The 288,358-nt window shown below is 40.4% G+C and overlaps 1 long non-coding RNA gene across 1 annotated transcript; it reads right to left on the bottom strand.

Moving 5' to 3' along the window:
• Nucleotides 1-126,639: 126,639 nt before the first annotated feature.
• On the bottom strand, nt 126,640-127,158 carry LOC122053567. The gene is made up of 3 exons (XR_006132242.1): nt 127,104-127,158; nt 126,803-126,891; nt 126,640-126,706 (listed from the first exon to the last, which is right to left on the bottom strand). It is a non-coding gene; the product is annotated as an uncharacterized LOC122053567 (long non-coding RNA).
• Between the last annotated feature and the right edge of the window lie 161,200 nt (nt 127,159-288,358).

Genomic DNA, 288,358 nt, shown 5'->3' with positions numbered 1-288,358 from the left:
AAGGGTTTAGATGTGATTGGCAGAAGGCATTTTGTGACAATCTTAAAAAGGATGTAATCTTGGGCAGATAATCTCAAGGCTGCAAAAGTAGGAAAATCAACATCTAATTCATCTAGCCCACCTGGTCTAGGATGTCTGAAGAAATACTCATAAATAGAGTCAGATGTGACATCAAAAGGTGAAGGTAAGGGGTCTGGTAAGTCAGGATATATCGAAAAGACATTTCCGGAACATCTCCGGCAATCTAGATAGTCAAAGAAGGCTGAGAAACTGAAATCAAGAGTCTGCTTAATAACTTTTGTTTTATAACTTACATCATTAGTTTGCTGAAGATTGTTATAAAACTTAGATACTAAGTCATAATTGATATCTCGTTCTAAGTAGACAAGTGAATCAAGTTTGTAGTAGGCAATGATTTCTGACACAGTTGGACAAAATTCATCCATGAATTTTTGATATACAGACCCACAAGGGAGTAACTTAAAGGTTCTTTGTTTAAAGGCTTCCTCAAAATGGTGGTTTGGAAATCTCCCGGAGACAGATGGTTGAGGTCGGGAAGGAGCCTTAGACTTCGATTTCTCAGGTGACTTAGACTTAGAGGTTACTTCACCCACTAGTTTCTTCCTAAGGGTTAATAATGTGATACAATGGGGCAAGTAAGTGAGCACCGGAGCCACCAACACCCGAAACAAAAGCATAGATATGGTGAGAAATGAAACCGAAATGCCAAGTTCTAGAGAAGTATGGAGTTACCTTGGTGCCATTGAAGTATCTTTTAGCTAGGGCTTTGGCTAGGGTTCCGGCGTGCAAAGAGAAGAGAAGAGGTGAGGTGTAGGAAAGTGTCGGCTAGGGCTTCAGCGTGAAGGGAGAAAAGAAAGGATCGGGAAGCTTTAAGGGAGATGGGTGTCCAGGTGTCGAAATGATCGGACGGCTGTCCGATCAGGAGACATCAGGAGCCTCCTGATCGGTCCCTGGATCGATCCGGGAACCTCCTGATCGGTCTGTAGACCGATCAGGAGACGATCAGTAGCCGCTGATCGGTCCCTGGACTGATCAGGGAACCTTCTGATCGGTCTGTAAACCGATCAGAAGGCGATCAGTAGCCTTTTCTGCGTACCAGACTGACCTGATCGGTCCCCGGACCGATCAGATTACAAACAGAAAGACTGGAGAGATTACTTCCAATTTCAGTACCTGATACTGAAATTTCAGTAACTTCAGTAACTAAAATTCGTAGAGGTGTTCGATAATTCATAGAAGTTTCTCCAGTAAAACTTCCAATTCAGTACCTAGTCCCCGACGAATCTACAAGCATAACTATTTCCTAAGGATTATGGTCTGAGATTATTTATAGCCCGAAAGTTTCAGACATTTTGAAACACAGACAACTCAAGGCTTGAGAATTGAATTTTTTTTTTCCGACCTTGTTATGTTCAGTTTCAAATTTGTCAAAATATATTCAAATTGCTATGATTACTTCAATAGCTTGTCTTATTTTCAATCAAAATCATGAACGGTATCGATCAAAAAATATCAATCAACACATTAACTAAGGTTAGATAAAATCTAGGTGAAGGCCCAGCCAAATTTCCTTGGTTGGAATATATGAGTAAGATCTAGGAACCAAATACACATGAATTGTGTAATGGTCTTCCCCATACTCAATTTATGTCTCTTCAACCTAATTATTCAAGGGATGCATGATACATTTTGAATAATTCGGCTAATCCTAGCATCTCACCCCATTTCTAGCAAACAAAAATAATTTGTTAAACCTTATAGTTTGTGTGAGATGTTCCCAAGTTGCCCAAATTAATTTCCTCCTTTTCTCTTGTTGTTTTAATTGTCCTTATTAATCATAATGGGGTCATAATGGCCTATTGATCCAAACACATTCCCAATTCTTTCCTCAAATGACTAAATTTATTTTCTGGAAGAGGTTTGGTGAAGATATCGATTAGGTTTGACTTTGACTCAACATATGTGAGTGCAATGTCTCCCCTAGCTACATGATCTCTAATGAAGTGATGACGCACTTCAATATGTTTGGTCCTTGAATGATGGACTGGATTTTTTGTTAGTTTTATTGTGCTGATGTTATCACACAACACTTGCACTCCCTTATACAAAAGCCCATAATCTTCTAGTGTATGGATCATCCACAACAATTGTGATACACTCTCTCCCATGGTAATGTATTCAGCCTCGGTTGTGGAGAGAGCAACGCAATGTTGCTTCCGACTAGACCAACTAACTAATGATGAACCTAAAAATTGGCAACCCCCACTAGTGCTTTTCCGATCTAATTTGCACCCAGCATAATCAGAGTCAGTATAACCTATCAAATCAAAAGACTCAGTACGAGGGTACCAGAGACCTACACTAATTGTGCCCTTAAGATATCTCAGGATTCTCTTAACTGCAATTAAATGAGATTCCTTGGCACAGACTTGATATCTAGCGCACATGCCCACAACAAAAAGTATGTCCGGTCGACTAGCTGTGAGATATAGAAGACTACCGATCATGCTTCTATATTGCGTTAGATCAACTAGTTTTCCATTCTCATCATTGTCAAGGCGAGTGTTTGTCGCCATTGGAGTGGACACTTCCTTAGAGTCGCTCATTTTGAATTTCTTGAGTATCTCTTGAGTGTACTTCGTCTGATGGACATAAATGCCATCTCGAGTTTGTTTGATTTCAAGTCTAAGGAAGAATGTCAATTCTCCCACCAGACTCATCTCAAACTCACTTTCCATGTGAGTGATGAATTCATTCAAATAGCCCTTGTTATTTGAGCCACAAATTATGTCATCGACATACACCTGGGCTACAAATATGTCTTCACCAACTCTACGCAGAAATAGTGTTGGATCTATTTGACCTCTCACAAAGCCCTTTTCTAGTAAGTAAGTTGACAACCTTTCGTACCAAGCTCGAGGTGCTTGTTTAATCCCATAAAGAGCTTTCTTGAGCTTGTACACGTGGTTTGAAGCTTCAGAATTCACAAACCCCGGTGGTTGTTCAACATATACCTCTTCTTTAATGAAACCATTTAAGAAGGCCTATTTAACGTCCATTTGATAGAGCTTGAAGCCTCTATGTGCAGCAAAAGCTAGCATTAAATGAATGGACTCTAATCGAGCCACGGGAGCATAAGTCTCATCATAATCGAGGCCTTCGACTTGACTATAGCCCTTGGCTACAAGTCTTGCCTTGTTTCTTACGACTTCTCCCTTTTGGTTTAACTTATTTTTGAAGACCCATTTGGTTCCAATAATGGTGGTTTTCTTAGGTCTAGGAACTAAGCCCCACACTTGGCTCCTTTCAAATTGACCTAACTCATCTTGCATAGCTATGATCCAATCAGGATCGTGCAATGCCTCATCAACTAGTTTTGGTTCGATTTCTGAGATTAAGGCGACCTCATTAGACTCATTTCTAAAGAATGATCTAGTCCTAACCCCTTGTTGAATGTCTCCCACAATCTGGTCTTGGGGATGACTAAAGGCTATCCTAGATTGCCTTGGTGTTGGCGGTGCCTCATGAGTGGTCTCACTAGACACAGGCAAGGGCTCAGTATCAGGCAAAGGATCAGGCTGAGCCCTCTCTTGCCTTTGCTTATCATCATCGGAGTCAATTTCGTCTCTTTCTATGTTTTGATCATTTAAAATTAGATTTCTAAGTTCAAATTGAATTTCTCCTACATCCCTTGATTGATCATTCGATTTAGGAATTTCTTCGAATGCTACATCCGAGGACTCTTCAATCAATTTAGTCCTATTGTTGTAGACTCGATAGGCTTTGCTGATGAGAGAGTACCCGACTAGTATCCCTTCGTCAGCCTTAGCTGTGAACTTTCCAAGATGATCCTTGGTGTTCAAGATAAACACCTTACAACCAAACACCCTAAGATGTTTAATTGTAGGGGGTTTCCCAAACCAAAGTTCATGGGGAGTCTTTCCTAAAAACCTATGTATTAAGACTTGGTTTTGCACATAGCAAGCGGTATTTACAGCTTCAGCCCATAAGTAGCTCGGTAGTAAGTGCTCATTGAGCATGCTTCGTGCAGCCTCTTGCAAGACTCGGTTCTTTCTCTCCACAACCCCATTTTGTTGTGGGGTCCTTGGAGTAGAGAACTCATGCCTATACCCTTTTTCTTGACAAAACTCTAAAAATCTATGATTTTGAAATTCTCCACCATGATCACTTCTAATTGTTTTAATTGTTGTTGATTTTTCATTTTCAGTTCTTCTACAAAAGGAAACAAAAATATCTATGGTTTGATCCTTATTTTTCAAAAAGAAAGTCCATGTATATCTAGTAAAATCATCAATGATCACTAAGCAGTATCTACTTCCATTCAATGAAATAACATTACTGCAATCAAACAAATTCATATGCAATAAATCTAAAGCAGTAGATGTACTTACAGTGCTTTTACCTTTATGAGATGCTTTTGTTTGCTTACCCTTTTGACATGCATCACATAATTTTGTCTTTTGGTACTTGATGCTTGGTAAGTCTCGCACTAATCCTTTGTTGGCCAGCTTTCGAATATTCTTCATGTTTACATGGGCCAACCTCCTATGTCATAGCCACGATTCTTCTTCTTTTGACATGAAATACTTAGCAGAGGCATCAGTAGCACTTTTAAAAGATACTTGATAAATGTTGTCTACCCTTGTGCCTACTAGTACCGTGTCAAGTGTGTCAATGTGTTTGACCAGACATTGACTTGAATGAAACTCAATTGTGTAACCCGTATCACACAATTGGCTGACACTTAGGAGATTAAAGGTCATCCCCTTTACTAGAAGGACATTTTTGATTTGGAGACATTCAGATATATGAATATCTCCTACTCCTATAACCTTAAGGCTACCATTATTACCAAAAGACACATTACCTCTATTTTTGTTTTGAAGGGTAGTAAAGAGTGACTTGTCCCCGGTCATGTGCTTGGAGCATCCACTATCAACAAACCAAGTTGATAGATTCTCCCCCTTGACAAGTGCCTACAAGACACGAAAAATAGATGTTTTAGGTACTCAAATCTTGGGACCTAATGCATCTACAATGAAAGACCTAGGAACCCATGCCTTGGTCACACCCTTCCTAATCTCATGAACCCTAGAAGCATGTGATCTATGAAATTGGGTTCTAGACACTAGGGAAATGAAACTAGAGTCCTTAGGTTGATATCCTAACCCAGACTTGTTGTAGACCGCCCTTTGGGCATTTAAAATCATATCTAAGGTCTTAGAGCTAGTTGAGAACTTCTCAAGCATTTTCTTGAGTTTCTCAACTTCACTCTTTAAGGTTTTGTTTTCATCCTCAAGAAGCTCTTGATGTAGGTCATCAACCTCATCTTCCCTAAGAGTCTTCAAGTGTTCTACTTCATCTTTTAATGATTTGATTTCAGTTTTTGATTTCTTAAGCAAAGTGGATAAATGTGCAATAGTTTTATAGCATTTTTCTAAGTGAGGAGAAGTTACCTCTTCATCATCCGAAGATGATGAATTCGCGGCTAATGTATCACTTCCGGAATCCGATTCCTCCCTTGCCATGAGCGCTAATTGACAAGTGCTTTTCTCCTTCTTCTCTTCCTCCGATGAGCTTGAGGAGGATTCATCCCAAGTGGCTTTGAGAGCTTTCTTCTTCTTGGCCCTTTCCTCCTTCTTCTTGAGTTTTGGACACTCGCTCCGATAGTGTCCTTTCTTGCTACACTCATAACACGTAACATTAGTCTTATCAACATTTTGATCAATAGTCTTACCTTTCCCTTTGTATCTCCGGCTCCTTCTCATGATTCTCCTTACGAAGTTGGCCATCTCGCTTGATGATGATCCACCTTCATCATCGGACTCGGAGGAGGATGAGGATGTAGGAATCTCTTTCTCCTTCTTCTTTTCTTTCTTCCTTCTTCCATCCTTGTTCTTTTCTTCTGCAACTAAGGTAATACCTTTCTCTTTTTGACCCTTGTTAGCAAGTTCATGAAGTTCCATTTCATAAAAGAATTCATCTAATTTAACAATTGAAAGGTCCTTGGAGACCTTGTAGGCATCTAGCATAGATGACCATAAGGTATTCCTTGGAAAGGCTTTGAGGGTGTACCTTATAAGATCGCAATTCTCTACGCGTTCATCTACGGAATGAAGACCATTGATGATATCTTTGAACCTTCCGTGTAGTTCACTTACCGTTTCGTTCTCCTTCATGGTGAGATTTTGTAGTTGGTTTAGGAACAAGTCTCTCTTGGCGATCCGAGAGTCTCGAGTTCCATCTTGGAGCTCGATGAGCTTGTTCCATAAATCTTTGGCGCTCACAAACGGACCTACCTTGATAAGTTGATCTTTGGCTATCCCACATTGTAGAGTAACCACCGCTTTGGCATCGGCTTGTCCTTTGCGAGTTTGCTCGGCGGACCACCTTGACGACTCTAGTTCCTTACCTTCTTCATCCTTCGGAGGTGTGAAACCTTCCTTGACCAAGAACCACATGGAGATGTCGGTCTTGAGATAATACTCCATACGGCTCTTCCAATATTGGAAGTCCGCTCTGTCGAAGTAGGGTGGACGATTGGTGCTAAAACCTTCCTTCATAGCCATCTTCTTGCTCTTTAGGGTCTTAATCCGAAAGAAGAGCGCCTTGCTCTGATACCACTTGTTAGGACCTTCGGATGGCTAGAGAGGGGGGTGTGAATAGCCTCCTTTAAAAACTCAATCAATTTCCTCACAAGAGTTTGTTAGCACAGCGGAAATAAGCAAAATAAAACCTGATGCAAGGAAAAGAAACAAACCACCACTAACAAAACGATGTACGAGGTTCGGGGATAACTTGCCCTTACTCCTCGGTGTGTCCGTAAGGTGGACGATCCCTTGATCTTTCGGTAGATCACACCCCAGACAAAATCCAGCTAAGTATTTCTCCTTCTCGGTGGAGCAACCTCTCCACAAAGTCACAGAAAAGATTTGAAATGAAGCACAAGACTTACAGAGTTCAGTGGCCAAAAGAAATGAACAATAAAACTTACAGCCACGAAGCAAAAACGCAAAGACAGAAGGGATTCCTCAGCCAAGAGCTCAACAACATAGCACCCTTGCTTCGGTCGACAGAGAGTTTCAAAATATTACCAAACCTCTCTTCTTCCTTCTTCTTATTCTGCTTTCTCACTGTCTTCAACCAGAGCCAAATCACTATCACCTGTATCGAATCACTGCGACCAACTCAGGCGTCGCCAATCACTCTTCCTCCTCATCCGGTTCTCTGAACTCACACCAATACCATCCATGGTCTTCACTGGTGTCTCTGAGCTCGAACCAATAAGCAAGAGTAAAGCTGTAGCCACTTATCGCAGCCAGTGAACGTTGATGCTCCAAATGCACCATTTACAGCGAAACACAGCAGAAAGATCACTTGGTCTTATTCTTCTGATGGAGCTTAATTTGAAATTAACCATTGGCACGACACCTGCAACCTGTACCTTAAAATTCTCACAGCAGATGATTTGATCAGTGAATCAGAAATCGTAGAGAAACAGCAGAAGACAAACGACATCGTTGTGGATCGGTCATCAGACCGATCCATAGCCTTCCGGACCGATCAGGACACACCCTGATCGGTCTGGGATGATGTTGATCGGTCTGTGGACCGATCAGCCTATGGGTGGATCGGTCCATAGACCGATCCCCCTTATTGCTCTGAATCCCATCGCATCCCATTGCTTCTTACTGATCGGTCACCAGACCGATCAGATAACCCACAGATTGCTTCTGTGTGGTTACTGATCTGTCACCAGACCGATCAGATAATCCACAGATTGCTTCTGTGTGGTTACTGATCGGTTACCAGACTGATCAGATAATCCACAGATTGCTTCTGTGTGGTTACTGATTGGTCACGAGACCGATCAGATAACTAAGGTATCATTGGATCGGTCAACAGACCGATCCAGACAACCAAAGTATCACTGGATCGGTCAACAGACCGATCCAATGCCTCTGTGTTAGTTTTAGAGCTTCCCAGCCCTAAACCCTAACGTCTTCCTGGTCTAGAGAATGAGCTACCAAGCCCTCTCTAACATAGTCTGGAGAACAAGCTACCAAGCCCTCTTCGACTTCCACGTCTGGGTCAGAGAACGAGCTACCGAGCCCTCTCTGACCTAGTCTGGAGAACGAGCTGCCGAGCCCTCTCCGACTTCCACATCCGGTCCAGAGAATGAGCTACCGAGCCATCTCTGACCTAGTCAGGAGAACGAGCTACCGAGCCCTCTCCGACTTCCACATCCGGTCCAGAGAACGAGCTACCGATCCCTCTCAGACCTAGTCTGGAGAACGAGCTACTGAGCCCTCTCCGACTTCCACATCCGGTCCAGAGAACGAGCTACCGAGCCCTCTCTGACCCAGTCCGAAGAACGAGCTACCGAGCCCTCTCCGACTTTGCGTGCTAAGTATCCGTACTTGGACTTTTCCTCTCCACATGATCAACCTTGATCACTAATAAATTTAAGTTTAATTAACATCTGATACAAACTTAAATCAGTGTCAACATCAAAACAAAAGCCAGGTTAGACTGTATTAACATGCCATGTATTTGCATTTTTTAGCATAAATATCAGCATGTGTTTTAAATAGCATCTTTAAAAGCATGATTTTATCGTATGCATGTTTTGTGAGGTAGATGGTTCTTTCTAAGCTCCCAAGCTTATAGTTTCCTTTTTCCTTATGCTGTAGATAAAGGTAAAGGAAAGATGGATTAGCGGAGGCTGGAGGGCAATGTGTTAAGATATGTGTGAGAAAGAACTTGGAATGAAGACTCTTTGGGACTAGCAAGTTTAAAGAAATAGAACTCCTTATATTTTATCATTCCACACCTTTTGAATGTTTAAATGTTATGAATTGTGAAAGTATGCACCATGCCATGCCTAGACTTCTAGTTACCTTGATGTTAGTCGATAAACTATAAACAACGACAGTAATGGCATGCTTAGGAATCTTATGATGCTTTTAAGTTGATACATTTGCATTGTATATGGATTTGTGGTGGAATGCAGCAGAAATTGTAGAAATCAGAGCTCCAATCGATCAGCCGATCGATTGAGGAGCCGATCGATTGGGGAGTGATTTCCAATGAACAGAGAGCTGCTGAATCGATCAGCTGATCGATTGCCCATGCTGGATCGATCAGCTGATCGATTCAGAAGGGATCTCCGTGCACAGAAACACATTGAATCGATCCGTGGATCGATTGAGACGGTTCCAATAGATTGAGTCCCAATTTCAATCGATTGGGAAGTCTGATTTCGGCTGGAAACACCTGATTTCAGCTCCTTAATCATATGGGTTATTGGGGTAGTGTCAGTGGCATGTTTAGCTTGCATAAATGCCTAGTTTTAGCATGAAGATGATGCAAAATTATGGTTCCACTCATATGCTTAGAAATTACCAAAGCATGTTCAATTTCCTAGAGACATATATTAGATAGCTTAGTATAAGTTCTATTGTATGATATTGCTTGAAAAGTTCATATTTCACCCTTTAGCATATGTACAACCCCAAAAATGTATTTTGGACATTGAATTCCAGTTTTTATAGCAATTAGCAGAATTTTTAATTAGTTCAGCTTTCCGCACATTATAGTAGAGTGGTAACCGCGTAAAATAGTTTAGCAAATGTAACCCCCGTCCTCACAGCTTAGTTAGTAAAAGGCGGGGCGTTACACTTGATCCCTAGTAAAAATGAACCTAATTCCCGAACATATGACGAAGCACTCCAAGATTAAGATGCAACATCTTTACAAAGAGTGATGAATACAAAATTAGAATATATGTATTCTAATAAAGTCTGGGAGCTTGTAGAACCACCAGTTGGTGTAAAAACCATTGGGTGTAAATAGATCTACTATAGGAAAAGAGGGATAGACGGGAAGGTAGAAACTTTCAAAACAATGCTTGTTTAAAAAGGAAACTTTTTTACCGGTAGTCATGCTTAAGTCTATCCGGATTTTTTATCTATTGCCACTCATATAGACTATGAGATTTGGCAAGTGGATGTCAAGACAGCTTTCCTTAATGGAAGTCTTGAAGAAAATATCCATATAAAGCAACCAGAAAGGTCATTGCAAAGGGCAAAGAGCATCTTGTGTGCAAGCTCAATCAGTCTATGGACTAAAGCAAAGCTTCAAGGTCTTGGAACACCCGGTTTAATAAAGTAATCCAGACTATGTATTTATTTAATAACTAGATGAGTCTTGTGTATACAAGAAGTGTGATAGAAATGTGGTGGTATTTCTTGTACTATACGTAGATAACATTTTTGGTAGTTGGAAACAATATCAAAATGTTGTCGAAAGTAAGGGCATGGTTGTCCAAAAAAATTCGATATGAACGACTTGAGAGAATGTACACATATTCTTGGGATCAAGGGATCACAAGAAAAGGATGTTGTGCCTATCTTAAGCTTCATATATAGATACAATCCTTGCTCGTTTTAGCATGCAAAACTCCAAGAAAGGTTTCTTACCTTTTAGGCATGGAGTAGCTTTATCTAAAGAGATGTCTCCGAAAACATCAAAGGAGATAGAGGACATGAAGGCAGTTCCTTATGTTTCAGCTGTAGGAAGCTTAATGTATGCAATGCTTTATACGAGACCAAATATCTGTTTTGCCCTTGGCATAGTTAGCAGATATCAAAGTAACCCAGGACCGGGACACTACACTGTCGTAATGCATATATTAAAGTACCTTAGTGGGACTAGAGATTATATGCTAGTTTACAAGGCAGATAATTTGATCCCTATGGGTTACACGGATTTTTGACTTCCAATAAGATAGGGACAATAGTAAGTCGACCTCAGAGTTTTTGTGTTTACTTTAGGAAATGAAGCCATAATTATGGAGGAATGTTAAGCATAGGTGCTTTTCCGGACTCCACCATAGAAGCTGAGTATGTGGCAGCCTATAAGGTAGCCATAGAAGCTGAATGGCTCAGAAACTTCATGATGGACTTAGACATGATTTCTGGTTTGCCCAAAATTATTACAATTTATTGTAATAATAGTGGTGCAGTAGCAAACTCGAAGAAACCATAAGTCCATAAGGCAAGTAAATACAATAGAGCGCAAGTACCACCCAATACGAGAAATCATATAACGAGGAGAAGTTATTGCCGCCTAGATTACATCAAGTGATAATATGGAAGATCCTTTCACTAAGGCCCTTAAGGCAAGAGCTTTTTGATGGGCATGTTGAAGGTTTGGGAATCATATGTATGGCAGGATATATGGCAACATAGTCTTTTAGTATAAGTGGAAGATTGTTAGAGTGTATACTAAAAGCCTAGCTTTTGTATAAATATTTATTTAGAAATAAAGAATCGCAATAATCAAATACCTACATTTATGTTAAGTATAGTTGTTCAATTAATTTATATCGTAGATAACATGGTGTATGGTGTCACACACAGAAGATCATGTTATCAGTTCTTTATAAATTATAAACAGTTACTCATGACTAAGATGGAAAGGAACAAACCATTGGAATAGTCGTAGTGTAATTAGGTATTAGTTTATCTTAATTAATAAATTACAGTAGTACACAATAAGTGTATTGAGTAGGACCATTTTAGGTAAGTTCTTTTTATACTGACTTAATAAAAGAACTAGACCTTAGTTATTATGGAAGTGTGTGCTCTTAATCCTAATATAATAACAAGCACATATATTTAGTATTTATTTCTTTGACTTATCAAAGGGTGAGATTTAGCTCGATAAATCAATAGGCCCGATAAGTTGGGAAATGATATTACTTATAGTGTGTGTTGTTGATTATAGAAAGAAACTATGTCCTAGTTATCTAGGTTGAGAATGTTCCCAAGAGGAGCTCATAAGGATTGTCATGTTAAACCCTGTAGGTGGACTTAGTCCAACATGATGATAAAGTTGAGTGGTACTACTCTCGGAGATAGATGTTAATTAAATGAGTTGTCAGTAACTCATTAAATTAATGGGCATTCGATATCTTAAACACAGGGAGACTATCACACTCATGATATGAAGGAGCCCATAATGTGATTTAGGATTGGTGCGGTAGTGCAATAATAACTCTCTAGTGTAATGAGTTATTATTGATGAACTTGAGTCGTGTGTTCAGAACGAACACGGGATACTCAAGCTCATCGGAAGGCCAAAACCAATTTCTCCTCTAGGTCCCTATCATAGCCTCATTAAAGCCTCAAGTTCATTCAAATAAAAGTCCATCTTGGTCTCCAAGAAGGGGGCTGACCCAAGGCTTGGTGACCAAGCCAAGGGCCGGCCACCATCTCCTCAAGAGGGTCAGCGTTATGCTTGGTGCCCAAGAAAAGGAGGGGCCGACCACTATATGTCAAATAAGGAGGGGTGTTTTGAATTTTTAAAATCTTCTCTTTGTAGAAAACTACAAGTTTTAAAAGAGAGATTTTAAAATATAAAACTTTCCTTATTTGAATTAGGTCACATGGTTTAAAAGAAAGTTTAAAAGTTTTAAAACTTTCTTTTTCTTAACTGTAATGCCCGAAAATTCTCAAAATTATTTTAGAAATATCCTAGTATTTTTCTGGAATTTTATGATATTTTCTGGAATTTTTAGAGCAGCGGAAGTAGCAAAAACAAATAGAGAACGAAAACGGCCTAAGCGGGAATCGAACCCGAGACCTATGGTTTACGGATAATTCTAGTAACCAGTTGAGCCCAGTAGGGCCGTGCTGAAAGAGAAGGGAAGCAATTATATTTATGTTTAAGTTGGGCGAATTAATTCCTTAATATAAATAGGAATTTATAAGTGAGGAGATGAAATTTTAATTGTGATTTTTCCTCTCCCTCACCCTAGTCATGCCGCCTCCTCTTCTCCTTCTTCTCTCGGCGCCAACCCCCAAGCACACCTAGGGTTCCACCCCTAGGGCCATAGGAGTGCCTTCCAGCGACGACTTCGACACGAGGACGCTCCTCTCTGCGAGAAGAACGCATAGACGCGAGAAGATCGTCGAAAGGATCGTCTCCACTAGAAAACTAGCGATTAGAATCGAAAGAAAATCCAAACAGGAGGTAAGAAACCCCTCACCTACAGTATAAGTAGCTCTCGTGCGAATTGTATGCTTGTAATTTAGATACATGCAGTTTTTCGGCACCTAGGGTGTATTTAACTCTTTTCGTAGTTTTAGGGATTTAGTTGAGCACCTCTAGATGGGCCGGACACGTCCTTCCCCTACAGTTGGAGGATGTAGACGCGGTCGGGTGCCTAGAGGTGGTTTCCCTAATAGAGGAGAGGGTTGGAGCACACCAAGTGTTCGATAAAATACCTAGCTCAGTAAAATACGACCTAGGCATCTTAATAGCTCAGCTAAATGCAATAGAAGCATTTATTTATCTCATTCAGTTTTTATTACAGCTTATATGGGACTAGATGTCCAATGGGTGGGCTCCCACAGTCGCCTCTAGGTTCAGACAACCTAGCTCTAGGTTCAGATAACCTAGAAATAGTAAGATAAGCGGTAATTAGTCATATTCAGTATTTTACTTTCTCAGTGGCACTGTACTAGATTAGATATCCATTGGGCTGGGCTCCCATAGTCTATCCCTAGGTTCAGATAACCTAGTAACCCTACTAAATTCGGGACTTGCAAACCCGGGTCTAGTTAGGGATGCGCACACAGCAAGTACAGTTGTCGGGCCCAACAGCAGCATGATTATTATTTTAATCTACTATGTATATAGTTTTCAAGCCTCACAATCAGTTATGTGAATACGGTTTAAACTCAGAATTAGCTTAGTTTAGCTTAGTTCCTGTTTCAGCTCATCTTCTTCCCATGATGTTATATGGCAGCTTTATGTTTCAGTTTTTGGTTATACATGCTTTAGATGTTAGTATGCCATGACTAGCTTTGCTCCTACGTATGTATACCATGCCATGGTTTACATGTTCAGCATATGTTTTAAACAGCATGTTTTAAAAGCATTACTAGCATCGTATGCATGTTTTGTGAGGTAGATGGTTTCTTACTAAGCGAAAGCTTACAGATACTATTTTCCCTTATACTGCAGATAAGGGTAAAGGAAAAATGGACTAGCGGAGGCTGGAGGACAATGCTACAAAGATGTGTGTGGGCAGGAGTTCGGAATAAAGATCTTAGGGATCCAGCAAATTCCATTTAAGTAATTGAACCTTAGTATTTCCATTACTTTTCATGTTAGAATGATTAAATGCCATGAACTAGTAGATTAAACACTCTACCATGCTTAGAACATTAATTATGTGATGTTAGAATGTTTCCTAGTCAGTTTAGAGCTCACATGTGTGATCTAGGCACGAAATAGTGCTGAAATCAGAGTTCCAGTACGAAATCAGAAACCCCAATCGATCAGCCGATCGATTGGGGGCACTCAATCGATCAGCTGATCGATTGAGAGGTTCGTATGCGAACAGTAAGCTTCTGGATCGATCAGCCGATCGATCCAGATGCATTCTGTCACAAATAGAGGAGCCTGGAATCGATCGCTGGATCGATCCGGATGTCTTCTGTCGCGAACAGAAGGGACGGGGATCGATCACTGGATCGATTGAACATCCTGGATCGATCAGCCTATCGATCCAGAATATTACCCGAGCACAGTAGCGTGCTGGATCGATCACTGGATCGATCCAATCCAAGTTCACCATGCAGTAGCAGGCTGGATCAATCCGATCCTTTCAATCGATCCGTGGATCGATTGGGAGGCCTGTCGTCAGCCAGAAACCCCCAGATGAGTTCCTTGACCACAAGGGGAGGTAATAATGACATGATAGCTTAGATTACACCCCTTAGCACCTGTAGAATACATAAAAGATAAGAGTTAGCAAAATTTTAAATCAGTACAGCTTCCGCAACTAGTTCTAATGATGGCCAGGGATCAGTCTAGCACAGCATTACCTAACGATCGGCCTTACAGCTTAGTCAGTAGAAGGCGGGTCGTTACAGAGTGGTATCAGAGCAGTGTTCCATACTTCCTACACACACATCAGTATTGAACCTGCAGCTTCCAAGTAAGAACATCCCTCACTTTTCTTATGTTCTTGTTTTCATATTAGATATAACTAAAGCCTGCTTGTTTATGATAGTAGTCAACATGATGACAATAGACATGCAATTATGATAGTATTAGTTTGATAATAATAGATATGCAATTATGGTTGTATTAGTCATGTATGTCCTCTATGTCTTTAGAAATGGCACGAGGACACCCAGCTAAGAGGGCACCAGCTACTGCGCCCTAGCATAAGGCAGGCAGTTCAGTGCCTCCTCCAGACCTTACAGCATTGGTGGCTCAGTTACAGCAGCAGCTAGCTGAACAGCAATAGGAAATAGCCACCTTAAAGGCTAATCAGCAGAATACTCCCACAGTCACCCCAGAACCAAACTTAACAACACCAGTAGTCTTAGAGGTTCCCTCAGTCCAGCCTACAGCACCAGTAGCCCCAGCAACAGAGGCAAGGAGAGAAGCCTATCTGATCCAGTGGCAGAGAGTCAAGCCAGAGAATTTCTCAGGCACCAGCGAACCATGGGATGCTCAGTCCTGGTTCAAGACACTGGAGAGTACAATGGAGCTTCTGGACTGGCCAGAACACGAGAAGGTGAAGTGCGCCTCCTTCTGCCTAGTAAGAGGCACGCATGTGGTGGGAGAGAATCAAGGCGAAGCCCCCAGTACACCAGATGATATGGGCTGACTTCGAGAAGGAATTCTTTGAAGAGTTCTTTCACATGCGGGTCACAAACTGCCACTATGACGAGTTCACTGAATTTCGCCAGGGCAACCTTCCAGTTAAGGAAGCCGTGAAGAAATTCAACAGGCTGGCTCGTCTATGCCCTGAATTAGTCAGCACTGAAAAGGAATGAGTCCGGTTGAAGCTCAAGATGTTAAGGCCGGAAATAGCAATGAACGTGGCTGGCGGCATTCACAGGTCGCAGACCACTGAAGAACTGGTTAGCAGTGCTCTGACCACCGAGCACTACCAGAACAACATCAAGCAGCAGAAACAAGTCCTCTCAGAGTCTAAGGGCCAAGGAGTCTCAGGTACTCAGAAACACCAAGGCCACAGCTCCCACGGCTCTAACTGGAGAGGGAACTCTAGCAACAAGCGTAAACCAGGGAGTTACCCTAAAGGAGGACCAACCAGTAAACAACCCAGCCATCCCAAGTGTGATACTTGTGGGAAATTTCACCTAGGGGTTTGTCGCAAGGGCACCCGAGGATGCTTCGAGTGTGGACAAGAAGGACATATGGCTAAGCAATGTCCGAACAAGACCAGTTTTCCTCCACCACAGCTGATTCAGTACGGAGGCCAGCCAGGTCAGTTACACCAGATGCAGGCTACTTTAGATGGTCCACACATCAGTCAGGGCAGACTAGAAGCCCCCTCAGCTATGACGAACGCGAGGATCTACTCACTGACCAGAGAAGATGTAGTGAATGCCTCGACAGTTGTTACAGGTCAGATCAATATTTTACAGCAAAGTACAACCATCTTATTCGATACTGGGGCAACCCATTCTTATATATCCAGGGCATTCGTCGAAAAATTAGCAATCCTTCCAGAGGTACTCAGTGGTCAATTCTTGACGACCTTACCTTCAAGAGAAATTATGGCATCCACGCACTGGCTCAGGGCAGTGCCAGTCACTATAGCAACCAGAGAATTCTTTTGTGATCTGATAGTGCTAAATATGACTGATTACGATGTCATCTTTGGAATGGACTTCTTAATCAAATACGGTGCCTCCATCGAGTGCCGTAAACAGAAAGTCGTATTCCAACCCGAAGCAGAAGCACAGTTCAAATTCATCGGGGAACCCAAGAGAAAGGCCAAGAAGTTTCTCTCAGCTATGAAGGCACAGAAATTGATGGATTCAGGATGTACGGGATTCCTAGCACACGTAGTCAATACCAGTCAGGACAAGGACCAACAGCTAGCAGAGGTCCGAGTCGTATGTGACTACCCAGCAGTCTTCCCTGAAGAATTACCAGGCTTAGCACCAGACAGGGAGATTGAATTTGAGATAGAACTCATTCCCGGTATGAATCCTATCTCCAAAGCGTCGTACCTAATGGCTCCAACAGAGCTAAAAGAACTTCATGAACAACTACAGAAGCTGCTCAACAAAGGCTTCATACGCCCTAGTCATTCACCATGGGGAGCGCCTGTATTGTTCGTGAAGAAGAAGGACGGGAGCATGCGCCTGTGTATAGACTACCGGGCACTGAATCAAGTTACGATCAAAAACAGGCATCCTCTTCCCAGAATAGATGACCTGTTCGATCAGCTAAAGGGAGCAGCAATGTTCTCTAAAATAGACCTTAGATCAGGTTATCATCAGGTGAAGGTCAAAGAAGGGGATATACCTAAGACAGCTTTCAGGACCAGATACGGACACTACGAGTTCGTAGTCATGCCCTTCGGTGTGACAAATGCTCCAGCTACGTTTATGGACCTTATGAACAGGGTATTCAGAGAATACTTAGATAAGTTTGTCATTGTGTTTATCGATGATATCCTTATCTATTCAGGAACTCAGGAAGAACACGCAGAGCACCTGAAAATAGTATTACAGACCCTTCAGCAGAATCAGCTATATGCCAAGTTCACGAAATGTGAATTTTGGTTAGATCAGGTGTCCTTCCTAGGTCACATCATCTCAAAGGATGATATTATGGTAGACCCTAGCAAAGTAGAAGCTGTGAGCGAATGGAAAAGACCTAAGAACGCCAGTGAGATCAGAAGCTTTCTGGGATTAGCAGGTTATTACAGAAAATTCGTAGAGGACTTCTCCAGGATAGCCTCCCCACTGACAACTCTTACCAGAAAGAATAGAAAATTTCAGTGGACAGAGGACTGTGAGAACAGTTTCAGCGAGCTAAAAAGAAGATTGACCAGTGCACCTATTCTAGCACTGCCAGAAAATACAGATAGCTTTGATATATATAGTGACGCCTCTAAGTTGGGATTAGGAGCAGTACTGATGCAAGATGGCAAGGTAATCGCCTATGTCTCCAGACTACTCAAGGATTATGAGAAGAATTACCCTACTCATGATCTTGAGCTTGCAGCAGTGGTGTTTGCTCTCAAAATTTGGAGACATTACTTATATGGAGCTCAGTGCAGAGTGTATACAGATCACCAGAGTTTGAAGTACTTCTTCACTCAGAAGGATCTGAATATGCGACAGCGCAGGTGGTTAGAGCTAGTCAAAGACTACGATATAGACATCCTCTACCACCCAGGGAAAGTCAATAAGGTAGCAGACGCACTTAGCAGAAAGTCCAGTGCTACCTTATTATCGTTAGCAGCCATGTCACCGCCCCTACAGAAGGAGATCATAGATTTCGGTCTCGAACTCATAGTCGGACAACTCTCTGTTATGACGTTAGAGTCTACCTTGCTTGGCGACATTCAGACAGCTCAGGAGCAGGATCCTGAAATTCAGAAAATCAAGTAAGGGATAGCAGAATCAGAAAGTGGAGAGTTTAGAGTGTCCGCCAGCGGGGTTTTATATTTTGGTGACAGACTCTGTGTTCCAAGTCAGGAGGAGCTACAGAGGAAGATTCTAGATGAGGCTCACAGAACTCCCTATGCGATGCATCCTGGTTCCACCAAGATGTACCAGGACTTGAAGAAACATTTTTGGTGGCCTGGGATGAAGAGAGACATCGCACGATATGTCAGTACCTGCCTAACCTGCCAGAGGGTCAAGGTAGAACATCAGAGACCAGGAGGAGTTCTGCAGCCTATCCAGATCCCAGAATGGAAGTGGGAGGATATTTCTATGGATTTTATAGTGGGATTACCCAAAACCACGAATGGTTTTGACACCATCTGGGTAATAGTCGACAGATTGACTAAATCAACCCACTTCTTAGCTATCAGAATATCCTACTCCATGGAGCAGCTAGCACAGTTATATCTCAAGGAGATCGTTAGACTACATGGAGTTTCACGAACCATTATTTCAGACAGGGACAGTAGATTCACATCACACTTCTGGGAGTGTGTACAGTCATCTTTGGGCACGAAGTTAAAGTTCAGCACAGCCTTCCATCCTCAGACAGATGGACAGACGGAGCGAGTAAATCAGGTACTTGAAGATATGCTCCGAGCATGTGCCCTAGACTTCAAGGGAAGTTGGTGCAAATATCTGAGTTAAGCGGAATTTGCATACAACAACAGCTATCAGGCCACCATCGGCATGGCACCTTACGAGGCTCTCTATGGGCGGAGGTGTAGATCTCCAATTTGCTGGTATGAGAGTGGTGAACAGAAAGAACTAGAACTTTAGACAGATCTAGTAGCAGATACCACAGCAGCTATACAGCAGATCCGCCAAAGGATAGAGACAGCTCAGAGCCACCAGAAAAGCTATGCTGAAACACGGCGCAGACCCTTAGAGTTTTCAGTTGGGGATTCAGTGTTCCTCAGAGTAGCTCCCATGAAGGGAGTAATGCGTTTTGGGAAAAAGGGCAAGTTAAGTCCCAGATATGTGGGACCATACCTTATCAGCAGAAGAGTGGGCAAGGTAGCATATGAGCTAGACCTACCCCAGGAGATGTCAGCTGTCCACAATGTATTTCATGTCTTTATGCTGAAGAAACATATCCCAGATGCCACCCAGGTGATTGAGCCCCAGCTGGTACAAGTCCGCGAAGACCTCAGCTATGACAGTCGGCCTACTCAGATAGTAGATCGAGCAGTTAAGAAATTGCGGAATAAGGAAGTACCGTTAGTAAAAGTCATTTGGCAAAATCACACAGCGGAAGAGGCAACTTGGGAGGCAGAAGCCAGCATGAGACAGAAGTACCCATAATTATTCTAAGTTCGAGGACGAACTTTTTATAAGGTATGGGGGATTGTAACGCCCGAAAATTCTCAAAATTATTTTAGAAATATCCTAGTATTTTTCTGGAATTTTAGGATATTTTCTGGAATTTTTAGAGCAACGCAAGTAACAAAAACAAATAGAGAACGAAAACGGCCTAAGTGGGAATCGAACTCGAAACCTATGGTTTACGGATAATTCTAGTAACTAGTTGAACCCAGCAGGGCCGTGCTGAAAAAGAAGGGAAGTAATTATATTTATGTTTAAGTTGGGCGAATTAATTCCTTAATATAAATAGGAATTTATAAGTGAGGAGATAAAATTTTAATTGTGAATTTTCTTCTCCCTCACCCTAGTCATGCCGCCACCTCTTCTCCTTCTTCTCTCGGCGCCAACCCCCAAGCACACCTAGGGTTCCACCCCTAGGGCCATAGGAGTGCCTTCCGGTGACGACTTCAACACGAGGATGCTCCTCTCCGCGAGAAGAACGCATAGACGCGAGAAGATCGTCGAAAGGATCGTCTCCACCGGTAAACTAGCGATTAGAATCGTAAGAAAATCCGAACAGGAGGTAAGAAACCCCTCACCTGCAGTATAAGTAGCTCTCGTGTGAATTGTATGCTTGTAATATAGTTACATGCAGTTTTTCGGCACCTAGGGTGTATTTAACCCTTTTCGTAGTTTTAGGGATTTAGTTGAGCACTTCTAGATGGGTCAGACACGTCCTTCCCCTACAGTTGGAGGATGTAGACGCGGTCGGGTGCCTAGAGGTGGTTTCCCTAATAGAGGAGAGGGTTGGAGCACACCAAGTGTTCGATAAAATACCTAGCTCAGTAAAATGCGACCTAGGCATCTTAATAGCTCAGCTAAATGCAATAGAAGCATTTATTTAGCTCATTCAGTTTTTATTATAGCTTATATGGGACTAGATGTCCAATGGGTGGGCTCCCACAGTCGCCTCTAGGTTCAAACAACCTAACTCTAGGTTCAGATAACCTAGAAATAGCAAGATAAGCGGTAATTAGTCATATTCAGTATTTTACTTTCTCAGTGGCACTGTACTAGATTAGATATCCATTGGGCTGGGCTCCCATAGTCGGTCCCTAGGTTCAGATAACCTAGTAACCCCGCTAAATTCGGGACTTGCAAACCCGGGTATAGTTAGGGATGCGCGCACAGCAAGTACAGTTGTCGTGCCCAACAGCAGCATGATTATTATTTTAATCTACTATGTTTATAGTTTTCAAGCCTCGCAATCAGTTATGTGAATACGGTTTAAACTCAGAATTAGCTTAGTTTAGCTTAGTTCATGTTTCAGCTCAGCTTCTTCCCATGATGTTATATAGTAGCATTATGTTTCAGTTTTTGGTTATACATGCTTTAGATGTTAGTATGTCATGACTAGCTTTGCTCCTATGTATGTATGTCATGCCATTGTTTACATGTTCAGCATATGTTTTAAACAGCATGTTTTAAAAGCATTACTAGCATCGTATGCATGTTTTGTGAGGTAGATGGTTTCTTACTAAGCGAAAGCTTACAGATACTATTTTCCCTTATACTGCAAATAAGGGTAAAGGAAAAATTGACTAGCGGAGGCTGGAGGACAATGCTACAAAGATGTGTGTGGGCAGGAGTTCGGAATAAAGATCTTAGGGATCCAGTAAATTCCATTTAAGCAATTGAACCTTAGTATTTCCATTACTTTTCATGTTAGAATGATTAAATGCCATGAACTAGTAGATTAAACACTCTACCATGCTTAGAACATTAATTATGTGATGTTAGAATGTTTCCTAGTCAGTTTAGAGCTCACATGTGTGATCTAGGCATGAAATAGTGCTGAAATCAGAGTCCCAGTACGAAATCAGAAACCCCAATCGATCAGCCGATCGATTGGGGGCACTCAATCGATCAGCTGATCGATTGAGAGGTTCGTACGTGAACAGTAAGCTTCTGGATCGATCAGCCGATCGATCCAGACGCATTCTGTCACGAACAGAGAAGCCTAGAATCGATCGCTGGATCGATCCGGATGTCTTCTGTCGCGAACAGAAGGGACGGGGATCGATCACTGGATCGATTGAACATCCTGGATCGATCAGCCGATCGATACAGAATATTACTCGAGCATAGTAGTGTGCTGAATCGATCATTGGATCGATCCAATCCAAGCTCACCATGCAGTAGCAGGCTGGATCGATCACTGAATCGATCCGATCCTTTCAATCGATCCGTGGATCGATTGGGAGGCCTGTCGTCAGCCAGAAACCCCTAGATGAGTTCCTTGACCACAAGGGGCGGTAATAATGACATGATAGCTTAGATTACACCCCTTAGCACCTGTAGAATACAGAAAAGATAAGAGTTAACAAAATTTTAAATCAGTACAGCTTCCGCAACTAGTTCTAATGATGGCCAAGGATCAGTCTAGCACAACATTACGTAACGATCGGCCTTACAGCTTAGTCAGTAGAAGGCGAGTCGTTACATTAACCATCCTCATGGTTTTAAGAAAAAAGGAAGAGAATTTTAAATTTGAAAATTTTCTATTTTTGTAACCATGTTAAAAAAGAAAATTTTAGAAGAGAAGTTTTAAATTTTAAAATTTGGTTTTAATTTTTAAAACTTTCCTTTTTTAACATCCCTATTAGATATGGTACGATCTATGATGAGTCACACAGATCTTCCGACATACCATTGGGGCTATGCTCTAGACACGTCAGCTTTTATACTCAACCGAGTTCCATCAAAGGCCGTGATAAAGACACCATATAGGATAAGGACTGGGAGAGATGCCCAGGTGTCTTTTATGAGGATTTGGGCTTGTGAGGCTTACGTACAACGTCAAGTCTCAGACAAATTAGGACCCAAATTCGACAAGTGCCACTTTATTGGATAACCCAAGGAAACTAAGGGATATTACTTCTACATTCCAGTCAGCACAAGGTAGTTGTGGCAAAGACAAGGGTCTTTTCTAGAAAGATATTTTATTTCTAGAAAGACTAGTGGGAGCACGTTCGATCTTGAAAAAGTTCAAGATGCGAATAATGGCACTGATGCCTCGATGGAAGTTGAACTGGAACCACAAATTGTTGTGGATGAAGTTGTTCCACAAAGAGTTGGGGAACAACAACCAGTTCAAGTAGACATACCTCTTCGCAGGTCTGATAGGGTACGTCGTCAGCCTGAGAGATACTCATTTCTCTTGTCTGACCATAATGACGTTGTGCTCATAGAGGATGAGCCTACCACCTATCAGGAAGCTGTGAAGAGACCAGATTCTGAGAAATGGCTAGAAGCCATGAGATCCGTGATGGAATCCATGTACACCAACCAAGTATGGACTTTGGTTGATCCACCTGAAGGGGTAAAACCCATTAGGTGTAAGTGGGTCTTTAAGAGAAAGACTGACATGGATGGACTTATCTATAAGGGTCGCTTGGTAGTTAAAGGTTTCAAGCAGATTCATGTTATTGACGATGATGAAACCTTTTCTCCAGTAGCGATGTTTAAGTCCATTCGGATCATGCTTGCTATTGCAGCTTACGACGATTATGAGATCTGGCAGATGGATGTCAAAACCACGTTTCTGAATGGAAACCTACTCGAGGATGTGTACATGACACAACCTGAGGGTTTTGTAGATCCACAGCATACTAGCAGAGTATGCAAGCTGCATAGGTCCATTTATGGACTAAAGCAAGCTTCTCGGAGCTGGACTCTTCGATTCGATGATACGATCAGACAGTTTGGTTTTATCAAGAACGAAGATGAGCCTTGTGTCTACAAGAAGGTTGTAGGGGATATAGTTGTCTTCCTCATATTGTATGTGGATGACATACTACTCATTTGGAAGGACATCCCTATGCTTCAGTCTGTCAAGACCTGGCTAGGGAGTTGCTTCTCAATGAAGGACTTAGGTGAGGCATCCAGCATTCTAGGGATACAGATCTATAGAGATAGATCTAAGAGATTCTTGGCCTAAGTCAGAGTATATACATTGACAAGGTACTCCTTCGGTTTACCATGCAGAACTCCAAGAAGGGATTTCTGCCGATGTCACATGGCATGAGTCTTTCGAAGACTCAAGGTCCCTCTTCTAGAGAGGAGAGAGACCGCATGGATCAGATCCCTTATGCCTCAGCCATAGGATCTATCATGTACGCCATGTTATGTACTCGACCTGATGTCTCGTATGCTTTGAGCATGACGAGCGGATACCAGTCAGATCTAGGTCAAAGTCACTGGATAGCGGTCAAGAATATTCTTAAGTACTTAAGAAGGACCAAAGAATATTTCTTGATATATGGAGGAGATGATGAGCTAGCTGTAAAGGGTTATAGTGATGCTAGCTTCCAAACCGACCAGGATGATTATCAATCGCAGTCTGAGTTCGTGTTTTTCTTGAATGGTGGTGTTGTGAGCTAGAAGAGTTCACAGCAATTCTACGATGCTTCCATCTCATTCGAGAGATTATCTATAGAGGAGATTTGAAGATTTGCAGAGTACATACAGAGGCTAACATCGCAGATCCCTTGACCAAGGCTTTGGCACAGAGGAAGCATGATGGTCACACAAGGTCATTGGGGCTTAGAGCCTACACTGATTGGCACTAGTGCTAGTGGGAGATTGTTAGCTAGATCCCTAGAGCCAATCATTTGATGATTGTATTTTGGACTTGTTGTATCATATTCTATATAAATAAAGGCATTTGGTTTTTGGTTATTATACTTACTTGTATTGGTGTCAAATAAACTAAGTATAATAACGTCCTTGAGTAGAAGGTTCTTACCTATATCAATCGGTTAGCTGAACCGATAGTGAGATGATATAGGGAACACTACTCTTAATCATTCCTAGTCGAGTATTAACATTCAGGGACAATGTTAATGCAATAAGACTAGCATGTAGGTCAGCTCGATGACTTGATCTCACAAGTCATGGATATAGTGATATCAAGTTGACACATGGGTATGCATTGGAGAATGTATACTGAATGACCCACCATGAGAAAGTATCATGGATCGTTATATGATTGTCATATACTTTCTCATGTGGCTATTAGTATGACTACTAGTCCTTAGACCTGAAGTCACCATGGATCCCTACATAAGGAGTTATGTACTTTGGTTTCGTCAAACGTCACCCGTAACTGGGTGGACTATAAAGGCGATTATTGGGTATATAACGAATTATGCAGAGGGATGTGAGTGATGTAGATGGGATCTATCCCTCCTATATGACGGGAGCGACATCGATATTCTTGATAGAGTGAGACCACGAAGTGTATGGCCATGCCCAAATGAGTCAATATGAGATATTAAGCTCATTTGATTTAGTGAGTCTACTTGGAGTTCAAGATTTAGATTGATTAGAGGATGACACGGTCTATGCCTCACATTGATCAATCTAGATGTCTAGGATAGAAGGTCACTTGTCATATATTGTGAGGAGTCACAATTAGTAGTCACAAGGTGATGTTGGATCTCAACATTCTTGTAACTTGGGTAGTAATGATGTATTGCTAGATATCGCTCATTACTTATGGTCCTAAATGGATTTAGGGGCATTGCCAATGTTACAAGAACCTATTGGGTCACACACAAAGAACAAGTGGATGGAGATTAGGTTCATATGATGAACCAAGAGGATTAGATTCATGTGATGAATCAAATTGGATTAAGAGTAATCCTAATTGGGCTAATTGAGTTGGACTCAAGTTTATTCATGTGTTCAATGAGTCTAATTTAGATTATGACTCATTGAATCAATTTAATTAAATGAATTAGATTCATTATATTAAATTGGCTTGAATTAAATGGTTGGATTAGATCAACCATGAGAGAGATTAAGTCAAGTTTGACTTGACTTGAGAGGAAGAGGAAGAGTCAAGTTTGACTTGACTATTTTGCCACATTATTAGTGATTTGGCATTAGGAGGACTAATGATGATGTGCCACATCATCAAAGTGTACCACCTCATGGGGGTTACAAATCTATTCTCTTTAATAGTCACATTTAATGAGAATGGGGGTTACCTTTTGGTTTTGAATGAGAATGAATTTTTTCATTCACTCACATTCACTTCATCCTCTTCCTCAAGCTCTCTTTTTACTCCTTCTCTTCTCTTGGTCGTGGGTTTCAAGCAAGGGAGAAGAAAGGAGAGTGAATCTAATCCAAGAAGAAAGGTTAGTGAAAGTCACATAGAGATTTTAGAGGAGTGCATTCTCTTCTTTTCCTTTCTTCTTCTTCCAATCCCATCCGAGAGCATCAAGAAGTGCTAGCACACTTGTGGTGCTCTCTTCTCCATCCTTGTGTGTTAGAGAACACATCTTGTTCGTGTGGATACTTCTAGAGGATTGTCTACGTTGACAATCTCGAGATCCGGCGTACCTTGGACGAGCGGGATACGCGAAGGGCACGCATCAAAGGTATAAGTTTTCTCCATGTAGATCTAGGAGTAGATCTCAGTTGTAAACTCATACTCGTAATTTTTGTTCTATACTCTTCGCACGGATCCGTTGGCTAGGGTGATTCGGGGTTTCCGCGAAGCGAAAAAGCGATTTTCGCGGCCCGAAAAATCCAACAGTGGTATCAGAGCCACGTGCGAAGCTAGTACGAGTTTAGATTCTTATTTTTATGAAAAATATAGATCTGTAAACTTTCTGTAAATTCATGTTTTTATAGTTTTAATGGATAATTTTCTCGTAGAAGCGAAGCACAAGTGTTTCGGCACTTGTAGGCTTCGACTACCGAGAAGAATTTTCCAAAACGGCAAAGTTTCGTCCCAAAAATTTTTTGGGACAGTGGGCTAAGGCGCTCTTGGATTGCTTAGGAGCAACTCGCGATGGTTAGATCGCGGGTAGGGGTACTGCCCCTAACCCCGCAAGGGGATTTGCTCCGCGATTGCGCCCGAAATCGCTAATCGGGACCGCCGGGAAAAATTTACTCATAAAATCTGTAAAATTATGAAAAATTACAGAAAATTATGAAAAATATATAATTTTGAATTATATATTAATTTTGTGATAGTCATGGCCCAAAGACCCAATTCGATTGGACAATTTGTGTTGTAATTCATAATACGGCCTGTGCGCCGTGATGTGATGTGCATGTTGTACTTTTATTTTTTTTTTCGCGACCTGCGCGTCGTGTCTTTCTCTTATATTCTGGTTGTAAATTAGATTTAGACTCGAATGTAACTCAAGTTTCAAAATTGTAATGTACAAAATTGGAGCGGTGGAAGGTCCACTCGAGACGGAGTTACGAGGAAGGCGCGAGCAACACAAGGTGGTCAAAAGGAAGGCGCTTGAGAAGTTGACCTTAGGTTGATCATCCGATCTTCTCATTGGCTTGAGAAGATCGTAGTAGGGCCATGACATAATCACAAAAATTATTTAATTAATTACTTTTTGTGTGTATGTGATGCATGCTAGTTAATTAAGTAATTAATTAATGCCTAACGATTAGATTAGATCTAAGTCATGCACATGATTCACCCTTCGATTAGATTAGATCTATCGAGTATATGATATGCATCATCGTTTAGATTATATCTAAATCGCGTCAACTCGTAATGCCTACCATGCTGTGATACCTACCACTACCTTGATCGCATGTTGTTGTTGAATCTGCCAAAGCAGAGCAACACATACTATCTTGGTAGGGTACGGAGGGACAATATTGGTCCCGCCTATCAACGCATGGGTGAATACAAACTCAATTAGATTGAGTATTCCTAGTTTACTCGGTTGGATCGAGTACAACTATAGGCATTCTTCCAACGGTTGGAAAGATAGGTCAAACTCACATATATATTAACTCTCGGGCGTATTAGCCAAAGCTAACTCGAGTTTTAATATAAATGCGGATTTTGATTCTATAAACAAGAGTTGCATAGAGATGTAATTGGTAATCGTTACCTACCGATCATACTAAATCTTGGGCGTATTAGCCAAAGCTAGCTCAAGGGTTAGTATGATGTGGATCTTGTCCCACAAGAATTATAGAATTCAGTGGGAGCATCATTTAGTTAAAGTCCTAATTAAATGATTTAAAGAATATGATATTTATTTCTTTATTTATTTTTGTTGTAGAATTTCCATGACGTCAAACACGAACAACTTCTCTCTGCGTTCTGTCCTTAAGAAGGACAAGCTCAACGGAGCAAATTTCCTGGACTGGTACAGGAACCTGAAAATAGTTCTCACCCAAGAACATAAATTGTACGTTCTGGAGCAGCCCATTCTGGAGGCTCCTCCTGCCACTGCCACGCGAGCAGACTGAGATGCTTACAAGAAGCATCAAGATGACACATTAGATGTGTCCTGTCTTATGCTCGCGACCATGAACTCTGAGCTTCAGAAGCAACATGAGTTGATGGGCGCTTACGATATGGTTGAACATCTTTGTCACCTATATCAAGGACAAGCAAGGCACTGGAAGAGGAACCCCAAAGAATAACTGGAAGATCTTAAGAGGAAGAGAAATAAGATTTCTACTTCAGGTATACATGTTATAGAAGTCAACCTCTTTATTTCTTCATCGTGGGTATTAGATACCGGATGTGCTTCGCACATTTGTACTAATGTACAAGCGCTGAGAAATAGCAGGGCATTGACGAAGGGTGAGATAGACCTATGAGTAGGCAATGGAGCACGGGTTGCTGCTATTGCTGTAGGAACTTACCATCTATCTCTGCCCTCTAAACTTGTACTAGAATTAGATGATTGTTGTTATGTGTCTGCCTTAACTAAGAACATTATATTCGTTTCTTGTTTAGACAAGAAAGGATTTTCGTTTATAATAAAGAACAAATGTTGTTCCGTCTATTTAAACGAAATGTTCTATTGTAGTGCACCTCTGATAAACGGACTCTATATTCTAGACCTTGAGAGTCCTATCTATAACATTAGTACCAAGAGGTTCAAGTCAAATGACATGAACCAAACCTATCTCTGGCACTGTCGCTTAGGTCATATAAATGACAAGCGCTTATCCCAGCTCCATAAGGATGGTTTGCTGGATTCATTTGATTTTGAATCATATGAGATATGCAAGTCATGCCTACAAGGCAAGATGACCAAGACTCCCTTTAGTGGGCACAGTGAAAGAGCGACTGATTTGTTAGACTCATACATAGTAATGTATGTGGCCCTTTCAATATCGCTACCAGAGGCGGTTATAGGTACTTCATCACATTTACTAATGACTTCAGTAGATATGGTTATGTGTACTTGATGACAAATAAGTCTGAATCCTTTGAAAAGTTCAAAGAATTCAAGAATGAAGTACAGAACCAGCTTGGCAAGAGTATTAAGATACTTCGATCAAATCGAGGTGGAGAATACCTTAGCCATGAGTTTCGTGACTACCAAGCTGAGTGTGGGATTCTATCCCAACTCACTCCTCCTGGAACACCACAGTGGAATGGTGTATCCGAAAGGAGGAATCGTACCCTATTAGATATGGTACGATCTATGATGAGTCACACAGATCTTCCGACATACCATTGGGGCTATGCTCTAGACACGGCAGCTTTTATACTCAACCGAGTTCCATCAAAGGCCGTGATAAAGACACCATATAGGATATGGACTGGGAGAGATGCCCAGGTGTCTTTTATGAGGATTTGGGCTTGTGAGGTTTACGTACGACATCAAGTCTCAGACAAATTAGGACCCAAATCCGAGAAGTGCCATTTTATTGGATATCCCAAGGAAACTAAGGGATATTACTTCTACATTCCAGTCAGCACAAGGTAGTTGTGGCAAAGACAAGGGTCTTTTCTAGAAAGATATTTTATTTCTAGAAAGATTAGTGGGAGCACGTTCGATCTTGAAGAAGTTCAAGATGCGAACAATGGCACTGATGCCTCGATGGAAGTTGAACTGGAACCACAAATTGTTGTGGATGATGTTGTTCCACAAAGAGTTGGGGAACAACAACCAGTTCAAGTAGACATACCTCTTCGCAAGTCTGATAGGGTACGTCGTCAGGCTGAGAGATACTCATTTCTCTTGTCTGACCATGATGACATTGTGCTCATAGAGGATGAGCCTACCACCTATCAGGAAGCTGTGAAGAGACCAGATTCCGAGAAATGGCTAGAAGCCATGAGATCCGAGATAGAATCCATGTACACCAACCAAGTATGGACTTTGGTTGATCCACCTGAAGGGGTAAAACCCATTAGGTGTAAGTGGGTCTTTAAGAGAAAGACAGACATGGATGGACTTATCTATAAGGGTCGCTTGGTAGTTAAAGGTTTCAAGCAGATTCATGGTATTGACTATGATGAAACCTTTTCTCCAGTAGCGATGTTTAAGTCCATTCGGATCATGCTTGCTATTGCAGCTTACGATGATTACGAGATCTGGCAGATGGACATCAAAACCACGTTTCTGAATGGAAACCTACTCGAGGATGTGTACATGACACAACCTGAGGGTTTTGTAGATCCACAGCATACTAGCAGAGTATGCAAGCTGCATAGGTCCATTTATGGACTAAAGCAAGCTTCTCGGAGCTGGAATCTTCGATTCGATGATGCGATCAAACAGTTTGGTTTTATCAAGAACGAAGATGAGCCTTGTGTCTACAAGAAGGTTGTAGGGGATATAGTTGTCTTCCTCATATTGTATGTGGATGACATACTACTCATTTGGAAGGACATCCCTATACTTCAGTCTGTCAAGACCTGGCTAGGGAGTTGCTTCTCAATGAAGGACTTAGGTGAGACATCCAGCATTCTAGGGATACAGATCTATAGAGATAGATCTAAGAGATTGCTTGGCCTAAGTCAGAGTACATACATTGACAAGGTACTCCTTCGGGTTGCCATGCAGAACTCCAAGAAGGGATTTCTGCCGATGTCACATGGCATGAGTCTTTCGAAGACTCAAGGTCCCTCTTCTAGAGAGGAGAGAGACCGCATGGATCAGATCCCTTATGCCTCAGCCATAGGATCTATCATGTACGCCATGCTATGTACTCGACCTGATGTCTCGTATGCTTTGAGCATGACGAGCGGATACCAGTCAGATCCAGGTCAAAGTCACTGGATAGCGGTCAAGAATATTCTTAAGTACTTAAGAAGGACTAAAAAATATTTCTTGATATATTGAGGCGATGATGAGCTAGCTGTAAAGGGTTGTAGTGATGCTAGCTTCCAAACCGACCAGGATGATTATCGATCGCAGTCTGGTTCGTGTTTTTCTTGAATGGTGGTGCTGTGAGCTAGAAGAGTTCACAGCAGTTCTACGACGCTTCCATCTCATTCGAGAGATTATCTATAGAGGAGATGTGAAGATTTGCATAGTACCTACAGATACCTTGACCAAGGCTTTGGCACAGAGGAAGCATGATGGTCACACTAGGTCATTGGGGCTTAGAGCCTACACTGATTGGCACTAGTGCTAGTGGGAGATTGTTAGCTAGAGCCCTAGAGCCAATCATTTGATGATTGTATTTTGGATTTGTTGTATCATATTCTATATAAATAAAGGCATTTGGTTTTTGGTTATTATACGTACTTGTATTGGTGTCAAATAAACTAAGTATAATAACGTCCTTGAGTAGAAGGTTCTTACCTATATCAATCGGTTAGCTGAACCGATAGTGAGATGATATAGGGAACACTACTCTTAATCATTCCTAGTCGAGTATTAACATTCAGGGGCAATGTTAATGCAATAAAACTAGCATGTTGGTCAGCTCGATGACTTGATCTCACAAGTCATGGATATAGTGATATCAAGTTGACACATGGGTATGCATTGGAGAATGTATACTGAATGACCCACCATAAGAAAGTATTATGGATCGTTATATGAGTGTCATATACTTTCTCATGTGGCTATTAGTATGACTACTAGTCCTTAGACCTGAAGTCACCATGGATCCCTACATAAGGAGTTATGTACTTTGGTTTCGTCAAACGTCACCCGTAACTGGGTGGACTATAAAGGCGATTATTGGGTATATAACGAATTATGCAGAGGGATGTGAGTGATGTAGATGGGATCTATCCCTCCTATATGACGGGAGCGACATCGATATTCTTGATAGAGTGAGACCACGAAGTGCATGGCCATGCCCAAATGAGTCAATATGAGATATTGAGCTCATTTGATTTAGTGAGTCTACTTGGAGTTCAAGATTTAGATTGATTAGAGGATGACACGGTCTATGCCTCACATTGATCAATCTAGATGTCTAGGATAGAAGGTCACTTGTCATATATTGTGAGGAGTCACAATTAGTAGTCACAAGGTGATGTTGGATCTCAACATTCTTGTAACTTGGGTAGTAATGATGTATTGCTAGATACCGCTCATTACTTATGGTCCTAAATGGATTTAGGGGCATTGCCAACGTTACAAGAACTTATTGGGTCACACACAAAGAACAAGTGGATGGAGATTAGGTTCATATGATGAACCAAGAGGATTAGATTCATGTGATGAATCAAATTGGATTAAGAGTAATCCTAATTGGGCTAATTGAGTTGGACTCAAGTTTATTCATGTGTTCAATGAGTCTAATTTAGATTATGACTCATTGAATCAATTTAATTAAATGAATTAGATTCATTATATTAAATTGGCTTGAATTAAATGGTTGGATTAGATCAACCATGAGAGAGATTAAGTCAAGTTTGACTTGACTTGAGAGGAAGAGGAAGAGTGAAGTTTGACTTGACTATTTTGCCACATCATTAGTGATTTGGCATTATGAGGACTAATGATGATGTGCCACATCATCAAAGTGTGCCACCTCATGGGGGTAACAAATATATTCTCTTTAATGGTCACATTTAATGAGAATGGGGGTTACCTTTTGGTTTTGAATGAGAATGAATTTTTTCATTCACTCACATTCACTTCATCCTCTTCCTCAAGCTCTCTTTTTGCTCATTCTCTTATCTTGGTCGTGGGTTTCAAGCAAGGGAGAAGAAAGGAGAGTGAATCTAATCCAAGAAGAAAGGTTAGTGAAAGTCACATAGAGATTTTAGAGGAGTGCGTTCTCTTCTTTTCCTTTCTTCTTCTTCCAATCCCATCCGAGAGCATCAAGAAGTGCTAGCACACTTGTGGTGCTCTCTTCTCCATCCTTGTGTGTTAGAGAACACATCTTGTTTGTGTGGATACTTCTAGAGGATTGTCTACGTTGACAATCTCGAGATCCGGCGTACCTTGGACGAGTGGGATACGCGAAGGGCACGCATCAAAGGTATAAGTTTTCTCCATGTAGATCTAGGAGTAGATCTCAGTTGTAAACTCGTACTTGTAATTTTTGTTCTATACTCTTCGCACGGATCTGTTGGCTAGGGTTATTCGGGGTTTCCGCGACGCGAAAAAGCGGTTTTCGCGGTCCAAAAAACCCAACACGATTTATACTGGCTACATAAAAGAACAGAACCTCTGTTATTATGGATGTTCGTCCTCTTAATCCCTATATAATACAAGCACGTATACTTAGTATTTATTTCTTTAACTTATCAATGGGTGAGATTTATTTGTTAAATCAATATGCCCGATGAGTTGGGAGATTGTATTATTTATATGGTGTGTTGTTGATTATAGAAGAAATCTGTGTCCTAATTATATAGGCTGATGATGTCCCCTTGAGGAGCTCATAAGGATTATCATGTAAACCCTGCAGGTGGACTTAGTCCAGCATGATAATAAAGTTGAGTGATACTACTCTTGGAATCAGATGTTAATTAATTGAGTTGTTGGTAACCCATTTAATTAATGGACATACAATATCTTAAACACAGGGAGATTAATGCACTCATGATAAGAAGGAGCTCATATTATAATATGGGATTGGTACGGTAGTTCAATAATAGCCCTTTAGTAGTATGGGTTATTATTGATGGACTTGAGTTATGTGTTCGGGCCGAACACAGGAAGCCCAAGCCCATTAGGAGGCCAAAACCAATTCCTCCTCTAGGTCCCTATTGTAGCCTCTATATAAAGCCTCGCATCCACCCTAACAAAATTTGGTTATAAAAGGGAGATTTTTTCTAAACAAAATTCTGTTATTTTTTATTTCTTTGTAATCGATGGCAAGGGTTATAAAATAGGGGAGGTGGCGCCCCCCTAAACATAAGTTTTCCATAACTTTCTTGCTTAGGGCCGACGACACAAGGTTCTCCGTCTCTCTTGCTTAGGGCTAGCGGCACAAGGTTCTCCTTCTCTCTTGCTTAGGGCTAGTGGCACAAGGTTCTCCTCTCTTGCTTAGGGCCGGCGGAAGAAGGTTCTCCTTCTCCACCTTAGGGTCGGCGGCACAATTCTCTTCCAACTCCACCTTAACGTCGGCGGCTTGGAGGAGAGGAAGAAGAGGAGAAGGCGCCCATCCTAGAGCCTCCTTTTGGTGGCCGACGGTTTAGAAACAAATGAGAGAAGAAGGGTGGTTTTATCTTGGTAGATCGTCACCCACATGACGTCCAAGAAGAGGAGAGGAATACAGCAGAAGATCAAGAGATATTTAGCTACAAAGGAAAGGTACAACTAGTTCTTTAATTTCACTGCGTAATTAGTTTAGTTTTCTTTGTATGGATCCTGAATACCAACACAAGATGCCAACAACCTTGTGCTTCGATCAAGGTGTGCTTTGTGTTGGGTTCTTCGGGCCGCGAAAACCGCTTTTTCGCGTCGCGAAAACCCCGAGTAACCCAAAGCCATGGATCTCGTGCAAAGATTCGGAAACAAAACTTTTTCGAAAAACTTTTTCTTGTACGAGTTTGTAAACTTTAGATCTACACTAGATGAAAGTTATACCTTCGAAGCGAAGCCCTTCACGTTCCCGCTCGTCCAAATGATGCCGGATCTCAAGACCGTCAAGTGTCGGTCCTCTAGAAGTATCCACACGGACACACTAGATGGAGGTGACCAAAAACCAAGGTGTGCTAGCACCTATGTGGTTCGGCCAAGGAAGGAGGAGAAGGAAAGGGAGAGCTAGAGAGGAAGAACACTAGGAAGAAGAAGGAGTTACACCACTTGAATGGGAAAATCAAATCACACACCAAAACCAAGTGGCCGGCCACTTTCAAAAATTCACAAATTAATTGCATTAATTGCAATTAATATGAAACCATTAAGAGAGTGGCTTTGTAACTTCCATGAAGTGGCACCCATGATGATGTGGAACATCATTATTGGTCCACCTAATGCCAACTCACCAATGAGGTGGCAAAAGGTCAAGTCAAAATTGACCTTTGGTCTTCCTTCTCAAGTCAAGTCAAACTTGACTCAATCTCTACCATGGTGGATCTAATCCAACCATTTGATTCGAGCCAACTTAATATAATGAATCTAATTCATTAAATTAAATTGATTCAATGAGTCAAAATTTAAATTAGACTCATTTAACACATGAATCAACTTGAGTCGAACTCAAGTTAGCCCAATTAGGATTACTCTTAATCCAATTTGATTCATCAAATGAATCTAATCCTCTTGGTTCATCATATGAACCTAATCCCCATCTAATTGTCCTTAGTGTGTGAGCCTATAGGTTCTTGTAACGTTGGCAATGCCCTAAACCCATTTAGGAGCATAAGTAATGAGCGGTATCTAGCAACACATCATTACTACCCAAGTTACAAGAATGTCGAGATCCGACATCACCTTATGACTACCAATTGTGACTGCTCACAAAATAATGACAAGTGTCCTTCTATCCTAGACATCTAGATTGATCAATGTGAGGCATAGACCGTGTCATCCTCTAATCAATCTAAATCTTGAACTCCAAGTAGACTCACTCGATCAAATGAGCTCAACATCTAATGTTGACTCATTTGGGCATGGCCATGCACTTAGTGGTCTCACTCTATCAAGAATACCGATGTCGCTCCCGTCATATGGGAGGGATAGATCCCATCTACATCACTCACATCCCTCTACATAATTCGTTATATACCCAGTAATCGCCTTTATAGTCCACCCAGTTACGGGTGACGTTTGACGAAACCAAAGTACATAACTCCTTATGTAGGGATCCATGGTGACTTCAGGTCTAAGAACTAATAGTCATACTAATAGCCACATGAGAAAGTATATGACACTCATATAACGATCCATGGTACTTTCTCATGGCGGGTCATTCAGTATACATTCTCTAATGCATACCCATGTGTCAGCTTGATATCTCTATATCCATGACTTATGAGATCAAGTCATCGAGCTGACCTACATGCTAGTCTTATTGTATTAACATTGTCCCAGAATGCTAATACTCGACTAAGAATGATTTAGAGTAGTGTTCCCTATATCATCTCACTATCGATTCAACTAATCGATTGATATAGGTATGAACCTTCTACTCAGGGACGCTATTATACTTAGTCTATTTGGCACTAATATAAATAAGTATAATAACCAAACAAATGCCTTTATTAATATACAAGAATATGATATACATGAGTCCATACAATCATCAAATGATTGGCTCTAGGACTCTAACTAACAATCTCCCACTAGCACTAGTGCCAATCAGTATAGGCTCTAAGGTGTAATGACCTAGTGTGACCATCATGCTTCCTCTGTGCCAAAGCCTTGGTCAAGGGATCTGCGATGTTAGCCTCTGTAGGTACTCTGCAAATCTTCACATCTCCTCTATCGATAATCTCTCGAATGAGATGGAAGCGCCGTAGTATGTGCTTGGTCCGCTGGTGTGAGCGAGGTTCCTTTGCCTGTGCTATAGCTCCATTGTTGTCACAATAGAGCTCAACTGGGTCAGCGATGCTAGGAACCACCCCAAGTTCAGTGATGAACTTGCGGATCCAAATTGCCTCCTTTGCTGCCTCTAATGCAGCAATATACTCAGCCTCTGTTGTAGAATCAGCTACTGTGTCCTACTTCGAACTCTTCCAGCTCACAGCACCACCATTTAAGCAAAACACGAACCCTGACTGCGATCGGTAATCATCCTGATCGGTTTGGAAGCTGGCATCACTGTAACCCTTTACAGTTAGCTCATCATTGCCTCCATATATCAAGAAATATTCTTTAGTCCTTCGTAAGTACAACAGAATATTCTTGACCGCTATCCAGTGACTTTCACCTGGATCTGACTGGTATCTGCTCGTCATGCTCAAAGCATACGAGACATCAGGTCGAGTACATAACATGGCGTACATGATCGATCCTATGACTGAGGCATAAGGGATCTGATCCATGCGGTCTCTCTCCTTTCTAGAAGAGGGACCTTGAGTCTTCGAAAGACTCACGCCATGTGACATCGGCAGAAATCCTTCTTGTATGGCAAACCGAAGGAGTACCTTGTCAATGTATGTACTCTGACTTAGGCCAAGCAATCTCTTAGATCTATCTCTATAGATCTGTATCCCTAGAATGCGGGATGCCTCACCTAAGTCCTTCATTGAGAAGCAACTCCCTAGCCAGGTCTTGACAGACTGAAGCATAGGGATGTCCTTCCCAATGAGTAGTATGTCATCCACATACAATATGAGGAAGACAACTATGTCCCCTACAACCTTCTTGTAGACACAAGGCTCATCTTCGTTCTTGATGAAACCAAACTGTTTGATCGCATCATCGAATCGAAGATTCCAGCTCCGAGAAGCTTGCTTTAGTCCATAAATGGACCTATGCAGCTTGCATACTCTGCTAGTATGCTGTGGATCTACAAAACCCTCAGGTTGTGTCATGTACACATCCTCGAGTAGGTTTCCATTCAGAAACGTGGTTTTGACATCCATCTGCCATATCTCATAGTCATGGTAGGCTGCAATAGCAAGCATGATCCAAATGGACTTAAACATCGCTACTGGAGAAAAGGTTTCATCATAGTCAATACCATGAATCTGCTTGAAACCTTTAGCTACCAAGCGACCCTTATAGATAGGTCCATCCATGTCAGTCTTTCTCTTAAAGACCCACTTACACCCAATGGGTTTTACCCCTTCAGGTGGATCAACCAAAGTCCATACTTGGTTGGTGTACATGGATTCCATTTCGGATCTCATGGCTTCTAGCCATTTCTCGGAATCTGGTCTCATCACAGCTTCCTGATAGGTGGTAGGCTCATCCTCTATGAGCACAATGTCGTCATGGTCAGACAAGAGAAATGAGTATCTCTCAGGCTGACGACGTACCCTATCAGCGAAGAGGTATGTCTACTTGAACCGGTTGTTGTTCCTCAACTCCTTGTGGAACAACATCATCCACAACACTTTGTGGTTCGGTTCAATTTCCATCGAGGCATTAGTGCTATTGTTTGCATCTTGAACTTCTTCAAGATCGAGCGCTCCCACTAGTCTTTCTAGAAACAAAGTCCCTTTCTAGAAAGACCCGATCTTGCCACAACTACCTTGTGTTGACTAGGAATGTAGAAATAATATCCCTTAGTTTCCTTGGGATATCCGATGAAATAGCACTTGTCGGTTTGGGTCCTAATTTGTCGAGACTTGGCGTCGTACGTAAGCCTCACAACCCCAAATCCTCATGAAAGACACCGGGCATCTCCCAGTCCATATCCTATATGGTGTCTTTATCACGGCCTTTGATGGAACTCGGTTGAGTATGAAAGCTGCCGTGTCTAGAGCATATCCCCATAGATATGTCGGAATATCTATGTGACTCATCATAGATCGTACCATATCTAATAAGGTACGATTCCTCCTTTCGGATACACCATTCCACTGTGGTGTTCCAGGAGGAGTGAGTGGAGATAAAATCCCACACTCAGCTAAGTAGTCACGAAACTCATGGCTTAAGTATTCACCACCTCGATCTGATCGAAGTACCTTAATACTCTTGCCAAGCTGGTTCCTTTTCATTGAATTCTTTGAACTTTTCAAAGGATTCAGACTTATGTGTCATCAAGTACACATAACCGTATCTACTGAAATCATCAGTAAATGTGATGAAGTACCTATAACTGCCTCTAGCATCAACATTGAAAGGGCCACATACATCACTATGTATGAGTCCTAACAAATCAGTTGCTCTCTCGCTATGCCCACTAAAGGGCGTCTTGGTCATCTTACCTCGTAGGCATGACTCACATATCTCATATGATTCAAAATCAAATGAGTCCAGCAAACCATCCTTATGGAGCTGGGATAAGCGCTTGTCATTTATATGACCTAAGCGATAGTGCCAGAGGTAGGTTTGGTTCATGTCATTTGACTTGAACCTCTTGGTACTAATGTTATAGATAGGGCTCTCAAGGTCTAGAATATAGAGTCCGTTTATTAGTGGTGCACTACAATAGAACATATCTTTTAAATAAACAGAACAACATTTATCTTTTATTATAAAAGAGTATCCTTTCTTGTCTAAACAAGAAACTGAAACTATGTTCTTAGTAAGAGCAGGCACATAACAACAATCATCTAAATCTAGTACAAGCCCAGAGGGCAGAGTAAGTTCCTACAGCAACAGCAGCAACCCGTGCTCCATTGCCTACTCGTAGGTCCACCTCGCCCTTTGCCAATGCTCTGCTATTTCTCAGCGCCTGCACATCAGTACAAATGTGAGAAGCACATCCAGTATCTAATACCCATGATGTAGAAATAGATAGATTGACTTCTATAACATATATACCTGAAGTGGAAGTCTCACTTCGCTTCTTCTTAAGATCCTCCAAGTATACCTTGCAGTTCCTCTTCCAGTGCCCGGTCTGACCGCAGTGGAAGCAGGTAGCATCCTTGGCGACCCCTCCTTTAGGCTTCAGTGCCTTGCCTTTGCCCTTGGTTTGGGACTTTCCCTTACCTTTGGGCTTGCCCTTGCCCTTGTGCTTCTGGACCATCAGAATGGGCTTAACCTTCTTAAGGTTAATCTCAGCAGTTCGTAACATACTAAGTAGCTCGGGCAGTGGCTTGTCAATCTCGTTCATGTTATAGTTGAGAACGAATTGACTATAGCTATCCGGCAAGGACTACAAGATCAAGTCAGTGGCCAGCTCTTGGCCAAGTGGGAACCCCAGTCTTTGTAGGTTCTCTATGTACCCAATCATCTTGAGTACATAAGGACCTACAGGAGCCCCGTCTGACATCTTGCACTGAAACAGTGCCTTAGAGATCTCAAATCTCTCATGCCTCGCTTGTCCCTGATATAGTTGGCGAAGATGCTCAACCATATCGTAAGCGCCCATCAACTCATGTTGCTTCTGAAGCTCTGAGTTCATGGTCGCGAGCATTAGACAGGACACATCTAATGCGTCGTCTTGATGCTTCTTGTAAGCATCTTTGTCGGCTCGCGGGGCATTGGCAGGAGGAGCCTCCGGAATGGGCTGCTCCAGAACGTACAGTTTACGTTCTTGGGTGAGAACTATTCTCAAGTTCCTGTACCAGTCCAGGAAATTCGCTCCGTTGAGCTTGTCCTTCTCAAGGACAGATCGCAGGGAGAAGGAATTCGTGTTCGACGTCATGGTTATCTACAACAGAAAATTTGCAGAAATAAATATCATATTCTTTAAAAATCATTTAATTAGGCCTTTAATTAAATGATGCTCCCACTGAATTCTTGTGGGACAAGATCCACATCATACTAACCCTTGAGTTAGCTTTGGCTAATACGCCCAAGGCTTAGTATGATCGGTAGGTAACGATTACCAATTACATCTCTATGCAACTCTTGTTTATAGAATAAAATCCTTATTTATATTAAAACTCGAGTTAGCTTTGGCTAATACGCCCAAGAGTTAATATAGATGTGATTTTGACCTATCTTTCCAACTATTGGAAGAATGCCTATAGTTGACTCGATCCAACCGAGTAACTATGAATACTCAATCTAATTGAGTTTTTATTCACCCATGCATTGATAGGCGGGACCAAGATTGTCCCTCCGTACCCTACCAAGATAATATGTATTGCTCTGCTTTGGCAGATTCAACAATACATGTGATCGAGGTAGTGATAGGTATCACGGCACGGTTAGACATTTTAGAGTTGGTTCGATCTAGATCTAATCTAATCGAGAAGGATGCATCTTGTGCACGACTTAGACCTAATCTAATCGCAAGGGTGCATCATGTGCACGACTTAGATCTAATCTAATCATTAAGGCACTAATTAATTAATTAATTATTAAACATGCATCAAATACATAATAATTAATTAATTAATCTATTTGTGATTTAGTCATGGCCCTACTACGATCTTCTCAAGCCAATGAGAAGATCGAATGGTCAACCTAGGGTCAACAGCTTCTCCAAGCTCCTCCCTTTGACCACCTTGTGTTGCTCGTGCCTGCCTCGGAACTCCGTCTCGTGTGGACCCTCCACCGCTCCAATTTGTACATTACAATTTAAAACTTGAGTTACATTCGATTCTAAATCTAATTTACAACCAGAATATAAGAGAGAGGCATGACTCGCAGGTCGCGAAAATAAAATAAAATTACAAGCACGCACATCACATAACGGCACGCAGGCCGTATTATGAATTACAACACATTGTCCAATCAAATTGGGTCTTTGGGCCATGACTATCACTAATTTAATATATAATCCAAAATTATATATTTTTCATAATTTTCTATAATTTTAAAATTAATTTTTAAAATTTTTACGAGTAAAATCTCCCGGCGGTCCCGTTTAGCGGTTTCGGGCGCAATCGCGGAACGGATCCCCTTGCGGGGCCCAGGGGCAGCGCCCCTACCCGCGATCTAACCATTGCGAGGGTTCCTTTGCGATCCAACAGCGCCTAAACCCGCTGTCCCAAAACGATTTGGGCCGAGACATTGCCGTTTCGGAAAAATCTTCCCGGCGGGTTCGTTTTTAGCGATTTCGGGTGCAATCGCGGAGCAAATCCCCTTGCGGGGTTAGGGGCAGTACCCCTACCCGCGATCTAACCATCGCGAGTTACTCCTAAGCGATCTAATGGCACCCGACCCCGCTGTCCCAAACGGATTTGGGGCAAAACGAAGCCGTTTAAAGGAAAACTTTTCGGTAGCCGAAGCCTACAAGTGCCGAGACACTTGTGCTTCGCTTCTACGGAAAAATTACTCATAAAAACTCTAAAAACTCAATTTTTACAGAAAATTACAGAATGTATATTTTTCATAAAAATACAAACGAACTCGTACAAGTCTTTGCACGTGGCTCTGATACCACTGTTGGGTTCTTCGGGCCGCGAAAACCCCGAGTAACCCAAAGCCATGGATCTCGTGCAAAGATTCGGAAACAAAACTTTTTCGAAAAACTTTTTCTTGTACGAGTTTGTAAAACTTTAGATCTACACTAGATGAAAGTTATACCTTCGAAGCGAAGCCCTTCACGTTCCCGCTCGTCCAAATGATGCCGGATCTCAAGACCGTCAAGTGTCGGTCCTCTAGAAGTATCCACACGGACACACTAGATGGAGGTGACCAAAAACCAAGGTGTGCTAGCACCTATGTGGTTCGGCCAAGGAAGGAGGAGAAGGAAAGGGAGAGCTAGAGAGGAAGAACACTAGGAAGAAGAAGGAGTTACACCACTTGAATGGGAAAATCAAATCACACACCAAAACCAAGTGGCCGGCCACTTTCAAAAATTCACAAATTAATTGCATTAATTGCAATTAATATGAAACCATTAAGAGAGTGGCTTTGTAACTTCCATGAGGTGGCACCCATGATGATGTGGAACATCATTATTGGTGCACCTAATGCCAACTCACCAATGAGGTGGCAAAAGGTCAAGTCAAAATTGACCTTTGGTCTTCCTTCTCAAGTCAAGTCAAACTTGACTCAATCTCTACCATGGTGGATCTAATCCAACCATTTGATTCGAGCCAACTTAATATAATGAATCTAATTCATTAAATTAAATTGATTCAATGAGTCAAAATTTAAATTAGACTCATTTAACACATGAATCAACTTGAGTCGAACTCAAGTTAGCCCAATTAGGATTACTCTTAATCCAATTTGATTCATCAAATGAATCTAATCCTCTTGGTTCATCATATAAACCTAATCCCCATCTAATTGTCCTTAGTGTGTGACCCTATAGGTTCTTGTAACGTTGGAAATGCCCAAAACCCATTTAGGAGCATAAGTAATGAGCGGTATCTAACAACACATCATTACTACCCAAGTTACAAGAATGTCGAGATCCGACATCACCTTGTGACTACCAATTGTGACTACTCACAAAATAATGACAAGTGTCCTTCTATCCTAGACATCTAGATTGATCAATGTGAGGCATAGACCGTGTCATCCTCTAATCAATCTAAATCTTGAACTCCAAGTAGACTCACTCGATCAAATGAGCTCAACATCTAATGTTGACTCATTTGGGCATGGCCATGCACTTAGTGGTCTCACTCTATCAAGAATACCGATGTCGCTCCCGTCATATGGGAGGGATAGATCCCATCTACATCACTCACATCCCTCTACATAATTCGTTATATACCCAGTAATCGCCTTTATAGTCCACCCAGTTACGGGTGACGTTTGACGAAACCAAAGTACATAACTCTTTATGTAGGGATCCATGGTGACTTCAGGTCTAAGGACTAATAGTCATACTAATAGCCACATGAGAAAGTATATGACACTCATATAACGATCCATGGTACTTTCTCATGGAGGGTCATTCAGTATACATTCTCTAATGCATACCCATGTGTCAGCTTGATATCTCTATATCCATGACTTATGAGATCAAGTCATCGAGCTGACCTACATGCTAGTCTTATTGTATTAACATTGTCCTAGAATGCTAATACTCGACTAGGAATGATTTAGAGTAGTGTTCCCTATATCATCTCACTATCGATTCAACTAATCGATTGATATAGGTATGAACCTTCTACTCAAGGACGCTATTATACTTAGTCTATTTGGCACTAATATAAATAAGTATAATAACCAAACAAATGCCTTTATTAATATTCAAGAATATGATATACATGAGTCCATACAATCATCAAATGATTGGCTCTAGGGCTCTAACTAACACTTTGATCCGTCAAGAACTTTCTTGATTGATCAAACACATGTCTGATGGAACATGTGGGTTGCTAGGAAAAGTTCTGTACTTATACAATTTTTGTGCAGGGGAATTGAAACAGAATGGAACTCCAACGCCTTCAGCTCCCCCTTATTTCGCCAACCTAGCTCCCCACCAAGAATTTTATTTTTTTGGTGGAAGGTAGAGATGGCTGCCCAGAACTCATGCAAGGCAGACCTCCATAAGATAATGTTGTAAGAGGATGGAGAATCCACCCCCATGAAGATACTCCTCCGAGTGTGCATTAGGGGGTTTAGTGCCCAAGGAGATGTCTAGTTTGATCTTGCCCATTAGTTGCACCTTGCTTCCTATGAACCCATAAAAAGCGATGGCCACTAGTTGGAGCTCACTTTCATTGAGCTACGTATTATCTTATGCATTTTAATCAGCTCATTGACAGACCTTCTAGTATCAATGAAGACTCTGGCCACTTGGCTATTAGTGATGACCACCTTGATGATGAGCACGTCGTCATGAGGGAGCTCCACTCCTTCTTGGTCTTGAGGTCCAAAGCTAATTTCGGGCCTCACTGCCCGCTCCTGGTTGTATCCAACTACATTGATCTCCAGTCAGCGTTCGTGAGCCTTTATGGCACTAGTAGAATCTCCATCAGCGAGGCCTCTTGAATCATGTCGATGTCCCGTACTGGCATTTCCTTGATTCTCTTCCTTGGTCTCCATTGGCTCCTTTCCTCTGTCAGTTAATCAGCCACCCTGACCTTCTCATCCTTGAGGCGGGTTGGCCGATCGACCAGAGGTGTCGGGTTTATTGGCCTACTATCTCAGGAGTTAAGGCGTGATCTGGGATAGGCTCAGGCCTAGTTTAGACGCTCAGTGGGTGTCCCGAGAAAACTGAAGACAATTTTTCCTTATCATGGGTAAGAGACCGGTGGTAAGTGTAGTACTGGGATTCTCATGGGGAGGGCTTGTTGGTCGGGGTCCGAATAGCCTCGACCCACTGCGCCACTCTCGCTTCTCGGACCAGTGGAAGATTTGGCGAGGAGTTTCTGGGACGGACTAGAGGTAGTGGTGGTCTCTGATCGACTCAACTAGTTAGAGTTGGGGTCATCACTTCCTTTTTTTGGGCAATTTGAGCCTCCTTCATATTAATGTATTTGGTTGCTTTTCCCGTTAGGTTGTCGAAGTCCTTTATAAGCTTCCTGATAAGGGCTCAGAAGAAATCTCCTTCCAACATGCCTTAAGAGAAGACGTTTATTAATATCTCGGAGGTGACGAATGGGACGCCCAATGCCACTTGGTTAAAATGCTTGATGTATACTCTCAAGGGCTCCGTGGTGCCTTGTTTGAGTGCGAATAGACTATGATTGATTTTTTGGTATCTTTTTCTATTGGCGAAATGGTGTAGGTAAGTGTTTCTGAACTCTTTAAAACAAGTGATAGATCAGACTATAATCTATTGAACCATCTTTGAGCCGAGCTGAAAAGAGTAGTCAGGAACACTTGACATTTTATTGTGTTGCTAACTGGTGCAATAGAAGAGTGGTCAGGAACACTCAGCACTTTATTATGTCACTATACTAGTGCAATAGAGCAGTGTACTAGAATTTTCAGAGGTGATCCTCATGATCATTTACCTCCGTATTCTTCAATAGACAAGGGTTTAAAATCCATGGGAGTTTTTTATTCAACACTTCCTGAGAAAAATACACACTGGGTTATTCAAGCATTTCCTGAATGACTAGGGTCCTTTCTTTCTTTGGGTCCCTCGAGGGTGAATTCTTTGCCAAGGAAGCTTGTGATTGCTCAATTTCGGTGCAACCTTCTCCCGACACTTAGAAAAATGCTTAGGGGAAGTCACACGACTACTTCCTCTTGGATCTTCCCTCCGAGGTAGGGAGCTCGTCCATCGAGGTTGTAGGTGCTTGGTGAGGGTAAAAATTTGTTGTTTATCTTTCCGATGCTACTCGTTCCTGTAGGACCGTTAGATTCGATAGAGGGGGGGGGGTGAATATCGATTCGAAAATATAGAGTATAAGCGCAGCGGAAAAGTAAATGAGCACAGTTGTTTTTACTTCGTTCGGAGCCTGTGACGACTCCTACTCGAAGTCCCGTGGTCCTTGACCACTTTCGTTGGGCAATCACTAACAATTCGAATATAATTACAAAATGAATACAGGAAATGCTAGTGAAACAAAGTAATACCGACAAGGAAATTAACTAAAAACCGAAGGAGCACTTTGTCGGAGCTTTGTTGGCGTCGCAGGAACGTAGAGCAGCAGGACCAGCAGTAGAAGAGTTCTCAGATTGATGATTCTGAAGCTCCTGCCTGGGGCTTCTTTTATATGTTGCTCCGGGCGCCTAGAATGTGACGTAGTTGCTCAAACCGAGATGCTCCACGTGGCGACGACTTGGCTGGATATAATTTGCCTTGCGGGCGCCCGGATCCCCTCCGGGCGCCCGGACCACCTTGTTCCAGAAAACTCCCTTTTCCTGCAAAACAAAGTTAGTCCGAGGCAATATATATCCTGCAACATAGATTGTTAGCACATAGTATGAATTAGCACAAATAGTATGACTTAGATTCCGTCTTTCAATCTAGTCATGATCTCGACTTAGACATCCGAAATGGATCTAAACCGGATCGACGCCTAATGTTCCCTTCCCGGGAATGCATCCTCGCAGTCACTCCCCTCCAGTAACTTACCTCACTTACCTGCCAGACGTCCGGTCAGCCCTTCGACCCGTCTGGACTTCTTGCCAGCTATTCGGTTAGCCCGTCGACCCGTCTGGACTTCTTGCCAGCTATTCGGTTAGCCCGTCGACCTAGCTGGACTTCTTGCCAAGCGTCCGGTCAGCCCGTCGACCCGCTTGGACTTCTCGCCAGCTATCCGGTCAGCCCGTCGACCTAGTTGGACTTCGTGCCAGACATCCGGTCAGCCCGTTGACCTGTCTGGACTTATCCTGCATACTCGATCAGAGTGTTAGATAACGACGAACCTAACTTAACCTGATTTGTCATTCATCAAAACCTGAGTTAGACCGTTAGTGCTAACCGCACCAACAATCTCCCCCTTTTTGATGGAATGACAACCTGGTTATGTTAGTGATAAATATATGCAAAAATCAAGCATGATTTTCGAGGTTTTTAAGGTTTTAAGTTAGTTTTTCAAGTTTGCATTTAGTTGCTCTAACTTAACCACCCCCTTTGGCATTCATCAAAAAAAACAAGGGTAAACAACCATAGTGTAGAGTTACTGTAACAAGTAATCTAATTAAAAAACAGTTAATTTTGAGAAATATCTACAATTTTTTTAACACAAGTTAAAAATAGTCAAGTTGACTTGGGGAAGACATGTTGAATTTTAAAAAGTATAAATTTAAAGTTAATCAAGTTTAACTTTTCAAGTTTAAGTAACATTTACATTTTTCAACAATGCAAATTTTCAAATTCAATTTTTCAAAACAAAGCAAAAATTAAACAAGTAAGATTAAATTTGCCAAAATAAATTTTTAAGGCTAATTTGATAAAAGCTCAATTTGGAAAATTTAATTTTCAAGCATATGTTACAAAACTGAATAAATTTAAATTTGCAATAGTCAACTTTTTAAATCAGGTTTTAAAAATTAGGTGGGATTAAACTTCCAAGTTTTTCAAACACTTAGTTAACTTTAACTTTTTGAAAACTGGTGTTTTGAAAAAAAAAATAGTTTTATAATAGATGTACAAAAGCATTTTTCAAACACACAAAATTTTAATTAATTTCTCCCCCTAAACTTGATACTTAAATTTAAACAGTTGTCTAACCAATTAGGTACTAACTAACTATCAGAAGATAGTAGCTTTCACTTGGTTAGTCAGATTAAGGTGATTATAAACAGTCAGTGTTTGACTGATGATCTTAATCTGATTACTGTCTGATTTGTATTTAACATCCAGACTTATGCTGATGCACTGAAATAAGCATCTTAAGTTCAGACAGTTGGCCTATACATCTCACCCCTTTCTATGTTTGTCAAACACAAGCAAGGTAAACCTAAGGTGTTGGTGAGATGCTCAAAAACTAGTCCTATGAGTACATGCTTTCTAAGGATTCAAAACTAGTCTAAGGCCAAAACTGTTTTTGAAAATCTAAAAATGGAAAGTTTTGAAAACACACAAATTTAACTTATAATTTGAAAGAATTGTTTTTGAAAATTTTTGAAAAATCCTATTCTATTAAGCACATCCCTAATTTTCGACGTAAGTTGCTAAATTCACTTTCAGGGAGTGGTTTTGTGAAGATGTCTGCTAAATTTGATTTGGACTCAATGTATTTGAGTTCAATATCACCTTTAGTAACATGATCCCTGATAAAGTGGTGCCTAATTTCAATATGTTTGGTTCTTGAATGATGCACAAGGTTCTTGGTTAAGTTAATTGAACTTATATTGTCAATTAATATTTTTACATTTGTGATACTTAAGTTGAAATCTTTTAGAGTATGCATCATCCATAATAATTGTGCAACACATTCGCCTATAGCTATATATTCTGACTCAGTTGCAGATAGAGCAACACAATGTTGCTTTCTACTAAACCAGCTAACAAGTGATGAACCTAGTAATTGGCATCCACCACTTGTGCTTTTGCGATCTAATTTACATCCAGCATAATCTGAGTCAGAATACCCTATTAGTTCAAAATTATTTGTCCTAGGATACCAGATTCCTACATTTGTTGTTTCTTTAAGATATCTAAAAATTCTTTTAACTTGTGTCAAATGGGATTCCTTAGCACAAGTTTGGTATCTAGCACACATACTAACTGCAAATAAAATATCAGGTCGGCTTGTAGTTAGCTACAGTAGGCTACCTATTGCACTCCTATAATGTTTTAAATCAATTGGTTTTCCATTTGGGTCACTGTCTAAGATTGTGTTTACTGCCATAGGTGTTTTTATTTCTTTTGTATTTTCCATTCCGAATTTTTTAAGTAAGTCTTTAGTGTATTTATGTTGATAAATATAATTTCCTTCATTTGTTTGTTTGATTTGTAATCCTAAGAAATAAGTTAATTTTTAAGTTTTTAAGTTTTAAAATTAAAATTTTGAAATCAATTTTTAAGTTTAAAAATTGAAATTTTGAAATTAAATTTTTTTTTAAGTTTTAAAATTGAAATTTTGAAATTAATTTTAAGTTTAAAATTAAAATTTTGAAATTAATTTTTAAGTTTAAAATTTGAAATTTTGAAATTAATTTTTTTTTTAAGTTAAAAATTTTAGCCTTATTCATCTCACCCGATCTATATTATCAATCAGGGAATCCTATGATTTTGTGAGATGAAATTGGATTGTTAATTGTGGAGTTTTGGTTTAACTTGTGTTAGATTCAGATTTAGCTTTGGTTTCCACAAATAGGCAATCTTCGGATAAACTTCTAAGCTTGTTGAGTCACATGGACGTCATTAGAAGTAACCAACCTTTCGAGATTTTTCGAATAGTCCTATCCACGGAGCTTAGTATTAAATCTTGGTCTAACTGATTAGGATCCATTTAAGGGTAGCTTCGGTCAGTTTCACTTGGCCAAATGCACCAGATCGAAGTCATATCTTTCTAGACATGCGATGCCCAAGCTTCCCTAACGTACTATCATCAAAAAATTTCACCAGTATCATGATTCAAGTTAAACTTGGTCTCTAATCCTAATTACCCTGTCGGGTTAGTCTGTTTTGGGTTACCCTGTCGGGTAAGTTAATTTTGGAGGTGCCAGCTATTCTGGAGCCTCCCCCTGAATTATTGGCCATTAATTTAAATTTTGGTTTTAGGTTTGTGTCGATTCTTTTTATAGTTATGGTTAACTTGGTGATAATTTTGTTGATTTTTAAAGTGTTTAGATTTTGAATTTGATTTAGGTTTATATTTTGGATTTTGGTTTGATTTATTCGATTTTATATAATGTATTTTTTCTTTAGGTATATAATATTGATTAAGTCCTATTTGCGTGGTTAAGCACGCTTTCGGAATCCAAGCTAGATTGATTGATTTGTGTTGGGTTATTAATGATTTGAAGGTTTTATTTGAATTCGACTTATATCCTAGTTCGGTTTTATTATAGCATGCTTTTTGACTATTTAGGATTAAGTCTAGATTTTTTGATCTTGTTGTGAATTTTTCTAACATTTTTTTTAAATTGTTAATCTCATTTTTTAGTGATAATTTCTCCTCCTCAAGTGTTAGATCTTGAGTTGGATTTGAATTTTTGATTTGTTCCTTGAGGTTTTGATTTTCCTCAAGAAGTGATTTGTTTTCATTTTCTATTTTAGTTAATTTACTATTTAAACAGGAAATAATTCTAAAAAAATTTTGTTTAAATTAAAATATACCTCATTCGGGCCTTGGAAGCAATGCGGACTCGTGGCTTGTTTCGGGTTCAGACCCGTCTTCATCTTCCGACTCGTCTTCTGTTTCAACTTCGCGGGCCATCAGTGCGAGGTGGCTCTGATGTTTCTGCTCTTCTTCCTTCGATTCGTCCGAGGAGTCGTCCCACGTTGCTTTGAGTGCCTTCTTTTTGATTGGCTTTGGTTTGTCGAACTTCAGTTTTGGGCATTCGTTCTTGTAGTGTCCCTTTTTATTACAACCGTAGCAAGTCACGTTCTTTTGTTTTGAGGGAGAACTGATCTTTTGAAGGTCCTTTTTGCTGAAGCTCCTTTTTCTCCTGGTGAACATTTTTCTTACCAAGTTCACGGGTGTTCTTCATCTTGGTCGGAATCTTCTTCAAATTCAGGCTTGCTTTTCTTTTCTTTGGTAGAACCTGAAAATAAAGCTATACCTTTCTCGGCTCCAGCATTAGTTTGTTCATGTAATTCTAATTCACAGAAAAGCTCATCTAACTTTAACTTAGAAAGATTTTTAGAAATTTTGTAGGCATCCACTATTGATGCCCACAAACTATTACGTGGAAAAGCATTTAATGCATACCTTATTAAGTCTCTATTTTCCATCGGTGGCCTATCGCATGAAGCCCGTTGAGGATGTCCTTGATCCTCGCGTGGAGCTGATTCGCCGTTTCACCTTCCAGCATTTTTATATTAAAAATTTTATTTAAGAGCAAGTCTCGTTTGGTTACCTTGGCGTCGCTCGTTCCCTCGTGCAGCTCGATCAATTTGTCCCACAGCTCTTTAGCGTTTTTGTGTGGACCGACTCTGTTTAGTTCTTCTCTTGTTAATCCGCACTGTAGAGTGTTGATTGCTTTATTTTATGTTGACGCCTTCTTCTTCAAATCAGCTGTCCAGTCTTCAGGATCCAGTATATTCCCGGAAGTGTCTGCTGGAATTTTATAGGGTCTCGTAACGCTCATCCACTGGTCGAAGTTTGTTTTGAGGTAAACCTCCATGCGCTTCTTCCAGTACGGAAAATCGTCCCCGTTGAAGAATGAAGGTCGTACTGTGCTGAAGCCTTCTTGTTGGGACATCCTGTACACAAGTAAATAACCGAAAAAATATCCCAAGACTTGGTCTTGGATTAGTAGTGTAGGAAGAGAAAATAGTAGAAAAATCTAGATTGGTGTTGCACCAATTTAGATTTAATTGCAACAAAAAATATTAAAAAATGATAAAGGGTTTGAGGAAATCTAGATGAAAAAAAAATCCACCGCTCGATTGGTGGTTCCACCAAATCAGAGTGACTCGATACCACTTGTAGGACCGTTAGATTCGATAGGGGTGAATATCGATTGAAAATATAGAGTATAAGCGGAAAAGTAAATAAACACAGTTGTTTTACTTCGTTCGAAGCCTGTGACCTACTCGAAGTCCGTGGTCCTTGACCACTTTCGTTGAGCAATCACTAACAATTCGAATATAATTACAAAATGAATACGAAATGCTAGTGAAACAAAGTAATACCGACAAGGAAATTAACTAAAAACCGAAGGAGCACTTTGCCGGAGCTTTGTTGGCGTCGCAGAGCACAGAGCAGAAGCAGTGAAGAGTTCTCAGTTGATGATTGAAGCTCCCTGAGGCTTCTTTTATATGTTGCTCCGGGCGCTGGATTCTCTGGAATGTGACGTAGCTGCTCAAACCGAGATGCTCCACGTGGCGACGACTTGGCTGGATATAATTTGCCTTCCGGGCGCCCGGACCACCTTGTTCCAGAAAACTCCCTTTTCCTGCAAAACAAAGTTAGTCCGAGGCAATATATATCCTGCAACATAGATTGTTAGCACATAGTATGAATTAACACAAGTATGACTTAGATTTCGTCTTTCCGAGACCGAAATCTAGTCACGATCTCGACTTAGACATCCGAAATGGATCTAAGCCGGATCAACGCCTAATGTTCCCTTCCCGGGAATGCATCCTCGCAGTCACTCCCCTCCAGTGACTTACCTCACTTACCTGCCAGACGTCCGGTCAGCCCTTCGACCCGTCTCGACTTCTTGCCAGCTATCCGGTCAGCCCGTCGACCTAGCTGGACTTCTTGCCAAGCGTCCGGTCAGCCCGTCGACCCGCTTGGACTTCTCGCCAGCTATCCGGTCAGCACGTCGACCTAGCTGGACTTCGTGCCAAACATCCGGTCAGCCCGTCGACCTGTCTGGACTTACCCTGCACACTCGATCAGAGTGTTAAATAACGACGAACCTAACTTAACCTGATTTGTCATTCATCAAAACCTGAGTTAGACCGTTAGTGCTAACTGCACCAATAGTTCCTTGGCGCTCTTGAATAGCTCATATTCCTCAAGCATCATGGTGACATTGATTCTACTAGTATCATCCACTTCACGTTTCGGAATAGGCCGAGAGATTCCGACAAATGACACCAAATTTGATCTCGTCCAAAAGCTTGTTGGATCGAGACGCGCTAGAGGGGGGGTGAATAGCGCTCGCGGCTATTTCGTTCGATTATCGGAATCGTAAAACGTTCGTCAAGTGATTAAAGTAGCGGAAATGAAATAAAGACAACACGGACACGAAGGATTTACTTCGTTCAGAGCCTAAGGCGACAACTACTCGAAGGCCCGCGATCCTTGATCGCTTTCTGTGTGCAACAACTATAAGCACGTTTAAAACTGGTTACAAATTGCAAGTACAACAATTACTAAAAATATACCAACGATAATGCAGAATTGAAAAGTCTGAGCTCCGGGTCGTCGGGGTGTTCTTGCAGCACTTAGGGATTGACTTTTGAGCAGCACATAGCAGAAGGAAGGCTTGGAATCAGTTGTTTCTCACTGCTACTCGAAGTCCCCTTATAAAGGGCATCCAAGGCGCCTTGAATGCCTCCGAAGGCGCCTCCATAGCTCCGAGTCCTCCGTGCAGATGAGCGCTGACCATTCTGCGCTTATCCCATCTGGAGGCGCCTCCAACAAACCTCTGAGGCACCTCTAAGCTAGTGTCTAAGGTGCCTCAGACTCCTTTGAGGTGCCTTCTGCCCCACTTCGCGGCCAGCTGATCTCTTTGCACCCGAGGCGCCTCCAAGCCCCATGGAGGCGCCTTGGATACTGTTCATCCGAGGCTAAACTCTGAATTTTGGCCCTGCAAAACATGTTAATCCACAACTACAAAACACGTCCTGCAAAACCAAGTTAGCACAGTGATAATAACGAATATTATGACAGTCTCTGGACTGTCTAGGTCTAACTTTGAATTTCCTACCGGAAACCCTAGGTCGACCTGACGCCTACAGTTCCCTCTACGGGGAACACATCCTCACGTACTCCTCTCAAGAGATTTACCAGTGCGATCCTCCAGATCGACTGGACTTTTGCTCAGCACTCGACACTTCCAGACTTTCTGCTGGACATCCGCTTCCCGACTAGTCCAGTCTTTCACCTGGTTCGCGACACCAGGAATTTCCACCTAGGGTTACCACCCCCTAGGACTTTTACCTGAAGTCATCGACCTGCCAAGACTTTCTGTATAGGGTTACCACCCCCTATGACCTAGGGTTACCACCCCTAGAGTTTTTCCCTTTGCCTAACCGCAGCTAGAACTTTCCTGAAATACTCAAGCAGTCTTGTTAGATCACAAAACACCTTAACTTTGAATCCTTTGCCATTATCAAAACACGAGTTCGATCATCGGATGCTTCCTGCACCAACAATCTCCCCCTTTTTGATTATGACAACTCAAATTCAAAGTTAAGTGAACAGATATCAAATAACGAATGGATGAAAACATTTATAGCAAGCTTAGAAATGAATTTAAAGTATAGCATCAAGTTTAAGCTCCTCCTTAACTGTTACTTCCCTTTAATATTTAAGTTTTCTACTCTCATTATTGTATTTGAAGTATTTGAAATTATTTGGGTATTTGAATTTACAATTTTCTACTCTCCCCCTTTGCCATATATCAAAAATAATCAAAAATATTCATTTGATTTTTAAAGAGAGATAAGAAGATTTTAACAACACTTAAATTTTATAATTTTCATTTCTTACCTTTAGCTAAGTGAAATTGAGATCTACAAGCTAATAAGGGTTGATGATGTTAGCCCCTTAGTTAAAATTATAAAACCACTAGAAGGTGGAATCTTTTGACAGTTTTTTAACTAAGTTTGAAAAAAAATAAGACTATATGTAGATAAGTATTTGTTTTGAAAATTTGTTAGTGAAATCTTTAGAGCCAAGTGATTTTTTTTAGGAAAACATTTTTGTAGGCTAAGTTTTGAAATTTTGAAAATAGAGATTGGACCTTAGCTAGGTATTTTAATTTGAACACTATAGCTTAAAAAAAACTTAGCTTAATTTTAAACAATACTTATTAATTTTTAGGACAAGGAGGGAGAGAGGTAGCTAAAAATTCGGTTTAGTTTGGTCCTTAAGTCCAAGCATGAGTCAAGTTCAATAGATTTCAAATTATCCAGTTTTACTTTTAGAGGTATCAGAGCCCTAAAGATCACACATGCTTAATCGAAAATCGAGTGTCTTTTACCAACTATCCAACCCTTAGCTACTTGCTGATTGCCTAGAGGGCAACAGTTTTCACTTGGTTAGTCAAGTCAATTTGGTCCAGTTAGATTTGACTATAGCTGGAAAACTTGACTTGATTGATGTAAATTACGTGTTTAACGCCCAGACTCATATTGATGCACAGATATAAGCATTCTTGAGTCCAGGCTGTACCCTATGCATCTCATTCCATTCTATGTCTTTCAAAACACAAGTAAGGTATACCTAGGTGTTTGTGAGATGCTCTGGCTTAAGTCTAGGGGAACATGATTTCTAGGGGGAAAGCCTAAGTTAAGCCCAATTTTTTTTTTTTAAGAATTGAGTTTTAAAAGTTTTAAAATAATTTTGAAATTAAGTTTTAGAATCATTTTGAAATTAAGTTTTAAAGACAATTTTAAGTTAATTAATTTTGAAAATAATTTAAAGTTAATTAATTTTGAAAATAATTCTCAGTTAATTAATTTTGAAAATAATTTTGAGTTAATTAATTTTGAAAATAATTTTGAGTTAATTAATTTTGAAAATAATTCTAAGTTAATTAATTTTGAAAATAATTTTAAGTTAATTAAATTTGAAAATAATTTTAAGTTAATTAATTTTGAAAATAATTTTGAATTAATTAATTTTGAAAATAATTTTGAGTTAATTAATTTTGAAAATAATTTTAAGTTAATTAATTTTGAAAATAATTTTAAGTTAATTAATTTTGAAAATAATTCTAAGTTAATTAATTTTAAAAATAATTCTAAGTTAATTAATTTTGAAAATAATTTTGAAGTTAATTAACTTGATTTAAGATTAAGTCAATTTTAATTTTAATTTCTTAGTCTTCTTACCCGATCTAAATTTTCAATCAGGGAACCCTATAATTGTTGTGAGATGAATTATCGTTGAATTTTAGGATTTGGTTTAACTTTGTGTTAGATTCAAGTTTAGCTTTGGGTTCAACAAGTAAGCATTCTTTGGATAAACTTCTGGGCTATGGTGAGTCACAAGGAACTCATTAAAGTAACCATGCCTTCGAGGTTTTCCAAATAGTTCTACCCATTGAACTTAATACTAAACCTTGGTCTAACTAGTTAGGATCCATTTAAGGGTAGCTTCGGTCAGTTCCACTTGGCCAAATGCACCAGGTCGAAATCATATCTTCCTAGACATGCGATGCCCAAGCTTCCCTAACGTACTATCATCCAAAAACTTCACCAGTACTGTGGGTCAAGTTAAACCTAGCCCGTTCTAACCTTAATTACCATGCGGGGTAGTCTACTCTTGTTTTACCCATTTCGGGTAGATTAAGTTCGATTACCCAATCGGGTAGTTTAGTAGGGGGTGACAGCTATTCTGGATCCTCCTTCTATATTTGAATTATTTTGAATTTTTAATTTTAAATTTTGAATTTTTAATTTAATTTTGAATTTTGAATTTTGAATTTATTAATTTCGGATTTTTTAATTTGAATTTTGAAATTATTAATTTCAGATTTTTAAATTTGAATTTTTAATTTATTAATTTTGGATTTTTTAAATTTGAATTTTGAATTTATTAATTTTGGATTTTTTTAATTTGAATTTTGAATTTATTAATTTCGGATTTTTTTAATTTGAATTTTTAATTTAAACTTTGAATTTTTAATTTTAAAATTAAAAATGTTTTATCAATATCGTTTTTCTTTTTACTCCTCCTAGATCATAGTCTCGATATGGCCTATCGAGGTAGTGTATTTGATCCTTCGGGACCCAGTATTGGCCAAGTCCAACTTGATTGACCAATTTGGACTTGGGGACCCATGCTTGGATTACCTTTCTATTTGGTTTGTTTATTAAGGATAAATAAGATTTATATGTCTTTTTAGTTTTATATCCTAGCCTAGTTCTATTGTAAACGGCTCTTTGTGTCCCAAGAATTAGGTCAAGATTCTTGGAGCCTAAGGAAAGCATTTCTAAGGTATTTTTTAAATCCTTGACCTGATTTTTCAAACTTGAATTTTCTTCCTCAAGTTTTTGAACATGAGTAGAATTTTCATTCTGAACTTGATCAGGTAAGGATTTAGAGTTAGTCACTTCTTTAAGGGCAGCTACTTCCTTTAGAAGTGATTTTATCTTAAGGTTTGACTTAGCTAACTTGCATAATAAATAGTTGACTAAATTATTAAGTCTAGGAATACTTACAGCGGAGTCTGGCCCTTCGAAAACGGATGTGGATCCGTGGCTTCTCTCGGACTTGACCTCTGACTCGCTCTCGCTCTCAGATTCGACGATCTGGTCCCGGGCCATTAATGTAAGTAAACTCGTCTGATCGAGTTCATCGTCGTCGTCCTCCGAAGAAGATTCGTCCCACATCGCCTTAAGGGCCCTTCTTTCTTCTTTGATTTTTGGCTTCTTTTTGGTTGGGGCAGTTGACTTTGATGTGCCCCTTCTGGTTGCATCCGTAGCAGGTTACTTCAAATTTTACCTTCGAATTCGGTTGGGCCTCCTTGGATTGTACTGTCTTCTTCAGGTCTTTCTTATTGAAGCCCTTCTTCTTCTTGTAGAGCTTCTTCACGAGGTTCACGAGTTCACTGGTAAGTTCATCTTCTTCATCTTTTGAGTCGGGTTCGTCTTCTGATTCTGGTTCAGTTTTTCACCGTAATCTTGGTTCTCGTGTTCGATTGGTACCTGCAATCAAAGCAACCCCCTTCTCGGTTGGCTGTGCATTAGTCTGCTCGTGAAGTTCAAACTCAGAAAATAACTCATCTAATTTCAAACAAGACAAGTCCTTGGAGACTTTGTAGGCATCTACCATTGATGCCCACAATGTACTCCTCGGAAATGAGTTTAGAGCATACCTTATGACGTCCCGATTGTCGACTTTCTGCCTATCGCATGAAGAGAATTGAGAATGTCTTGAATCCGTGCAATGAGCGAACTTGCTATCTCTCCTTCCTGCATTTTTAGATTGTACAGTTTATTAAATAATAAGTCACGCTTACTTACCTTGGTTTCCGAGGTGCCCTCGTGGAGTTCGATTAGCTTTTCCCAAAGCTCCTTTGCTGATGAGAATAGACCGACTCTGTTGGCTCTTCTTTGGTCAGCCCACACTGGAGGGTGCATGTAGCTCTGGCGTTGGCTTCCACTTTCTTGATGAAGGATGGTTCCCAGTCTTCGCAGGGGGTAGGTTTGCCATCAGTGCCAGTTGGTAGTTGAAATCCAGTTCGAATGATCATCCATATTTCGAACTTGATTTTTAAAAACATCTCCATCCGTCCCTTCCAGTATCCGAAATCTTCTCCAGAGAAGAGCGGGGGACGGACAATGCTAAAACCCTCTTGATGGGCCATTGAGATAATATGCAAAGAAAAAGAAAAGACAAATATGTCCCAAGACTATGTCTTGGATTAGTAGTGCGGGAGTAAAGTATATAAAAAGAACCAACTCGAATGGTGTTGCACCAACTTCGAGCGAGATCGATACGACCAAAAAAAACTGGAATATAGTAAAAATACTAATTTCAGTTGACTCCGAAAAATTAAAAATACCTCGAAAAGAAAAGTTGTGTGATTGGTGGTTGCACCAGATCAATGCTACCCCGCTCTGATACCAATTGTTGGATCGAGACACGCTAGAGGGGGGTGAATAGCGCTCGCGGCTATTTCGTTCGATTATCGGAATCGTAAAACGTTCGTCGAGTAATTAAAGTAGCGGAAATGAAATAAAGACAACACAGACACGAAGGATTTACTTCGTTCGGAGCCTAAGGCGACTCCTACTCGAAGGCCCGCGATTCTTGATCGCTTTCTGTGGACAACAACTATAAGCATGTTTAAAACTGGTTACAAATTGTAAGTACAACAATTACTAAAATTATACCAACGACAATGCAGAATTGAAAAGTCTGAACTCCGGGTCGTCCGGGTGTTCTTGCAGCACTTAGGGATTGACTTTTGAGCAGCACACCGCAGAAGGAAGGCTTGGAATCAGTTGTTTCTCACTGCTGCTCGAAGTCCCCTTATAAAGGGCATCCAAGGCGCCTTGAATGCCTCCGAAGGCGCCTCCATAGCTCCGAGTCCACCATGCAGATGAGCGCTGACCATTCTGCGCTTATCCCATCTGGAGGCGCCTCCAACAAACCTCTGAGGCACCTCTAAGCTAGTGTCTAAGGCGCCTCAGACTCCTTTGAGGCGCCTTCTGCCCCACTTCGAGGCCAGTTAATCTCTTTGCACCCGAGGCGCCTCCAAGCCACATGGAGGCGCCTCGGATACTGTTCATCCGAGGCTAAACTCTGAATTTTGGCCTTGCAAAACATGTTAGTCCACAACTACAAAACACATCTTGCAAAACCAAGTTAGCACAGTGATAATAACGAATATTATGATAGTCTCTGAACTGTCCGGGTCTGACTTCGAATTTCCTACCGGAAACCCTAGGTCGACCCGACGCCTACTGTTCCCTCTACGGGGAATGCGTCCTCACCTACTCCTCTCAGGAGATTTACCTGTTGCCAGTGCGATCCTCTAGACCGACTGGACTTTTGCTCAGCACTCGACGTTTCCGGACATTCTGCTGGACATCTGCTTCCCGGCTAGTCCAGTTTTTCACCTGGTTCGCGACACCATGAATTTCCACCTAGGGTTACCATCCCCTAGGACTTTTGCCTGAAGCCATCAACCTGCCAAGACTTTCCGCATAGGGTTATCGCCTCCTATGACCTAGGGTTACCACCCCCTAGGGGTTTTCCCTTTGCCTAACCGCAGCTAGGACTTTCCTGAAACACTCAAGCAGTCTTGTTAGATCAAAAAACACCTTAACTTTGAATCCTTTGCCATTATCAAAACACAAGTTCGATCGTCGGATGCTTCCCGCACCAACAAAGCTGAGTCAGATGGAGGGGTCGATGACGAAGGTAGGAATGTTGACAGAGAGAGGATTGGGAGTTAGAACAGGAAGATGCACTGTAGACTTTGGATCTTCGTACGAGGCAAGGAAAGACAATCGAAAGTGGTACTCACGGGCTTGGCCAATTTGATCCCGTCTGGAAGTTGAGTCAGATGGAGGAGTCGGGGATGAGGGCAAGAATGTTGATGGAGAGAGGCCTGGGAGCTAGAACTTGAAGATGCCCTACAAGCTTCAGATCTTCACACGAGGCAGGGAAAGGCAGTGGAAAATGGCACTCACAAGCCTGCGCACACGATAGAGAGATCACACGGGATCGTTAGAACGAAAATCAAAGAAGAGGTCCTTAGCATAAGCACTCCGACGCTCAAGTCAGAACGAGGACAGAGCCAAAGGTCCAAGAAAAAGATGAACAATAGGACGCTAGTAGATGAATGTGTACACGCGTACGTTGCCAACGGAGAAGACCTCCTTTTTATACTGGCCTTTATAACTTCCGCAATAATGACGCGTTAGAGAATGTATAGTGTCAGAGTATGTCGGGTAATGAAAGATGTACGATATACTTCCATTGGGTAGATGAAGGTTCCATGGTTTGCATGTGTCAGAGTATCGGAATATTTCCTGACGAATAGCCATCATTCTTTGATAGACAATTGTGATTCCCTGACAGTATTATCTCCTGGCAATAATCCGACCGGTGCGGGGGCAATCGGGAGTATACTAGGTATTGTGCCCATGAGAAGTGAGGGACTAAGCTCGGGGGGTCCGATCAGCGTTGGAGCCAACCAGTAGTAGACTGGGAGCTGTGCTCATGAGAACTGAGGGACTAGCCCTAAGGGTTTGACTGGCACGTGGGCCGACCAGTAGTAAACTAGGAGCTGTGCTCATGAGAAGTGAGAGATTGAGCCCTTGGGGTCCGATCGGTAGGTGGGCCGATCGAGAGTAGACTGGAGTTGTGCTCATGAGAAGTGAGAGATTGAGCTCTAGGAGTTTGCCCCGTCAGGGAGTCGACCGGGAGTAAACTGGGAGCTGTGTCCATGAGAAGTGACGAACTGAGCCCTGAGGATTCGACCAACGTGGGAGCCGACTAGAAGTAGACTGGGAGTTACACCCATGAGAAGTGAGGGACTGAGCTCTGGGCGTCTAACCAGAGTGGGAGTCGACCGAGAGTAAATTGGGAGCTATGTCTATGAGAAACACTGAGGGACTGAGCCATGAGATCCGACCGGTGTAGGAGCCGACCGAGAGTAAATTGAAAGTTATGCCCATGAGAAGTGAGAGACTGATCCTTGAGGGTTCGACCGACATGGAAGCCAACTGACTATGAACTGAAAGTGATAACCACGAGGCACGAGAAGCTGAGTCCTAGAAGATCAGACCAGCCCTAGGGGCCGATCGACTGTGAATTAAGAGTAGTGACTCTAACTATTGCCCCCGTATTATTCCTGGGCCATTCTCTGGCAGAGATGGATACTCAATGCTCGCACCGGTATATTAGGTGGGATTTCCTCGCCATCTAATGATTCAGAATCCAAGAACTTGGAATCAAGATCTGATGCTTGTTGCATGAAGAGTCGATCGATGCTCGCTCTGGCGCTGTTCGATGATGAGTTGCTCGAATTGCTCTATATCTCATCCTCTGGTGGCGCATTCCTCTGTTTGATTCTTGCTCTGCGGACGGTTTCCACGTTTCAGAATCAGCACGGCGGTGGTCTTCGATATCGAAAAGAGAATTTGCTTATCTTGGTGCAGATCTGATGGCTTTTCTCGTGTAAGAAATCCTCCCTCTGGAGATCACGTACACATTCCAGAAATCAGGCACGTGTTTGTGAATCATGGTACTTGTGTCAACGCTTCTAAACGATCTGAGACAAGAAGCGAGGACTGAAATAAGAGCAAGCTAGCAGAGAATAAATCAGCCCTGAAGATCAAATTCAATCATCACTCTTGTCCCCTCCCCTCAAGAGTGCATGCAGGAGGATGTTCAAATATAATCTATCATCACCTGATAAATCCACCTTTCGATGCTCCTAAAATTAGAATCTCAACTGCTGCACTTACGACAAAGTCCGGAATTGCCCTTGCAACGTCAGTATCCTCTAATATGATATCCTTGCAACTAATCTGTTGAATTTTACCATGCATTTTCCATCAATGAACCAGGTGATGGTATGTTTCAGGAAGAACAGGAGCTCACTCACATTCTTTCGTCTGCAGAAACATCGGTAAGGGACAAGAACGTCTCTGGCCGAAGGCACGGCATCTTCTTGATTAAAGCTAGTCGCTGCATGGCATGAATAACAAAGAGATCGATGCCTTAATTGAGATCTATTTGGCTGAGTTGCTAATTCTGTTTGACTTACATGAATGTTTGGTTTTAACGTGGACAAGGAAGATGACCTGCCCCTCAGAGACGACATTATCCAAGGCCCACTTGAGAGCGACTTGGCTATTCTTATTCTTGTCGACGGCTACTGCGACCGTCTGAGCTCTGACGCCCTATCATTGTTCTTGATGTGGATATGGTTCAGGTGCATGGTGCAGAGGAGGAATTAAGGGGGAAGGAGGGGTATTTTGGGTAAGGACTTGTAGCATTCTTTAAGGGTACTTCTCACCCATGGAGAAGGGGTTTTTTTCCTTATTTTTCGCTACCGCCGCCAAAGAAAGGGGCCAGCTTCTCTTCCTCACGCTCCGCTCCTCGCCCGCGCCGACCGCTGCTCCTCTCCTTCTCCTCCTCGTGATGCCACCACCGGAAGGACTCGGTGCCGCCCTCACTCATCGCACACTCCGACGTCACCTATGCTTTCCCTTTTCCCTCACTGACAATAACCTCCTCTAGCCGCCACCTCCTCTCTTCTCCACGCTGCCGCAACCAAGGAGGTGCCCAGCAGCCTTCCCCCTTCTTCTCGGCCAACGCCGTTGGACTCACGCCGCCAACTGCGCCAGGAACGCATGACCATCTCCCCTTCTCCGCGCCAACACAGCCAACGACGCCTTAGCAGCCTCAGTGCTTCCTGTCCTGTCGAAGCCGCCTCCGATCCCTTCTTCCTCTCCACACCTCTGTCGTCGTCGGCATCACCGATGCCAACACCAGGAGAGGGGGTCTTCTCCGCCGTCACCGCCTACTTCCTTGTCTCCAGCAAGCTGCCGCCATCTCCCTCTCCCGTTAGCGCACCAGCGCCCACAGCCGCTTCCAGAGCCATCGCCTTCTGGGCCGCCGACAACCAAGCGCTGCCTCCATCTCCCTCTTTTCCGACGTCCACAGCCACCCATTTGCGATCTCCTCCAAGATGTCATAGCCTCGCCTCTCTTACTGCCTCATTGCAGGCCACCTCCAGGTCACCCGCCATGCTGTGCAGCTTCGAGGTTGATCGGGCCTCCGAGCCCTCACTGCCAGTGGGCTCCGATTTGATCGTGCTTCGTCTTTGCTATGTTCCGATCTGGTTGGGTGTCATATCTCGGCCTGTGTGCCAATATCATATTCCGGCCATCGTGTTGCCATTGTATTCCAGCATGTGTGCCAATAATGTGTCCCGGTCTATGTGCCACTAGTACCTCTTGGCCTATGTACTGTTATTACCTCACAGCCTGCGTGACGCTATTATCTCCCGACCTGCCGCTCGTCTTCCGACTCTGTGCCGCATCCTGCTCCGCTCCGCCAGATCTAGCTCTTCATCCAGCTTATTTATCTACGCTCCCAGGTCACAACAACTCGAGCAGCGTTCCATCCGAGGATGCCCCCTGGGCCAGGGTATGTTTTCAGTATTCACTCTCCCTTTATTTTATTATTCTAGTACTAGTATGTTACTTATATATTCGTTGGATCCGCCTCAAGCCTCAGGGTACCAGGGACCGAGGCGACCCGGTCCCTAGCTGCAAGTAGCGTTGACCAGAGGACTTCTGATGACTTGGTCAACACAGAAGTCATCTCAGCATACCCCCTCTAGGACCTCGTGATTCGGTCAACATTCCATCCACCTCACCCCGCGGTCCGTCTGACTCAGTTTCCGAACAGGATCAATTTGGCGCCGTCTGTGGGAATCTTCTCCACCTATTCTGGAACGTGAAGATGGATGACATCAAGATGTTCTTTTCCATTATCACAGTCTCAAAGGATCCCAACGAACATATTATCTTCTACCCTCACTCCATGGGTATTTGGGAATCGAGAGATTGAGTTGGAGCTTCAACTGGCTGATAGGTTAGTTTCTCCATTATATTTTTTCCCCAACTCCATGGGTATTCGGGAGTCAAGGGATCGAAACAGATCCTTAGTCGGTTGGCCCGGCTCCTCCATCAGATATGTTATGAGCTCTGCTCCCTTTTTACGATTACAGGATCTGATATATTTCCCTAATAAGAGAGTAAGATCCTAGTCCCTTGATAAAAAACTAGGGTCTTAGATCTTTGATCGAACACTAGGGGCACAACTCCCTGATCAGACATGAGGGGCAAAGCTCTCCGATCAAACACTAGGGACACAACCTCTCGATCAGTGACTTGTAGTACAACTTCCCGATCAGGATTTAAGGGTCTTTCTCTTTGATTACAAGCTAGGGGTCTTACTCTTCGATCAGGGACTAGAGGTCTACCTCCCTAGTTAAGTGTGCTACAGGCTCTACACCCTTCATCATAGGGCTCTGCATTCTCTTACTACTACAGGCTCTACATCCTTCACCACAGGGCTCTGCACCCTTCACTATGGGGCTCTGCATCCTCTTATTGCTACAGGCTTTGCACCTTTCACCATGGGACTTTGCATCCTCTTACTGCTAGAGGCGCTACACTCTATTACTGCTATATGCTCTACATCCTTCACCTGTTTTGCATTCTCTTACATTTACAGGATCTGCTTCCTTCAGCTACGGTGCTTTGCTTCCTTCTAATGTTATGGACTATGCTTCCTTATTTGGCTATGGGCTTCACTTCCTTTGACGGTCAAGGCTCAGATTATTCTCTTCCTAACTCCGTGGACATTTGGGAGTCACGATATCGACACTATTTCTCTCCCTGACTTCACGGACAATTTGGAGTTGAGGGACCGAGACAAATCTTCAGTCGGTCGACACCACTCCGCGGTCAGGTATGATAAAGGCTCTCCTCCCTCATATTGTTGCAGGCTCCACTTTAATGGACTTCAGGGCTTCACCTCCCCCATTCAGGGTCGAGCTATCGCCACTGGTCTCGGACCAGAGTATCACGATCGATCTCAGATTAGAGTACATCAATGACCTCCCAGTCGGACTTCCAGACTACTTCCTGGTCAGGCTTCCAGACCAATCTCGGTCGGGCTTCCAGACCAATTCCTAGTCAGGTCTCCAAATCAATTCCTGGTCAGACCTACAAATCAATTCCTGGTCAGACCTCTAGATCAATTCCTGATCAGGCCTCTAGATTGTTTCTTGGTCAAGCCTTCAGATTGCTTCCTAGTCAGTGTTAAGATGTATACTAAAAGCCTAACTTTTGGTATAAACATTTATCTAGAAATAAGAATCACGTTGGTCAAATGTCTACATTTATGATAAATGTAGTTGCTCAATTAATTTATATTGTAGATAACATGGTGTGTTGTGTCACACACAGAAGATCATGTTATCAGTTCCTTATAAATTATAAACAGTAGCTCACGACCAAGATGGAAAGGAACAAACCATTGGAAGGTCGTAGTGTAATTAGGTATTAGTTTATCTAAACTATATAATTACACTAGTACACTTAGAGTGTATTGAGTAGGACCATTTGAGGTCGTTCTTTTTATACTGACTTTATGAAGGAACAAAGACCTCAGTTATTATGGAAGTGTGTGCTCTTAATCCTAATATAATAACAAGCACATATAATTGATATTTATTTCTTTAATTTATCAATAGGTGAGATTTAGTTCGATAAATCAATAAGCCCGATAAGTTGGGAAATGATATCACTTATAGTGTGTGTTGTTGATTATAGAAGGAAACTGTGTCCTAGAGATACTAGGTTGATAATGTCTCCAAGAGGAGCTCATAAGGATTGTCATGTTAAACCCTGCAGGTGGACTTAGTCCGACATGACGATAAGGTTGAGTGGTACTACTTTTGGACTAAGATATTAATTAAATGAGTTGTCAGTAACTCACTTAATTAGTGGACATTTGTTATCTTAAACACAGGGAGACTAACACACTCATAATAAGAAGGAGCCCAAAATGTAATTTGGGATTGGTACGATAGTTTAATAATAATTCTTTAGTGGTATGAATTATTATTGATGAAGTTAAGTTGTGTGTTCGGGGCGAACACGGGAAGCTTAATTCATCGGGAGACCAAAACCAATTTCTTCTCTCGGTCCTTATCGTAGCCTCTCTATATATAAAGTAATATATCCATCTAAGCTCATCTTATAATCCATGTTGTTGGCATTACTATCCAAAAAATGCTTCATGTTGTTGTGATCAACGTGAACAGCAAGTTCATATTTACTTGCTGTGAGATGCCGTTTGCTTAAAACGTGAGAAGCTTTGTTTAAGCAACTCATGTTTTTGCTTGGAAATTAATTCAACGTAAGAAGCAGCAACTCACAATTCTTGCTTGGCAATTAAATCACGTTTTTTCTTAGCAATGAAGTCAACGTGAGAAGCTTGCCAATTGCCAACGTGATCACATGGAATTAAGAGGAAAAGAATTTTAATTAAAATATTTCTTTTCATGGAGAGATGTTTTAAAAGGAAGTTTTAATAAAAACTTTTTTTATGGGTAAATCATCCATATGTTTATAGGAGATATTTTAATTTATAAAATTTTCTTTTTTATTAACCACCATGAAGGGAAAAATTAATGGAGAAATTTTTATAAATTTCCAGAAACAAATTATGAAGTTTTAATTCTTGTATGAATTAAATTTTCTTTGTTTAGAAGTTTTATTGTGGCTGGCCATTGAAATTGAGAAAAGAAAATTATTTTTAATTAAATAAATTTTCTTTCAAGTGGCAAAAGAATTAAGGAAAGTTTTATTAAATTTTCCTTATTTGCCAAGACCAAGGATTATAAAAGAGGGGGTAGAGGAGACTTCATGGCTAACAACTCTATTCTATTTTCTCCCTCTTTTTCTTCCTTGATGTGGCCGGCCATCCTCTCCTCCTCTCTTCTCTTTGATGGCCGAACCTCATCCTTCTTGTGGAGATTCATATGGTGGCCGGATCAAGTTTAGAGAAGAAGAAGAAGAAGGAGAGAAAGAAAGCTTTGCTTCTAGCATCCCTTGGAGCATGGTGGTGGTGGCCGAACCTCTTCATCCTAGGTGAAGTTTTGATGGCCGAAACTTGCAAGGAAGAAGAAGGAGCTTGGTGGTTCTCATCTCGGAAGATCGTTGCCCACACAATGTCCGAGGTTAGAAGAGGAATACGATAGAAGACCTAGAGGTTTTTGTTTGCAAAAGAAAAAGGTATACTAGTATTTAATTTCCGCATCATACTAGTTTTATTTTCATGTAAAAATACCAAATACAAGAGACATACGATTCTATTATTTCGAATTTGTTTTCGATGTAGTGTTCTTTTGTTTTTCTTTTCCTTGTGATTTGATTGTTCTTTTCGGTTGACCTAAAGTTATTTAAGGAAATTAAATATTAACTTTCCTTAAAAGGCTTTGTCTAGTCGGTGGTGGTTGCTCCCATATCCAAGAAGGCCATGTGCCTCGCCACGTCAGTACTGGAAGCCAATTTTGGAAATTAATATTTAATGAAATTAATAACCTAGGTGATTTGGATCAAACGTGTTAAGTTCTGCAGGAGATCTAAGTCTAAACCTAAAAGAACAAATAAGTTAAACTTAGGATCAAACGTGTAAAGTTCCGCAGGCGATCCAAGTTTAATTTAAAAGAACACATGGTAGCTAGGAAAAGGTTCAGACCTTTGTACAAAATTTTTTGTACAGTGGAACCGTTAGGCTTTCCGAGTAGCAACCAACAGTCAGGTCTCCATATAAAGTCCTAGTCAGACCTCCAGATCAAGCCCTAGTCAGGTCTCCAGATCAAGTACTGATCAGGCCTCCAAATCACCTCTCGGTCGGGATTATAGACTCTCGCCCTAGCGTGAGTTATAAGTGAGCATGCTCTCACGCCTCCAGACTCTCGCCCCAGTATGGGTTATAAGTGAGCATGCTCTCACGCCTCTAGACTCTCGCCCCAACACGAGTTATAAGTGACCATGCTCTCATGCCTCCAGACTCTCGCCCCAGCACGAGTTATAAGTGAGCATGCTCTCATGCCTCCAGACTCTCACCCCAGCGCGAGTTATAAGTGAGCATTCTCTCACGACCAACGACCTCCCGGTTGGACACCAGACTCTCGCTCCAACATGAATTATAAGTGAGCATGCTCTCACGCCTCCAGACTTTCGCCCCAGCGCAAGTTATAACCGAGCATGCTCTCATGATCAACAACCTTCCGGTCGGGCTCCAGACTCTTGCCCCAACGTAAGTTATAAGTGAACATGCTCTCATGCCTCCAGACTCTTGCCCTAGCGCAAAGTATAAGTGAGCATGCTCTCACGACCAATAACCTCCCGGTCGGGCTTCAGACTCTCGTCCCAGCGCGAGTTATAAGTGAGCATGCTCTCACGCCCAATGACCTCTCGGTCGTCACTCACCGCTCACTTGCCACTCTGCCCAACACTCATCATTCGCGACTCACTTGCCACTCTGCCCCACACTCGCCATTCTTGCCTCACTCGCCACTCTGTCAAGCACTTGTCATACTTGCTCCACTCACCACTTTGTTCGGCACTCATCATTCGCGACTCACTTGCCGCTCTGCTCGGCACTAGCCATTCTTGCCTTACTCGCCGCTCTTCCCGACACTCACCATTCGCGTCTCAATCGCCGCACTACTTGGCACTCACCGCTCTTGCCTCACTGGATGCTTTGCCCAGAACTCGTCTCTTGCATCTCACTCATCGCTTTGCTCCACATTTGCTGCTCGGTCGATACCCGCTTTCCTCGCTTAGCATTCACATAACCGCCTGATTGTTCGGCTCCCATTCGCTCTTTATCCACAGGCTCCGCTCACATTCACGCCCAATCCACAGGCTCTGCTCTCGATCTCTTTAAGTCTTTCGGGATCGGCGCCTGACTCAACTCACAGAGCCTTTGCTCCCATTCTTATTTGATCTCATAGGCTCCATGTCTATCCAGCGTACAAGCTCTGCGCCCACTCGGCATTCTTTCGATCACCCGGTCGACCTTCTCCTAGTCGATCGATCAGTATCGCTTGGTCATCTGTTTGGTTGTTTGCTTTGCACTGCTTGACATTCTCGATCACTCGGTCGCAATTTACTATCAACCGATCACAGTTTGTTGGTACTCAATCGCGTACTCGGCACCACTCGCCTAGCATCTCTCTACCCGATCGACATTATCTCTGGTGCCGGGTCGACATTTTCTCGATCGCGCGCTCGGCTCTACTCACCCGTCCTTCGTCTACTCTCTCGACATTATCTCGGTCACCTGTTCTGTAGCTTTTTGATTGCCCGGTCATGATTTACTATCACTCGATCGATATTTTTCTGGTCGCGCCCTCACACTGCTAGTCCATCGTCGTGCCACTTGTTCGACATTCTCCTATTGCCCAGTTGGCATTTTTTTATTGTGCCCTTGACACCACTTGTTTATCGTCCTACCGCCCGCTCGGGATTCTCCCTATTGCACAGTTGGTATTGTGCAATTGTCCGGTCGTGATTTATTGTCGCTCAGTCGGCACTTTCTCAATCGCGCGCTCGGCTCGGCTCTGCTCACTCCTCCTTCATCTACTCGCTTGGCATTATCTCGATCGCCTGTTCTGCAGCTTTTTGATTGCCCAGTCATGATTTATTGTTGCTCGGTCAGCATTTTTCTCAGTCGTGCTCATGACTTTGGTCGTCCATCATTCTCTCTATCGCTCGATCGATATTTTCTCGGTCGCGCAGTCCATACCATGCGCCCATCGTCTTTCCAGTTGCTCGACATTCTCCCGAGTGCTCGGTCGGCATTTCTTCGATCTCTCACTTGGGACTACTTGATCTTTCACTTTGTTCTGTTTATACGCATGCTCGGCATCCTTTCTTTCGATAGGCATTCGCTAGGTACCATTTAGAAGTTCGATCAAATTCTCTCGGTCGGCTTCCCAGACTCGCCCGAAAGTGAGTTATATGTAAGGTTCTCGTGGCCAATGACCTCTCGATCGGGCACAACCACTAGCTAACTGGATTCTCTCCTTGATCAGGTGTTGGTCCCAGTTGTCGTTCTATTCGACACTCATAGCCTATTTGACATTTATAGTTTGTGACTCGCTCACCGTTCCGCCTTGCACTCGTCACTCGCGTCTCATTGTCGCTCTGCTAGGCACCCACTGTTCATGTCTCACTCATCACTTTGCCCCGTATTCGTCGCCCAGTCGACACTTATTTTTTTACTTCTCGCTCAACATTTGCATAATCTCCTAATCGCTCTTCTTAGCTTTGCCCGATCGTCTTCTTGATATCACTCGACCTCCCTCGGCATTCGATCGATCGCTTACTTGGCATGTGTTTTATACTATTTCTTATGTCACTCAGCTCGACATTCCAAATGTCATTCATGTTAGTGCAGAAAGCATTCGATGATCGAACCTAAGTTTTGATAATGGCAAAGGGTTTAAAGTTAAGGTTATTTGTTATCTAACGTGTTTAAATGAGATTGTAGGAAAGTCCTAAGTGTACTTAGGAAAAAGTCCTAGCTACGATTAGACAGGTGGAAAACCCTAGGGGATGGTAACCCTAGGTCCTAAGGGGTGGAAACCTTAGGTGAGGAAAAGTTCTAGCTTCGATTAGGCAAAGGGAAAACCCTAGGGGGCAGTAACCCTAGGTCCTAGGGGGTGATAACCCTAGGCGGAAAGTCTTGGCGGGTCGAGGGCTTCGGGCAAAAAGCCCTAGAGTCAAGGACTCTAGGTGGAAAGTCCTGATGTCGCAAACCAGGTAGAAGTCTGGGCAGGTCGTGGAGCGGACATCCAGCATGAAGACCAGAAGCCTCGAGCACTGAGGAAAAGTCCAGTCGGTCTGGAGGACCGGACTGACAACAGGTATATTCTCCTGAGAGGAGTAGGTGAGAACGCGTTCCCCAATAAGGGAACAGTAGGCGTCGATTTGGCCTAGGGTTTCTGGTCGGGAATCCGAAGTCAGAACCGGACAGTTTGAAGATTGTCAAATACTTTTGTTTGAGTTAATTATCATATCTTTGTTGTCTTAACTTTGTTTTATAGGGTATGGTTAGTTTGTTAGACTAACATATTTTGCAGGAAGTGAACCTGGAGAAGCAACCTCGCTGCAAGGTGTGAGGACGCCCTCATGGAGCTTGAGGGCGCCCTTAGGTGAATAAGCTGCGAAGGAGTCGGCTCTTATCTTCGCTGCAGAATCGGCGAGGTTGAGGGCGCCCTCCAGGGTATTGGAGATGCCCTCAATGGCTTTATAAAGTTGTCTCGAGTAGGAGCTTAGAATAACACATTCTGAACATCCTTTTATTGTGCACTGCTAACGAGACGATTCAACAAAACTGTAACAACATTCCGATGACCTGAAACTTCGAATTTACGATTCCTTTATAGTCGGTATAATTTCTTTACAACATTCTAAATTGTAATACTCTTTTGTAAGATTTTCGAACAGATAGTGAATTTCCCAAAGTAAACACTCAATGAGTGTGGACCTTGGAGTAGGAGTCATCATAGGCTCCAAACCAAGTAAAACCAAGCTACGTACTTAGTGTGTTTTTCTTGTGTTGTTTTCTTTTATTCCACTGCGTTTACTCGATCGCTTTAGAAATGAAAGTGAAACCCACGAGCGCTATTCACCCCCCCCCCCCCACTTAGCACGTCTCAATCCAACAATTGGTATCCGAGAGGGGTCACTTCGATTTGGTGCAACCACCAGTCAAGTAATTTTTTGGTGGTGATTTTTAATTTTTTGGAGTCGATCGGAATCGGTATTATTGCCGCCTTCCAATCTATTTCTTTTTCGTAATCAAATTTTTTTTCTCGAAGTTGGTGCAATACCACTTGAGCTCGCGTATTTATTTTTTCTTTATCCCGCACTACTAATCCAAGACTAAGTCTTGGAACAAGTTTTTATTTTTTCTTGTGTGCGAGATCTCCCTTTGCTATAATGACGCATCAAGAAGGCTACAGCACAGCTTGCCCTTCGCTCTTCACCGATGAGGACTTTCTCTACTGGAAGGGCTGAATGGAGTCATACCTCCAAACTCAGTTCGAGATGTGGATGATCATCAAGACTGGGATTGCACTTCCACTCGACAGCTTAAGAAAACCAGTAGCATGCGAGAACTGGGACGCAAGCATAATCAATAAAGTCAAGGCTAACGCCAAAGCAACCTGCACCCTCCAATGTGGCCTTATAAAAGAGGAGCTGAACCGAGTTGGCCCATTCTCAAGCGAAAAAGAATTGTGGGAGAAACTGATCGAGCTGCACGAGAGTACATCAGACACAAAGGTAAGTAAGTGTGACTTACTTTTTAATAAATTGTATAACATCAAAATATAGGAAGGAGAGGCAGCTAGCCAACTCCACGCACGAATTCTAGATCTACTGAACGGACTTCACGCGATCGGATAGAAAGTGGAGAACCGCGACGTTATAAGGTACGCGCTTAATGTGTTTCCAAGGAACACTTTGTGGGCGTCCATGGTCGATACCTACAAAATTTCTAAGGATTTATATTTAATTAAATTTGATGAGTTATTTTCTGAATTCGAATTACATGAACAGACTAATACTCGGTCGGTCGAGAAAGGTGTTGCATTGTTTGCAGGTACAAGCAAGACAATGGATGCAAGGAAGAAGCATCAGATCGAACCGAGTCCGAAGAAGAATCAGACTCAGATAATGACGTTGATGAGATAGAAGCCAAGCTCGTCAACCTAGTACGCAAGCTCTATAGAAAGAAGAATGAGCTCACAAAGAAGGATATCAAGAAGGTGATTCAGTCCAAAAAGGTACAAACAAGTCCAAAGGTAAAATTCTAAGTAACCTACTACGAGTGGAATCAAAAGGGACACGTCAAGGCCAATTGTCCCAACCTAAAAGAAGCAGAGGAAGAAGAAGGCACTACAAGTCACATGGGATGAGTCCTATTTAGAAGACTCCGACAAAGAGCTCGAGCAGACGAGCTTCCTTGCACTGACGGCCTAGGAACACATCAATGAATCGGAGATCGAGAGCAAATTGGAAGCTAAGTCTGAGCGAAGCCACGGACCCGTATCCATTTCTGAAGGGACAAAACCCACTCTAAGTGATTGTCAATTAGATAAATTATATAGTTTAGTTAATTATTTGTTACATAAGCAAGCTAAATCAAATGTCCGGGTGAAGTCACTTCAAAAGGAAGTAACCTTCCTTAAAAAAGTGACTAACCCTAGCTCCTTGACTGATCTTGATCAGACTAGAACCTCAACTCAAGTCCAAAAGCTTGAGGAAGAGAATTCTAGCCTAAAAAATCAAGTCAAGGAACTAAAAGACACGTTGGAACAGTTTACTCTAGGTTCCAAGAATCTTGATCTGATTCTTAGAAAACAGCGAGCCGTTTACAACAGATCTAGACTTGGATACAAGGCTAAACAAAAATACAAGTCATACTTATCCCTGGTTAATAGAAATAATAACAAATTAGTCTAAGCATGGGTCCCCAAGTCGAACTTGGTTAATCAAGTTGAACTTGGACAATATTGGGTCTCCAAGGATCAAATCCATTACCTTCATAGACCATATCGAGGCTATGATCCAGGGGGAGCCAATAGGAAGATCATTTTTAGAATTGTTTGATGATTGTTCTTACTGTTTTTCTTATACATGCTTAGATTAGGCTAGTTAAGGACCTAGGCGTAATTTACACTTAGCTAGTTAGACCTAGGGATTTCTAAAGGATAATTAAATATCCAATTTTTTTAGAGGCTTTGTCTTAAAGTGGTAGATGATCTCATACCCAAGAAGGTCTAGTGCCTCGCAACAGTCTAGAAGCTAATCTTTGAAATGTATATTTAATTGACCAATTGAAAAATCTGAGTCTAACCCAGATGTAAATTAATCCTTAGACATAACTTAAATCGAAGATTAAATTAACCATCTCACAAAACTACTAATGCTCCCTGTTTGATAATTTAGAAATGGGTGAGATGGACGTAGGTAAAAAAATAAATTAGATCTAATTAATTTAACTTACTCAAGTTAACTTGACTTAAATAAATCAATTTTAACTCAATTTTTAAATAAATCAATTTTAACTCAATTTTTAAATAAATCAATTTTAACTCAATTTTTAAATAAAATCAATCTAACCAAGTTTTAACCAATAAGACAAAAAATTAAAAAAAAAATTATTTAACTTGCTTAGGGCGCCTCGCAAAGGCGTCTCCAAAACAAAAGGAGGCACCCTCGTGAGTGGCAGGAAAAACTCCCGTCGAACCCTTGGAGGGTGCCTCCCACCAGTCGGAGGCGCCCCCCATAACCCGTTGAGGGCACCCTCAATGCATTTGAGGGCGCCATCAACGTTGTTTTTCCCAGCGAATAGAGAGAACTCTGTTCGTATTCTTCACGGCCCAAGCATGAATTATCTCACACTAAGGTGCCCTCCAACACCAGATTTTCTCCCTTTCAACCTCAAAATGCCTCCTAGGTATACCCTACTTCGTTTATTACATCAATATGTATTTCCTTTGTGTTAGGATGTATACTAAAAGTCTAGCTTTTGGTATAAACATTTATCTAGAAATAAGAATCACATTGGTCAAAATGTCTACATTTATGATAAATGTAGTTGCTCAATTAATTTATATTGTAGATAACATGGTGTGTGGTGTCACACACAGAAGATCATGTTATCGGTTCCTTTTAAATTATAAACAGTAGCTCACGACCAAGATGGAAAGGAACAAACCATTAAAAGGTCGTAGTGTAATTAGGTATTAGTTTATCTTAACTATATAATTACACTAGTACACTTAGAGTGTATTGAGTAGGACCATTAGAGGTCGTTCTTTTTATACTGACTTTATAAAGGAACAAAGACCTCAGTTATTATGGAAGTGTGTGCTCTTAATCCTAATATAATAACAAGCACATATATTTGATATTTATTTCTTTAATTTATCAATGGGTGAGATTTAGTTCGATAAATCAATAAGCCCGATAAGTTGGGAAATGATATCACTTATAGTGTGTGTTGTTGATTATAGAAAGAAACTGTGTCCTAGTTATCTAGGTTGAGAATGTCCCCAAGAGGAGCTCATAAGGATTATCTTGTTAAACCCTGCAGGTGGACTTAGTCCGACATGACAATAAAGTTGAGTGGTACTACTCTTGGAGCTAGATATTAATTAAGTGAGTTGTCAGTAACTTACTTAATTAGTGGACATTTGTTATCTTAAACACAGGGAGACTAACACACTCATAATAAGAAGGAGCCCAAAAAATGTAATTTGGGATTGGTGCGGTAGTTCAATAATAATTCTTTAGTGGAATGAATTATTATTGATAAAATTAAGTTATGTGTTCGGGGCGAACACGGGATGCTTAATTTTATCAGGAGACCAAAACCAATTCCTCCTCTCGATCCCTATCGTAGCCTCTTAATTATAGAGTACTATACCCACCTATACCCACCTTCTTACCCATCCTATAGGGGGTCGGCCAAGCTAGCTTGGAGACCAAGCTAGGGCCGGCCATGTTTTGGTTCATGGGTGAATTCATGTGGTCGGCCCTAGCTTGAACTCAAGCTTAGGTGGCCGGCCCTATTAAAATAAAAAGGAATTTTATTTTTAAAATTTTTCTTATGTGGATAACATGATTTAAAAGAGAGTTTAAAAATTTAAATCTTTCCTTTTATAAGATTCTACAAAAGATTAAGAGAAGAGTTAAATCTCTTTCCTTATTTGTAGATTAAAAGGTTGATTTTAATTTTGGTAAAAACTTTCTTTTTAATCATGTTCATGATTTAAAAGAGAGTTTAAAAATTAAATATCTCTTTTTTAAAACTTCTATAAAGATTAAGAAAAGATTAGATATCTTTCCTTATTTGTAGATTGGAAGAGATTTTAATTTTTAGAGATAACTTTCTTTTTATCCACATGTTTAAAAGAAAGATTTTAATTTATAAAATTTCCTTTTTATTACCACCATGAAGGGAAAAATTATTAGAGAATTTTTTTATAAAATTTTCGGAAACAAATTAGGAAAGTTTTAATTCTTGATTGAATTAAATTTCCTTTGCTTGGTTTAAAGTGGCCGGCCACATTGTTGATGAGAAAAAAATTATTTTTAATTAAAATAAATTTTCCTTATCAATGGAAAAAGAATTAAGGAAATTTTTATTTAAATTTCCTTATTTGCCAAGGCCAAGGATTATAAAAGAGATGGTAGAGGTGCCTTCATGGCTAACAACTCTATTATTTTTCCTCTCTCTTTTTCTTCCTTGGTGTGGCCGGCCATCCTCTCCTCCTCTCTTCTCTTTGATGGCCGAACCTCATCCTTCTTGTGGAGACTCATATGGTGGCCGGATCAAGTTTAGAGAAGAAGAAGAAGGAGGAGAGAAAGAAAGCTTTGTTTCTAGCATCCCTTGGAGCATGATGGTGGTGGCCGAACCTCTTCATCCTAGAAGAAGTTTTGATGGCCGAAACTTGCAAGGAAGAAGAAGGTGCATGGTGGTTCTCATCTCGGAAGATCGTTGCCCACACAACGTCCGAGGTTAGAAGAGGAATACGATAGAAGATCAAGAGGTCTTTCTAAAAGGTATAACTAGTATTTTTCCTTTCCGCATCATACTAGTTATTTTTGGAAATAATACCAAATACAAGAGGAATACGATTTTAGTGTTTCGAATTTGTTTTCGATATAGTGTTCTTTTGTTTTTCTTTTCCTTGTGATTTGATTGTTCTTTTCGGTTGACCTAAAGTTATTTAAGGAAATTAAATATTAACTTTCCTTAAAAGGCTTTGTCTAGTCGGTGGTGGTTGCTCCCATATCCAAGAAGGCCATGTGCCTCGCCACGTCAGTACTGGAAGCCAATTTTGGAAACTAGTATTTAATAAAATTAATAACCTAGGTGATTTGGATCAAACGTATTAAGTTTTGCAGGAGATCCAAGTCTAAACCTAAAAGAACAAATAAATTAAGCTTAGGATCAAACGTGTTAAGTTCCGCAGGCGATCCAAGTTTAATTTAAAAGAACACATGGTAGCTAGGAAAAGGTTCAGACCTTTGTACAAAATTTTTGTACAGTGGAACCATTAGGTTTTCCGAGTAGCAACCAACACTTTGTACTTTTTGTTATATGTTTGCTTGTGTAAAAATAGGAAGAGAAGAAATGTAGACGCTGCTTCTAGTAGCACACCATCCAGGGATCCTAGGTTTCCCACTGAGCGGCATAAGATAGAGTTCCTTAGGCATAAATTTACCGCTTTAAAATGTCATTATTTAAGCAGATTCTTTTTTTACTAGATTTTGTCCATCTATCATCCAGATGTTTGAGCACTACTAGCTAGATAAGCAGGTTTACTGCAGTCATGCAGTTAATCATGACCTATGTGCATAGTTTTATAATAATCTAGATAGAGTAGATGATTTGACTTAATCCACCAGAGTTGATGGAAGGCATATTCAGTTTTCTCCCAACCTTTTATGCACTAGTCTAGGACTTAGGCCATCCACATGTCCCTTTTTTGCTACCCTAGTAGAGACTTACCATTTGGTGAGCCCTACTCCCATATCACCCTAGATACTATCTATATGTATCTTTTTGGGGAGGAGAGACCACCTGTATTGACTAACTTCAGGTCACTCTCTCTTAGGGTCTAGGATTATATTATGTACCGAGTCATGACTTCGTGCATTTTGCCGATCACATCTTGGAACGTTTTCAAAGATGCGCCCTTCTCATTCTTTCTTTTTATATGCCCTTTGTCAGTGGTTGGACATAGATATAGCTTTACATATGTTCCATAACATTATATGTGTTGTTGGTCTCGTCACTAGGCTCGAGATCCATATGCTCTATTGTCATGTCTTGACATATATGTTTTTGACCTTAGAGATAGACACGACCCAGGGGAGGGTTACTTCCCTTGGTCCTTACGATGAGTTTGGACAGCGTTAGTTAGCCCTACTCCATGTAGATATTACCGCTCAGGGGGTTAGAGTTTACAGAGGTAGATCTATTTGAGGATCCTCCTTCAGCACAGTCCTCGACTTCAACCCAGCCTCGACTTCGACCTGACCCTTGATTTCACTGTCCATTGAGGATCACCTTACTCATCTCGAGGATCCTCCACATATTTACAGAAGTCATTCTCGGATGGCTTCAGCACACTCCGGGGAGAGATGACTGCTCTCCGGGATGACGTGACTTCCAGACTTGACCAGATTCTTCAAACTCTTTGAGCCCCTGAGCGACCATTACCACCACCTACTGATGATGCTCCGACTTGATCAGTCCTTATGTTTCTCTATGCTTTGTATATGTTTGACATCCTATCTATATATAGTTTGTTCTAGTCTAAACATCCTTTATAGACTTGGATTTGTTTTACTTTATAAAATTGTTATTTCAGTCTATTACTCAATTTTAAAATTCTAGGAAAAATATTTTCAAAATTCTAATTTTATTAGTTTTTCAAAACATTAGATTTAACATTGGAATTTACCCCCTAGAAAGCATGTACCCCTGGTTTCAGTCAGAGCATCTACAAGCACATTAGGATTACCTTGCTTGTGTATGAAAAATACTTAGAATGGTGTGAGATGCTTAGGGTACTGCCTGGACTTAAGAATGCTTATGTCTGTGCATCAACATAAGTCTGGGCAATAAATACCAATATCATATTAATCAAGTTAAGTGATCCATGCTTAGTAAAAACTAACTGGAACATTTACTTAACTTGACTAACCAAATGAAAGCTACTACCTTTTGGTAAATAGCTAGTAACTAAAGGTTAGACAGTTGGTTATTAGTAAATAATTTGATTACTCATGCTTGGATTATGAGACTTTAAATTTTTTATTGGCTGGCATGAATCAAGGGGGAGTGAAAAAAAAAATTTAACCAAGTTATTTCATATATTTAAAATAAAATTATCTTTTACTTGGTCTTAAAACAAAATTATTTTATAATTTGAAATTATCCCTTGACTTGTATTCAAAACAAAATGTATATTGACTTGAATTTAAAATTATTTTTGACTTAGTATTTTTTATCCAAAATTATTTTTCACTTAGTATTTTTAACCTGGATTTAAAATTATTTTTAACTTGGATTTAAAATTATTTTACCTAGAGATAATATCACCTTTTAACTTGGCCTTGAAATATAGAAGATTCTTTAGGCTTAATATTGTATTAAATTATTTTTGAACCCAAAAAAAAATCTACTATGTTCAATTTTCAAAGTTTTATGAAAATTATCTTAATTTTAATACTTTAAATTAGTTTTGCAACTCTATTTGGCAAGAAATTATTTGCTAAATTTAAACAAGTGAATATTTCTCCAAGCTATCTTTCAAGGGGAGCTGTTTATTTTCTTTTCATCCCTTTCTATACTTTATATATATTTTTGATATATAGCAAAGGGGGAGAGGAAAGTGAAAGTAAAAATAAAAGGAAAGTGAGGAAAGTGAAAGTAAAAGTAATTTTTTTTATTTTTTACATTTGTTCAATTTGCTACAAGTATTTAACATGTTCTAGTAATTCTTAATATTGCATTTACTTTTACTTAATTTTGAATTTTATTGTCATAATCAAAAAGGGGGAGATTATTGGTGCAGAAAGCATCCGATGATCGAACCAAAGTTTTGATAATGGCAAAGGGTTCAAAATTAAGTTATTGGTTATCTAACATGTTTAAATGAGATTGCAGGAATGTAAGATATTGTAAAATATAACAATAAATGTTATTGGATGAAAAATCTTATTGGATTTTTTAGGAAATTTTAGAAATTTTTCGGGATTTAAACGAAGTTCGTATGACCCGTTTTGAAGGAATGGATTCGGGGTACAGTGAAAGCCTGTTTTGGAACACCCAATTAAGTGGGAGTTGATTTGGGAATGTACTTAGGCTTTAATTAATTTGACCTAGGTTTAAATTTCCATTTTCCTTAATCTTGCCCCGATTCTCATTCTTCCTCCTCGATTCCCTCTGCCCGAACCCTTCTCTCCCTCTCCGGCGATTTCTCGCCTCACCGACGTCGAGCTCACGATCGCCAGCCATCTTCCTTCGGGTGATGTTAGGACAAAAGTTTCATTAGCTCCTCATGCGATCCTTTCTCTTTCTCTCTTGCGTGCGGGCTCCTAACACCGACAGAGACCTCCCTCTGCCGTGGTTTCGTCCTCGCCGAGTCACCTAAGGAAGAGTCGCCGAATCTTGATGACTCCGACAATCTCCGACGAAGCGATCCTCCCTTAGGCTATGCTTGTGCGCGTGCGGCAGCAACTCGGCGGAGCTAGGGCATGGCGAGGGGAAGTTGATTCGCCTTGTTCCCTTTTGATCATGGACCTTTTGGTTCTCCTCCTTGATCAGGTTACTGGAGGGCATTGTAGATCGTCACCAGCTGAGGTGGATTGTGCGATACCAACTGTAGGGGACTGATTGAGGTAAGGCAGTGTCAGGAAATGTTGAGGATTCAAGAATTATTGAGGATTTGGTTTTTGTTTATGATGTTATTCCTGTTCTGGATTAGAGGAAGGCATTGGATCAGCATGCTGTGGTCTCCTCTTGTGTCGATCACTGCCCTCTTCACCTCTTGTAGCTGGTGAAGTCTTGGTGAAGATGTGGGGGTCGGTTTGAGGTGAGTAGGATTCTGGTTGCTAGGGTTCTATCAGATTCTTTGGTTGTATGATTGAAATTTTGGATTTATTCTTGGAAGAAATTGGTTGTGGTATTTTTGTAGCTTTCGGACAGTGGATTGTGGGGAGGTGAGCTGTTGAATTGCTGCCAAACCTCGAGGTAAGTGGTGTTCTAATGAGTTATTTTTGTTGGATTCATGATGGTTATCGAATTAGGAAGTATTGTAGCGATGTTGGATAAGAGGATTAATTTAGGTTAATCATTAATTAGGATTAATTAATGAATGGATCGATTAGGGTTTTCCTGATTAGGTTGTGGGATGATTAAGATTAATTGGGGGATTAATCTATGATCATATTTGATTAGAGTTATTCTAATTAGGTGGGGGATTTTATTTAGTTATTGACTTCATATGTAATTAGCTAAATACATTGTGATCGCAGGACTTGGATTTGGGACAAGCGTCTCGACGTTGGATTATTTAGTACGATCTACGTATCAAAGCGGGTATTTCTTCCTTTATCTTTATGTAGATTTTCTTTGAGCTTGGTGCATGGTTGTTATTTGACGGATTAGGTTACTTTACCTTATATCGTGTTTGGTTGTTGTTTTTCCTGCTTGTTACTTTTGCTTGAGCTTAGAGATGATCTATTTAATTCATATATAGTCTCAACTCTTGATATCTACTCTGTTGTAATTACATGTGTAGAGTATGTCTTATAGGGATTGTCGGGTTGTTGGTATTACCATGCTGACTGGGTATATGATGTGGACTGTACATAGGTTGGTATGCGTGATAGGAGTCATCATGTTGACTGTCACGCCCCGAGGAGGTCCCTCCCGAAAAATTTCGGCAGCACCTCCCCTGTACTGGTGACGATCTGAATCTCACATACAAACCAAAATACGTCAGCCACATGCGGCTGGGATATATATGCATAAAAATAACCACAACCACGCAGTTATATATGTAGCCCACACGGCTATATCAAAAACACAGCGGAAAGATGAATAAGGAACCCACAAATGCAAAAGTCCGTAAAACACACCACAGGTATAAGTCCACAATACAAGTATCAAGACACAGTATAATATCACAACACCACATCCACGAAACGTAAAATACTAATAGCAAAAGACTAAAAACCGATAAGGAGCCTCGGATGTAACGTGGGAAGTGGGACGGGCTGGCAGCATACTCCAAGTAACTCCAAGTCAACTACCTACTACCTGAAAAACATAACAGTATAGACGGGGTGGTGAGTACAAAGAACTCAGCGGGTAAGAACAGAATAAAGCATGGTAAGTACACAACATAAGGATCAAGGGATACAGTCTCCATAACAAGAATAGAATCATACTATCGAAACATAACACATCTAGACATATCTAATACAATGACTGTACATAAATATACCTGACACGGTAGATACACATGCTCAACTAGAATCAATACCACGATACCAAATCGGGGAACTCACCAGACTAGCAACAGATCAACTAAAGACTCCTATGCAAATATAGATACGGCTGCATATACATGTAAAATAGATGACATGTATGCAGTATGACACCCAAATGCAACACACATAGCGCAAACAAATGCAACAACACACAATCGCATGCACTAATATCTACTAGGCATGTATGCAAAAGTATCTCTCCAGATGCACCGCGCATCATATGCAATAGTGCATGCATGCCCCATGGTCACTCCCGCCACCTCTCCAGACACCACGACCCCTGTATGGTCGAGAGGCTTGGGTCCGTGACAAACCGTACTAGCCTCCAGTACAAGCACCGCTATAGGCGGTCGAAGCGGACGGTCAGCTAAGTAGTTATATAACTACACAGCTAAGGGTCCCTGACCACTTGCAACTCAAGCCCTCTGACTACTGTACCCTCAAGACCCACTACTCCAGAGGGTATATGATGTGGACTGTACGTAGGTTGGTATGCGTGATAGGAGTCATCATGTTGACTATACATTTGCATGTCGTATGTACACATGTATTTGTTATGTACTTTTGGAGGAGTTGTGTTGATTGTAGGTTTGTTGTATATACACGTGTCTGATGTGTTTGCTGGAGGATACATATTGATTGCACTTATGTTCTGTGTACATGTGTCTGGTGGGATTATTGGAGATTGTTGGTTGATTATACATGTGTAGTGGTGTACATATGTTTGGTGGGATATATGGAGGTATCGTTATGATTATACTCATGTTGTGGAGTACGTATGTGGATTTGGGGATTGCATGGATGATGACGGGGTCTGTATCATGATTATATATATATCATGTTTATCATTCATTGCATCTGATGACCATTGTCTCCCTTGTGGTGAGAGAGTTGTCAGTTGGTTTGGTTTAGCGCCGCACACTCGACCACTCATGGGTAGTGGTAGCTGGAGCAGTTGCCGCTCGTCCTGTCGTGCCACCCTGTCATGAGGTTTTGTGAGATTCGGCGTTGTGAGTAGTCAGGGACCCTGATACTATGTAGCTAGATAGCTACTAGTGGATTGTCCTCCTCGACCACTATATAGTAGGCTGGAGGGTAGTACAGTCGTCACAGACCCAAGCCTCTCGGCCATATAGGGGTCGTGGTGTTCGGAGAGATGGAGGGGGTGACCATGGAGCATGCATGCACTTTTGCATATGATGCATGGTGCATCTGGGGGTTATATTTGCATACATGCCTAGTAGATACCAGTTGCATGTGATTGTCGTTGTTGCACTTGATTGAGATATGGTTGTTGCATTTGGTTGCCATGCTGCATGCATGTCATTTATTTTACATGTATATGCAGTTGTATTTATATTGCACAGGTGTCATGGGTACGTATGTTGCAGATCTGGTGAGTTTACTGATCATTGTACCATGTGTCGATTCCAGATTGGGTATGTATCTATCATTATGATAGTTGTGGTTTGTACAGTTGGTATGTCAGGTTATTATGTCAGATATGTTTAGGTGCATTGATTATGATAGTATGATCATATTCTTTATTCCCTACTGAGACTGTATACTTTTGATCTCCATGTTTATTTACCATGCATATATTTAAGTTTTCAGGTAGCTTGTAGATGGTTGGTGTGTCGCTTGGAGTATCCTCTCTGTCGGGTCCTACGTCACATCTGAAGACGGTTTCACCTAGTGTTTGTTTTCTTTTTGTATATTCTTTTCTTATTTTGGCATTGTATTTGTGTTTAGTCATGTGGCTATCTTATTCTTTTGGTGTTGTATTTGGGTTTAAGCTGTGCCGACATACATTGTATTTATTTGGGTTGTGTGGGCTTTCCTTCATTTTTCCACTGTATTTTTAGTACAATCGTGTGGGCTGTTTTATATATAACTGCGTGGTTGTGATTGTTTCATTCCAACCGAGTGGGCTGTGATTATAACTGCGTGGTTGTATATATAAATATTCCAGCCGCATGTGGCTTATGTATTTAATTTGTATTGATGCTTCAGATTGTCACCGGTACAGGGGAGATGCTACCGGATTTTTGTCTGGCAGAGACTCCTTTGTGGGTGTGACAATTTAGTGTTATCAGAGCAGGTATATGATACTTGCTATGCGTTCTGGATTTTTAAGATTTATCTGATACCAATTTTTGGTATCAGAGCAGGTACGATGCCTGTTATTCGTGTTTTGGATTTCATGATTCGATTTTTTTGATGTGACTTTTCGAGTTTTGGGACCAGGCAGCAGCAGGACTTCTCTAGGCTATAGGAGGTATGTTTGCATATTGTTATCATACATTTCTGTTGGTGTTTGTATTGTTGCCCATGATAGTTAGTTATGACATGTGTTAATACTCTCTGGTTAGTACATGCCTATTTGTTTGTAGCATCCATTGCATGTGTTGGGTCAATCGCTGATCACAGTTGACCTAATGGAGATCAAGGATTACAGTCTCAAGGGATTTGTCATATCATACTACCAGTAGTTTTAGTGTCTATTACTACGAGTTGGTTGAGAATTAGAGTCACATACCAGTCTATATTACTATTAGCTGGGTAGTTGATGGTGTTTGTATACTCATGTTGACTCGGTTAGTAGAGTCCCGGTTTACTCCTGTTAGTTCAGTCAGTTTAGGATTGATTTACCTGATTGATTGGTGTAGTTGTGGTTTGACTTACCTTAGTTGGTTTTTTCAGTGATGAATGGATGTACTCTTATTGGATCAGTTAGGAGATGATCGACTTATTTTGTTGGTTCGATCATTAGGGACTGACTTACTCTATTTTTAGAGATTCCTATCTTTGGGGTTATTTCATGCTTGATTAGATATTTTGGGAGACACATTTGAGTACATGACTTGTAAAGTCATGGAAAGGACTGAATTAGCCGTATACCATTATCGACATAGTCAATCTATAGAGGATTGATGTATCCTATTCCATGGGGACATTGACCATGGACTGTTTTTACCTGATAGGATGACTTAGAAGGTACATTCGGATAGGATACCTCCACTGATATGGGAAAAGTGTAAGGCTACATGCTTAACACTTATGAGATACAATCGTTACTATGATGTATGAGTCAGAGAGTACATTTGGATATACGATTTGTACTAGTGTGAGAAAAGTGGAGGTTAGCTGCTTAACCTTTACGTGACCCGGTCCCATGTGAAGGAAGAAGCAGAGAATGATGTTTGGAGATCAGGTCATCATTTAGTGGTTTCTTTGAGGTGTTAGGAGAGAGAGTAGTTATTTACCTCTTTCGTTAACATGATGGTTTATAAGGTGATGACTAGTAGACTCGCATATCGTTGCTCTATGGGAGATCCTGACTCATATACCTATTGGATGTAGTTAGATATCTTTGATGTACCTAGAGATCTATGACCCGTAATGATACGAAGAAGGTGATATTATTTGATTAGATTAGGAGGTTCGAGGAGCAGAGCGTCGACTGACAGTTATTTCGACTACCTGTTTGGTGATAGTTGTTGGTGCGGGAAGCATCCGACGATCGAACTTATGTTTTGATTAAGTCAAAGGGTTCAAAGTTAAGATGCTTTGGTTTCTAAAATGTTGAACAAGTGTGCAGGAAAGTCCTAAGGTTTTTTAGGCAAAAGTCCTAGTTGCGGTTAGGCAAGAGGAAAACCCTAGGGGGTGGTAACCCTAGGTCATAGGGGGTGGTAACCCTATGCAGGAAGTCTTGGCAGGTCGAAGCTTCGGGCAAAAATCCTAGGGGGTGGTAACCCTAGGTTAAAATCCTGGTGTCGCGAACCGGGTAGAAGTCTGGATGGGTCGAGGACCGGACATCCAGCATGAAGACCGGAAGCAATGGACGTTGAGCAAAAGTCCAGTCGATCTGGAGGATCGTACTGGCAACAGGTAAATCTCCTGAGAGGAGTAGGTGAGGATGCGTTCCCCGGAAGAGGGAACAGTAGGCGTCGGGTCGACCTAGGGTTTCCGGATGGAAACCCGAAGTCAGACTCGGACATTCCAAAGACTGTCAGTTCTGTTCAACTATGATTTACCAGATTCTAACACTATCTTGCAGGGTATTTGCTCTGACTAACCTTGTATTGCAGGAGAGGAAGCTGCTGGAAAAAGGTGGTCCGGGCGCCCGGGATGGATCCGGGCGCCCGGAGGTCCAGGCGCCCGGAACAGGTCCGGGCGCCCAGAGGTCCGGGCGCCCGGGACTAACTTTTATCCCAGCCACGATTTCGCCACGTGGAGCATCCTGGTTGGCTGGCCACGTCACACTCCAGGCGCCCGGAAGGGATCCCAGCGCCCGGAATGTCATATAAAAGGAGGGTCAAGGGTGCAGCCAAATAACAACCAATTTCTAAGCTTTCTTCTGTGAAGTGCTGCCAACGAGACGACCATGAAGTGCTATTACTCGACGTCGACAACCCTAAGCTCAGATTCTTCAATCTTCTGTTGTCGGTATTAGTTTTCACTTTACATAATTGTAATCTCTACTATATTTCAGTTGTAATATTATACGAGCCTATAGTTGTTGCCCACGGAAAGCGATCAAGGATCGCGGGCCTTCGAGTAGGAGTCGTCACATGCTCCGAACGAAGTAAAACTTCCTGTGTCATTCTGTGCTTACTTTTACTTTCCGCTGCGTTACTTAATTTTATGATTCCGATATTTCGAAAAATGAAATAGCCACGAGCGCTATTCACCCCCCCTCTAGCGCTTTCGATCCATCAATTGGTATCAGAGCAGGGTCGCTTTGAATTGGTGCAACCACCATTCACGTCTTTCATTTTTTTCCCTCCAAAACTATTTTTTAAAAAAATAATTAATTTTCATCTTTTCTCCATTGGTTGGAATTAGCGAAATATTATGTTTTCAAAAATTTATAGTAATATTTTTTATATTATTTTAATATTATTTTAATACTATTTTATTATTTTTTCTTAAAATTCCTGAATTACTATTTTTATTTCTCTCCCGCACTACTAATCAGAGACTAAGTCTTGGAACAAGTTTTATTGTGTTTATTTTGAAAAATTGTCTTTTCTAAAATGGCCCTTCAAGAAGGCTCTAGCACTACTCGCCCCCCGCTCTTCTCCGGCGAAGACTTTGCTTATTGGAAGACCCGGATGATCTACCATCTCAAGACGCAAGTCGAGATGTGGATCATCATCCAGACCGATCTTGAACTTCCACGCGACGGCAACGGAGAGCTGGTTTCATGCGTCAATTGGGACACCAGCATAATGAAGAAGGTCGAAGCTGATGCCAAAGCAACCTGTATGCTGCAATGCGGGTTGACAAAAGAAGAACTGAATAGAGTCGGACCGTTTTCAAGTGCGAAGGAGCTGTGGAACAAACTAATCGAACTGCACGAGGGCACCTCCGACGCTAAAGTAAGTAAGCGGGATTTAATCCTAAATAAATTGTATAATATTAAGATGCAGGAAGGTGAGACGGTGAACCAGCTTCACGCATGCATCCAGGACCTACTCAACGGGCTTCATGCGATCGGGCAAAGGGTGGAGAACCGCGATGTAATAAGGTATGCGCTAAGCGCTTTTCCGAGGAACACTTTGTGGGCATCCATGGTGGATGCTTACAAAGTTTCCAAGGACCTTTCTTCAATCAAATTAGATGAACTTTTTTCTGAGTTAGAATTGCATGAGCAGACTAATGCACACCCAGTCGAGAAAAGTGTCGCTTTGATTGCAGGTACCAGCAGAACACGTGAACCAAGACCCAGTCGTAAAACCAAGTCATGAGACGAATCGGACACGGAGGACGAAGACAAGATTATCTTCGAACTGTTGAGGCTTGTACGGAAGATTTGCGAAAATAAAAAGGTGACTCAAATGAATACGAAGAACAAGATTGGAGTCACCTGCTACGGATGCAACCAGAAGGGGCACTACAAACTAGATTGTCCAAACAAGCAGAAAAGAAAGAAGGCGTTGAAAGCAACATGGTCTGAGTCATCAGATGAATCCGAGTCCGACAATGAAGAACCAAAGAGCTTCCTCGCATTACCAGTATGAGTAGACATTAACAAATCCGAGTCCGAGACCGAGAGCGAGTCGGAAACCGAGTCCGAGCGAAGCCACGAATCCGTATTCGTTTCCGAAGGACTGAACCCCACTGTAAGTTCTTTAATGTCTAGTATCAACTTAGATGACTTGGAAAATTTAATTCCGTATTTACTTAAAAAGTTGGCTAAATCCAACATCCGGGTTAAGTCGCTCCAAAAGGAGGTAATAGCCCTTAAGGAGGCGACTGACTCGAGTTCTTTGACTGAGCCAGTCCAAATTGGAAGTTCTACTCAAGTTCAACAACTTGAGGAAGAAAATTCCAATTTGAAAACTCAAATCAAAGAACTCAAAGATACGTTGGAACGGTTCACTATGGGTTCCAAGAATTTGGATCTGATTCTTGGAAAACAGCGAGCCGTTTACAACAAATCCGGACTTGGATTTAAGACCAAATCAAAATATAAATCATATCTGTCATTAGTAAATAGAAATAATAAAAACGTAAAACAAGCATGGGTCCCCAAGTCAAACTTGGTTAATCAAGTTAGACTTGGACTATATTGGGTCCCCAAGGATCAGATCCATTACCTTGATAGACCCTATCGAGGCTATGATCCAGGAGGAGCAAATAGAAAGATCATCTTTACCAATAGATAGATTTATGCTTATTTATTTATTTTCCTTTACATTATGCATGTTTAGATTTAGGATAGTTTAAGGACCTAGGCATAATTTACACTTGCTAGTTAAACCTAGAGGTCTCAAAAAGAAAATTAAATATGTAATTTCTTTGAGCGGTTCTGCCTAGAAAGTGGTGGATGCTCTCATACCCAAGAAGGCCTAGTGCCTCGCCATTGACCTGGGAACCAATCTTAGAAATATGTATTTAATTGACTAATTGGAAAATCTAAGTTTAACTCAAATGTAAATTAATCCTTAGATATAACCTAAATCAAGATAACCATCTCACAAAATTACTTTAGATTACCTGATTGACAACGTAGAATCGGGTGAGATGGATCTAAATTTAATCCAAATTGTTCTAATTATTCAAATTAATCTAAATTAACCAAATTAATTCAAATTAATTAACTTAAATATTTTAAAAATTATTTAAAAATCTTTCAAAAATCCTTCAAAATTATTTGAAAATCATTTTAAAAAACATCTTTCAAAAATTTCAAAATTATTTCAAAAATCATTTTCAAAATCCTTCAAAAATCATTTCAAAACCCTTTAAAAATTAATTTCAAAATCCTTCAAAAATCATTTTAAAACCCTTTAAAAATTAATTTCAAAATTATTTCAAAAATCATTTTCAAAATCCTTCAAAAATCATTTCAAAACCCTTTAAAAATTTAAAATCATTTTCAAAATCCTTCAAAAATCATTTCAAAACTCTTTAAAATTAATTTCAAAATCCTTCAAAAATCATTTCAAAACCCTTTAAAAATTAATTTCAAAATTATTTCAAAAATCATTTTCAAAATCCTTCAAAAATCATTTCAAAATCCTTTAAAAATTTATTTAAAAATTAATTCAAAAATCATTTCAAAATACTTTGAAAAATTATTGAAAAACTATTTGAAAATAATTTCAAACTCTTCGTCAGTTTAAAGGGGTTTTAAACATCTTTTTCTCAATTCAGATTATGATTGCAAATGATAACTCCTGTTAAAAGCTTTTCAAATTTGATATCTTTCTAACAACTTTAACTATGTTTTCTTCAAAAGTACTTAAAATTTGACTAAGTTTTTTTTTAAAATACTTTTGAAAATATTTTGACTATGTTGTCTATCCTTAAGTAAAGTATTTTTTCAAGCTTAGTCAAGTTTTCTTTTAACTAAAATTATATTCTAAACTTAGCTATCTAGCAAAGTGCTCTTTCAACACAATCATTTTAAAAGCTAAATATATAGCTAAGATGATTTTTTTTTGCTACCCTTCAGGGGGAGCTTAAAATGGAATATTGTTTTTCTACTTTCCTGGTATTCTTTTTGATTTATGTCAAAGGGGGAGAGAGAAAAGAAAAGTTAAGTAAATTAAGAATAAACTTAAACATAATCAAAGGGGAAGCATAAAGTTTTTTGTTTTTTGTTTTTTTTTGTTATTCATGCTAATGTTTAAGTTTTTTGTACTTACTGTCATATTTTTTTTACTTAACTTTGAACCGTGTTGCCATAATCAAAAAGGGGGAGATTGTTGGTGCGGAAAGCATCCGACAATCGAACCTATATTTTGATTATGTCAAAGGGTTCAAAGTTAAGATGCTTTGGTTTCTAAAATGTTGAACAAATGTGCAGGAAAGTCCTAAGGTTTCTTAGGCAAAAGTCATAACTGCGGTTAGGCAAGAGGAAAACCCTAGGGGGTGGTAACCCTAGGTCATAAGGAGTGGTAACCCTATGCGGGAAGTCTTGGCGGGTCGAAGCTTCGGGCAAAAATCCTAGGGGGTGGTAACCCTAGGTTAAAATCCTGGTGTCGCGAACCGGGTAGAAGTCTAGATGGGTCGAGGACTAGACATCCAGCATGAAGACCGGAAGCAACGAACGCTGAGCAAAAGTTCAGTCGATTTGGAGGATCGTACTGGCAACAGGTAAATCTCCTGAGAGGAGTAGGTGAGGATGCGTTTCCCGGAAGAGGAAACAGTAGGCGTCGGGTCGACCTAGGATTTTTGGATGGAAACCCAAAGTCAGACTCGGACAGTCCAAAGATTGTCAGTTTTGTTCAACTATGATTTACCAGATTCTAACACTATCTTGCAGGGTATTTGCTCGGACTAACCTTGTATTGCAGGAGAGGATGCTGCTGGAAAAAGGTGGTCCGGGTGCCCAGGATGGATCCGGGCGCCCGGAGGTCCAGGCGCCCGGAACAGGTCAAGGCGCCCGGAGGTCCAGGCGCCCAGAACAGGTCCGGGCGCCCGAGACCAACTTTTATCCCAGCCATGACTTCGCCACGTGGAGCATCCTGGTTGGCTGGCCACGTTACACTCCAGGCGCCCAGAAGGGATCCAGGCACCCGGAATGTCATATAAAAAGAGGGTCAAGGGTGCAGCCAAATAACAACCAATTTCTAAGCTTTCTTCTGTGAAGTGCTGCCAACGAGACGACCTTGAAGTGCTATTACTCGACGTCGACAACCCTAAGCTCAGACTCTTTAATCATCTGTTGTCGGTATTAATTTTCGCTTTACATAATTGTAATCTCTACTGTATTTCAGTTGTAATATTTTACGAGCCTATAGTTGTTGCCCACGGAAAGCGATCAAGGATCGCGGGCCTTCGAGTAGGAGTCGTCACAGGCTCCGAACGAAGTAAAACTCCCAGTGTCGTTCTGTGCTTACTTTTACTTTCCGCTGCATTACTTAATTTTATGATTCCGATATTTTGAAAAATGAAATAGCCACGAGCGCTATTCACCCCCCCTCTAGCGCTTTCGATCCATCAATAGTGCTCCTTTACTTTCGTGTGCGTTGCTCGATACTAGAGGTTACTGAACCTCAGGGTGGAGCAATCACAGTATGATGGGGTACAAGACAATTGTTAGACGACTCATTAACATTGTCTTTATCAGGTGGCTCAAGACCTTGACCACGTGATCATTTTACTAGATCTTGTAGTCTATATCTCATATTAGAGGGTTTGACCTTTTATCGATATTTGTCGAGAGACATATATAGGATGATTATGAGGGTGGTGGAGATATCTTCTTGATGGGTGGACTCTTAGTCAGCAGGTTGTGTGACCCTGTGACTTTGGATTGATATTCTTTTACTGTGGATAGTTGATTATCGGAAAGGATGAGATGATGAAATTTGGCAGACCTTTTTGGATACATTTAGTTTGTTGGTAGTGGGGGTTGAAGGTTGGATGCTTTCCTTTGACTCTACCTTTGTTTAGGAGACTATCTGGTATGATTGATTGATGTTGCAGATGATTGGAGATGGATGGATATTAGGAGATCAGGAATGGTGATATGTTATCTTTTGATGATCTATTAGTGGATATTTGATTTGATGATCTATTGTTTAATATTGGATGCTGATATAGACATGGAGTGTAGTATGTTTTGTGATGTTTATGGATTTGGTGATTTATAGTTGGTGATCAGATCACAGATTTGTAGAAGATCTTATTGGTTGAGAGTGTTTGTTGTATGGATATTATGAGTCCTTGGTGTTACCATTTAGGAATACCGTGCCCTAGATGTTTATATGGACTCGATGTATTTGGTATTCCTAGGGTGTTTGGATTAGTTTTCATTGTCTTCATTGACGATGTTGTGATCTATTCCTGATCCGAGGTGGATCACGTACACTATTTTCTCATAGTTCCAGAGATGTTTCGACGGGAACATCTATATGCGAAGTTCAGTGGTGCGTATTGTGATTGTCTATTACGAGACTTCTGGGACACGTTGTGTTTAGAAGAGGATATCAGTGGATTCACAGGAGTTAGAGGCAGTTACCAGTTGGGAGTGGTCGTAATCTATACAGGAAACTTGCAGCTTCCTTGGTTTGACTAGATATTACTGGAGATTGGTTGAGGGTTTCTCCAGCACTATGTCGTTAACTGACTGTCTAGGAAGGGTAGGGAACTTCCTGGTTAGATGCTTACGAGCTCAGTTTCAGGAGTTGAAACGAAAAGCTGATAACCGCATCTGTCCTAGTGTTACTTTCTATTGTAGACGAACTTGTATTCTACACAGATGTATTGTACCTGGGGTTAGGTGCAGCTCCGATATAGGCAGAGCGGAGGAGTCTCGTGCCGCAGTTAGAATTCTCATGTAATGAGAATGGGATTCTTATTTCCGTGGAAGATTGTGTGTGTTTCCGAGTTACTGCTTATCCAGGAGGAGTTACGGCAGGAAACACATAGATTTGGATTTGTGATACATCCGGGTGACACCTGATGTTTGGAGATTTGGAGCATTCTTATTGGTGAAATGGTGTGATGAAAGACATCAAGGATTTTATAGCTGGATGTCTAGTGTGTCAATGAGGCTGAACATCAGAGACCATCAGGATTGTTATGTTATGGGATTGTCTCCATTGATTTGGATACTAGAGTGGAGTTGGGAGCATGTTATGACGGATTTTGTTGTGGGATTATACAGGATATGGAGAGGATATTTTGGTTTGAGTAATCATGGTTGGATGACGACTTTGCTCCCTAGCTATTGATTTGTAGGACGAATTCTTTTGGATCGAGTAGTAGGATTATACTGTGGAGAGATTATCAGACCTCATGGTATATTTCTGAGTGTAGTATTTGGATGGAGTTCAGTGATTTTAGATCATGGTTTTGACTGTGGTTACAGTAGATTTTGGGTTTGGAGCTTCACTTTAGTATAGATTTTTACTCTCAGACTAATGGATAGTTTGAGCGTCTTATCCAGATGTTGGAGGATTTATTGATAGTGGATTATACATTGCAGAGGTAGTTGATTTATCCACAGTGGGTTAGATATTAGTGTAGAAGCAGCAGAAGCAGGGTGAGTTCATAACCCACAAAGTCATCATTTAGGGTTGGAGATTTGTTCTTGATACTTGGATGGAGTTGAAGATGTGTATGCTGCTTGGATGTTACCCTTGGTTGAGGATCCCTGAATTGACTAGTAAATTTGGGAACCAAATTTTTATTGGTGGGGGAGAATGTAAGATACTATAAAATATAATAATAAATGTTATTGGATGAAAAATCTTATTGGATTTTTCAGGAAATTTTAGAAATTTTTCGGGATTTAAACGGAGTTCGTATGACCCGTTTTGAAGGGATGGATTCGGGGTACAGTGAAAACCTGTTTTGGAATACCCAATTAAGTGGAAGTTGATTTGGGAATGTACTTAGGCTTTAATTAATTTGACCTAGGTTTAAATTTCCATTTTCCTTAATCTTGCCCCGATTCTCATTCTTCCTCCCCGATTCCCTCTGCCCGAACCCCTCTCTCCCTCTCCGGCGATTTCTCGCCTCACCGACGTCGAGCTCACAATCGTCGGCCATCTTCCTTCGGGTGAGGTTAGGGCAAAAGTTTCATTAGCTCCTCATGTGATCCTTTTGTAGGATCGAAAATAATTTAGATATCTCCACAATAGCATGATATTGTCCACTTTGGGCCTAAGCCCTCATGGTTTTGCTCTTGGGCTCTCCCCAAAAGGCCTCATACCAATGGAGATATCTTTTCTCTTTATAAACCCATGATCTTTTCCATGTGTTTCCAATATGGGACTATGTTTGCAACCTTGCAACCCCAACAATCCCCCCCCTCAAACAAAGGACCATAGGCTTCCCACGTCCGATCATCGACCCACCAGGTCTTCCTGCCCCTCGGTCCACCCGACCTACTAGGACTTCCTGCCTAGCCGCAACTAGGACTTCCTGCCTGGTGTTTGGTCCTCTTGATCCGAACATAGGAGCCCCCACTTTCTTTGTTCGAGGTTAATATTGTACCCACATGGCTCAATCAGATCATAGCTCTTATGCACAGTCAGCGGTTAAACCTTCTGGCAGTCCGGGCTCTGATACCAATTGTAGGATCGAAAAGAATTTAGATATCTCCACAATAGCATGATATTATCCACTTTGGACCTAAGCCCTCATGGTTTTGCTCTTGGGCTCTCCCCAAAAGGCCTCATACCAATGGAGATATCTTTTCTCTTTATAAACCCATGATCTTTTCCATGTGTTTCCAATATGGGACTATGTTTGCAACCTTGCAACCCCAACAATCCCCCCCTCAAACAAAGGACCATAGGTTTCCCACGTCCGATCATCGACCCACAAGGTCTTCCTGCCCCTCGGTCCACCCGACCTACTAGGACTTCCTGCCTAGCCGCAACTAGGACTTCCTGCCTAGTGTTTGGCCCTCTTGATCCGAACATAGGAGCCCCCACTTTTTTTGTTCGAGGTTAATATTGTACCCACATGGCTCAATCAGATCATAGCTCTTGTGCACAATTAGCGGTTAAACCTTCTGGCAGTCCGGGCTCTGATACTAATTGTAGGATCGAAAAGAATTTAGATATCTCCACAATAGCATGATATTGTCCACTTTGGGCCTAAGCCCTCATGGTTTTTCTCTTGGGCTCTCCCCAAAAGGCCTCATACCAATGGAGATATCTTTTCTCTTTATAAACCCATGATCTTTTCCATGTGTTTCCAATATGGGACTATGTTTGCAACCTTGCAACCCCAACTCCTTTCTCTTCCTCTCTTGCGCGCGGGCTCCTAACACCGACAGAGACCTCCCTCAGCCGTGGTTTCGTCCTCGCTGATGTTGGGTTTTTCGGGCCGCGAAAATCGCTTTTCGCGTCGCGGAAACCCTGAATCACCCAAAGCCGTAGATCCGTGCAAGGAAAAAACCGAACGGAAATTACGAGTACGAGTTTGAAAAATCCTTTTAGATCTACTCCTAGATCTACATGTTAAGAATTTTACCCTTGTTGCATGCCCTTCGCTTATCCCGCTCGTCCAAGGAATTGTCGGATCTCTAGACCGTCAAGCGTCGGTCCTCTAGAAGTATCCACACGGACACGTAGGTGGAGAAAACCTCACACAAAGGTGTGCTAGCACCTTAGTGAGATTCAGCCAAGCAAAGAGGAGAGGGAGAGGGAGAGCTTGAGGAAGAAGGAAGAATAATGCACACTTGAATGAATGAATGAAAATCAATTCATCCCCATTCAAAATGTGGCCGACCACAATCTTCTTGTGTAACTCCCCATTAAATGCAATTAATGTGAAGTTATTAAGAAAATGGCTTTGTAACCTCCATGAGGTGGCACCCATGATGATGTGGAACATCATCATTGGTCCACCTAATGCCAACTCACCAATGAGGTGGCAAAAGGTCAAGTCAAAATTGACCTTTGGTCTTCCTTCTCAAGTCAAGTCAAACTTGACCCAATCTCTACCATGGTTGATCTAATCTAACCATTTGATTCGAGCCAACTTAATATAATGAATCTAATTCATTAAATTAAATTGATTCAATGAGTCAAAATCTAAATTAGACTCATTGAACACATGAATCAACTTGAGTCGAACTCAAGTTAGCCCAATTAGGATTACTCTTAATCCAATTTGATTCATCAAATGAATCTAATCCTCTTGGTTCATCATATGAACCTAATCTCCATCTAATGTCCTAAGTGTGTGACCCTATAGGTTCTTGTAACGTTGGCAATGCCCTAAACCCATTTAGGAGCATAAGTAAAGAGCGGTATCTAGCAACACATCATTACTACCCAAGTTACAAGAAATGTCGAGATCCAACATCACCTTGTGACTACTAATTGTGACTCCTCACAATATGTGACAAGTGTCCTTCTATCCTAGACATCTAGATTGATCAATATGAAGCATAGACCGTGTCATCCTCTAATCAATCTAAATCTTGAACTCCAAGTAGACTCACTCGATCAAATGAGCTCAACATCTAATGTTGACTCATTTGGGCATGGCCATGAACTTAGTGGTCTCACTCTATCAAGAATACCGATGTCGCTCCCGTCATATGGGAGGGATAGATCCCATCTACATCACTCACATCCCTCTACATAATTCGTTATATACCCAGTAATCGCCTTTATAGTCCACCCAGTTACGGGTGACGTTTGACGAAACCAAAGTACATAACTCCCTATGTAGGGATCCATGGTGACTTCAGGTCTAAGGACTAATAATCATACTAATAGCCACATGAGAAAGTATATGACACTCATATAACGATCCATGATACTTTCTCATGGCGGGTCATTCAGTATACATTCTCCAATGTATACCCATGTGTCAGCTTGATATCTCTATATCCATGACTTGTGACATCAAGTCATCGAGCTGACCTACATGCTAGTCTTATTGCATTAACATTGTCCCTGATGTTAATACTCGACTAGGAATGATTTAGAGTAGTGTTCCCTACATCATCTCACTATCGATTCAACTAATCGATTGATATAGGTATGAATCTTCTACTCAAGGACGCTATTATACTTAGTCTATTTGGCACTAATACAAATAAGTATAATAACCAAACAAATGCCTTTATTAATATAAAAGAATATGATACAATGAGTCCATACAATCATCAAATGATTGGCTCTAGGGCTCTAACTAACAGCCGAGTCACCTAAGGAAGAGTCGCCAAATCTTGACGACTCTGACCATCTCCGACGAAGCGATCCTCCCTTAGGCTATGCTTGTGCGCGTGCGGCAGCAACTCGACGGAGCTAGGGCATGGCGAGGGGAAGTTGATTCGCCTTGTTCCCTTCTGATGGTGGCCCTTTTGGTTCTCCTCCTTGATCGGGTTACTGGAGGGCATTGCAGATCGTCACCAGCTGAGGTGGATTGTGCGATACCAACTGTAGGTGACCGATTGAGGTAAGGCAGTGTCGGGAAATGTTGTGGATTCAAGAATTATTGAGGATTTGGTTTTTGTTTATGATGTTATTCCTGTTCTGGATTAGAGGAAGGCATTGGATCAACATGTTGTGGTCTCCTCTTGTGTCTATCACTGCCCTCTTCACCTCTTGTAGCTGGTGAAGTCTTGGTGAAGATGTGGGGGTCGGTTAGAGGTGAGTAGGATTCTGGTTGCTAGGGTTCTATCAGATTCTTTGGCTGTATGATTGAAATTTTGGATTTATTCTTGGAAGAAATTGGTTGTGGTATTTTTATAGCTTTCGGACAGTGGATTGTGGGGAGGTGAGCTGTTGAATTGCTGCCAAACCTCGAGGTAAGTGGTGTTCTAATGAGTTATTTTCGTTGGATTCATGATGGTTATCGAATTAGGAAGTATTGTAGCGATGTTGGATAAGAGGATTAATTTAGGTTAATCATTAATTAGGATTAATTAATGAATGGATCGATTAGGGTTTTCCTGATTAGGTTGTGGGATGATTAAGATTAATTGGGGGATTAATCTATGATCATATTTGATTAGAGTTATTCTAATTAGGTGGGGGATTTTATTTAGTTATTGACTTCATATGTAATTAGCTAAATACATTGTGATCGCAGGACTTGGATTTGGGACATGCGTCTTGACGTGGGATTATTTAGTACGATCTACGTATCAAAGCGGGTATTTCTTCCTTTATCTTTATGTAGATTTTCTTTGAGCTTGGTGCATGGTTGTTATTTGACGGATTAGGTTACTTTACCTTATATCGTGTTTGGTTGCTGTTTTTCCTGCTTGTTACTTTTGCTTGAGCTTAGAGATGATCTATTTAATTCATATATAGTCTCAACTCTTGATATCTACTCTGTTGTAATTACATGTGTAGAGTATGTCTTGTAGGGATTATCGGGTTGTTGGTATTACCATGCTGACTGGGTATATGATGTGGACTGTACGTAGGTTGGTATGCATGATAGGAGTCATCATGTTGACAATACATTTGCATGTCGTATGTACACATGTATTTGTTATGTACTTTTGGAGGAGTTGTGTTGATTGTAGGTTTATTGTATATACACGTGTCTGATGTGTTTGCTGGAGGATACATGTTGATTGCACTTATATTCTGTGTTCATGTGTCTGGTGGGATTATTGGAGATTGTTGGTTGATTATACATGTGTAGTGGTGTACATATGTTTGGTGGGATATATGGAGGTATCATTATGATTATACTCATGTTGTGGAGTACGTATGTGGATTTGGGGGTTGCATGGATGATGACGGGGTCTGTATCATGATTATATATATATCATGTTCATCATTTATTACATCTGATGACCATTGTCTCCCTTGTGGTGAGAGAGTTGTCAGTTGGTTTGGTTTAGCGCCGCACACTCGGCCACTCATGGGTAGTGGTAGCTGGAGTAGTTGTCGCTCGTCCTGTCGTGCCACCCGGTCACGAGGTTTTGTGAGATTCGGCATTGTGAGCAGTCAGGGACCCTGATACTATGTAGCTAGATAGCTACTAGTGGATTGTCCACCTCGACTACTATATAGTGGGCTGGAGGGTAGTACAGTCGTCACAGACCCAAGCCTCTCAACCATACAGGGGTCGTGGTGTTCGGAGAGATGGTGGGGGTGACCATGGAGCATGCATGCACTTTTGCATATGATGCATGGTGCATCTGGGGGGTTATATTTGTATACATGCCTAGTAGATACCAGTTGCATGTGATTGTCGTTGTTGCACTTGATTGAGATATGGTTGTTGCATTTGGTTGCCATGCTGCATGCATGTCATTTATTTTACATGTATATGCAGTTGTATTTATATTGTACAGGTGTCATGGGTACGTCTGTTGCAGATCTGGTGAGTTTACTGATCATTGTACCATGTGTAGATTCCATATTGGGTATGTATCTATCATTATGATAGTTGTGGTTTGTACAGTTGGTATGTCAGGTTATTATGTCAGATATGTTTAGGTGCATTGATTATGATAGTATGATCATGTTCTTTATTCCCTACTGAGACTGTATACTTTTGATCTCCATGTTTATTTACCATGCATATATTTATGTTTTCAGGTAGCTTGTAGATGGTTGGTGTGTCGCTTGGAGTATCCTGTCTGTCGGGTCCTACGTCACATCCGAAGACAGTTTCACCTAGTATTTGTTTTCTTTTTGTATATTCTTTTCTTATTTTGGCATTGTATTTGTGTTTAGCCATGTGGCTATCTTATTCTTTTGGTGTTGTATTTGGGTTTAACCCGTGCCGGCATGCATTGTATTTATTTGGGTTGTGTGGGCTTTCCTTCATTTTTCCGCTGTATTTTTAGTACAGTCGTGTGGGCTGTTTTATATATAACTGCGTGGTTGTGATTGTTTCATTCCAGCCGAGTGGGCTGTGATTATAACTGCGTGGTTGTGTATATAAATATTCCAGCCGCATGTGGCTCATGTATTTTGTTTATATTGATGCTTCAGATTATCACCGGTACAGGGGAGATGCTGCAGGATTTTTGTCTAGCAGAGACTCCTTTGGGGGCGTGACAATTTAGTGGTATCAGAGCAGGTATACGTTACTTGCTATGCGTTCTAGATTTTTAAGATTTATCTGATACCAATTTTTGGTATCAGAGTAGGTACGATGCCTGTTATTCGTGTTTTGGATTTCGTGATTCGATTTTCTTGATGTGACTTTTCAAGTTTTGGCACCAGGCAGCAGCAGGACTTCTCCAGGCTATAGGAGGTATGTTTGCATATTGTTATCATACATTTCTGTTGGTGTATGTATTGTTGCCCATGATAGTTAGTTATGACATGTGTTAGTACTCTCTGGTTAGTACATGCCTATTTGTTGGTAGCATGCATTGCATGTGTTGGGTCAATCGCTGATCACGGTTGACCTAATGGAGATCAAGGATTACAGTCTCAAGAGATTTGTCATATCATACAACCAGTAGTTTTAGTGTCTGTTACTACAAGTTGGTTGAGAATTAGAGTCACATACCAGTCTATATTACTATTAGCTGGGTAGTTGATGGTGTTTGTATACTCATGTTGACTCGGTTAGTAGAGTACCGGTTTATTCCTGTTAGTTCAGTCAGTTTAGGATTGATTTACCTGATTGACTGGTGTAGTTGTGGTTTGACTTACCTTAGTTGGTTTTGTCAGTGATGAATGGATGTACTCTTATTGGATCAGTTAGGAGATGATCGACTTATTTTGTTGGTTCGACCATTAGGCACTGACTTACTCTATTTTTAGAGATTCCTATCTTTGGGGTTATTTCGTGCTTGATTAGATATTTTGGGAGACACATTTGAGTACATGACTTGTAAAGTCGTGGAAATGACTGAATTAGCCATATACCATTATCGACATAATCAGTCTATAGAGGATTGATGTATCCTATTCCATGGGGACTTTGACCATGGACTGTTTTTACCTGATAGGATGACTTAGAAGGTACATTCGGATAGGATACCTCCACTGATGTGGGAAAAATGTAAGGCTACATGCTTAACACTTATGAGATACAATCCTACGTGAAGGAAGAAGCAGAGAATGATGTTTGGAGATCAGGTCATCATTTAGTGGTTTCTTTGAGGTGTTAGGAGAGAGAGTAGTTATTTACCTCTTTCGTTAGCATGATGGTTTATAAGGCGATGACTAGTAGACTCGCCTATCGTTGCTCTATGGGAGATCCTGACTCATAGACCTATTGGATGTAGTTAGATATCTTTGATGTACCTATAGATCTATGACCCGTAATGATACGAAGAAGGTGATATTATTTGATTAGTTTAGGAGGTTCGAGGAGCAGAGCGTCGACTGACAGTTATTTTGACTACCTGTTTGGTGATAGTGCTCCTTTACCTTCGTGTGCGTTGCTAGATACTAGAGGTTACTGAACCTCAGGGTGGAGCAATCACAGTATGATGGGGTACAAGATAATTGTTAGACGACTCATTAACATTGTCTTTATCAGGTGGCTCAAGACCTTGACCACGTGATCATTTTACTAGATCTTGTGTCTATATCTCATATTAGAGGGTTTGACCTTTTATCGATATTTGTCGAGAGACATATATAGGATGATTATGAGGGTGGTGGAGATATCTTCTTGATGGGTGGACTCTTAGTCAGCAGGTTGTGTGACCCTGTGACTTTGGATTGATATTCTTTTACTGTGGATAGTTGATTATCGGAAAGGATGAGATGATGAAATTTGGCAGACCTTTTTGGATACATTTAGTTTGTTGGTAGTGGGGGTTGAAGGTTGGATGCTTTCCTTTGACTCTACCTTTGTTTAGGAGACTATCTGGTATGATTGATTGATGTTGCGGATGATTGGAGATGGATGGATATTAGGAGATCAAGAATGGTGATATGTTATCATTTGATGATCTATTAGTGGATATTTGATTTGATGATCTATTGTTTAGTATTGGATGCTTATATAGACATGGAGTGTAGTATGTTTTGTGATATTTATGGATTTGGTGATTTATAGTTGGTGATCAGATCACAGATTTGTTGAAGATCTTATGATTGAGAGTGTTTGTTGTATGGATATTATGAGTCCTTGGTGTTACCATTTAGGCATACCGTGCCCTAGATGTTTATATGGACTCGATGTATTTGGTATTCCTAGGGTGTTTGGATTAGTTTTCATTGTCTTCATTGACGATGTTGTGATCTATTCCCGATCCGAGGTGGATCACGTATGTTGGTTGCTACTCGGAAAACCTAGAGGTTCCACTGTACAAAAATTTTGTACAAAGGTCTGAACCTTTTCCTAGCCACCATGTGTTCTTTTAAATTAAATTTTGAATCGCCTGCGGAACTTAACACGTTTGATTCAAAACTTAATTTATTTGTTCCTTTAGGTTTTGACTTGGATCTCCTGCAGAACTTAACACGTTCAACCCAAATCACCTTAAGTTATTAATTCCATTAAATATTAATTTCCATAATTGGTTCCCAGTACTGACGTGGCGAGGCACATGACCTTCTTGGATATGAGAGCAACCACCACCGTCTAGACAAAACCTTTTATGGAAAGCTAATATTTAATTTCCTAAAATAACTTTAGGTTAACCGAAAGGAACAATCAAATCACAAGGAAATAATAAAATAAAAGAACACAACATCGAAAAACATATTCGAAATACTAAATCGTATGCCTCTTGTATTTGATATTATTTCCATAAATAACTAGTGTGATGCGAAAAAGGAAAAACTACTAGTTATACCTTCTAGAAAGACCTCTTGATCTTCTATTGTATTCCTCTTCTAACCTCAGACGTTGTGTGGGCAACGATCTTCCGAGATGAGAAACCACCAACCACCTTCTTCTCCTCCTAGCTAGGTTCGGCCACAACAAGGAAGCTTCACCAAGGAAGAAGAAAACCACCAACCAAGCTCCAAGAGATGAAGACTATCTCTCCTTCTTCTTCTTCTTCTACAAGTGGTATTCGGCCACCACTAGAACTCCAAGAGGGATGAAGTATTCGGCCACCACAAGAGGAAGAGAGGGAGAGGATGATGGCCGGCCACAACACAAAGGAAAAGAGGGAGAGAAATAATAGAGGTTGTTTTCCATGAAGCCTTCTCTACCCCCTCTTTTATAATCCTTGGTCTTGGCAAATAAGGAAAATTTAATAAAACTTTCCTTAATACTTTTGCCAATTGAAAAAGAAAAATTATTTTAATTAAAACAATTTTTCTTTTCAATTTGTAATGGTCGACCACCACATAAATTCTCCAAGCAAATAAAATTTTAAACACAAATTAAAACTTCCTTATTTGCTTCCGGAAATTTTATAAAAAATTTCTCCAATAATTTCTCCCTTCATGATTGGTTAATAAAAAAGGAAATTTTATAAATTAAAATCTTTCTTTTAAACATGTGGATAATAAGAAAGTATTCTCTAAAAATTAAAATCTCTTTTAATCTACAAATAAGGAAAGATATCAAATCTTTTCTTAATCTCTTGTAGAAAATTATAAAAGAGATTATTTAATTTTTAAACTTTCTTTTAAATCATGAATATGGTTAAAAAAGGAAAGTTTTCTTAAAATTTAAAATCCACCTTTTAATCAACAAATAAGGAAAGATTTCAAATTTTAAACTCTCTTTTAAACATGTAGATGATTTACAAATAAGGAAAGTTTTTACCAAAAATTAAAACCATCCTTTTAATCTACAAATAAGGAAAGAGATTAATCTCTTCTCTTAATCTTTTGTAAAAAGTTATAAAAGGAAATTTTAAATTTTTAAACTCTCTTTTTTAAAACTTTGATATCCACATAAGAAATAATTTTAATAATAAAAAATCCTTTTATTTTAATTTGGGCCGGCCACACCAAGCTTAAACCCAAGCTAGGGCCGGCCACCTTGAAGCACCCATGAACCAAACTTTGGCCGACCCTAGCTTGGTCTCCAAGCTAGCTTGGCCGGCCCCTATGGGATGGGTAAGAAGGTGGGTATAGGTGGGTATAGTACTCTATAATTAAGAGGCTACGATAGGGACCGAGAGGAGGAATTGATTTTGGTCTCCCGATAAAATTAAGCATCCCGTGTTCGCCCCGAACACACAACTTAATTTTATCAATAATAATTCATTCCATTAGAGAACTATTATTGAACTACCGCACAAATCCCAAATTACATTTTTGGGCTCCTTCTTATTATGAGTGTGTTAATCTCCCTGTGTTTAAGATAACAAATACCCACTAATTAAGTAAGTTACTGACAACTCACTTAATTAATATCTAGCTCCAAGAGTAGTACCACTCAACTTCATCGTCATGTTGGACTAAGTCCAACTGCAGGGTTTAACATGACAATCCTTATGAGCTCCTCTTGAGGACATTCTCAACGTAGATCACTAGGACACAATTTCCTTCTATAATCAACAACACACACTATAAGTGATATCATTTCCCAACTTATCGGGCTTATTGATTCATCGAACTAAATCTCACCCATCGATAAATTAAAGAAATAAATATCAAATATATGTGCTTGTTATTATATTAGGATTAAGAGCACACACTTCCATAATAACTGAGGTCTTTGTTTCTTTATAAAGTCAGTATAAAAGAAACGACCTCTAATGGTCCTACTCAATACACTCTAAGTGTACTAGTGTAATTATATAGTTAAGATAAACTAATACCTAATTACACTACGACCTTCCAATGGTTTGTTCCTTTCCATTATGGTCGTGAGCTACTGTTTATAATTTATAAGGTACTGATAACATGATCCTATGTGTGTGACACCACACACCATGTTATCTACAATATAAATTAATTGAACAACTACATTTATCATAAATGTAGTCATTTGACCAATGTGATTCTTATTTCTAGATAAATGTTTATACCGAAAGCTAGGCTTTTAGTATACACTCTAACAATCTCCCACTTATACTAAAAGACTAAGCTGCCATATCTGCTGCCATATCTGCTGCCATACATCTGATTCCCATGCCTTTCAAAAAGCTCTTGCCTTAAGGACCTTAGGTTATCATCTGATGCAATCTAGGCGGCAATAACTTCTCCTCGTTATATAATTACTCGTATTGGGTAGTACTGTTAGTTAGAGCCCTAGAGCCAATCATTTGATGATTGTATGGACTCATGTATATCATATTCTTGTATATATATTAAGGCATTTGGTTTTGGTTATTATGATTATTTGTATTAGTGCCAGATAAAATAAGTATAGTAACGTCCTTGAGTAGAAGGTTCTTACCTATATCAATCGATTGGTTGAATCGATAGTGAGATGATATAGGGAACACTACTCTAAATTATTCCTAGTCGAGTATTAACATTCAGGGACAATGTTAATACAATAAGACTAGCATGTAGGTCAGCTCGATGACTTGATCTCACAAGTCATGGATATAGAGATATCAAGCTGACACATGAGTATGCATTAGAGAATGTATACTGAATGACCCACCATGAGAAAGTATCATGGATCGTTATATGAGTGTCATATACTTTCTCATGTGGCTATTAGTATGACTATTAGTCCTTTGACCTGAAGTCACCATGGATCGTCAAACGTCACCCGTAACAGGGTGGACTATAAAGGCGATTACTGGGTATGTAACAAATTATGCAGAGGGATGTGAGTAATATAGATGAGATCTATCCCTCCCATATGACGGGAGCGACATCAATATTCTTGATAGAGTTAGACCACGAAGTGCATGACCATGCCCAAATGAGTCAACATTAGATGTTGAGCTCATTTGATTGAGTGAGTCTACTTGGAGTTCAAGATTTAGATTGATTAGAGGATGACACGGTCTATGCCTCACATTGATCAATCTAGATGTCTAGGATAGAAGGACAATGTCACATATTTTGTGAGGAGTCACAATTGGTAGTCACAAGGTGATGTCGGATCTCGACATTCTTGTAACTTCGGTAGTAATGATGTGTTGCTAGATACCGCTCATTACTTATGCTCCTAAATGGGTTTAGGGCATTGCCAACGTTACAAGAACCTATAGGGTCACACACTAAGGACAATTAGATGGAATTTTGGTTCATATGATGAACCAAGAGGATTAGATTCATTTGATGAATCATATTGGATTAAGAGTAATCCAAATTGGGCTAATTGAGTTGGACTCTAGTTGATTCATGTATTCAATGAGTCTAATTTAGATTATGACTCATTAAATCAACTTAATTTAATGAATTTGATTCAATGTATTAAGTTGGATTGAATCATATTGTTGGATTAGATCAACCATGAGAGAGATTTGATCAAGTTTGACTTGATTTGAGAGGAAGAGAAAAAGTCATGTTTGACTTGACTTTTTGCCACATCACTAGTGAGTTGACAAGATGTGGACCAATAGGATTGCTCCACATCATCAATGTGTGCCACCTCATGGAGGTTACAAACCTCCATAGCATTTAATGTGGCCGGGCCACATTAAATGAGGAGGTTACACTTGTTGCCATGTCATTTAGTGAGGTGGCAAGATGTGGACCAATAGTGTTGATCCACATCATCCTAGAGTGCCACCTCATCGGAGTTACAACTCTTAATGGTCTCCACATTAATTGGAATTAATGTGGGGGGGGGGGGGGGGGGTTACACCTCCTAGAGTGGCCGGCCACTTGATGGCTAAGGTGTTTTTGAATTTCCTCTCAATTGATTGATTCACTCTTCTTCTCCCTTGGGTGCTCTCTCTTCTCCTTCTCCCATTCCTTGGCCGAACACTCCATTGGTGCTAGCACACCTTGTGTTTTGGTCATCTCCTTCTACTTGTGTCCGTGTGGATACATATAGAGGTTGTCTACTTTGACAACTAGAGATCCGATGACATCTTGGACGAGCGGGATTTGCGAAGGGCACGCTTCAAGGGTAATGATCTTAACTTTAGTGTAGATCTAAGAATAGTACAAGAAAAGGTTTTTCGAAATTTTTGTTTACGAATCTTTGCACGAGATCCATGGCTTTGGGAGACTCGGGGTTTCCGCGACGCGAAAAAGCGGTTTTCGCGGCCCGATGAACTCAACAGTGGTATCAGAGCCACGTGTAAAGACTTGTACGAGTTCGTTTGTATTTTTATGAAAAATATACCTTCTGTGATTTTCTGTAAAAATTGAGTTTTTAGAGTTTTTATGAGTAATTTTACCGTAGAAGCGAAGCACAAGTGTCTCGGTAGTTGTAGGCTTCGGCTACCGGAAAGTTTTCTTTTAAACGGCTTCGTTTTGCCCCAAATCCGTTTGGGACAGCGGGGTCGGGTGCCATTAGATCGCAAAGGAGCAACTCACAATGGTTATATCGTGGGTAGGGGCATTGCCCCTAACCCCGCAAGGGAATTTGCTTCGCGGTTGCACCCGAAATCGCTAAAAATGAACCCGCCGGGAAGATTTTTCCGAAACGGCAATGTCTCGACCCAAATCATTTTGGGATAGTGGGTTTAGGCGCTGTTGGATCGCAAAGGAACCCTCGCGATGGTTAGATCGCAGGTAGGGGCGCTGCCCCTGGCCCCGCAAGGGGATTCGTTCCGCGATTGCGCCCGAAACCGCTAAACGGGTCCGCTGGAAAATTTTTACTCATAAAAATTGTAAAAATTAATTTTAAAATTACAGAAAATTATGAAAAATATATAGTTTTGATTATATATTAAATTTATGATAGTAATGGCCCAAAAACCCAATATGATTGGTTGTGTTGTAGTTCATAATACGGTCTGCGTGCCGTTATGTGTTTGCGCGTGTTGTATGTTTTTATTTATTCGCGACCTGCGCGTCGTGCCTTCTCTTATATTCTTGTTGTAAATTAGATTTAGACTCGAATGTAACTCGAGTTTCAAATTGTAATGTACAAATTGGAGTGGTGGAGGGTCCACACGAGACGGAGTTCCGAGGCGGGCACGAGCAACACAAGTTGGTCAAAGGGAGGAGCTTGGAGAAGCTGTTGACCCTAGGTTGACCATTCGATCTTCTCATTGGCTTGAGAAGATCGTAGTAGGGCCATGACTAAATCACAAATAGATTAATTAGTTAATTGCTTATGTATATTGTAATACCCACTAAGCTTGTAAGATAAATATATGAATGTGGGATTTTGCCTTAGAAAAATAATAGGAAGTGAGTTGAACCAAAAAGAAAATAAAAAGAAATAAAAATAGGGAGAGGTCAAGGATTGAACCTTGAACCTCTTATATTATATTTCATAGAATTAATGGGTAATAACCAGTTGGGATAGGAATAATATGTTGATAGCAAAGGAGGGAAACTTATGATAAAGATGAGAGTAAAAGCTAGCCAAAAGGAAACAAGTAAAGAGCAAGAGAAAGGCAACTTGCCTTCCTCCCTTCCTCTCCCTCTTCCTCTTTGATTTTGCCGAAAATAAAAGAGGTTAATTAAGGGGATTCATTCCCCCTTATTTCACCATGAATGATGAGGATAAATAAACAAATAAAAATAAAAATAAAATAGAAAAAAAGGGCTAAGGGAGAAGGAAAGCAAAAACAAAGTTTGCTACCTCTTCCCCCTTAACATAAAAGGGAGCAAGAAAAGAGAAAACTATTTTTCTCTCATTTTCTCTCATTCATCCTCTCCCTCACCGAGAACACCACAGTCCCCTCTCCTCCATCTTCAGCCCCAAAGCCAAATTTTTCCCTAAGAAAGCCTAAGATACAAGGAGGACTTAGCAAAGGAATCAAGGGAAAGGAACTAGAAGAAGAGGCTACTTCTTCTTCACCATACCTTAGATCCACAAGCGAAAAAGGATGTAAGCTTCCCCTCACCTATGGTACAAGGCTTTTATGCACTTTTTGAATTTTATGAGGATTTTAAAACCTAGAAACAAGTTTGAGAAAATTTGGCCAAGAAGAGCTTCCAAAATCTAATGGTGTTTAAACTAGTCTTCACTACATGATAGATTTTTCTATGCTATGTAAAGGGGTTCTTCTTCATGCTTTTATACCTATATGATGCTTGATCAGAGGAGTACTGAACCCTAGAATTTCATCCAAAAAAAATATTCTTAAGAGACTAGGGAAATTTATTGTTTTACCCAACTAGTACAAGGTTCTCCCTAAGAAATATTAAGGATTATGTATTAGTTTTTCTTCCTTAGAAGATATTTGAAACTAAAAGAAAACCACTCATATGTTTCGGCCAAGAAAGGATTTAGGGTTAGGAAGACCTTTAAATTTAAATAACCATGCTCATGTGATAGAATACAAAGATCTTAAAGGATTTGTATGCTTGAATATTGCTAGAATTTCATGAACTCCTTCTTAGGGTTTTTCGGCCATGATGAGATGGATAGCTTAGAAAAGCTTAAACAAAATTTTAATATGCTCAAGACCTCTGTGCTGTTTATATATGAAAGTTGTCCAATGCCCTCATGCTTAATTAGGGTGTAGAAAAATTAGTGGCATGACATATAACATGTATGACCACAAGGGGTCCTAGCTTATTCATGAACCAATTTGTATATATGTTTCTTAGTAACTTTTGCCATGAAACTTACTTAGGTTTTTCATGCTTTAGGCCACTTAAAAACCTAGCTAAAGAATGGTAGGTTTCGGCCATGAGAAAAAAAAAATAAAAGAGAAAGAGAAAAAGAAACCTAGAAAGCCTAAGACACAATTCATATGTATACTCATTATGCTTGTCTTTATACATGCTATGAAACTTGTATAAATTCTCATGCTTTTAGGCTATTTGAAGCAAGTTTATATTCTGTGAGTTTCGGCCAAGTAGGGTTTAAAAGACCTAGAGGTCTTAGAAATGAAACCAAATGTGTTAAAAGTACTTCTTATGGAAATAGGATAATGTATAGATTTTGTCACATACTTGTATAATTTTTCCATGATCTAAATGGACCATTGTGAGTCTCGGCCATGAAGGTTTAGATGCCCTAGAAACCCTAGGACTTAAATTAAATATGCTCATGTCACTCTACATGAAATATGATAAGTAGAAAGCCAAGGTTCAATTGCTATATGTTGTTTTATGACCTAAAATGATGCTAGGGTATGTTTCGGCCATAACTATTGGATGATGCCTTGTATGAATTTATACATAATGTTAGTCCAAGTTCACATACTTGTATGCTTGTTTGTAGCCCTAATGAGAACTTGTTAAATTTCGGCCATATGAAATTAGGGACTTGAGGAACTTAGAGACTAAGTTAATCATGTTTATAATGCTTCCTATGAAAATGTTATGATGATAATTTAGGTGCCACATGCTTGGATGTTGTGTTTAACCTAAATTGAGCTCTAAAGGGTTTCGGCCACAAGGGTTTAGGAAGCTTAAAACCAAGATAAATATGATACCATGTTTCCTATGATAGGATAATCACAAGATACACCCTTATGCTTAATATGTATGCTTGTGATTTATGACTTATGATATGATATGCATGTTTTTATGATATGATATGCTTTGTGCTTAAAATATGCATGCTTATGTTATGATATGTGGTTAAATTATGCATGCTTTGATGCTATGTTTAGTGCTTAAAATATGCATGCTTTCATGATATGCTATGTGGTTAAATCATGCATGCTTGATGATATGCTTTATGTTTAAGATATACATGTTTTTATGATCTATGCCTAAGTGATGCATATTGTTATGACATGATGTATGCCTAAGTGATGCATACCTTTATGACATGATGTATGCCTAAGTGATGCATACCTTTATGATATGATGTATGCCTAAGTGATGCATACTTTTATGACATGATGTATGCCTAAGTGATGCATACTTTTATGATATGATGTGTGCCTAAGTGATGCATGCTTTTATGATACATGATATGTATGACATGTACTTTACTTTATATGTGAGTGGCTTGTACCAAGGGTGGGCTCCATAAGCGCCCCGGGGACTAAGGACCTCGTTAGGGATGGGCTCCTAAGTGCCCCTAGGACTAAGGGCCTAGTATGTTTGCCTCGTAGGGTTCAAGACTTGCTACCTTGGACCTACAAGGTTGCGCGCAATATGTAAGTGGTACATAGCCGGGATCCCCCTTATGTTGAGATTATTTTCAAGTATATATGTAAAAGAAAATGGTTTTAAAGATCATGAGACATACACATGTTTTTCGGATACATGTTTTCCAAAATCATATTGCATACACCTTATGATTATGCTATGTTTCATGTTATGCTCTTGATTATGATATGCCATGATAAGGTATGATTATGTTATGTTCATGCTATACCTTATAGACATGTTTCGGCCATTGATTTGTTGATGCTTGATATATAGATTTCGGCCATGGATATGATGATGCCTTGATGTACATGTTTCGGCCATAGTATGATGCTTTGATATACATGTTTCGGCCATGCTTTGATATACCATGATACTTGTTTGTTATGCCATGTCTAGCTATGTTTTATGCAATGCACTATGTATATGTTTCGGCCATGGTGATGCTTGATATGCTATGACTAGTTGTGATTATATTATGATGCATGATATGCTTGAATAGAATGCTATGTTATGCCATGATTAGTTGAGATTATGACTTGTTGATGCATTCTTGATTATGTGCTGATTGTTGGTTTTAGTGAGTAGGAAAGGAACTTACTGAGCCATGAGTGCTCATAGCTTACTTTCCTTGTACCACAGATAAAGGAAAAAGCTGGATGAGTTAGAGGAGTAGCAGGAGGGGCAACGAAGATGTGTGTGGCAGTGACTAGGCAACCAAATAAATAAGAACCTGCTTAAAGTTTCTTTAAAGAACTATGCATTGGTATTTTATGACTTGTGATACCTAAACATGTGTGGCTTGACATTATGGTTCCACTGGATTTGATGTTATGATTTTGATGCCATGTGATAGTATAGTTCAAAAGAAATTTAAAAGAAAAGTTTTATTAAAACTATGAAAATTATTTTAAGTCTTCCGCTGTTTTAAAAAGAAAAAATTATACGTAGAGTATCGTAGCCCCGTCCCTTAGGGTAGCAGGGAGGGCGGGCGTTACATATATGATGCATGTTTAATAAGTAATTAATTAATTAGTGTCTTACGATTAGATTAGATCTAAGTCGTGCACATGATGCACCCTTGCGATTAGATTAGATCTAAGTCGTGCACAAGATGCATCCTTTTCGATTAGATTAGATCTTGATCGAACCAACTCTAAATGCCTAACCGTGCCGTGATACCTATCACTACCTCGATCACATGTATTGTTGAATCTGCCAAAGCAGAGCAATACATATGATCTTGGTAGGGTACGGAGGGACAATCTTGGTCCCGCCTATCAAAGCATGGGTGAATACAAACTCAATTAGATTGAGTATTCCTAGTTGCTCGGTTGGATCGAGTCAACTATAGGCATTCTTCCAATGGTTGGAAAAGATAGGTCAAAATCACATCTATATTAACTCTCGGGTGTATTAGCCAAAGCTAACTCGAGTTTTAATATAAATGCGGATTTTATCCTATAAACAAGAGTTGCATAGAGATGTAATTGGTAATCATTACCTACCGATCATACTAAGCCTTGGGCGTATTAGCCAAAGCTAACTCAAGGGTTAGTATGATGTGGATCTTGTCCCACAAGAATTATAGAATTCAGTGGGAGCATCATTTAATTAAAGGCCTAATTAAATGATTTTAAAAGAATATGATATTTATTTCTGCAAATTTTCTGTTGTAGATAACCATGACGTCGAATACGAACTCTTTCTTCTGTCCCTAAGAAGGACAAGCTCAACGGAGCAAATTTCCGGACTAGTACAGAACCCGAGAATAGTTCTCACCGTGAACGAAACGTACGCTCAAGCAACACATTCGAGGCTCCCCGCCACCGCCACGAGCTGATTTGGATGCTTACAAGAAGCATTAAGATGACGATTAGATGTGTCCTGCCTAATGCTCGCAACCATGAACTCGAGCTTGTAAGCAACATGAGTTGATGTGTGCTACGATATGGTTGAACATCTTCGCCAACTATATCAAGGACAAGTAGCATCGAAGAAGAACTTCACAGATACCGAAGATCTTAACAAGAAGAGAAATAAGATTTCTACTTCAGGTATAAATGTTATAGAAGTCAACCTCTCTATTTCTTCGTCATGGGTATTAGATACCGGATGTGCTTCGTACATTTGTACTAATGTACAAGCACTGAGAAATAGCAGAGCATTGTCAAAGGGCGAGATAGACCTATGAGTAGGCAATGGAGCACGGGTTGCTGCTGTTGCTGTAGGGACTTATTTTCTATCTCTGCCCTCTAGAGTTAGATGATTGTCTGCATTGACTAAGAACATTATATCAGTTTCTTGTTTGGACAAGAAAGGATTTTCGTTTATAATAAAGAACAAATGTTGTTCCGTCTATTTAAACGAAATGTTCTATTGTAGTGCACCTCTGATGAACGGACTCTACATTCTAGACCTTGAGAGCCCTATCTATAACGTTAGTACCAAGAGATTCAAATCGAACGATATGAACCACACCTATCTCTGGCACTGTCGCTTAGGTCATATAAATGACAAGCACTTATCCCAGCTCCATAAGGATGGTTTGCTGGACTCATTTGATTTTGAATCATATGAGATATGCGAGTCATGCCTACGAGGCAAGATGACCAAGACTCCTTTAGTGCGAGAGAGCGATCGATTTGTTAGGACTCATACATAGTGATGTATGTCTTTCAATGTCGCCGCTAGAGGCGGTTATAGGTACTTCATCACATTTATTGATCAGTAGATACGGTTATGTGTACTTGATGACATATAAGTCTGAATCTTTGAAAAGTTCAAAGAATTCAAGAATGAAGCATGAAACCAACTTATTAAGATACTCGATCAGATCGAGGTGGTGAATACTTAAGCCATGAGTTTCGTGACTACTTAGCTGAGTGTGAGATTCTATCCCAACTCACGCCTCCTGGAACACCACAGTGGAATGGTGTATCCGAAAGGAGGAATCGTACTCTTTTAGATATGGTACGATCTATGATGAGTCACACAGATCTTCCGACAAATCTATGGGGATATGCTCTAGACACGGCAGCTTTCATTCTCAACCGAGTACCATCCAAGGCCGTGATAAAGACACCATATAGGATATGGACCGAGAGCCCAGTGTCTTTCATGAGGATTTGGGGTTGTGAGGATTACGCTCGACGCCAAGTCTCGCATAAATTAGGACCCAACCGACAAGCTACTTCATTGATATCCCAAGGAAACTAAGGGATATTACTTCTACATTCCCAATCAGCACAAGGTAGTTGTGGCAAAGACTGGGGTCTTTCTAGAAAGGGATTTTGTTTCTAGAAAGACTAGTGGGAGCGTGTTCGATCTTAAAGAAGTTCAAGATGTGAACAATAGCACTGATGCCTCGATGGAAATTGAACTGGAACCACAAAGTGTTGTGGATGATGTTGTTCCACAAGGAGTTGAGGAACAACAACCAGCCAAGTAGACATACCTCTTCGCAGTCCGATAGGGTGCGGCCCGAGAGATACTCATTTCTCTTGTCTGACCATGATGACATTGTGCTCATAGAGGATGAGCCTACCACCCATCGAAGTCGTGATGAGACCAGATTCGAGAAATGGCTAGAACCATGAGATCCGAAATGGAATCCATGTACATCAACCAAGTATGGACTTTGGTTGATCCACCAAGGGTAAAACCCATTGGGTGTAAGTGGGTTTAAGAGAAAGACCGACATGGATGGACTTATCTATAAGGGTCGCTAAAGGTTTCAAGCATTCATGGTATTGACTATGATGAAACCTTTTCTCCAGAGCGATGTTTAAGTCCATTCGGATCATGCTTGCGTACCTACCATGACTATCGATATGGCGATGGATGTCAAAATCACGCTTCGAATGGAAACCTACTCGAGGATGTGTACATGACACAACCTAAGGGTTTTGTAGATTCACAGATACTAGTAGAGCATTATAGGTCCATTTATGGACTAAAGCAAGCTTCTGAGAGCTGAATCTTTGATTCGATGATGCGATCAAAGTTTGGTTTCATCAAGAATGAAGATGAGCCTTGTATCTACAAGAAGGTTATAGGAACATAGTTGTCTTCCTCATATTGTATGTGGATGACATATCATTGGGAAGGGCATCCCTATGCTTCAGACCTGCTAGGGAGTTGCTTCTCAACGAAGGACTTAGGTGAGGCATCCCGCTTCTAGGGATCAGATCTATAGAGATAGATCTAAGAGATTGCTTGGCCTAAGTCATAGTACATACATTGACAAGGTACTTTGTTTTGCCATGCAGAAAGGATTTCCGCCGATGTCACATGGCGTGAGTCTTCAAGACTCAAGGTCCTTATTCTAGAGAGGAGAGAGACCGCATGGATCAAATCCTTATGCCTCAGCCATAGGATCGATCATGTACGCCATGCTATGTACTCGACCGATGTCTCGTATGCTTTGAGCATGACGAGTCGATACCATTCAGATCCGTGAAAGTCATGGATAGCGGTCAAGAATATTCTTAAGTACTAAGAAGGACTAAAGAATATTTCTTGATATATGGAGGCAATGATGAGCTAATCAGAAGGGTTACGGTGATGCCACCCCGCACCGATCGTGATGATTATCGATCGCAATGTGGTTCGTGGTTTTGCTTAAATGGTGGTGCCGTGAGCTGAAAGAGTTCAAGGACATAGATGTCGATTCTACAACAGAGGCCGAGTATATTGCTGCATCAGAGGCAGCAAAGGAGGCAGTTTGGATCCGCAAGTTCATCACTGAACTTGAACTTGGGGTGGTTCATAGCATCGCTGACCCAGTTGAGCTCTATTGTGACAACAATGGAGCTATAGCACAGGCGAAGGAACCTCGCTCACACCAGCGGACCAAGCACATACTACGGCGCTTCCATCTCATTCGAGAGATTATCGATAGAGGAGATGTGAAGATTTGTAGAGTACCTACAGAGGCTAACATCGCAGATCCCTTGACCAAGGCTTTGGCACAGAGAAAGCATGATGGTCACACTAGGTCATTAGGCCTTAGAGCCTATACTGATTGGCACTGGTGCTACTGGGAGATTGTTAGTTAGAGCCCTAGAGCCAATCATTTGATAATTGTATGGACTCATGTATATCATATTCTTGTATATATATTAAGGCATTTGGTTTTGGTTATTATGCTTATTTGTATTAGTGCCAGATAAAATAAGTATAGTAACATCCTTGAGTAGAAGGTTCTTACCTATATCAATCGATTGGTTGAATCGATAGTGAGATGATATAGGGAACACTACTCTAAATCATTCCTAGTCGAGTATTAACATTCAGGGACAATGTTAATACAATAAGACTAGCATATAGGTCAGCTCGATGACTTGATCTCACAAGTCATGGATATAGAGATATCAAGCTAACACATGGGTATGCATTAGAGAATGTATACTGAATGACCCGCCATGAGAAAGTATCATGGATCGTTATATGAGTGTAATATACTTTCTCATGTGGCTATTAGTATGACTATTAGTTCTTTGACCTGAAGTCACCATGGATCCCTACATAAGGAGTTATGTACTTTGGTTTCGTCAAACGTCACCCGTAACAGGGTGGACTATAAAGGCGATTACTGGGTATGTAACAAATTATGCAGAGGGATGTGAGTGATGTAGATGGGATCTATCTCTCCCATATGACGGGAGCAACATCAATATTCTTGATAGAGTTAGACCACGAAGTGCATGGCCATGCCCAAATGAGTCAACATTAGATGTTGAGCTCATTTGATTGAGTGAGTCTACTTGGAGTTCAAGATTTAGATTGATTAGAGGATGACACGGTCTATGCCTCACATTGATCAATCTAGATGTCTAGGATAGAAGGACAACGTCACATATTTTGTGAGGAGTCACAATTGGTAGTCACAAGGTGATGTCGGATCTCGACATTCTTGTAACTTGGATAGTAATGATGTGTTGCTAGAGACCGCTCATTACTTATGCTCCTAAATGGGTTTAGGGCATTGCCAACATTACAAGAACCTATAGGGTCACACACTAAGGACAATTAGATGGAGTTTTGGTTCATATGATGAACCAAGAGGATTAGATTCATTTGATGAATCATATTGGATTAAGAGTAATCCAAATTGGGCTAATTGAGTTGGACTCAAGTTGATTCATGTATTCAATGAGTCTAATTTAGATTATGACTCATTAAATCAACTTAATTTAATGAATTAGATTCAATGTATTAAGTTGGCTTGAATCATATGGTTGGATTAGATCAACCATGAGAGAGATTTGATCAAGTTTGACTTGATTTGAGAGGAAGAGAAAAAGTCATGTTTGACTTGAATTTTTGCCACATCACTAGTGAGTTGACAAGATGTGGACCAATAGGATTGCTCCACATCATCAATGTGTGCCACCTCATGGAGGTTACAAACCTCCATAGCATTTAATGTGGCCGGCCCACATTAAATGAGGAGGTTACACTTGTTGCCATGTCATTTAGTGAGGTGGCAAGATGTGGACCAATAGTGTTGATCCACATCATCCTAGAGTGCCACCTCATGGGAGTTACAACTCTTAATGGTCTCCACATTAATTGGAATTAATGTGGGGGGGGGGGGTTACACCTCCTAGAGTGGCCGGCCACTTGATGGCTAAGGTGTTTTTGAATTTCCTCTCAATTGATTGATTCACTCTTCTTCTCCCTTGGGTGCTCTCTCTTCTCCTTCTCCCATTCCTTGGCCGAACACTCCATTGGTGCTAGCACACCTTGTGTTTTGGTCATCTCCTTCTACTTGTGTCCGTGTGGATACATATAGAGGTTGTCTACTTTGACAACTAGAGATCCGGCGACATCTTGGACGAGCGGGATTTGCGAAGGGCACGCTTCACGGGTAATGATCTTAACTTTAGTGTAGATCTAAAGTTTTTACAAACTCGTACAAGAAAAGGTTTTTCGAAATTTTTGTTTACGAATCTTTGCACGAGATCCATGGCTTTGGGTAACTCGGGGTTTTCGCGACGTGAAAAAGTGGTTTTCGCGGCCCGATGAACCCAACAAGTACTTGCACTCTATTGTGTTTACTTGCCTTATAGACTCATGGTTTCTTCGAGTTTATTACTGCACCATTATTATTACAATAAATTGTAATAATATTTGGACAAACTAGAAATCATATCTAAGTCTATCTTGAGGTAATTAAGTCATTCAGCTTTTATGGCTACCTCAAAGGCTTGCCATATACTCAGCTTCTATGGTGGAGTCCAGAAAAACACCTATGCTTATCACTCTTCCATAGTTATGACTTTTCCTCCTAAAGTAAACACAAAACCCCGAGGTCGACTTATTATTGTCCCTATCCGATTGGAAGTCAAAATCCGTGTAACCTACAGGGACCAAATTAACTGCCTTGTAAGCTAGCATATAATCTCTAGCGCCTCTAAGGTACTTTAATATATGCTTTACTGTAGTCTAATGTCCTTGTCTAGGGTTACTTTGATATCTGCTAACTATGCCCTTGGCAAAACAAATTTCTGATCTCGTGCATAGCATACATTAGGTTGTCTAACTGCCGAAGCATAAAGAACTGCCTACATGTCCTCAATCTCCTTTGATGTCATCGGAGACATCTCTTTAGATAAAGACACTCCATGTTTAAAGGTGAGAAACCTTTCTAGGAGTTTTGCAAGCTTAAAACGAGCAAGGATTTTTCCGATGTATCAAGCTTGGGATAAGTAAAATATATTTTTTTTCTTGCGATCCTTTGATCTCAAAAATATATACATTCTCCCAAGTCCTTTATATCGAATTATTTGGACTACCATACCCTTACTTCTGACAACATTTTGATATTGTTTCCAACTACCAAAAATGTTATCTACGTACAGTACAAGAAATACCACCACGTTTCCATCACACCTTTTGTATACACAAGACTTATCCGTTTACTCAATAAATCCATAGATCTGGATTACTTTGATTAACTGGATGTTCCAAGACCTTAAAGCTTTGCATCAGTCCATAGACTGATTGAGCTTGCACACAAGATGCTCTTAGCCCTTTGCAATGAACCCTTCTGGTTGCTTTATATGGATACTCTCTTCAAGACTTCCATTAAGGAATGTTGTCTTGACATCCACTTACCAAATAGATAAAAGAATCCAAATAGACTTAAGCATGTCTACCAGTGAAAAAGTTTCCTTTTTCATCTAGCCTTGCTTTGAAAGTTTCTACCTTCCTGTCTATCCCTCTTTTCCTATTATAGACCCTTTTATACCCAAAGGCTTTTACACTATTTGGTGGTTCTACAAGCTTCCAGATTTTATTAGAATACATATATTCTAATTCTGTTATTCATTACTCTTTGCCAAGATATTGCATCTTTATCTTGGAGTGCTTCGTCATATGTCCGGAGATCAGGTTCATGTCCTCCAGGGATCGAGTCCAAAAACTCTCCCAAAACATGAATCTTTTAAGGTTGCCAAACAACCCTCCCACTACGACAAGGCACTTTCTGCAATTGTGTATCATTTGTGATACGTGTTATAGTTTCCTTATGGTATCTCATCTTGTACAATTGGTACTAGATTAGACATGTCTTTTATTATTTCTTTAAGAACAAATTTTCTTATGGGCACATGGTTTATAGTCCTTTTCTAAAAATCGATCATTGATGCTAACAATGACCTTCTAATTTTTAAGACTATTAACCTACTTTCATTTCTCTAGGATAACCCACAAACAAGTGAATTCCTGTCCAACTTATCATTATCTCTCTTCGGCATATGTGCTGGACTACCTGAATCCGAATATGCTTCAAAATAGGCTTATGGCTATTTAGAAATTCTATATGAGTAGAGAGTTCTGACTTTAGAAGATACTATATTCACTTCCGTTTCCAGAGTATATCCTTAAAATGAATTTGGTAATTTTTAAATAACTCATCATCAATCTATTTATTTCCATAAGAGTCCTATACCTTCCATTTTCTACACCATTCTGTTGGGGTGTACCAGGTGCAGTTAGTTGGGATTGAATCCCTACTTCTGATAAGTGACTCCTATATTCTCCCAAGAAGTACTTGCCACTACGATCTCACCGTAGTGTCTTGATACTTTTACTTTGACGTTTCTCCACATCAGCCTTGTACTCTTTGAACTAATCAAAGAACTTAGACTTGCGGCGCATCAAGTAAATGTATCCGTATCTCAAATATTTATCTATAAAATAGATGAAATATTTGAAACAACCTCTTGCCTGGATAGTCATAGGATCACACAAATCAGAATGAACCAATTCCAACATATCTTTTGGCTATATACCCTTTAGACTTAAAGGCTTCTTGGTTATATTTCCTTCTAAGTAAGACTTGCAGGTTGGAAAGATTTCCTCTACTAATGAACCCAAAAGTTCATCAGCTACCAATGAAACCTACTCAAGTTAATATAACCTAGCCTCAGATGCCAAAGATATAATTGATTCATTTCTGAAGGTTACTTTCTCTTAAAGTTAGAAGATGTGTTACTAATTTCTATTTGTTGCATCGTGAGAGTTATTGGATTTATAAATTGCCAACCAACGTACCAAAACAGATAACTTCCCTCTTTTTCTTAATAACAACTTTGTTATTAAAAGAGGTAGAATATCAAGTTCTTTGAATAGTTTAGAAACTGAAAACTAGTTTTTTTCTAAACTTAGTACATAAAGACAATTACTCAAAAATCCATGTTTTATTCTTATCAAAGGATAAACATCTCCCACTGCAACAGCTGGCACTTTTACAGCAGTGCTCATGTGGATGGTGTTTTTATTTTCATTTAGTTGTCGGTTTCCTGGAACCCCTGCAATAAATTGCATACATGATTAATGACATCTGTATCTACACTCCAGGTTCTGGTAGATAACACCACTAAACATGTTTCAACTAATGAATTAAATACACCTATATTGTTCTTAGTTCTAAGAAGACAGTCTACCTTAATGTCCAAGTCCTATTTCCAATCATTACAATTGGGACTACTAAGTCTTTTCTATAGTATGACTACTAGGGGATTGACAAACATTTTAAATCCTAAGAATCCCAAAAATATTTTGTCAAGATCAACTCCATAAAAATCCCCATGAATTTTGTATGCCACGATAGTGTGGACGTATACAAAATCGAAGAGGAGATTTTATTCATTAATTTTATTATCTCGTCAACTTTACTTTATGACGAATAAAATTAATAGTTGATCTGTCTTTGATCAAATATTTGGTCAAAACTTTTTGAATTTAAAATAACATTGATTCCTCAAACAATATTATTTAAATTCACCAACACCTCAAACACCGTGAATTTTGCATGCCACGTTAGTGTGGACGTATACAAATTCAACATTTGTAAAAGGAGGGTTCTAACCCATTAATTTTATTATCTTGTCAACCTAACTTTTTGACAAATAAAATTAATAGTTGGTATCATTTGGTCACACAAATAATAGCAGTGACTCCGATGGGGAGGATACTATTAGATGTGTCTAAGTGTATACCATTACTTGACACTAAGTCCATTAATAAGATTATGCCCCTTCCGTAAGGGAAGATCACACGCTCTTAATTAACTTCCTATAGTCATCAAAAAATGGAAGTTTGTTCTAGTGATCCACAAACAAGCTCATCCGTTATGGAGGAAGGCACTCAGAGCCAACGCGCAAGCTTGATTGCATCACTCACAAACCAGTAATGGAGACCATGGGATTTACTTAAAAATCCCTCTCCCACTTAGTTATTTAAAGTGAGGAATTTTGACTATGTTAGCCTACCTAACATGCATACTAACAAGAACACACAACACAGCATAAAAAGCAATAAATAGAAAAACTAATTTTCAACTATTATGGCTTTTATCTATTGCTGTCCTCCGTGTGTCACCAACCCTAGCTGCTGCCATCTTTGGCTACCGCCACCGGGTCTAGTTGTCGAATCCATCTTGTTCCTCGTTCCGCTGCGCCTCTGGTCCTCAAAAGGTTCCACGCCTTGCAAGATTCGATCCGCGACATAAATAGAATTTTACATTTTTCGATCCTATATTCCTCGAAGGAATGTACATGTAAACTAGATCGAACATAAAATAAAATTTACATCCATCGATCCTATATTCCATAAAAGGAATGTACATGTAACTAGATCAAAAAAAAATAAAATCCTAATAAAACTAAATACAGCTCCTGTTGTATTTTATAATACAATAATGCACACACATATAAATGCCCTTGACATGTCCAAGGGTCCAATCACACACATAATAACTAAAAGTCATAATAGTTGGAGCCTGCAACCAAAGAGTTAGCACATCCTACTATTATCCTGCCTAAATTATGTATGACATGTGCATAATTATCCTAAATACCAAATACACAGAGGCAAAACCCTAGCTCTGATACCAATTGTTGGTTGCTACTCGAAAAATCTAGAGGTTCTACTGTACAAAAATTTTGTACAAAGGTCTGAACCTTTTCCTAACTACCATGTGTTCTTTTAAATTAAATTTTGAATCGCCTGCAGAACTTAACACGTTTGATTCAAAACTTAATTTATTTGTTCCTTTAGGTTTTGACTTGGATCTCCTGCAGAACTTAACACGTTCGACCCAAATCACCTTAAGTTATTAATTCCATTAAATATTAATTTCCATAATTGGTTCCCAGTATTGACGTGGCGAGGCACATGGCCTTCTTGGATATGGGAGCAACCACCACCGACTAGACAAAACCTTTTATGGAAAGCTAATATTTAATTTCCTAAAATAACTTTAGGTTAACCGAAAGGAACAATCAAATCACAAGGAAATAATAAAATAAAAGAACACAACATCGAAAAACATATTCGAAATACTAAATCGTATGCCTCTTGTATTTGGTATTATTTCCATAAATAACTAGTATGATGCGGAAAAGGAAAAACTACTAATTATACCTTCTAGAAAGACCTCTTGATCTTCTACCGTATTCCTCTTCTAACCTCGGACGTTGTGTGGGCAACGATCTTCCGAGATGAGAAACCACCAACCACCTTCTTCCCCTCCTAGCTAGGTTCGGCCACAACAAGGAAGGTTCACCAAGGAAGCAGAAAACCACCAACCAAGCTCCAAGGGATGAAGACTATCTCTCCTTCTTCTTCTTCTTCTACAAGTGGTATTAGACCACCACAAGAACTCCAAGAGGGATGAAGTATTCGGCCACCACAAGAGGAAGAGAGGGAGAGGATGATGGCCGGCCACAACACCAAGGAAAAGAGGGAGAGAAATAATAGAGGTTGTTTTCCACGAAGCCTTCTCTACCCCCTCTTTTATAATCCTTGGTCTTGACAAATAAGGAAAATTTAATAAAACTTTCCTTAATACTTTTGCCACTTGAAAAAGAAAATTTATTTTAATTAAAACAATTTTTCTTTTCAATTTGTAATGGCCGACCACCACATAAATTCTCCAAGCAAATAAAATTTCAAACACAAATTAAAACTTCCTTATTTGCTTCCGGAAATTTTATAAAAAATTTCTCCAATAATTTCTCCCTTCATGATTGGTTAATAAAAAAGAAAATTTTATAAATTAAAATCTTTCTTTTAAACATGTGGATAATAAGAAAGTTATCTCTAAAAATTAAAATATCTTTTAATCTACAAATAAGGAAAGATATCAAATCTTTTCTTAATCTCTTGTAGAAAATTATAAAAGAGATTATTTAATTTTTAAACTTTCTTTTAAATCATGAACATGGTTAAAAAAGGAAAGTTTTCTTAAAATTTAAAATCCACCTTTTAATCAACAAATAAGGAAAGATTTTAAATTTTAAACTCTCTTTTAAACATGTAGATGATTTACAAATAAGAAAAGTTTTTACAAAAAATTAAAACCATCCTTTTAATCTACAAATAAGGAAAGAGATTAATCTCTTCTCTTAATCTTTTGTAGAAAGCTATAAAAGGAAATTTTAAATTTTTAAACTCCCTTTTTTAAAACTTTGATATCCACATAAGAAATAATTTTAATAATAAAAAATCCTTTTATTTTAATTTGGGCCGGCCACACCAAGCTTGAACCCAAGCTAGGGCTGGCCACCTTGTAGCTCCCATGAACCAAACTTTGGCCAGCCCTAGCTTGGTCTCCAAGCTAGCTTGGCCTGCCCCTATGGGATGGGTAAGAAGGTGGGTATAGGTGGGTATAGTACTCTATAATTAAGAGGCTACGATAGGGACCGAGAGGAGGAATTGGTTTTGGTCTCCCGATAAAATTAAGCATCCCGTGTTCGCCCCGAACACACAACTTAATTTTATCACACTACAACAAAAACTGCAAATGACAACGGATATTATCCGTTGTCGTATGGTCAAAAAACCGTTGTAACTGAGGGTGTTGTAGAATGTATTACCCTACGACAACGGTTTTGAATCCGTTGTCTTTGTAGACATTTGACAATGGTTTTTATCCGTTGTTGTTTATATGCTCAAAATTTGTTTACGAAGGATACGACAATGTTTTAAAACCGTTGTGGTAGATAATTTAACAATAGAAATAAACTGTTGTGGTAGACTCTTTTTACAACAGATTAATTTTAAAACCGTTGTGGTAGATAATTTTAATATGTTTTACCACAGATAAAACCGTTGTCTTTTATCACTTTTTATAAAAAAAAAATCCGTTGTGGTTACGTACTTTTTCTAATATTTCTAACTGTTGTCTTTAATATTCATGTTGTAACATGATAATAACAAACAACCAATCTTTATTTAATATAAACAAACCACCAATACAAAACTAAATATTTACTACATTCAATCCATGAAAATGTTATCTTCAAATTTCAAAAATTAACTACATAAGAAAATTAACAAACAACCAAGCTTTAAGCTTCTGCTTCTATTTCAAGGGGGTCTCTTTATGATCCAAAATTCTCTTCTTCTTCTCTTTAATGAATTGCAGGAACTTCTTGTAGTCCATTTGATACTATACAAGAACAACTTGAAACCTGCATATCCATGAAATGATGTAAGGAAGTGCATCTCACAAAGAGAAAAAATTAATGTTAACTCTTCTAGGATATCATGAGTCAAAACACCAGGGATTCAGTGCATCATAAAGCATAATCTTAGTATTTCTCAAATGTAACTACCCTAGAGTGCTCAATTTTGCTACCATCTATGTTATACGTCATGTATAAGTGAGAAACATTTCTAGACAATCATATTGCTAATATTGAAATTTCAGGCAGATACTACTATATCAATTTTTAGCTATAACCACGATAATGACTTTTTGACAACTACCCTAAGATTATAGTTGGCAAAATAATAGATCCCTGAAGTAAATACCCAGCATTGGAAACAGTAAATTATGTAAATTTTTCATCTATAAACTAACTTTTGGAAATATAGTGAAGAATCAAACAGATATATATGTGTTTGAGAGGTATTGAATACTAAAAGATTCATTAGAAAGAAAATTACACACGAAGGAAGAAATATAGGGTCAAATTTTTACCTTATGCAGATATGAGAAGGCACACTTGAACAAACAGCCAATTCACTTCTTGGAACAGATCAATAAGAATCTCTGTCACACAGATACAAAACATGCTTAGAACCTGTAGACTTTTAACATTATCAAGTGCAAACTAAATGGCTGAAGAAAAGGCATGTAAATGTAACAGAATCCAACAAATTTGCAAGTATATTTAAAGGAAAGAACTGTTATGTATCTGCAAATAAAAATTTGAAAGAACTTCCAGAGTCAAATATAGAGCAGAATAAGACTAAGGCACCTAGCTATTATAATAGTGGATCTCCCCAACATGAGAATATCCAGAGCCTCTTGAACAACCTTTTCGGCCTCAAAATCAAGTCCACTTGTGACCTCATCCAGTAGAAGAATAGAAGGATTTGAAAGCACAACACGAGCTATTGAGATTTTTATTTTCTATTCTTCAGTCAATGATAAACCAGTCCTACCAACCTATATTGCATCATGTTCAATAAGTGTAATGCAAAATAGAATATCAAATGAGACTCAACCCAAAATTAAACATGATTAAAAGACAAGCTCAAAATTAAACATGTGCAAGATCAACCTGAGTTTCGTATCCCATTTCAAGAGAAGTTATGAAATCATGTGCATGAATTGTTTTAGCAGCTTCTTCAATCTGATCAGATGTAGCAGATCTTCCATAAGCTATATTATCCTTGATGCTCAAACTTAACAAAGTTGGTTCCTGGGTAACTAGTCCAATTTGGCTTCTCAACCATTCCAACTTCAGATGTTTTATATCTCCCCATCCAATAGAACTTCACCTACATCAAGAAATCAAGACGAAACTGTCAAGCATCAATGAAACATACATTAGTGTATGATAGGAAAACATAGTCAAAGAAGACAAACCTAAGGTAAGATCATAGAAACGCTCCATAAGAGAAATTATACTACTTTTTCTAGAATCATTCCTACCAACAAGGGCCATAGTTTTTCTAGCAGGTACATTTTGGTAAAAGCCACTCAGTATGAGAATTTCTGGACGTGAAAGATAGCTGAAGTAAACATTCCTGAACTCAATATTTCCTTGAATTGTAGCTAAGGTACTTCCATCCTGATTAAGAGAAGAATTTGAACAGCTTATCATCTCAAAAAGTTTGTAAGCAGCAATTCTCCCTTGCTCAAATGAATAGAAATTGATAGCCGCTTGATTAAGTCCACTGAAAATGACAGACTTAATGAGAACAAAAGATATCCTAGAGAGAAAATGAAAAGATATACTAGAGATGAATGTAGGTTTCATAACAAAGTTTACTTACAGGCTACTCAAAATTACAACAAACAAAGTTGTAATAATTTCTCCACCATTAGCCTTTCCATTCGAAATCAGGAACCTCCCAACCCAAAGTTGTAAAGCACAAGAACATATAGTAAGACCATATGTGAAGTCAAGACCAAGGCCTTGCACTAGACTAATCAGTATTCCATACCTTAGTGTAGCTTGAAGTGAGGTTGCATAAGAATACTTAGCAAGAGTATCATTTGTAAAGGCATACAATGTTCTAATGTATGAAATCGTCTGCAAAATCAAAAAGTGTGTAAAAAGAACCAAATTGTACGACCGAACTACAAAATAGAGATCATTGTTCACCATTGAAATTATATTGCTATAAATAGGACAAAGCACTGTCAGATTGATAATTTTGAAGATAAATCAACAAACTTTTTCAAATCAGTTTAGGTTTTATCATCATAGTTAAAAGGTCTAAGGTTGGGTATAAATATTTTTACATGTTCAATTGCACTAGTAGCAGTATCTCCATTTTCAAGGCCTAGTGCTAGAGAATACCTATCAATATGACATCAGTTAAAGGACTTCATCAAATGGGATCCTAGAAAATAGTTGATAATTTAATTAAAATATCTTCTTCCAATGAAATGAAATTGTAGAATGATTTTTCACCATAAACAGACCTCACTACCTTCTCCAGAATTTGACTTCCCTCCTAATAGGTCCATTGCAATTGCAATTGCAATTGCTTCATGTGTTTCCCTTGAAATATCTCTGAGAGGCATTCCACCAGTGGAGAAATGCTAAGCAATGGATGATGCAGATTCAACTTGTCCAAGTGGTATATGCTCTCTATCACCCTTTGTCACCCTTAAGCTCAAGAAGATCACGGAGAACCTAAGAAAGTGAAGTCATTGTCACTGACACACACACAAAGAGTTGATCGGCAAACTTTATAAAGCTTCAAATATGCCATGCTTTTATAAACGCAGTTTTAATTCTGAACAATAGATATATATAGGTTTTCTATGTAGTATGAACCATTGTGTTTGGAAGGCATAGATTAGTATACTACTCAATGCACACATCAAGTCTAGTCTAGAAACAATACTAGAACTAGAAGATAAACCATGGATACAACTATTTAATTAACACCAATCACAATTAATCCACCTATAATACCAATATATGATATTAAGATAACAAGTCTTATTTTGGCATGTACACCTGAATATTTGATCTTATTTCATGAAACAACGAATGTAGTATGGCATGCAGTGCATAGGTGTATGCTCTAATTTTCAATGCAGATTTATGCATTTTCGCTCTTTTCCAACCAAAATCAAGTCTAATAGCATTAAGTACAACCACTAAAAAGCCTATTTTATTACCATCAAACATGTTCATGCTGCTCGCTAATGTCAACTAAAGCAAAGAATTCACAACCATATGCAAAGCGAGAAAAAAGAAATATAGATTAACTTAATACCTGTAATACGAACAAGTGTTTCCCTCCCAGACAAATCTGTAACATGCTGCAAGCCCAAAACAGGTGAAAAAAAAATCAAAGCTTTAATTCCCCTTCTAAACCAACAATCAGAAAGTGGACTTGTTTGACTCATAATGAAGAAGAAAAAATGTGGGCAACACCGAACACTTGCTCCTCCTCCTGTACAGTTGGCCCAAGCATCACATTCTCCTCCTTGGGCTCCCTAGTCTTCTTTCTTCCCGACTACAAAACCAACAGGCAATAAGCAAAAAGAGAGAGACGAGAGAGCAGTAACAACGAAGAGGAAGACGGCGACGACAAGAGGCGGATCGAGCTTCGGCGATGGCGACAATGAGAGGAAGACGGTGACGGCGACGGCGAGAGGCGGATCGAACTTCGGCTGCGACAGGTCGAAGGGAGGATCCCATGGCTTGGGGTCGTGCTTCAGACGGTTGTCGCAATGGCAGAGGAGGAAGTTGACTAGGGTTTTGAGGCACTTGCAGATCTCGCGCAAGTGCTCCATTTGGTGTCATGGCGTGAAGAGATAGTCGAGGAGAGGAAAGAAAAATGGCTTAGGGTTCGGGAATGCTAAGGGGAAAACACGGCGCGAAAAGATTTTTGCAGAGAGGGAAAGCAAAACTGCGAGGGGAAATGACGAAACAAATAAAGTCAAAGACAACGGTTTTATTAAAACTGTTGTTGTAGCCTATAAAAAAGCGCTTAAAGACAACGGTTTTAGAAAACCGTTGTAAAAAGTGTTGTTAATTCAAAAAGAAATTGTTCAATGACAACAGTTTTCCCAAAACCGTTGTCTTTTATATTTAATGGGGAGTTCAAAGACAACGGTTTTGGCAAAAACCGTTGTCTTTGAGCAAATACGCAACGCTTTCTCTTAAAACCGTTGTCGTAGGGGTGTTGTCTTTTAACATTTTTGTTGTAGTGTCAATAATAATTCACTCTACTAGAGAACTATTATTGAACTACTGCACCAATCCCAAATTACATTTTTGGGCTCCTTCTTATTATGAGTGTGTTAATCTCCCTGTGTTTAAGATAACAAATGTCCACTAATTAAGTAAGTTACTGACAACTCACTTAATTAATATTTAGCTCCAAGAGTAGTACCACTCAACTTCATCGTCATGTCAGACTAAGTCCACCTACAGGGTTTAACATGACAATCCTTATGAGCTCCTCTTGAGGACATTCTCAACCTAGATCACTAGGACACAGTTTCCTTCTATAATTAACAACACACACTATAAGTGATATCATTTCCCTACTTATCAGGCTTATTGATTCATCGAACTAAATCTCACCCATTGATAAATTAAAGAAATAAATATCAAATATATGTGCTTGTTATTATATTAGGATTAAGAGCACACACTTCCATAATAACTGAGGTCTTTGTTTCTTTATAAAGTCAGTATAAAAGAAACGACCTCTAATGGTCCTACTCAATACACTCTAAGTGTACTAGTGTAATTATATAGTTAAGATAAACTAATACCTAATTACACTACGACCTTCCAATGGTTTGTTCCTTTCCATTATGGTCGTGAGCTACTGTTTATAATTTATAAGGTACTGATAACATGATCCTCTATGTGTGACACCACACACCATGTTATTTATAATATAAATTAATTGAACAACTACATTTATCATAAATGTAGTCATTTGACCAATGTGATTCTTATTTCTAGATAAATGTTTATACCAAAAGCTAGGCTTTTAGTATACACTCTACAATATAAATTAATTGAACAACTACATTTTGTTGGGTTTTTCGGGCCATGAAAACCGCTTTTCGCGTCGCGGAAACCCCGAATCACCCAAAGCCGTAGATCCGTGCAAGGAAAAACTTACGAAACATACGAGTATGAGTTACAAAATTATAGATCTACATGATGAAGATCTTTACCCTCGATGCGTGCCCTTCGCTTATCCCGCTCGTCCAAGGTACGCCGGATCTCGAGAGTGTCAACGTAGACACTCCTTTAATGATATCCACACGAACAAGGAGTGTCTCTCACACTCAAAGGATGGAGAAGAGAGCCCCAAGTGTGCTATCACTTTCTAGAGCTCTCGGATGGGATTGGAAAGTAAGAAAAGGAGAGAGTACAAAAGAATCTCTTACACTCAAGTAGTAGTAACCTCCTTTGTGACCTTCACCCTTCCCTTTTTGTTGGAACCCACTCAATCACCTTCTCCTCGCCATGGAAGTCACGACAACAGCTAGAGAAGAGAGGGAGGAAGCAAGGAAGAAGATACTAGAATGAATGCAAATCAATTGCATTCACCCATCATCAATTGTGTGGCCGGCCACACAAATGTAACCCCCTCATTTAATGTGGCCGACCACATTAAAAGGAATGGGTGTGTAACCTCCATGAGGTGGCACACCATTATGAGGTGGTGATGATGTGGCAAGAATGTGTCATGCCATGTAGGATGAGTCAACCTACATGATGTGGCAATGCATCAAGTCAAACTTGATGTTTCAACTTCCATTTGGTCAAGTCAAAATTGACCAATTGCTTCCTTGTTGAGTTAAATCCAACCTTTGATTCAAGTCAATTTCAATTTAATGAATCTCAATTCATTAATATAAATTGACTCAATGAATCAAATTTAAATTAGACTCATTCAACAATTGAATCTAATTGAGTCTAACTCAATAAGTCTAATTTGAATCCAATCTTTGGTGCATCATATGAACCTAATCCAATTAGTTCATCATATGAACCTAATCTCCATCCACTTGTTCTTTGTGTGTGACCCAATAGGTTCTTGTAACGTTGGCAATGTTTCTAAACTCCTTTAGAAACATAAGCAATGAGCGGCATCTAGCAATGCATCATTGCTACCCAAGTTACAAGAATGTTGAGATCCAACATCACCTTGTGACTACTAATTGTGACTCCTCACAATATATGACATTGTCCTTCTATCCTAGACATCTAGATTGATCAATATGAGGCATAGACCGTGTCATCCTCTAATCAATCTAAATCTTGAACTCCAAGTAGACTCACTCGATCAAATGAGTTCAACATCTAATGTTGACTCATTTGGGCATGGCCATGCACTTCGTGGTCTAACTCTATCAAGAATATTGATGTCGCTCCCGTCATATGGGAGGGATAGATCCCATCTACATCACTCACATCCCTCTGCATAATTTGTTACATACCCAGTAATCGCCTTTATAGTCCACCCTGTTAAGGGTGACGTTTGACGAAACCAAAGTACATAACTCCTTCTGTAGGGATCCATGGTGACTTCAGGTCAAAGGACTAATAGTCATACTAATAACCACATGAGAAAGTATATGACACTCATATAATGATCCATGATACTTTCTCATAGCGGGTCATTCAGTATACATTCTCCAATGTATACCCATGTGTCCGCTTGATATCTCTATATCCATGACTTGTGAGATCAAGTCATCAAGCTGACCTACATGCTAGTATTATTGCATTAACATTGTCCCTGAATGTTAATACTCGACTAGGAATGATTTAGAGTAGTGTTCCCTATATCATCTCACTATCGATTCAACCAATCGATTGATATAGGTAAGAACCTTCTACTCAAGGACGTTACTATACTTATTTTATCTGGCACTAATACAAATAAGCATAATAACCAAAACCAAATGCCTTAATATATATACAAGAATATGATATACATGAGTCCATACAATCATCAAATGATTGGCTTTAGGGCTCTAACTAACAATCTCCCACTAGCACTAGTGCCAATCCGTATAGGCTCTAAGGCCTAATGACCTAGTGTGACCATCATGCTTTCTCTGTGCCAAAGCCTTGGTCAAGGAATCTGCGATGTTAGCCTCTGTAGGTACTCTGCAATTCTTCACATCTCCTCTATCGATAATCTCTCGAATGAGATGGAAGCGCCGTAGTATGTGCTTGGTCCGCTGGTGTGAGCGAGGTTCCTTCGCCTGTGCTATAGCTCCATTGTTGTCACAATAGAGCTCAACTGGGTCAGCGATGCTAGGGACCACCCCAAGTTCAGTGATGAACTTGCGGATCCAAACTGCCTCCTTTGCTGCCTCTGATGCAGTAATATACTCGGCCTCTGTTGTAGAATCAGCTACTGTGTCCTGCTTCGAACTCTTCCAGCTCACAGCACCACCATTTAAGCAAAACACGAACCCTGACTGTAATCGGTAATCATCCTGATCGGTCTAGAAGCTGGCATCACTGTAACCCTTTACCTCATCATTGCCTCCATATATCAAGAAATATTCTTTAGTCCTTCTTAAGTACTTAAGAATATTCTTGACCGCTATCCAGTGACTTTCACCTGGATCTGACTGGTATCTGCTCGTCATGCTCAAAGCATACGAGACATCAGGTCGAGTACATAGCATGGCGTACATGATCGATCCTATGGCTAAGGCATAAGGGATCTGATCCATGCGGTCTCTCTCCTCTCTAGAAGAGGTACCTTGAGTCTTCGAAAGACTCACGCCATGTGACATCGGCAGAAATCCCTTCTTGGAGTTCTGCATGGAAAACCGAAGGAGTACCTTGTCAATGTATGTACTCTGACTTAGGCCAAGCAATCTCTTAGATCTATCTCTATAGATCTGTATCCCTAGAATGCGGGATGCTTCACCTAAGTCCTTCATTGAGAAGCAACTCCCTAGCCAGGTCTTGACCGACTGAAGCAAAGGGATGTCCTTCCCAATGAGTAGTATGTCATCCACATACAATATGAGAAAGACAACTATATCCCCTACAACCTTCTTGTAGACACAAGGCTCATCTTCGTTCTTGATGAAATCAAACTGTTTGATTGCATCATCAAATCGAAGATTCCAGCTCTGAGAAGCTTGCTTTAGTCCATAAATGGACCTATGCAGCTTGCATACTCTGCTAGTATGGTGTGGATCTACAAAACCCTCAGGTTGTGTCATGTACACATCCTCGAGTAGGTTTCCATTCAGAAACGCGGTTTTGACATCCATCTGCCATATCTCATAGTCATGGTAGGCTGCAATAGCAAGCATGATCCGAATAGATTTAAACATCGCTACTGGAGAAAAGGTTTCATCATAGTCAATACCATGAATCTGCTTGAAACCTTTAGTTACTAAGCGACCCTTATAAATAAGTCCATCCATGTCATTCTTTCTCTTAAAGACCCACTTACACCCAATGGGTTTTACCCCTTCAGGTGGATCAACCAAAGTCCATACTTGGTTGGTGTACATGGATTCCATTTCGGATCTCATGGCCTCTAGCCATTTCTCGGAATCTGGTCTCATCACAGCTTCCTGATAGGTGGTAGGCTTATCCTCTATGAGCACAATGTCATCATGGTCAGACAAGAGAAATGAGTATCTCTCAGGCTGACGACGTACCCTATCAAACCTGCGAAGAGGTATGTCTACTTGAACCGGTTGTTGTTCCTCAACTCCTTGTGGAACAACATCATCCACAACACTTTGTGGTTCCAGTTCAATTTCCATCGAGGCATCAGTGCTATTGTTCGCATCTTGAACTTCTTCAAGATCGAACATGCTCCCACTAGTCTTTCTAGAAACAAAGTCCCTTTCTAGAAATACCCCAGTCTTTGCCACAACTACCTTGTGCTAACTGGGAATGTAGAAGTAATATCCCTTAGTTTCCTTGGGATATCCGATAAAATAGTACTTGTCGGATTTGGGTCCTAACTTGTCTAAGACTTGACGTCGAACGTAAGCCTCACAACCCCAAATCCTCATGAAAGACACCTGGGCATCTCTCCCAGTCCATATCCTATATGGTGTCTTTATCACGACCTTGGATGGAACTCGGTTGAGAATGAAAGTTGCCGTGTCTAGAGCATATCCCCATAAATATGTCGGAAGATCTGTATGACTTATCATAGATCGTACCATATCTAATAAGGTACGATTCCTCCTTTCGGATACACCATTCCACTATGGTGTTCCAGGAGGAGTAAGTTGGGATAGAATCCCACACTCAGCTAGGTAGTCATGAAACTCATGGCTAAGGTATTCTCCACCTCGATCTGATCGAAGTATCTTAATACTCTTGCCAAGCTGGTTCTGTACTTCATTCTTGAATTCTTTGAACTTTTCAAAGGATTCAGACTTATGTGTCACCAAGTACACATAACCATAAGTACTGAAGTCATCAGTAAATGTGATGAAGTACATATAACCGCCTCTAGCAGCGATATTGAAAGAGCTGCATACATCACTATGTATGAGTCCTAACAAATCAGTCGCTCTTTCGCTGTGCCCACTGAAGGGAGTCTTGGTCATCTTGTCTCGTAGGCATGACTCGCATATCTCATATGATTCAAAATCAAATGAGTCCAGCAAACCATCCTTATGAAGCTGGGATAAGCGCTTGTCATTTATATGACCTAAGCGACAGTGCTAGAGGTAGGTTTGGTTCATGTCATTTGACTTGAACCTCTTGGTACTAATGTTATAGATAGGGCTCTCAAGGTCTAGAATATAGAGTCCGTTTATCAGAGGTGCACTACAATAGAACAGTTCATTTAAATAGACGGAACAACATTTGTTCTTTATTATAAACGAAAATCCTTTCTTGTCCAAACAAGAAACAGATATAATGTTCTTAGTTAAGGCAGGCACATAACAATAATCATCTAATTCTAGTACAAGCCCAGAGGGCAGAGATAGATGGTAAGTTCCTACAGCAATAGCAGCAACCCGTGCTCCATTACCTACTCGTAGGTCTATCTCACCCTTCGTCAATGCTCTGCTATTTCTCAGTGCTTGTACATTAGTACAAATGTGCGAAGCACATCCGGTATCTAATACCCACAATGAAGAAATAGAGAGGTTGACTTCTATAACATTTATACCTGAAGTAGAAATCTTATTTCTCTTCTTGTTAAGATCTTCCAGATATCCTGTAAAGTTCCTCTTCCAGTGCCCTGCTTGTCCTTGATATAGTTGACGAAGATGTTCAACCATATCGTAAGCACACATCAACTCATGTTGCTTCTGAAGCTCAGAGTTCATGGTTGCGAGCATTAGACAGGACACATCTAATGCGTTATCTTGATGCTTCTTGTAAGCATCCCGGTCAGCTCGCGTGGCATTGGCAGGAGGAGCCTCCGGAATGGGCTGCTCCAGAACGTACGTTCCCCGAGTGAGAACTATTCTTAGGTTCCTGTACCAGTCCAGGAAATTTGCTCCGTTGAGCTTGTCCTTCTTAAGGACAGAACGTAGGGAGAAAGAGTTTGTATTCGACGTCATGGTTATCTACAACAGAAAATTTGCAGAAATAAATATCATATTCTTTTAAAATCATTTAATTAGGCCTTTAATTAAATAATGCTCCCACTGAATTCTATAATTCTTGTGGGACAAGATCCACATCATACTAACCCTTGAGTTAGCTTTGGCTAATACGCCCAAGGCTTAGTATGATCGGTAGGTAACGATTACCAATTACATCTCTATGAAACTCTTGTTTATAGGATAAAATCCGCATTTATATTAAAACTCGAGTTAGCTTTGGCTAATACGCCCGAGAATTAATATAAACGTGATTTTGTCCTACCTTTCCAACTATTGGAAGAATGCCTATAGTTATACTCGATCCAACCCAGTAAACTAGGAATACTCAATCTAATTGAGTTTGTATTCACCCATGCGTTGATAGACGGGACCAAGATTGTCCCTCCGTACCCTACCAAGATAGTATGTGTTGCTCTGCTTTGGCAGATTCAACAACAACATGCGATCGAGGTAGTGGTAGGTATCACGGCACAGTTAGGCATTAGAGTTGAGTCGATTGAGATCTAATCTAATCGAAAAAGGATGCATCTTGTGCATGACTTAGATCTAATCTAATCGCAAGGGTGCATCATGTGCACGACTTAGATCTAATCTAATCGTAAGGCACTAATTAATTAACTACTTATTAAATATGCATCACATACACAAGCAATTAATTAATCTATTTGTGATTTAGTCATGGCCCTACTACGATCTTCTCAAGCTAATGAGAAGATCGAATGGTCAACCTAGGGTCAACAGCTTCTCCAAGCTCCTCCCTTTGACCACCTTGTGTTGCTCGTGCCCGCCTCGGAACTCCATCTCGTGTGGACCCTCCACCGCTCCAATTTGTACATTACAATTTGAAACTCGAGTTACATTCGAGTCTAAATCTAATTTACAAGAAGAATATAAGAGAAGGCACGACGCGCAGGTCGCGAAAAAAAAAAAACATACAACACGTGCAAACACTTAACGGCACGCAGGCCGTATTATGAATTACAACACAATCCAATCATATTGGGTTTTTGTGCAATGACTATCACAAAATTAATATATAATTCAAAATTATATATTTTTCATAATTTTATGTAATTTTAAAATTAATTTTTACAATTTTTACGAGTAAAATTTCCCGGCGGACCCGTTTAGCGGTTTCGGGCGCAATCGCGGAATGGATCCCCTTGCGGGGCCAGGGGCAGTGCCCCTACCCATGATCTAACCATCGCGAGGGTGTCTTTGTGATCCAACAGCGCCAAAACCCGCTGTCCCAAAATGATTTGGGCCGAGACATTGCCGTTTCGGAAAAATCTTCCCAGCGGGTTCGTTTTTAACGATTTCGGGTGCAATCGCGGAGCAAATCCCCTTGTGGGGTTAGGGGCAGTACCCCTACCCGTGATCTAACCATCGCGAGTTGCTCCTAAGCGATCTAATGGCACCCAAGCCCGCTGTCCCCAAAAGTTTTGGGGCGAAACGAAGCCGTTTTGGAAAAATCTTTCCGGTAGCGGAAGCCTACAAGTGCCGAGACACTTGTGCTTCGCTTCTACGGAAAAATTACCCATAAAAACTATAAAAACTTAAATCTACAGAAAATTCAAAGAATCTTTTATTTTTCAAAAAAAAATAAAACTAAACTCGTACAAGCCTTGCACGTAGCTCTGATACCACTGTTGGGTTTTTCGGGCCACGAAAACCGCTTTTCGTGTCGCGAAAACCCCGAATCACCCAAAGCAGTAGATCCGTGCAAGGAAAAACTTACGAAACATACGAGTAATTGCTTTCTTGTTGAGTTAAATCCAACCTTTGATTCAAGTCAATTTCAATTTAATGAATCTCAATTCATTAATATAAATTGACTCAATGAATCAAATTTAAATTAGACTCATTCAACAATTGAATCTAATTGAGTCTAACTCAATAAGTCTAATTTGAATCCAATCTTTGGTGCATCATATGAACCTAATCCAATTGGTTCATCATATGAACCTAATCTCCATCCACTTGTTCTTTGTGTGTGACCCAATAGGTTCTTGTAACGTTGGCAATGTTTCTAAACTCTTTTAGAAACATAAGTAATGAGCGGCATCTAGCAATGCATCATTTCTACCCAAGTTACAAGAATGTTGAGATCCAACATCACCTTGTGACTACTAATTGTGACTCCTCACAATATATGACATTGTCCTTCTATCCTAGACATCTAGATTGATCAATATGAGGCATAGACCGTGTCATCCTCTAATCAATCTAAATCTTGAACTCCAAGTAGACTCACTCTATCAAATGAGTTCAACATCTAATGTTGACTCATTTGGGCATGGCCATGCACTTCGTGGTCTAACTCTATCAAGAATATTGATGTCGCTCCCGTCATATGGGAGGGATAGATCCCATCTACATCACTCACATCCCTCTGCATAATTTGTTACATACCCAGTAATCGCCTTTATAGTCCACCCTGTTACGGGTGACGTTTGACGAAACCAAAGTACATAACTCCTTATGTAGGGATCCATGGTGACTTCAGGTCAAAGGACTAATAGTCATACTAATAGCCACATGAGAAAGTATATGACACTCATATAACGATCCATGATACTTTTTCATGGCGGGTCATTCAGTATACATTCTCCAATGTATACCCATGTGTCAGCTTGATATCTCTATATCCATGACTTGTGAGATCAAGTCATCGAACTAACCTACATGCTAGTCTTATTGCATTAACATTGTCCTTGAATGTTAATACTCGACTAGGAATGATTTAGAGTAGTGTTCCCTATATCATCTCACTATCGATTCAACCAATCGATTGATATAGGTAAGAACCTTCTACTCAAGGACGTTACTATACTTATTTTATCTGGCACTAATACAAATAAGCATAATAACCAAAACCAAATGCCTTAATATATATACAAGAATATGATATACATGAGTCCATACAATCATCAAATGATTGGCTCTAGGGCTCTAACTAACACATTTATCATAAATGTAGTCATTTGACCAATGTGATTCTTATTTCTAGATAAATGTTTATACCAAAAGCTAGACTTTTAGTATACACTCTAACAATGTACACTATCTTCGCATAGTTCCAGAGATGTTTCGACGGGAACATCTATATGCGAAGTTCAGTGGTGCGTATTGTGATTGTCTATTACGAGACTTCTGGGACACGTTTTGTTTAGTAGAGGATATCAGTGGATTCACAGGAGTTAGAGGCGGTTACCAGTTGGGAGTGGTCGTAATCTATACAAGAAACTTGCAGCTTCCTTGGTTTGACTGGATATTACTGGAGATTGGTTGAGGGTTTCTCCAGCACTATGTCGTTAACTGATTGTCTAGGAAGGGTAGGGAACTTCCTGGTTAGATGCTTACGAGCTCAGTTTCAGGAGTTGAAACGAAAAGCTGATAACCGCATTTGTCCTAGTCTTACTTTCTAGTGTAGACGGACTTGTATTCTACACAGATATATTGTACCTGGGGTTAGGTGCAGCTCCGATATAGCCAGAGCGGAGGAGTCTCGTGCCGCAGTTAGAATTCTCATGTAATGAGAATGGGATTCTTATTTCCGTGAAAATTATGTGTGTTTCCGAGTTACTGCTTATCTAGGAGGAGTTACGGCAGGAAACACATAGATCTGGATTTGTGATACATCCGGGTGACACCTGATGTGTGGAGATTTGGAGCATTCTTATTGGTGAAACGGTATGAAGAAAGACATCAAGGATTTTATAGCTGGATGTCTAGTGTGTCAATGAGGCTGAACATCAGAGACCATCAGGATTGTTATGTTATGGGATTGTCTCCATTAATTTGGATACTAGAGTGGAGTTGGGAGCATGTTATGATGGATTTTGTTGTGGGATTATCCAGGATATGGAGAGGATATTTTGGTTTGAGTAATCATGGTTAGATGACGACTTTGCTCCCTAGCTATTGATTTGTGGGACGAATTCTTTTGGATCGAATAGTAGGATTATACTGTGGAGAGATTATCAGACCTCATGGTATATTTCTGAGTGTAGTATTTGGATGGAGTTCAGTGATTTTAGATCATGGTTTTGACTGTGGTTACAGTAGATTTTGGGTTTGGAGCTTCACTTTAGTATAGATTTTTACTCTCAGGCTTATGGATAGTTTGAGCGTCTTATCCAGATGTTGGAGGATTTATTGATAGTGGATTATGCATTGCAGAGGTAGTTGATTTATCCACAATGGGTTAGATATTAGTGTAGAAGCAGCAGAAGCAGGGTGAGTTCATAACCCACAGAGTCATCCTTTAGGGTTGGAGATTTGTTCTTGATACTTGGATGGAGTTGTAGGTGTGTATGCTGCTTGGATGTTACCCTTGGATGAGGATCCCTGAATTGACTAGTAAATTTGGGGACCAAATTTTTATTAGTGGAGGAGAATGTAAGATACTGTAAAATATAATAATAAATGTTATTGGATGAAAAATCTTATTGGATTTTTCAGAAAATTTTAGAAATTTTTCGGGATTTAAACGGAATTCGTATGACCCGTTTTGAAGGGATGGATTCGGGGTACAGTGAAAGCCTGTTTTGGAACACCCAATTAAGTGGGAGTTGATTTGGGAATGTACTTAGGCTTTAATTAATTTGACCTAGGTTTAAATTTCCATTTTCCTTAATCTTGCCCCGATTCTCATTCTTCATCCCCGATTCCCTCTGCCCGAACCCCTCTCTCCCTCTCCGGCGATTTCTCGCCTCACCGACGTCGAGCTCACAATCGCCGGCCATCTTCCTTCGGGTGAGGTTAGGGCAAAAGTTTCATTAGCTCCTCATGCGATCCTTTCTCTTCCTCTCTTGCGCGCAGGCTCCTAACACCAACAGAGACCTCCCTCTGCCATGGTTTCGTCGTCGCCGAGTCACCTAAGGAAGAGTCGCCGAATCTTGATGACTCCAACCATCTTTGATGAAGCGATCCTCCCTTAGGCTATGCTTGTGCGCGTGCGGCAGCAACTCGGCGGAGCTAGGGCATGGCGAGGGGAAGTTGATTCGCCTTGTTCCCTTCTGATCGTGGCCCTTCTGGTTCTCCTCCTTGATCGGGTTACTGGAGGCCATTGCAGATCATCACCAGCTGAGGTGGATTGTGCGATACCAACTGTAGGTGATCGATTGAGGTAAGGTAGTGTCGGGAAATGTTGTGGATTCAAGAATTATTGAGGATTTGGTTTTTGTTTATGATGTTATTCCTGTTCTGGATTAGAGGAAGGCATTGGATCAGCATGCTGTGGTCTCCTCTTGTGTCGATCACTGCCCTCTTCACCTCTTGTAGCTGGTGAAGTCTTGGTGAAGATGTGGGAGTCGGTTTGAGGTGAGTAGGATTCTGGTTGCTAGGGTTCTATTAGATTCTTTGGTTGTATGATTGAAATTTTGGATGTATTCTTGGAAGAAATTGGTTGTGGTATTTTTGTAGCTTTCGAACAGTGGATTGTGGGGAGGTGAGCTGTTGAATTGCTGCCAAACCTCGAGGTAAGTGGTGTTCTAATGAGTTATTTTCGTTGGATTCATGATGGTTATCGAATTAGGAAGTATTGTAGCGATGTTGGATAAGAGGATTAATTTAGGTTAATAATTAATTAGGATTAATTAATGAATGGATCGATTAGGGTTTTCCTGATTAGGTTGTGGGATGATTAAGATTAATTGGGGGATTAATCTATTATCATATTTGTTTAGATTTATTCTAATTAGGTGGGGGATTTTATTTAGTTATTGACTTCATATGTAATTAGCTAAATACATTGTGATCGCAGGACTTGTATTCGTGACAAGCGTCTCGACGTGGGATTATTTAGTACGATCTACGTATCAAGGCGGGTATTTCTTCCTTTATCTTTATGTAGATTTTCTTTGAGCTTGGTGCATGGTTGTTATTTGACGGAGTAGGTTACTTTACCTTATATCGTGTTTGGTTGCTGTTTTTCCTGCTTGTTACTTTTGCTTGAGCTTAGAGATGATCTATTTAATTCATATATAGTCTCAACTCTTGATATCTATTCTGTTGTAATTACATGTGTAGAGTATGTCTTTTAGGGATTGTCGGGTTGTTGGTATTACCATGCTGATTGGGTATATGATATGGACTGTACGTAGGTTGGTATGCGTGATAGGAGTCATCATGTTGATTATACATTTGTATGTTGTATGTACACACGTATTTGTTATGTACTTTTGGAGGAGTTGTGTTGATTGTAGGTTTGTTGTATATACATGTGTCTGATGTGTTTGCGGGAGGATACATGTTGATTGCACTTATGTTCTGTGTACATGTGTCTGGTAGGATTATTGGAGATTGTTGGTTGATTATACATGTGTAGTGGTGTACATATGTTTGGTGGGATATATGGAGGTATAGTTATGATTATACTCATGTTGTGGAGTACGTATGTGGATTTGGGGGTTGCATGGGTGATGACGGGGTCTGTATCATGATTATATATATATCATATTCATCATTCATTGCATCTGATGACCATTGTCTCCCTTGTGGTGAGAGAGTTGTCAGTTGGTTTGGTTTAGCGCCGCATACTCTGCCACTCATGGGTAGTGGTAGCTGGAGCAGTTGCCACTCATCCTGTCGTGCCACCCGGTCACGAGGTTTTGTGAGATCCGGCGTTGTGAGCAGTCAGGGACCCTGATACTATGTAGCTAGATAGCTACTAGTGGATTGTCCGCCTCGACCACTATATAGTGGGCTGGAGGATAGTACAGTCGTCACAGACCCAAGCCTCTCGGCCATACAGGGGTCGTGGTGTTCGGAGAGGTGGCGGGGGTGACCATGGAGCATGCATGCACTTTTGTATATGATGCACGGTGCATCTGGGGTTATATTTGCATACATGCCTAGTAGATACTAGTTGCATGTGATAGTCGTTGTTGCACTTGATTGAGATATGGTTATTGCATTTGGTTGCCATGCTGCATACATGTCTTTTATTTTACATGTATATGCAGTTGTATTTATATTGTATAGGTGTCATGGGTTTGTCTGTTGCAGATCTGGTGAGTTTACTGATCATTGTACCATGTGTCGATTCCAGATTGGGTATGTATCTATCATTATGATAATTGTGGTTTGTACAGTTGGTATGTAAGGTTATTATGTCAGATATGTTTAGGTGCATTGATTATGATAGTATGATCATGTTCTTTATTCCCTACTGAGACTGTATACTTTTGATCTCCATGTTTATTTACCATGCACTATCTTTTCTATTACCCGCTGAGTTACCTATACTCACCACCGCATGCATATATTTATGTTTTCAGGTAGCTTGTAGATGGTTGGTGTGTCGCTTAGAGTATCCTGTCTACCGGGTCCTATGTCACATCCAAAGACGATTTCACCTAGTGTTTGTTTTCTTTTTGTATATTCTTTTCTTATTTTGGCATTGTATTTGTGTTTAGCCATGTGTCTATCTTATTCTTTTGGATTTGTATTTGTGTTTAAGCCGTGCCGGCATGCATTGTATTTATTTGGGTTGTGTGGGCTTTCCTTCATTTTTCCGCTGTGTTTTTAGTACAGTCGTGTGGGCTGTTTTATATATAACTGTGTGGTTGTGATTGTTTCATTCCAACCGAGTGGGCTATGATTATAATTGCGTGGTTGTGTATATAAATAGTCCAGCAGCATGTGGCTCATGTATTTTATTTGTATTGATGCTTCAGATTGTCACCGGTACAGGGGAGATGCTGCCGGATTTTTATCTGGCCGAGACTCCTTTGGGGGCGTGACAAGGAAAGTCCTAAGTGTACATAGGCAAAAGTCCTAACTGCGGTTAGGCAGGTGGAAAACCCTAGGGGGTGGTAACCCTACGTGAGGAAAAGTCCTAGCTGCGGTTAGGCAAAGAGAAAACCCTAGGGGGCGGTAACCCTAGGTCCTAGGGGTGGTAACCCTAGGCGAAAATTCTTGGCAGGTCGAGGGCTTCGGGCAAAAAGTCCTAGAGTCAAGGACTCTAGGTGGAAAATCCTGATGTTGTGAACTAGGTAGAAGTCTGGGTGGGTCGTGGAGCGGACGTCCAGTATGAAGACCGGAAGCCTCGAGCGCTGAGTAAAAGTCCAATCAGTCTGAAGGACCGGACTGGCAACAGGTATATTCTCCTGAGTGGAGTAGGTGAGGACGCGTTTCTCGGTGAGGGAACAGTAGGCGTCGATTCAACCTAGGGTTTCTGGTCGAGAATCCGAAGTCAGAACTGGACAATTCGGAGACTGTCAAATACTTCTGTTTGAGTTAATTATCATATCTTTGTTGTCCTAACTTTGTTTTACATGGTATGGTTAGTTTGTTAGACTAAAATATTTTACAGGAAGTGAACCTGGAGAAGCAACCTTGTTGAAAGGCGCTAAGGTGCCCTCATGGAGCTTGAGGGCACCCTGGACACTAGCGCGAGGGTGCCCTCATGGAGCTTGAGGGCGCCCTTAGGTGGATAAGCTGCGAAGGAGTCAACTCTCATCTTCGCTGCGGAATCGGCAGGTTGAGGGCGCCCTCCAGGGTGTTGAAGGCGCCCTCCAGGGTGTTGGAGGTTCCCTCCATGGTGTTGAAGGCGCCCTCAACGGGCTTTATGAAGCTGTTTCGAGCAAGAGCTTAGAACAACACATTCTAAACATCCTTTTACTGCACACTGCTAACGAGATGATCCGACAAAGCTGTAACAACATTCCGACAACCTGAAGATTCAAATTTATGATTCCTCTGTAGTCGGTATAATTTCTTGACAGCATTCTAAATTGTAATACTCTTTTGTAAGATTTCCGAACTGATAGTGAATTGCCCAAAGTAAACACTCAACGAGTGTGGGTCTTGGAGTAGAAGTCGGCATAGGCTCCGAACCAAGTAAAACCAAGATGCGTACTTGGTGTGTTTTTCTTGTGTTGTTTTCTTTTATTCCGCTGTGTTTACTTAATCACTTTAGAAACGAAAGTGAAAGCCACGAGCGTAATTCACACCCCCCCCCCCCTCCTCTAGTGCGTCTCGATCCAACAGTTCATCTTGACACACTTTTATTCGATTGATTACCCCTTAAGCATTCACTCAGTCGTCGGCTAGGCTTTCCATCCCCTATTCAACTCGACATCGCCACGGCTACTCGTTCGACGTTATATGATAGGCCCCGTGATATGACTCTGCATTCAGTAGTGATTCTGTTTTTCATTTAGCTGGGTCTATTCAGTCGGACTCACGCCTTCTTTGACTAGACTTGAAGGGAAGACTTGTGATGTGGATATGGTTCAGGGGCAGAGGAGGAATTAAGGGGGCAAAGAGGGGCATTTTGGGCAAGGCACGGTAGCATTCCTTTAAGGGTACTGTTCACCCATGGAGAAGGGGTTTTTTTCCTTAGTTCTTTTGCTACCGCCGCCAAAGGAAAGGGCCAGCTTCTCTCCCTCATGCTCCGCTCCTCGCCAACGCCGATTGCTTCTCCTCTCCTTCTCCTCCTTGTGACACCACCACCGGAAGGACTCGATGCCTCCCTCCTCACGCATTGCACCCTCAGACGTCACCTATGCTTTCCCTTTTCCCTCGCCAGCAGCAACCTCTAGCCGCCACCTCCTCTCTTCTTCACGCTGCCGCAACCGAGGTGGCCAACATCCTTCCCCCTTCTCCTCGGTCAACGCCGCTGGACTCACGCCGCCAATGACGCTAAGCATGCACGGCCATCTCCCCTTCTCCGTGCCAACATAGCCAACGACGCCTTAGCCACCTCATTGCTTCCCATCCCGCCGAAGTCACCTCCGATCCCTTCTTCCTCTCCATGCCTCTATCGTCGCCGGCATCACCGATGCCCCTAAGAAAGATCAGACCCACTAATATCCACTTTCTTAAAATGACTAATGGTTGACACTAGTACGATCACACCCACTAAAAATGCTCTCCTTCTTAAAAAACTTGCTGAAAGTAAAAAAACCTCGTACAACCTTATGCTCAAGGATACCATAAGAAACATAAAACCAATACAAAGGAAATCAAAAACAATGTTACAATAATGAGATCCTACTTAGTTTGTCTTTTTGTTACTTGGAAATATCTTTTTATTAGTTGGAAATACAACAACACTTTATTTCTAACCTCCCAAGAACTAGTGCTTCAAAGATGTCACGAAACACCATTTTTTTAGGATTTTTGTTGGGTTAGAAAATGTCTCTCAATTGAATGGCCATGTCGGACCTGATTGTTCAAACCTATAGAATGATTCTTTTTGCTCGTTAAATCAATTGGTAAGTCATACCAATCGATCGGTTAGCCTCTAATTGATTGTCCCAATCAATTTCAAGACTTTCTGTTCTCTCACGAAAGTGCCTCCAATCGATAATCAATTGGTGAAGCTTGAAATGATTGACTCAATTAATTATAAGACTTTATATTCTCTTGCGAAAAAACACCTAATCGATTGCCCCACGTTGATCGATTGCTCCAATCAATTCTAGCTGGTTCTATTTTCACAACACTTCTCAATCGATTAAGCCAATTGATTTGAGCAACAAAACCCAAAAGTTTGGGTTTAGGGTTTGCTATCACCAATCGATTGTTAATCCTAATTTCAGTCTTTTTTAAACTCGAATCCAAGTCCTGCTTGATATCTTGTTGACCTAAACCTACTAGGACTTTTGCTGCTCAACATCTAGTCATCTATAACCTATTGAGACTTCTCGTTATCCAACATCTAGTCAACTGTAACGTACCAAGGTTTCTTCACCAAGTGTCTAGTCTTCTTTGACCCACTTGGACTTTTACTTTGTTAATTTTCTGTTAGACTTCTGTACACCAAGTGTGCTGCTCCTTAACCCACTGAGATTTTCCTTTTGTGAATCTTCCTGTTAGACTCCATTCACGAAGTGTGATCCTCCTTGATCCACTTAAATTTTTCTCTTGTCAACCTTCTTGTTATATTTCCATTCACCAAGTGCAGTCCTACTTCTCTTTTACATATTGTCAAATATTGAAACTTAAACTCAAGTCAATATGAGGTCAATTAAACTGATCAATTTTGATCCGAGTAGGCTTGCATCAACATTAATTATTACATTATTCTTAAACTTTATGCTATGAATATTTTTCCAAATTACGTTGTAATAAAAATCTCAAAAACACTAATTGCTTGCCAGGTAACTCTTAGATGAACAAAATATAAACATTATAAATGAATACCAAAACTCTAACTGTTGGTTGGTCCTAGGAAGATCGTACCGGTTCCACTGTATAAAAATTTTGTATAATTGTCGAACCTTTCCTAAACAACCTATTATGTTCTTTAGAAATTAAATAATGGTTTAGATTTGGATCGCAAGAAGAACTTAACACTATTGATCCAAATCAACCTACGTTACAAATTCAATTAAATATCTATTTCGAAAATTGTTCCCAGGACAAACATGGCGAGGCACATGGCCTTCTTGGTTATGGGAGCATCCACCACTGCCTCGACAAAACCTCTTAACGAAATTAAATATTTAATTTCCTAAAATAACATTAGGTTTAACCAGGAGGAACAATCGAATCACAAGATCAAAAAAAATTAAAAAAAAAACACAACTTCAAATATCTAATCCAAAAATCTAGAATTATATGCCTCTTGTGTTTGGAATTCATACAAAGAAAAAACTAGTATGACGCGGAAAATAATTACTAATTTTACCTTCCTTTGAATGCAACGACCTCTTGATCTTCTACCGTATTTCTCTTCTTATCTTGGACGTTGTGTGGATAATGATCTTCCGAGACGAGAACCACCAAGTTCCTTCTTCTCCAAACTAGATTCGACCACCACCAATTCTCCAAGAGAAGTAGAGGTCTGGCCACCACCACCAAGCTCCAAGGGATGCAAGAGCAAAGCCTCCTATCTCTCCTTCTTCTCCTAGCTAGAACCGACCACCAATAAGTACTCCAAAAGAAGGATAATCCGGCCACTAAAGAAGAAGAGAAAAGGAAGGAATTGTAACGACCCAAATTTCCTCATTATGAGTCCTAATAGTACTTAAAAATATTTAGAAATGCTTTAGAAATATTCTAGAGATTTTTAGAGTATTTTTATGCAATTTTTTGGATTCGTTTGGTATTTAATTTCCTCATTATGAGTCCTAATAGTGCTTAAAAATATTTAGAAATGCTTTAGAAATATTCTAGAGATTTTTAGAGTATTTTTATGTAATTTTTGGAGTTTAGTTGGTATTTTTACCAAAAGAAACAAGTTAACAGAATATTGGATTATAAAAGGGATAAGTTGATGTTAGATTTGTTTGTTTAGAAAAGGTAGTGAATTTATTTAAGATAGTTAGCAGAAATATTAAGTTATAAAAAGGAAGAACTAAGGGATTATTTTCCAAAACCTAAACCTCTCCTCTCCTTTTCTCTCCCGACGGCACGGCGTCTCCTATTTGGGCGAAGGAAAAAGGGGGGATCTAGGGTTCCTCTCCGGCGGACGGCCAAGGGAGATTTCCGGGAGATCTTCACATGGTTGTGATCCTCTCTTCAAGGGGAAACCGTGAGCACGAAGAAGGGGTCGAAGCTTGCAATTTCCGCAAACCCTAGAAGTTTTCTTTCCGATTGTAAGCCCAAGAACGCAAAGGTAAGTGTTTTTCACCTGCAGTAGGAGTAGTTTCGGACCTTTGTTCTTCTTGAATTCAAAGCATGAGGAGCGCTTATAGTGCATATTTTAATTAAGCTCAAATGCAGATTTTAATTAAGTTTATAGTGCAGATTTTAATTAAGCATATAGTGTAGATTTTAATTAAGCTCATATGCAGATTTTTATGTAAGCTTATAGCGCATATTTTAATTAAGCTTATAGAGTATATTTTAATTAAGCTTATTGTAACGCCCGAAATTTCTCAAAATAATTATTATAAATATCCTAGTATTTTTCTGGAATTTTAGGATATTTTTATAGAATTTTTCGGACAGCCGAAGTAGCAAAAACAAATAGAACCGTAAAATAGCCCAGGTGGGAATCGAATCCGAGACCAATGGCTTGCGGATAATTCTAGTAACCAGTTGAACCCAGCAGGGCCGTGCTGAGAGGAAAAGGGATCAATTATATTTAAGTTTAAGTTGGGCTGAAATACCCACTTAATATAAATGGGGAAAAGAATTAAGTGAGGAGTTATTTTTGGGTTTTAATCGGGAACTTTCTCCTCCTCACCCTAGTCACGCCGCCCCTTTCCCCTTCCCCTTCCTTCTCTCGGCGCCAACCACAAGCACACCTAGGGTTTCATCCCTAGGGTCCCAAGGGTTCCTTCCGGCGACGACTCCGACACGAGGACGTTCCTCTCCGCGAGAAGAGCGCATAGGCGCGAGAAGATCGTCGAAAGGATCATCTCCACCGGAAAACCAGCGATTAGAATCGTAAGAAACTACGCACAGGAGGTAAGAAACCCCTCACCTGCAGTATAAGTAGCTTTTTTTTTGATTGCATGTCTTCAGATTAGCTATATGCAGCCTTTTCGGCACCTAGGGCGTATTTAACCCACGTCGCAGTTTTAGGGACTTAGTGAGCACCTCTAGATGGGCCGGACACGTCCTTCCCCTACAGTTGAAGGATGTAGACGCTGTCGGGTGCCTAGAGGTGGTCTCCCTAATAGAGGGGAGGGTTAGAGCACACCAAGTGTTCAATAAAGTGCTCAGAACAGTAAAATGCAACTTAGGCATTTTAACAACCCAGCTAAATGCAATAGAAGCATTTATTTAGCACAGTTAGTTTATTACAGCTTATATGGGACTACGGTCCAATGGGTGGGCTCCCACATTCGCCTCTAGGTTCAGACAACCTAGCTCTAGGTTCAGATAGCCTAGAAATAGCAAGATAAGCAGGAATTAGCTAAATTCAGTATTTTACTTTCTCAGTGGCACTGTACTGGATTAGATATCCATTGGGTTGAACTCTCACAGTCGTCCCTAGGTTCAGATAACCTAGTAACCCTACTAAATTCGGGACTTGCAAACCCGGATCTAGTTAGGGATGTGCGCACAGCAAGTACAGTTGTCGGGCCCAAACAACAGCATGATTATTTATTTTCACATATTATGTAAATATTTTTCAAAAGTTCATAAAACAGTTATACGAATCCAGTACAGCTTTAGCATCAGATCAGTATTAGCTTAACTCAGCTTTTACATTAGTTTAGCTTTTGTTGATATAACATGATAGTGTACGATTAGCTCTTATTGCCATGTTCAGTCATGATTGCCATGTTTGTATGATATATGCCATACCATGCTTTAACATGTTCAGTATAGATTACAATAGCATGTTTTAAAACCATATTGCATCGTATGCATGTTTTTGTGAGGTAGATGGTTTCTTACTAAGCGAAAGCTTACAGATACTATTTTCCTTATACTGCAGTTAAAGGTAAAGGAAAGATGGACTAGCGGAGGCTGGAGGGCAATGCGATGAAGATGTGTGTGGGCAGGAGTTTAGAATAAAGATCTTAGGGATCTAGCAAGTTTTGTTTAAACATCATAACACTTTAGCATTTTGTTTGTTCCGTACTTTAGTATGTTTAAATGCCATGAACTAGTAAATTAAACACTCTACCATGCTTAGAACATTAAGTATGTGATGTTAAAATGTTTTATAGCCATGTTAGAACTTATGTATGTGAATTTGGCATGAATCAGTGCTGAAATCAGAGTTCCAATACGAAATCAGAAACCCCAATCGATCGGCCGATCGATTGGAGGCTTCTCAATCGATCAGCCGATCGATTGAGAGGTTCGTACGCGAACAGTAAGCTTCTGGATCGATCAACCGATCGATCCAGACGTATTCTGTCGCGAACAGAGAAGTCTAGAATCGATCACTGGATCGATCCGGATGTCTTCGGTCACGAACAGAAGGGTTGGGGATCGATCCGTGGATCAATCGAACAACTTGGATCGATCAGCCGATCGATCCAGAATATTGCCCCGAGCACAGTAGCTTGCTGGATCGATCACTGGATCGATTCAACCATCCCAATCGATCCGTGGATCGATTGGGAGGTCTGATATCAGTCAGACACCCTTAGTTCAGTTCCTTGACCATAAGGGGAGGTAATAATGACATGAATAGCTTAGATTACACCCCTTAGCACATACAGAATGGAGAAAAGGTAATAGTTTAGCAAAAAATTTAATTAGTACAGCTTCCGCATCATGTCTTTAGTGATGGTCAGGGAATAGTTAGCACAGCATCACGTAACGATCTACCTCGCAGCCTAGATTAGTAGGAGGCGGGTCGTTACAGAGTGGTATCAGAGCAGTGTTCCATACTTCCTACACACACATCAGCATTGAACCTGCAGCTTCCAAGTAAGAACATCCCTCACTTTCTTTATGTTCTTGTTTTCATGTTAGATATAACTAAAGCATACTTGTTACAATAACAATTTACATGATAACAATAGTTACCCTATTATGGTTGTATTAGTCATATGTATCCTCTATGTCTTTAGAAATGGCACGAGGACGCCCAGCTAAGAGAGCAGCAGCTACTGAGCCCCAACATGAGGCAGGCAGTTCAGTGTCACCTCCAGACCTAACAGCATTAGTGGCTCAGTTACAGCAGCAGCTAGCTGAACAGCAACAGGAGATAGTCACCTTAAAGGCTAATCAGCAGAATACCCCCACAGTCACCCCGGAACCAAACTTAGCAACACCAGTAGTCTTAGAGGTTCCCTCAGTCCAGCCTACAGCACCAGTAGCCCCAGTAATAGAGGCAAGGAGGGAAGCCTATCTGATCCAGTGGCAGAGAGTCAAGCCAGAGAATTTCTCAAGCACCAGCGAACCATGGGATGCTCAGTCCTGGTTCAAGACACTGGAGAGTACGATGGAGCTTCTGGACTGGCCAGAACACGAGAAGGTGAAGTGTGCCTCCTTCTGCTTAGTAGGAGATGCACGCATATGGTGGGAAAGAATGAAGGCGAAGCGCCCAGTAAACCAGATGACATGGGCTGACTTCGAGAAAGAATTCTTTGAGGAGTTCTTTCACATGCGGGTCACGAACCGCCACTACGACGAGTTCACTGAGTTTCGCCAAGGCAACCTTTCAGTGGAGGAAGCCGTGAAGAAATTCAACAGATTGGCTCGTCTATGTCCAGAACTAGTCAGCACAGAAAAGGAACGAGTCCGGTTGATGCTCAAGATGCTGAGGCCGGAAATAGCGATGAACGTGGCTGGCGGTATTCACAGGCCGCAAACCACTGAAGAACTAGTTAGTAGTGCTCTGACCACGGAACACTACCAGAACAGCATCAAGCAGCAGAAGCAAGTCTTCTCAGAGCTTAAGGGCCAAGGAGGATCAGGTACTCAGAAACACTAGGGTCACAGCTCCCACGGCTCTAACTGGAAAGGGAACTCCAGCAATAAGCGCAAACCAGGGAGTTACCCAAAAGGAGGACCAGCTAGTAAGCAACCAAGTCATCCAAAGTGTGCTACTTGTGGAAATTCCATCCTGGAATTTATCGTAAGGGCACGCGAGGATGCTTTGAATGTGGACAAGAAGGACATATGGCTAAGCAATGTCTGAACAAGACCAGTTTTCCTCCGCCACAGCCAATTCAGTACGGAGGCCAGCCAGCTCAGTTACATCAGATGTAGGCTGCCTTGGAGGGACCACACATCAGTCAGGACAGATTAGAAGCTCCCTTAGCTATGACGAACGCGAGGATCTACTCACTGACCAGAGATGATGCAGCGAATGCCTTGACAGTTGTTACAGGCAGATCAGTATCTTACAGCAAAGTACAACTGTCTTATTCGATACGGGGGCAACCCATTCATATATATCCAGGGCATTCGTCGAAAAGCTAGCAATCTCTCCAGAAGTACTCAGTGGTCAATTCTTAACGACCTTACCTTTAGGAGAAATTATGGCATCCACGCACTGGCTTAGAGCAGTGCCGGTCATTATAGTAGACAGAGAACTCTTTTGTGATCTGATAGTGCTAGAAATGACTGACTATGATGTCATCTTTGGAATGGACTTCTTTATCGGATATGGTGCCTCCATCGAGTGTCGTAAACAGAAAGTCATATTCCAACCCGAAGCAGAAGCACAGTTCGAATTTATCGAGGAACCCAAGAGAAAGGCCAAGAAGTTTCTCTCAGCTATGAAAGCACAGAAATTGATGGATTCAGGGTGTACGGGATTCCTAGCACACGTAGTCAATACCAGTCAGGACAATGACCAACAGCTAGCAGAGGTCCGAGTCGTGTGCGACTACCCAGCAGTCTTCCCTGAGGAATTACCAGGCTTAGCACTAGACAGGGAGATTGAATTCGAGATAGAACTCATTCCCGGTATAAATCCTATTTCCAAAGCGCCGTACCGCATGGCCCTAGCAGAACTGAAGGAACTTCATGAACAATTACAGGAGCTGCTTGACAAAGGCTTCATACGCCCTAGTCACTCACCATGGGGAGCGCCTGTATTGTTCGTGAAGAAGAAGGACGGGAGTATGCGCCTGTGTATAGACTACCGGGCACTGAACCAAGTCACAATCAAGAACAGGTATCCCCTTCCCAGAATAGATGACCTGTTCGACCAGCTAAAGGGAGCAGCAGTGTTCTCTAAGATAGACCTCAGATCGGGATATCACCAAGTGAAGGTAAAAGAGAGTGATATACCTAAGACAGCTTTCAAGAACAGATAAGGACACTACAAGTTCGTAGTCATGCCCTTTGGTGTGACGAATGCTCCAGCTACTTTCATGGATCTCATGGACAGAGTATTCAGAGAATACTTAGATAAGTTCGTTATCGTGTTTATCGATGACATTCTTATCTATTCAGGAACTCAGGAAGAGCACGCAGAGCACCTGAGTATTGCAGACCCTTCAGCAGAACCAGTTATACGCCAAGTTCACGAAATGTGAATTTTGGTTAGATCAGGTGTCCTTCTTGGGTCACATCATCTCAAAGGATGGTGTCATGGTAGACCCCAGTAAGATAGAAGCTGTGAGCAACTGGAAAAGGCCCAAGAATGCTAGGGAGATCAGAAGCTTTCTGGGATTAGCAGGTTACTACAAGAAATTTGTAGAAGACTTCTCCAGGATAGCCTCCCCACTGACAGCTCTCACCAGGAAGAACAAGAAATTTCAGTGGACAAAGGACTGCGAGGATAGTTTCAGCGAGCTCAAGAAGAGATTGACCAGTGCACCTATTCTGACACTGCCAGAAAATACAGACAGCTTTGATATATATAGTGACGCCTCTAAGTTGGGATTAGGAGCAGTACTGATGCAAGATGGTAAGGTAATCGCCTATGCCTCCAGACAACTCAAGGATTATGAGAAGAACTATCCTACTCATGACCTTGAGCTTGCAGCAGTGGTGTTCGCTCTCAAAATTTGGAGACATTACTTATATGGAGCTCAGTGCAAGGTGTATACAGATCATCAGAGCTTGAAGTACTTCTTCACTCAGAAGGATCTGAATATGCGACAGTGCAGATGGCTAGAGTTGGTCAAGGACTACGACATAGACATCCTCTACCACCCAGGAAAAGCAAATAGGGTAGCAGACGCACTTAGCAGGAAGTCCAGTGCTACCTTCTTATCGTTAGCAGCCATGTCACCGCCCCTACAGAAGGAGATCATAGATTTCGGTCTCGAACTCATAGTCGGACAGCTCTCTGTTATGACATTAGAGTCTACCTTGCTTGGTGACATTCAGACAGCTCAGGAGAAGGATCCTGAAATTTAAAAAATCAAGCAAGGGATAGCAGAATCAGAAAGTGGAGAGTTTAGAGTGTCCGCCAGCGGGGTTTTGTATTTTGGTGACAGACTCTGTGTTCCAGATCAGGAGGAACTACAGAGGAAGATTCTAGATGAGGCACACAAGACTCCCTATGCGATACATCCTGGCTCTACCAAAATGTACCAAGACCTGAAGAGACATTTTTGGTGACCTGGAATGAAGAGAGACATCGCTAGATATGTCAGTACCTGCCTGACCTGCCAGAGAATCAAGGCAGAACATCAAAGACCAGGAGGAGTTTTGCAGCCGATACATATCCCAGAATGGAAGTGGGAGGATATTTCCATGGATTTCATAGTGGGATTACCCAGAACCACGAATGGTTTTGATGCCATCTGGGTAATAGTTGACAAGTTGACGAAATCAGCCCACTTCTTAGCTATCAGGATATCCTACTCCATGGAACAACTAGCTCAGTTGTATCTCAAGGAGATCATTAGACTACATGGAGTCCCACGAACCATCATTTCAGACAGAGATAGTAGATTCACATCACACTTCTGGGAGTGTGTACAGTCAGCTTTGGGCACGAAGTTAAAGTTCAGCACAGCTTTCCATCCTCAGACAGATGGTCAGACGGAGCGAGTAAATCAGGTACTCGAAGATATGCTCCGAGCGTGTGCCCTAGATTTCAAGGGAAGTTGGTACAAATATCTGAGCCTAGTAGAATTTGCATACAACAACAGCTATCAGGCCACGATCGGCATGGCACCCTACGAGGCTCTCTATGGGCGGAGGTGTAGATCTCCAATCTGCTGGTATGAGAGTGGTTAACAGAAAGAACTAGAACTTCAGACAGATCTAGTGGCAGATACCACAGCAGCTATACAGCAGATCTGCCAGAGGATAGAGACAGCTCAGAGTCGCCAGAAAATCTATGCCGATACACGGCACAGACTTTTAGAGTTTTCAGTTGGAGATTCAGTGTTCCTCAGAGTGGCTCCCATGAAGGGAGTAATGCGTTTTGGGAAGAAGGGCAAGCTAAGTCCCAGATATGTGGGACCATACCTTATCAGCAGAAGAGTGGGTCAGGTAGCATATGAGCTAGAGCTACCCCAGGAGATGTCAGTTGTCCATAATGTATTTCATGTCTTTATGCTGAAGAAGCATATCCCAGATGCCACCCAGGTGATTGAGCCCCAATCGGTACAAGTCCGCGAAGACCTCAGCTATGACAGTCGGCCTATTCAGATAATAGACCGAGCAGTTAATAAATTATGGAACAAGGAGGTACCATTAGTAAAAGTCATTTGGCAAAATCACACAGCAGAAGAGGCAACTTGGGAGATAGAAGCTAGTATGAGACAGAAGTACCCAGAGTTATTCTAAGTTAGAGGACAAACTTTTTATAAGGTATGGGAGATTGTAACGCCCGAAATTTCTCAAAATAATTATTAGAAATATCCTAGTATTTTTCTGGAATTTTAGGATATTTTTATAGAATTTTTCGGACAGCCGAAGTAGCAAAAACAAATAGAACCGCAAAATAGCCCAGGCGGGAATCGAACCCGAGACCTATGGCTTGAGGATAATTCTAGTAACCAGTTGAACCCAGCAGGGCCATGCTGAGAGGAAAAGGGATCAATTATATTTAAGTTTAAGTTGGGCCGAAATACCCACTTAATATAAATGGGGAAAAGAATTAAGTGAGGAGTTATTTTTGGGTTTTAATCGGGAACTTTCTCCTCCTCACCCTAGTCACGCCGCCCCTTTCCCCTTCCCCTTCCTTCTATCGGCGCCAACCACAAGCACACCTAGGGTTTCATCCCTAGGGTCCCAAGGGTTCCTTCTGGCGACGACTCCGACACGAGGACATTCCTCTCCGCGAGAAGAGCGCATAGGCGCGAGAAGATCGTCGAAAGGATCGTCTCCACCGAAAAACCAGCGATTAGAATCGTAAGAAACTACGCACAGGAGGTAAGAAACCCCTCACCTGCAGTATAAGTAGCTTTTTGTTTGATTGCATGTCTTCAAATTAGCTATATGCAGCCTTTTCGGCACCTAGGGTGTATTTAACCCACTTCGTAGTTTTAGGGACTTAGTGAGCACCTCTAGATGGGCCGGACACGTCCTTCCCCTACAGTTTAAGGATGTAGACGTTGTCGGGTGCCTAGAGGTGGTCTCCCTAATAGAGGGGAGGGTTAGAGCACACCAAGTGTTCGATAAAGTGCTTAGAACAGTAAAATGCAACTTAGGCATTTTAACAGCCCAGCTAAATGCAATAGAAGCATTTATTTAGCACAGTTAGTTTATTACATCTTATATGGGACTACGATCCAATGGGTGGGCTCCCACAGTCGCCTCTAGGTTCAGACAACATAGCTCTAGGTTCAGATAACCTAGAAATAGCAAGATAAGAAGGAATTAGCTAAATTCAGTATTTTACTTTCTCAGTGGCACTGTACTGGATTAGATATCCATTGGGTTGGACTCCCACAGTCGTCCCTAGGTTCAGATAACCTAGTAACCCTACTAAATTCAGGTCTAGTTAGGGATGCGCGCACAGCAAGTACAGTTGCCGAGCCCAAACAGTAGTATGATTATTTATTTTCACATATTATGTAAATAGTTTTCAAAAGTTCATAAAACAGTTATACGAATTCAGTACGGCTATAGCATCAGATCAGTATTAGCTTAACTCAGCTTTTACATTAGTTTAGCTTTTGTTGATATAACATGATAGTGTACAATTAGCTCTTATTGCCATGTTCAGTCATGATTGCCATGTTTGTATGATATATGCCATACCATGCTTTAACATGTTCAGTATCGATTACAATAGCATGTTTTAAAACCATATTGCATCGTATGCATGTTTTTGTAAGGTAGATGGTTTCTTACTAAGCGAAAGCTTACAAATACTATTTTCCTTATACTGCAGATAAAGGTAAAGGAAAGATGGACTAGCGGAGGCTGGAGGGCAATGCGATGAAAATGTGTGTGGGCAGGAGTTCAGAATAAAGATCTTAGGGATCTAGCAAGTTTTGTTTAAACATCATAACACTTTAGCATTTTGTTTGTTCCGTACTTTAATATGTTTAAATGCCATGAACTAGTAAATTAAACACTCTACCATGCTTCGAACATTAAGTATGTGATGTTAGAATGTTTTATAGCCATGTAAGAACTTATGTATGTGAATTTAGCACGAATCAATGTTGAAATCAGAGTTCCAGTACGAAATCAGAAGCCCCAATCGATCGGCCGATTGATTGGAGGCTTCTCAATCGATCAGCCGATTGATTGAGAGGTTCGTACGCGAACAGTAAGCTTCTGGATCGGTCAGCCGATCAATCCAGACGCATTCTGTCGTGAACAGAAGGGTTGGGGATCGATCCGTGGATCGATCGAACAGCCTGGATCGATCAGCCGATCGATCCAGAATATTGTCCCGAGCACAGTAGCGTGCTGAATCGATCACTGGATCGATTCAACCATCCCAATCGATCCGTGGATCGATTGGGAGGTCTGATATCAGCCAGACACCCTTAGTTCAGTTCCTTGACCATAAGGGGAGGTAATAATGACATGAATAGCTTAGATTATACCCCTTAGCACATACAGAATGGAGAAAAGGTAATAGTTTAGCAAAAATTTTAATTAGTACAACTTCCGCATCATGTCTTTAGTGATGGTCAGGGAATAGTTTGTTGGGTTTTTCGGGCCACGAAAACTACTTTTCGCGTCGCGGAAACCCCGAATCACCCAAAGCCGTAGATCCGTGCAAGGAAAAACTTACGAAACATACGAGCACGAATTACAAAATACTAGATCTACATCATGAAGATCTTTACCCTCGATGCGTGCCCTTCGCTTATCCCGCTCGTCCAAGGTACACCGGATCTCGAGAGTGTCAACGTAGACACTCCTCTAATGATATCAACACGAACAAGGAGTGTCTCTCACACTCAAAGGATGGAGAAGAGAGCCCCAAGTGTGCTAGCACTTTCTAGAGCTCTCGGATGGGATTGGAAAGGAAGAAAAGGAGAGAGTACAAAAGAATCTCTTACACTCAAGTAGTAGTAAGCTCCTTTGTGACCTTCACCCTTCCCTTTTTGTTGGAACCCACTCAATCACCTTCTCCTCACCATGGAAGTCACGGCAACAGCTAGAGAAGAGAGGGAGGAAGCAAGGAAGAAGATACTAGAATGAATGCAAATCAATTGCATTCACCCATCATCAATTGTGTGGCCGGCCACACAAATGTAACCCCCTCATTTAATGTGGCCGTAATGTGTCATGCCATGTAGGATGAGTCAACCTACATGATGTGGCAATGCATCAAGTCAAACTTGATGTTTCAACTTCCATTTGGTCAAGTCAAAATTGACCAATTGCTTCCTTGTTGAGTTAAATCCAACCTTTGATTCAAGTCAATTTCAATTTAATAAATCTCAATTCATTAATACAAATTGACTCAATGAATCAAATTTAAATTAGAATCATTCAACAATTGAATCTAATTGAGTCTAACTCAATAAGTCTAATTTGAATCCAATCTTTGGTGCATCATATGAACCTAATCCAATTGGTTCATCATATGAACCTAATCTCCATCCACTTGTTCTTTGTGTGTGACCCAATAGGTTCTTGTAACGTTGGAAATGTTTCTAAACTCCTTTAGAAACATAAGCAATGAGTGGCATCTAGCAATACATCATTCCTACCCAAGTTACAAGAATGTTGAGATCCAACATCACCTTGTGACTACTAATTGTGACTCCTCACAATATATGACATTGTCCTTCTATCCTAGACATCTAGATTGATCAATATGAGGCATAGACTGTGTCATCCTCTAATCAATCTAAATCTTGAACTCCAACTAGACTCATTCGATCAAATGAGTTCAACATCTAATGTTGACTCATTTGGGCATGGCCATGCACTTCGTGGTCTAACTCTATCAAGAATATTAATGTCGCTCCCGTCATATGGGAGGGATAGATCCCATCTACATCACTCACATCCCTCTGCATAATTTGTTACATACCCAGTAATCGCCTTTATAGTCCACCCTGTTACGGGTGACGTTTGACGAAACCAAAGTACATAACTCCTTATGTAGGGATCCATGGTGACTTCAGGTCAAAGGACTAATAGTCATACTAATAGCCACATGAGAAAGTATATGACACTCATATAACGATCCATGATACTTTCTCATGGCGGGTCATTCAGTATACATTCTCCAATGTATACCCATGTGTCAGCTTGATATCTCTATATCCATGACTTGTGAGATTAAGTCATCGAGCTGACCTATATGCTAGTCTTATTGCATTAACATTGTCCCTGAATGTTAATACTCGACTAGGAATGATTTAGAGTAGTGTTCCCTATATCATCTCACTATCGATTCAACCAATCGATTGATATAGGTAAGAACCTTCTACTCAAGGTTGTTACTATACTTATTTTATCTGGCACTAATACAAATAAGCATAATAACCAAAACAAAATGCCTTAATATATATACTAGAATATGATATACATGAGTTCATACAATCATCAAATGATTGGCTCTAGGGCTCTAACTAACAATCTCCCACTAGCACTAGTGCCAATCAGTATAGGCTCTAAGGCCTAATGACCTAGTGTGACCATCATGCTTTCTCTGTGCCAAAGCCTTGGTTAAGGGATCTGCGATGTTAGCCTCTGTAGGTACTCTGCAAATCTTCATATCTCCTCTATCGATAATCTCTCGAATGAGATGGAAGCGCCGTAGTATGTGCTTGGTCCGCTGGTGTGAGTGAGGTTCCTTCGCCTGTGATATAGCTCTATTGTTGTCACAATAGAGCTCAACTGGGTCAGCGATGCTAGGAACCACCCCAAGTTCAGTGATGAACTTACGGATCCAAACTGCCTCCATTGCTGCCTCTGATGCAGCAATATACTCAGCATCTGTTGTAGAATCAGCTACTGTGTCTTGCTTCGAACTCTTCCAGCTCACAGCACCACCATTTAAGCAAAACACGAACCCTGACTGTGATCGGTAATCATCCTGATCGGTCTGGAAGCTGGCATCACTATAACCCTTTACAGTTAGCTCATCATTGCCTTCATATATCAAGAAATATTCTTTATTCCTTCTTAAGTACTTAAGAATATTCTTGACCGCTATCTAGTGACTTTCACCTGGATCTGACTGGTATCTGCTCATCATGCTCAAAGCATACGCGACATCAGGTCGAGTACATAGCATGGCGTACAAGATCGATCCTATGGCTGAGGCATAAGGGATTTGATCCATGCGGTCTCTCTCCTCTCTAGAAGAGGGACCTTGAGTCTTCGAAAGACTCACGCCATGTGACATCGGCAGAAATCCCTTCTTAGAGTTCTGCATGGCAAACCGAAAGAGTACCTTGTCAATGTATGTACTCTAACTTAGACCAAGCAATCTCTTAGATCTATCTCTATAGATCTGTATCCCTAGAATGCGGGATGCTTCACCTAAGTCCTTCATTGAGAAGCAACTCCCTAGACAGGTCTTGACAGACTGAAGCAAAGGGATGTCCTTCCCAATGAGTAGTATGTCATCCACATACAATATGAGGAAGACAACTATATCCCCTACAACCTTCTTGTAGACACAAGGCTCATCTTCGTTCTTGATGAAACCAAACTGTTTGATTGCATCATCAAATCGAAGATTCCAGCTCCGAGAAGCTTGCTCTAGTCCATAAATGGACCTATGCAGCTTGCATACTCTGCTAGTATGCTGTGGATCTACAAAACCCTCAGGTTGTGTCATGCACACATCCTCGAGTAGGTTTCCATTCAGAAACGCGGTTTTGACATCCATCTGCCATATCTCATAGTCATGGTAGGCTGCAATAGCAAGCATGATCCGAATAAATTTAAACATCGCTACTGGAGAAAAGGTTTCATCATAGTCAATACCATGAATCTGTTTGAAACCATTAGCTACCTAGCGACCCTTATAAATAAGTCCATCCATGTCAGTCTTTCTCTTAAAGACCCACTTACACCCAATGGGTTTTATCCCTTAAGGTGGATCAACCAAAGTCCATACTTGGTTGGTGTACATGGATTCCATTTCGGATCTCATGGCCTCTAGCCATTTCTCATAATCTGGTCTCATCACAGCTTCCTGATAGGTGGTAGGCTCATCTTCTATGAGCACAATGTCATCATGGTCAGACAAGAGAAATGAGTATCTCTCAGGCTGACGACGTACCCTATCAGACCTGCGAAGAGGTATGTCTACTTGAACCGGTTGTTGTTCCTCAACTCCTTGTGGAACAACATCATCCACAACACTTTGTGGTTCCAGTTCAATTTCCATCGAGGCATCAGTGCTATTGTTCGCATCTTGAACTTCTTCAAGATCGAACGTGCTGCCACTAGTCTTTCTAGAAACAAAGTCCCTTTCTAGAAAGACCCCAGTCTTTGCCACAACTACCTTGTGCTGACTGGGAATGTAGAAGTAATATCCCTTAGTTTCCTTGGGATATCCGATAAAATAGCACTTGTCGGATTTGGGTCCTAACTTGTCTGAGACTTGACTTCGAACGTAAGCCTCATAACCCCAAATCCTCATGAAAGACACCTGGGCATCTCTCCCAGTCCATATCCTATATGGTGTCTTTATCACGGCCTTGGATCGAACTCGGTTGAGAATGAAAGATGCCATGTCTAGAGCATATCCACATAGATATGTCGGAAGATCTGTGTGACTCATCATAGATCGTACCATATCTAATAAGGTATGATTCCTCCTTTCGGATACACCATTCCACTGTGGTGTTCCAGGAGGAGTGAGTTGGGATAGAATCCCACACTCAGCTAGGTTGTCACGAAACTCATGGCTAAGATATTCTCCACCTCGATCTGATCAAAGTATCTTAATACTCTTGCCAAGCTGGTTCTATACTTCATTCTTGAATTCTTTGAACTTTTCAAAGGATTCAGACTTATGTGTCATCAAGTACACATAACCATATCTACTGAAGTCATCAGTAAATGTGATGAAGTACCTATAACCGCCTCTAGCAGCGATATTGAAAGGGCCACATACATCACTATGTTTGAGTCCTAACAAATCAGTCGCTCTTTCGCTGTGCCCACTGAAGGGAGTCTTGGTCATCTTGCCTCGTAGGCATGACTCGCATATCTCATATGATTCAAAATCAAATGAGTCCAGCAAACCATCCTTATGGAGCTGGGATAAGCGCTTGTGACCTAAGCGACAGTGCCAGAGGTAGGTTTGGTTCATGTCATTTGACGTGAACCTCTTGGTACTAATGTTATAGATAGGGCTCTCAAGGTCTAGAATATAGAGTCCGTTTATCAGAGGTGCACTACAATAGAACATTTCGTTTAAATAGACGGAACAACATTTGTTCTTTATTATAAACGAAAATCCTTTCTTGTCCAAACAAGAAACAGATATAATGTTCTTAGTTAAGGCAGGCACATAACAACAATCGTCTAACTCTAGTAGAAGCCCAGAGGGCAGAGATAGAAAATAAGTCCCTACAGCAACAGCAGCAACCTGTGCTCCATTGCCTACTCGTAGGTCTATCTCGCCCTTTGTCAATGCTCGGTTATTTCTCAGTGCTTGTACATTAGTACAAATGTGCGAAGCACATCCGGTATCTAATACCCACAACGAAGAAATAGAGAGGTTGACTTCTATAACATTTATACCTGAAGTAGAAATCTTATTTCTCTTCTTGTTAAGATCTTCCAAGTATCCTGTGAAGTTCCTCTTCCAGTGCCCTGCTTGTCCTTGATATAGTTGACGAAGATGTTCAACCATATCGTAAGCACACATCAACTCATGTTACTTCTGAAGCTCAGAGTTCATGGTTGCGAGCATTAGACAGGACACATCTAATGCGTCATCTTGATGCTTCTTGTAAGCATCCCGGTCAGCTCGCGTGGCAGTGGCAGGAGGAGCCTCCGGAATGGGCCGTACAGTTTACGTTCCTGAGTGAGAACTATTCTCAGGTTCCTGTACCAGTCCAGGAAATTTGCTCCGTTGAGCTTGTCCTTCTTAAGGACAGAACGCAAGGAGAAAGAGTTCTTATTCGACGTCATGGTTATCTACAACAAAAAATTTGCAGAAATAAATATCATATTCTTTTAAAATCATTTAATTAGGCCTTTAATTAAATGATGCTCCCACTGAATTCTATAATTCTTGTGGGACAAGATCCACATCATACTAACCCTTGAGTTAGCTTGGGCTAATACACCCAAGGCTTAGTATGATCGATAGGTAACGATTACCAATTACATCTCTATGCAACTCTTGTTTATAGGATAAAATCCGCATTTATATTAAAACTCGAGTTAGCTTTGGCTAATACGCCCGATAATTAATATAAACGTGATTTTGTCCTACCTTTCCAACTATTGGAAGAATGCCTATAGTTATACTCGATCCAACCGAATAAACTAGGAATACTCAATCTAATTGAGTTTGTATTCACCCATGCGTTGATAGGCGGGACCAAGATTGTCCCTCCGTACCCTACCAAGATAGTATGTGTTGCTCTACTTTGGCAGATTCAACAACAACATGCGATCGAGATAGTGGTAGGTATCACGGCACGGTTAGGCATTAGATTTGAGTTGATTGAGATCTAATCTAATCGAAAAAGGATGCATCTTGTGCACGACTTAGATCTAATCTAATCGTAAGGGTGCATCATGTGCACGACTTAGATCTAATCTAATCGTAAGACACTAATTAATTACCTACTTATTAAATATGCATCACATACACAAGAAATTAATTAATCTATTTGTGATTTAGTCATGGCCCTACTACGATCTTCTCAAGCCAATGAGAAGATCGAATGGTCAACCTAGGGTCAACAGCTTCTCCAAGCTCCTCCCTTTGACCACCTTGTGTTGCTCGTGCCCGCCTCGGAACTCCATCTCGTGTGGACCCTCCACCGCTCCAATTTGTACATTACAATTTGAAACTCGAGTTACATTTGAGTCTAAATCTAATTTACAACAAGAATATAAGAGAAGGCACGACGCGTAGGTAGCGAAAAAATAAAAACATACAACACGCGCAAACACATAACGGCACGCAGGCCGTATTATGAATTACAACACAATCCAATCATATTGGGATTTTGGGCCATGACTATCACAAAATTAATATATAATTCAAAATTATATATTTTTCATAATTTTCTGTAATTTTAAAATTAATTTTTACAATTTTTACGAGTAAAATTTCCCGGCGAGTTCGTTTTAGTGATTTCGGGTGCAATCGCGGAGCAAATCCCCTTGCGGGGTTAGGGGCAGTACCCCTACCCGCGATCTAACCATCGCGAGTTGCTCCTAAGCGATCTAATGGCACCAAAGCCCACTGTCCCTAAATGATTTGGGGCAAAACGAAGCCGTTTTGGAAAAATCTTTCCGGTAGCCGAAGCCTACAAGTGCCGAGACACTTGTGCTTCGCTTCTATGGAAAAATTACCCATAAAAACTCAAAAATCATAATTTTACATAAAATTACAGAAACTTTAGTTTTCATAAAACCAAAAAACAAACTCATACAAGCCTTGCACGTGGCTTTGATACCACTGTTGGGTTTTTCGGGCCACGGAAACCGCTTTTCGCGTCGCGGAAACCCCGAATCACCCAAAGCCGTAGATCTGTGCAAGGAAAAACTTACGAAACATACGAGTACGAGTTACAAAATTCTAGATCTACATGATGAAGATCTTTACCCTCGATGCGTGCCCTTCGCTTATCCCGCTCGTCCAAGGTACGCCGGATCTCGAGAGTGTCAACGTAGACACTCCTCTAATGATATCCACACGAACAAGGAGTGTCTCTCACACTCAAAGGATGGAGAAGAGAGCCCCAAGTGTGCTAGCACTTTCTAGATCTCTCGGATGGGATTGGAAAGGAAGAAAAGGAGAGAGTACAAAAGAATCTCTTACACTCAAGTAGTAGTAAGCTCCTTTGTGACCTTCACCCTTCCCTTTTTGTTGGAACCCACTCAATCACCTTCTCCTCACCATGGAAGTCACGACAACAGCTAGAGAAGAGAGGGAGGAAGCAAGGAAGAAGATACTAGAATGAATGCAAATCAATTGCATTCACCCATCATCAATTGTGTGGCCGGCCACACAAATGTAACCCCCTCATTTAATGTGGCCGGAATGTGTCATGCCATGTAGGATGAGTCAACCTACATGATGTGGCAATGCATCAAGTCAAACTTGATGTTTCAACTTCCATTTGGTCAAGTCAAAATTGACCAATTGCTTCCTTGTTGAGTTAAATCCAACCTTTGATTCAAGTCAATTTCAATTTAATGAATCTCAATTCATTAATATAAATTGACTTAATGAATCAAATTTAAATTAGACTCATTCAACAATTGAATCTAATTGAGTCTAACTCAATAAGTCTAATTTGAATCCAACCTTTGGTGCATCATATGAACCTAATCCAATTGGTTCATCATATGAACCTAATCTCCATCCACTTGTTCTTTGTGTGTGACCCAATAGGTTCTTGTAATGTTGGAAATGTTTCTAAACTCCTTTAGAAACATAAGCAATGAGCAGCATCTAGCAATACATCATTGCTACCCAAGTTACAAGAATGTTGAGATCCAACATCACCTTGTGACTACTAATTGTGACTCCTCACAATATATGACATTGTCCTTCTATCCTAGACATCTAGATTGATCAATATGAGGCATAGACCGTGTCATCCTCTAATCAATCTAAATCTTGAACTCCAAGTAGACTCGCTCGATTAAATGAGTTCAACATCTAATGTTGACTCATTTGGGCATGGTCATGCACTTCGTGGTCTAACTCTATCAAGAATATTGATGTCGCTCCCGTCATATGGGAGGGATAGATCCCATCTACATCACTCACATCCCTCTGCATAATTTGTTACATACCCAGTAATCGCCTTTATAGTCCACCAATTACGGGTGACGTTTGACGAAACCAAAGTACATAACTCCTTATGTAGGGATCCATGGTGACTTCAGGTCAAAGGACTAATAGTCATACTAATAGTCACATGAGAAAGTATATGACACTCATATAACGATCCATGATACTTTCTCATGGCGGGTCATTCAGTATACATTCTCCAATGTATACCCATGTGTCAACTTGATATCTCTATATCCATGACTTGTGAGATCAAGTCATCGAGCTGACCTACATGCTAGTCTTATTGTATTAACATTGTCCCTGAATGTTAATACTCGACTAGCAATGATTTAGAGTAGTGTTCCCTATATCATCTCACTATCGATTCAACCAATCGATTGATATAGGTAAGAACCTTCTACTCAAGGACGTTACTATACTTATTTTATCTAGCACTAATACAAATAAGCATAATAACCAAAACCAAATGCCTTAATATATATATACAAGAATATGATATACATGAGTCCATACAATCATCAAATGATTGGCTCTAGGGCTCTAACTAACATAGTTAGCACAGCATCACGTAACGATCTGCCTCACAGCCTAGATCAGTAGGAGGCGGGTCGTTACACTTATGTGCAGATTTTACTTAAGCTTATAGTGCAGATTTTAATTAAGCTTATAGTGCAGATTTTTATTTAAGCTTATAGTGCATATTTTAATTAAGCCTATAGTGCAGATTTTAATTAAGCTCATAGTGCAAATTTTAATTTAAGCTTATAGTGCAGATTTTAATTAAGCCTATAGTGCAAATTTTAATTAAGTTTATAGTGCAGATTTTTATTTAAGCTTATAGTGCAAATTTTAATTAAGCCTATAGTGCATATTTTAATTAAGCTTATAGTGCAGATTTTTATGTAAGCTTATAGTGCAGATTTTAATTAAGCCTATAGTACAGATTTTAATTAAGCTTATAGTGTAGATTTTTACGTAAGCTTATAGTGCAGATTTTAATTAAGTTTATAGTGCAGATTTTTTGTGGAACTTTTAGTGCAGATTTTTGGTGGAATTTATAGTGCAGATTTTTGGTGGAACTTGTAGTGCAGATTTTTGGTGAAACTTATAGTGCAGTTTTTTTAAAAAAAGATTATAGTGCAGTTTGGTTAAGTATTATAGCGCAGAATTTATGTTTGCATAGTATGCAGAAATTGTGTAGCATAGAATGCAGAATCTTGATTAGTATAGTATGTAGATTTAGTTTTCAGTTTACGATTTTGGCTTAGTATTCCAGTTTAGATCATGTTGTAACATGCTTAAAGATCTCTATTGCTCTATAAAAGTATAAGCTTTACATAGGTATCAATCATTAACAGATTTTTAGTGTGGAATAGCTATGTGTAGCATTACAGATTTTAAATTGTTTAGCATTGCAGATTTGATGGTTTAGCATTGGAAGATCCAATTAGATCTCTAGTAGCTTAATTAGATTTGTAGATTTTATTAAGCTTACAAGTGCAGAATCTTGTTAGTATAGTATACAGAATTTTGATTAGCATAAGATGCAGATTTTTGTTTATGCATTTCAAAGTTAGAATTTGTTTAAACATTTCAGTTTTTAAAGAAACATTCTTTTATTAGAGGTATTAACAAGTATAAGAAAGATAAAGAAAAGAAAGAAAGAGGCCAAGGCCTTAAGTAGATCCCAAAGTCAAGACTTTAGGGATTTTGGCACACAAGGTGCTTGTTAAAATGCCGAGGCATTATATATTAGAAGTAATAAAAGATAACAAGTATTTTACTTTTTTTAAGAGGCTAGTACCCGACTTCCGAGGTTGTCGTTAAACAAATTCAGGTGTCTAATTCCGAGGTCTTGGCCCTGGTAGACCGAGGTCTGCTCTTTTAGGATTGGTGGCTCGCTACCCCAAACTATTAGGGAACGCGCATAAGATGGTACTATGCCTGGGCCCAAGAAGAAAGTTGATTATTATTTTGAAGTATTAAAGTATAAGTTTTTTTAAACAAAAGGAATAAGTTTCACTTAAGTTTAAAATACAGCAAGCTTTAGTTTTCCTTATGCTAGCATGTTATTCTGATTAGCTTTACATGTTTAACATTCCATTATGCATGGTTCTTTTGCTATTAGATGAGCATGTGTAGTATTTTCTTTAGAGCTTTCAGTTCTTGGATTTCAGTATATTTACATGCATAACTGATTTTTTTGTGAGTTAGATAGCACTTACTAAGCAATTTTGCTTATAGTTTGCATTTCCTCTTACTACAGATAAAGGAAAGGAAAAGTTATAGCAAAGGAAGGCAACAAGGAGGTGCGGATGGATGTGTGATGCCCGGACTATAGAAGCCTTGGGACTTAGTTTAAGATATCATTAAGACATTTTGTATTTAATTCATGTAGATAATTAAATTCCTAAAATGACTTCATGTATTTAGAATCCTTTCATTTAAATTGTTATGCACATTAGACCTATTATTTGAGTTGTACTAATGTTGCATGCATGTTTAGATTAATGTATATATTTCAGCATGATTAGATTGATATGTAGTTTTAGATGTGAACATATACTTAGGTAGTATGTATAGATAAGTCATTTAGTCTTCCGCTACTAGTTAATTGCATGTTTAGAGAGTTTATGTATTGATCTTTACATGTGAACAACATTAGTTAAGAAAAAAAGTTAGTAGTCCAGTAGCGCTCCACTCCCTCACGAACTAGTATAGTAGTGAGGAGGGTGGGGTGTTACAAGTTGGTATCAGAGCAGTTCCTATTCTCCAGCATCACACATCAGCACCAACCTTGCCGTCTTCAAGTAAAAAAGCATTTAATTTTTTTTTTAGTATGCTTTTCTTATTCTCTACAGTAAAAAGAAATTTTTAGAAAAATTGTTTATATGTGCTTAAGCTAGATAAAAGTTCTTGATTGTCTTTCTATGTTTTTTTTAATATGTCTAGAGAGTATAGAGATAATTTCAGATTTTTTTTTTCTCTCTACATAATTAGATGTTAAGAAGAAAGACGGGTTTATGCGGATGTGCTTAGATTTTAGAGTGCTAAGCAGAGTAACGGTTAAGGACAAGTACTCTCTTCCCAGAATAGATGATCTATTAAAAGGGGGGAACAATGTTCTCTAAAATAAGACCAGCGTTCTGGGAACCATCAGTTGGAAGTAAAAGAAAGTGATATACCCAGAACCGTTTCTAGGACCAGATATAGACACTACGAATCTGTAGTCATGTCATTTGGTGTAACTAATGCACCTACGGTCTCCAAGGACTTTATAGCAGGTCTTCCAAGGACCACTAATGGGTACGATGCGATATGGGTGATAGTGGATCGAGAAGTTAAGAAGACTGAGGGACGAAGAAGTACCACTAGTGAAAGTCATTTGGCATCAGAAGCGCGGGGAAACTACTTGGGAGCGTGAAGACAGTATGAGAAAGAGAGATCTAGAACTATTCTAAGTTCGAGGATGAACTTTTTATAAGGTATAGGGGATTGTAACAACCCAAATTTTCTCATTATGAGTCCTAATAGTACTTAAAAATATTTAGAAATGCTTTAGAAATATTCTAGAGATTTTTAGAAATTTTTAGAGTATTTTTATGTAATTTTTTGGATTCGTTTGGTATTTAATTTCCTCATTACGAGTCCTAATTGTGAGATACGGCAAAATAAAATAATCTATAATGATTATTGGGAATTTTTAGACATTTTTTTGGATTTATTTGGAGGACTTATGACAGGATTTAAGGGGATAAATTATTGAGCTTAAGGTGTAGTGGAAATCATGATTAATGAAGGGCTACTTAAGGGTTGTGAGAACTTAACCTAACCCAAACCCTACTGCTTATAAGAAGCTACAGTCTAGCCCTAAATCACCGTTTTCCCTATTCCTCCGAACCTTCTGCCTTCGTCGATTTCCTCACCCTTTCCTCCCGATCTTGCCGACGGAACCCAGCTCCGACGCACGGCCGCGTCTGATCGCCGGCTCCTTGTAGCGAGACGAGCCTCCGACTTCCTCGACATCTCTTTAAAGGTCTCACCGGCGGTGTCTTTCCTCAAACACGCCGCTTCGCCAGGGAATCTCCGGTTAGGTGGCGAGATCTGGGTCCCGTGGAGGCGGGACTCGAGTAGTTTGTTCTAGAGCTCATCGTGGTTGAGGATTGCGCTCCCAGCGGTGGTTTATCTACCCGAGCTTTAAGGCTGAGGTTCTCCGTCAAGATTCCTTCGTCGACTGTGAGGAATTTCGCCATTGAGGTAAGTGGAGGTGAGGATTGTTTCAATTAGGGTTTTGGTAGCTGTGGGAATCTGTGGTTTGCGGCTAGGACGTGAGATTGGACTGATTTTGGTTCGGTTCTGGCAGTGGCTCACGGTGAGGAGCTCGGCCAAGCTTCTCCAGCAGCAATCCAACACTGGCGGACATCCCCAGCAGATGATTTCCGACCGTGAGTCGTTGGGTAAGCCATTTTCAGCTTTGGATGTAGACCTACAGTTCTGGTTGTTAGGTTTCGGTTGGAGTTATGTGTTGATTGGCTGTGATTGTGTTGTTGGTAGCCTTGTGAGAGCTTAAATCTGTGAATCTGTAGCATCGGGCAGTATTGGTGTGCTAGCGCCAGCGATCTCACCTTCCAGCAGAGAATCAACAGTGGGGAACTCACCGTGAGGTAAAGCTTTAGATTTTTTTCGACTACGTATTTATGCATTGGGGACGAAATGCATGATTTGGGAATTCAAATGGACATAGTTTTGGTTGGGAATTGTTTGATCTGAAGACATAAACTAGGGTTTTGGTTTGGGTTGTGCAAATTAGTGCGATTTCGTTTGGATAATGATTGGAACTCAGATTAAATTCGCATGCCTTGTACACTAGTCTAGTTATTCTGTTTTCTATGTATTCAGTTAAATTTTGTACGTTGACACAGGACTTTGATCGAGGCTGGTATTGTGACGAGGTTGACGTCGGATTCGACCTACATTTGAGGCGGGTACTTCTTAACTTGCTCCTTTAGATATCAGTTTAAGTGCATGAGTTAGTTTCATCTATGCAGTATTCATCTTAACTCCACTCATTTTATTTCTTGTGCTTGATACTTTATCCACTCAATCTTCGAGATGATCACTTTCTTATCTATACAGTCTCCCGTTGTTATTCTTGATACCTAGCAGATACTAGATGCCCTGCTTACCTGTTTACCTGTTTGATTACTGTTTATTTATGCTTAGTATTGAGCATGCGGATTCATGTAGCATACCGATTTCTGTATATATGATGACTGTTGTATTATTCGCATCATGTCATTGCATGCATAGCCGACGACTTTGGCTCCCTTGTGGTTGAGACGGTCGTTGGCCGGGCCGCACGCTCGGCCACTCTGGGTAGTGGTAGCTGGAGCGTGCCGCATGTCCTCATGGGTAGTGTCTGCTGGAGTCGCGGGCAGCAGGGACCCCCGTCGCAGACGTAGCTATTCAACTACTATGCAACTGCCCCCTCGGCCACTCGAGAGTAGTGGTAGCTGGAGTGTGTACAGTTTGTCATTGTCCGGGCCTCTCGTCCATACTGGGGTCATGGACTTGAGGGGTGGGCGGGAGTGACCATCCGTGCATACGCTACTTTTTGATATACCTGCTTATGTTGTTTATGCTTACTTATGCAGTTCTGTTATCACATACCTGTTATATATGCTTGGACACTGATTACTATTGCAGTATACTTTATATGTGATTATGGTAGTTATGAGCAGTACTGTAGCAGTTACTTTATCTCAGACCTTACACTGTTAGCCTAGGATATGGTTTCAGGTATGGATATATATATACTTTGTTTACCCTGTAGTATCTGCTATTTATCTTTCGTATTCCTGTTCTTTATGATACTCATGCACTGTCTATCCTATTACCCGCTGAGTTTTATACTCACCACCCGCATTGGTAATTTCACCAGGTAGCTGATAGCGATGCTAGTACGCTTGGAGGAGGATCCCGACTGCCGGTCCCATGTCACTTCTGAGGATGGTTTTACGGTTTTGGTTTTCATTTTATTGTGAGTTAAACCTTTGAATTTAGCATTGTAATAATTGAGCTGTGGACTTGTTATTTGTATTTGGTTGTTTTGCCGATGAGTCAAGCCGGGCCGGCCCGCGGTGAGTTTTTGTTATTTTATCTTTGTTATTCTTGTTTTCCGCTGTGTTTGACTTTACAGTCGTGTGGGCTGTATATTATCTGCGTGGTTGTGATATATATTTGTATATGTATTATCTGTGGTGTTGTATACCGGTTCTATTTGTCACTGCTACAGGGGAGGTGTTGTCCGATTTTCGTCGGACAACCTTACTCTCGGGGCGTGACAATTTATTGGTATCAGAGCTACAGGTCTACGATGTCAGATTCATACGTTTTGGATTTTTCGTGATTTTATTCCTCGAAGTGACTTTTCGGGATTTGGGACCAGGCGGCGGCGGAACACCTCCAAGTAATTGGCTGTAAGTTTTATAAGTACGAATTTATACTGTGTGTAATACTTATTAGTGGTTTACATCAGGTATGAGGCGTGGTCGAGCGGGAGTCGGTTATCGTCGTGGTCCGGGACGACCACGGAAACAACCCATTGAGGCCGAGGAACCAGAACCAGTGACTCAGGAGGCGGATTCTTCTAGGGATCCAACGGATGTTGAGACGGCTAGTCGGGGACAGACCCATCAGACTCCTAGAGATCAGGGACGTCAGCCTCAGGAGATCCCTTCAGTCATACCATCTGGTAGGAATCGGGAATTTCAGCCTCAGGGTATTCCCTCCGGGATACCATCAGCATTTCCTACTCCTGCTACTACTGATTGGATGAGGGACAGAGCTCGGATACCGTTGCTGGCGAGGTCCGTCAAAGACAGATTTACCTTATATTTGGGTGGAGCAGATCCTTGGGCTGCTCGAAGTTGGTTGAAGAATGTAGAGAGCACCTTTGAGTACCTGAGTTGCACGGATGAGGAGAAAGTGGAACTGGCAGCGTATCATCTCCGAGATCAAGCAGTCACATGGTGGGACATGCAGAAGACGATCTTTGGAGAGCAGCGCATCACATGGGCGATGTTCCGAGACGCGTTTGAGCGGCAATATTTCCCAGCGACCTTCTGTCTAGCTCGACGCCAGGAATTTCTGAATCTCAAGCAGGGCGATCGGTCAGTGATGGAGTACAATGCTGAATTCTGTAGGTTGGCAGAATTTTGTCCTCACTTAGTGGCACAAGATTATGATCGTATGCAGCAGTTCACTCAGGGTCTTGCAGCATACATTCGGATTCGGATGTCAGGATTTCCAGGTAGTTCCTATCGGGAGGTTCTAGATCGAGCACTATTCATAGAGATGACTCAGCAGCAGGTAAATCAGGAGAAAGGACATGAAAAGCAGTCGTCGCAAAAGAGAGGGAATAGAGGTCAGAGTTCTCGGGCTCCTTCCGGAGGATCTTCTCGGCCTCAAAAGACTGGGCGAACATCGGATAGAGGTTCTCGTCCCCCTCATCATGATCAGAAGAACTTTGGTGGGACCAGGTGTTTTCAGTGTGGGTCCAAGAGTCACACCAGGAATAGTTGCCCGTTGGATCATGCTATATGTTTCTACTGTAAACTTCCGGGGCATGAGAGTCGGGATTGTACTCTGAAAGCACAGTTGGAGGCTCCTAAAGTTACATCTCAGGGGGAATCATCCTCTCAGTCACGTTCACAGAGGAGATCGCAGAAGACCCAGAGTGCCCCACGTCAGCAACGACCACAGCCTTCTCAGGGACAGATATACCATGTGCAGGGTCAGGAGCCAGCGACTACACAGTATTCTGCCGCAGCGTTTTATCATCAGGCATTTCCAGCACAGCAGGATTTTCACCCACATCAGCCTTACTCAGCATATCAGCAGCAGCCTCAGTCTCAGTATCAGCAGCCGGTTCCCACACCTAAGATGCCAGCGCAGGCCACTACAGGGATACCACAGCCGAGCTCAGAGGTGGGTCGTGTTTATGCTGTTACACGGGAAGAGGCACAGCGAGCTGAAGGATCGGTTTTCCGAGGTACTATTTCAGTTTATACATTTACTGAAGATTTATTGATAGATACTGGTAGTTCCCATTCATTCATATCTCGAGTATTTCTGGGTAAAATCGGGAGATTGCCTAGTCGTCGGACACATGGGCTGACAGTATCTCTACCATCTGGCGAGGTACTAAGTATTAGTCTGGAAGTCAAAGGATGTCCTTTAGACTTCAATGGTCAGACTATTATGGTGGATCTACAGGTATTGGAGATGGTGGAATTTGATATTATATTGGGCATGGATTGGCTGGCCATGAACCATACCACAGTTGACTGTAGAGCGAGAGTAGTCACATTCCGACCTCCCGGTCTACCATCGTGGGCATTCATCGGAACCGGGGGTGATGGGATATCAGTTATATCAGCAATGCAAGCAAGGAGATTACTGTCGCAGGGTTGTCAGGGATATTTGCTGTCCATGGTTAAAGCTGGTTCAGATGCATTACCACAGCTCTCGGATGTTGCTATCGTCCGAGAATTTCCAGATGTGTTCCCTGACAAACTCCCCGGTTTGCCTCCTAAAAGGCAAGTCGAGTTTACGATTGAGTTTGTTTCGGGAACCGCACCAGTATCTAAGACCCCCTATCGCATGGCACCAAAGGAGTTAGAGGAGCTGAAGGTTCAGTTGCAGGAGCTGTTGGACAGAGGATTTATCCGTCCTAGTGTTTCTCCGTGGGGAGCACCAGTATTATTCGTTAAGAAGAAAGATGGATCACTGAGATTATGTATTGATTACCGACAGCTGAATGCGGTCACTGTCAAGAACAAATATCCACTGCCACGTATAGAGGATTTATTTGATCAGCTGAAGGATACCTGTGTATATTCAAAGATTGATTTGCGCTCAGGCTATCATCAGCTCAGGGTTGGAGATGCGGATATTCCGAAGACAGCATTTCGCACTCGTTATGGTCATTACGAGTTCTTGGTAATGCCATTTGGGCTTACCAATGCCCCAGCAGTGTTCATGGATCTGATGAACAGAGTATTCCTTGAGTACTTGGATCAGTTCGTTATTGTGTTCATTGACGATATTCTGATATATTCCCGGTCTGAGGAGGAACACAGGCGACATCTTCGCATAGTTTTGGAGACGCTACGGCGAGAACACCTCTATGCGAAGTTTAGTAAATGCGCCTTTTGGCTGCCTTCGGTGGGTTTTCTTGGACACGTTGTCTCCAGCAGAGGGATATCTGTAGATCCACAGAAGATTGAGGCCATCACTAGTTGGGAGCAGCCGAAGACAGTACAGGAGATTCGTAGCTTCTTGGGATTAGCTGGGTATTATCGAAGATTTGTTGAGGGTTTCTCCAGCATAGCCTTGCCATTGACATGATTGACTCGGAAGGGAGAGAAGTTTAGCTGGACAGAATCTTGTGAGCAGAGCTTCCAGGAGCTCAAGCGGAGGCTGGTTACTGCACCAGTGTTAGTACTTCCCTCTGGCATGGATGGATTTGTACTCTTCATGGATGCATCATATCAGGGATTGGGTGCCGTACTTATGCAGCGCGATTGTGTGGTGTCATATGCCTCACGTCAGCTGAAAGATCATGAGAGGAATTATCCAGTTCATGATTTGGAGTTGGCAGCTATCATCTTCGCATTGAAGATTTGGCGACATCATTTATATGGAATCACTTTTGAGATTTATACAGATCATAAAAGTCTCAAATATCTGTTCACCCAGAAGGAACTGAATTTGCGACAGAGAAGATGGATGGAATTCTTGAAAGACTATGACTGCACAATTAACTATCACCCGGGGAAAGCCAACGTGGTGGCTGATGCTTTGAGCAGGAAATCCCGTGGAGTTTTGGCATGCCACCGAGTGATGGTTACAGAGTTGATGCAGAGTTTCTCTGAGTTGGGGTTGATGGAGCAAGCACAGACAGAGTGAGGCTTGCTAGTCACCATGGTTGCTCAGTCGCCTATAGTGGAGCGTATCAAAGAGGCTCAGGCTACAGATCAGCATCTGCAATTTTTACGTAGCAGAGTTACCTCAGAACAGCAGACAGAGTTTACCTGTGATGATAGTGGAATTCTGTATTTTCACGGCAGATTATGTGTCCCTGAGTCACATCCTGTTCAGGAGGACTTATTACAGGAAGCACATCGATCTAGATTTGCGATTCACCCGGGGAGTACTCGCATGTACAGGGATCTGAAACGATCATACTGGTGGAATGGTATGAAGAAGGATATTGCGCCATTTGTGGCACAGTGTTTAGTTTGTCAGCAGATTAAGGCAGAGCATCAGAGACCCGCTGGGTTACTACAGAAGATAGAAATACCAGAATAGAAATGGGAGCATATCACGATGGACTTTGTGGTAGGACTACCTTGGACCCGGAAGGGTCATGATGCGATTTGGGTAATCGTTGATCGGTTAACCAAATCTGCACACTTCTTACCGATTCGTTGGACGGATTCATTGGATAGATTGGCAGAGTTATACTGCAGAGAGATCACCAGATTGCATGGTATACCGCTGAGTATTATATCAGATAGAGATCCACGATTTACCTCTCGATTTTGGCGGAGTCTCCAGCAGGCCATGGGTACGGAACTCCGTTTTAGTACTGCATTCCACCCTCAGATGGATGGACAGTCGGAGCGTACTATCCAGACATTGGAGGATCTATTGAGATCTTGTGTCATGGATTTCGGCGGTAGCTGGGAGGATCATTTGCACTTGGTGGAGTTTGCATACAATAACAGTTACCACTCAGCGATTCAGATGGCACCATTCGAGGCATTATATGGCAGAGCATGTAGATCTCCTACCTTATGGGATGAGGCTGGAGAATCGTCAGTCTTGGGCCCTCAGCGTATTCAGCGAGATGCAGAGTTAGTTGGTACCATCAGACCCAGAATGTCAGAAGCTCAGGACCGACAGAAAAGCTATGCAGATCGGAGACGGAGACCTTTGGAGTTCTCTGTGGGTGATCATGTGTTCCTGCGAGTGTCTCCTACCAAGGGAGTTAGGAGATTTGGATTGAAAGGGAAGTTAGCTCCTCGTTACATCGGACCCTTTCAGATACTTGAGAGGATTGGGGAGGTAGCGTATCGATTGGCACTGCCACCTTCACTTGCCGGGGTGCATGATGTATTTCACGTATCTATGTTGAGGAAATATGTACCACACCCTACGCATATTTTGACAGATGCCTTGATCACCCTTCAGCCAGATGTAACATATGAGGAGGTTCCAGTGCGGATATTGGATCGTAAGGAACGTCGGCTGCGAAACAAGACAATCCGATTGGTCAAGGTTGGGTGGGAGCATCATTCCGATGATGAGGCAACCTGGGAGCTGGAGGATGAGATCCGAGCGCGGTACCCACGGTTGTTTGATGAAGGTATGTAAGTTATTTCATTTAATGATTGACTTCGCATGTCATTGGTCGTTTATTGCATTTATGTCGTAAATTTGGGACCAAATTCTTATTAGAGGGGGAAAATGTGAGATACGGAAAAATAAAATAATCTATAATGATTATTGGGAATTTTTAGACATTTTTTTGGATTTATTTGGAGGACTTATGACATGATTTAAGGGGATAAATTATTGGGCTTAAGGTCTAGTGGAAATCATGATTAATGAAGGGCTACTTAAGGGTTGTGAGAACTTAACCTAACCCAAACCCTACTGCTTATAAGAAGCTACAGTCTAGCCCTAAATCGCCGTTTTCCCTATTCCTCCGAACCTTCTGCCTTCGTCGATTTCCTCACCCTTTCCTCCCGATCTTGCCGACGGAACCCAGCTCCGACGCACGGCCGCGTCTGATCGCCGGCTCCTTGTAGCGAGACGAGCCTCCGACTTCCTCGACATCTCTTTAAAGGTCTCACCGGCGGTATCTTTCCTCAAACACGCCGCTTCGCCAGGAAATCTCCGGTTAGGTGGCGAGATCTGGGTCCCGTGGAGGCGGGACTCGAGTAGTTTGTTCTAGAGCTCATCGTGGTTGAGGACTGCGCTCCCAGCGGTGGGATATCTACCTGAGCTTTAAGGCTGAGGTTCTCCATCAAGATTCCTTCGTCGACTGTGAGGAATTTCGCCATTGAGGTAAGTGGAGGTGAGGATTGTTTCGATTAGGGTTTTGGTAGCTGTGGGAATCTGTGGTTTGCGGCTAGGACGTGAGATTGGACTGATTTTGGTTCGGTTCTGGCAGTGGCTCACGGTGAGGAGCTCGGCCAAGCTTCTCTAGCAGCAATGCAACACTGGCGGACATCCCCAGCAGATGATTTCCGACCGTGAGTCATTGGGTAAGCCATTTTCAGCTTTGGATGTAGACCTACAGTTCTGGTTGTTAGGTTTTGGTTGGAGTTATGTGTTGATTGGCTGTGATTGTGTTGTTGGTAGCCTTGTGAGAGCTCAAATCTGTGAATCTGTAGCATCGAGCAGTATTGGTGTGCTAGCGCCAGCGATCTCACCTTCCAGCAGAGAATCAACAGTGGGGAACTCACCGTGAGGTAAAGCTTTAGATTTTTTTCGAATACGTATTTATGCATTGGGGACGAAATGCATGATTTAGGAATTCAAATGGACATAGTTTCGGTTGGGAATTGTTTAATCTGAGGACATAAACTAGGGTTTTGGTTTGGGTTGTGCAAATTAGTGCGATTTCGTTTGGATAATGATTGGAACTCAGATTAAATTCGCATGCCTTGTACACTAGTCTAGTTATTCTGTTTTCTATGTATTCAGTTAAATTTTGTACATTGACACAGGACTTTGATCGAGGAGGGTATTGTGACGAGGTTGACGTCGGATTCGACCTACATTTGAGGCGGGTACTTCTTAACTTGCTCCTTTAGATATCGGTTTAAGTGCATGAGTTAGTTTCATCTATGCAGTATTTATCTTGACTCCACTCATTTTATTTCTTGTGCTTGATACTTTATCCACTCAATCTTCAAGATGATCACTTTCTTATCTATACAGTCTCCCGTTGTTATTCTTGATACCTAGTAGATACTAGATGCCCTGCTTACCTATTTATGCTTACCTGTTTGATTACTGTTTATTTATACTTAGTATTGAGCATGCGGATTCATGTAGCATACCTGATTTCCTGTTATATATATATGATGACTGTTGCATTATTCGCATCATGTCATTGCATGCATAGCCGACGACTTTGGCTCCCTTGTGGTTGAGACGGTCGTTGGCCTGGGCCGCACGCTCGGCCACTCATGGGTAGTGGTAGCTGGGGTGCCACATGTCCTGTCGTGCCCCACTCGGCCACTCATGGGTAGTGGTAGCTGGAGTCGAGCGCAGGGACCCCGTCGCAGACGTAGCTATTTAGCTACTATGCAACTGTCCCCTCGGCCACTCGAGAGAGTGGTAGCCGGAGTGTGTACAGTTTGTCATTGTCCCGGCCTCTCATCCATTCTGGGGTCATGGACTTGAGGGGTGGGCGGGAGTGACCATCCGTGCATCGCTATTTTTATTATATTTTCTTTGGCTGCTGCTGTCTATATATGCTGTTATTGCTTACTTTCTGCTATTGTTCACATATGCTGATATGCTTACTTATGTTGAGATATATTCTCATTGTAAATGTTTAGTCATTGGAAATTTGTATATACCTTGCTTATTACCTCTGTAGTTATGAGCAGTATGTAGCTGATTAGTACCAGTTCTGACCTATATTCCTAGCCTAGGATATCCTTTCGTATTTTCTTTATGATACTCATGCACTGTCTATCCTATTGCCCGCTGAGTTTTATACTCACCACCCGCATTGGTAATTTCACCAGGTAGCTGATAGCGATGCTAGTACGCTTGGAGGAGGATCCCGACTGCCGGTCCCATGTCACTTCTGAGGATGGTTTTACGGTTTTGGTTTTCATTTTATTGTGAGTTAAACCTTTGAATTTAGCATTGTAATAATTGAGTTGTGGACTTGTTATTTGTATTTGGTTGTTTTGCCGATGAGTCAAGCCGGGCCGGCCCGCGGTGAGTTTTTGTTATTTTATCTTTGTTATTCTTGTTTTCTGCTGTGTTTGACTTTACAGCCGTGTGGGCTGTATATTATCTGCGTGGTTGTGATATATATTTGTATATGTATTATCTGTGGTGTTGTATACCGGTTCTATTTGTCACTGCTACAGGGGAGGTGCTGTCCGATTTTCGTCGAACAACCTTACTCTCGGGGCGTGACACTAATAGTGCTTAAAATTATTTTAAAATGCTTTAGAAATATTCTAGAGATTTTTAGAGTATTTTTATGCAATTTTTGGAGTTTAGTTGGTATTTTTACCAAAAGAAACAAGTTAACAGAATATTAGATTATAAAAGGGATAAGTTGATGTTAGATTTGTTTGTTTAGAAAAGGTAGCGAATTTATTTAAGATAGTTAACAGAAATATTAAGTTATAAAAAGGGAGAACTTAGGGATTATTTTCCAAAACCTAAACCTCTCCTCTCCTTTTCTCTCCCGACGGCACAGCGTCTCCTGTTTGGGCAAAGGAAAAAAGGGGGGATCTAGGGTTCCTCTCCGGCGGCCGACCTAGGGAGATTTCTGGGAGATCTTCACATGGTTGTGATCCTCTCTTCAAGGGGAAGCCGTGAGCACGAAGAAGGGGTCGAAGCTTGCAATTTCCACAAACCCTAGAAGTTTTCTTTCCGGTTGTAAGCCCAAGAACGTAAAGGTAAGTGTTTTTCACCTGCAGTAAGAGTAGTTTTGGACCTTTGTTCTTCTTGATTTCGAAGCATGAGGAGCGCTTATAGTGCAGATTTTAATTAAGCTCATATGCAGATTTTAATTAAGTCTATAGTGCAGATTTTAATTAAGCATATAGTGCAGATTTTAATTAAGCTCATATGCAGATTTTTATGTAAGCTTAAAGCGCATATTTTAATTAAGCTTATAGAGCATATTTTAATTAAGCTTATAGTGCAGATTTTAATTAAGCTTATAGTGCAGATTTTTATTTAAGCTTATAGTGCATATTTTAATTAAGCATATAGTGCAGATTTTAATTAAGCTCATAGCACAGATTTTTATTTAAGCTTATAGTGCAGATTTTAATTAAGCCTATAGTGCAGATTTTAATTAAGTTTATAGTGCAGATATTTATGTAAGCTTATAGTGCAGATTTTAATTAAGCTTATAGTGCAGGTTTTAATTAAGCTCATATGCAGATTTTTATTTTAGCTTATAGTGCAAATTTTAATTAAGCCTATAGTGCATATTTTAATTAAACTTATAGTGCAGATTTTTATGTAAGCTTATAGTGCAAATTTTAATTAAGTCTATAATGCAGATTTTAATTAAGCTTATAGTGCAGATTTTTACGTAAGCTTATAGTGTAGATTTTAATTAAGTTTATAGTGCAGATTTTTTGTGGAACTTGTAGTGCAGATTTTTGGTGGAATTTATAGTGCAGATTTTTTGTGGAACTTGTAGTGCAGATTTTTGGTGAAACTTATAGTGCAGTTTTTTTAAAAAAGATTATAGTGCAGTTTGGTTAAGTATTATAGCGCAGAATTTATGTTTGTATAGTATGCAGAAATTGTGTAGCATAGAATGCAGAATCTTGATTAGTATAGTATGTAGATTTAGTTTTCAGTTTACGATTTTGGCTTAGTATTCCAGTTTAGATCATGTTGTAACATGCTTAAAGATCTCTATTGCTCTATAAAAGTATAAGCTTTACATAGGTATCAAGCTTTAACAGATTTTTAGTGTGGAATAGCTATGTGTAGCATTACAGATTTTAAATTATTTAGCATTGCAGATTTGATGGTTTAGCATTGGTAGATCCAATTAGATCTCTAGTAGCTTAATTAGATTTATAGATTTTATTAGGCTTACAAGTGCAGAATCTTATTAGTATAGTATGCAGAATTTTGATTAGCATAAGATGCAGATTTTTGTTTATGCATTTCAAAGTTAGAATTTGTTTAAACATTTCAGTTTTTAAAGAAGCATTCTTTTATTAGAGGTATTAACAAGTATAAGAAAGATAAAGAAAAGAAAGAAAGAGGCCAAGGCCTTAAGTAGATCCCAAAGTCAAGACTTTAGGGATTTTGGCACACAAGGTGCTTGTTAAAATGCCGAGGCATTATATATTAGAAGTAATAAAAGATAACAAGTATTTTACTTTTTTTAAGAGGCTAGTACCCGACTTTCGAGGTTGTCGTTAAACAAATTCAGGTGTCTAATTCCGAGGTCTTGGCCCTGGTAGACCGAGGTCTGCTCTTTTAGGATTGATGGCTCGCTACCCCAACCTATTAGGGAACGCGCATAAGATGGTACTTTGCCTGGGCCCAAGAAGAAAGTTGATTATTATTTTGAAGTATTAAAGTATAAGTTTTTTAAAACAAAAGGAATAAGTTTCACTTAAGTTTAAAATACAGCAAGCTTTAGTTTTCCTTATGCTAGCATGTTATTCTGATTAGCTTTACATGTTTAACATTCCATTATGCATGGTTCTTTTGCTATTAGATGAGCATGTGTAGTATTTTCTTTAGAGCTTTCAGTTCTTGGATTTCAGTATATTTACATGCATAACTGATTTTTTTGTGAGTTAGATAGCACTTACTAAGCAATTTTGCTTATAGTTTGCATTTCCTCTTACTGCAGATAAAGGAAAGGAAAAGTTATAGCAAAGGAAGGCAACAAGGAGGTGCGGATGGATGTGTGATGCCCGGACTATAGAAGCCTTGGGACTTAGTTTAAGATATCATTAAGACATTTTGTATTTAATTCATGTAGATAATTAAATTCCTAAAATGACTTCATGTATTTAGAATCCTTTCATTTAAATTGTTATGCACATTAGACCTATTATTTGAGTTGTACTAATGTTGCATGCATGTTTAGATTAATGTATATATTTCAGCATGATTAGATTGATATGTAGTTTTAGATGTGAACATATACTTAGGTAGTATGTATAGATAAGTCATTTAGTCTTCCGCTGCTAGTTAATTGCATGTTTAGAGAGTTTATGTATTGACTTACTGGTCCTAACTACATGGATTGGAAAAGAAACCTGGATATTGTTTTTACTGCTGAAAGCTATAAATTTGTACTGACTGATCCTTGCCCTGAAGCACCCACTGGTGAATCCATCCAAGAGGAGATTGAATATCATAAGAAATGGGTAAAAGAAGATGAGATGACGCGGTGTTACATTTTGGCTTCAATGTCAAATGTATTGCAACATCAACATCAAGATTTACCAACAGCTTATGATATCATGAACAATCTCATGGAACTCTTTGGTCATTAGGATAGGGCTTCTAGGCAAGAAGCCATGAGAAAGATAATGACAGCCACCATGCAAGAGGGTACTCCTGTGAGGGATCATATCCTAAAGATGATGGCTTATCTGAACGAAATACAAATCCTTGGAGGTTAAATTGATGGGGAAACCTAGATCGGTATGATCCTCCAAACACTACCTAGAAGTTTTGAACAGTTCCACCTGAACTATAATATGAATAAGAGAATATATTCATTAGCGGAACTACTGACAGAACTCTAGGCAGCAGAAGGATTATTTCGTCATAATTCTCAGATTCACTATGCTGAAAATGGTTCTACTTCTAAACCGAAAGGAAAGAAGAAGAAGAAACAAGTTGGCTCAGCAAAGAAGGTGAATAAATCTCATAGTACAGGATTTAAAGCTGGAGTGAAGAAGCCGAAGGGAAAGTGCTTCATCTGCAAGCAGTCAGGGCATTGGAAGGCAGACTGTCCTCGTAGGAATCAAAACAAAGGTATATCTCATGCTCTAGTTGTTGAAACATGTTTAGCGGGGTTATCTACCAGCACCTGGTGTGTAGATACGGGAGCCACTGATCATGTCTGCAATTCCTTGTAGGGGTTCCAGGAAACCCGACGACTATCTGAAGGAGAGATTACCGTCTACATGGGCAATGCTACTAAGGTGGTAGCTATTGCAGTGGGAGACGTCTACTTATCTTTTAGTAGAAATAGAAATTTGATTTTAAGAAATTATCTTTATGTACCCAGTTTTAGAAAGAATTTAATTTCAGTTTCTAAACTGTTTTTAGATGGATATTCAGTTTCTTTTAATAACGATGTAGTTATTAAGAGAAATAAAGTGATTATCTATTCTGGTGCATTAATTGGTAATTTGTATACTTTAAATCCAATTTCTCCCACAAAGCAAAACATGGAAATTTATTACTCATCTTCTAATTCAAATAAGAGAAAAGAACCTTCGGAAATGAACCAAGCGTATCTTTGGCATCTAAAGCTAGGTCATATTAACTTAAGCAGGATTCAGAGGCGTATAGCCGATGGACTTTTGGGTTCATTAGAGTTGGAAAATTTTCCAACTTGTGAATCTTGCTTGGACGGTAAAATGACCAAGAGGTCGTTCAAGGCAAAGGGGTATAGAGCCAAAGAAGTGTTAGAATTGGTTCATTCTGATTTGTGTGGTCCTATGTCTGTCCAGGCAAGAGGTGGTTTTGAATATTTTGTGTCTTTTATAGATGATTATTCAAGATACAGATACATTTACCTAATGCGCCGCAAGTTCGAGTGCTTTGATAAGTTCAAAGAATACAAGGCTGATGTGGAGAAACGACTAGGTAAAAGTATCAAGACACTACGGTCTGATCGTGGTGGCGAATACCTCTTAGGAGAGTTTAGGAATTACTTATCAGAGGTCGGGATTCAATCCCAATTGTCTGCACCTTGATCACCCCAACAGAATGGTGTGGCAGAATGAAGGAATAGGACTCTTATGGAAATGGTTAGATCGATGATGAGTTATTCAGAATTACCAAATTCGTTTTGGGGATATGCTCTGGAAACAGCAGTATACGTTCTGAACTTAGTACCTTCTAAATCAGTTTCTTCTACTCCCACAGAATTGTGGAATGGGCGAAAACCCAGTCTAAGACATATTCGGATTTGGGGTAGTCCAGCACATGTGCTGAAACCAGATGCTGATAAGTTAGAATCTCGTACAGAAGTTCGCATGTTTGTGGGATATCCCAGAGGAACGAAAGGTGGTTTATTTTATAGTCCTAAAGACCAGAAGGTCATTGTTAGCACCAATGCCCAGCTTTTAGAAGAAGACTATATAATGAATCACAAGCCCAGTAGCAAAGTTGTTTTAGAAGAACTAAGAGAGGACACGTCTACCTTAGTACCAATAGTACAAGATGAAGTACCACAAAAGACTGCAACACGTGTTACACATGATACACAACCACAGACAGTGCCTCGTCGTAGTGGGAGGGTTGTAAAGCAGCCTGATAGATTCATGTTTTTGGGAGAGTCTTCGGACTTGGTCCCGGGTAAACATGAACCTGATCCCCGAACATATGACGAAGCACTCCAAGATATAAATTCAGCATCTTGGCAAAAGGTGATGAATACTGAAATAGAGTCTATGTACTCTAATAAGGTCTGGGAGCTTGTAGAACCACCTGATGGTGTAAAAGCTGTTGGATGCAAGTGGATCTACAAAAGGAAAAGAGGGACAGACGGGAAGGTAGAAACCTTCAAAGCTAGGCTTGTTGCGAAAGGGTACACTCAGAAAGAGGGAATCGATTATGAGGAAACTTTTTCACCAGTAGTCATGCTTAAGTCTATCCGGATACTCTTATCCATTACTGCTCATATGGATTATGAGATTTGGCAAATGGATGTCAAGACAGCTTTCCTTAATGGAAGTCTTGAAGAGAACATCCATATGAAGCAACCAGAAGGGTTCATTGAAAAAGGCAAAGAACATCTAGTGTGTAAGCTCAATCGGTCCATTTATGGACTGAAGCAAGCTTCAAGGTCTTGGAACATTCGGTTTAATGAAGTAATCCAGTCATATGGATTTATTCAGTGTCTGGATGAGTCTTGTGTATACAAGAAGTGTAACGGAAACGTGGTGGTATTTCTTGTACTATACGTAGATGATATTTTGTTAATTGGCAACAATGTCAAGGTATTATCAGACGTAAGGGTATGGTTATCCAAACAATTTGATATGAAGGACTTAGGAGAATGTGCACACATTCTTTGGATCAAGGTTATAAGGGATCGCAAGAAAAGAATGTTGTGTCTGTCCCAAGCTTCATATATAGATACAATCCTTGCTCGTTTTAGCATGCAGGATTCAAAGAAAGGTTTCTTACCTTTTAGGCATGGAATAGCTCTATCTAAAGAGATGTCTCCGAAGACATCAAAAGAGATAGAAGACATGAAAGTAGTTCCTTATTCTTTGGCTGTAGGAAGTCTTATGTATGCAATGCTGTGTACGAGATCTGATATCTGTTTTGCCGTGGGCATGGTCAGCAGATATCAGAGTAACCCTGGACAAGGACATTGGACTGCGGTAAAGCATATATTAAAGTACCTGAGAAGGACTAGAGATTATATGCTAGTTTACCAAGCAGACGATTTACTCCCTGTGGGTTATACGGATTCAGATTTCCAATCAGATAGGGACAACAGTAAGTCTACATCATGCTATGTGTTTACTTTAGGAGGTGGAGCCATTTCATGGAGGAGTGTTAAGCAGAAATGTGTTTCGGACTCAACCATTGAAGCTGAGTATGTAGCAACCTCTGAGGCAGCTAAAGAAGCAGTATGGCTCAAGAACTTTCTAATGGACTTAGATGTGATTCCTGGTTTGCCCAAAATCATCACAATTTATTGTGATAATAGCGGTGCAGTTGCAAACTCGAAGGAACCACGAGCTCATAAAGCAAGTAAACATATAGAGCGCAAGTACCACCTGATACGAGATATCGTGAAGCGAGGAGAAGTTGTCATCGCCAAGATTGCATCAGTTGATAACCTGGCAGATCCTTTCACTAAGGCCCTTCCAGCGAAAGCTTTCGATCGGCATGTGGAGGGAATGGGAATCAGATGTATGGCAGAAGATATGGCAGCTTAGTCATTAGTATAAGTGGGAGATTGTTGGAGTGTATACTGAAAGCCTAAGCTTTTGTAAACATTTGTTTTGAATAAAGAATCACATTTGGTCAAATTATCTACATTTGCTTGTAGTTGTTCAATTAATTTATATTGTAGATAACATAGTATGTGGTGTCACATACAGAAGATGATGTTATCAGTACCTTATAAATTATAAACAGTAGCTCACGACCAAAATGGAAAGGAACAAACCATTGGAAGGTCGTAGTGTAATTAGAAATTAGTTTATCTTAACTATTTAATTACACTAGTACACTTAGAGTGTATTGAGTAGGACCATCAGAGGTCGTTTCTTTTATACTGATTTTATGAAGGAAGAAAGACCTCAGTTATTATGGAAGTGTGTGCTCTTAATCCTAATATAATAACAAGCACATGTATTTGATATTTATTTCTTTAATTTATCAATGGGTGAGATTTAGTTCGATAAATCAATAAGCCCGATAAGTTGGGAAATGATATCACTTATAGTGTGTGTTGTTGATTATAGAAGGAAACTGTGTCCTAGTTATCTAGGTTGATAATGACCCTAAGATGAGCTCATAAAGATTGTCATGTTAAACCCTGCAGGTGGACTTAGTCCAACATGATGATAAGGTTGAGTGGTACTATTCTTGGACTAAGATATTAATTAAATGAGTTATCAGTAACTCACTTAATTAGTGGACATTCGATATCTTAAACACAGGGAGACTGACACACTCATAATAAGAAGGAGCCCAAAAATGTAATTTGGGATTGGTGCAGTAGTTCAATAATAGTTCTCTAGTGGAATGAATTATTATTGATAAAATTAAGTTGTGTGTTCGGGGCGAACACGGGATGCTTAATTTTATCGGGAGACCAAAACCAATTTCTCCTCTCGGTCCCTATCATAGCCTCTTATTTATAGAGTACTATACCCACCTTCATACCCATGATAAGGGGGCCGGCCAAGCTAGCTTGTGGTTCTAGCTAGGGCCAGCCAAGCCTTGATTCATGGGTGGCCGGCCCTAGCTTGAACCCAAGCTTAGGTGGCCAGCCCCCATTAAATTAAAAGGAATTTTAATTTTAATTTTTTATTATGTAGAAGATATAATTTATTAAAGAGATTAAAAATTAAAATATCTTTTAAAAGTCTCTACAAAAGATTAAGGAAAGAGATTAAATTTCTTTCCTTATTTGTAGATTGGAAAGATGTTTTAATTTTATTCTTTGAAAATTATCCACATGATAAAAATTAAAATTATGGAAATTTCTTTTGATCAACCATGAAGGGATTATTATGGAAAATTTTATTTTTAAATTTTTCCGGAAGCAAATAAGAAAAGTTTAATTTTTCTAGTGAAAAATTTCCATATTTTGCTCCCCATGAAGTGGCCTGCCATAACATGATTAATTAGGAAAGTTTGTTTAATTTTTCTTAATTAATTCATGTCAAGGAAAGTTAAGGAAATTTTGTTGTAATTAAATTTTCTTATTTGCCAAAGCTAAGGATTATAAAAGAGGGGGTTGGGGTGCCTTCATGAGACACAACCTCTATTTTTCTCTCCCTCTTTTTCCTTGGTGTTGTGGCCGGCCATCATCTCTCCCTCTCTTCCTCTTTGTGGTGGCCGAAACCCTCTCTTGCTTGGAGCTTTTGTGGAGGCTGAATATTACTTGGAGAAGAAGAAGAAGAAGGAGAGAAAGCTTGCATCCCTTGGAGCTTGGTTGGTGTTTTTTCTTCTTCCTTGGTGAAGCTTTTGTTTTGGCCGAACCTAGCTAGGAGGAGAAGAACGTGTTTTGGTGGTTTTTCATCTCGGAAGATCGTTGCCCACACAACGTCCGAGGTTAGAAGAGGAATACGGTAGAAGATCAAGAGGTCTTTCTAAAAGGTATAACTAGTAATTTTTCCTTTTCCGCATCATACTAGTTATTTTTGGAAATAATACCAAATACAAGAGGCATGTGATTCTAGTATTTCGAATATGTTTTTCGATGTTGTGTTCTTTTGTCTTTTGTTTTTTTTTCTTTTCCTTGTGATTTGATTGTTCCTTTCGGTTAACCTAAAGTTATTTTAGGAAATTAAATATTAGCTTTCCATAAAAGGTTTTGTCTAGTCGGTGGTGGTTGCTCCCATATCCAAGAAGGTCATGTGCCTCGCCACGTCAGTATTGGGAATCAATTATGGAAATTAATATTTAATGGAATTAATAACTTAGGTGATTTGGATCAAACGTGTTAAGTTCCGCAGGAGATCCAAGTCTAAACCTAAAAGAACAAATAGATTAAGTTTTGGATCAAACGTGTTAAGTTCCGCAGGCGATCCAAAATTTAATTTAAAAGAACACATGGTAGCTAGGAAAAGGTTCAGACCTTTGTACAAAATTTTTGTACAGTGGAACCTCTAGGTTTTCCGAGTAGCAACCAACAGTATAGATAAGTCATTTAGTCTTCCGCTGCTAGTTAATTGCATGTTTAGAGAGTTTATGTATTGATTTTTACATGTGAACAACATTAGTTAAGAAAAAAAGTTAGTAGTCCAGTAGTGCTCCACTCCCTCACGGACTAGTATAGTAGTGAGGAGGGTGGGGTGTTACAGGAATAGGGTGGGCCATACACCAAGGAAAAGAGGAGAAACAATAGAATAGAGTTAGCACCCATGAAGGCACCTCTACCCCCTCTTTTATAATCCTTGGTCTTGGCAAATAAGGAAATTTAAATAAAAAACTTCCTTAATTCCTTTGCTATGAAAAGCATAATTTAATTAATTAAAACCAAATTCCCTTTCTTAATTATAATGGCCAACCACCTTAAGAGCTTCCAAAATAGGCAAGTTTTAAACAAAATTAAATTCCATATTTGTTTCCGAAAATTTTAAAATTAAAATTTCTCTAATAATTTATCCCTTCATGGTTGGTTATAAAAGGAAATTTTATAAATTAAAATCTTTCTTTTAAACATGTGGATGATTTCCAAAAAGGAAAGTTATCTTTAAATTAAAATCTCCTTTCAATCTACAAATAAGAAAAGATAGCAAATCTTTTCTTAATCTTTTATAGAAACTTATAAAAGGAAATATTTAATTTTAAAACTCTCTTTTTAAATCATGAACATGGTTACAAAAAATGAAAAGTTTTATCAAAATTAAAATCTTCCTTCCAATCTACAAATAAGGAAAGATATCAAATCTTTTCTTAATCTTTTGTAGAAAGCTATAAAATGACAGATTTAAATTTTAAACTTTCTTTTAAAACTATGGAATCCACATAAGAAAATTTTCAAAATTAAAAATCCTTTTAAATTGATAAGGGCCGACCACTTATGCTTGGGCTCCAAGCATTGGTCAGCCCCTAACTTGGCTCAATCTTTGGGTCTTGGCCGGCCCTAGCTTGGCCTCCAAGCCAGCTTGGCCGACCACCAAAGAGTGGGTAAGAAGGTGGGTATAGGTGGGTATAATTCTATATATAAAAGAGGCTACGATAGGGACAGAGAGGAGGAATTGGTTTTGATCTCCCGATGAAATTAAGCTTCCTGTGCTCGCCTCGAACACTCAACTTAATTTCATCAATAATAATTCATACCACTAAAGAATTATTATTGAACTACCGCACCAATCCTAAATTATGTTTTGGGATCTTTCTTATTATGAGTGTGTTATTCTCCCTGTGTTTAAGATGTCGGATGTCCACTAATTAATTGAGTTACTGACAACTCATTTTAATTAATATCTTAGTCCAAGAGTATTACCACTCAACCTTATCGTCATGTCGGACTAAGTCCACCTGTAGGGTTTAACATGACAAACCTTATGAGCTCCTCTTGGGGACATTATCAACCTACATAACTAGGACATAGTTTCCTTCTATAATCAACAACACACACTATAAGTAATATCATTTCCCAACTTATCGGGCCTATTGATTTATCGAGCTAAATCTCATCCTTTGATAAGTCAAAGAAATAAATACTAAATATATGTGCTTGTTATTATATTAGGATTAAGAGCACACACTTCCATAATAACTAAGGTCTTGTTCTTTATATTAAGTCAATATAAAAAGAACTTACCTTAAATGGTCCTACTCAATACACTTAGAGTGTACTAGTGTAATTTATTAGTCAAGATAAACTAATACCTAATTACATTATGACTATTCCAACAGTTTGTTCCTTTCCATCTCAGTCGTGAGCTACTGTTTATAATTTATAAGGAATTGATAACATGATCTTCTATATGTGACACCACACACCATGTTATCTACAATATATATTAATTGAACAACTACACTTAGCATATAAATGTAGATATTGACCAATGTGATTCTTATTTCTAAATATATGCTTATACAAAAAGCTTGGCTTTTAGTATACACTCTAACAATCTCCCACTTATACTAAAAGACTATTGCTACCATATATCCTGTCATACATCTAATTCCCAACCCTTCAACATGCCCATCAAAACTCTTGCCTTAAGGGCCTTGTGAAAGGATCTCTCAGGTTATCATCTGATGCAATCTAGGCAGCAACAATTTCTCCTCGTTATACGATGTCTCGTATTGAGTGGTACTTGCGCTCTATTGTGTTTACTTGCCTTATGGACTTATGGTTTCTTCGAGTTTTCTACTGCACCACTATTATTACAAAAATTGTAATAATTTTTGGATAAACCAAAAATCATGTCTAAGTCCATCATGAAGTTACTAAGCCATATACCTTCTATGGCTACCTCAGAGGTTGTCACATACTTAGTTTCTATGGTGAAGTCCGAAAAATAACTATCCTTAACACTCCTCCATTGTTATGACTTCACTTCCTTAAGTAAACACAAAAACCCCGAGGTCGACTTACTATTGTCCCTATTTGATTGGAAGTCAAAATCCGTGTAACCCACAGGGATCAAATTATCTGCCTTGTAAACTGGCATATAATCTCTAGTGCCTCTAAGGTACTTCAATATATACTTTACCGTAGTCCAATGTTCCTGTCCAGGGTTACTTCGATATCTGCTAACTATGCCCTGGGTAAAACAGATATCCAGTCTCGTGCACAACATAGCATACATTAGGCTTTTGACAGCCGAAGCATAAGGAACTGCCTTTATTTCCTCTATCTCCTTTGATGTCTTCGGAGACATCTCTTTAGATAAAGCTACTCCATGTCTAAAAAGTAGAAAACCATTCTTGGGGTCTTGCATGCTAAAACGTGTTGGTTAGTCCTAGGAAGATCATACAGGTTCCACTGTACAAAAATTTTGTACAAGTGTCGAACCTTTCCTAAATAACCTATTGTGTTCTTTAGAAGTTAAATTAGGAATCGTAGACAGAATTTAACATCATTGATTCCAAATTTAACATATATGTTCTTGATGGTTTAGATTTGGATCACAAGCGGAACTTAACACTATTGATCCAAATCCACCTATGTTATAAATTTCATTAAATATTAATTTCCAAAATTGGCTTCCAGGACTGCATGGCGAGGCACATGGCCTTCTTGAGTATGGGAGCATCCACCACCGCCTAGACAAAGCCTTTTAAGGAAAGCTAATATTTACTTTCCTTAAATAACTCTAGGTTTAACCAAAAATAACAATCAAATCACAAATTCGAAAAACAAAGGAAACACAAACATGAATTACTAATTCGAAAAACTAGATCTAATGCCTCTTGTGTTTGGAATTCACACAAAGAAAAATAACTAGCATGATGCGGAAAACAATTGCTAATTATACCTTCTCTTTGTATGCTAATAACCTCGAGATCTTCTGCCGTATTCCTCGCCTCGCCTTGGACGTCGTGTGGGAGACGATCCTCCAAGATGAACACCACCCAAAGAACTTTCTTCTTCCTCCTCTAATATTCGGCCGCCACCACCACCAAGAAGCAAAAGAGAGCAAAGGGAAGAGAGGGAGAGAAAGGATCGGCCACCAAGAGGAACTCCACCAAGAGAATAAGAATTGATATCCCATGAGGCCTCCCCTCCCCTTCTTTTATATTATTTGCCGAAGGCAAATAAAGAAAGACTTTTAACAAAAATTAAAATCTTCCTCATGTTTTTCCTTTTCCCTTTTTATTTTTCCTTTTTTTTCCTCTTGATTGATTCAATCACCAATCATAGATTGGTTTTAATTTGATTGGCCAACCCCTTGCTTGGGCACCAAGCAAGGTGGGTGGCCACCTCATGAAGGAAAAGAAAAATTATTTTTTTGTAAAAATTTTATAAATTTTTATAAAATTTTACAAGCTCTCTTTTAATTTCCTAAAGCGGAGGTTAAAAAAGGAAAGTTTTAAAAATTAAAACCATGTTTTAAAATTTAAAACTTATCTTCTAAAAATTTCTTTTTTTAACATGGTTACAAAAAATTAAAAAATTAAATTTTAAAACTTCTCTTCCTTTTTTCTTAAAACCATGAGGATGGTTAAAAAAGGAAATTATTAAAACTTTTAAATTTTCTTTTAAACCATATGGCCTAATTCAAATCAGGAAAGTTTTATTTTTTTAAAACCTCTCTTTTAAAACTTGTAGTTTTTCTACAAAGAGAATATTTTAAAAATTCAAAACACCCCTCCTTATTTGAATTAATGTGGCCGACCCCCTCTTGCTTGGGCACCAAGCAAGGGGCCGACCCCTTAAGTAGATAATGTGGCCGGCCCTTGCTTGGTCACCAAGCATTAGGTCGGCCCCCTTCTTGGACACCAAGATGGGCTTATATTTGGATGGACTGGAGCCTTTAATGAGGCTACGACAGGGACCTAGAGGAGAAATTGGTTTTGGCCTTCCGATGAACTTGAGTATCCCGTGTTCACCCCGAACACACAATTCAAGTTCATCGATAATAACTCATTCCACTAGAGAGTTATTATCGCACTACCGTACCAATCCCAAATTACATTATGGGCTCCTTCTTATTATGAGTGTGTTATTCTCCCTGTGTTTAAGATGTCGAATGCCCACTAATTAATTGAGTTCCTGACAACTCATTTTAATTAATGTCTTAGTCCAAGAGCAGTACCACTCAACCTTATCGTCATGTCGGACTAAGTCCACCTGCAGGGTTTAACATGACAATCCTTATGAGCTCCTCTTGGGGACATTATCAACCTACATAACTAGGACACAGTTTCCTTTTATAATCAACAACACACACTTAAGTAATATCATTTTCCAACTTATCGTGCCTATTGATTTATCGAGCTAAATGTCACCCTTTGATAAGTTAAAGAAATAAATACTAAATATATGTGCTTGTTATTATATTAGGATTAAGAGCACACACTTCCATAATAACTAAGGTCTAGTTCTTTTACTAAGTCAGTATAAAAAGAATTTACCTAATATGGTCCTACTCAATACACTCAAAGTGTATCAGTGTAATTTATTAGTCAAGATAAACTAATACTTAATTACACTACGACTATTCCAACAGTTTGTTCCTTTCCATCTTAGTCGTGAGCAATTGTTATAATTTATAAAGAACTGACAACATGATCTTCTGTGTGTGACACCACACACCATGTTATCTACTATATAAATTAATTGAACAATTACATTTAACAAATAAATGTAGATATTGACCAATGTGATTCTTTTATTTCAAAAATAAATGTTTACAAAAGCTAGGCTTTTAGTATACACTCTAACAAAACGAGTAAGGATTGTATCGATATATGAAGCTCGGGATAAACACAATATTCTTTTCTTGCGATCTCTTGATCCCAGGAATATGTGCACATTCTCTCAAGTCTTTCATATCGAATTGCTTGGACAACCATACCCTTACTTCCGACAATATTTTGATATTATTTCTAACTACCAAAAATATCATCTATGCATAGTACAAGAAATATCACCACGTTTTTATCACACTTCTACAACACTCATCCGGACACTGAATAAATCCATAGGTCAAGATTACTTCATTAAACCAGATGTTCCAAGACCTTGAAGCTTTTGCTTCAGTCTATAAATAGACCGAATGAGCTTACATACTAGATGCTCTTTGCCCTTTGCAATGAACCCCTCTGGTTGCTTTATATGGATGCTTTCTTCAAGACTTCCTTTAAGGAAAGTTGTTTTGACATCCACTTGCCAAATCTCATAATCCATATGAGTAGCAAAAAAGAATCCGGATAGACTTAAGCATGGCTACCGGTGAAAAAGTTTCCTCATAATTGATACCCTTTTCAACAAGTCTTGCTTTGAAAGTTTTCATCTTCCCGTCTATCCTTCCTTTTCTATTGTAGACCTATTTAAACCCAATGGCTTTTACACCATCTGGTGGTTCTACAAGCTCCTAGATATTATTAGAATACATATATTCTAATTCTGTATTCATTGCTCTTTGCCAAGATGTTGCATCTTTATATTGGAGTATTTCGTCATATGTCTCGGGATCAGGTTTATGTTTACTTGGGATCAAGTCCAAAAGCTTTCCCAAAACATGAATCTTTTAGGTTACCTAACAACCCTCCCACTACGACGAGGCACTGTCTGTAATTGCGTGTCATTTGTGATACGTGTTGCAGTTTCTTGTGATATTTCATCTTGTACAGTTGGTACTAGATTAGACGTGTCCTTTATTATTTCCTTAAGAATAAATTTACTTATGGGTTTGAGGTTCATTACATAGTCCTTTACTAAAAATCTGGCATTGGTGCTTACATTGACCTTCTGATTTTTAGGACTATAAACCTCCTTTTGTTCCTCTAGGATAATCCACAAACAAGTGAACTCCTGTCCAACTTCTTAGTGTCTCCCTTCAGCACATGTGCTGGCCTACCCCAAATTCGAATATGCTTCAGATTAGGCTTATGTCTATTCTACAATTCTATGGTAGTAGAGAGTTCTGACTTAGAAGGTGTAACGCCCAAAATTTCTCAAAATAATTATTAGAAATATCCTAGTATTTTTCTGGAATTTTAGGATATTTTTATAGAATTTTTCGGATAGCCGAAGTAGCAAAAATAAATAAGTCATAAAATAGCCTAAGCGGGAATCGAACCCGAGACCTATGACTTATGAACAATTCTAGTAACCAAGTGAACCCAGCAGGGCCGTGCTGAAAGGAAAGGGAACCAATAAGATTTATATGTAAGTTGGGCCAAAATTACCACTTAATACAAATAGGGAAATTATTAAGTGGGGTTGGGTTTTAACGCAACTTCTCTTCACCCTAACCCTCACCGCCGCCCACTCCCTCTTCCTCCTCTTCTCGGCGCACCAAGCCCTAAGGACTAGGGTTCCGTCCCAACGGTCATAGGAGCACCTTCCGGCGATGACTCCGACACGAGGACGTTTCTCTCCGCGAGAAGAACGCGTGGACGCAAGAGAATCATCGAGAAGATCATCTCCACCGGAAAACTAGCGACTAGATTCGTAAGAAAACTAGCGCAAGATGTAAGAAACCCCTCACCTGCAATATAAGTAGCTTTTCGTATGATTGTATGTTTTTAAATTAGCTATATGCAGTTTTTTTTTCAGCACCTAGGGTGTGTTTAACCCTCTTCGCAGTTTTAGGGACTTAGTAGAGCACCTCTAGATGGGCCAGACACGTCGTTCCCCCTATAGTTGGAGGATGTAGACGCTGTCAGGTGCCTAGAGGTGGTCTCCTTAATAGAGTGGAGGGTTGAAGCACACCAAGTGTTCGATAAAATGCTTAACTCAGTAAAAATGCAACCTAGGCCTTTTAATAGCTTAGCTAAATACAATAGAAGCATTTATTTAGTGCATTTAGTTTTATTATAGCTTATAGGGGACTACGGTCCAATGGATGGGCTCCCATAGTCGCCTCTAGGTTCAGACAACCTAGCTCTGGGTTCAGATAACCTAGAAATGGCAAGAACAGTAAAATTCAGCTATAACCAGTATTTTATTTTATTCAGTGGCACTGTACTGGATTAGATATCCACTGGGTTGGGCTCCCACAGTCGTCCCTAGGTTCAGATAACCTAGTAACCCTACTAGATTCAAAATTTGCAACCCCGGGTTTAGTTAGGGATGCGCGCACAACAAGTACAGTTGTCGGGCCCATTAGCAGCATGACTATGTATTTTCACTTATTATGTAAATAGTTTTTAAACTCACACAAAATAATTATGTGAATTCAGTACAGCTTTAGCATCAATCAGTAATAGCTTAACTCAGCTTTTGCATCAGTTAGTTTCGGTTGATACATCATGATAGTTTATGATTAGCTCTTATTGTCATGATCAGCTTCTTAACTCTATGCTTTGTATGCCAGAATGCCATGTTTTATCATGTTAAGCACATGTTTTAAGTATCATGTTTTTAAAGCATAAATTGCATCGTATGCATGTTTTGTGAGGTAGATGGTTTCTTACTAAGCTCTCAAGCTTATAGATAGTATTTTTTCCTTATACTACAGATAAAGGTAAAGGAAAGATGGACTAGTGGGGGTTGGAGGACAATGCAACGGTGGTGTGTGTGGATGGAATTTGGACTAAAAGATCTTAGGGATCCAACAAATTTATTTCAAGCATTAGAACTTTAGCATTTCTATTATTTCATATTTAAGCATGTTAAATGCCATGAACTAGTGATGTAATGCCCGAAAATTCTCAAAATAATTATTAGAAATATGCTAGTATTTTTCTAAAATTTTAGAATATTTTTCCGGAATTTTTAGAGTAGCGGAAGTAGCAAAAACAAATAGAACCGCAAAACGGCCTAAGTAGGAATTGAACCCGAGACATATGGCTTGCGGATAATTCTAGTAACCAGGTGAACCCAGCAGGGCCGTGCTGAAAGGAAAGGGAATCAATTAAATTTATATTGGAGTTGGGCGAATTAATTCCTTAATATAAATAGGAAAATTAATAAGTGAGGAGATGATTTGATCGTGACTTTTCCTCTCCCTCAAACCCTCACCGCCACCCCTCTCTTCTCCCTTCTTCTCTCGGTGCCAACCATAAGGAAGCCTAGGGTTTCATCCCTAGGGTCATAGGAGCATCTTCCAGCGACATCAAGGGTACGAGGACGCTCCTCTCCGCGAGAATGACGCATAGACACGAGAAGATCGTCGAAGAGATCTCTCCTCCGGGAAACCTAGCGATTAGATTTGTAAGAAATCTAGCACAGGAGGTAAGAAACCCCTCACCTGTAGTATAAGTAGCTTTTCGTATGATTTTATGCTTTTAGATTAGCTATGTGTAGTTTTTCGGCACCTAGGGTGTATTTAACCATCTTCGCAGTTTTAGGGATTTAGTTGAGCACCTCTAGATGGGCCAGACACGTCCTTCCCCTACAGTTGGAGGATGTAGATGCTGTCGGGTGCCTAGAGGTGGTCTCCCTAATAGAGGGGAGGGTTGGAGCACACCAAGTGTTCGATAAAACGCTTAGCTCAGTAAAATGCAACCTAGGCATTTTAATAGCTCAGCTAAATGCAATAGAAGCATTTATTTAGCACATTCAGTTTTATTACAGCTTATATGGGACTACGGTCCAATGGGTGGGCTCCCACAGTCGCCTCTAGGTTCAGACAACCTAGCTCTAGGTACAGATAACCTAGAAATAGCCAGATAAGCAGTAATTAGCTATGTTCAGTATTTTACTTTCTCAGTGGCACTGTACTGGATTAGATATCCATTGGGTTGGACTCCCATAGTCGTCCCTAGGTTCAGCTAACCTAGTAACCCTACTAAATTTGAAATTTGCAACCCCGGGTCTAGTTAGGGACGTGCGCATAGCAAGTATAGTTGCCGGGCCCAACAGCAGCATGATTAGTATTTTAATCTATTATGTAAATAGTTTTCAAAACTTCACAAATAGTTGTGTGAATTCAGTACAGCTTTAGCATTAGTTAGAATCAGCTCAGCTCAGTTTCTTTTTGTATCAGCTTAGTTCTTATTGATACAATATGGCAGACATGATTAGTTTCATTACCATGTTCAGTTATGATTGCCATGTTTGTATGATATATGCCATACCATGCCTTAACATGTTCAGCATAGATTTCAATAGCATGTTTTTAAAAGCATATTGCATCGAATGCATGTTTTTATGAGGTTGATGGTTTCTTACTAAGCGAAAGCTTACAGATACTTTTCCTTATACTGCAGATAAAGGTAAAGGAAAGATGGACTAGCAGAGGCTGGAGGGCAATGCAATGAAGATGTGTGTGGATGGAACATGGAATAAAGATCTTAGGGAATTCAGCAAGCTTGTTTTAAGTATTAGAACCTTTTAGCATTTTGTTATTTTGCACCTTAGTATGTTAAATGTTATGAATTAGTTAATCATGTATCCTATCATGTTTAGAACACTATTTTGTGATGTTAGAAGGTTTTGCATTTAGTTTAGAATTGTTATAAGTAATTTTGGCACGAACAAGTGCTGAAATCAGACCTCTGGACAAAATCAGAAACTCGAATCGATCAGCTGATCGATTCGAGAGTTTCCAATCGATCAATGGATCGACTGGGCAACTTGTCTCGTGGACAGTAGGCCTCTGGATCGATCAGCTGATCGATCCAGCAAATTATGTCGCGAATAGAAGGCTCTGGGATCGATCACTGGATCGATTGGCCAGTCTGGATCGATCAGCCGATCGATCCATAATATTGCCCCAAGCACAGTAGCGTGCTGGATCGATCACTGGATCGATCCAACCCAAGTTCACCATACAGTAGCAGGCTAGATCGATCACTGGATCGATCCGATCCTTTCAATCGATCCGTGGATCGATTGGGAGGCCTGATATCAGCCAGAAACCCTTAGTTAAGTTCCTTGACCATAAGGGGAGGTAATGATGACATGAATAGTTTAGATTACACCCCTTAGCACATGTAGAATAAAGAAAAGATAATAGTTTACCAAAAATTTTAATCAGTACAGTTTCCGCAACTAGACTAATGATGGTCAGGGATTATAGCTTAGCACAGCATAATGTAGCGATCGGCCTCGCAGCCTAGTCAGTAGGAGGTGGGTCGTTACAGAGTGGTATCAGAGCAATGTTCCATACTTCCTTCACACACATCAGCATTGAACCTGCAGCTTCCAAGTAAGAATACATGTCACTCTATTTACGTTTCTTGTTTTCTATTTATAGCTCATGATTATAGATAACTAGAACATGCTTATATATGATAGCACTTGACATAATCGTAGTAGTTACTATGTAAACATGATATTAGCAGTTATATATGTCCTCTATGTCTCTAGAAATGGCACGAGGACGCCCAGCTAGAAGGGCACCGGCTACTGAGCCCCAACACGAGGCAGGTAGTTCAGTGCCTCCCTCAGACCTTACAATATTAGTGGCTCAGTTACAGCAGCAGCTAGCTGAACAGCAACAGGAGATAGCCACCTTAAAGGCTAATCAGTAGAATACTCCCACAGTCACCCCGGAACCAAACGTAGCAACACTAGTAGTCTTAGAAGTTCCACCAGTCTAGCCTACACCACCAGTAGCCCTAGCAGCAGGGGCGAAGAGGGAAGCCTATCTGATCCAGTGGCAGAAGATCAAGCCAGAGAATTTCTCAAGCACTAGTGAACCATGGGATGCTCAAGCCTGGTTCAAAACACTAGAGAGCACGATGGAGCTTCTGGACTGGCCAGAATATGAGAAGGTGAAGTGCGCCTCCTTCTGCCTAATAGGGATGCACGTATGTGGTGGGAGAGAATTAGAACGAAGCGCCCAGTGAATCAGATGACGTGGTCCGACTTCGAGAAAGAATTCTTTGAGGAGTTCTTTCACATGCGGGTCACAAACCGCCACTACGACGAGTTCACGGAATTTCGCCAGGGCAACCTTTCAGTTGAGGAGGTCGTGAAGAAATTCAACAGGCTGGCTCGTCTGTGTCCTGAGTTAGTCAGCACTAAAAAAGAACAAGTCTGGTTGATGCTCAAGATGCTGAGGCCGGAAATAGCAATGAACGTGGCTGGCGGCATTCATAGGCTACAAACCATTGAAGAACTAGTTAGTAGTGCTCTGACCATCGAACACAACCAGAACAGCATCAAGCAGCAGAAACAAGTCCTCTCAGAGTCTAAGGGCCAAGGAGGCCCAGGTACTCAGAAACACCAGGGCCACAGCTCTCACGGCTCTAACTGGAAAGGGAACTCTAACAACAAGCGTAAACCAGGGAGTTACCCGAAAGGAGGACCAGCCAGTAAGCAGCCCAGTTATCCCAAGTGTACCATTTGTGGGAAATTCCATCCAGGGGTTTGTCGCAAGGGCACACGAGGATGCTTCGAATGTGGACAGGAAGGGCATATAACTAAGCAGTGCCCAAACAAGACCAGTCTTCCTCCACCACAGCCGATTCAGTATGGAGGCCAACCAGCACAGCTGCACCAGATGCAGGCTGCTTTAGATGGACCACATATCAGCCAGGGCAGACTAGAAGCCCCTTCAGCTATGACCAATGCAAGGATCTTCTCACTCACTAGAGAGGATGTAGCGAATGCCTCGACAATTGTTACAGGTCAGATTAGTATTTTACAGCAAAGTACAACTATCTTATTCGATACTGGGGCAACCCATTCTTATATATCCAGGGCATTCGCCGAAAAGCTAGCAATCTCTCCAGAGGTACTTAGTGGTCAATTTCTGACAACACTACCTTCAGGAGAAATTATGGCATCTACGCACTGGCTCAGAGCAGTGCCCGTCATTATAGCAGACAGAGAACTCTTTGGTGATTTGATAGTGCTAGACATGACTGATTATGATGTCATCTTTGGAATGGACTTCTTGATCAGATACGGTGCCTCCATAGAGTGTCGTAAGCAGAAAGTCGTATTCCAACCCGAAGCAGGAGCATAGTTCGAATTCAACGGGGAACCAAAGAGAAAGGCCAAGAAGTTTCTCTCAGCTATGAAAGCACAGAGATTGATGGATTCAGGATGTACGGGATTCCTAGCACATGTAGTCAATACAAGTCAGGACAAGGACCAACAGCTAGCAGAGGTCCGAGTCGTATGCGACTACCCAGCAGTCTTCCCTGAAGAGTTACCAGGCATAGCACCAGACAGGGAGATTGAATTTGAGATTGAACTCATTCCCGGCTCGAATCCTATCTCCAAAGAGTCGTACCGCATGGCTCCAGCAGAACTAAAGGAACTTCATGAGCAATTACAGGAGCTGCTTGACAAAGGCTTCATACGCCCTAGTCACTCACCATGGGGAGCGCCTGTATTGTTCGTGAAGAAGAAAGACGGGAGCATGCGCTTGTGTATAGACTACCGGGCACTGAACCAAGTCACAATTAAGAACAGGTATCCTCTTCCCAGAATAGATGACCTGTTCGATCAGCTAAAGGGAGCAGCAGTGTTCTCCGATATAGACCTCAGATCGGGATATCACCAAGTGAAAGTAAACGAGGGTGATATACCCAAGACAGCTTTCAGGACCAGATATGGACATTACGAGTTCGTAGTCATGCCCTTTGGCGTGACAAATACTCCAGCTACTTTCATGGACCTCATGAACAGAGTATTCAGAGAATACTTAGATAGGTTTGTTATCGTATTCATTGATGACATCCTTATCTATTCAGGAACTCAGGAAGAACACGCAGAGCACCTGAACATAGTATTGCAGACCCTTCAGCAGAACCAGTTGTACGCTAAGTTCACGAAATATGAATTTTGGTTAGATTAGGTGTCCTTCCTGGGTCACATCATCTCAAAGGATGGTATCATGGTAGACCCCAGTAAAATAGAAGCTGTGAGTAGCTGGAAAAGACCCAAGAACGCCAGTGAGATCAGAAGCTTTTGGGGACTAGCAGGCTATTACAGAAGATTCGTAGAGGATTTCTCCAGGATAGCCTCCCCATTGACAGCTCTTACCAGAATGAATAGAAATTTTCAATGGACATAGGACTGTGAGAATAGTTTCAGTGAGTTAAAAAGGAGATTGACTAGTGCTTCCATACTGACTCTACAAGAAGGCGCAGACAGTTTTGACATATATAGTGACGCCTCTAAATTGGAACTAGGAGCAGTACTGATGCAAAATAGCAAGGTAATCGCCTATGCCTCTAGACAACTCAAGGATTATGAGAAGAACTATCCTACTCATGATCTTGAGCTTACAGCAGTGGTGTTCGCTCTCAAAATTTGGAGACATTACTTATATGGAGCTCAGTGCAGAGTGTATACAGATCATCAGAGTCTGAAGTATTTCTTCACTTAGAAGGATCTGAATATGCGACAGCCCATATGGCTAGAGCTAGTCAAAGACTATGATATAGACATCCTCTACCACCCAGGGAAAGCCAATAAGGTAGCAGACACACTTAGCAGAAAGTCCAATGCCACCTTATTATCACTAGCAGCCATGTCACCGCCCCTACAGAAGGAGATCACAAACTTCGGTCTCGAACTCATAGTTGGACGGCTCTCTACTATGACATTAGAGTCTACCTTGCTTGGTGACATCCAGACAGCTCAGGAACAGGATCCTGAAATTCAGAAAATCAAGCAAGGAATAGCAAAATCAGAAAGTGGAGAGTTTAGAGTGCCCGCTAGCGGGGTGTTGTATTTTGGCGACAGACTTTGTGTTCCAGATCAGGAGGAGCTACAGAGGAAGATTATAGACGAGGCTCATAGGACTCCCTATGCAATGCATCCTGGCTCCACCAAGATGTACTAAGACCTGAAGAAACGTTTTTGGTGGCCTGGGATGAAGAGAGACATCGCTCGATATGTTAGTACCTGTCTGACCTGCCAGAGGGTCAAGGTAGAACACCAGAGATCAGGAGGAGTTCTGCAGCCTATTCAGATCCCAGAATGGAAGTGGGAGGATATTTCCATGGATTTCATAGTGGGACTACCCAGAACCACGAGTGGTTTTGATACCATCTGGGTAATAGTTGACAGATTGACTAAATCAGCCCACTTTTTAGCTATCAGGATATCCTACTCCATGGAACAGCTAGCTCGGTTGTATCTCAAGGAGATCGTTAGACTACATGGAGTCCCACGAACCATCATTTCAGACAGAGATAGTAGATTCACATCAAACTTCTGGGAGTGTGTACAGTCAGCTTTGGGCACTAAGTTAAAGTTTAGCACAGCTTTTCATTCTCAGACAGATGGACAGACGGAGCGAGTAAATCAGGTACTCGAAGATATGCTCCGAGCATGTGCCCTAGATTTCAAAGGAAGTTGGTGCGAATATCTGAGCTTAGCAGAATTTGCATACAACAACAGCTATCAGGCCACTATCGGCATGGTACCTTATGAGGCTCTTTACGGGTGGAGGTGTAGATCTCCAATCTACAGTATGAAAGTGGTGAACAGAAAGAACTAGAACTTCAGACAGATCTAGTAGCAGAGACCACAGCAGCTATACAGCAGATCCGCCAGAGGATAGAGACAGCTCAGAGCCGCCAGAAAAGCTATGTTGATACACGGCGCAGACCCCTAGAGTTTTCAATTGGGGATTCAGTGTTCCTCAGAGTGGCTCCCCATGAAGGGAGTAATGCGTTTTGGGAAGAAGGGCAAGCTAAGTCCTAGATATGTGGGACCATACCTTATCAGCAGAAGAGTTGGCAAGGTAGCATATGAGCTAGAGCTACCACAGGAAATGTCAGCTGTTCATAATGTATTTCATATCTCTATGCTGAAGAAGCATATCCCAAATGCCACCCAGGTGATTGAGCCCCAGCTGGTACAAGTCCGCGAAGACCTCAGCTATGACAGTCGGCCTATTCAGATAATAGACCGAGCAGTTAAGAAATTGCGGAACAAGGAAGTACCATTAGTAAAAGTTATTTGGCAAAATCACACAGCAGAAGAGGCAACATGGGAGACAGAAGCCATTATGAGATAGAAGTACCCAAGATTATTCTAAGTTCGAGGATGAACTTTTAATAAGGTATGGGGGATTGTAATGCCCAAAAATTCTCAAAATAATTATTAGAAATATCCTAGTATTTTTCTAGAATTTTAGAATATTTTTCCGGAATTTTTAGAGTAGTGGAAGTAGCAAAAACAAATAAAACCGCAAAACGGCCTAAGCGGGAATTGAACCCGAGACCTATGGCTTGCGGATAATTCTAGTAACCAGGTGAACCCAGCAGGGCCATGCTGAAAGGAAAGGGAATCAATCAAATTTATATTGGAGTTGGGCGAATTAATTCCTTAATATAAATAGGAAAATTAATAAGTGAGGAGATGATTTGATCGTGACTTTTCCTCTCCCTCAAACCCTCACCGCCGCCCCTCTCTTCTCCCTTCTTCTCACGGCGCCAACCATAAGGAAGCCTAGGGTTTCATCCCTAGGGCCATAGGAGCATCTTCCAGCGACATCAATGGTACGAGGACGCTCCTCTCCGCGAGAAGGACGCATAGACGCGAGAAGATCGTCGAAGAGATCTCTCCACCGGGAAACCTAGCGATTAGATTTGTAAGAAATCTAGCACAGGAGGTAAGAAACCTCTCACCTACAGTATAAGTAGCTTTTTGTATGATTTTATGCTTTTATATTAGCTATATGTAGTTTTTCGGCACCTAGAGTGTATTTAACCATCTTCGCAGTTTTAGGGATTTAGTTGAGCACCTCTAGATGGGTCAGACACGTCTTTCCCCTACAGTTGGAGGATGTAGACGCTGTCGGGTGCCTAGAAGTGGTCTCCCTAATAGAGGGGAGGGTTGGAGCACACCAAGTGTTCGATAAAATGCTTAGCTCAGTAAAATGCAACCTAGGCATTTTAATAGCTCAGCTAAATGCAATAGAAGCATTTATTAAGCACATTCAGTTTTATTACAGCTTATATGGGACTACGGTCCAATGGGTGGGCTCCCACAGTCGCCTCTAGGTTCAGACAACCTAGCTCTAGGTTTAGATAACCTAGAAATAGCCAGATAAGCAGTAATTAGCTATGTTCAGTATTTTACTTTCTCAGTGGCACTGTACTGGATTAGATATCCATTGGATTGGACTCCCATAGTCGTCCCTAGGTTCAGCTAACCTAGTAACCCTACTAAATTCGAAATTTGCAACCCCGGGTCTAGTTAGGGACGCACGCACAGCAAGTACAGTTGCCAGGCCCAACAGCAGCATGATTAGTATTTTAATCTATTATGTAAATAGTTTTCAAAACTTCACAAAGAGTTGTGTGATTTCAGTACAGCTTTAGCATTAGTTAGAATCAGCTCAACTCAGTTTCTTTTTATATCAGCTTAGTTCTTATTGATATAATATGACAGACATGATTAGTTTCATTACCATGTTCAGTTATGATTGCCATGTTTGTATGATATATGTCATACCATGCCTTAACATGTTCAGCATAGATTTCAATAGCATGTTTTTAAAAGCATATTGCATCGAATGCATGTTTTTGTGAGGTAGATGGTTTCTTACTAAGCAAAAGCTTACAGATACTTTTCCTTATACTGCAGATAAAGGTAAAGGAAAGATGGACTAGCGGAGGCTGGAGGGCAATGCGATGAAGATGTGTGTGGATGGAACTTGGAATAAAGATCTTAGGGAATTCAGCAAGCTTGTTTTAAGTATTAGAACCTTTTAGCATTTTGTTATTTTGCACCTTAGTTTGTTAAATGTTATGAATTAGTTAATTATGCATCCTATCATGTTTAGAACACTATTTTGTGATGTTAGAAGGTTTTGCATTTAGTTTAGAATTGTTATAAGTAATTTTGGCACGAACAAGTGCTGAAATCAGACCTCTTGACAAAATCAGAAACTCAAATCGATCAGCTGATCGATTCGAGAGTTTCCAATCGATCGATGGATCGACTGGGCAACTTGTCTCGCGGACAGTAGGCCTCTGGATCGATCACCTAATTGATCCAGCAAATTCTGTCGTGAACAGAAGGCTTTGGGATCGATCACTGGATCGATTGGCCAGTCTGGATCGATCAGCCGATCGATCCATAATATTGCCCCGAGCACAGTATGTTAGGTTTTTCGGGCCACAAAAACCGCTTTTCGCGTCGCGGAAACCCCAAATCACCCAAAGCCGTAGATCCGTGCAAGGGAAAAACCGAATGAAATACAAGTACAAGTTTCAAACATTTTAGATCTACATGATGAAGATCTTTACCCTCGATGCGTGCCCTTCGCTTATCCCGCTCGTCCAAGGTACGCCGGATCTCTAGAGTATCAAAATAGATACTCCTCTAGAAGTATCCACACGAACACGTAGGTGGAGAAAACACACAAAAGGTGTGCTAGCACCTTGTGTGGTCATGGCAAGAGGAGGAGAGGGAGAGAGCTCTCTTGAAGAAGAAGAAGAAGAAGAAGTAATGCCTTGAATGAAAATCAAATTTCATTCACACTTTTGTGTGGCCGGCCACTCCATGGAGTGTAACTCTCATTCCACATTAATCACAATTAATGTGAAGCCATTAAGAGGTGTTGTGTAACTCCTATGATGTGGCACATCATGAAGATGTGGACCATTACCATTGGTCCACATCTTGCCACCTCACAATGATGTGGCAAATGAGTAACCTCCACTCATTTAATGTGGCAAACCCACATTAAATGCAATGGAGGCTTGTAACCTCCATGAGGTGGCAAAGCAAGATGATGTGGAATAACACTATTGGTCCACATCTTGCCACCTCACTCATGATGTGGCAAAGTGTCAAGTCAAACTTGACTCTTCCTCTTCCTCTCTAGTCAAGTCGAACTTGACTCAATCTCTCTCATGGTTGATCTAATCTAACCATTTGATTCAAGCCAACTTAATATAATGAATCTAATTCATTAAATTAAATTGATCTAATGAGTCATAATCTAAATTAGACTCATTAAATACAGGAATCAACTTGAGTCTAACTCAATTAGCCCAATTTGGATTACTCTTAATCTAATTTGATTCATCAAATGAATCTAATCCTCTTGGTTCATCGTATGAACCAAATCTCCATCTAATTGTCCTTAGTGTGTGACCCTATAGGTTCTTGTAACGTTGGCAATGCCCCTAAACTCATTTAGGAGCATAAGTAATGAGCGGTATCTAGCAACACATCATTACTACCCAAGTTACAAGAATGTTGAGATCCAACATCACCTTGTGACTACTAATTGTGACTCCTCACAATATATGACATTGTCCTTCTATCCTAGACATCTAGATTGATCAATGTGAGGCATAGACCGTGTCATCCTCTAATCAATCTAAATCTTGAACTCCAAGTAGACTCACTCGATCAAATGAGTTCAACATCTAATGTTGACTCATTTGGGCATGGTCATGCACTTCGTGGTCTAACTCTATCAAGAATATTGATGTCGCTCCCGTCATATGGGAGGGATAGATCCCATCTACATCACTCACATCCCTCTGCATAATTTGTTACATACCCAGTAATCGCCTTTATAGTCCACCCTGTTATAGGCGACGTTTGACGAAACCAAAGTACATAACTCCTTATGTAGGGATCAATGGTGACTTCAGGTCAAAGGACTAATAGTCATACTAATAGCCACATGAGAAAGTATATGACACTCATATAACGATCCATGATACTTTCTCATGGCGGGTCATTCAGTATACATTCTCTAATGCATACCCATGTGTCAGCTTGATATCTCTATATCCATGACTTGTGAGATCAAGTCATCGAGCTGACTTACATGCTAGTCTTATTGTATTAACATTGTCCCTGAATGTTAATACTCGACTAGGAATGATTTAGAGTAGTGTTCGCTATATCATCTCACTATCGATTCAACCAATCGATTGATATAGGTAAGAACCTTCTACTCAAGGACGTTACTATACTTATTTTATCTGGCACTAATACAAATAAGCATAATAACCAAAACCAAATGCCTTAATATATATACAAGAATATGATATACATGAGTTCATACAATCATCAAATGATTGGCTCTAGGGCTCTAACTAACACAGTAGCGTGCTGGATCGATCACTGGATCGATCCAACCCAAGTTCACCATACAGTAGCAGGCTGGATTGATCACTGGATCGATCCGATCCTTTCAATCGATCCGTGGATCGATTGGGAGGCCTGATATCAGCCAGAAACCCTTAGTTAAGTTCCTTGACCATAAGGGAGGTAATGATGACATGAATAGTTTAGATTACACCCCTTAGCACATGTAGAATAAAGAAAAGATAATAGTTTAGCAAAAATTTTAATCAGTACAGTTTCTGCAACTAGACTAATGATGGTCAGGGATTATAGCTTAGTACAGCATAATGTAGCGATCGGCCTCGCAGTCTAGTCAGTAGGAGGTGGGTCGTTACAAGTGAACTATGCCTTAGACTATGCCTAGAATACTAAACATGTTTAGAATGCTAGTGAGTTGTTATTAGAATGTCTTCCAGCCATTTTAGAATTTTCGCATGTGATCTCAGCACGAAGCAGTGCTGAAATCAGGGTGTTGTTGCGAAATCAGAAACCCCAATCGATCGATGGATCGATTGGGGGCCCTCAATCGATCGACAGATCGATTCAGAGCCTGGTTCCGCGAGCAGTAAGCTTCTGGATCGATCAGTCGATCGATCCAGACGCATTCTGTGGCAAACAGAGAATTCGGGGATCGATCGATCGGGAAATTGCTCCCGCGAACAGTGGGCGCTGGAATCGATCGTTGGATCGATTGGCCAGTCTGGATCGATCAGCCGATCGATCCAGACTACTACCCCGAGCACAGTAGCAACCTGAATCGATCCATGGATCGATCCAACAGCTGTCAATCGATTGGGTTCAGTCTGAATCGATTGGGAAGTTGGGTTTCGACCAGGAAACCCTGCAAATCAATTCTTTGACCATAGAGGATGTAAGATATGCCACACATATCTTAGAACACATCCCTTAGCACAGGTAGAACCAAGTAGTTGTGTCAGTTAGCAAAATTTTTAATCAGTACAGCTTCCGCACCTAGACTTAGTGATGGTCATGGATACAGATTAGCACAGCATAATGTAACGATCAGCTTCACAGCCTAGTCAGTAGGAGGTGGGTCGTTACAGAGTCGTATCAGAGCAGTGTTCCATACTTCCTTCACACACATCAGCATTGAACCTGCAGCTTCCAAGTAAGAATACCTCTCCTCTTACCTATGTTTTTGTTTTCATGTTTATAGATAACTAAAGCATGTTTATGTATGATGACCTCTAACATGATTATGGTAGCTAGACGAACATGATAGTAGTAGTTATGTAAACATGATTAGATCAGTTATGTATGTCCTCTATTCCTTTAGAAATTGCAAGAGGACGCCCAGCTAAGAGGGCACCAGCTACTGAGCCCCAACACGAGGCAGGCAGTTCAGTGCCTCCCCCAGACCTTACAGCATTAGTGGCTCAATTACATCAGCAGCTAGCTGAACAGCAATAGGAGATAGCCACCTTAAAGGCTAATCAGCAGAATACTCCCACGGTCACCCCGGAACCAAACATAGCAACACCAGTAGTCTTAGAGGTTCCCTCAGTCCAGCCTACGGCACCAGTAGCCCCAGCAGCATGGGCAAGGAGAGAAGCCTATCTGATCCAGTGGCAGAAAATCAAGCCGGATAACTTCTCGGGCACTAGTGAACCATGGGATGCTCAAGCCTGGTTCAAAACACTGAAGAGCACGATGGAGCTTCTGGACTGGCCAGAACACGAGAAGGTGAAGTGCGCCTCATTCTGCCTAACAAGAGACGCACGTATGTGGTGGGAGAGAATTAGAATGAAGCGCTCAGTGAACCAGATGACATGGGCAGACTTCGAGAAAGAATTCTTTGAGGAGTTCTTTCACATGCGGGTCACAAATTGCCACTATGACGAGTTTACTGAATTTCGCCAGGGCAACCTTTCAATCGAGGAAGCTGTGAAGAAATTCAACAGACTGGCTCGTCTATGTCCTGAATTAGTTAGCACTAAAAAGGAAAGAGTCCGGTTGATGCTCAAGATGCTGAGGTCGGAAATAGCAATTAACGTGACCAGCGGTGTTCATAGGCCACAAACAATAGAAGAACTGATAAGTAGTGCTCTGACCACCGAGCACTACCAGAACAGCATCAAACAGCAGAAGCAAGTCCTCTCAGAGTCTAAGGGCCAAGGAGGCTCAGGTACTCAGAAACACCAGGGTCATAGCTCCCACGGCTCTAACTGGAAAGGGAACTCCAGCAACAAGCGTAAACCAGGGAGTTACCCAAAAGGAGGACCAGCTAGTAAACAGCACAGCTATCCCAAGTGTACCACTTGTGGGAAATTTCACCCCGGAGTTTGTCGCAAGGGCACATGAGGATGCTTCGAGTGTGCACAGGAAGGGCACATGGCTAAGCAGTGCCCAAACAAGACCAGTCTTCCTCCACCACAGCTGATTCAGTATGGAGGCCAGCCAACTTAGTTACATCAGATGCAAGCCACTTTAGATGGTCCACACATCAGCCAGGGCAGACTAGAAGCCCCTTCAACTATGACCAATGCAAGGATCTTCTCACTCACCAGAGAGGACGTAGCGAATGCCTCGACAGTTGTTACAGGTCAGATTAGTGTTTTACAGCAAAGTACAACTGTCTTATTCGATACTGGGGCAACCCACTATTGTGCATCCAGGGCATTCGTCAAAAGGTTAGCGATACCTTCAGAGGTACTTAGTAGTCATTTTTTGACAACACTGCCTTTAGGAGAAATTATGGCATCCACGCACTGGCTCAGAGCAGTGCCAGTCATTATAGCAGACAGAGAATTCTTTTGTGATCTGATAGTGCTAGATATGACTGACTACGATGTCATCTTTGGAATGGACTTCTTGATCAGATACGGTGCCTCCATCGAGTGTCGTAAGCAGAAAGTCGTATTCCAACCTGAAGCAGAAGCACAGTTCGAGTTCATCGGGGAACCCAAGAGAAAGGCCAAGAAGTTTCTCTCAGCTATGAAAGCGCAGAGATTAATGGATTCAGGATGTGCGGGATTCTTAGCACACGTAGTCAGTACCAGTCAGGACAAGGACCAACAGCTAGCAGAGGTCCGAGTCATATGTGACTACCCAGCAGTCTTCCCTGAAGAGTTACCAGGTTTAGCACCAGACAGGGAGATTGAATTTGAGATAGAACTCATTCCCGGTACAAATCCTATTTCCAAAGCGTCGTACCGCATGGCTCCAGTAGAACTAAAATAACTTCATGAACAACTACAGGAGCTGCTTGACAAAGGCTTCATACGCCCTAGTCACTCACCATGGGGAGCGCCTGTACTGTTCGTGAAGAAGAAAGATGGGAGCATGCGCCTGTGTATAGACTACCGGGCACTGAACCAAGTCACAATCAAGAACAGGTATCCTCTCCCTAGAATAGATGACCTATTCGACCAGCTAAAGGGAGCAGCAGTGTTCTCTAAGATAGACCTTAGGTCAGGCTATCATCAGGTGAAAGTTAAAGAAGGGGATATACCCAAGACAGCGTTCAGGACTAGATACGGACATTATAAGTTCGTAGTCATGCCCTTTGGCGTGACAAATGCTCCAGCTACGTTCATGGACCTCATGAACGGAGTATTCAGAGAATACTTAGATAAGTTTGTTATCATATTCATTGATGACATCCTTATCTATTCAGGAACTCAGGAAGAACACGCAGAGCACCTGAAAATAGTATTGCAAACCCTTCAGCAGAACCAGTTGTACGCCAAGTTCACAAAATGTGAATTTTAGTTAGATCGGGTGTCCTTCCTGGGTCACATCATCTCAAAGGATGGTATCATGGTAGACCCCAGTAAGATAGAAGCTGTGAGTAATTGGAAAAGACCTAAGAATGCCAGTGAGATCAGAAGCTTTCTGGGATTAGCAGGCTATTACAGAAAATTCATAGAGGACTTCTCCAGGATAGCCTCCCCACTGACAGCCCTTACCAGAAAGAACAGAAAATTTCAGTGGACAGAGAACTGTGAGAACAGTTTCAGTGAGCTAAAAAGGAGATTGACCAGTGCACCTATTCTGACTCTACCAGAGAGTACAGACAGCTTAGATATATATAGTGATGCTTCTAAGTTGGGACTAGGAGCAGTACTGATGCAAAGTGGCAAGGTGATCACCTATGCCTCCAGACAACTCAAGGACTATGAGAAGAATTACCCTACTCATGACCTCGAGCTTGCAGCGGTAGTCTTTGGTCTTAAAATTTGGAGACATTATTTATATGGAGCTCAGTGCAGAGTGTATATAGATCATCAGAGTTCGAAGTACTTCTTCACTCAGAAGGATCTGAATATGCGACAGCGCAGATGGTTAGAGCTGATCAAAGATTACGATATAGACATCCTCTACCACCCAGGAAAAGCCAATAAGGTAGCAGATGCGCTTAACAGAAAGTCCAGTGCTACCTTATTATCGCTAGCAGCCATGTCACCGCCTCTACATAAGGAGATCACAGACTTCGGTCTCGAACTCATAGCTGGACAGCTCTCTACTATGACATTAGAGTCTACCTTGCTTGGTGATATCCAGACAGCTCAGGAGCGGGATCCTGAAATTCAGAAAAATCAAGTAAGGAATAGCAGGATCAGAAAGTGGAGAGTTTAGAGTGTCCGCTAGCGGGGTGTTGTATTTTGGCGATAGACTTTGTGTTCCAGATCAGGAGGAGCTACAGAGGAAGATTCTAGACGAGGCTCACAGGACTCCCTATACGATGCATCCTGGTTCCACCAAGATGTACCAGGACTTGAAGAAACATTTTTGGTGGTCTGGGATGAAGAGAAATATCGCTAGATATGTCAGTACTTGCCTAACCTGACAGAGGGTTAAAGCAGAATACCAGATACCAGGAGGAGTTCTGCAGCCTATTCAGATCCCAGAATGGAAATGGAAAGATATTTCCATGGATTTCATAGTGGGACTACCCAGAACCACGAACGGTTTTGATACCATCTGGGTAATAGTCGACAGGTTGACTAAATCATCCCACTTCTTAGCTATCAGAATATCATACTCCATAAAGCAGCTAGCTCAGATGTATCTCAAGGAGATTGACAGACTGCATGGAGTTCCATGAACCATAATCTCAGATAGGGACAGTAGGTTCACATCACACTTCTGGGAGTGTGTACAGTCAGCTTTGGGCACTAAATTAAAGTTCAGCACAGCTTTCCATCCTCAGACAGATGGTCAGATGGAGCGAGTAAATTAGGTACTCGAAGATATACTCCGAGCATGTGCCCTAGATTTCAAGGAAAGTTGGTGCAAATATCTGAGTTTAGCAGAATTTGCATACAACAACAGCTATCAGGCCACCATCGGCATGGCACCCTACGAGGCTCTCTACGGGCAGAGGTGTAGATCTCCAATCTGCTGGTATGAAAGTGGTGAACAGAAAGAACTAGAACTTCAGACAGATCTAGTAGCAGAGACCACAGCAGCTATATAGCAGATCCGCCAGAGGATAGAGACAGCTCAGAGCCGCCAGAAAAGCTATGCTGATACACGGCGCAGACCCCTAGAATTTTCAGTTGGGGATACAGTGTTCTTCAGAGTGGCTCCCATGAAAGGAGTAGTGCGTTTTGGGAAGAAGGGCAAACTAAGTCCCAGATATGTGGGACCATACCTTATCACCAGAAGAGTGGGCAAGGTAGCATATGAGCTAGAGCTACCTCAGGAGATGTCAGCTGTCCACAATGTATTTCATGTCTCTATGCTGAAGAAGCATATCCCAGATGCCACCCAGGTGATTGAGCCCCAGTCGGTACAAGTCCGCGAAGACCTCAGCTATGACAGTCGGCCTATTCAAATAATAGACCGAGCAGTTAAGAAATTGCGGAACAAGGAAGTACCATTAGTAAAAGTTATTTAGCAAAATCACACAACAGAAGAGGCAACTTGGGAGACAGAAGCTAGTATGAGACAGAAGTACCCAGAGTTATTCTAAGTTCAAGGACGAACTTTTTGTAAGGTATGGGGATTGTAACGCCCGAAATTTCTCAAAATAATTATTAGAAATATCCTAGTATTTTTCTGGAATTTTAGGATATTTTTATAGAATTTTTCGGATAGTCAAAGTAGCAAAAATAAATAAGTCGTAAAACAGCCTAAGCGGGAATCGAACCCGAGACCTATGACTTGTGAACAATTCTAGTAACCAAGTGAACCCAGCAGGGCCGTGCTGAAAGGAAAGGGAACCAATAAAATTTATATGTAAGTTGGGCCAAAATTACCTCTTAATACAAATAGGGAAATTATTAAGTGGGGTTGGGATTTAACGCAACTTCTCTTCACACTAACCCTCACCGCCGCCCACTCCCTCTTCCTCCTCTTCTTGGCGCACCAAGCCCCAAGGACTAGGGTTCCGTCCCAACGGTCATAGGAGCACCTTCCAACGATGACTCCAACACGAGGACGTTTCTCTCCGCGAGAAGAACACGTGGACGCAAAAGAATTGTCGAGAAGATCGTCTCCACCGGAAAACTAGCGACTAGATTCGTAAGAAAACTAGCACAAGATGTAAGAAACCCCTCACCTGCAGTATAAGTAGCTTTTCGTATGATTGTATGCTTTTAAATTAGCTATATGCAATTTTTTTTTTCAGCACCTAGGGTGTGTTTAACCCTCTTCGCAGTTTTAGGGACTTAGTAGAGCACCTCTAGATGGGCTAGACACGTCCTTCCCCCTACAGTTGGAGGATGTAGACGCTGTCGGGTGCCTAGAGGTGGTCTCCTTAATAGAGGGGAGGGTTGGAGCACACCAAGTGTTCGATAAAATGCTTAGCTCAGTAAAAATGCAACCTAGGCCTTTTAATAGCTTAGCTAAATGCAATAGAAGCATTTATTTAGTGCATTCAATTTTATTACAGCTTATAGGGGACTACGGTCCAATGGGTGGGCTCCCATAGTCGCCTCTAGGTTCAAACAACCTAGCTCTGGGTTCAGATAACCTAGAAATGGCAAGAACAGTAAAATTCAGCTATAACCAGTATTATATTTTTTCAGTGGCACTGTACTGGATTAGATATCCACTGGGTTGGGCTCCCACAGTCGTCCCTAGGTTCTGATAACCTAGTAACCCTACTAGATTCAGAATTTGCAACCCCGGGTTTAGTTAGGGATGCGCGCACAGCAAGTACAGTTGTCGGGCCCATTAGCAGCATGACTATGTATTTTCACTTATTATGTAAATAGTTTTCAAACTCACACAAAATAATTATGTGAATTCAGTACAGCTTTAGCATCAGATCAGTAATAGCTTAACTCAGCTTTTGCATCAGTTAGTTTCGGTTGATACATCATGATAGTTTATGATTAGCTCTTATTATCATGATCAGCTTCTTAACTCTATGCTTTGTATGCCAGAATGCCATGTTTTAGCATGTTAAGCACATGTTTTAAGTATCATGTTTTTAAAGCATAAATTGCATCGTATGCATGTTTTGTGAGGTAGATGGTTTCTTACTAAGCTCTCAAGCTTATAGATACTATTTTTCCTTATACTGCAGATAAAGGTAAAGGAAAGATGGACTAGTGGGGGCTGGAGGACAATGCAACGGTGGTGTGTGTGGATGGAACTTGGACTAAAAGATCTTAGGGATCCAACAAATTTATTTCAAGCATTAGAACTTTAGCATTTCTATTATTTCATATTTAAGCATGTTAAATGCCATGAACTAGTGAACTATGCCTTAGACTATGCCTATTCTGTTGGGATGTACCAGGTGCAGTTAGTTGGGATTGAATCCTGACTTTTGATAAGTGACTCCTAAACTCTCCCAAGAGGTACTCGCCACTACGATCTCATCGCAGTGTCTTGATACTTTTACCTTGACGTTACTCCACATCAGCCTAGTACTCTTTGAACTTATCAAAGTACTTAGACTTGCGGCGCATCAAGTAAATGTACCCGTATCTTGAATAGTTGTCTATAAAATAGATGAAATATTTAAAAACACCTCTTGCCTGGATAGTCATAGATCCACACAAATTAGAATGAACCAATTTCAACACATCTTTGGCTCTTTACCCCTTAGTTTTAAATGCTTCTTGATTATTTTTCCTTCCAAGTAAGACTCGCAGGTTAGAAAGATTTCCACTACCAGTGAACCCAAAAGTTCATCGGCTATTATCCTTTGAATCCTACTCAAGGTAATATAACCCAGGCTTAGGTGCCAAAGATATGATTGGTTCAGGAAGGTTGCTTTCTCTTATTAGAGTTAGAAGATATGTTATTAATTTTCATTTGTTGCATCATGGGAGTTTATTGGATTTATATAAATTGTCAACCGACGTACAGATAACTTCCCTCTTTTTCTTGATAACAACTTTGTTATCAAAAGAGGAAGAATATCAAGTTCTTTGAATAGTTTAGAAATTGAAATCTAGTTCTTTCTAAACTTGGTACGTAAAGGCAATTTTTTAAAATCCATGTTTTATTCCTATCAGAGGATAAACATCTCTCACTGCAACAGCTGCTACTTTCGTAGTAGTTCCCATGTATATGGTGATTTTCTCTTCATATAGTTGTTGGATTTCCTGGAACCCCTGCAATAAATTACAGACATGATCAGTGGCTCTTGTATCTACACACCAGGTACCGGTAAATAACACCACTAGACATATTTCAACAACTAATGAATAAAATACACATATTTTGTTCTTAGTTCTGAGAGGACAGTCCACCTTAATGTCCTAGTCTTGTTTCCAATCATAATTGGGACTACTAAGTCTATTCTATAGTATAACGGCTAGGAGATTGACAAACATATGAAATCCTAAGAATCATAAAAATATTTGGTCAAGACCAATACCTTAAAATCCCCATGAATTTTGTATGCCACGATAGTGTGGACATATACAAAAACAAAAGAGACTTTATCCATTAATTTTATTATGACAAATAAAATTAATAGTTGGTCTATCTTTGATCAAATATTTGGTCAAAACTTTGAATTTAAAATAACATTGATTCCTCAAACAATATTATTTAAATTCACCAATACCTCAAACATCGGGAATTATACATGCCACGATAGTGTGGACGTATACAAATTCAAACATTTGTAAGAGGAGGGTTTTACCCATTAATTATCTTGTCAATCTCTCTTTATGATAAATAAAATTACCTCAAACACCGTGAATTTTGTATGCCACTGTTGGGTTTTTCGAGCCACGAAAACCGCTTTTCGCGTCGCGGAAACCCCGAATCGCCCAAGCCACGGATCTCGTGCAAGGTAAAACCGAACGAAAAATACGAGTACGAGTTTGAAAAACTTTAATCTACAGTAGATCTACATAAGGATAAACCATTTATACCTTTGATGCGAAGCCCTTCGCGTTCCCGCTCGTCCAAACGGTGCCGGATCTCGAGAGTGTCAAAATAGACACTCCTCTAGAAGTATCCACACGAACTAATTAGGTGGAGAGAAACTAAACAAAGGTGTGCTAGCACCCTTGATCAGCCACGGCAAGAAGAGGAGAGGGAGAGCTTGAGAGGAAGAAGAAGTTACACACATGAATGAAAAATCAAAAATCTCATTCACCCAAAGAGTGGCCGGCCACTTTCTCCACAAGAATAACTCCCCATTAAATGCAATTAATGTGGAGTTAATAAGAAAATGGCTTTGTAACTTCCATGAGGTGGCACTCTAGGATGATGTGGATCAACACTATTGGTCCACATATTGCCACCTCACTAAATGACATGGCAACAAGTGTAACCTCCTCATTTAATGTGGGCCGGCCACATTAAATGCTATGGAGGCTTGTAACCTCCATGAGGTGGCACACATTGATGATGTGGAGCAATCCTATTGGTCCACATCTTGCCAACTCACTAGTGATGTGGCAAAAAGTCAAGTCAAACATGACTTTTTCTCTTCCTCTCAAATCAAGTCAAACTTGATCAAATCTCTCTCATGGTTGATCTAATCCAACCATATGATTCAAGCCAACTTAATATAATGAATCTAATTAATTAAATTAAGTTGATTTAATGAGTCATAATCTAAATTAGACTCATTAAATACATGAATCAACTTGAGTCCAACTCAATTAGCCCAATTTGGATTACTCTTAATCCAATATGATTCATCAAATGAATCTAATCCTCTTGGTTCATCATATGAAACTAATCTCCACCTAATTGTCCTAAGTGTGTGACCCTATAGGTTCTTGTAACGTTGGCAATGCCCTAAACCCATTTAGGAGCATAAGTAATGAGCGGTATCTAGCAACACATCATTACTACCCAAGTTACAAGAATGTCGAGATCCGACATCACCTTGTGACTACCAATTGTGACTACTCACAAAATAATGACAAGTGTCCTTCTATCCTAGACATCTAGATTGATCAATATGAGGCATAGACCGTGTCATCCTCTAATCAATCTAAATCTTGAACTCCAAGTAGACTCACTCGATCAAATGAGCTCAACATCTAATGTTGACTCATTTGGGCATGGCCATGCACTTAGTGGTCTCACTCTATCAAGAATAGCGATGTCACTCCCGTCATATGGGAGGGATAGATCTCATCTACATCACTCACATCCCTCTGCATAATTCATTACATACCCAGTAATCGCCTTTATAGTCCACCCAGTTACGGGTGACGTTTGACGAAACTAAAGTACATAACTCCTTATGTAGGGATCCATGGTGACTTCAGGTCTAAGGACTAATAGTCATACTAATAGCCACATGAGAAAGTGTATGACACTCATATAACGATCCATGATACTTTCTCATGGCGGGTCATTCAGTATACATTCTCTAATGCATACCCATGTGTCAGCTTGATATCTCTATATCCATGACTTGTGAGATCAAGTCATCGAGCTGACCTACATGCTAGTCTTATTGTATTAACATTGTCCCTGAATGCTAATACTCGACTATGAATGATTTAGAGTAGTGTTCCCTATATCATCTCACTATCGATTCAACTAATCGATTGATATAGGTAAGAACCTTCTACTCAAGGATGCTATTATACTTAGTCTATTTGGCACTAATATAAATAAGTATAATAACCAAACAAATGCCTTTATTAATATACAAGAATATGATATACATGAGTCCATACAATCATCAAATGATTGGCTCTAGGGCTCTAACTAACAATCTCCCACTAGCACTAGAGCCAATCAGTATAGGCTCTAAGGCCTAATGACCTAGTGTGACCATCATGCTTCCTCTGTGCCAAAGCCTTGGTCAAGGGATCTGCGATGTTAGCCTCTGTAGGTACTCTGCAAATCTTCACATCTCCTCTATCGATAATCTCTCGAATGAGATGGAAGCGCCGTAGTATGCTTGGTCCGTTGGTGTGAGCGAGGTTCCTTCGTGCTATAGCTCCATTGTTGTCACAATAGAGCTCAATGGGTTAGCGATGCTAGGAACCACCCCAAGTTCGATGATGAACTTGCGGATCCAAGCGCCTCCTTTGCGCCTCGATGCGGCAATATACACATTGTAGAATCAGCCATCGTATCCCGCTTGAACTCTTCCGGTGACACCACCATTAATGCAAAATACGAACCCTAGCTGCGATCGGTAATCATCACGATCGGTCTCGAAGCTAGCATCACTGTAACCCTTACGGTTAGCTCATCATTGCCTCCATATATCAAGAAATATTCTTTAGTCCTTCTTAAGTACTTAAGAATATTCTTGACCGCTATCCGATGACTTTCACGGATCCGCTCGTCATGCTCAAAGCATACGAGACATCGGTCGAGTACATAGCATGGCGTACATGATCGATCCTATGGCCGAGGCATAAGGATCTGATCCATGCGGTCTCTCTCCTCTCTAGAAGAGGGACCTTGAGTCTTGAAGACTCACGCCATGTGACATCGGCAATCCCTTCTTGGCTGCATGGCAAACCGAAGGAGTACCTTGTCAATGTATGTACTCGACTTAGGCCAAGCAATCTCTTAGATCTATCTCTATAGATCATCCCTAGAATGCGGGATGCCTCACTAAGTCCTTCATTGAGAAGCAACTCCTAGCCAGGTCTGACTGAAGCATAGGAATGTCCTTCCCAATGAGTAGTATGTCATCCACATACAATATGAGGAAAACAACTATGTCCCCTACAACCTTCTTGTAGACACAAGGCTCATCTTCATTCTTGATGAAACCAAACTGTTTGATCGCATCATCAAATCGAAGATTCCAGCTCCGAAAAGCTTGCTTTAGTCCATAAATGGACCTATGCAGCTTGCATACTCTGCTAGTATGCTGTGGATCTACAAAACCCTCAGGTTGTGTCATGTACACATCCTCGAGTAGGTTTCCATTCAGAAACGCGGTTTTGACATCCATCTTCCATATCTCATAGTCATGGTAGGCTGCAATAGCAAGCATGATCCGAATGGACTTAAACATCGCCACTGGAGAAAAGGTTTCATCATAGTCAATACCATGAATCTGCTTGAAACCTTTAGCTACCAAGTGACCCTTATAGATAAGTCCATCCATGTCAGTCTTTCTCTTAAAGACCCACTTGCACCCAATGGGTTTTACCCCTTCAGGTGGATCAACCAAAGTCCATACTTGGTTGGTGTACATGGATTCTATCTCGGATCTCATGGCTTCTAGCCATTTCTCAGAATCTGGTCTCATCACAGCTTCTTGATAGGTGGTAGGCTCATCCTCTATGAGCACAATGTCATCATGGTCAGACAAGAGAAATGAGTATCTCTCAGGCTGACGACGTACCCTATCAGACCTGCGAAGAGGTATGTCTACTTGAACTGGTTGTTGTTCCTCAACTCTTTGTGGAACATCATCCACAACACTTTGTGGTTCCAGTTCAATTTCCATCGAGGCATCAGTGCTATTGTTCGCATCTTGAACTTCTTCAAGATCGAACGCGCTCCCACTAGTCTTTCTAGAAACAAAGTCCCTTTCTAGAAAGACCCCAGTCTTTGCCACAACTACCTTGTGCTGACTGGGAATGTAGAAGTAATATCCCTTAGTTTCCTTGGGATATCCAATGAAATAGCACTTGTCGGATTTGGGTCCTAATTTGTCTGAGACTTGACGTCTTACGTAAGCCTCACAGCCCCAAATCCTCATGAAAGACACCTGGGCATCTCTCCCAGTCCATATCCTATATGGTGTCTTTATCACGGCCTTTGATGGAACTCGGTTGAGTATGAAAGCTGCCGTGTCTAGAGCATATCCCCATAGATATGTCGGAAGATCTGTGTGACTCATCATAGATCGTACCATATCTAATAAGGTACGATTCCTCCTTTCGGATACACCATTCCACTATGGTGTTCCAGGAGGAGTGAGTTGAGATAAAATCCCACACTCAGCTAAGTAGTCACGAAACTCATTGCTTAAGTATTCACCACCTCGATCTGATCGAAGTACCTTAATACTCTTGCCAAGCTGGTTCTGTACTTCATTCTTGAATTCTTTGAACTTTTCAAAGGATCTGACTTATGTCATCAAGTACACATAACCGTATCTCTTGAAATCATCGGTAAATGTGATGAAGTACCTATAACCACCTCTAGCAATGACATTGAAAGGGCCACATACATCACTATGTATGAGTCCTAACAAATCGGTCGCTCTCTCGCTGTGCCCACTAAAGGAAGTCTTGGTCATCTTGCCTCGTAGGCATGACTCGCATATCTCATATGATTCAAAATCAAATGAGTCCAGCAAACCATCCTTATGGAGCTGGGACAAGCGCTTGTCATTTATATGACCTAAGCGACAGTGCCAGAGGTAAGTTTGGTTCAAGTCATTCGACTTGATCCTCTTGGTATTTATGTTATAGACAGGGTTCTCTAGGTCTAGAATGTAGAGTCCGTTTATCAGAGGTGCACTACAATAGAACATATCGTTTAAAAAGACGGAACAACCTTTGTTCTTTATTATAAACGAGTATCCTCTCTTGTCCAAACAAGAAACTGATATTATGTTCTTTGTCAAGGCAGGCACATAACAACAATCGTCTAATTCTAGTACTAGCCCAGAGGGCAGAGATAGATGATAAGTTCCTACAGCAATAGCTGCAACTCGTGCTCCATTGCCTACTCATAGGTCTATCTCACCCTTCGTCAATGATCTGTTATTCCTCAGCGCTTGTACATTAGTACAAATGTGCGAAGCACATCCGGTATCTAATACCCACGATGAAGAAATAGAGAGGTTGACTTCTATAACATTTATACCTGAAGTAGAAATCTTATTTCTCTTCTTCTTAAGATCTTCCAGGTATTCTTTGAAGTTCCTCTTCCAGTGCCCTGCTTGTCCTTGATATAGTTGACGAAGATGTGCAACCATATCGTAAGCACCCATCAACTCATGTTGCTTCTGAAGCTCAGAGTTCATGGTTGCGAGCATTAGACAGGACACATCGAATGCGTCATCTTGATGCTTCTTGTAAGCATCTCGGTCTGCTCGAGTGGCAGTGGCAGGAGGAGCCTCCGGAATGGGCTGCTCTAGAACGTACAGTTTACGTTCTTGGGTGAGAACTATTCTCAAGTTCCTGTACCAGTCCAGGAAATTTGCTCCGTTGAGCTTGTCCTTCTTAAGGACAGATCGCAGAGAGAAAGAATTCGTGTTTGACGTCATGGTTATCTACAACAGAAAATTTGCAGAAATAAATATCATATTCTTTAAAACATTTAATTAGGCCTTTAATTAAATGATGCTCCCACTGAATTCTATAATTCTTGTGGGACAAGATCCACATCATACTAACCCTTGAGTTAGCTTTGGCTAATACGCCCAAGGCTTAGTATGATCGGTAGGTAACGATTACCAATTACATCTCCATGCAACTCTTGTTTATAGAATCAATATCCGCATTTATATTAAAACTCGAGTTAGCTTTGGCTAATACGCCCGAGAATTAATATAGATGTGATTTTGACCTATATTTTCCAACCATTGGAAGAATGCCTATAGTTGACTCGATCCAACCGAGTAACTAGGAATACTCAATCTAATTGAGTTTGTATTCACCCATGCGTTGATAGGCGGGACCAAGATTGTCCCTCCGTACCCTACCAAGATAGTATGTGTTGCTCTGCTTTGGCAGATTCAACAACATCATGCGATCGAGGTAGTGGTAGGTATCACGGCACGGTTAGGCATTTAGAGTTGGTTCGATCTAGATCTAACCTAATCGAGAAGGATGCATCTTGTGCACGACTTAGAACTAATCTAATCGCAAGGGTGCATCATGTGCACGACTTAGATCTAATCTAATCGTTATGGCACTAATTAATTAATTAACTATTAAACATGCATCAGATACATAATAATTAATTAATTAATCTATTTGTGATTTAGTCATGGCCCTACTACGATCTTCTCAAGCCAATGAGAAGATCGAATGGTCAACCTAGGGTCAACAGCTTCTCCAAGCTCCTCCCTTTGACCACCTTGTGTTGCTCGTGCTCGCCTCGGTACTCCATCTCGTGTGGACCCTCCACCGCTCCAATTTGTACATTACAATTTGAAACTCGAGTTACATTCGAGTCTAAATCTAATTTACAACCAGAATATAAGAGAGAGGCACGACTCGCAGGTCGCGAAAATAAAATAAAATTACAAGCACACACATCACAAAACGGCACGCAGGCCGTATTATGAATTACAACACATTTTCCAATCAAATTGGGCTTTGGGCCATGACTATCACAAATTAATATATAATTCAAAATTATATATTTTTCATAATTTTCTATAATTTTAAAATTAATTTTTACAATTTTACGAATAAAATTTCCCGGCGGTCCCGTTTAGCGGTTTCGGGCGCAATCGCGGAACGGATCCCCTTGCGGGGCCCAGGGCATCGCCCCTACCCGCGATCTAACCATCGCGAGGGTTCCTTTGCGATCCAACAGCGCCTAAACCCGCTGTCCCAAAACGATTTGGGTCGAGACATTGCCGTTTCGGAAAAATCTTCCCGGCGGGTTCGTTTTTAGCGATTTCGGGTGCGATCGCGGAGCAAATCCCCTTGCGGGGTTAGGGGCAGTACCCCTACCCATGATCTAACCATCGTGAGTTGCTCCTTTACGATCTAATGGCACCCAAGCCCGCTGTCCCAAATGGATTTTGGGCAAAACGAAGCCGGTTTTGAAAGATCTTTCCGGTAGCCGAAGCCTACAAGTGCCGAGACACTTGTGCTTCGCTTCTACGGAAAAATTACCCATAAAATCATATAAAAACTAATTTTTACAGAAAATCACAGAAGGTTTTATTTTTCATAAAAATAAAAACAAACTCGTACAAGCCTTGCACGTGGCTCTGATACCACTGTTGGGTTTTTCGAGCCACGAAAACCGCTTTTCGCGTCGCGGAAACCCCGAATCGCCCAAGCCACGGATCTCGTGCAAGGTAAAACCGAACGAAAAATACGAGTACGAGTTTGAAAAACTTTAATCTACAGTAGATCTACATAAGGATAAACCATTTATACCTTTGATGCGAAGCCCTTCGCGTTCCCGCTCGTCCAAACGGTGCCGGATCTCGAGAGTGTCAAAATAGACACTCCTCTAGAAGTATCCACACGAACTAATTAGGTGGAGAGAAACTAAACAAAGGTGTGCTAGCACCCTTGATCAGCCACGGCAAGAAGAGGAGAGGGAGAGCTTGAGAGGAAGAAGAAGTTACACACATGAATGAAAAATCAAAAATCTCATTCACCCAAAGAGTGGCCGGCCACTTTCTCCACAAGAATAACTCCCCATTAAATGCAATTAATGTGGAGTTAATAAGAAAATGGCTTTGTAACTTCCATGAGGTGGCACTCTAGGATGATGTGGATCAACACTATTGGTCCACATATTGCCACCTCACTAAATGACATGGCAACAAGTGTAACCTCCTCATTTAATGTGGGCCGGCCACATTAAATGCTATGGAGGCTTGTAACCTCCATGAGGTGGCACACATTGATGATGTGGAGCAATCCTATTGGTCCACATCTTGCCAACTCACTAGTGATGTGGCAAAAAGTCAAGTCAAACATGACTTTTTCTCTTCCTCTCAAATCAAGTCAAACTTGATCAAATCTCTCTCATGGTTGATCTAATCCAACCATATGATTCAAGCCAACTTAATATAATGAATCTAATTAATTAAATTAAGTTGATTTAATGAGTCATAATCTAAATTAGACTCATTAAATACATGAATCAACTTGAGTCCAACTCAATTAGCCCAATTTGGATTATTCTTAATCCAATATGATTCATCAAATGAATCTAATCCTCTTGGTTCATCATATGAAACTAATCTCCACCTAATTGTCCTAAGTGTGTGACCCTATAGGTTCTTGTAACGTTGGCAATGCCCTAAACCCATTTAGGAGCATAAGTAATGAGCGGTATCTAGCAACACATCATTACTACCCAAGTTACAAGAATGTCGAGATCCGACATCACCTTGTGACTACCAATTGTGACTACTCACAAAATAATGACAAGTGTCCTTCTATCCTAGACATCTAGATTGATCAATATGAGGCATAGACCGTGTCATCCTCTAATCAATCTAAATCTTGAACTCAAGTAGACTCACTCGATCAAATGAGCTCAACATCTAATGTTGACTCATTTGGGCATAACCATGCACTTAGTGGTCTCACTCTATCAAGAATAGCGATGTCACTCCCGTCATATGGGAGGATAGATCCCATCTACATCACTCACATCCCTCTGCATAATTCATTACATACCCAAGAATCGCCTTTATAGTCCACCCAGTTACGGGCGTTTGACGAAACTAAAGTACATAACTCGTTATGTAGGGATCCATGGTGACTTCAGGTCTAAGGACTAATAGTCATACTAATAGCCACATGAGAAAGTATATGACACTCATATAACGATCCATGATACTTTCTCATGGCGGGTCATTCAGTATACATTCTCTAATGCATACCCATGTGTCAGCTTGATATCTCTATATCCATGACTTGTGAGATCAAGTCATCGAGCTGACCTACATGCTAGTCTTATTGTATTAACATTGTCCCTGAATGCTAATACTCGACTAGGAATGATTTAGAGTAGTGTTCCCTATATCATCTCACTATCGATTCAACTAATCGATTGATATAGGTATGAACCTTCTACTCAAGGACGCTATTATACTTAGTCTATTTGGCACTAATATAAATAAGTATAATAACCAAACAAATGTCTTTATTAATATACAAGAATATGATATACATGAGTCCATACAATCATCAAATGATTGGCTCTAGGGCTCTAACTAACAGCCACGATAGTGTGGACGTATACAATACTAAACATTTGTACGAGGAGGGTTTTGCCCATTAATTATCTTGTCAATCTCTCTTTATGACAAATAAAATTATCTCAAATAACGTGAATTTTGTAAGCCATGATGGTGTGGGCGTATACAAAACCAAACATTTGTAAGAGGGGTTTTTCCCATTAATTTTATTTTCTTGTCAACCTGACAAATAAAATTACCTCATACACTGTAAATTTTGTATGCCACGATAGTGTAGACGTATACAAAATCTCAACATTTGTAAGAGGGGGTTTTAATTTTATTATCTTGTCAACCTATCTTTATGACAAATTAATAGTTGGTTTTGTTGGTGCAATCATGCCCTGGATGTTTTCAATATGTTGACAACTATTTAAGTTTAGGTTAATACGTTTGGATCTAATGTGTGCTGCAAGTTTTGCAGGAAGAAGTCCAAGAAGGTCAGGTACTGGAGTCTTGGCAGGAGAAAGTCCTTGCAGGTCAGAAGACCGGGTGTAAGGCAAGAGAAGTCCAAGGAGGTTGAGGACCGGAGTCTTGGCAAGAAAGCCCAGGGATGCGTTTATCTGGCATGAGGTATTGGTTGGGAAACCAGCAAGCAATCGATTGGTAAATCGATTAAGGCGCATAACTGAACAGAATACTGCTGAATCAATCAGCCGATCGATTGGAAGAAACCAATCGATCGGTCGATCGATTGTTGACCTTTGCGCGAGAGCACAGAATGAACTTGAATCGATCAGCAGATTGATTGGAGTAATCCAATCGATTGGTCGATTGATTCAGATGCTTTCTGTGCAAGAACACAGTGCGAACCTGGATCGATCAACCGATCGATTGGAGATACCCAATCGATCGGTCGATCGATTCACAAGGCTTTTGCACGAAGGAGCAGTGAGATTTTGAATCGATCAGCCAATCTATTGGAGGTAACAAATTGATCGGCCGATCGATTGAATCAACTTCTGTACCTATGAAATATACGGCTGAATCAATCCAGTGTTGGCCCAATCGATCGGGACGACACTCAACGGCTATATTTGAATCAATTGGAGATGTACTCAATCGATCGAAGGCAATGGTTATGTGAGAAATGGCTACTTTCAAAGACGTATAAAAAGGTAAAAACAACTGTAGCAAAATACTATCTTACATACTCATTGTGCTAAGAAAAAGTGAGCTCTCCAAGTGATTTCAAAGAAAAAGATTGTAGTCTCTTCCTCCAAAAACCTAGATCTCATCTTGTAAGAGGAAGAGGCAACCCTTGTAAAGGTTTCTCCACCTTCGTTTGTGATAACGAGAAGGAGAAGTTCATATTGGAGCTTGATCGTGTGGATGTGTGTCTTGGATTAATCACCTCAAGGAGGTGGAGACCAAGTAAACAAAGGAGTTAGCATTGCTTTCTTGTTTTCTTGCTTTTCATTTCTTTCTATTTGCTTCCGCTAACAAGTTGTAGGTGAAAAATCGAAGAAAGGCTATTCACCCCCCCCTCTAGTCGAACGCAAAGGTCCTATCAATTGGTATCAGAGCAAGGTTCACATCGGAAGAACTCATCGTCAACCGAAGCATCAAGATGGCATTTCAAGAGGGATATAGCACCGCTAGACCACCCTTCTTTGATGGCAATGACTTTGCATATTGGAAAGGTAGGATGGAATACTATTTAATGAATGATATTGAAAATTAGTTTAGTGTTGTAGATGGATTTGAGAAGCCAAAAGATGGGTCGGGAGCACCTCTTCCAGCCAAGGAGTGGACAAAGGAGATGGCAAAGAAGGCCCAAGAAAATGCAAAGGTCATAAAAACCCTACAATGTGGACTCTCAAAGGAGCAACTAAGCAAAGTAGGACCATTCGATTCAGCCAAGGAGCTTTGGGAGAAACTCATTGAGTTAAATGAAGAATCAAGCGAATCAAGGAGGGCCAAGAGAGATCTCTTGTTGGGGCAACTTCAAACTTTCACTATGAAGACCAATGAGACCGTGAGTCAAATGCACGGTAGATTCAAGGAGATAGTAAATGGTCTTCAAGTAATAGGTGAGAAAATTGACAATCGGGACCTAGTAAGGTATGTTCTTCAATCTTTTCCTAGAACTACCTTATGGGCATCAATGGTTGATCCGTATAAGGTTTTTAGATATCTTTCCTTAGTTAAGCTTGATGAATTATTTTGTGAATTTGAACTTCATGAACAAGCTAATGTGGTTTCAAAAGAGAAAGGTATGGCTCTTATTGTAGAAAAGAAAAAAAAAGAAAAAGAAGAAAGAAAAGAAGGTGGAATCCTCATCATCCGGATCCAAGCAAGAATCATCGGATAGTGATGATGAAACGTCGGCAAGTGAAGTGGCTCACTACGTCAAAAAGATGATGGGAAGATCAAGAAAATTCACAAGAAAAGATGTGAAGAAAATGTTTCAACCCTAAAAAGGTAAAAGTAGTCAAAGTTCAAGTTTTAACACTAATGTCACTTGTTATGGATGTAACAAGAAAGGACATATCAAGCCAAATTGCCCGGAACTAAAGAAGAAAGAAGAAAAGGAGAAGAAGAAGAAGGAGAAAAAGAAGAAGGAAGCCATGGTGGCCCAAGCTACATGGGATACACCAAGCATTGACTCATCGAATGAAGATGAGCTATGTCATGTTACTCGACATATGGCATTTATGGCTTTTGAAGATGACAAAGAAGAATCAAGCCAAGAGTAAGTGTCAAGTGAAGAGGATTCATCAAATGAAGAGGAATCAAGTGAGGAATCATCATCAAGTAATGATGATGAGGTAAAAGAATCTCCCAAAGTAGAATTTCTTTATAAAACTATTGCTCACCTCAAAAATGCTTTTGTCAAATCACAATCTAATGTGAAGACCTTGAAGGGAAAGCTTAGGACCATTGAAGTTGATGCATGCATGTCTAGTGAGTCAAATATGCTCAAGGAAGAAAATGAGAAATTGAAGAATGACGTGATTGAATTAAGAGCATGTTTAGAAAAATTCACAAATGGATCCAAGTATTTAGATTTGATCATTAGAGATCAAAGAGCCGTTTACAATAAAGTCGGAATAGGATATAGACCTAAGGAAAAGGAAGTTGCATATATGTCTCTAATCAATGGTACTAGAAATGATGCACTTAGGAACAAAATTACAAAAAAAAACTTAAAGGGAAGGTAAAACAAGCTTGGATGCCTAAGAAATATTTGAATGATATTTCCGAATCAAGTGCATGAGTACCAAAGAGTTGTGTGTTTTATGTTTTTTAGGTAGAGGAGAAGAAGGATGCAAGTATGTGGATTGTGGATAGCGGTTGCTCAAGACATATGACCAGTGATGTGAGCAAGTTCTCCACAATAAATTATATAAAGAAGGGAACGGTATCATTTGGGAATAGTGGAAAGCTCAAGATTATAGGTAAAGGTATAATTGAGGTATCATCTAAAATTACCATTCATAAAGTCCAATTAGTTAAAAATATGGGGTTTAATTTGCTTAGTGTTAGCCAATTATGTGATACCGGATATAATGTAGAGTTTTATCCCGATAAGTGTTTAGTTAAGCATAAAAATCTTGAGAATGTTAGTCTAAAAGGATTTAGAAAAGCAAATCTTTATTATATTGATCTTTCATATGCTTCTAATCCTCCTATTAAGTGTTTGATATCAAAAGAAGAGGAAGGATGGTTATGGCACAGAAGACTTGGATAAATCAACATGGGGAACATAGCCAAGGTAGCCAAGATGGAGCTAGTAAAGGGACTACCAAAGATCAAGTACATCAAGGATAAATTGTGTGGCATGTCAAGAGGGTAAGCAATCAAGGTCATCACACAAAGGTAAAACTTTAACTAGCACTTCATTACCATTAGAGTTATTGCATTTGGATCTTTTTGATTGTCATAGAACACCTTCTTTGATAGGTAACAAATATTGCTTGGTGATAGTTAATGATTACTCTAGATATACTTGGGTGTATTTCTTGAAACATAAGGGGGAAACCTTGGAAACAATCATAGGATTTACCAAGAGGGTAGAAAACGAGAAAAACCTAAAAATTAATAGAATTCGAAGTGATCATGGTGGAGAGTTTGAAATTTTGAACTTTTCTAAATTTTGTTTGGAAAATGGTTATAAGTATGAATTTTCTTGTCCAAGAATACCTCAACAAAATGGTGTAGTGGAGAGGAAAAATAGGGCCTTACAAGAGGCGGCTAGGACCATGCTTAATGCATATTCCTTACCTAGCTATTTGTGGGCCGAACCGGTTAATACTGCATGTTATATCCAAAATCGTGTCTTGATTCATAAGTCTTTAGAGAAAACACCTTTTAAATTATGGAATGGCAAAATCCCTACAATTCACTAATTTAAAGTCTTTGGTTGTAAGGTTTATATTCTTAATACTAAAGATGACTTAGGAAAATTTGAGGCCAAGTCTAATGAGGGCATTCTAGTTGGATACTCATCTACTAGTAGAGGATATAGAGTATACAACAAAAGGACTCAAACGATTGAGGAATCATCCAATGTTGAGTTTGATGAATCCATTAGTACTTACCCTAGGAAATCCCCTATTGATAAGGATATAAGTGAACAAAATCAAGACGTTACTCAAGAAATACAAAATCTACATTTAGGGGGTATTGATCAAGGGGGAGGAAGAGATGGCTCGGATGATGAAAGAAATAATATAGACAATGATCCTCCCAAAGATGATAATTCCATAACCTTGAGGACCATAAGGCATCATCAAAATCATCCTATTGATCAAATAGTTGGAGATGTGGCCCAAGGGGTAAGGACTAGATCCTACTTTAGATATCATACTAGTCAAATTGTCCTAATATCACAATTTGAACCGAAATCAATTGATGAAGCCTTAATCGATTTGGATTGGATTCTAGCAATGCAAGAAGAGTTGAATCAATTTGAAAGAAGTGATGTATGGGAATTAGTTCTAAGACCAAATGAAAGTACAATTGTTACAACAAAATGGGTCTTTAGAAATAAATTGGATGATCAAGGAAAAGTCACTAGAAATAAGGCTAGGTTAGTAGCTAGGGGCTTTAATCAAGTTGAAGGACTTGACTATGATGAAACCTATGCCCCGGTTGCTCGATTAGAGTCCATTCGAATACTATTAGGATATGCCGCTTATGTGGGTTTCAAACTTTATCAAATGGATGTAAAATCGGTTTTCCTAAATGGATTCATTAAGGAAGAAGTTTATGTAGAACAACCACCCGGATTTGAAGTCATCGATTATCTAAATCATGTTTATAAACTTAAGAAAGCATTGTATGGGTTAAAACAAGCCCCCCCCCCCCCCCCCCAAGCGTGGTATGAGAGACTTTCATCATTTCTTCTTTATGATTTTGTCAAACACATGGAAAGTGAGTTTGAAATGAGTCTAGTTGGAGAATTGAGTTTCTTTTTAGGATTACAAGTTAAGCAAACTAGTGAAGGAACTCATGTCTACCAAACCAAATTCGCTAAAAAACTTATCAAGAAATTTGGGTTGAAAAACGCTAAAGGAGCATCTACTCCTATGGGGACCAATACCAAAATAGATAGTGATCAAGAGGGTAACATAGTTGATTCAAAGCAATATAGGAGCATGATTGGTAGTTTGCTATACCTAACCGCTAGTAGACTGGACATATTATTCACCGTAGGAATTTATGCAAGATACCAATCATGTACCAAAGAGTCACATTTAGTAGCGGTAAAGAGAATTTTGAGATATATCAAGAGTACCCTTAATGTAGGTCTTTGGTATCCTAGGACTAGGAATTTTGAGTTGATTGGGTACACCGATTCTGATTATGCGGGTTACAAATTAGATAGAAAGAGTACTAGCGGTGGATGTCAATTTCTTGGATCTTCCCTTGTAAGTTGGAGTAGTATAAAATAATCTTGTGTGGCTTTGTCCACAACCGAGGCCGAGTATGTGACCATGGGTAGTTGTGTGGCTCAATTACTTTGGATGATGCATACTTTGGAAGATTATGAGCTTCACTATTCCAAAGTTAAGGTGTTGTGTGATAATGTTAGCACCATCAACTTAACCAAAAATCTGGTGCACCACTCTAGGATAAAGCACATTGAAGTGAAACATCATTTCATTAGAGATCATGTGGTAAGAGGAGACATTGTACCCAATTATGTTGATTCTAAATCGAATCTTGCCGACATATTTACCAAACCACTACCTGAAGCGGAATTTACCTCCCTTAGGAGAGAATTTAGTATGTGTTTTGTAGAATAGTGAGTATAGCATTACATGATCCCATATCACCTTAAGAATTTACCTCATTGCATCTCACAATAGACCTAAGAAGCCTTGCTTGTGTATTTCTTCAATTAGGCATTATGTGAGGTGGTTAGGATGATGTTTTTGGTTCAACATGTTAGTCATGATACATTACTTTGAGCCAATATAACATCTAGTAACATTAATCCTGCATTACCTTGGTCCAATCATAGGGAAAATAAGTATACAAATCATGTGCACTTAGCCCTACGATTATGATTGGAAATTTTAACTTTACAATATATATAAAACTTATTCTTGAAAACTTGGTTGAAGTTTGTGTTTGGATGGGTGTTACCATTGAATAGTTAGATACGAACCTACAAAAATATTGAAGTTTTCGACGATTGTCAAATTTTGTGTCAATCTTCAAAAAATAAGAGTCATTTTTTTTAAACCTCATGTTTCCTTGAGAATATGAGACATATATAGTGTCTAAACAAAATTTCATGATTTTTGGGGTAGTATACATTTAGTTATTCATTTTCAAAACATGGATCTGAAAATTTTCAAAAATACAGTAATATCAGAATCCCCAATCGATCGGTCGATCGATTGGAGAGTTCGTACTTCATCACAGAAGGCTTCCAAATCGATCAATGGATCGATTCGGAGCACTTCAATCGATGAAGGGATCGATTGAAGTACCTTTCCGAAATTCACAGAGGACATCTAAATCAATCAGTGGATCGATTCAGTATGTTTCAATCGATTGATGGATTGATTATGATGAGTTTTCGATTTTGCACAGAGGCTTCATGAATCGATCGACCGATCGATTCACTTCCTTTCAATCGATCGGTCAATCGATTGGGGTACTCGATGTCCAACTTAAATCACTGTTGACCTAAGTCCACTCTCACTTCGTTCCTTTCTCACCTTTGACTCGTTCCATGCCCTAATCTGGGCGATTCTCCTGGCGACTCTCCTGCCTACATCGGCCGTCCTCTCCGACGGTTCTCTCCGGTGAAGAATGCTCTTTCATCTCTCTCCCGCTTTCCTTCTTCCTCTCTCGACGCACGGGATCGGCTCTTCTTCCTCATTTCTGCGTCGCACAATAAGGACTCAAAACCCTAGGTAATTTCTTCCCTCGTTTCTCATCTTCTCTTTGGCTCTTGCTCCTATACTTGGATTGCTAATCTCCATATGTCTTGTGTGTTTTGTGTGTGGCGCATTGCATTTCTCTCTTGCACTGCATTCTCTGCCTCAGTATTGCAGTTTTCTTGTATCTTCTTCATTGCATTTTTTGTTGCACTGCCAATTGTCTTATCATTACTTGTTTCTTTCTATTGGTTATCCTTAGGAAGAAACAGAAGGTCCACGAGTCGGGTGAGGGTTCATCTCAGCCACCTTCTCGCCCTCTTCCTCCCACCGATCAGCAATTTCATAATGCTGCTATGCAGCAGGCCTTTAGCAAGCATACCTTCAAACTAATAACCCCTAGGTCTGTTGATCTTCAATTCTACAGGGACTCTTGCTTTGATGTCTATTCCCGGTTCAGGCACTATAAACTTGAGTCGATGTTATCTTGTGAGAGGAGTATCAATGTCAGTCTTGTCTCTGAATTCTATAATAATCTGCACACTTTTGATGGTGTCAACTATCGCACTTGCGTTGCGAAGCGGAGTTTGGACTTTTCCTATGAGATCCTTTAGTCATTTCTAGGGTGTCTACCATCCGAGAATGATTTTATTTTTTATCCCACACTTCCTGATGAGTTGCCCCCACCATTTGAGCATCTCAGCATTGCATCTCAGTATCAATCTCTTTTTGGTCGTCCTCGTCCAAACGGGACGAATGCACAGATCACTACTTTCTCTTCTCTTGAGTTATCGGCTAAGAACGCTGCCCTGTTTAAGGTGATCATTAACTGTCTCTTTCCCATTGTCTCACGTGCCTTGGCCGCTCTTCGACCCCCTCACATGTTTGCCCTATATGCCATTCGGCATTCTCTTGACATCAACAATGCTCTGAACATATTTCATTACATCATTCATTTTACTCAGCTGGTGCAGCAGATGGTTCACATGCCTTTCGATTATCTCATCACTGTTGGATCGAGACCACGCTAGAGGGGGGGTGAATAGCGTTCGTGGCTATTTCTTTCGATTTGTAAAACAAACGAGTAAAAACGCAGCGGAATAAAGAAATAACAAACACAGAGAGACAGGAAGATTTACTTCGTTCGGAGCCTAAAGCGACTCCTACTCGAAGGCCCGCGATCCTTGATCGCTTTCCGTGGGCAACAACTATAAGCACGATAAAACTATTACAGATTAACTATAATTTAAAGTAGTAAACAGATTATATCGACAACAAAAGACTAAATCGAAGCTCCGGGTTGTCGGGGTGTCGTTGCAGCACTTTCTGGATCGAGTCGTTAGCAGCTTGTCGCAGGGAGATTACTTAGATTCTTGTATATTTGAAGCTGCACCTTGACCCTTCTTTTATATGATGTTCTGGGCGCCTGGATCCCTTCCGGGCGCCTGGAGTGTGATGTGGCCAGCCAACCAGGATGCTGCACGTGTCAACTTCGCGCAGGGGATAAACTTTGGTCCCGGGCGCCCGGACAGCCTTTTTCCAGCAGGTTCCTCACCTGCAAACAAAGGTTAGTCCGAGCAAAATCCCCTGCAAGACAGTGTTAGAATAAGACAAAACATCGTAAAGAAGAATTGACAGTCTTCGGACTGTCCGAGTCTAACTTCGGATTTCCAACCGGAAATCCTAGGTCGACCCGACGCCTATTGTTCCCTCTACGGGGAACGCGTCCTCACCTACTCCACTCAGGAGATTTACCTGTTGCCAGTCGATCCTCCAGATCGACTGGACTTTTGCTCAGCACTCGATGCTTCCGGACTTTCTGCTGGACATCCGCTTCCCGGCTAGTCCAGACTTTCACCTGGTTCGCGACACCAGGACTTTCCACCTAGGGTTACCACCCCCTAGGACTTTTGCCTGAAGCTATCGACCTGCCAAGACTTTCCGCATAGGGTTACCACCCCCTATGACCTAGGGTTACCACCCCCTAGGGTTTTTCCCTTTGCCTAACCACAGCTAGGACTTTCCTGAAATACTCATTCAACCATGTTAGATTACAACAACCCTTAACTTTGAATCCTTTGCCATTATCAAAATTCAGGTTCGATCGTCGGATGCTTCCCGCACCAACAATCTCCCCCTTTTTGATTATGGCAACCCAGATTCAAAGTTAAGTGAAAAAACAAATGCATAAGTATATTGAGCAAGCTTAAGTATCTAAATTCAAATGAACGTCTAACTTAAGCTAACACTTAAACTTTTTATAAACTTTTTGTGAAGCTCCCCCTTAATACAGGGTTTCCTTTTTCTTTAGAATTTCTCTACTTTGAATTTCTCTACTCTCCCCCTTTGCCATATATCAAAAATGAGCTAGTTTTGAAAAACTTAATTTTCAAGACAGAATTAAAAACATTTTAACTTAGGCAAGGGAAGTGAAGGACAACACCTTAGAATTTATTTTGTTTGAATAGATATAGAAAAACATGAGCTCTTTTTGAGTCTATAGAGTCTATAGAAAAACATTGGTTTCCAAAATTTTCATAGAAAAATTTTCAAAATACAAGTTTCAACTTCAGAGATTTTCAAATAAATTTGCAAGGAAAAATAACTTTTAAAGCTTTAACAACTTAATGAATTTTCAAAAGGGTTTAAAAAAATTTCAAAGAAGAAGATATTTGAAAGTTAAGTTTGGAGAAAATTTTGATAAAACTGTTTAAGGAATGTTTTTGAGTAAGGAATGTTTTTGAGATAAATTTCAGGAATACTTAAGGCAAAGGAGAAGAGATAACCTTAATTTAGTTTTAGTAAGGTTTCAGTGTTCTAAAGTCCAAGCATGAGTCAAGATTTGGTTTTGATCAGGTATCAGAGCCCTTAAGTACAAACATGCTTAAACTTTAATATTGCCTCCACCAACTGTCTAACCATTTAGCTACTTGCTGATTGCCTAGAGGGCAACAGTGTTCACCTGGTTAGTCAAGTCAAGTCAATTGATCCAGTTAGATTTGACTAAGGCTGGAAGACTTGATTTGATTACTGTTAATTATGTATTTAATGCCCAGACTCATATTGATGCACAGAAATAAGCATTCTTGAGTCCAGGCTGTACCCTATGCATCTCACACCGTTCTATGTTTTACAAACACAATCAAGGTAAACCTAGGTGTTTGTGAGATGCTCTGGCTGAGTCCTGGAGGAACATGATTTCTAAGGGTACAATCCTAGACTAAATCCAACTTTTGAAAGTCTAGTAAAGTGGGGATTTTGGTAAATCAATTTTACCTAGAAGTTATAAAAAAAAGTAAAGAATATAAAGTTATAGTATCTATTCTACCCAACACATGCCTATTTGTCTTCTAAGTGAGCTGAACTCAAGTTCAGGTAAGGATTTTGTGAAAATGTCAGCTAGGTTTGATTTTGACTCAACATAGTTGAGTATAATATCACCCTTAGCTACATGATCCCTTACAAAATGATGCTTCACCTCTATATGTTTAGTCCTTGAGTGATGAATTGGGTTTTTTGTTAGATTTATTGAACTTATATTATCAATTGAAAATTTTGTTTTATGATATTCTAACTGATAGTCTTTAAAAGTATGCATCATCCATAGCAATTGAGATGCGCATTCACCTAAGGCTATATATTCAACTTCAGTGGTAGATAAAGCAACACAATGTTGCTTTCTACTTGACCAACTTACAAGGCATTGCCCTAGAAATTGACAACTGCCACTTGTGCTTTTTCTATCTAACTTGCATCCAGCATAATCTGAGTCAGAATAGCCATGAAGGTCAAGAGTGCAAGTTCTAGGGTACCAGAGTCCTATATTTAGAGTACCTTTAATGTACCTAAGTATTCTTTTAACATAGGTTAAGTGTGACTCTTTTGCACAGGATTGGTATCTTGCGCACATACCTACAGCAAACAATATATCAGGTCGGCTTACAGTTAGGTATAATAAGCTACCTATTACACTTCTATAATATTTTGGGTCTACTGGTTTTCCTACTGGGTCAGAGTCAATATTGATGTTGGTTGCCATTGGAGTGTTTATTATCTTTGAATTTTCCATGCAGAATTTTTTAATTAACTCCTTAGCATATTTAGTTTGATAAATGTAAATTCCATCTTTAGTTTGTTTTATTTGTAAGCCTAATAAAAAATTAAGTTCACCAACCATACTCATTTCAAATTCACTTTCCATTAATTTAACAAATTCTTTTAGAAATTTAGAGTTAGTAGATCCAAAAATTATATCATCAACATAGATTTGGGCTATAAAGATGTCTTTTTCTACAGTTTTTACGAATAGAGTTGGATCTATTTTACCTTGGTTGAAGCCTTTGGAAATTAAGTGATTGGACAACCGTTCATACCATGCCCTAGGGGCTTGTTTAAGTCCATACAAGGCCTTTTTTAACTTAAATACGTGAGTAGGATTGTTTAAGTCTTCAAATCCTGGGGGTTGGCTTACATAGACCTCTTCTTTGATGAAACCATTTAAAAAGGATGACTTAACATCCATTTGGTATAATTTAAACCCTTTATTTGCTGCATAGGCTAATAGCATTCGAATGGATTCGAGTCTAGCTACCGGTGTATAGGTTTCATCATAGTCTAATCCTTCAACTTGACTAAACCCTTTGGCTACTAGTCTAGCTTTGTTTCTTATGATATCACCCTGATCATCCAACTTATTTCTAAAAACCCATTTGGTGTCTATTATTGATTTATCTATGGGTTTAGGTACAAGGTCCCAGACTTGGTTTCTTTCAAATTGGGCTAATTCCTCCTGCATAGCTATGATCCAGTCCGGGTCGGGTAGTGCTTCTTCTATTATTTTAGGTTCGATTTTAGAAATTAGGGCAATCTGACTATGGATTCTATAGGAAGATCTAGTTCTGACTCCTAGGTTTGGATCACCCAAGATTTGGTCGGGTGGATGAGAGGTACTGGCCCTAGTTGGTCTTATAATTGGGTCAGGGGCTGGTTCCTCTGGTTTATTAAGATTTGGTTGAATTTCATCATCTTCTATATTTCTTGGTTCAACATTCACATTTATATTTGGTAGATTATTTTCTTCATCAAATATTATATTAGTTGTTTCTTCAACTTTTAGGGTGTTTTGATTGTAGACTCTATAGGCTCTACTATTTGAGGAGTATCCTAAAAATATTCCTGGGTTAGATTTGGGTGTGAATTTTCCTAAATAATCTTTAGGATTTAAAATGTGAACTTTACACCCAAATATTTTTAAATAGTTTAAGTTAGGAATTTTATGATAATATAGTTCATAAGGGGTTTTCTTGTGAAATTTGTTGATTAAAATTCTGTTTTGAATATGATTTGCAGTATTTATTGCTTCAGCCCAAAATTGGTGATTTAAATTATATTCATTTAACATAGTTCTAGCGGCTTCTTGTAGTGTTCTATTTTTACGTTCCACTAGACCATTTTGCTGAGGGGTTCTAGGACATGAAAATTCATGTAGGTATCCATTTATTTTACAAAATTGAGTAAATCTATGATTTTCAAATTCTCCCCCGTGATCACTTCTTATTCTTTTAATTTTAGTATCTTTTTCATTTTCTATTAGTTTGCAAAAATTACTAAATATCATAGGTTTCATCTTTTGTTTTTAGGAATCTTACCCATGTAAACCTAGAGTAGTCATCAATTATTACTAAGCAATACTGGTTCTTGCTTAGTGACTTGGCTCCATGTGAATCAAATAGGTCAAGGTGAAGGAGCTCAAGTAACGAGTTGGTTCTTTCTAGATTTGTTGATTTGTGTGTTGACTTAGTTTGTTTTCCTTGTTGACAAGCATTACAGATTGAGTTTTCAATGAATTTTATTTTGGGCAAACCTCTAACTAGACCATTATGACTCATTTTTGAAATGAGTCTAGTGTGAGTGTGACCCAGTCTTCTGTGCCACAAGTCAGTTTCCTCTTCCTGTGTTATTAAACACTTTATTGAGGATGTGGGTAGATTGATTGAGTACATATTATTTTTCCTAAGTCCCTTAAGTGTGATTTCAGGATTTTCAATATTTTTGACTAAACATCTAGCTTTGTCAAAAGTGACTAAGTATCCGCTATCACACAATTGGCTTATACTTAGTAAGTTAAAATTGAAATTTTCAACTAACAGAACTTTTCTAATAATAAAATCGGAGCTGAGTTCGATATTACCTCTCCCGATCACTTTAAATTGACCATTGTTGCCGAATGCAACTGATCCTAAATTTTTTAGTTTGAGCATTGAAAACTTCAATTTATCTCCAGTCATATGTCTGGAGCATCCACTATCCAACATCCATTGATCCAACTCCTACACATAAAGTGAATGAATTGGTTTCTTGTTAATGGATAAAAAGATAGTTTGACTGAAGTGGACTCCTTAGAATTTTATCTTACCCAAGCTAAGTTAATAATAATTGGTCATACTGTTGCAATTGTTTTAGAAAAGTGTTTTAAAGTTTTTTATTATTATTATTATTATTATTATTATAAATTTAACTTGATTAACACTGTTTAGGTTGGAGATATTTGAATTAATTTGATTTTGAAGGATGTTTAACTTAACTTTAAGTAAGATTTAAAATTTAGTTTGCTTAGTCATCTCACCCGATCTAAATTGTCAATCAGGGAATCCTATAATTGATGTGAGATGATTTATTGTTGAATTCAAAGGTCTGGTTTAACTTTGTATTAGATTCAGGTTTAGCTTTGGGTTCAACAAGTAAGCATTCTTTGGATAAACTTCTAGGCTATGGTGAGTCACACGGAGCTCATTAAAGTAACCATGCCTTCGAGGTTTTCCAAATAGTCCTACCCACTGAACTTAATACTAACCCTTGGTCTAACTAGTTAGGATCCATTTTAAGGGTAGCTTCGGTCAGTTCCACTTGGCCAAATGCACCAGGTCGAAGCCATATCTTCCTAGACATGCGATGCCCAAGCTTCCCTAACGTACTATCATCCAAAAAATTTCACCAGTACCGTGGGTCAAGTTAAACCTAGGCCATTTTACCTAACCTCAATTACCCTGCCGGGTGGTCTACTCTTGGTTACCCTTATCGGGTATATTAAGTTCGGAGGTGCCAGATAATCTGGAGCCTTCCTTTTAATTTGATTTAATTATTTAATTTCAAATTTTGAATTTCATTTAATTTTTGAATTTAATTTTTGAATTTAAATTTTGAATTTTGAATTTGAATTTCAAATTTTGAATTTCATTTTTGAATTTATAATTTAATTTTTGAATTTAATTTTTGAATTTATAATTTAATTTCGAATTTTGAGTTTCATTTTTGAATTTATAATTTAATTTCAAATTTTGAGTTTCATTTTTGAATTTATAATTTTAATTTCGAATTTTGAATTTAATTTTTGAATTTATAATTTAATTTCGAATTTCGAATTTAATTTTTGAATTTATAATTTAATTTCGAATTATTGTTTTTCTTTTTGCTCCCCCTGGATCACGACCTCGATATGGTCTATCGAGGTAATGTATTTGATCCTTCGGGACCCAGTATTGACCAAGTCCAACTTGATTTATCAATTTGGACTTGGGGACCCATGCTTGGGCTGTGTTACTACTTTGTTTGTTTATTAAGGATAAGTAAGATTTATATTTACTTTTATATCCTAGCCCAGTTCTATTGTAAATGGCCCTTTGTGTCCCAAGAATTAAGTCCAAGTTCTTGGAGCCCAAAGAAAACCGTTCTAAAGTAGTTTTTAAATCTTTAACCTGATTTTTTAGACTTGAATTTTCTTTCTCAAGTTTATGAACTTGAGTTGGAAATTCAGTCTGACTCTGGTCAGGTAAGGTTTTAGTGTCAGCCACTTCTTTAAGGACAGATACTTCCTTTAGAAGTGACTTAACTTTCAGGTTTGACTTAGCTAATTTGCGTAATAAATAACTAACTGAGATACTTACAGCGGGGTCTGGTCCTTCGGAAACAGATACGGATCCGTGGCTTTGCTCGGACTCCGCCTCGGACTCGCTCTCGCTTCCGGATTCGACGATTTGGTCCCGGGCTATTAATGCGAGTAGACTCGTCTGTTCGAGCTCGTCGTCGTCGTCCTCCGATGAAGATTCGTCCCATGTTGCCTTAAGGACCTTTTTCCTTCTTTTCTTTTTGACCTCCTTCAGGTTAGGGTAGTTGGATTTGATGTGCCCTTTTTGGTTGCAGCCGTAGCATGTAACTTCAAACTTCATCTTTGAGTTCTGTGAACCTTCCTTCGTTTTTACTGCCTTTTTTAGATCTCTTTTGTTGAAGCCCTTCGTTTTGTAGAGCTTCTTTACGAGGTTTACCAGCTCGGTTGTAATTTCAATGTCTTCATCGTCTGAGTCTGGTTCAACCTCCGACTCCGGTTCCGTTCTTCGTCGTGATCTCGGTTCCCGTGTTCGACTTGTTCCTGCAACCAACGCAATACCTTTCTCGGTTGGCTGTGCATTAGTCTGCTCATGAAGTTCAAATTCACAAAATAATTCGTCTAATTTTATTGAAGACAAGTCCTTGGAAACTTTATAGGCATCTACCATTGATGCCCACAATGTGTTCCTTGGAAATGAGTTTAAAACATACCTTATGACGTCCCGATTCTCTATCTTCTGTCCGATTCCGTGAAGAGAATTGAGGATGTCTTGGATTCTCGCATGTAGAGAACTTGCCGTTTCGCCTTCCTGCATCTTTAGATTATATAATTTATTAAGTAAAAGATCTCTTTTACTTACCTTGGTGTCGTTAGTGCCTTCGTGGAGTTCGACTAGCTTTTCCCAGAGCTCCTTTGCGAAAGAGAACGGGCCGACTCTGTTGAGTTCTTCTTTGGTAAGGTCGCACTGGAGGGTGCAGGTAGCTTTGGCGTCGGCTTCCACCTTTTTTATTAGAGAGGCGTCCCACTTCTCGCAGGGGGTTGGTTTGCCGTCATCATCGGAAGGTAGCTGAAGTCCCGTCTTAATGATCATCCATGTTTCGAACTGAATCTTCAGATACGTCTCCATTCTTCCCTTCCAATAACCGAAATCATCTCCGGAGAATAGTGGGAGACGAACAGTACTGAACCCCTCTTGTTGAGCCATTTGTAATATGCAACAAAACAAAAAAAATATATGTTCCAAGACTACGTCTTGGATTAGTAGTGCGGGAATAAAGAATAGTAATAATAATGAGCTCGAGTGGTGTTGCACCAACTTCGGGCAAAAGCCGATTCGATAAAAGAATTAGAATAAAGCTTTAAGGCTAAATTCTAATTGAATCCGAAAAATATAAAATCGAAAGAAAAATTTGTTTTGAAAGGTGGTTGCACCAATTCAAAACGACCCCGCTCTGATACCAATTGTTGAATCGAGACCACGCTAGAGGGGGGGTGAATAGCGTTCGTGGCTATTTCTTTCGATTCGTAAAACAAACGAGTAAAAACACAGCGGAATAAAGAAATAACAAACACAGAGAGACAGGAAGATTTACTTCGTTCGGAGCCTAAAGCGACTCCTACTTGAAGGCCCGCGATCCTTGATCGCTTTCCGTGGGCAACAACTATAAGCATGATAAAACTATTACAGATTAACTACAATTTAAAGCAGTAAACAGATTATACCGACAACAAAAGACTAAATCGAAGCTCCGGGTTGTCGGGGTGTCGTTGCAGCACTTTCTGGATCGAGTCGTTAGCAGCTTGTCGCAGGGAGATTACTTAGATTCTTGTATATTTGAAGCTGCACCTTGACCCTTCTTTTATATGATGTTTCGAGCGCCTGGATCCCTTCCGGACGCCTGGAGTGTGACGTGGCCAGCCAACCAAGATGTTGCACGTGTCAACTTCGCGCAGGGGATAAACTTTGGTCCCGGGCGCCCGGACAGCCTTTTTCCATCAGGTTCCTCACCTGCAAACAAAGGTTAGTCCGAGCAAAATCCCCTGCAAGACAGTGTTAGAATAAGACAAAACATCGTAAAGAAGAATTGACTGCCTTCGGACTGTCCGAGTCTGACTTCGGATTTCCAACCGGAAATCTTAGGTCGACCCGACGCCTATTGTTCCCTCTACGGGGAACGCGTCCTCACCTACTCCACTCAGGAGATTTACCTGTTGCCAGTCGATCCTCCAGATCGACCGAACTTTTGCTCAGCACTCGATGCTTCCGGACTTTCTGCTGGACATCCGCTTCCCGGCTAGTCCAGACTTTCACCTGGTTCGCGACACCAGGACTTTCCACCTAGGGTTACCACCCCCTAGGACTTTTGCCTGAAGCTATCGACCTGCCAAGACTTTCCGCATAGGGTTACCACCCCCTATGACCTAGGGTTACCACCCCCTAGGGTTTTTCCCTTTGCCTAACCGCAGCTAGGACTTTCCTGAAATACTCATTCAACCATGTTAGATTACAACAACCCTTAACTTTGAATCCTTTGCCATTATCAAAATTAAGGTTCGATCGTCGGATGCTTCCCGCACCAACAATCACTGACTGGCTGGAGTTCATGAAGATAGATGTCTCTTGGGGATGGCTGGAGTCCATGACTGTTGCCTACTCTTGGATTTCCTCACGCTCTTTTAGAAAGACAGGATTAGTGGTTGGTCTAGAGGGAGTCCGATGGCGAGATGGGCGTGCTCTTGGTGAGGGACCCAGGGCTCGCCAATGGGGGCCGCACAGGCACTAGTTCCTGCGCCGGCTGATGTCGAGGAGGATATTGCGAAGCCTGATTCTCCGACATTCGAGGAGTTTGTGGATACCCGCCTTGAGGAACTGCATATGGAGATGGCTGCCCAGACCACCAAGGTTGACGTGATGCAGGCGACTCTGGATACTTTGGTGGATTTGGTGAGCTCTTGGGTGACGAGTCACCCGTCTTCGTCTATTCCTTCTGTTGTGGTTGTTCCTGCGGATGTTGTTGCGCCTGCTGATGCTCCTGCTACTACATCTGCTCCTTCTGATCCTATCGATGTTTCTGATCCTACTCCTACTCCTCCAGGAGATGATACTTTTGAGTTCTTTGTACCTCTATGACATGTGGTCTTGTATGTTATATGAATGTTTGTTGTGAAGTCTCTTTTGTGAACTTCACTTTATTTTGGATGTATGATATACTGCTTCTCTCTATTGTCTTTCATTTTTCGAATCCAGATTGTTCTCTTATGTTGCCATTTGTGTGATTTAGGGGGAGTACCCCTTGGGTTTATCGTGTTTATTTAGTGCATCAATTTAGTGGGAGTTTTGTTTTAATATTTGACAAAGGGGGAGATGTAAATTGAAGTTTATGCTTAATTAAGAAGGAAATTCATGCTTAGTCATATATGATTTGCTATTATTGCTTATGATCAAGTATGATGACTTTTATGCCTAGTTAATAACAATATTTTTATTTACTATTAGCTCATGCTTGTTGCTATTTACTGCTTATCGCCTTATTATTATGGTGTGTTGGAAATTAGCCTAAACTCAAATAGATTGTCAAACATCAAAAAGGGGGAGATTGTTGGTGCAATCATGCCCTGGATGTTTTCAATGTGTTGACAACTATTTAAGTTTAGGTTAATACGTTTGGATCTAATATGTACTGCAAGTTTTACGTTTGGATCTAATTTGTTTGTCAAACATCAAATATCAGGTTTTACTTTGGTCACACAAATAATAGCAGTGACTCTGATGGGGAGGATACTATTAAATGTGCCTAAGTATATACCATTACTTGACACTAAGTCCATTAAATAAGATTGTGACCCTTCCAATGGGGAAGATTACACGCTCTTAATTAATTTCCTATAGTCATCCAAAATAGAAGTTTGATTTAGTGATCCACAAACAAACTCATCCGATATGGAGGAAGACACTCAAAGCCAACACGTAAATTTGTTTGCATCACTTACAAACTAGTAATGGAGACCGTGGAATTTATTTAAAAAACTCTCTCCCACTTAGTTATTTAAGGTTGGTCCTAGGAAGATCGTACCGATTCCACTGTACAAAAATTTTGTACAAATGTCGAACATTTCCTAAACAACCTATTGTGTTCTTTAGAAATTAAATTAGAAATCACAAACAGAACTTAACATTATTGATTCCAAATTTAACTTATCTGTTCTTAATGATTTAGATTTGGATCGCAAGCAGAACTTAACACTATTGATCCAAATCAACCTATATTACAAATTCAATTAAATATCTATTTCGGAAATCAGTTCCCAGGACAAACATAGCGAGGCACATGGCCTTCTTGGTTATGGGAGCATCCACCATTGCCTCGACAAAACCTCTTAACGAAATTAAATATTTAATTTCCTAAAATAACATTAGGTTTAACCAAAAGGAACAATCAAATCACAAGATCAAAAAAAAATTTTAAAAAAAAACACAAATTTGAATATCTAATCCGAAAATCTAGAATCATATGCCTCTTATGTTTGGAATTCATACACAGGAAAAACTAGTATGATGAGAAAAATAATTACTAGTTTTACCTTCCTTTGAATGCAACGACCTCTTGATCTTCTACCGTATTCCTCTTCTTATCTCAGACGTTGTGTGGGTAACGATCTTCCGAGACGAGAACTACCAAGCTCCTTCTTCTCTAAGCTAGATTCGGCCACTACTAATTCTCCAAGAGAAGTAGAGGTCCGGCCACCACCACCAAGCTCCAAGGGGTGCAAGAGCAAAGCCTCCTATCTCTCCTTCTTCTCCTAGCTAGAATCGGCCACCAACAAGTGCTCCAAAAGAAGGATAATCCGGCCACTAAAGAAGAAGAGAAAAGGAAGGAATAGGGTCGGCCATACACCAAGGAAAAGAGGAGAAACAATAGAATAGAGTTAGCACCCATGAAGGCACCTCTACCCCCCCCCCCCCCCTCTTTTATAATCCTTGGTCTTGGCAAATAAGGAAATTTAAATAAAAAACTTCCTTAATTCCTTTTCCATGAAAAGAAAAATTTAATTAATTAAAACTAAATTCTCTTTCTTAATTATAATGGTCGGCCACCTTAAGAGCTTCCAAAATAGGCAAGTTTTAAACAAAATTAAAACTTCCTTATTTGTTTCCGGAAATTTTAAAATTAAAATTTCTCTAATAATTTATCCCTTCATGGTTGGTTATAAAAAGAAATTTTATATATTAAAATCTTTCTTTTAAACATATGGATGATTTCCAAAAAGGAAAGTTATCTTTAAATTAAAATATCCTTTCAATTTATAAATAAGAAAATATATCAAATCTTTTATTAATCTTTTGTAGAAACTCATAAAAGGAAATAATTAATTTTAAAACTCTCTTTTTAAATCATGAACATGATTACAAAAAAAAAGAAAGTTTTATCAAAATTAAAATCTTCCTTCCAATCTACCCATAAGGAAAGATATTAAATCTTTTCTTAATCTTTTGTAGAAAGTTATAAAAGAAAAGATTTAAATTTTAAACTTTCTTTTAAAACTATGGAATCCACATAAGAAAATTTTAAAAATTTAAAATCCTTTTAAATTGATAAGGGTCGGCCACTTATGCTTGGGCTCCAAGCATTGGCCGACCCCCTAACTCTGCTCAATCTTTGGGTCTTGGTCAGCCCTAGCTTGGGCTCCAAGCTAGCTTGGCCGGCCACCAAAGAGTGGGTAAGAAGATGGGTATAGGTGGGTATAATTCTCGATATAAAAGAGGCTACGACAGGGACCTAGAGGAGAAATTGGTTTTGGTCTTCCGATGAACTTGAGTATCCCGTGTTCACCCCGAACACACAACTCAAGTTCATCGATAATAACTCATTCCACTAGAGAGTTATTATCGCACTACCACACCAATCCCAAATTACATTATGGGCTCCTTCTTATTATAAGTGTGTTATTCTCCCTGTGTTTAAGATGTCGAATGTCCACTAATTAATTGAGTTATTGACAACTTATTTTAATTAATGTCTTAGTCCAAGAGTAGTACCACTCAACCTTATCGTCATGTCGGACTAAGTCCACCTGCAGGGTTTAACATGACAATCCTTATGAGCTCCTCTTGGGGGGGACATTATCAACCTACATAACTAGGACACAGTTTCCTTTTATAATCAACAACACACACTATAAGTAATATCATTTCCCAACTTATCAGCCTATTGATTTATCGAGCTAAATCTCACCCTTTGATAAGTCAAAGAAATAAATACTAAATATATGTGCTTGTTATTATATTAGGATTAAAAGCACACACTTCCATAATAACTAAGGTCTTGTTCTTTTTATTAAGTCAGTATAAAAAGAACGTACCTTAAATGGTCCTACTCAATACACTTAGAGTGTACAAGTGTAATTTATTAGTCAAGATAAACTAATACCTAATTATACTACGACTATTTCAACGGTTTGTTCCTTTCCATTTCAGTCGTGAGCTACTGTTTATAATTTATAAGGAATTGATAACATGATCTTCTGTGTGTAACACCACACACCATGTTATCTACAATATAAATTAATTGAACAACTACACTTAGCATATAAATGTAGATATTGACCAATGTGATTCTTATTTATAAATATATGCTTATACAAAAAATTAAACTTTTAGTATACATTCTAACAATAACATCTAAAAATCTACCGCAAAATTCACCTTAAACTAATCTAATAATTTCCGGAAAAAAATCTCCTGCGAAAGCACTTTCTTGTAGTCAAAATTAAAGTCATTTTTTAAATAAAAAACACTTATCCATTTTACTTATATACTTGAATAATTCCTCTCTTATATGTTAATCTGGGATGGATTGGCAGGGGCATTTGGATGAGTGTATTCACCTTTTACCATTTTGAATAATAAAATGATAAGTATATTTTGAACAAGCACTATAGTAAATAAATAGCATACATTAATTTAAAAAGAAAATACAATTTTAAATATTTGATTAAACTTCAAATTTTGTCTTTCTTTTTCTAATCACTATTTTTCTTCTAGTATCAGTATAAAATTTAACGTTTAAAGTCATGAGGAATGGACCATTGATCTTAATAAGCTAAATATGGGTATTCCGTTGGCTCAGGAAGCATTTGGAAAACCATAAGGGGAACTCACAGAGGAGAAGAGGTTGCTATTAAGCTATCCAAAAGACTCGATACCTAAAAGAACTACTACATTAGTGGCCTCTTAATTAGAATCAGTCCCATGGATATGGAGAGTGGTAAATGTGATTACACAGGTGGTATGACGGAGACATTAATCCCAGGTAATGACGTCTCGAGAATTGACCCCTGGACCTCTCGACCACAAGACCATGCACCCTCCATCTGTTCTACGCTCTAGGGATAAAAAAAAGACCCGATACCTAGAGAGGGCATAGTTGATGGAGCAACAATTTATGCAGGAGATAATATTGTTGGCTAACTTGAAGCACCGAAATATTGTTAGATTGAGTATGCCAACATTATGACTCGATTATGAACTTCCGCTTCATTAAGATTCGATTTATTCCTTTAATTTTATGATCCTCCCCCACTTGCTGATTAAGGATCTATTTTTATACTTTTCATCCTGACTGTGATAGGTCCCTTCGTATTGCTTGGCTTGTTAATGCCTAAGCTTCGTTTATTAGTCCTTTGACAAGTTCTCAAGGTGGTGCCCAAGCATCTTACATTTGTGAACAAAACTTTAATCCATTTTCATATAAGCCCCTGTGTGTGTATTCTCCATTTGGTAGTCTTAGTTTGATCTCCTTCACTAGTTCTTTCGATGCATCCATCTCTTTTGGTTGCCGCATTTTATATAGTCGATGCTCTATAATGCATCATTTGGGGATACTTTGCTATGCCCTTAATCCTCCAATTCATTATTTGTACCACTAGAATCTTTCAACTTTGAAGAGCTTTCACATGTCCCCTTCCTAACTTTCTTTTTCCACATATTCCAACAGCACGTCTACTCGGATAAAGATTATGGTTATTCTTTAATTACACTTTATGTTTACATAGAATAATTATTATGAACTTTGGTATGCTCTTTAATATTACACATCATCTTTTAGGTAGAATAATTAATTATTTTTTTTAAAAAAAAAAAGTCTAGTGTGTTTTAGAAAATATATATAAATTTAGCTAATAAATCCAATTAAATATGTAGCCATTTGAAATTGTAATTGGAATAAAATAAGAAAGAATCATTACTAAAATTGATATCCAAACTCAAAACTTAATCCGAAATTACAAAACTAAATCAGACAATTGAAAATATTTAAAAACATAGGAGAGCATAAAAATTAAAAATATGAACAAAATTCTCACAAATTTTGACAAAAGTTTTACCGTTCTCAAAATGTTGATAATTAAAAAAATGATACTACTTTATTTAGGGTCCTGTTATCCGGCTTCGCTGTCCTTTATTTCCTGCCTGCAAAATTTATTTTAAACATAATTTTGAAGAATTTTTGTCAAGAAAAATTAACACAGATACTAATTCAAGTTAGTACAAAACATTTATCAAAATAATCAACCAAAACAATGTAAAAAATCTAGACTTTGATGGAATATGCAACTACAAAAGAGAAAAATTCATCAATATATTTTATTGTTGTCTCTATTGTTTGTATTATTTAGTTTGACCAATTGATATTTTTTTTTTTTTGCTGTTTAGGATGATTAGTTGAACTATATTAAAAAAAACTATATTTTTAATTTTCTAATTACAATTTCAATCTAAACAAAAACTGAAAAAAAAATAATAGAGGAACAAACAATAGAGAAATTGATATCATATAACATAATAAAAAAATCAATAAGGGATCCGTACTTCTCTTTTAGTAAAATTTAATTACACTAATAAGTAAATAAAAGAAACGGTCAACATACAATTAGTAAATAAAGAATAAAAGAAAAATTAAATATAACTTATTCTCTAAAAAAGTTAAATTAAATTTTGTTTAATTACAATCTAAACCATGTTAGTTTTGGATTTATTTTTTCAAAATGAAAAAAGTTCTTTGATTTATATTGTTACTTAACAATTATTAAACAAAATCATGTCTAATGAAAGTGAATTGTTAAATATCAGGAAAGGGTTCAAACCAAGATTGTGTAACAAAAATTCCGTTAAACCTAATTAACCAAACGAACCCACCACATCATATTATTAAAATCAATAAATATCTTGGAAACTTAAAATAAAATACATCTTTTTTAAAAAAATATTTCTTGTGATTAATTGAATTTATAAAAATATCAATGCTTCAGTGCTTAGTTAATGAAAAAAATTCAAACATCATGTTGTAAATGACTAATCAACATTTCTTTTGGTGTCATACAAGTATTTTATTAATATTGATGGTAGTACATGTACAATTAAATAGGGTTACCTAGTTATACTTATAACGAGGAAGATCACAAGCACTAGCACATGCATTGATGAAAGTGACACCCACTATTTTCAAATCAGGAACCTGTTGAAGATTTGGTAGTTATGGTCAATTATAGAAAATTAAATTAGCAAATATATATATATATATATATATATATATATATATATATATATATATATATATATATATATATATATATATATTTGGGCGAGATCTTGTCGATTCGGAAGTTGTTTTTCGGTAGTCGAAGTCTACAAGTATCTAAACACTTGTTGCTTCGCTTCTATGAGAAAAATACCCATAAAATACATAAAAATCACAAACTTACAGAAAATTACAGATCTGTAATTTTTCATTAAAAATACAAATGAAACTCGTACATGCTTTGCACGTGGCTCTGATACCACTGTTGGGATTTTCAGGCCACAAAAACCGTTTTTTGCGTTGCGGAAACCCCGAATCACATGCCACCGGATCCGTACGAAGAAAATAATTTCAAAAACTTTTACGTGTACGAGTTTCTAAATCTAGATCTACTCTAGATCTACATGGTAGAGTGATTACCCTTGATGCGAATGGTGGCCGGCCACTTCATGAGATTTTTAAACCTCCATGGGATACCAACAGTCAAGGCTCTTGGTCTCCCTTCATGAGGTGGAAAACACTTAAGCAACCATGAAGTGGCCTTGATGATGTGGCACATCATCATTAGCCCACTCAATGCCAACTCACAAATGAGGTGGCAATGGTCAAGTCAAACTTGACATTTCATCTTCCTCTCAAGTCAAGTCAATCTTGACCACTTCTCTCCCATGGTTGATCAAATATAACCATTGGTTCAAGTCAATTTTAATTTAATGAATCTCTATTCATTGAATTAAATTGGCTCAATGAGTCTAAGTCCAAATTAGACTTATTTAACACATGAAGCAAATTGAGTCTAACTCAATTAGTTTACTTTGGATTACTCTTAATCCAATTTGGTTCATCACATGAACCTAATCCTCTTGGTTCATCAAATGAACCTAATCTCCATCTAATTGCCCTTTGTGTGTGACCCTATAGGTTCTTGTTGTTGGTGCGGGAAGCATCCGACGATCGAACCTTAGTTTTGATAATGGCAAAGGATTCAAAGTTAAGTTAGTTTGTGATCTAACATGTTGAATGAGTGTTTCAGGAAAGTCCTAGCTGCGGTTAGGTAGGTGAAAATCCTAAAGGGTGGTAACCTTAGGTCCTAGGGGGTGGTAACCCTAGGTGAAGGAAAACCCTAAGGAGGGGTAACCTTAGGTCCTAGGGGGCGGTAACCCTAGGTGGAGGAAAACCCTAAGGGGCGGCAACCTTAGGTCCTAGGGGGTGGTAACCCTAGGTGGAGAAAAACCCTAGGGGGCGGTAACCCTAGGTCCTAGGGGGTGGCAACCCTAGGTGGAAAGTCCAGTCGGTCTGGAGGACCGGACTGACATCAGGTAAATCTCCTGAGTGGAGTAGGTGAGGACGCGTTCCCCGTAGAGGGAACAGTAGGCGTTGGGTCGACCTAGGGTTTCCGGCTAGAAATCCGAAGTTAGACTCGGATAGTCCGAAGACTGTCAGTTCTGTTCAACTATGATTTACCAGATTCTAACACTATCTTGCAGGGTATTTGCTCGGACTAACCTTGTTTTGCAGGAGAAGGAAGCTGCTGGAAAAAGGTGGTACGGGCGCCCGGGATGGATCCGAGCGCCCGGGATGGATCCGGGCGCAATTTCTAAGCTTTCTTCTGTGAAGTGCTGCTAACGAGACGACCTTGAAGTGCTATTACTCGACGTCGACAACCCAAAGCTCAGACTCTTCAATCTTCAGTTGTCGGTATTAGTTTTCGCTTTACATAATTGTAATCTCTACTGTATTTCAGTTGTAATATTTTACGAGCCTATAGTTGTTGCCCACGGAAAGCGATCAAGGATCGCGGGCCTTCGAGTAGGAGTCGTCACAGGCTCCGAACGAAGTAAAACTCCCTGTGTCGTTCTGTGCTTACTTTTACTTTCCGTTGCGTTACTTAATTTTACGATTCCGATATTTCGAAAAACGAAATAGCCACGAGCGCTATTCACCCCCCCCCTCTAGCGCTTTCGATCCATCAATTTGTATCAGAGCGGGGTCATTTTGAATCGGTGTAACCACCATTCAAAATATTTTTTCGTGGTATTTTTTAGATTTTCGGAGTCGATTAGAATTTAGCTTCATAGCTATATCCTAATTCTTTTTCTCGAATCGGTTTTCTGCTCGGAGTTGGTGCAACACCACCCGAGTTCGTGATCCATTTTCTTCCTTCCGCACTACTAAGCCAGGACCAAGTCCTGGAACATTTTGTTGGTTGTTTTCTTTTTAGGTTAATCTGAAATGGCCCTTCAAGAAGGCTACAGTACAGCCCGCCCTCCGCTATTCACCGGAGACGACTTTGGGTACTGGAAGGGTCGGATGGAGGCATCTCCAGACTCACTTTGAAGTATGGATGATTGTCAAAACCGGACTCCAACTACCATCTGATAGCGCCGGCAAATCACTACCATACGAGGACTGGGATGCATCTTTGATTAAGGAGGTGGAAGCTAATGCCAAGGCAACATGCACCCTCTAGTGTGGCCTATCAAAAGAAGAACTCAACCACGTCGGTCCCTTCTACAGTGCCAAAGAGTTGTGGGAGAAGCTCATTAAACTTCACGAAGGGACATCCGAGACCAAAGTAAGTAAAAGAGACTTAATTTTCAATAAATTATTTAACATCAAATTGCAGGAAGGTGAAACAGCTGCCCAACTCCATGCTCGGATTCAAGATCTGCTAAATGGTCTTCATGCAATTGGACAGAAGGTAGACAACCGGGACATCTTAAGGTATTTTTTAAATGCTTTTCCAAGGAACACCATGTGGGCATCCATGGTAGATGCCTACAAGGTCTCCAAGGACTTATCTACCATTAAGTTAGATGAACTTTTTGCAAAATTCGAACTTCACGAACAGACTAATGCACGCCTGACCGAGAAAGGGTTGGCTTTGGTTGCAGGAACAGGGAGAACGCACGAATCAAAAATCAAGCGGAGAACCGAACCTGAGTCAGAAGAAGAACCAGATACGGAAGACGACGATGAACTTACAACCGAAATAGTCAACTTGGTAAAGAAGCTCTGCAAAAAGAAGGGCTTCAACAAAAAGGATGTCAGAAAGGTCATCCAGTCTAAAGAAGCCCAACCAAGCTCGAAGGTTAAATTCGAAGTGACCTGCTACGGGTGCAATAAGAAGGGGCACATCAAGGCAAACTGTCCGAACCAGAAGGATCCAAAGAAACCCAAAAGAAAGAAGGCATTGAAGGCAACATGGGACGAGTCTTCTTCTGAGGAATCCGATGACGAAGAACTAGAGCAGACGAATTTTCTCGCATTGACAGCCCGGGACTACACCAACGGATCCGGAAGCGAGGACGAATCGGAAGCCGAGTCCGAGAGAAGCCACGGATCCGCATCCGTTTCCGAAGGACCAAACCCCTCTGTAAGTAAAAATCGTTTATATAGCTTAATTAATTATTTAATGCATAAGGTAGCTAAGTCCAAGATTCGAATCAAATCGCTTCTAAAGGAGGTAACACTCCTTAAAGAAATGCCTAACAACTAATCCTTAACTAATCCAGTTCAGACTGAAACCTCAACTCAAGTTCAAAAACTTGAGGAAGAGAATTCCAATCTGAAAAGTCAAGTCAAGGATTTGAAAACAACCCTAGAACGATTTTCCTTGGGATCCAAGAATCTTGACTTGATTCTTGGAACACAAAGGGCAATCTACAATCGAACTGGACTAGGATATAAAAAGAAATATAAATCTTACCTATCCTTAATAAACAAACCAAATAGTAAATCAGTCCAAGCATGGGTTGCCAAGTCCAACCTGATCAATCAAGTGGGACTTGGACATTATTGGGTTCCTAAGGATCAAATACATTACCTCGATAAACCTTATCGAGGCTATGATCCAGGGGGAGCTAGCAGAAAAACAATCAAAATTCATAATTAAATTTAAAATTCATAATTCAAAATTCGTAATTAAAATTCAAAATTCGTAATTAAAATTTAAAACTCAAAATTCAAAATTCGTAATTAAAATTCAAAATTCGTAATTAAAATTTAAAACTCAAAATTCAAAATTCGTAATTAAAATTCAAAATTCGTAATTAAAATTTAAAACTCAAAATTCAAAATTCGTAATTAAAATCAAAATTCAAAATTCGTAATTAAAATTTAAAATTCAAAATTCGTAATTAAAATTTAAAATTCAAAATTCATAATTAAAATTTAAAATTCAAATTCAAATTCATAATTCATAATTAAAATTTAAAATTCGTAATTAAAATTTAAAATTCAAATTCAAAATTCGTAATTAAAATTTAAAATTCAAAATTCAAAATTCGTAATTAAAATTTAAAATTCGTAATTAAAATTTAAAATTCAAAATTCAAAATTCATAATTAAAATTTAAAATTCAAATTCAAAACTCGCAATTAAATTTAAAATTCAAAAATTTGAAATTAATTATTAATTAAAATTCAAAACTCAAAAATCAAATAGAAGGAGGGTCCAGAATAGCTGGCAACTCCGAAATCTATTTACCTGTCTGGGTAACTGAACTTAATGTACCCGAAATGGGTAAACAAGAGTAGATTACCCGGCAGGGTAAGTAAGGATAGATTAAAAAGGGTTAGATTTAACTTGAAGCACAGTACTGGTGAAGTTTTTGAATGATAGTACGTTGGGAAAGCTTGGGCATCGCATGTCTAGGAAGATATGGCTTCGACCTGGTGCATTTGGCCAAGTGGAACTAACCCAAGCTACCCTTAAATGGATCCTAACTAGTTAGACCAAGGTTTAGTATTAAGTTCAATGGGTAGGACTATTTGGAAAACCTCAAAAGCATGGTTACTTTAATGAGCTCCTTGTGACTCACCATAGCCCACAAGTTTATCCAAAGAATGCTTACTTGTTGAACCCAAAGCTAAACCCGAATCTAACATAAAGTTAAACTAAACCCTAAAAATTGAACTAATTCATCTCACAAAATGATAGGATCCCCTGATTGAAAACATAGATCGGGTGAGATGACTAAGCAAATTAAAATTTAAATGCAAATTAAATACTTTCAAAATTAATTTAACTTAAATGTTTTTAAAAAATCAAAATCAAACTTAAATATCTCTCAATTAAACATCAAATCACCATACAAACACCCATAGAGTTAACTCAGATTGGGTAAGATGCAAAATTAGGGACTTACTTCAATCAAACTGTCTTTTGATCCATCAACTACTTTATGTGTAGGAATTGGATCAATGAATGTTGGACAGTGGATGCTCCAGACATATGACTGGAGATAGGTTGAAGTTCACTAAGCTAAAACTAAAGAACCTAGGATCAGTTGCATTCGGCAACGATGGAAAACTGAAAGTAATTGGAAAAGGTAATATCGAACTTAACTCTGATTTTATTATTCGAAAAGTATTATTAGTTGAAAATTTTAATTTCAATTTATTAAGTATAAGTCAATTATGCGATACTGGTTACTCAGTCAATTTTACCAAGTCCGAATGTATAGTCAAACATGTTGATAATCCAAAAATCATACTTAAGGGCACTAGGAAAGATAATGTCTACACCGTTTATCTACCAACATCCTCAATAAAGTGTTTCCTAACACAACAAGAGGAAACTGAGTTGTGGCACAGAAGACTCGGTCACACTCACACAAGACTCATTTCAAAAATGAGTCAAAATGGACTAGTTAGAGGGTTGCCCAAATTAAAAGTTATTGAAAACTCAATCTGTAATGCATGTCAACAAGGAAAACAAACCAAGTCCACCCACAAGTCAACCAATTCAGCTAGAACTACCTATCTACTTGAGCTCCTTCACCTAGATCTATTTGATTCACATGGAGCCAAGTCACTAAGCAAGAACCAGTATTGTTTAGTCATAATCGATGACTACTCCAGGTTCACCTGGGTAAAATTTCTAAAAACAAAGGATGAAACCTTTGAAATATTTAGTAATTTTTGCAAATTAACAGAAAATGAAAAAGATACTAAAATTAAAAGGATAAGGAGTGACCATGGAGGAGAATTTGAGAATCACAACTTCACTAAATTTTGTGAAATAAATGGGTACAAACATGAATACTCCTGCCCTAGAACCCCCCAACAAAATGGTTTAGTAGAACGTAAAAACAGAACCCTACAAGAAGCTACTAGAACCATGCTAAACGAATATAATCTATCTAATCAATTCTGGGCTGAAGTAGTTAGTACAGCATGCTACATTCAAAATAGGATCTTAATTAACAAATTTCAAAATAAAACACCCTATGAAATTTATTATAATAAAATTCCTAACTTAAACTATTTAAAAGTATTTGGGTGTAAAGTTTTTATCTTAAACACTAAAGACTACTTAGGAAAATTCACATAAAAAATAACCCCGGGAATATTTTTAGGGTACTCAACCACTAGTAGAGCATATAGAGTATATAACAAAAATACCCTAAAAGTAGAAGAAATAACAAATATAAAATTTGATGAAGACACTATAGATGAAACTGAAGATACAGAAAATGCTAATCCAATAAACAAAGAAGATGACAAAATTCAACCTGAACCTATCGAATCTGAAGAACAAATCAATGACATACGACCAACCAGAACAAGCACAAATCACCCATCTGACCAAATCTTGGGTGATCCAACTGTAGGAGTCAGAACTAGATCATTCTATAGAAACCAGAGTCAAATAGCCCTAATTTCAAAAATTAAACCAAAAACTATAGAAGAAGCCCTACCAGACCCAGATTGGACTATAGCAATGCAAGAAGAATTGGCCCAATTTGAAAGAAATCAGGTATGGGAATTAGTGCCTAAACCCATTAACAAAACCATAATTGACACTAAATGGGTTTTTAGAAACAAATTAAATGATCAAGGTGAAATAGTCAGAAATAAAGCCAGGTTAGTAGCCAAAGGGTTCAATCAAATAGAAGGGCTAGACTATGATGAGACCTATGCTCCTGTAGCAAGACTTGAATCCATTAAGATGTTGTTGGCCTATGCAGCACACAAAGGATTCAAGTTATTTCAAATGGATGTAAAATCCGCATTCTTAAACGGATTTATTAAAGAAGAAGTATACGTAGGTCAACCCCCAGGATTTGAGGACATAGAACATCCAAATTATGTCTTTAGATTAAAAAAGGCCCTGTACGGACTAAAACAAGCACCTAGGGCTTGGTATGAACGACTGTCTAACTATCTAATATCAAAAGGGTTCAACCAAGGTCAAATAGACCCAACCCATTTTGTAAAAACCTTTGAAAACGACATCTTTATAGCCCAAATTTACGTCGACGATATTATTTTTGGATCAACCAACTCAAAATTTCTAAAAGAATTTACCAAACTAATGGAAAATGAATTTGAAATGAGTCTAGTAGGTGAACTTAATTTCTTTTTAGGATTATAAATTAAGCAAACCAAAGATGGAATTTATATTTATCAAACCAAATATGCTAAGGAATTAATTAGTAAATTTGGAATGGAAAACTCAAAAATCATTAATACACCAATGGCTACCAATGTTAAAATTGACTCAGATTTAGAAGGTAAACCAGTAGACTTGAAATACTATCGAAGTGCGATAGGAAGTCTACTGTACCTAACTGCAAGTCGACCAGACATCATCTTTGCAGTAGGTATGTGTGCAAGATACCAATCTTGTGCAAGAGAGTCTCACTTAACCCTAGTAAAAAGAATCCTTAGGTATGTTAAGGGAACCCTAAACGTAGGACTTTGGTACCCTAGATCTTGCACCCTTGATCTAACCGGCTACTCTGACTCTAACTATGACGGGTGCAAGCTAGATAGAAAAAGCACTAGTGGCAGTTGTCAATTTTTAGGGCACTGCTTAGTAAGTTGGTCAAGTAGAAAGCAACACTGTGTTGCCTTATCTACCACTGAAGCTGAATATATAGCACTAGGTGAATGCACATCTCAGTTACTATAGATGATGCATATCCTTAAAGACTATCAACTTGAATATCAAAAAACAAAAATATCAATTGATAACATAAGTTCAATAAATCTAACAAAAAACCCAATTCATCACTCAAGGACTAAACATATAGAAGTAAAGCACCACTTTGTAAGGGATCATGTAGCTAAGGGTGATATTGTACTCAACTATGTTGAGTCCAAATCAAACCTAGCTGACATCTTTACAGAACCCTTACCTGAACTTGAGTTCAATACACTTAGAAGACAAATAGGAATGTGTTGGGTAGAATAGGTATCTTCAATTCAGTCCTCTTAATGCTTTTTGGCTTAAAATTACATTTCTAAAATTCTAGGAAAAATTTTAATTTTTCAAAAATCCCTACTTTACTAGACTTTCTAAATTTGGACTTAGCCTAGGATTTCCCCCTAGAAATCATGTTCCCCCAGGACTCAGCCAAAGCATCTCACAAACACCTAGGTTTACCTTAATTGTATTTGTAAAATATAGAACGGTGTGAGATGCATAGGGTACAGCCTAGACTCAAGAATACTTATTTCTGTGCATCAATATGAGTCTGGGCGTTAAATACTTTATTAACAGTAATCAAATCAAGTCTTCCAGCCTTAGTCAAATCTAACTGGATCAATTGACTTGACTTGACTAACCAAGTGAACACTGTTGCTCTCTAGGCACTCAGCAAGTAGCTAAAGGTTAGACAGTTGGTGAAGGAAATAATAAGTTTAAGCATGCCTGTACTTAAGGGACCCGATACCTGATCAAAACAAATTGTGACTCATGCTTGGACCTTAGGGCTCTGATACCTTACTAAAACAAAAATTGTAAACTATTAAACACTAAGGTTATCGTTTCTCCTTTGCCTTAAGTATCTTTGAAATTCATTTCTCTTAAGCAGTTTTTTCAAAAACTTTTTTCAAATTTAAGTCTTCTCTATTTGAAAATTTCTTTTGGAAACATGTTAGAAAATTCTTTAAGTTTGAAATTTTTTTTTAAACTCTTTAAGTTGCAATTTGTTTCTTTCAAGTGGAAAATCTGTGAAGTTGAAAATTTTGTTTTAAAATATTTTCTTTTTTGAAAATCTTGGAAACTCCTCAAAATCACTAAGTTAAAAAGAGTTGAATTCTTATTTGAAATATCACAAAGAAATATCTCCTCAAGCAAAATCAATGGTTTAAAGTTTTTTTTAAAACTATTTTCCTTAGCAAAATTTCTTTCAAAAATGTTGCTATTAAAACCAATTCTAAGATGTTGCTTTTCACTTACCCCTTTTTGCCTCTTAACTAAGTTTTTCAAACAAACTCTACTAAACTTTGTTTTGAAAATTTAAGTTTTTTCAAAACTAACTTATTTTTGATATATGGCAAAGGGGGAGAGTAGAGAAATTCAAAGAGAATAATTTAAACTTAAAAGGGGAGCCTATATTAAGGGGGAGCTATGTTTATTAGTAGAGAAATTCAAAGAGAATAATTTAAACTTAAAAGGGGAGCTTATATTAAGGGGGAGCTATGTTTATGCTTATCTTGCTATCATGCTTATCTTGCTATCTTTCTTGTGCTTATACGTAATTGCATATTTTTTACTTAACGTTGAATTTCGGTTGCCATTATCAAAAAGGGGGAGATTGTTGGTGCGGGAAGCATCCGACGATCGAACCTTAGTTTTGATAATGGCAAAGGATTCAAAGTTAAGTTAGTTTGTGATCTAACATGTTGAATGAGTGTTTCAGGAAAGTCCTAGCTGCGGTTAGGTAGGTGAAAATCCTAAGGGGGGTAACCTTAGGTCCTAGGGGGCGGTAACCCTAGGTGGAGGAAAACCCTAAGGGGTGGTAACCTTAGGTCCTAGGGGGTGGTAACCCTAGGTGGAGAAAAACCCTAGGGGGCGGTAACCCTAGGTCCTAGGGGGTGGCAACCCTAGGCGGAAAGTCCAGTCGATCTGGAGGACCGGACTGACATCAGGTAAATCTCCTGAGTGGAGTAGGTGAGGACGCGTTCCCTGTAGAGGGAACTGTAGGCGTCGGGTCGACCTAGGGTTTCCGGCTGGAAATCCGAAGTCAGACTCGGACAGTCCGAAGACTGTCAGTTCTGTTCAACTATGATTTACCAGATTCTAACACTATCTTGCAGGGTATTTGCTCGGACTAACCTTGTTTTGCAGGAGAAGGAAGCTGCTGGAAAAAGGTTGTCCGGGCGCCCGGGATGGATCCGGGCGCCCGGAGGTCTAGGCGCCCGGAACAGGTCCAGGCGCCCGGGACCAACTTTTATCCCAGCCACGACTTCGCCACATGGAGCATTCTGGTTGGCTGGCCACGTCACACTCCAGGCCCCCGGAAGGTATCCAGGCTCCCAAAATGTCATATAAAAAGAGGGTTAAGGGTGCAGCCAAACAACAACAATTTCTAAGCTTTCTTCTGTGAAGTGCTGCCAACGAGACGACCTTGAAGTGCTATTACTCGACGTCGACAACCCAAAGCTCAGACTCTTCAGTCTTCAGTTGTCAGTATTAGTTTTCACTTTACATAATTGTAATCTCTACTGTATTTCAGTTGTAATATTTTACGAGCCTATAGTTGTTGCCCACGGAAAGCGATCAAGGATCGCGGGCCTTCGAGTAGGAGTCGTCACAGGCTCCGAACGAAGTAAAACTCCCTGTGTCATTCTGTGCTTACTTTTACTTTCCGCTGCGTTACTTAATTTTACGATTCTGATATTTCGAAAAACGAAATAGTCACGAGCGCTATTCACCCCCCCCCCCTCTAGCGCTTTCGATCCATCACTTGTAACGTTGGAAATGCTCCTAAACCCATTTAAAAGAATAAGTAATGAGCGGTATCTAGCAACACATCATTACTACTCAAGTTACAAGAATGTTGAGATCCAACATCACCTTGTGACTACTAATTGTGACCCTTCACAATATATAACAAGTGTCCTTCTATCCTTGACATCTAAATTGATCAATATGAGACACAGACCGTGTCATCCTCTAATCAATCTAAATCTTGAATCCCAAGTAGACTCACTCAATCAAATGAGCTCAACATCTCATATTGACTCATTTGGGCATGACCATGCACTTAGTGGTCTCACTCTATCAAGAATAACAATGTCACTCCCGTTATATAGGAGGGATAGATCTCATCTACATCACTCACATCCCTCCGCATAATTTGTTACATACCCAGTAATCGCCTTTATGGTCCACCCAGTTACGGGTGACGTTTGACGAAGCCAAAGTATGTAACTCCTTATGTAGGGAACCATGGTGACTTCAAGTCCAAGGACTAATTGCCATACTAATAGCCACATGAGAAAGTATATGACACTCATATAACGATCCATGATACTTTCTCATGGCGGGTCATTCAGTATACATTCTCCAATGCATACCCATGTGTTAACTTGATATCTCTATATCCATGACTTGTGAGCTCAAGTCATCGAATTGACCTACATGCTAGTCTCGTCGCATTAACATTGTCCCTGAATGTTAATACTTGACTAGCAATGATTAAGATTAGTGTTCTCTATATCATCTCACTATCGATTCAACCAATCGATTGATATAAATGAGAACCTTCTACTCAGGAACGCTATTATACTTAGTTATTTGACACCAATACAAGTAAGTATAATAACCACAAACAAATACCTTTATATATATACTATAATATGATACAACGAGTCCATAAAACAATCATCACATGATTAGCTCTAGGGCTCTAACTAACAATCTCCCACTAGCACTAGTGTCAATCTGTGTAGGCTCTAAGCCCCAATGACCTAGTGTGACCATCATGCTTTCTCTGTGCAAAAGCATTGGTCAAGGAATCAGCGATATTAGCCTCTGTGGGTACTCTACAAATCTTCACATCTCCTCTATCGATAATCTCTCGAATGAGATGGAAGCATCGTAGAACTGCTGTGAACTCTTCCAGCTCACAGCATCACCATTCAAGCAAAACACGAACTCAGACTGTGATCTATAATCATCCTGGTCAGTTTGGAAGTTGGCATCACTGTAACCCTTTACAGCTAGCTCGCTATCGCCTCCAAATATCAAGAAATATTCTTTAGTCCTTCTCAAGTACTTAAGAATATACTTGACCACTATCCAATGACGCTCACCTGGATTTGACTGGTATCTGCTCGTCATGCTCAAAGCATACGAAATATCAGGATGAGTACATAGCATGGCGTACATGATAGATCCTATGGTTGAAGCATAAGAGATCTTATCCATGCGGTCTCTCTCCTCTCTAGAAGAGAGACTTTGCGTCTTCGAAAGACTCACACCATGTGACATCGGCAGAAATCCCTTCTTGGAATTTTGCATGGCAAACCGTAGTAATACATTGTCAATGTATGTACTCTGACTTAGGCTAAGTCTTTACAAACTGCAACAAAGGGATGTCTTTCCTAATGAGTAGTATGTCATCCACATATAGTACAAGGAAGACAACTGTGCTCCCTACAACCTTCTTATAGACACAAGGTTCATTTTCATTCTTGATGAAACCAAATTGTTTGATCTCATTATCGAATCGAAGATTCCAGCTCCGAGAGGCTTGCTTTAGTCCATAAATGGACCTATGCAGCTTGCACACTCTGCCAGTATGCTGTGGATCTACAAAACCCTCAGGTTGTGTCATATACACATCCTCGAGCAGGTTTCCATTCAGAAATACAGTTTTGACATCCATCTGCCAGATCTCATAATCATGGTATGCTGCAATAGGAAGAATGATCCGAATAGACTTAAATATCGCTACTAGAGAAAAGGTTTCATCATAATCAATACCATGAATTTGATTGAAACCTTTAGGTACCAGACGACCCTTATATATAAGTCCATCCATGTCAGTCTTTCTCTTAAAGACTCATTTACACCCAATGGGTTTAACCCCTTCAGGTGGATCAACCAAAGTCCATACTTGGTTGGTGTACATGGATTCCATCTCGGATCTCATGGCCTCTAGCCATTTCTCAGATTCTGGGCTCATCACAGCTTCTTGATAAGAGGTAGGCTCATCCTCAATGAGCACAACGTCATCATGGTCAGACAAGAGAAATGAGTATCTCTCAGGCTGATGACGTACCCTATCAGATTTACGAAGAGGTAGGTCTACTTGAACTGGTTGTTGTTCCTCAATTCTTTGTGGAACAACATCATCCACAACACTTTGTGGTTCTAGTTCATCTTCCACCAAGGCTTCAGTGCTATGGTTCACATCTTGAACTTCTTCAAGATTGAACGTACTCCCACTAGTCTTTCTAGAAACAAAGTCGCTTTCTAGAAATACCTCAGTCTTAGCCACAACTACCTTGTGTTGACTGGGAATGTAGAAGTAATATCCCTTCATTTTCTTGGAATATCCTATAAAATAGTACTTATCAGATTTGGGTCTCAGTTTGTCCGAGACTTGACGTCGAACGTAAGCCTCACAACCCCAAATCCTCATAAAAGACACCTGGGCATCTCTCCCAGTCCATATCTTATATGGTGTCTTTATCACAGCCTTGGATGGAACTCGGTTGAGTATGAAAACTGCTGTATCCAGAGCATAGCCCCAAAGTGATATAGGAAGATCTATGTGACTCATCATAGATCGTACCTTATCTAATATAGTACGATTCCTCCTTTCGGATACACCATTCCACTGTGGTATTTCAGGAGGAGTGAGTTGAGATAGAATCTCACACTCAGATAGATAGTCACGAAACTCATGGCTAAGGTATTCTCCATCTCGATCTGATCAAAGTATTTTAATTACTCTTGCCAAGCTGTTTTTGTACTTCATTCTTGAATTCTTTGAACTTTTCAAAGGATTCTGACTTATGTGTCATCAGATACACAACCATATATATTGAAGTCACCAGTAAATGTAATGAAGTACCTATAACCTGTTAGGATCGATGTACTCGACTAGAGAGGGGGGTGTGAATAGCCGCCCTAAATTCTTCGCGTTTCTTCCTACGATTAGGGTTAGCGCAGCGGAAATAACTAAATAGAAACGCAAAAAGGAAAGATCAAACCTCAAACTCGAACTCGACGATGTAACGAGGTTCGGAGATGATACTCCTACTCCTCGGCGTGTCCGTAAGGTGGACGAAGCCTATCAATCCGTCAGTGGATGAGTCCCCGGAAAACCGGCTAATAAGAACACTCCTTCTGGGTGGAGAAACCTCGCCACAGAAACTTTGCAACAGCAATAAGGAGTACAAAGAAGAGCAAGAACAAAATACACAATGAATGTACAAATACTCGCTTGCCTTCTCGTCGACTGAAATCCCGGATGAAGCACCAACTTCACGGACGAATGCCAACAAGCAACTCAGTCGAAGAAGCTCACCCGAAGCTTCGGAGTTCAGTAAAGCTCAAGAGCACAACAGTGAAGAAGCAGAAGCTTCGGACCAGAAGAAGAGTGAGAGATTTCTTGCACTGTAGAAGCCCTCAGCCCTCTTATATCTGCATCCACCTGCGAAGAAGAAGCCAGAAGACAGAAGAAGACAGAAGACCGTTGGCTCACAATGGATAGTTCTGGACCGATCAGGCTGAAGCCTGATCGGTCCAGGGACCGATCAGATGGAGACCGATCAGACTCCCTGCTGATCGGTCCCCAGACCGATCAGTTCACTCACAGAATCGTTGGCTCATCTTCTCTGATCGGTCTCCAGATCGATCAGATAACTTCCAGAAGCATTCTGTTTGTTATCCGATCGGTCACCAGACCGATCAGATACTTACGTATCGCTGGATCGGTCCCCAAATCGATCCAGAGCTTGGTTTTTGCCCAAACCAAGTCCCAAGCCTTCCAAACCAACATCCGGTCAACCTTGACCTGTTGGTACATCATGCTTAGCATCCGGTCACTCCCTTGACCTGCTAAGACTCCCCACCAAGTGTCCGGTCAATCCCTTTGACCCACTTGGACTTTTCTCTTCGTGCCAAGTATCCGGTCACTCCCTTGACCTACTTGACCTTCACAACACCAGATGTCTAATCACCCTTGATCCATCTGGATTTTCCCTTGCCCGGCTTCACTCACCAGGACTTTCACCTAGCTTCACTCACTAGGGTTTTCACCTGGCTTCACTAACCAAGATTTCTAATCTGCCCGGCTTCACTCACCAAGACTTTCCAACTGCCTGGCTTCACTCACCAGGACTTTCCCACTGCCTGGCTTCACTCACCAGGACTTTCACCAACTGCCGGGCTTCACTCACCAGGACTTTCAATTTCACCTAGCTTCACTCACTAGGATTTTCACTCTGCCTAACATCCCAGTTAGGACTTCCCAATCAAGTATCCGGTCAACCTTGACCTACTTGACTCTTCTTCATTCAACCTGATCAGACCTTGATCAGTATCTCTCCGCATGGACAACTGCACCTGCATTGTGCATGTCTACATGTCTTTCTGTATTGTCAAACATCGAAACCATGACCAAGGTTTACGCTTGGTCAACTAGGTCAACCTTGACCTACTGGAAATTGCACCAACAATCTCCCCCTTTTTGATGTTTGACAATACCTTTAAGTTAGGCTAATCTAATAGCCTCAACTTTCTTCATGCCACTAGGTAATGAAGCATAAGTTACAACCTTACATTCTCCTTCTAAGAAGGCAACCTCCTTCTTAGATAATGAAGGCCTAACTTAAACCCTTCATTCTCCCCATATTGGCACACATCAACAAACTCTCCCCCTGAAGAGTAAGTTATCGTTGTTCACAACTTCACTCGTCGTGATCAACAAACTCTCCCACTAACTCCAATGTTCTTCCTTGAACATTCTCTAGACATTCTTCCCCTTTTTGACACACATCAAAAAGAGTGAATCAAGGTCAAGAGTTTCTTCCTAATGAAAGTCCCATACCTTTCATTAAAACCCTTAATTTCCCCCTTGATACTAAATTCAACAATCAACTTAGTGATAATCCCATATCATCCTCAAAAATTTCGACGAGTAAAAATTCCCCCTAAAAGTCAACTCCTCCTTGACTAATAGGTAAAACTCCCCCTAAAGGTCAACTCCCCCTTGACCATTGCACCAACAATGTCTTGGAGAGTTTCAAACCTTTAGAACTCTAAAACACCACTTCCATAGCTGCAATTTCAGACAAACAGTCGAAATTCAGCAGGTTGGCACGCCCTGATCGGTCACCAGACCGATCAGGCTCCCTCTGGATCGGTCACAGTGACCGATCCAGGCTCCCCTGGACCGATCAGAAACCCTTCTGATAGGTCCACAAACCTGATAAAGGTGTGATAAGTTCTGATTTCTCTCCACGAAATTCAGAAACCTCTATAAAATTACAGAAAATTCCAAAAATTGTGAAATTTTGAGGATACATTCCTCATAACATATACTATCATGGAAAAATAGTTTTCTATGAAAATAGCTTCCATTTTTCAGTCTTGATACAAAGTTCACAAGTCTTTGAAATAGCTCAAAGTTAACTCATCTTTGTATCACCTTGTTCAATGATGAATGCTATCACTAGAAAAGCTTCATCAAGGTTTTTCAAATCAATTTTAAAATGATTTTAAACCCTTTAATTTAGGACCACAATCTTAGGGCTAAATGTACATGACTTGTACACAAGCTTTCCCTATGATCCTCAATTTCGAATTAGGCTCATCTAGGTACAAGAACTACGCACCTTGATCCTAACTCATGATCCTAATATCTCACACACATCTAAGGTGTATCAAACACATCCAAGTCAATTTTGATGTGAGATATGGGTTTAGGTCATCTTAGGCTAAGTTCTCATGCATTTTCTAAACAATAATTTGATTTCAAAATCAAATTGTGTTTTTGTCCTTAAATCAAATTAATTGATTTTAAATGCAAGGAATGATGACATGGCATAAAATGATATCATACATAATAACATGTGCCAATGTCATGATGTCATGGCATAAAGTATGAAACTTAAATAAAACATGACATTTAACTAACCTAAGCATTATCATGACATTTTAAATGATCATAAAATAAATATGATGTCATGACATGGCATATGGCAAACAATATATGGCAAATAGCACATAAAGGTATAGAAAATACCTAATTCTAGCCTTAGTTGCCATTTTTGATAATTTTGATCATTTTGCCATAGGTTCTATATTCCTAAGTGTAATAGATCTAAAATCATATACTAAAGATTTTTAGATCACTATGTGCCAATTAGATTGACCCTAGACAACTCCTCAAATATGATTGACACATCCTAATCACCTTAGGAATAACTTTTCATTTCATTTTCAAGGCTTGATTACACCTTGAAAATTCCTAAAGTGCCACCATTGCCATGATTAGGTTAACTACCTATTCAAGTGAGGTTGGCACACCTTAATTCATCTAGCGTGATGAAATCACGCTCCTAGGAACCCAATACCTATTTGAGCTCATTGGGTTCACTAAATATTCACTAGGGATGACTTCCCTAACAATCCTTCTAATGACCCTCCTAGGCTTTGAAGCCTTGGTCATTTGGGACTCATCAAGATCAACTCTAGGGGTGACTCCCCTTGTGACCTTGGTGATGGTCTTCCTTGCCCTAGATTTTGTTCCATAATCTAATGGAACATTGTGATAAGTGGGCTTGACCACTTGGGACTTAGGTTTTTGACCCAAACCTTTCTTGTCCTTGGACTTGGGTTATTGACCCCTAGACCCTAGAGTCAAATCCTCAAGAGCCTTTTCTAAAGAGTCAAGTCTTGACCTCAAGACTTGATTTTCTTTCTCTAATACCTCAAGCTTTAATTTATCATTTTTCTTTTAGGTATTCCTAGGCATATGTCTAGATGATTTGGGATTTCTACCTAGATTTTCCTTAGCCTTAGACGGGTTAATTCTAGAGTTGACATTTCTAGTATTATCCTTATCTAGGTTAACATGTTTGGCTCCTAAGCTCATGTATTGGTTCCTAAAGTTAACATGCTTATTATTGTTAACAATTGCAACAAAACTACTAGCATGTGTTCTATTTGAATTGCAAAAATGAACCTTAGTGATTACCTTAGGGTTTGCCCTAGCTCCCCCTATACATGTGCTCGATCTCTTGTCCTTGTGAGGTTGCCTCCCCCTCGGACATTGGCTCCTATAGTGTCCCCTTCGCTTGCATTGGAAGCACACCACGTGCTCCATGCCCTTGCGTGTTGGGACTCCGGCTTCCTTGACCTTTGGCGCCGGTGGAGTCTTTCTAACCCTCTTTGGACATTTACTCTTGTAATGTCCAAATTCCCTACACTCAAAGCACATTATGTACAATTTGCTAGAAACTAAATGGCTTAAGTTACCTAGAGTTGAGGATGGATGAACACTCTCTCCTTCATCCCTTCCGGAGGTAGACGCTTCTTCTTCTTGCTCCGAACTTGAAGAAGAACTCTCCTCCTCTTCTTCTTTAGATGTTGAGTGGCCCTCAACTTCTAAAGCCATTCCTCCATGAAGTGAACTCCTTGGCTCACTTGACTCCTCTTCATGGCTTGAAGTAGAGTTCCCCTCATGGAACTTAGCCAAGTTGTTCCACAACTCCTTGGCATTGTTGTATCCACCTATCTTACATAGAATGTCATTAGGTAATGAGAATTCAAATACTTTCATTACCTCATCGTTGATTGTGGAATGGTGGATTTGTTCCCTTGTCCACTTCTTCTTCTCGAGTGGTTTTCCTTCCTTATCCATTGGAGGCTTGAAACCTAATTGAACACAACTCCAATTTTCAAGGTTAGGCATAAGAAAATACCTCATTCTTACCTTCCAATACGGGAAGTCGTCGCGGTCATAGAAAGGTGGAATGGTGATGTCTTCTCCGAGTTGATCCATCTCTAGCTTGTGCTCCCTCGGGTGTTAATCCGGCGAAGAGCGACCTCGCTCTGATACCACTTGTTAGGATCGATGTACTCGGCTAGAGAGGGGGGGTGTGAATAGCCGCCCCAAATTCTTCGCGTTTCTTCCTACGATTAGGGTTAGCGCAGCGGAAATAACTAAATAGAAACGCAAAAAGGAAAGATCAAACCTCAAACTCGAACTCGACGATGTAACGAGATTCGGAGATGATACTCCTACTCCTCGGCGTGTCCATAAGGTGGACGAAGCCTATCAATCCGTCGGTGGATGAGTCCCCGAAAAACCGACTAATAAGAACACTCCTTCTGGGTGGAGAAACCTCGCCACAGAAACTTTGCAACAGCAATAAGGAGTACAAAGAATAGCAAGAACAAAATACACAATGAATGTACAAATACTCGCTTGCCTTCTCGTCGACTGAAATCCCGGATGAAGCACCAACTTCACGGACGAATGCCAACAAGCAACTCAGTCGAAGAAGCTCACCCGAAGCTTCGGAGCTCAGCAAAGCTCAAGAGCACAGCAGTGAAGAAGCAGAAGCTTCGGACCAGAAGAAGAGTGAGAGAGTTCCTGCACTGTAGAAGCCCTCAGCCCTCTTATATCTGCATCCACCTGCGAAGAAGAAGCCAAGACGTAAGAAGATGTAAGACAGCGGTTGGCTCTGGCGGATAGTTACGGACCAATCGGTCAAGCCCGATCGGTCGAGGAACCTCGATCGGTCACGGGACCGATCGGGATAACTCGACCGATCGCTATGGCCCGACGGTCGAGGAGCGATCGTCCCTAGGACCGATCGCCTTCTCCTTCTTCTCTGCTTGCTTTAACAATCTTGATCAATCAGATAATCCATGTATTCTGTTTACTTGATCGGTCACCAGACCGATCAGCCGTATCACTGGATCGCTCCCCAAATCGATCCAGAGCTTGGTTTTTGCCCAAACAAAGTCCCAAGCCTTCCAAACCAACATCCGGTCAACCTTGACCTGTTGGTACATCATGCTTAGCATCCGGTCACTCCCTTGACCTGCTAAGACTCCCCACCAAGTGCCCGGTCAATCCCTTTGACCCACTTGGACTTTTCTCTTCGTGCCAAGTATCCGGTCACTCCCTTGACCTACTTGACCTTCACAACACCAGATGTCTGATCACCCTTGATCCATCTGGATTTTCCCTTGCCCGGCTTCACTCACCAGGACTTTCACCTAGCTTCACTCACTAGGGTTTTCACCTGGCTTCACTCACCAGGATTTCTAATCTGCCCAGCTTCACTCACCAGGACTTTCCAACTGCCTGGCTTCACTCACCAGGACTTTCGCACTGCCTGGCTTCACTCACCAGGACTTTCACCAACTGCCTGGCTTCACTCACCAGGACTTTCACTTTCACCTAGCTTCACTCACTAGGATTTTCACTCTGCCTAACATCCCAGTTAGGACTTCCCAGTCAAGTATCCGGTCAACCTTGACCTACTTGACTCTTCTTCATTCAACCTGATCAGACCTTGATCAGTATCACTCCGCATGGACAACTGCACCTGCATTGTGCATGTCTATATGTCTTTCTGTATTGTCAAACATCGAAACCATGACCAAGGTTTGCGCTTGGTCAACTAGGTCAACCTTGACCTACTGGAAATTGCACCAACAATCTCCCCCTTTTTGATGTTTGACAATACCTTTAAGTTAGGCTAATCTAATAGCCTCAACTTTCTTCATGCCACTAGGTAATGAAGCATAAGTTACAACCTTACATTCTCCTTCTAAGAAGGTAACCTCCTTCTTAGATAATGAAGGCCTAACTTAAACCCTTCATTCTCCCCATATTGGCACACATCAACAAACTCTCCCCCTGAAGAGTAAGTTATCGTTGTTCACAACTTCACTCGTCGTAATCAACAAACTCTCCCACTAACTCCAATGTTCTTCCTTGAACATTCTCTAGACATTCTTCCCCTTTTTGACACACATCAAAAAGAGTGAATCAAGGTCAAGAGTTTCTTCCTAATGAAAGTCCCATACCTTTCATTAAAACCCTTAATTTCCCCCTTGATACTAAATTCAACAATCAACTTAGTGATAATCCCATATCACTCATCCTCAAAAATTTCGACGAGTAAAAATTCCCCCTAAAAGTCAACTCCTCCTTGACTAATAGGTAAAACTCCCCCTAAAGGTCAACTCCCCCTTGACCATTGCACCAACAATGTCTTGGAGAGTTTCAAACCTTTAGAACTCTAAAACACCACTTCCATAGCTGCAATTTCAGACAAACAGTCGAAATTCAACAGGTTGGCACGCCCTGATCGGTCACCAGACCGATCAGGCTCCCTCTAGATCGGTCACAGTGACCGATCCAGGCTCCCCTGGACCGATCAGAAACCCTTCTGATCGGTCCACAAACCTGATAAAGGTGTGATAAGTTCTGATTTCTCTCCACGAAATTCAGAAACCTCTATAAAATTACAGAAAATTCCAAAAATTGTGAAATTTTGATGATACATTCCTCATAACATATACTATCATGGAAAAATAGTTTTCTATGAAATTAGCTTCCATTTTTCAATCTTGATACAAAGTTCACAAGTCTTTGAAATAGCTCAAAGTTAACTCATCTTTGTATCACCTTGTTCAATGATGAATGTTATCACTAGAAAAGCTTCATCAAGGTTTTTCAAATCAATTTTAAAATGATTTTAAACTCTTTAATTTAGGACCACAATCTTAGGGCTAAATGTACATGACTTGTACACAAGCTTTCCCTATGATCCTCAATTTCGAATTAGGCTCATCTAGGTACAAGAACTACGCACCTTGATCCTAACTCATAATCCTAATATCTCACACACATATAAGGTGTATCAAACACATCCAAGTCAATTTTGATGTGAGATATGGGTTTAGGTCATCTTAGGCTAAGTTCTCATGCATTTTCTAAACAACAATTTGATCTCCATATCAAATTGTGTTTTTGTCCTTAAATCAAATTAATTGATTTTAAATGCAAGGAATGATGACATGGCATAAAATGATATCATACATAATAACATGTGCCAATGTCATGATGTCATGGCATAAAGTATGAAACTTAAATAAAGCATGACATTTAACTAACCTAAGCATTATCATGACATTTTAAATGATCATAAAATAAATATGATGTCATGACATGGCATATGGCAAACAATATATGGCAAATAGCACATAAAGGTATAGAAAATACCTAATTCTAGCCTTAGTTGCCATTTTTGATAATTTTGATCATTTTGCCATAGGTTCTATATTCCTAAGTGTAATAGATCTAAAATCATATACTAAAGATTTTTAGATCACTATGTGCCAATTAGATTGACCCTAGACAACTCCTCAAATATGATTGGCACATCCTAATCACCTTAGGAATAACTTTTCATTTCATTTTCAAGGCTTGATTACACCTTGAAAATTCCTAAAGTGCCACCTTTGCCATGATTAGGTTAACTACCTATTCAAGTGAGGTTGGCACACCCTAACTCATCTAGCGTGATGAAATCACGCTCCTAGGAACCCAATACCTATTTGAGCTCATTGGGTTCACTAAATATTCACTAGGGATGACTTCCCTAGCAACCCTTGTAATGACCCTCCTAGGCTTTGAAGCCTTGGTCATTTGGGACTCATCAAGATCAACTCTAGGGGTGACTCCCCTTGTGACCTTGGTGATGGTCTTCCTTGCCCTAGATTGTGTTCCATAATCTAATGGAACATTGTGATAAGTGGGCTTGACCACTTAGGACTTAGGTTTGTGACCCAAACCTTTCTTGTCCTTGGACTTAGGTTTTTGACCCCTAGACCCTAGAGTCAAATCCTCAAGAGCCTTTTCTAGAGAGTCAAGTCTTGACCTCAAGACTTGATTTTTTTTCTCTAATACCTCAAGCTTTAATTTATCATTTTTCTTTGAGGTATTCCTAGGCATATGTCTAGATGATTTTGGATTTCTACCTAGATTTTCCTTAGCCTTAGACGGGTTAATTCTAGAGTTGACATTTCTAGTATTATCCTTATCTAGGTTAACATGTTTGGCTCCTAAGCTCATGTATTGGTTCCTAAAGTTAACATGCTTATTATTGTTAACAATTGCAACAAAACTACTAGCATGTGTTCTATTTGAATTGCAAAAATGAGCCTTAGTGATTACCTTAGAGTTTGCCCTAGCTCCCCGTATACATGTGCTCGTTCTCTTGTCCTTGTGAGGTTGCCTCCCCCTCGGACATTGGCTCCTATAGTGTCCCCTTCGCTTGCATTGGAAGCACACCACGTGCTCCTTGCCCTTGCGTGTTGGGACTCCGGCTTCCTTGACCTCTGGCGCCGGTGGAGTCTTTCTAACCCTCTTTGGACATTTACTCTTGTAATGTCCAAATTCCCTACACTCAAAGCACATTATGTGTAATTTGCTAGAAACTAAATGGCTTGAGTTACCTAGAGTTGAGGATGGAAGAACACTCTCTCCTTCATCCCTTCCGGAGGTAGACGCTTCTTCTTCTTGCTCCGAACTTGAAGAAGAACTCTCCTCCTCTTCTTCTTTAGATGTTGAGTGGCCCTCAACTTCTAAAGCCATTCCTCCATGAAGTGAACTCCTTGGCTCACTTGACTCCTCTTCATGGCTTGAAGTAGAGTTCCACTCATGGAACTTAGCCAAGTTGTTCCACAACTCCTTGGCATTGTTGTATCCACCTATCTTACATAGAATGTCATTAGGTAATGAGAATTCAAATACTTTCATTACCTCATCGTTGATTGTGGAATGGTGGATTTGTTCCCTTGTCCACTTCTTCTTCTCGAGTGGTTTTCCTTCCTTATCCATTGGAGGCTTGAAACCTAATTGAACACAACTCCAATTTTCAAGGTTAGTCATAAGAAAATACCTCATTCTTACCTTCTAATACGCGAAGTCGTCGCGGTCATAGAAAGTTGGAATGGTGATGTCTTCTCTGAGTTGATCCATCTCTAGTTTGTGCTCCCTCGGGTGTTAATCCGGCGAAGAGCGACCTCGCTCTGATACCATTTGTTAGGATCGATGTACTCGGCTAGAGAGGGGGGGTGTGAATAGCCGCCCCAAATTCTTCGTGTTTCTTCCTACGATTAGGGTTAGCGCAGCGGAAATAACTAAATAGAAACGCAAAAAGGAAAGATCAAATCTCAAACTCGAACTCGACGATGTAACGAGGTTCGGAGATGATACTCCTACTCCTCGGCGTGTCCGTAAGGTGGACGAAGCCTATCAATCCGTCGGTAGATGAGTCCCCGGAAAACTGGCTAATAAGAACACTCCTTCTGGGTGGAGAAACCTCGCCACAGAAACTTTGCAACAGCAATAAGGAGTACAAAGAAGAGCAAGAACAAAATACACAATGAATGTACAAATACTCGCTTGCCTTCTCGTCGACTGAAATCCCGGATGAAGCACCAACTTCACGGATGAATGCCAACAAGCAACTCAGTCGAAGAAGCTCACCCGAAGCTTCGGAGCTCAGCAAAGCTCAAGAGCACAGCAGTGAAGAAGCAGAAGCTTCGGACCAGAAAAAGAGTGAGAGAGTTCCTGCACTGTAGAAGCCCTCAGCCCTCTTATATCTGCATCCACCTGCGAAGAAGAAGCCAGAAGACAGAAGAAGACAGAAGACCGTTGGCTCACAACGGATAGTTCTGGACCGATCAGGCTGAAGCCTGATCGGTCCAGGGAACCTCTGATCGGTCCTGACCGATCAGCCTTTCTCCTTCTTCTCTTCTGTTTGCTTCCTGATCGATCTTCAGACCGATCAGATAATCTACAGAAGCATTCTGTTTGGTTACTGATCGATCACCAGACCGATCAGCCGTATCACTGGATCGGTCCCCAAATCGATCCAGAGCTTGGTTTTTGCCCAAACCAAGTCCCAAGCCTTCCAAACCAACATCTGGTCAACCTTGACCTGTTGGTACATCATGCTTAGCATCCGGTCACTCCCTTGACCTGCTAAGATTCCCCACCAAGTGTCCGGTCAATCCCTTTGACCCACTTGGACTTTTCTCTTCGTGCCAAGTATCCGGTCACTCCCTTGACCTACTTGACCTTCACAACACCAGATGTCTGATCACCCTTGATCCATCTGGATTTTCCCTTGCCCGGCTTCACTCGCCAGGACTTTCACCTAGCTTCACTCACTAGGGTTTTCACCTGGCTTCACTCACCAGGATTTCTAATCTGCCCGGCTTCACTCACCAGGACTTTCCAACTGCCTGGCTTCACTCACCAGGACTTTCCCACTGCCTAACTTCACTCACCAGGACTTTCACCAACTGCCTGGCTTCACTCACCAGGACTTTCACTTTCACCTAGCTTCACTCACTAGGATTTTCACTCTGCCTAACATCCCAGTTATGACTTCCCAGTCAAGTATCCGGTCAACCTTGACCTACTTGACTCTTCTTCATTCAACCTGATTAGACCTTGATCAGTATCTCTCCGCATGGACAACTGCACCTGCATTGTGCATGTTTACATGTCTTTCTGTATTGTCAAACATCGAAACCATGACCAAGGTTTACGCTTGGTCAACTAGGTCAACCTTGACCTACTAGAAATTGCACCAACATAACCATCTCGAGCAGTGACATTGAAAGGGCCACATACATCACTATGTATAAGTCCTAACAAGTCAGTCGCTCTCTCGCTGTGTCCACTAATGGGAGTTTTGGTCATCTTGCCCAGTAGGCATAACACGCATGTCTCATATGATTCAAAATCAAATGAGTTCAGCAAACCATCTTAATAGAGTTGGGATAAGCGTTTGTTATTTATATGACCTAAGCGACAGTGTCAAAGATAGGTTTGGTTCATGTCATTTGACTTGAACCTTTTGGTATTTATGTTATAGATGGGGTTCTCTAAGTCTAGAATTAGAGTCCGTTCATCAGAGGTGCACTATAATAGGACATATCATTTAAATAAATTGAACAACATTTGTTCTTTATTATAAATGAAAAACCTTTCTTGTCTAAACAAGAAACTGAAATTATGTTCTTAGTAAAAGCAGGCACATAACAACATTCATCTAATTCTAGTACAAGCCTAGAGGGTAGATGATCCTGTCCGAATCGCTGAACCAACGGACGCTGGGCACGGGGCGCTCTCCTACTGCTGACGTGGATCTTTGACTGGAGGCAAGAAGCTCCGGCGAACCTGCACAGAAGTCGGGCCGGGAGGGGGTCCCTACGGCGACCCTCTGACGCTCAAGTCAGGCAAGCTAATGGTGGAAAAAGTAGCTCCAAAGGCCGTAGTATGCGTACCTCCGATGAAGAATGAGGGCCCTTTATATAGGGCTGTGGAGGAGCTCAAGCACACATACCGAGGTGAATACGTGTCCTCCCGCCATACCTCGGCATGGGCTTGTCAGAAAACCTTGCCTGACACCATGCTGCACAGTCTGAGCACCTTTCTGATGGGACAATGGAACTTTCTGTAAGGTCCCAAGTATGGCCTAATCACTAGTCATTCCTGCTGTCAGAGGCTGTTTCCCTCTTGTCCCTTTGTCTTTTCTGTTCCTACATACCAAGCGTCCGACCGCTCGGCCCTCCTATTGCGTCCGACCGGACGCTTATCTGGATCCGTTCGGGAGCTTCCAAATCGGGTGCTCTAGTGCTTAGATGGAACCTCAACATGGCTACTTTATACTTTAGCCGAGCGGTCGGCCCGACCGCTCGTCTCAACGATCTTGTTTACTTTGAACATCGGGAACCCAACTCTGCGTTGGGTCGTCGCTTACTCCGTTCGGCCGGTCGGCCTGTCAACCTTTTGACCTTCACGTGGCGTTGACTCCCCTCGATGGGGGGCCACTGTTTTTACCGCTGGATCAGTAGAGATAGACAGTAAGTTCCTACAACAACAGCAGCAACCCGTGCTCTATTGCCTACTCGTAGGTCCACCTCGCCCTTTGTCAATGCTATGCTATTTCTCAGTGCCTGCACATTAGTACAAATGTGAGAAGCACATCCGGTATCTAATGCCCATGATTAAGAAATAGAGATATTGACTTCTATAACATATATACCTGAAGTAGAAGTCTCACTTCTCTTCTTCTTAAGATCTTCCAGGTATACTTTGCAGTTCCTCTTCCAGTGCCCGGTCTAACCGCAGTGGAAGCAAGTAGCATCCTTAGCAACCCCTCCTTTAGGTTTCAATGTCTTGCCTTTGCCCTTGGCTTGGGACTTTCCCTTACCTTTGGGCTTGCCCTTGCCTTTGTGTTTCTGAACCATCAGAATAGAGTTGGGTTTAACCTTCTTAAGGTTGAGCTCAGCAGTTCTTAGCATGCTAAGCAGCTCAGGCAGTGGCTTGTCAATTTCGTTCATGTTATAATTTAGAACAAATTGACTCTAGCTATCTGGCAAGGATTGCAAGATCAGGTCAGTGGCCAGCTCTTGGCCAAGCGGGAATCCCAACCTCTGTAGGTTTTCTATGTACCCAATCATTTTGAGTACATATGGGCCTACGGGAGTCCCATCTTGCATCTTGCACTGAAACAATGCCTTAGAGATCTCGAATCTCTCGTACCTCGCTTGTCCTTGATATAGTTGACGAAGATGTTCAACCATATCATAAGCTCCCATCAACTCATGTTGCTTCTGTAGCTCAAAGTTCATGGTCGCGAGCATCAGACATGACACATCTAATGTGTCATCTTGATGCTTCTTATAAGCATCACGGTCAGCTCGCGTGGCAGTGGCAGGAGATGCCTCGGGAATGGGCTGCTCCAGGACGTACAGTTTCCTTTCCTGAGTGAGAACAATTCTCAGGTTCCTGTACCAATCTAGGAAGTTAGCTCCGTTGAGCTTGTCCTTATCGAGGACAGAACGCAGGGAGAAGGTGTTCGTGTTTGACGGCATGACAATCTACAACAGAAAATGCAGAAAATGAATATCATATTCCTCTAATCATTTAATTAGGCCTTTAATTAAACGATGCTCCCATTGAATTATAGAACTTTTGTAGAATTGAGTCATGGATGTGGTCAAACCACACTCACTAGATTCTAACCAACTAGCTATAATTCTTGTGGGACAAGATCCACATCATACTACGCCTTGAGTTAGCTTTGGCTAAATCGCCCAAGACTTAGTATGATCGGTAGGTAACTAATTACCAATTACATCTCTATGCAAATCTTGTTTATAGGATCAAAATCCGCATATATATTAAAACTTGAGTTAGCTTTGGCTAAATCGCCCAAGAATTAATATAAATGTGATTTTGACCTATCTACCAACCATTGGAAAATGTCTATAGTTAAACTCGATCCAATTGAGTTAACTTGTTACTCAATCTAATTGAGTTGTACTCACCCATGCGTTGATAGGCGGGACCAAGATTGTCCCTCCACACCCTACCAAGATAATATGTGTTGCTCTGCTTTGGCAGATTCAACAACAACATGTGATCGAGGTAGTGATGGGTATCACGGCATGGTAGGCATTTCGAGTTGACGCGATTAAGCTCTAATCTAATCGACGATGTGTATTATATACGCGATTTAGATCTAATCTAATCGTTAAGGTGCATCATGTACGTGATTTAGATCTAATCTAATCGTTAAGGTACTAATTAATTACTAATCTACCATGCATCACATACACACACACAAGCAATTAATTAAATTTTTTGATTAATCATGGCCCTACTACGATCTTCTCAAGCCAATGAGAAGATCGGTTGGTCAACCTAGGGACAATAGCTTCTCCGAGCTCCTCCCTTTGACCGCCATGTGTTGCTCGCACCCTCCTCGTAACTCCTTCTCGAGTGGACCTTCCACCGCCTCATTTTGTACATTACAAAAGGGTGAAACTCGAGTTACATTCGAGTCTAAAACTATTTCACAACAGGAATATAAATAGAAGGGCTTGACGCACAGGTCGCGAATCAAGTACAACACGCACAAACACACAAAATGGCGTGCAGGCCATATTATGAATTACAACATATATTTCCAATCAAATTGGGTTATTTGGGCCATGGCCATCACAAAATGATACATAATTATAAATTATGTGATTTCCATAAATTTCTGTAATTTTTCTAATATTTTTACGATTTTATGAATCGTAACTTCCCGGCGGTCCCGATTAGCGATTTTCGGGCACAATCGCGGAACGAAGCCCCTTGCGGGGTTAGGGGCAGCACCCCTAATCACGATATAACCATCACGAGTGTTCCTAAGCGATCCTACAGCACCTTAGCCTGCTATCCCAAAACATTTTGGGTGAGATCTTGCCGATTCGGAAGCTGTTTCTCGGTAGTCGAAGCCTACAAGTGTCTAAATACTTGTTACTTCGCTTCTATGAGAAAAATACCCATAAAATACATAAAAATCACAAACTTACAGAAAGTTACAGATCTGTAATTTTTCATTAAAAATACAAACGAAACTCGTACACGCTTCGCACGTGACTCTGATACCACTGTTGGGATTTTCAGGTCGCAAAAACTGTTTTTTACGTTGCGGAAACCCCGAATCCCATGCCACCGGATCCGTGCGAAGAAATAATTTCAAAAACTTTTATGTGTACGAGTTTCTAAACCTAGATCTACTCTAGATCTACATGGTAGAGTGATTACCCTTGATGTGAAGCCCTTCGCTTATCCCGCTCGTCCAAGGTTGTCGGATCTCAAGGGTGTCAAGTGAACACCCCTCTATATGTATCCACACGAACGATTAGGTGGAGAAGAAACCTTAGAGTGTGCTAGCACTCATGCAAGGTTTCGGCAATGGTGAGGAGAGGGAGAGAAGGAGAACCAAGGAGGAAGAAGATGAGAGTTACAAAACCAAAAATGAAACTCACGCACATTCAAATGGTGGCCGGCCACTTCATGAGGTTTTTAAACCTCCATGGGATACCAAGAATCAAGGCTCTTGGTCTCCCTTCATGAGGTGGAAAACACTTAAGCAACCATGAAGTGGCCTTGATGATGTGGCACATCATCATTAGCCCACTCAATGCCAACTCACAAATGAGGTGGCAATGGTCAAGTCAAACTTGACCTTTCATCTTCCTCTCATGTCAAGTCAAACTTGACCACTTCTCTCCCATGGTTGATCAAATCTAACCATTGGTTCAAGTCAATTTTAATTTAATGAATCTCTATTGATTGAATTAAATTGGCTCAATGAGTCTAAGTTCAAATTAGACTCATTTAACACATGAACCAAATTGAGTCCAACTCAATTAGTTTACTTTGGATTACTCTTAATCCAATTTGGTTCATCACATGAACCTAATCCTCTTGGTTCATCAAATGAACCTAATCTCCATCTAATTGTCCTTTGTGTGTGACCCTATAGGTTCTTGTAATGTTGGCAATGCTCCTAAACCCATTTAGAAGAATAAGTAATGAACGGTATCTAGCAACACATCATTACTACCCAAGTTACAAGAATATTGAGATCCAACATCACCTTGTGACTACTAATTGTGACTCTTCACAATATATAACAAGTGTCCTTCTATTCTTGACATCTAGATTGATCAATATGAGGCACAGACCGTGTCATCCTCTAATCAATCTAAATCTTGAATCCCAAGTAGACTCACTCAATCAAATGAGCTCAACATCTCATATTGACTCATTTGGGCATGGTCATGCACTTAGTGGTCTCACTCTATCAAGAATAATGATGTCACTCCCGTTATATAGGAGGGATAGATCCCATTTACATCGCTCACATCCCTCCGCATAATTTGTTACATATCCAGTAATAGCTTTTATAGTCCACCCAGTTACGGGTGACGTTTGACGAAGCCAAAGTATGTAACTCCTTATGTAGGGAACCATGGTGACTTCAGGTCCAAGGACTAATAGTCATACTAATAGCCACATGAAAAAGTATATGACACTCATATAACGATCCATGATACTTTCTCATGGCGGATCATTCAGTATATATTCTCCAATGCATACCCATGTGTCAACTTGATATTTCTATATCCATGACTTGAGAGCTCAATTCATCGAGTTATCCTACATGCTAGTCTCGTCGCATTAACATTATCCCTGAATGTTAATACTTGACTAGGAATGATTAAGAGTAGTGTTCTCTATATCATCTCACTATTGATTCAACCAATCGATTGATATAGATGATAACCTTATACTCAGGGACGTTATTATACTTAGTTATTTGGCACCAATACAAGTATGTATAATAACCATAAAAAATGTCTTTATATATATACTAGAATATGATACAATGAGTCTATACAACAATCATCACATGATTGGCTCTAGGGTTCTAACTAACAGCTACAAGTATTTAACATGTTCTAGTAATTCTTAATATTGCATTTACTTTTTACTTAACTTTGAATGTTGTTGTCATAATAAAAAGGGAGAGATTGTTGGTGCAGAAAGCATCCGATGATCGAACCTAAGTGTTGATAATGGCTAGGGTTCAAAGTTAAGGTTATTGGTTATCTAACGTGTTTAAATGAGATTGCAGGAAAGTCCTAAGTGTACGTAGGTAAAATTCCTAGCTGCGGTTAGGCAGGTGAGAAACCCTAGGGGATGGTAACCCTAGGTCCTAGGGGGTGGTAACCCTAGGTCCTAGGGGATGGTAACCCTAGGTGAGGAAAAGTCCTAGTTACGGTTAGGAAAAGAAAAAACCCTAGGGGGCGGTAACCCTAGGTCGTATGGGTTGGTAACCCTAGGTGGAAAGTCTTGGCGGGTCGAGGGCTTCGGGCAAAAAGTCCTAGAGTCAAAGACTCTAGGTGGAAAATCCTGATGTTGCGAACCAGGTGGAAGTCTGGGCGGGTCGTGCAGCGGACATCTAGTATGATGACTCGAAGCCTCGAGCGCTGAGTAAAAGTCGAATCAGTCTGGAGGACTGGATTAGCAATAGGTATATTCTCCTGAGTGGAGTAGGTGAGGACGCGTTCCTCGGTGAGGGAACAGTAGGAGTCGATTCAACCTAGGGTTTCCGGTCGGAAATCCGAAGTTAGAACCGGACAGTGCGGAGACTATCAAATACTGTTGTTTGAGTTAATTATCATATCTTTGTTGTTCTAACTTTGTTTTACATGGTATGATTAGTTTGTTAGACTAACATATTTTGCAGGAAGTGAATCTGGAGAAGCAAACTTGTTACAAGGCGCTAGGGCACCCTCATGGAGCTTGAGGGCGCCCTGGACACTAGCGTGAGGGCACCCTCATGGAGCTTGAGGGCGCCCTTAGGTGGATAAGCTACGAAGGAGTCAACTCTCATCTTCGTTGTGGAATCGGCAGGGTTGAGGGCACCCTCCAGGGTGTTGAAGGCGCCGTCCAGGGTGATGGAGGCACCCTCAACATGCTTTATGAAGATGTCTCGAACAGGAGCTTAGAACAACACATTCTAAACATCCTTTTACTGCGCACTACTAACGAGATGATCCAGCAAAGCTGTAACAACATTCCAACAACCTGAAGCTTCAAATTTACTATTCCTTTGTAGTCGGTATAATTTCTTTATAGCATTCTAAATTATAATACTCTTTTGTAAGATTTCCAAACTGATAGTGAATTGCCCAAAGTAAACACTCAACGAGTGTGGGTCTTAGAGTAGAAGTCATCACATGCTCCGAACCAAGTAAAACCAAGATGCGTACTTGGTGTGTTTTTCTTGTGTTGTTTTCTTTTATTCTGCTGCGTTTACTTAATCGCTGTAGAAACGAAAGTGAAAGCCACGAGCGCTATTCACCTCCCCTCTAGTGCGTCTTGATCCAACAGTTCATCTCGACACACTTTTATTCAATCGATCGCCCCTTAAGCATTCGCTCAGTCGTCGGCTCGGCTTTCCATCCCCTGTTCGGCTCGACTTTCCATCCCCTGTTCAGCTCGGCATCGCTACGGCTACTCGTTCGACGTTATATGATATGCCCCGTTATATGACTCTGCATTCAATAGCGATTCTGTTTTTCATTTAGCTGGGTCTAGTTAGTTGGACTCGCACCTTCTTTGACTAGACTTGAAGGGGAAGTTTGTGATGTGGATATGGTTCAGGGGTAGAGGAGGAATTAAGGGGGGAAGGAGGGGCATTTTGGGCAAGGCACTGTAGCATTCCTTTAAGGGTATTGTTCACCCATAGAGAAGGGGTTTTTTCCTTAGTTTTTTCGCTACCGCCGCCAAAGGAAGGGGCCAGCTTCTCTCCCTCATGCTCCGCTCCTTGCCGACGCCGACTGCTGCTCCTCTCCTTCTCCTCCTTGTGACACCACTACCGGAAGGACTCGGCGCCACCCTCCTCACGCATCGCACCCTTAGACGTCACCTATGCTTTCCCATTTCCCTCGTCGGCAGCAACCTCTAGCCATCACCTCCTCTCTTATCCACGTTGCCGCATCCGAGGTGGCCAACTACCTTGCCCCTTCTCCTCGGCCAACGCCGCTGGACTCACGCCGCCAACGGCGCCAGGTACGCACCACCATCTCCCCTTCTCCGCGCCAACACATCCAACGACGCCTTAGCCTCCTCATTGCTTCCCGTCCCGCCAAAGCCGCCTCCGATCCCTTCTTCCTCTCCATGCCTCTGCCGTCGCCGGCATCACCGACGCCAACACCAGCAAAGGGGGTCTTCTCCTCCGTCACCGCCTGCTTCCTTGTCTCCAGCAAGCTGTCGCCATCTCCCTCTCCCCTTAGCGCACCAACGCCCACAGCCACTTCCAACGGCCACTGCAAACCAAGCGCTGCCTCCATCTCCCTCTTTACCGGCGTCCACAGCCACCCATTAGCGATCTCCTCCAGGATGCCACAACCTCACCTCTCATGCTGCCTCATCGCAGGCCACCTCCAGGTCGTCCGCCAGCTGTGCGCCTTCGAGGTTGATTGGGCCTCCGAGCCCTCGCTGCCAGTGGGCTCCGATTTGATCGTGCTTCGTCTTTGCTATGTTCCGGTCTGGTTGTCTGTCATATCTCTGTTAGTTAGAGCCCTAGAGCCAATCATTTGATGATTGTATGGACTCATGTATATCATATTCTTGTATATTAATAAAGGCATTTGTTTGGTTATTATACTTATTTATATTAGTGCCAAATAGACTAAGTATAATAGCGTCCTTGAGTAGAAGGTTCATACCTATATCAATCGATTAGTTGAATCGATAGTGAGATGATATAGGGAATACTACTCTAAATCATTCCTAGTCAAGTATTAGCATTCAGGGACAATGTTAATACAATAAGACTAGCATGTAGGTCAGCTCGATGACTTGATCTCACAAGTCATGGATATAGAGATATCAAGCTGACACATGGGTATATATTGGAGAATGTATACTGAATGACCCGCCATGAGAAAGTATCATGGATCGTTATATGAGTGTCATATACTTTCTCATGTGGCTATTAGTATGACTATTAGTCCTTAGACCTGAAGTCACCATGGATCCCTACATAAGGAGTTATGTACTTTAGTTTCGTCAAACGTCACCCGTAACTGGGTGGACTATAAAGGCGATTACCGGGTATGTAACAAATTATGCAGAGGGATGTGAGTGATGTAGATGGGATCTATCCCTCCCATATGACGGGAGCGACATCAATATTCTTGATAGAGTGAGACCACTAAGTGCATGGCCATGCCCAAATGAGTCAACATTAGATGTTGAGCTCATTTGATCGAGTGAGTCTACTTGGAGTTCAAGATTTAGATTGATTAGAGGATGACACGGTCTATGCCTCATATTGATCAATCTAGATGTCTAGGATAGAAGGACACTTGTCATTATTTTGTGAGTAGTCACAATTGGTAGTCACAAGGTGATGTCGGATCTCGACATTCTTGTAACTTGGGTAGTAATGATGTGTTGCTAGATACCGCTCATTACTTATGCTCCTAAATGGGTTTAGGGCATTGCCAACGTTACAAGAACCTATAGGGTCACACACTTAGGACAATTAGATGGAGATTAGGTTCATATGATGAACCAAGAGGATTAGATTCATTTGATGAATCAAATTGGATTAAGAGTAATCCTAATTGGGCTAACTTGAGTTCGACTCAAGTTGATTCATGTATTTAATGAGTCTAATTTAGATTATGACTTATTAAATCAATTTAATTTAATGAATTAGATTTATTATATTAAGTTGGCTCGAATCAATTGGTTGGATTAGATCAACCATGGTAGAGATTGAGTCAAGTTTGACTTAACTAGAGAAGGAAGACCAAAGGTCAATTTTGACTTGACCTTTTGCCACCTCATTGGTGAGTTGGCATTAGGTGGACCAATAATGATGTTCCACATCATCATGGGTGCCACCTCATGGAAGTTACAAAGCCACTCTCTTAATGGTTTCATATTAATTGCAATTAATGCAATTACTCTCTTAATGGTTTCATATTAATTGTAATTAATGCAATTAATGTGTGTTTTTTTTGAAAGTGGCCGGCCACTTGTTTTTGGGTGTGAATTCATTTTTCCCATTCAAGTGTGCATCTTCCTCCTTCTTCCTCTCAAGCTCTCCCTCTCCCTCTCATCCTTACTTGGCCGAACCTTACCAAGGTGCTAGCACACCTTTGTGTGAGTTTTTCTCCATCTAAGTTGTCCGTGTGGATACTTCTAGAGGACCGGCGCTTGACGGTCTTGAGATCCGGCAAAACCTTGGAAGAGCGGGATTCGCGTAGGGCGCGCATCAAGGGTAAACACTTTTCTCGTAGATCTAAGTAGTAGATCATTTTTGAACTCGTACAAGAAATAGTTTTTCGAATTTTGTATACGAATCTTTGCACGGATCTACGGCTTTGGGTCTTTCGGGGTTTCCGCGACGCGAAAAAGCGGTTTTCGCGGCCCGAAGAACCCAACAGTGGTATCAGAGCCACGTGCAAAGACTTGTACGAGTTAGTTTTTGGTTTTTGGAAAACAAAAAGCTTCTGTAATTTTCTGTAAAAATTCAATTTTTATGTTTTTATGGGTAATTTTTCCTTATAGGCGAAGCACAAGTGTCTCGGCACTTGTAGGCTTCGGCTATCGGGAAGAATTTTCCCAAACGGCTTCGTTTCGACCCAAAATCTTTTGGGACAGCGGACTCGGGTGCCTTTAGATCGCAACGGAGCAACTCACGATGGTTAGATCGTGGGTAGGGGCGCTGCCCCTAACCCCGCAAGGGGATTTGCTCCGCGATCGCACCCGAAATCGCTAAAAACGAACCCGTCGGGAAGATTTTTTCCGAAACGGTAATGTCTCGGCCCAAATCATTTTGGGACAGCGGGTTTAGGCACTGTTGGATCGCAAAGGAACCCTCGCGATGGTTAGATCGCGGGTAGGGGCGATGCCCCTGGGCCCCGCAAGGGGATCCGTTCCGCGATTGCGCCCGAAACCGCTAAACGGGACCGCCGGGAAATTTTATTCGTAAAAATTTTAAAAATTAATTTTAAAATTATAGAAAATTATGAAAATATATAATTTTGGATTATATATTAAATTTTTGATAGTCATGGCCCAAAGACCCAATTTGATTGGACAATGTGTTGTAATTCATAATACGGCCTGCGTGCCGTTATGTGATGTGCGTGCTTGTAATTTTATTTTATTTTCACGACCTGCGAGTCGTG

This window comes from Zingiber officinale, chromosome 3A (assembly GCF_018446385.1).
Source record: "Zingiber officinale cultivar Zhangliang chromosome 3A, Zo_v1.1, whole genome shotgun sequence".
Lineage (NCBI taxonomy): Eukaryota > Viridiplantae > Streptophyta > Magnoliopsida > Zingiberales > Zingiberaceae > Zingiber > Zingiber officinale.
This window is presented reverse-complemented; position numbering and strand designations above follow the sequence as displayed.